The sequence below is a fragment of the Panthera leo genome, chromosome D3 (genome assembly GCF_018350215.1).
Source record: "Panthera leo isolate Ple1 chromosome D3, P.leo_Ple1_pat1.1, whole genome shotgun sequence".
In the NCBI taxonomy this organism is placed as follows: Eukaryota; Metazoa; Chordata; class Mammalia; order Carnivora; family Felidae; genus Panthera; species Panthera leo.
In genome coordinates, this window is record NC_056690.1 from 27,819,583 (window position 1) to 28,100,293 (window position 280,711).

Genomic DNA, 280,711 nt, shown 5'->3' on the forward strand with positions numbered 1-280,711 from the left:
GGGCGGCGGCCGCGAGGAGCGCCGGGAACTGGGAGCGCGGCGAATGCCGGGAACAGGAGAGCGCGGGAAGCGCAGGGAATGCCGGGCGAAGGAGGAGCACAGAGGATGCCGGGAACGGGAGAGCGCGGGAAGCGCCGGGAGCACTGGGCGCCTAGCTGCTTTAGATCCTGCGGAGGAAAACATTCGGAAAAAAAAAAAAAAAAAATGGGGGCGCCTGGGTGGCTGAGTCGGTTAAGCCTCGGACTTCAGCTCAGGTCATGATCTCACGGTTCGTGGGCTCGAGCCCCGCGTGGACCTCTATGCTGACACCTCTGAGCCTGGACCCCGCTTAGGATTCTGTGTCTCTCTCTCTCTGCCCTTCCCCTGCTTGCACTCTGTTTCTCTCAAAGATAAATAGACGTTAAAAATTTTTTGTTAGATAATGCGGACGACACAGTACACAGACCGGCATTACACGTCTCCAATTAAAACCATTAAACATAATCATGAGGAAAACAAAACAAAAAAAAAAAAAAAAAAACCAGACATATGCTAAACTGTCCGGCATTTTTCCACTCGGTAATAACACACACCGTTTCAGAAACTTAAGAAAAGGGAGGGTATGAGTAAAATGGGAGAAGAGACAGTTTATCCTTAGACCAGAATCTCAGTGAATAAATGGAAATAGAACATCTCCCTTTTGGCAGCCTGCACAAACCTGCAGACAAAAGTCATGGATGCTAAAAATAGCGGGCAAAAGTGTGAGAACTGGCACGGACTTTTTTTGTTGTTTTAGGGAGCTGCAAAGTTTCTCCCCGAGACACTAATTTCAAAGGTAAAATAGTAACTGCAGTGGAGAAAAACCTGAGACACCACCTAGCCAAATGAAAGAGATCACCAGCAAATGTATACACCTCCTAACATAAAATTTACACTTTAAAGATGTACCTTCTGAGGGCTCCTGGGTAGCCCAGTCCGTTAAGTCCGACTTCAGCTTAGGATTTCAGCTCAGGTCATGATCTCATGGTTCGTGGGTTCAAGCCCCAGGTAGGGCTCTCTGCTGAGAGCTCAGAGCCTGGAGCCTGCCTCGAATTCCGTCTCCCTCTCTCTCTGCCCCTCCCCCACTTGCATTTTTTCTCTCTCTCTCTCTGCCTCTCTCTCTCTCTCTCTCTCTCTCTCTCTCTCAAAAATAAATAAAACATTTTTTAAAATGTACCTTCTGTGGTATACTAATGTAACCTCAATAAAAATAAAGAGAAAAGTCAGCACCAGCAAAGGGACATATTGTGGGCCTCTTGAAGGGACATGCATGACTGACTTGTGGGTATTTCTACCCAAAAGACAAAACCTGAATGAAGAAAGATCAGACCCAAATGAGGTACATTCTACAAAAAAATTGGCAGGTGCTTTTCACGTGTCAAGATCATTCAAGTCAAAGATACACTGAGAAGCTGTCTTCAATTACAGGAGACACAACTAAGTGTGATGTGGGATCATGACTCAGGAACCTGTATTGGAACCTGTATTGGAACCTGACTCAGGAAAGGGATATAAGTGGAACAACTGGTAAAATTCAAATAAGATCTGGGGCACCTGGGTGGCTCAGTCTGTTGAGCATTCGACTCTTGATTTCAGCTCAAGTCATGATCCCAGGGTGGATCCTGCTTAAGATTCTCTTTCTCTCCCTCTGCCCTTCTCTCTCCTCTCTCTCAAATTAAAAACAAAAAAATTCAACGTAGGTGGTAGCTGGTGGTATTATATCAACACTAATTTCCTGGTCGTAATTATATTACTAGGGCTAATGATAGGGTGTTAATAGTTGGGGAACTGGGGTGAAGGACACTGGAATATTTTGTTCTATTTTTTCAAGGTTTTAGTTAAGTTGAAATCATTTCAAAATGAAAATATTTTAAAAGGTAGGGAAAGGGGCACCTGACTGGCTCAGTCAGAAGAGCATGTGACTCTTGATCTCAGGGTTGTGAGTTCAAGCCCCATGTTGGGTGTAGAGATTACTAAAAAATAAACTTGAAAAACAAAAACAAAAAGGTGGTGAGAGAGAGTATTGCAAGTGAGGAAGCTAGAGGCCTACCCAGGCTCATCCGTCCCTTCCTACCCCTTTTCTGTTCACCTGGCTGCTCCAGTGGTTAGCACAAGCTACTTCACAATAAAATGTGAACGAGCCCCATGAGGTTCTGGCTCCTGGACTTGGCCAAGGGAGGCCAGCTTCCCTGTGGCTGGGCAAGCTGCTGGCCCTGGCCCAGTGGTCAGAGCTCATAGGATCCATTGGCATGGCACCATCCAGCCTTAGCAACCTCTCCACACTTTGTCATTTGCTTGGCAAGTTGCCTCAGCCTTGAGACCTCAGACACACTACAGCTGGCTTCCCACAGTCTCCATCTGACTCCATCCTCAGATGGATGCCTAGAAGCTGGAATTCTAGCCCAAGCTGTGGGAGGAAACTTTTCTCTCTGGATTCCTGTTTCCACCAGGTATCTGCTGAACCAGGTATCTGCTAAAGAGCCTAGATGATGCTATCTGCTGGCAGATGAGACCAAAAAACCAGGTGTTGGTGGGGGGCAGAGGAGGGGTTGTCGGGGGAGGGAGAGGGATGGGAGGGTGTCTCTGCAGGTAGAAGGCCAGCAGCTCAGACCTGCCAAGACAAGCCCCAAGGCCAAGCTGCATTCCTGGACTGGTCTTGTTTACTCACAGATTTGGCTTCCATATTGGTCAGCTCCACACCTCCAGACTCCATGCCAACATACCTCAACTGGCTGTTCAGAGCTAGAGAGCAGAAGCAGCTCATCTGGGAAGGGGCATCTGAAGAGGCAGTGAATTCCCCATCCATCTGGGAAAAGAGGACCCATACAGGGGACTCAGGGATCCGATGCATCTGGTGATGAGCAGAGAGGACTAGCTAAGCTATGCCAAGGTCAGGTCCAAGCCTTCCGTGTGGCACATCAAAAGCACTTCTAGAAGGGATAGTTTCCTAGGGTCCCTTCTAACTGCAAAAGGGTCTCACTTCAAGGCCTAAATGAATGGCAGTTTGGGAAGTGCCAGCAATATCATACTTGGCTCAAATGTCTACTTGGCCTGAGCATGAGGATACAGTGATGGGCAAAAGAGGAAAGGCCTTGCCTTCCTGGAGCTCTCATTCTGACAGGGAGACTTTCAAGAAACAATCAAGCAAAATGTATAGCACGTTACAGTGCTAACCACTATAGAAAATAGAGCAGGGACCAAGGCAAGGCAGAATGCAACTTTACATGGGATGCCTCCCAAGACTTTACCAAAGAGTTGCAGGATGTGAGGGAGAGTGTGATTTGGATATAGGGGGAGAAGAGTTCTTCAACCAGAAGGGACAGCAAGTGCAAAAGCCCCGGGGCAGGAGCTGTGCAGAAAGCATGGCCAAGGGTGGGGGCAGGGGCAAGGGCAAGGTAAGTGAGGTGATGGGGGTGGTACAGGGCAGCAGATGAGACCAACATGGGAGGGCCATGGCCCAAGGGAAGACACCCCAGGATGTACCTTGTCCTCATCCTGCTCCCTCCTGGCCTCATGACTCTGCCTTCCCACCTGCCAGGGGACTGACACACTATTATGGTATCTCCCCAAGCTTCAATTTCCTCATCTGTAGAGCGAAGGTCACAATTGTATTAGTTTGCTAGAGTGCCATAACAAAGTACCACAAATGAGTGGCTTAAACCACAGAAATTTATTGTCTCACAGTTCTGGAGGCCAGAAGTCTGAGATTAAGGTGTCAGCAGGGCCACGCTCCCTTGGAAGGCACCAGGGAAGGATCTGTTCCAGGTCTCTCTCAGCTTCTGGTAGTTTCTTAGCATGATGCAGCATAGCTCGTCTTTATAGGCCATTCTGCCTGCATGCATGTCTGTCCCTGTGTCCAAATTTTCCCTTTTTGATACGGACATCAGTCACAATGGATTAGGGCCCACCCTAATGACTTCATTTTATCTTGATTACTTCTGTAAAGACCCTAATTAAGGTCACATTCTGAGGCACGGGCACTAGGACACCAACAGATCTTTCAGGGGGCACACAACTCAACCCATAATGATAGAACTACATCTTGGGCTGCCCTATCTTCAGAGGGCTCAGGACCTTGGGGAGCTCAGGACAGGCTGAGGGCAGGAGTATTCCATGAAGGCCCTGTCCTTGGGTAGAGGCAAACAACTAGGAAAGTCTTCAGATGGCTTTGCACCAGCCCAGTGGTGCCCCATGAGGGCCGACACGCCTGGCCAGGGTGAGTGCTGGTGTGGAGCACTGGTCCATGATGTGGCATGGCCCACTGAGGCAGACGAAGGGCATCAGCAGTACCCAGGCTAGGAGCCTGGCTCAGTAGGCTCAACCAGCAAACGTGGGACTTGGGGCCAGTTTACCCCTGGGCCTGCAGGCATGGGCTATGCTGCTGCTGGGGATCCCATTCAAACTTGACCGTGCTCAGACACTTTTCCTGAGTTCAAAATGAGCCAAGGAGGACATTGGGCCCCTGAGGGGTGCTTGAGGTGGTAAGAGGGAAGGGTTGAGGACGCAAGTAGGACCCAGTGCAGGTCCACACCCTACCCCAAGCTCTCATTGGCTCTGAAAAGGCCAAGTTGGGGGTCAGCTGCAAAGGCAATGGAAGCCTGGGTCTCAGCACTGGACACACGTGGGACTCCTTGATACTCAGCTGGGGCTAGGGACAAGAATTCCCAAGTGCTTGTCCAAAACCAGGATCCTGGGGTTAAGAGACACTCCACTTGTCCTCTTGCCCTGAAACCCACTCCTTCCTACCATCCCCTGGCCTCCACAGTCCACCCCAAGTGCAGGCTTGATCACACTACACTCTCAGGAGGTTCCTCTTCACCCAGATGAGTCCCTGGTTCCTCAGTCCAGCTCAGGAGGCCCTGTATCTGGTACCTACCGTGTCCCATACACACAAGCTCTCTCAGACCCCAGCCTCTGCCCAAGGACAGATGGATGGATAGGTCAACGGACCCTCAGGTTTCCATCATGGTGCTCAGGAACCCATGAGCAAAAGAAGAAAGTGGGAAGAGGCTCCTTCTGAAGAAAATGTCTTGGCAGCTCCTGCAGGCCAGGAGAGCAACCCCACTGATCCCCTGCACAGCTGTCCCCCCATCACACAAGGATCTGAAATGCATGGACTCACCACACCTCAGAGTTTTATTATCAAGGTCTCACGTTCAAGGACAGATTCCTATGAAGTCCGACTCCCCAAGGAGAAGGGAAATAGCAAGGGTTGGCTGTGTCCCATCGCTGAGATGGGCCTGCTCAGGACCCATGATCCCAGTGGGCAGGCAAGTAGGTGCCTGAGAGCGTGGCAAGGTGTTTCAGCATACACAGGACCCCTGGTGCATGCAAGACCGCTCCCCTCCCCCACAGGACCACCCCATGCACATAGGAGATCCCCCAGAGCACAAAGGACAACCAACCAGGCGGTGCTTCTGTTATGAAAGCAGGTTCTTCTGGAGTTGTTCTCATTTCTCATTCCAAATGGGGCCTCTCCTCTCTAAGAGCAAGTCTGGTTGTCCAGAAGTGGACTACAGCCAGGAGAGGAGGAGCCACTCTTAAATAACAGTCTACTCCTGTTGTTTTGGTCAAAGCAAAGACCCACTAGCCAGAAGCACATGTGGATGTGAGAGGCACACCTCTGCCTGTGTGGCACGCATGTGTGGGTATGCCTGGGAGTGTGTGTGTGTACCTCTCTGTTGCTCATATGTGCATGTGTGTGTGTGTGTGTGTGTGTGTGTGTGTGTGTGTGTGTGACCATGCACCTGCAGGTATGCGTGGAAACATGTGCCTTGAGTATGTGCCTCTGTGCTTGGGCAGGGGGTAGGCCCAGGTGCCTTCACACATGCATAGCACACCTGAGCCCCCCTCAGACCTGGCCATGTGACTCTGTCACTCCCACTGGCATGAGGGTGGACCCTGAGCTGGACATGACAACACAGACAGGTCACACAAACACCAGAGGACCCTGGTCCTGGGGGATGCTGGCCAAGTCACAGGCAGTACATGTGATAGTTCCTATCCATACTAGCCCTCGAGGCAGGGCCTTCCTGGAGCCCAGTGGCCACATCCAGGGGGAAGGGTTAGCTCTGCAGCTTGAACTCGTGGGTGCTGGTCTCCCAGCAGGAGGGGTCCTTGTCCAGCATGCTACGTTCTGTGAAGGTCACATGCCCATCCGCGTCCACGAGGATGACTGTGTTGGTTCTGAAAGAGAGCAAGGGGCCCACGTTTAGCCCTCTGCCCTCAGCCTCCTGCCTGCCTGTCAGAGCCCCAAATGAGGCCTCGGTCACCGGGAACTCTCTCCTGTCCTCCTTCCCCACTACCCATCCCAAATGCTCAGTGCACCTTCTCTCCTCCTGCCAGCCCTCCCCAAGGCCATACCTCACTTAGTCAGCTCCTGTCTCCCCCTGACAGAGGGCAGGCACCAGGTCCTTGAGCAGCTGAGCACAGGCCAACACCCAGGGTGGGCACACACATGCTGAAGACTGGTCCAGCTGCAGCTGGACCCAGCAGCCACACACTCAGCCAGGGAGCAGACCTGGCACTCTGCCTCATGCACATGAGTACACGTGAGCAGGAAAATAAGAAAATAAGTCTATGACAGAGGACAAGCTTGAAAAAAACTGATGCCCTGCCACTTGCTAAGGGAAAACCCTGCCCAATGGAAAGACCACCATTCAAGTCTATAACACTCAGGTGCTGGAGCATCAGTGCTGGGCATTGACACCACCCTGACCCTGCCTACCATCCTATCCCCCAGCTAGAGGGCTTGAAGTTGTCATTTCCTGGAGGATGGAAGACTTGGGCTGACCTGAACCCGAACACCAAGCATACTTGCAACATCACCATGCACTCAGAGTACATGTGACATCACCCTGGCATCACTCAGCACTTGCCACCACCCAAGCACCCCATCCCTGAGTCCTTACGGCTGTGGGCCCCTAAGAGCTTGGCCTATCCATCATAGTCACAGCAAGCTTCCAGCCTGGAAGGAGGCTGGTACCCACGGGGCCTGGTGTAAGCTAAGTCCAGGCAGATGTGGCTGTGCACACGGCTACAGTCGGCCTATAGGCCAGGTGGGTCAGATGCGCACTCCTGGAGCATCCTGGCTGGTCCAGAAGCCTACCCTCTTCTGTACTTCCCAGGCAGGTCCAAGTATAGCATATGGGCTACCCTGGGCAGAACCACATGGGCGGACTGGGCCTCCCTGACACACACGGAGCCAATCTTCCTCTGCCCAGGAGGGAGAGAGACAGGGAAGGAACTTGCTGGCACAGGAGACACTGATGCCAACAGCTCCTCCCTCCCAGGCATTCTCTCCTTGCAGCTGAGACTAGTAGTTGCCCTTCCGTTAGGTGATGTCCCCAGGCTGAGATAACCTAATAATCCCTGCCCTGGTCACACAGGGAATGTGACAGGCTCAAGGACATAGGGCGAGCGAGGGGAAGTGCCGGGCAGTGGGACCTCTGCGCCCACAGGGATTTGCCAACCCAAGGGTGCCCGTAGCCATCCCAGCTCCCCTATGGCTGTGTAGGGAGCAGGAAACAGCCCAGGAACCATTCTTGCAGCACCCATGGGAGCCAGCAGGCATTTCATGCTAACATTAACTAATGTGGTATCTGCTGGCCCCACAACCCCCCAAGCTGAAATAGCACCTGCTTTTAGACAGGGCAGAGGCTCTGGGATCCATAGAGTTGAGGGAAGGCCGGGTTCCTCATGGGACAGGACTGAACACACCTAGCAGCCCCTCGTACCTGGTGCCATAGCCTGGGCAGCGCACACACACAGCTGCGTACTTGCTCAGAAAGGGCTGCACATACTCCCTGCCCTGGTCCTCAATAGCTGGGTCTGGCAGCTGCCTGGAAGGAAAGAGGAGGGGTCACCATTGCCTCCACCCACCCAACCTGCAGCCCCTCCTGATGTCCTCAAAGCCTGCGGTGTCTAAGGAGCCCACCAGCTTCACGAAGTGGTTGGGGAATCCATGAGGACTGTTCTGTGCACTTTCGTGATGAAGGCCTCAAATCTCAGTCCAATTTTTTATTCAGGACTCCATCACTGAGCCCCGGCTGCCAGATAGTGATTGCCGGGACAGTCCCCCTTCCAGAACCACCAGGAGCCTTCCCTGGGACCCAGGGACATGAGCACCTGTGAGCTGAGCACTGGGGAAGGCTCTGATGAATCTGCAAATGTCAGGGGTCCATCTAGTCAGAGCTGTACAGGGCCACCCACAGGAAGGACAGAAGCCATCTCCCGGAGCAAACTCACCTTCCTGTCTTGGTGAGGTTTGAGTGGTTGGGGTGCTAGGGGTGGGGGCCTGGCTGAGGGAGTCACTGGCCCCACACACTCCCTGCCTACTCCAAGAGGTACCCCACGGGCATCCCTCCATGTGACAGGAGCCCATTCAAGCCCTGTGGCTTACCAGCCACTGAAGCTGGTGCTGGGACCACAGCTGTCAATCTAGGCAGCCAGGACCCCATTTCAGGCCAGAGGGGATGGCAGACAGTGACCAAGGGCCACGTGGACTTGCAGCTGAGCATAGGATGCTGGGCCAGCCCAAGTAGGACTTTCCTGAGGGGCGGCTGTGCTGAAGCAGAAGGAGCCGTGGTTTGTGGTTTGGAGAAGAGAGGGAGAGTAAGCAAGGGGCCAGGAGGGTCCCAGGAGAGAACAGTGGGAGGCAGCCCGTGGAGGCTCCTCTGAGGGGCTACAGGGGCATCTGGGCAGGATAGTGGCCTGGCCTGAGTATGGGCCACATTACTGAATGGAAGGAAGGTAGCTTGCCAGCACCTTTGACCCCCAGCTGATGGCCAAGACACACCAGGGGGTGGTGTCCCTAGGGCAGGTGCCCTGTGCAGAGGCCACTGAAGTGCCTAAAGGAAGTCAGGTCAGGGGCAACTTTCCCCCAGGCAATTCCTGGGACAGGCATGTCTGTGCCACAGCACTGATAGGACAGCATGTTGAAAGGACAGTTAACCTGATGACATACCCCTAGGTCGTCTGCTTGTTTCTGTGGTTTCTGAACTACCGGGGAGCTTTCTACAATCTCCCAGTAGCTGTGTGCGGACGCGGAGAACCTCCAGCTACTCTCTGTCCCACAAAGGCCTGCATCAAGCCTCTGAGAGCACTGAGCTTCCAAGTGCACTGGCCCAGGAGGGGAGCAGGTAGGAGAAGAGCAAAAAACAGTGTGTCCGTACAGGCTACCCCAGGGTGAGGAACGTGTCCCAGTCCCTTCCATGAGCCTCCCAGGACAGGAGAGTCTGCCTGACTCTATGTCCAGGGCTAGGGCAGAAGAGGGATGCTCTGATTGCCCCAGCTGGACCTGCCCACTCACGCCTCATCATTGTTGAGCACGTGCAGGAGCTGGGCGATGAGGGCATCCTTGGGCAGCTCCTGGCTCCGCTCCACGGCCTCCAGGAAGAGCTGCTTTCCAAAGCACAGCTTCCTCCAGGGTGTCTCCAGCAGTGCATTGCTTAGTCCATAGGTCCCTGCAGAAAGGGGGATACTCCAGCCGGTGCAGAGACCTCACTGTCTGAATTCAGGGTAAACTCCCACCCACCCACCTACCCACCCTGGGCAAGGGGCCAAGAGTATGGTCCGGGGGTACTGAGGCCAGGCCACCCCATACTCTAGCACCTTCTCTATGTGTATTTCTGACCCGTCTGTGTGGCAAGGAGTGGAGAACTCAACATAGCAGGGCATTCACAGGAGACCTTGAGGCACAGGTGTCAAGGGGCCTTGATAGGCAGAATAATAGGGAATAGACAACCTAAATTCCGACTGGGCACAGGCAAGGGGATACTCAAGAAGGAACCATCTCCCCATCTCACCGCCATCTCTAAGCTGGAAAAAGCTGCAAGGTATGGATCCACCTGAGAAGGTCAAGGGTGGGAGAATCAGCAACCTGAGGCCAGAGGGGTATATGCTGGATATGTCAGTGGTTAGGGAGCCTGCCAACATCACAAGAGCCTCACTCAGTGAGAGTGGGCAGGGCCCACCTCTACTCTATACTGGCCAGGACCCTGAAGGGGGAGCCATAGAGTCTCAGCGCTACTTTCTCCGAACAAGTTCTCAGTGGGTTAAAAGAATGTGTGACAAGAAAGAAAAGGGTTTCTCATGTCAAAAAAAGGAGAGGCACGGCCTTGAAGTGAAGAGGCCCCTGGAGCCGCAGGCAGCAGTGGCAGGTGAACTCGGAGTCATGCACCCTGAAAGATGCACTGAGGACAGGGAGCCACAAGCTTTCAGGTGAGGATCTCAACTAAGTCTGAGGTGGCCATAGCCACCTCCAAGGAAGACAGCCCTGGCTCTGCTGGGCCACCAGGCTGGGTTATCATTGTGCTTTATCCATCAAGAGCAACAAGTTTTTTTTTAATGCGAAAAAAATTAAAAATAAAAAAAAGAACAACTCAATAATAAAAATACAAAGAACCCAATTTTAAAAAATGGGCAAAGGACTAAAGAAGACAGGTAAATGAATTATAAGTACACGAAAAGAGGCTCAGTATCATTTGCCATCAGAGAAACACAAATTGAAACCACCATAAGATACTTCATATCCACTAGGGTGGCTATAATCAAAAAGACAGACAGGGCACCTGGGTGGCTCAGTCAGTTGAGCATCTGACTTCGGCTCAGGTAGTGATCTCACAGTTCATGAGCTCAAGCCCCACATCAGGCTCTCTGCTGTCAGCGTGGAGCCTGCTTCAGATCCTCTGTCTCCCTCTCCCTCTGTACCTCCCCCACTCATGCTCTTTCTCTCAAAAATAAACATTAAAAAAAAAAGACAATAATAACTGTTGGTGAGGATGTGGAAAAATCGGAAACTCACATGCTGCTAGGGAGAACATAAATGGTGCAGCTACTTTGGAAAACAGTTTGGCAGCTCCCAAAAGAGGCTACACAGAGGCCTTACCACCCAGAAATTCCATTCCTAGGTATAAAAACAAGAAAGGTGAAAACACGGGTCCCCACAAAAACTTGTAACAAGTGTTCACGGCAGCATTACCCACAAGAGCCAAAAGGTGAAAGCAACCTGAGTGTCCATCAACCAGATGAATGGAGAAACAACATATAGAATATCTGGGCAACGGAATTAGTATTCAGCTGTAAAAAGGAATGAAGCCTTAATTCATGCTACAACATGGATGGACATTGAAAACATGATGGTATGAAAGAAGCCAGTCACAAAAGGCCACATATTGTATGATTGCATTTATATGAAATACCTAAAACAAGCAGATCTACAGAGACAGAAAGTAGCTTAGTGGGGGACGCCTGGGTGGCTTAGTTGGTTAAACACCCGACTTTGGCCCAGGTCATGATCTCGCAGTCTGTGAGTCTGGGCCCCACATGAGGCTCAACACTGACAGTGTGGAGCCTACTTGGGATTCTCTGTCTCTCTCTCTCTCTCAAAATATAAATAAACTTAAAAAAAAAAGAAAGAAAGAAAGAGGGGTGCCTGGGTGGCTCAGTCGGTTGAGCATCCGACATCAGCTCAGGTCATGATCTCACAGTTAGTGAGTTCGAGCCCCGCATTGGGCTCTGTGCTGACAGCTCAGAGCCTGGAGCCGCTTTGGATTCTGCGTCTCCCTAGGACTGAGGGGTAGGAAGAGTGGGGGGTAAATGCTAATGGGGATGGGGGTTTCCCTTTAGGGTGATGAAAATGTGACAGAATTCAATAGCAGTTCAACAGCAGGTGTGATAATTGCACACCTTTGAGAATAGACTCAAACCTACTGAATGGTACAGTTAAAATGAGTAAATTATATGATACATGAATTATATCTCAACAAAGCTTCTATTTACATTTTTTTTGATGTTTATTTATGTTTTGAGGGCGGGGGAACAGGGTGTGAGCGGGGGAGGGGCAGAGAGAGAAGGAGACACAGAATCTGAAGCAGGCTCCAGGCTCTGAGCTGTCAGCACAGTGCCTGACGCGGAGCTCGAACTCATGGAACATGAGATCATGACCTGAGCTGAAGTCGGATGCCCAATGGACTGAGCTACCCAGGCGCCCCAACAAAGCTGCTATTCAAAAAAAGTGACACGGATCAGGCAAGGTCAAGCTCAAGGAAACAACATGATGTATTTGAAATGATTTCCCTCCCTCCCTCTATCCCATCCTTCCTTTCTTGAGCAGAAAACAAGCATCTCCAGTCACAGAATCTCAAGTACTGATAAACTGAGGGAGGGCATCACAGGGGTGTTTTCCAGATGCTTCCACAAAGGCCTCTGAGCCAATGCATAGAATTGTAAGAGGGGCCTGTGTAAGAAAGGTAAGAGGGGCCTGTGTCCTTTTTTGCCTCTTAGTTTTTGATTCTCTCTGGCAGTTAAGAGCTCAGTGCTAGGGAAGGCTTAAGCTGTGGGCAGGTGGCCTTGGCTGTAGGCAGCCTGACATGTGGACTCTGGGGCCGTAAGATACACAAACAGCAGAAGAGCATAGTCCCAGGAGAGAAATGTGGCAGGGACCCAGACTCTGAAAAGTATACAGGTGTCCCTATAGAAGCAGCCCCCACTTTGTCACCATCCACCAGAGGAGGCTTACCTGGTGCCAGGACGACAGGCTCAGGCTCCCCCCGGTTTCCATAGTAGCAAACGACATCTCCCTTCTCTGTGCTGTAGACAGGAGGAGAGAGAGGGTCAGAAGGGAGCCATGGGGGGTTCTGATCTCTTACTGCCTGGCAATCCCCACGGACCCTTTCCCAGCACAGGGACAATGGCTCGCCATAGCCAGGGCAGGAGCTAGTCAGGGCTCCAGCCTCTCAGGGGCCTCTCAGGTAGGCGCTTTGAGTCTCCTGGCTCCTGACTCCCAGCCCACTGCAGGGACCAATGGCTTGGGAGCAGCCTGGGAGGGACAGCATCTAAAAGACCCTCCTGCCTCATTGAATGCTCCCGTGGCATGGGTACTTGCAGGCTCATGTGTCGATAACTGCTCTGTACCCATAAACACCGGTCACCACCCACACAGCTCATCTCTGGATACCTCCAGACAGAGAGGGATGCCCCAGGGTAACAGAGGCTTCAGAACAAAGCATCAAAGATCACATTTGCCTACTTTCATGCACTGCATGTACATTTAAAAATAGTTCAAAATGCTCAGAGCTGAAAATGTTCCCACTCCTACTAAATACCATAGCAAATCTTCCTACTAAGACTTAGAATTGCCTTCTCTGCAAACTGGAGAAGGACTCTTCCTGGCCTGTGAGCCGCCCTCCTGGAGGCACGGAGACCACCACACATGGGACCTGAGCCTTCAAGATGAACAATCGCAAAGACCAGGTGGGGCTACCGGGGAGTTCCACCGGCAATGCCCACTCTGGCCCCACATGGCTTCACATTCTGCTCATCTTCTTCCTCCCCACAGCTGCTGGCTCATTTCTTAAGCTATCTGGCTAATGACTTCAGGAATTTTGTTTGTAGGCAAAAACCTAGAAAGCATGAAGACCCATGGATTGGACACCAATTCTCCCCATGCCTAGTTAGGGACCAGCTATGATGATGATGGGATTCTTTTCTTCTCGGCCCTGACTTCTTCCCGGCACCTATTGCCAGGGCTGCTTGGTTACCACTGACTCCCTCTGGCCTCTGCCCTGCACACCTGGCCCTCGGGAATAACCCGCTGGGTTCCCCTGGCTGCCACCCGTCCTTGAGGGCTGTGTCTAGGGAGATATGGTCCAACCCTGTGGCCCCAGGAGCCAGGAGAGCTGTTCAGGCACTGATGGGCCCAAGTCCTACCTATAGGAGCCACCTGCCCATGCATGCATCCACTCAGAGCACAGGGCCCTCATCACCCAGCCACTTGACATGGCTGCTGAGCACCAAGTCCTGCTGGGTTACTGGTCTCCCAGACTGGATCAGATGTACACAGAACGACAGATAGGCAAAGTGGTCCCTGTACAGGGGGAGCATGGAGGGCAAGGGAACAAGTGTCTGTGCCAGCACCCACCTCCTCCCATGGACACTTCAGCCTCCACATCAATGCGACTATCCACGCGGCAGGTGTGTGTCCACATGCAGTGGACAATTAAGGCACAGTGGGCCTAGGGCTCCTTGTAGAAGGAAACAGGCTCAGGACAGGCATCTGGTCATTGGCAAACCATGGGGCACTGACCACCTACCCTGATGGAAACTGACGACCTCCACTGACCTCTGGGGCATTGGCAGCAGGGGCACACAAGGAGAGGGCAGCAGGGAGGGAGAATGTGAGAGATGGATGCCCACTTCACCGAAGGGCAAAATACACAAAACGCCTACAGTTCCTGGGCCACATCTCTGAAGCACAAGTCCTGTGGAAGGGAGCACAGGACACCCTACCCACCTTGTCGGGCTGTTCCCACAAATGCCTGAATCCTCCAGCAGCTCTGCAAGGCCTACTCAGAGAAATGCACATGGGCCCTGGGGCATCAGAGGTGGGAACACCCAGCCAGGGCCTCTCCACATTGGCCATCCTTCGTGGCTGTGACATTACCACTCCCCCACCTGACGTGATCTGCCTTATACACCAAGACTGTCAATAGCGTCTACTCTTCTGTCTGCACATTTGTCTGCACGCTTGTAGACAGGGCCAGGCGGGAGACTGGCACCTAACATGCAACCCCAGCCATCCCCCTGCTTCTGCCTGCCATCTGACCGCCAGCCCTAGGCACGGGCTCTGGGATCCCCCCCGCCAGGGACATGGGTCCCGCATGACTCCTGCTAACCTGCACCAAACACCAACAATTACTTCACCACAAAGCTCAGTGTCCGCAGTGGGAAGTAGACCACAGGCAGTGCCCGCTTCTCAACTGACACTCAGCAAATGCTGCTGACCAATAGGCCCTGGGCTACGGGCAGCCCTGTGGAGGTCCAGAGCAGGGTAGCTGGTGTCTGAGCTAATACAGGGTTGTGGCCAGGGTCCAGGCATGGGAGTCACAGAGATAAACACACTCTGAGAAGCCAGGCTACAGCCACTGGCGGCCCAGAAACACAGATGCTACCGGCTGGTGTCCAGTGGCACCACGGCCGTGCGTGCAGTGCTTCTTCCCAACCTGGTGCCCACCTGATGGGATGTGACTACTGTCTCCAGAGGCACCTGGACCCCCCAGCCAGGTGCCCAGAGAAGCACCACAAGACCCCAGCCCTATGTCACTCCAGCAGGGGTCTTAGCCATGTCAGCTGCCTGTCGGAGCTCAGCCACATCAGGTGTACACAGGGTGGTGGCTGTGAGGACGTGCCAAGTGTTGCACATGAAGGGCTCAGCACATCCCCCAAACAGCCAGGCAGGTAACTGCTGGCTGCTGCACCTCTGTGTGCCTCACGTGGACCTGGCAACATCCCCAAATGCCACTTTCCCACATGGCCCAGGCCCTCTGCTGGGTTCCAGCAGCCAGACTCCTAACTCTCAGCCAGCACAGGCACCCCTGAGGCTCCAGGCCCGTGCTTCCTTGGGGACCCTTCCACCTGCCTCTGCTCCTTGCCTACTTGTCTGACTCCAAGTAGGGAAAGACTTGCCCCAAACGCCTGTACAGGCGAGTGTCCATGTCCTCCGGTGACAGGGCCCGTGGGCAGCTGGGACAGCTTTGTTGCCCCTTGACAACTCCAGACAGGCCGAGGGAGCTATCCATTGAGTGCCTTGCAGAACCTGAAATGAGCTGTGCTGCAGGCTCAGACACGCCTCCCTGGAGAAGCCGCCGTGAGGCTCCAGTGCTCAGCAGCACCCGACCACACCGTGGTGCCGGGCTCCACACCAGTCAGCGGTGCTTGGACCTTCCTTCTCTAGCCTGGGACGCTTCTGCCACCAGAGAGCAGGGCATGTGAGGGGCAGCGCCAAAACAGGGGACTCCTTCGCCACAGACATGGGGAGACCTCATGCCTGGAGATGCCCACTGGAGTCATGCTACAGCTGTCGTGCAGGAGCTGGTGGCCCTCACGGCACCACAGAAAGCCCGAGCTCTGTTCGTTGAGTCCCCATGATAGTCGGTTGGTCCTCGGGACCCTCACCATGTCCAACAGGAGCAATGTCCCTGGGGAGGCCACCACAGTACCCCAAGCTTAGTGGCAGGGTGGGAACCCCACTTCCTGTTAAGCCCATGACCCAGCTCTGTGGCAGCACCCAGTGGGTTGCCATCCCCCTCCCAGCAGACCCACCTCAGGTCAGCTGCTATGAGGTTAAAGCCGTTGTACAGGTGGCCCTCCGCAGAGACCTTCTTCAAGTAGGACAAGCTGTCCATGTCTGTAGTCAGAAAGTGGGTCACAAGTTCACCTGTGGGTAGGGGACAGACACACGTGGCCAAGGCAGCAGGGCTGAGTCCCTCTTCATGGGGAGACTGACATGGGGCTGGTCCGAGCTAAACACCACCATGCCAGCCATGTCTCGTTGACCTAGCAGCTAAGGAGGTCTGCATCAAGAACTCTGTTTTTGTTGGGTTTTAATTTTTTTTTTCTTCAATTATACCCCCTAATGAAGTACAGCATGAGGGAAAAAAATCTTCCGTGGGAACAATGTATGTCTTCCAAGGGGGTATTGCTCTGCAAACATTTGACAGGTGGGGAACAATGACGACAGTCAGAAGTGACACTTTGGTTGGGACACAAATGTGGAGAGTGTTCCCTGAGAGGGGCAAACCCTATCTGTGCAGGTGGGTGCTGCGTGGGCCGGGCAGCAGGTGGTTCCCACAGTAATGGCAGCCAGTGGGCCTCAGGACCAGAAACACCCCTCTTCCCCTTCTTCCACCTCCTGTGTCTACATGTGCCCAAGGAAAGCCCACCCCCTGCCCTGCCCGCTCCACCACTGCCCCATGGTACCTCGGCCCCGGGCATCCCGGTCCTGCCGTGGTTGCAGGTAGTTGGTGAGCGCGGCCAGCTTCCCCCGTGTGCTAATGCCCAGCCACGTGCCTCCTTCCTTGCCTTCCTCCATGTCAAGTCCTGTGACAGATGACGGTGTCACCACCAGTAGCACTTACCACGGCCCTGTCCCTATGTCCTAGGGAGACACATAATCAGTCCAGCAGTCCTAGCTATGGGACAGGGGCTTGAACTCCTCATTGCAAGACAGCCCCAAAGCCCACAGGGCACATGAGAGAGACCCTGCCCCCTAGGATGACATCTGATACCCACAGGAGTCCCTGAAAGCTTGCAGTAAAACCTGGCACATGCAGAATGCATGCTGGTGCCTGGACCGGCATTGGGCTGGGAGCACGGTGTCAGCTCTGTCCTAGAAACGGCACCATGCCCCAATCCCACACCCTGGATCAGGTGCAGGGCCACTGGCTGTCCTCTCCCAGTAGGACACACAGGTCCTTAGGGTGGGTACTTCACTAGGAGTCCGGGGTATATCCAGGCCCACCTGTGAGCTTCATCCCCACCCCACAGGCCCAGGCCATGGCTAGTACTCCAAGGGGCCTCGCCACAGGGTCAGTGAGGCCCTTAAAGCCACAGGAAAGCATCTTACTAGACTAGAGGATCATTTTAGTTGAAGATTGGGGTAAAAGCAACTAAGTCATTAAAATGTCATTTTTATAATAATAAGTTATAACAATAAAAGAAATAAGAAATATAAAGATCAGAAAGGAAGAAGTAAAACTGTCTGTTTATAGACAGCAGGATAACATATAAAGAAAATCCAAAAGGAATCTACCCCCTCAACCAAAAAAAAATTTATATTTACATAGATAGATATAGATATAGATGTACAGATATAGGTGATAGAAATAGAGATAGAGATATATAGATATATAGATATATAGATATATAGGTATATAGATATAGATATAGATATAGATATAGATATAGATATAGATATAGATATATCTAGGGGGCGCCTGGCTGGCTCAGTTGGAAGAGCTTATGACTCTTGATCTCAGGGTCCTGAATTCAAGCTCTACTTTGGGTGTAGAGATTAAAAAAAAATAATAATAAATTAATTTTTAAAAATCTACGAGAACTAGTAAGTAAACAGTAGCAAAATCAGAAAATGAAAATTTAATAATACCATTTACAATAGCACTAAACCAAACCAAACCAAAAAGTAGGAAAACATTTAAAGAAAAATGTGTAACACCTAAAGACTAAAAACCACAGAGCAGCGCTGAGAGAAGTCAAGCAGCTCTAATTAAGAGAGAAAAATATGTCCTGTTCTTCAACCAAAGACTCAATATTGGTAAGATGACAGTTCTCTCCAAATGACTAAAAGAGTGAACAGAACTGAAATTCAAATTCCAGCAAGCTTTATGTTTTATAGAAATTACTACACTGACTCTAAAATTTATGTGCATACACAAAGAAGTCAGGATGGATAAAGAAGTTCTGAGATAGAACAAAGCCGGAGGACTTAATCCTGCCTAATTTCAAAACTTGCTTAAAAACCTGCAGTAATCAAGACAGTGTGGCGTTGGCATCAAGACAGAGGAACAGATCAATGGGACATGAGAGAGTCTAGAATAGACCCACACACATGTGTTCAACCAAGTTGCCCTAGGAATGCAACAGGGGAAAGAGTATCTATTCAATAAATAAGACTAGAAGAACTGGGGAGATGTAGTAGGAGATAGGAACCTCAAACCCTACCTCACACCATGTACGAAAATGTAAGATGGGGCACCTGAGTGGCTCAGTTGGTTAAGCGTCTGAATCTCGATTTCGGATCAGGTCATGATCTCAGGGTAGTGAGATAGAGCCCCGTGTTGGGTTCCATGTTGAGCCTGGAGCCTGGTTGGGACTCTCTTTCTCCCTTTCTCTCTGCCCCTTCCATACGCACGTGCATGTGCTCTTTCTCTCTCTCAAGATAAATAAATAAGCATTAAAAAAAAGTGCCATCAGGGCCTCATCCCCCTCGTCCCCCCCCCCACTACAGCCTCCCAATCATGCCCTGCAACAGCGACATGCACAGACTGCCCCATCCCCATGACCCCCTCCCATTCCATCCTAGCCCAAGAATGGCCAGCATGGTACTGGCCAGGCCCGTAGGTTCCCCTCAGAACCTCATCACATAGCCCCTCAGGCCTGCCCCTTCACTTCTGGGAGAGCCGTGGTTGGCCCAGCTGAGGACCCCACACACAAGCCACCCCCTTCACACAGATTACTGTCCTGCGGTGCCTAGAGCTTACATACAGGGGTCTCCTTGCCAGTCCCAGCCCACCCCTCAGTTCACATGTCTCCTGTGCAGCTTCTGATGAGGCCAATACACAGTCCAGAGCCCCAGCCTCTTCTCCCTCTTGCACTCAGTGAGTGGAGCCTCCTTCACAGACTCACAACAACTTTCCCCACCACCTGCCAGACTTCCTGTCCACAACACTGCCCTTCCTTAGTCTCCCCACTCCTGTCCTCCCACATGGCACCAGGACGATCCAGCCTGGGCAGGGTTTTCCTCACACAACCACCTGACCAGTCTACACAGGAGGCCTTCCATAGAAGTTCCACAGTCAAGCTTTTAAAAAATTTTTTAAGGTTTTTAAAACTTTTAAAGTTTTTGTTTTGTTTTGTTTTGTTTATTTACTTATTTTGAGAGAGAGAAGGAGACAGAGAATCCTAAGCAGGCTTTGGGTTGTCAGCCATGAGCCCATTGTAGGGCTCAAATTCATGAACTGTGAGATCATGACCTGAGCCAAAGAGTCGGATGCTTAACCAACTGAGCCAACCCAAGTGCTCCCAGTCGAGCTTTTAGCTACCGCAGGCAAAGCAGGGCACACACAGCCTCCCCAGGCCTCTGAGGCCACCCACTCAGCCCACTGGGCACCTGAGCATCCCTGTCAGCTGTGCCAGGCTCTCTTGTGCTTCCCTGATGCCTGGCTTACAGACAGATGGACCCCTGGCCTGGCCAACACCTGTCCACATCTTTCTAAGTAGACCCCTGCCTGCCCCATGGGCAGGAACTGCACTCTAAGGGACTCAGGGAGGCTGCCACCTGGACTGGCAGGAGACATGACTGTTACCTCCATGACAACTCCTCAGGCAGTTCCCATCTGAATATGCCCCAACCAAGCCTCTACTCCCCAAATTCAGGCCAGTTCTGGAGCAAGGGGTGCTGGTGTGTAAACAGAAATGAGTGCAGGTGTGGGGCACCTGGGTGGCTCAGTCAGTTAAGCGTCCTACCTCGGCTCAGGTCATGATCTCATGGTTCGTGAGTTTGAGCCTCATATCAGGCTCTGTGCTGACAGCTCGGAGCCTGGAGCCTGCTTCAAATTCTGTGTCTCCCTCAATCTCTGCCCCTATCCCGCGTGCATACACACACTCTCTCTTTCTCTCTCAAAAATGAAAAAACATTAAAAAATTTAAAAAACAAAAAACAAAAAACAAAAACATGGAGGCATAAGTGCAGTCATCCAAGCACACACACACAACTATGATGCTTCATAGAGTGATCGAGTGTGAACCTGCATTTCATACACACCCAACCATATGCCCACAGTGAAAAGATGAATCCAAATAAAACCAACTGATCCTTCCAGCTACTTTTGTGGGAATCCACAACACATGAAACCATGTGGACAGTGCTGGGTAAACAGTTCTGGGGCTGCTTGCCCCGATGCTGGCCTCAGACCCCAAACTGGGAGCTTGCCCCATGAGTGTCCACTTACTCATTCCACATTTATACTCAGAAGCAGCACCAGGAACAGATAAAACCACTTGGGGGCGCCTACTTTCTGCCATGTTGTGGCCACCCCCCTGGGAGGAAAAACTCACCACTGAGAACCTCATTGTTGTTCCCCCAGAAGTCTGCTAACTTGGATGGTCTGTGGTAAAATTCATCCCTGTTGGCCGCCAAGATGAGCCTGAAAGAGAAAGGATGACTAAGGGTCTCAGGGGAAAACAGAAAAGCCATGTTTTATTTCTCCTGTTACCAAAGAATTCGCCTCAGTAGCAACATAGGCAAGTCCTAGTGAGGACAGGAACCCTCAGGAGACAAAGGTCAGTGATGGCACCAGATAGGGCTGTTTCCTAGGGAGCCTCTGGCCAAGACTGTGCCCCAGGGCCCTGCCAAAGAAACAAGCAGATGCTGGGTGAAGGTACGTATCCCATCCCACCCTGCATATTCCTACCCACCCAAAAAGGGCCACAAGATCAGGGCTTACTCGGGGGAGGGCTCTGAGCAGCTGGCACCAAGCATGTCCCAGGTGCTCAGGTGGCAGAGGTACTCCCCCTCTGTCCATGTGTTCCTTCCCCTGAGGCCACCCCCAGTGAGCCCGTGAACTTCCTGGAAGTGTAAGCATGCCTCTCAGAAGGGCCCTGGGGACGCGTGTAGCCGGCAGCCAAGCGCAGGAACTCTGGAAGCTGCTGTCCTGTGTTCTGGGGTGTTTGGGGAAAGGAAGCGCATAACGTAAGGATTTCCGCGTTTCTCTAGATTTTTGCATTATGAATCAAACAAGTATTTTGTGGGCAAGTAGAAAAGATGTCCGTGTTTTCAAAAGAGTTCTAGTTCTAGTTTCAAAAGTTTCTAGTCAGCTTTGCCATTTAAAATATAATAAGGCCATAGACAGTGACTGAATGGAAGGGGTCCACCCCTGCTACATCCATGAGACCTCTGGGTCTAGGAAGTGACTGCCAAAGGGTCCTGAACACCTTGGGCAGGTGCACAGAGGACGTGGAGCCAGGAGCTATGGCTTGGCAGCCTGTGGCCATGCTGGGGTTAATATGTGGTCAGATCCTAAAAAGTTTCCAAAAATAATTTTTGATTTTAATCTTATATTTTTATGAACATTTGCTTGTGGTGAAATGTGAGTTAACAAAGAAGTTCATAAAACTGAAAGTGAAACTGGCACTGGCACCACAGCCCAGGACCACAGATGTGCCTTCATCCTGTGCACAGAGGGTGAGCACCCAACTCTGCACCTCCACAAGCACCAACATGGCCAAGGACTATGGATGGCCATCAAACCCTCTGGGTCTGCCCTGGGAGTCTCACCACCTTAAAGACACCTGTCTGGCCTGCGATAGCTCTCTATCCCGACACAGTGGTCCAGGTCTCAGGGATAGGCCCCTGCGGGGGGGAGGTCACTGTCCCTGATACGAACCCCAGCCACCCATAGAACAATCTTCTGTAGCTCCACGTGCCAGACCCCAGCCCCTGGCTGAGGCAGTCAGCCTTAGGGAGAAGCCAGCTGGGCCCAGACCCCTGCCTCCTGCCACATCTACTCTGTCCCTTTCTTCTGCGACTGAATTTCAGATCCAACCTGGCTGGCACTGCTCCCACAGGTTGCTTCTGTGGGCCGGGCATCCCACCAACCCCTGTGGGTGGAGGTTGTTTCTTGTGGTCAGGAAACAGTGTTCTCCTTCAGACACCCAGCACCCCTCCTCTGCTCACTCATCCCGATACCTGTGGGGAGAGGGGGCTGCAGAGGCCAGGAGGCTGGGAGACCAGGAAGGCAGCACCTGAATTAAGACTGGTGATGTTGGCTTCTGGTTCTGATTCTTACATAAGTCTCCAGAAAAGGAAAAATTGAGGGGAAAAAAAAAAAAAAAGCTGACTGAGCAGAACCTTCTGTCCTATGATTCTCAATTCCTATTTTTAAACATGGAGCAGTGACATGCATTTGTTATTAACTAGAAATATTAACTGCTGGGTTATTTTTGTCGCAAGAGTCGCTATTTAGCTGAATTTCTAGTGGTTTGCTGGGGATTTCATTAAATACCTAATTCGGAAACATGTGGGTGTGATGAGTACCCACATCAAGGCTCCAAGTAAGAGAAAGTATTCCCTCACTCACCACTTCTGGGTACTTCAATACCAATAAAAGTCTATCTGTGCCATAGCACCCAGGGGCAGGGCATAGGCCAACCACAGTCAGGGGCTCTGAGGACAGCAAGTCACCCATGGCTTTGTTTTGTTCTAATAACTGAAACTGCTAATTATTCATCACCAACGGGCACTCCTCACCCTGCTACTGAGGGTGTCTGTGCATCACCTGGGTGTGGGTCTGTGCCCCATCTGGGAGGTGGGTCTGTGTCCCACCTGAGGGGGTAAGTCTGCGCACTATCTGGGGGAGTGAGTCTACACACCATCTGGGGGGATGAGTCTGTGTATCATCTGCGGTTAGTGTGCACCATCTGGGATGATGGAGTCGGCTCACCATCTTGAAGGGGGGGTGTCTGTGCACCATCTGGGATGGTAGAGTCTACACACCATCTGGGGGGTGAGTCAGTGCACCATCTGGGGGAGGGGTGTGTACCATCTGGGGGATGAGTTGTGCACCTCTAGAAGCTGAGTCAGTATACCATCTGGGGTGGGCCTATGCACCATCTGGTGGCGGGGGGTGAGTCTGTGCACCATTTGGGGACAGTTTAGTGTCAGGTAGCAGTTGCATGGGCCCATGGCCTAGTGATGTCACCAGCAGTGACATGGAAGCCCCCAGAAGGATGTGACAGCTCACCCAGCAGCCCCTACAGTCTGGAGCCAATAAAGGGAATTAGCTCTGGAGTCTAAACAAACATTTTGATAAAGATGGTGGTTAGGTGATAGCCAGGACGGTGTTACCTGATCAGGAGTGTACTGGTTTTCTATGTGGCCTAACAAATTGCCAAACATTGCGGCTTAGAGCAACACCTACTTCTTATCTTAGTCTGCAGTCAGGAGTGCAGGCCAGGCTGTGCTGGGTACTCTGCTCAGGGCCCCCTGAGGTGGCACTCGAGGTGCCGACTGGCAGGGTCTCACTGAGACTTGGCATCCTCCTTACGTTCCTGAGGTTACTGCAGAATTCCCATCCTTGGCTGGGGTCACACTCAACTCCTGGAGGCCACCCCCGGTTCCCGGCTGTGGGCCCCTCCAAGCATGGCAGCTAACCTCTTCAGGAGGGGCCTGGTCCCACTTGGGGGCTCTCCTGACTGGGTCAGACCCATCCAGGATCGCTCTCGTTTGATGAACTCCAAGTCAACTGATTAGGGACTTGTATTACATTGGCAAAATCCCTTCACATTTAGCCCCATGGTCCCACACACAACTACGAGAACAGATGACACAGGTATGTACGCAGGGGCAGAAATCTTGGTGGCCATCAGCCTGCCACAAGGGTTATGGGAGCTCCCATTTTACTTTGTATAGCTTGTAGGGTATGACTTTTTTTTGAAAGAGGATATACCCCTTTACAATCAGGGAAATAACTGGAATCCCATGGGAATACAGCTGCCTCTATGGAGTAAGGTCACTTGGGACCCTGGGGCAAGGCTGCAGCCCACACAAAACTTCTAAGTCAGCATCTTATAGGCTGCTAACATAATTTCTTATCTGTTATGCTCCCTGCTGGAGTGCTGCAGATATTGGTACTAAAATTAAAAACAAGCAGAACCAACAGGCACTCAGACAGTCCTCACACTGGGTAACTGTCACCAAAAAATGGAGGTTCTAAGTGGCAGGTAACAACAGGCATGGAAGGCAGAGGCTGGGACCACCCAGGGGAATCACACCCCTGGGCAGGGGTCATGATGCACCATGTCAGGGGTGACCCCAGGAGAGAGTGACACTCAAGGAGCCCACCTTTCCAGGGCCAGCTCAGCACCAAGAAGACAGACAGGAAGGCCCAAGGGCTCTTGGAGGGTCATGCCAGGGAAGTGCCTGGAGGGGAGGGACCAGTGGAATGTGACATGGGGATGGCTGCCACCTCTGGAGGGATGGGCATCCCCAACAGCGAGATGCAGTGACATGGCGGATGGGAGGTGTAGACCCGTGGGATCCATGACACCAGGGCCCAGCCCAGTATCAGGCCTGGAGATGTTCTGCAGAAGGTGCCATGCTCACATTCACTCCCTGAGCACGTGCTGCGCTGGCTCCCCCCTCCCTTCCTGGGCCCCCTGAGTGCCACTCAGCAACAGACTATAACTGCTACATCTGGGCAGACAGATCACAAGATACATGCTGTGCAATGGGCCACACTTTCTCTTGTGGGAAAACAGAGGATATGATGCTTGAATGAGGCCCAAGAGAAGAAGAGATGCTTCAGGAGCCACATCTTTCACAACAGGCCAGCAAAGTGGCAACATCGCTGGGTCAGTCCTAGGAGGGCATGACAGGGACAGGCTCGTCTTCCAGAGACTGACTTCTGGGAAGCCAAAAAACACATTCCCATGAGATCAGCATCTGGCAACGGCAGAGCCATGGATGACACTGCCCACAGCATCAAAAGTGAGGATGTTTCAGTCTTTTCTGTAGGGCAGAGAGGAAACGTTTAAGTTAATATTTACATATGCAGTTGACCGCTGAATACAGGGGTTAGAGGCATCAACTTCCCTCCCTGCACAGTCAAAAATCCACATATAACTTTCGACTCCACCAAAACTTGACTACTACTGGCCTACTGTTCACCACAAACCTCACCAATTATGTAAACAGTTGATTCACACATATTTTATATGCTATGTGTATTACATACCATATTCTTAGTATAAAGTAAGCTACCGAAAATAAAGGAGCACACGACTCTTGATCTAGGGGCAATAAGTTCGAGTCCCACATTGGGTATAGAGATTACTTTAAAAAAAAAAAAAATTAAAATCTTAAGGGCACCTGGGTGGCTCAGTAGGTTAAGTATCCGACTTTAGCTCAGGTCATGATCTCGCAGTTTGTGAGTTCAAGCTCCGCGTCAGGCTCTGTGCTGACAGCTCAGAGCCTGGAGCCTGTTTCGGATTCTGTGTCTCCCTCTCTCTCTCTGCCCCTCCCCCACTCATGCTCTGTCTCTCTCAAAAATAAATAAACATTAAAAAATTTTTTTTTCAATTAAGAATCTTAAAAATATTTATAAGGAACAGAAAATACATTTACAGTACTGTACTTTAAAAAATCTGCATGTAAGTAGACTTACACAGTTCAAATCCATGTTGTTTAAAGGTCAACTTTATATGGCAATGATGGCCACCATTCCAGCTATGAAAGTCCCCTTTGGGGCACCTGAGTGGCTCAGTCAGTTGAACATCTGATTTCAGCTCAGGTCATGATCTCCCAGTTCATAAGATCGAGCCCCATGCTGGGCTCTGCACTGACAGCATGGATCCTGCTTCTCTCTCCCCCCTCTCTGCCCCTCCCCCGCTCATGCACACTTTCTCTCAAAATAAATAAATAAATATTTTTTTAAAAAAGTCCCCTCTACAATCATCTGACCTTGGAGCAACACTGACTTCAGGGATGAGCGTAACCCACAAATAAAAACAGGTACTTCCCATTACACTGAGGGTCAAGAGGCTACTGAACACGTGATGATATTGAGGGCGCCCAAGAGAGCGCATGGAGCACAGGGTCTTCAATGGGTCCCAGCCCTGTGTACCAGCTTTATGGGCAGTAGAGTCCAAGTGGATGGTGGCACTAGCACCTGGCTTGTCTGGCTTGGCGCAAAAGGACTTGGTCTGGACAGCACTCAATGATGACACACTGTGAAGACATAACTCTGCCACCAAACAGGACACGGGCTGACATGGCTTGGGAAGCCTATTGCATGGCCATCAAAGATACTTGAGGTAATCAATTGGGCAGTTCTTCAGAAAGTCAAATACAGACTTGCCATATGATCCAGCAATTCTGCTTCTGGGTACATACACAAAAAAATGGAAAGCAAGACTCGAACAGACACTTGAACGCTAATCTTCACGGCAGCGTTACAGCCAAGAAGTGAAAATAGTCCAAGTGTCCATCAATGGATGAATGGATAAAAATACAGTCCATGCATACAATGGGCTGTTACTCACCCGTAAGAAGGAAGGAGATTCTGACAATACTACACCAGGGATGGACCTTGAGGACACTATGCCACGTCAAACAAGCCAGTCACAAAAAAATATTATGATTCCACTAATGAGGTCCCCAGAATAGTCCAGGTCATAGAGACAGAAATTAGAACTGTGGTTGTTAGGAGCTGGTGGGAACAATGGAAAGTTAGTGTTCAGTGGAGACAGAGTTTCATTTGGGGACAATGAAGAGTTCTGGAGATGGACGGTGGGGATGCTTGCACAATAATGTGAATGTGCTTAATGCCACTGTGCTGGACACTTGTAAATGGTTAGAACAGCACGCACTCCCATTCCTGCCAGTTAATAGATGGGGGTAAGATGAAGACACAGCAGCGGATGTTAAGGCGGCAGGCAGAGGCTGGTGCATCCCAGGCCAGGACAGGGATGGCTAAAGCAGGAGGGAGCCCAAGTAAGGGGCAATGGGGCAGGCCCTGCTGGCCCAGATGGCTCCTGGCAGCACTGCATAGCCAGGATCTCCCCACCACGCTGATGGCCCCAGAGCCTGGCCTGCTCCCCATTTCACTGCAGGCACCGGGAGCCCCTCTGTAATCTCTGATGAGCCTAGGCTCGGCTCACCAGGTGTCTCTTCACTGGCCCTGCTGCAGTGTACCTCCCGAGGCAGCCTCCTCCTTGCTCCTCCTATCCTTTTCTCACATCACAAATGTACAGAAGCGCAGATACCAAGGGCCTGCAGCCCACCCATTCTCATGGGCCAGACAGCCCCACAGCAAGAACAGGACCAGCCACCAGAAGCCCCTCTTGCCCTCCCACAACAGGGAAAACACCAAGTGTATTTGGTCAGTCACCAGAGGTGGCATATATAGTTTTTGGCTTAGAGCTTTGAAATACACTGGAGAGAAACACTGAGGCCATCTTGAATCACAACCCATGAATCACTATAAGGAGAGGTCTTAGCAGTGTTGCACAGGTCCTGAGCGAAAGCAAGAGACCTCCTTCCTCCTCCCACACTTGCAGGAGATTGGAGGTAACCTTCAGAAACAGCATATCTAGTGAGGCTGCCCCTAAATCTAGAAGTAATGATATAGCCAGCAACAGACTCAGTAACTGTCAGACTGCTATCAAAATGTGTGAGAAATTCTGCATTTGTCAGGTGGAAGGAGAGTCATTTTATCAGTGTGTAAGAGTTCATGTGAGCATAGAAGGGCACACATGAAACCTCAGTAGCAAGGGGGTAGATTGTGTCAGTTATCCATTTATTATGTCTCAGCCCCAAATTTGCCCTTCATTTTCTCCTCATGATAAAGGAGCTGAACTTTGTGGCTAGTATCATACTAGGTTTTATCAGTAGAGGGCACTGGAGAGACACCGCAGGTGGAGAGGCTTCTTTTCCTGGATGCAATGTGCTTCCTCAGGACATTCCCGCAACATGTGTGGCTTCCCTAAGATCAGTCCAGATACACTTGTGGCTTCCCGCATGCACCCAGTGGCCAGCGCCTTCCCCCAGCATCCTCTTGCAACAGTTGCCAGCACCCTAGAGGGCAGACTCCAAGCAAGTTCTGCTACCCGTGGCACCCCAGAGATTACTTTGTTATCTAGTGCGCCATGGCTGTGCCCCCAGCAAGGTCTGAATCTCAGCCTGGGGGCGAGGACAGGGCTCTGCCCAGGGTATTCCAATCCCGTTACAGTTAATAATTCTGTCTGTTACACTTCCCTGCTTAAATCACTGCACCTGGATCCCACCCACTGCATCCTGACTCATACAGCTCATGCTGCTGGGGGCTAATCAGGGTCAGCTCCAGGACTCTGGCCTGGCCCCTCTGTCCACTCCTCTGCATGAAGGAAACACTGGAAACTCTTCATTCCCCAGCCCCTGGCCTGGAATGAGTTTCATTAAGCACAGTTAGGCAGCATGGTGTCTGTGTAATTCTGCATGGTGACTCAAATCTGAGAAGTTAGTCAAAATCGTTCAAATAATTCCTGGTACAGATTTTAAAACAATGAACACTTCCCAGGCAATTGTACTAGTGATCAGTTTCGAATGTCACTTTTGGCTGTGGGCTACCTCTCAGCCTCAGCCTGGATAAACTTGGATGGATTCCCACTGGGGTGACCTGGGAGATGGAGGGGCACCATCCAGAGCCCAGGGTCATGGGGAGGAGCAGGGAGAACTGGATCACGTCTCGCCCCTCTCTGGCCTCAGTTCCCCACCTCCTCTGCTGGTCCCCCAGCTTCCCCACCCCCCCCCCATCCTCATTCTCCAGCTCAGGACTGACAGACCCTATGTGTTAGCACCAGCACCCACACTTCCCACTGGCAACACAGACCAGCCAGTCCAAACTGGGCTCTTAGTCATCATCATGCCAGCTCTGTTGCCCCTGGTGCCCCTACAGAGACCACAGAACTGCACTCCCACCTGGACCCCATTGCTCCTCTGTCCTGCCTGCACAGTGACTGTTAGCAAAGTCTCAGCACCTCTGCACGTCAGTTCAGAGCTCCTACCAGCAAGGGGTATTCTCTGCTGTGCCCCACACTGAGTGACCACTGTTGGACAGGACAGGCCCAGGCTGTAGAGCCAGTCCCTACACAGGCACTATGCCAAACAGAGGACAGAAGACACAGAGCAAGGGGGTTACCTGTAAGCATTTTTGGAAACAGGGCGAGGATCAAACTTAAAGAAGATGATGCACATGGGTCCCTGAGAGCAGCTTTGTTCACACGGGGCCACACAGTCTGCGAAAAAAGGAAAAAAAAATGCATTGAGTAAATGGCAGACAACAGAACACTGCCCCCTCCCGAACCTGCAATGCTCCCTGGCCCAGAACAGAACCACCTCTGTGATATCCCTGACCCTCACCGACATGGCAGAACCACGTGCCAGACACTGTGACACTCACCAGCACTACATAACCATCTCCTTAAATGTTCACACATATCAGCACAGGCCAGACTGTCCCCTGATGCCTACAATGCTCACTGGCCCTTGACACACCACAGGAGAGTGGCCATGGCAGCAAGAACAAGAACCACGTGGGGGGGGGGGGTGGTGAGGCGGGGGCAGCAGGTGGGTACCCTCCCACACCACACCTGAGTGGCTTTGTGGTTTGCTCCATGCCCACCACCCAGATTGATCCATCCTAGCCCCTGGAAATGGCACCAATTCCAGCCCCCCAGCCCCTCAAGGCAGGGCTGTATCATATCTAACCGGCCTGGGGATGCTCTGCAGCAGTGACCACAGCAGGCCCTCAGCACATGCCCTCATGACAGCACATACAGAGCCAGGGGACCCAGAGGACCCAGAGGACCCTGCACACCCATGTAAGCAGGTGCAGACAAGAGGCAAAGCACATGTGCTAGTGATATGGACATGCATCCAGGTGCTGGGGAGTGGGGACTCAGTGCATACCTTTGCACACACAGGCCCTGTGCCTGGGGACCTCTAGGACCAGCAGGTCTTTTCCCAAACGAAGTTGAGAACAGAGATGAGATCCTGAGGCCACTGACGTGGGATGAGGTGACTTTGAGGGTCTCTAGTCCTGTATGTGTGCATGAGCCAGGGCACCACTCCAGGGCACAGCCAGCTCCTACAGCCATGAAATGGATAGCAAAGAGGCTGCATAGATGCCCTGACCAAAAAGATGCCCCCAAAAGAACCTCACGGGCAAGTATGTGCATGTATGTGAGGCCTGAAGGTCTGTGCACATGTGTAAGTATAAGGACATGTCTGTGTATGTGTGCACATGTGTGCTTCTGCACATCTGCATGTGTGTGTGTGACTGTGTGCATGTGTGTGTCTAGAGGAGGCAACTGAGCTCCAAGCACGTTAGCCTGGGGTGCCCTAGGATTGGGGAGGGTCTGTGCAGTAGCCTGTCCCCCAAGAGTATTAAGCACACAGTGCCTACCAGAGCAAGGTCTGGGCTCTGCCCTGGGTGGGAGAGGGATCACATCTGTAAAGAAGGTCTATGAGTTGGCCCCCAGCTCATAGAGAAGGTAGAATGAGATGCCCAGACACTGCCCATCCTCGCTCCAGGTTTCAACATAAACCATGAACACTCTGCCTCTCCTGCCCCTCTGCCCCCAAGCCTTGGAGCAGCCACACAGGGGAGGGGACCAGCCTGCTATGAGGGGCACTGGCACAGTCCACCCCCCAGGCATGGGAGCAGCAGGAGTAGGCCAAGGATGGCTCCAGCTCACTGCCCCAAGCTAGGGTCCCTTCCATCCATACACAACAGTTCCAAGAGAAGCCTACCCCAGCCGTGGGGGTGGGTAGGAACTGAAGAGAGCTTAGAGCCCCTCTCTGATGCCAGTGCAATTGCTCCCAGTTCTTGGGTCTGTGAAGTAAAACATTTTCTGTTTCAGGACTCACAGAAGGAAGTTCCCACCACAACAATCCTGCCATCGAAGCTGTGGCAGTACCCAAGAGTGGGAGGGTGGGTGGACAGGTGGCAAGGGAGCTGGTGACAGAACACAGAAGAGCCAAGGAGGGGCCAAAGCCTGAGGCTGGCACTATGGACACAACCACAGCTCAGAGCCACCTGTAGGTCTTCGTGTGGATGACACCATGTCCCTACCTCTCCATTCATTTCTGCTTACTGGTCTGGCAGGGATGGGAAGTGAGGGGAGGGAGTCAGGGAGAAAGGATCCACTCTGCTAGCCACCACTGGCTCCCACAGGCCCTCGAGGGACCCCCACAACTCAGCCCCAAGTTCCTCCCTGTCCCCAAAGGTACGGACATTGGTGATACCTCAGGGGAACAATCCCTATCTTCAGCAAAGCCCTTGGCTGTGCAGGTGAGACGTCACCATGGTGACCAGTGCCACTGCAGAAGTGCAGGATGCTGGGAGATGAACAGCTATGTGAGATGGGCTGCTGGCCACTGGCCCCCACAGGACAGAGCCAAAGGCAGTGCCTGATGTGGAAGAGGGCCCCGAGTTGACAGGAGCAGGCTGGGTTCCCACACCTGGGTGCCCTGGTAGTGCCCACTAGGGCCATCATCGTAGGGTCACCTGATATCAATACTGGTGGGCAGGCTGTTGGGACTGACCCTTGTAGCAAAAACAACTCAAAATGCTTAAAACAATATGCAAAAATCTTAAAAGCAGCCAAGAACTAACAAAGTCATGCAGGATTTAGGCAATATCTCAGAGAACATGAAGACCCAGAGAGGAAAGAAAGCAGAGTACCCTGGCTATGATTCCTGTCCTGAGGCACTGGTCCATCTGGGCAAACCGGACTCTGGTGACCATGGAGCTAAGTGAGACCGAAGACAAGGCCCAGGGCTGCCCCAAGATGGGAATGAAGTAGGAAACCCACCCCCTCCCTCCACCCCGTCAGGGTGAAGCTGGGCCCCTGAAAGGCAATGCTCCTAGGGTAAGGATGGACTATATCCACAGCCACCCCAAGGGGCCACAGGGACAGCACACAGAAGGGGAGAGAATCCCTGAGAAGCCACATGAGCACAGCCAGTCCGCACTGGGGGTCCAGGGATCCTCATGCCAAGACTTGGTTTGAGTGGCTCCTGCACGGGTAAGTGCCCTCAGGCACCTGGCAAGCCAAAGTTCTCATCTTCATGCTAAACCTCCAAGAAGGCTCACAAATCATTTCAAGGACAAAGAGAAGGACAGTCAGAAAGAACCACATAATGAAACAAAGCACCATAAGAGCCAGCAAAAAGTGATCCCCACATGTCTAGTAAACCAACCATGCTCTGACTGCAGAAAAAGCTTGAGAATATGTGCAGCAAAAGTACATGAGACAGAGTAAATCAGGAGGTTCACAAAGCACTGGAGAGGACTTTGAGAAATCAGAAGCTATAGTAACCATGAATTAAAACTCAGCAATGGGGGCACCCGGGTGGCTCAGTCGGTTAAGTGCCTAACTCTTGACTTTGGCTCAGGGCATGATCTCACCATTTGTGAGTTTAAGCCCCTCATCGGGCTCTGTGCTGACAGCGCAGAGCCTGCTTGGGATTCTCTCTCTCCCTCTTTCTGCCCCTCCCCTGTGCGCTCTCTGTCTCTCTCTCTCTGTCTCTCTCTCTCTCTGTGTCTCTCTCTCTCTCTCAAAATAAATAAACTTAAAAAAAAAAAAACCCCACCTCAGCGGTGGGTTCTAAATTAGCAGATTAGACACAGCTAATGAGACAGACCAACTTGTCCAGAACGCAGTACAGGGAGGTAGGAAGCATGTGGCACCTCCTGGGGACCTAAGTGTCCCACCTGCCACATGGCTGTAGCCCAGCACCGAAGACGTAGGCCTTCTCACCCCCAGGGAGCTGGTCTCTCCCACAAACGAGAATTCTCCAGGTGAGGAGGCCAACTGGCACTGTCTATGGCAACCAGACCAACCATGGTCAGTGGGGGAAACCCTGCCAGCCCATCACTTCTGAAATCCCACCTACCCGAAGCCCCGAGACAGAGGGCTGTTCTGAGGGCTGCTCCCCCAGGGACATGCTGCCCCACCAGGGACATGCAGCTCTGGGTTGTCAGAAGAGGTCATCATGTCTTGGCCTGCTGTGCACCTCTCTGGGCTGTGTGCCCAGTTACTGAGCAAGGCCATTGGCCGGGAGCAGCTCTGGCTACTGAAGCTCACAAGCCAGAAGCAGAGCCCTCCAACTTGGCTGTAGGACCTCACCATCCTAGCCAGCCTGTGTGGGTGGCAGACCAGCCCTCCAGACAGTGGTAGTGGGGAGGGCTCTGCGGTTGGAGGAAAGGCCACTGATGAGTCTCCAGGCAGCCTGGCGCCAGAGTTGTGGGCACAAAGCCCAGGGCTGCGGCCTCGATGAAGACGTGGTCATTGGGAGGGAAGGACCAGAGGAAAGCCAGCCCCTGGGGAGGGGACCATCAGGAACTGCCTTTCTCTCCAATCCCTCACCCCCCACTCAAGCCAGGCCCGCTGCCCACCGGCCCCACCCCTTCGCGGCTTCACTTCCCACCATGCCAGCACCCTCCTTCACCTGGGCAGGTCCCATGGGTGCAAGGCCCTTTTCCCAGCATGCCCCCACCCAGGCCCTGATGAAATGCTACCTGACACTCTGTTTGTTGGGCCACCTTCAGGGCTGACTTTCCGGGCTCCCAGAGCAAGCTCTGGAGACAGCCACCACGGGCTGAACACAGGATAGGCGGGAGGCTGGAACCGCCAACAGTGGCAAACAGTATCCTGCCCCCGTTGCTGTATGCCTGCCTGCCTGGCAACTTGGGACACTAAGAAAACACTGCTCTCCACTTTCCACAGTTCTGAGGCTGGCACCGTGGGAAAGGGAGGGGGAACGGCTTCAATAGACCCCACCATGCCAGGTGGGGCTGGGGTTCATCCATGCTAGGTGGCTTCTCTGCTTGTTTTGGGGAGCTTACCCTCAAAGGACACCAGAGCTGGTAAAATGTGTAAGGGAGGGTGGTGTCCTGGGCAGAAGCATGCCTGGGCTCAATGACATCCTCACCCCACTGGTCCCCACCTCTATGAGGCATGCAAGCCCAAGACTTCATGGAGTATCTGGATGCCCATGGAAGCCCATAAGCCAAGGCTCACCCCAGAGAGCCAGGGCCAGCCCACAGCTGGAGGAAGAGACAGGCAGGAGGGTGCTGAGGGGGTCCGATTAGGAGCCTTGCCCATGTGCCTTGGTAACGGGGTAGCCATCTGATGCTGTACTCAGAGGGAAGGAGCAGGCACATGTGGGGTGCTGGAATCAAGTGGGCCTCCTGACCCTGCACATGTTCCCAGGAAGGCCTCCAGAAGGCCAGACACCCCCAGCACCGCACATCTTCACTGCCCTGGCACATCCATAACCCCCTCCACCCAGCCACATCACAGAAATGCTCAGAAACCGGCATGCCCACTGCAGTGGCCCTGGTGGCCTCACCATTCTCCCAGTGGTCGACCCACCCCAGGGCCTGAGAAGCCCCTGGGAAAGCTAGTGATCGGTGACAAAAAAAGTCACCATGTCCACACACGGTCCCACTGGGGCTGCTGTCTCACTCAAGGGTACAGCCGGGCCTCAGAGCTGCCCACAGGGATGGAAGATCCCAGACAGTGGCCCAGGCCGTGCAGGGGAAGCCACATGAGCAATGGGGCTAGAGAGTGAAGCTTGTCAGGTGGCCAACTGTCCTGACAAGTGTCCAAGATACCTGCATGGCACAGTGGCTGGCGGGGGTGGGAACAAATCACTTCATGCTAATTGTGTGCACTGGAAGAGACACTTACTATGGCCTGGACTGTTCGGTAAAGAAAACCACGGGGCTGGGCCCCACTAGCGAGGAGGTGGCATCAGCAGTCAGTTGCTCAAGCTCCATGCCTCTGGAGCATCCTCACCACGGGTTCCTAGCGACGCCACATTCCACAGCTCACACAGACTCTCCTCACTGCACACAGCAACCAGGCAATCTTTGTCATAACCAAGATTTCACATAAAAATCTGTGAGCATGGCCAAGACAACTCTGTTGTACAAAACTACCCAGGACTTTTCTGGCATTAAATAGGGCTCAGCATAAAGTCCTGCAGCAAACAGAAAGGCTGCAGCTCTGGAAGTACGTTCTCTGATGCCATCCGACAAAGGCCCCCAGCCCAGGGACTGTGACTCAGGCCAAGCAGGTGCATGAGGCTGTCCTGGGAGCAGCACACCCACCGCCCGCCTCACACCTACCCATTCAGCCTCGGCCTCCTGCTGTGTCCTTGGCCTGCCTAGAAACAGCCCTGTGGAAGGAAGCACCATGTCCCCTGGGGTGACAGCCTGAGGGTGCACCTCTGCCCCGTCTTCCACCGGGAGCCTGGGCGGATCCAAGGTAAGCACCTGTGCAGCACAGGCCTGCGCTCCCTGCACACCCCTGGAGCCCCTCAGCACACCTGAGCCCCAGCCTGAAGGACCTACGAGGTGTGAGGCAAAAGCAAGAAGTTTACTTCAAACCAAAGCCAAGGGCTTCCCCTTTCTCTCTGAAAAACCTAGAGGAAGTCTTCCCAGATCATAACTCCTGCTTTCCTCTGTCCTAACCACTTGAGAATTCTGCAAAACCGGAAGAATGGGTCATGAGTTCGGCACCAGTTATTCTTAGCACACGGTGCTGGCTGCAAAGCACGGAAGCTTTCCAGGCACTCCCAGCCCATCTGCTGATAAGGCTTTCGAGAGTTCTCTGCATGCTCCATTCTGCCTGCTCACCCGCTGCCTCTGAAACCTGCCTTCTCCAGCTGAGGCCTCCTTCTTCCTCCCCTGCCTCCCAGAGAAACCAACAGCACTATCCTAATGGCCAAGTTCAGCCAGGTAAACTCCCTCTTTCAGAAGAACCAGGCTCTTCAGTTGAGTCAAGCCCGAAACCTCACTCCACGTGGCATCTAACAAGAGCGTGACAAGAAAACAACTCAAGCAGGCAGGCAGATAGCCTGGCCAAAGATGGGCCAGGGCCACATGCCAAGAGATGTAGTGACGGCTGCAATGGCTCAGGTGAGGGCTATGTGGGGACAAGGCCTGGCACCTGGACTGACCAATGGTGAAGATCTATTTCCCTGGCCAGGGAGGGCAGGTCAGCAACCTCATGGAGGCTCACTGGGAGAGTAGGCAAGAGGGGCCTAGGGCCACACTGATAGGACCTCACTGTCACTGCCAGCCCAGACGGGGAAGGACCTGGCAGGGGGGATGGGACAGACCTCAGTACTGCTGGGTCGCCCATCTCCCTCTTATGTATTCCTGATGCCACACAGCCGCCGGCCCCACACTGCCTGGGGGCTAATGGGCAGCACACACTGACTGTGCCAGCCACTCACCCCACACCGACCAGCATCCTCTCCTCCAGCGTTTGCACCAAGGCTTGCTCCCTTCCCTTCCTCCTGTCCCACCTGTCCTCCTACATCTGCTGCCCTCTCATCCATCCCCAGCCCAAGGCTCCATGCCCCCTGCAGCCACAACCAGCAGCTCCCATGGACCAGCGGAGTCTATGATTGTGGTTTCCACAGCCAGGTTACCCAGGAGCACACTCTCATCTGGAAAGTTTCCAAGCATACACATTCTACAAGAGCCCCGTATCTGGTCAGCTATATGCTTCCAGATCTTTCTCAGCAAAGTATGGGTATGCATTGTGGGGTTACCCTGACGGCCTGTCTTCCTGCTGACTGGCCGTGCACACCTGTCCTCACTGAGGGGCAATGACCCCCAGCCTGCTAGCTGCTGCACAGCTTTCCCAGGGGACACGTGCCTTCACTCTACCTCTTGGCTCTGCCCGGTGTTTTGGTCCCATCAAGTTTCTACCCCCTGCAGAATGCCACAGGGGAGCCGTGTGCACATGCTCTGCAAATGGGTTGAAGAGGGTACAGAGACCCAGGAGGCAGAATGGCCAGTGAGAGGATGATGCTCTTAGGTGAGCCCAACTCCCTCCAAATATCCGGCACAGGTACCATCTGCTGTGCAAGAGGAGTGTCCTGACCAGCACCACAACCTGCCATGGCAGCCCTCCTCAGGGTGGCAGGAAACACCCTCACCATGGTTTCACTGGCAAATCCCAGGGGTTGTGCATCTTACAGCCACCTGCACGCCTTTGTCCACAAATCACCAATTTGGGTACAGGATCCTGGACTTTTATTGCGCAATCTGTAGTGAGGTACATGTGGTGTGGGCAGGCTCACAACCTGTCTGCTCCAGGAGCTGCAAATATTTTCTTCCCGTACTGCCCTGCCTCGTAGCCTTGCCTGTGGCACTGCCTATCGGAAACTGTGTTACTTTACCACAAGTTTTCCCACTCCTACTACAGAGCAGCAACCCTCCCTGTCCCCAAGTTAGAGCCCATTTCCCTGGGCTTCCTTGTATGGTTGTATTTTGGCTTAGTTCTCAGGTCAGCCTGTGGTCTGCTCTGGTGGGTACTGTGCGGTACGGACCCCCTTGCCTCCCAGCTACTGGGCGTCCATTCGGTCCATGTTGGGCTTCCTACCTCAGCCATACCCAGACACCCAGTCCCAGGTCTCTGCAGGGCCCTGTCATTCATGAAGCCTCTCAGCTTTGGCACATGCTCTGGTATCTGTCTGGAGGACAAGTCTCCCTCTTGGCTAGTCACTGAATTTTCTAAAACTCTAACAAATTGTGCTGGGCCATGCCCCACCCCTGCTTACCACACCTGGCACTGTGCGTGTGCCAGTGTCCAGGAAATGACACAAGCGAGCCCCATGGCAGACAGCACACTGCTCAGCACTCGTACAGAAACCAGAAATAAGCAAGACTCATCCATTAGGACAGAAGTCAGGGCAGGGCCACCTGGTCTGGGGGACAAGAGGGGACACAGGGGACATTGGGGTACTGGCATAGCTTCTTGACATGGATGCTAATGGTATGGCTGGGCCCACTGTACAACCCATGGAGGTGCTCATTTAAAGCATATGCACTCTTACAGGCAGGCTGGCGTGGGGAGGAATTCCGGAAAGGCTGAAGAAGAGGCTGTTTGTTTATGAGAGACTGGGCAAGAGTGGACCCAGCCCTGGCTCAAACCCTTCAAAGCAGGACCCATTGCAGCTGAGCTGCTGTGAGTTCCGCATGACACACAACCCACATGAGCAGAGAGCAAAGCCACACCTGACAACCGGGGTGCCAGAGGAGGGGAGCCTAAGCCCTCCGTGGGATCACTTTCCTTTGTCAATTAAAAAAGCCAACAGGGGGGCGCCTGGGTGGCTCAGTCGGCTGGGCGTCAGACTTCGGCTCAGGTCATGATCTCGCGGTCCGTGAGTTCGAGCCCCGCGTCGGGCTCTGTGCTGACAGCTAGGAGCCTGGAGTCTGTTTCGGATTCTGTGTCTCCCTCTCTCTGACCCTCCCCCGTTCATGCTCTGTCTCTCTCTGTCTCAAAAATAAATAAACGTTAAAAAAAAAAATTAAAAAAAAAAAAAAGGCCAACAGGCCTCTGGACGACATGCTAGGCCAGAATGCAGCAAAGGATGACAGGAATGCACATGAATGAATGGGAAGGTATTCTGGCCTCAACAGAGCCGAGGGGGCCTAGACACTCGTTAAACTGAGGCTTCCGATTCACATCACATCAGTCTCCTACCAGGCTGGCTGCACACGTTAAGGCTTTGCACAGAGGTTACCTGGACCCAAGAATCTGCAGCCCCATTTCACTCTGCCAAGCACTTTACACGTTTTGGGATAATTTTTAAGGCTAGACAGCCTGACTTTTTCTTTAGAGCATGCAGAGGACAGGGGCCCTCCGGCTTCACACGGCAGGGCTGAGGAGCCAGACACCTCATCCTCGCCCCATGCGGCCCAGGCTATCACTGTGGCAGCCCCCAGGGCCAGAGCTGGAAAGCATCCACTGCTCTTTTCGCATGATGCGTAATGTCTTCCCAGCAGCTGCCAGCAGAGGAGGTAAACACACATGGGAACACAGTGTTGCTGTTCTGGGGGCCTTGGCTGAGAAAGCCCTGACGTCTGTAAATATTCTGAGCAGCGGCCCATTGCAACATGCCCCCCCCCCCCCCCCGCCCCGCCGCCGCCAGCACGCCAGCCCAACTCAGCTCAGCAACTGAGACTCTACAATCTATGCTTTGTCGTTCTGGTTGAGTGGCATTTCACCGTGACAAATTTTCCACAGGGATACTCTCTCCTAAGATCTCCACGATGCTTAGGGAGCACTAATTCAACCCCACACCAAGTGTCACTGTCCCTGCATTTCAAAGGAGTGACACACATGAGGGGAACAATGAATATTACAGAAAGCCCTGGACACAGGACAGCCCCTGTACCTTAACCCTTCCTGGCTTCCCCACAAGCCAGGGGCCAGCCCAGCCTCACAGTGGCCCCACTGCCCCCATGCTTAATAAAGGACAAAGGAGTATTCCCACCAACCCCTCAAAAGATCAAAAGAGGGTGAAAGCAAGCACTTAAAATTAGTGTGGTCCTGAAATCTTTCACAGATGTACCCTGAGTGTCAGTAGCCACCAAGAGATGGTGGACGTCTTTTTTTACTTTTAAGTATATATATATCATTTTTGCAAATCTAAAAAAGAAAAGTTGAGAGAGATTTAAAAAAAAAAAAGGCTGCACTGATAACCTGGAAAGGCAGCTCAGTGTCCTGAGGCAACCTTGTTTTCATGGAATCCATCACCCAACCCCCATGGTCTGGACCAACAGATTCCATGGTGCTGTCCTCACGAACAGACATGTCACCAAAGGATGGTCTCAGTTCTCACACATCTGGTGTGTCAATGACAAGTGTGGCACCACTTCTAAAAGCCCTTCCAGCCTCTCTGCCATAGGCCATTTAACTCCAGACATACTCTGGAGGCCCCTCACTTCTCCACAGAAATCCTCAGAAATAGCAGGCTGAGAAATAGCCTCCACGGGCAGGCACCAAGGATGCCTTCAGAGAGCTTGCCCTCTGGTGCAGAAGCCAGACACAAGAACGAGACCCCAAGACATTGCACAATTACATCCACAGTGAAACATAACTAAAAGCCCACAAAATGAGGTCACAAAAGAAGCATAGGGCAGTAACAACAGCTCAGGGACTGGGCAGCCAGGGCAGAGCTGATGGCCAGTTTCCTTCATTCAGGGAAGGCTGTTGTCACCACATATCCAAGCAGGCAGTGGCAGCAACCCAGTCAGAGTGGCCTGCAGTCTGTGGACACATCAGTATCATGAAGTCACAGGAATGGGGCTAATGATCAAAGGCCAGATAAGGGGGGGGGGGGGCGCACCAGGGTAGCCCACCCACCACACAGGAGCACTATGATCCTGGAGAGGAGGGGACAGAGGCTCTACTGCGTCCTCCTGCCTCCAGGCCACCAGACAGGTCACCCAAAGCAGGCAGGATCCTGAGACAGTGGCCCAGGTGGAACAGAGGCACTAGAACCTGGCCCTGGCTCTGCGTGACCTTGGAAACACCATCTGCCCTTCAGCCTGAGTTTTCTTCGCTGTGGACAGCATCCAATCAATGAAGATTTGCCCAAAAAAGTTGCCCAGAGGATTAACAAGCAAGTTTGAGAAAGCATTCCAAAGTGCTACCAGCTGTAGGCACCTCTTATAGCTGTCATCACATCACATCTGCCTCACGGAAGAAAGCTCTGAGCCTAAACAGCAGCAGCAAAACAGCAGTCAGCAGGTCAGGAGCAGGACGCCAGGCCAGGCCTGAGCCCAGCATGTGATATCCCTGCTGGAGGAAAAGGGCTGAGGCTCAGGGATTGGTCCAAGGGCAGAAGACTCTGTCTAAAGCTGTGGCCCAGGGGTAGGCCATGAAGCACCTGACACGCTGCAGTCAGGGAAGGGGGTCTGAAAGCCCAGCACCAGGGCTAGCCCCTGCCCTGGGTGCAGCCCTGCCCAGCCCCCACCCCCGAAGCCCTGGGAGATGGTCTGACCAACTCCTCCACCCCAGAAAAGGCGTGTCCAAGCGCAGGGATGACCCAGCACTTGCTGCCTATTCAGACATACATCAGCTGTCACCTGGCTGCCCCGCAGCAGGCCACATGGAGGTGGCACCGTGACTCAGGGCTTCAGAGCTGTCTGAGGGCGTAGCCCACCCACCCTGCAGCGACCACGCAGCGACCACGCAGCTCCCAGCCCAGCCAGTCTCTGCTTCCCTGCAGCGAGACCGGCCCTGCCTTGCCAGTGGACCCGGCTTCCCATTCTGGCGGGGATCACTAGAAACGCCTTCCAGTAACGCATGGGGCGCTTCCTCCGGCTCGGTTTAGTCTCTCAGGACCCGGCGTTGGATTTCCATTCCACGCCTCGGGAAGGGGAAACAGGCAGGGCGGGGAGGTGAGGCCCCGCCCCTCTCCTCCCTACCGGCGCCCCCGGAGCCCCGCGCCCCCGATCCCGGGCCGGCCCTGCAGGGAGCGGAGTCCGCAGGCCCGGGCCGCCAGCCACGCACTCACCGCCTCCGCCGCCACAGACTTCCGGGTGCCGCGCCCGCGCGCCGCCGCCGCTGCCCAGGCCCCGCCCCCCCGCCCTCTGAGCGCCCGCCATTGGGCTGCGCCGTTAGGGGCGGGGCGACATAACGCGACCCGGACCACCGTTGGCTGCGCGCGCTGTCGTTCGGGGTCTGCAGCCCTCCCGGCGCCCCGCCCCCAGGGCTGCGCCAAGCCTCCGGGCTGCGTGGGCGTGTGGTGGCCTCGGGGCTCCCGCGGCTTTCCCAGCCTTCCGGGCGCCCCAGCTTGGAGGACGCCCTCAGGAGGTCGCGCCACTTGCAGCGGCCCGAGAGCATGCCTTCGGGGGCCCATTAGGGACGCGGCCTGAGCTCCAGGGGCCGTAGGTCACCTACCTACCTGGCGGCCTTCGCTGGAAGCTATAGGAGGATGCCCACTTCCGGACCCATCCCTCAGGCGGGTTCGTGGCTCTGGACCTTGCCATCCCACCCTTTTCTTTATGGCCCTCAGTTTTGTCCAGCCTCTGCCACTCTGGCCTTTGGCCTCCCTCCCTACTGCAATCCCTTCCACACTCAGGACAAACCCTGGACCAGGCTCTCCGGACCCACCCAGCCACCGTGGTCTCTGAGCCCACCCGGAGGCCGATCTACAGGTCCAGGCCCCAGGATGAAGAGTTGGCCCACCCTGAGCTGTAATGGGTGAGCAAGTGAGCAAGAGGTGGGAAGGGGCACTGACTGGGGGCCCTCGCAACAGGACAGAGGCATTCACTGGACTCTCTGCCTTCTTTGACCTCTGGGCTGTGTCTGGAGCCTGAGTGCGGGGCGGGGGGAGTGGAGAGTGAGAGGCCCAGGGACCAGGGCCTACTCCAAAGTGGGCGCTCAGCAAACTATGACAAGGATGACAGTTACATTAAGGATAATAATGGACACCTGGCTGGCTCAGTCAGTGGAGCATGCAACACTTGACCTCGGGATTGTACCTTTGAGCCCCATGATGGGTGTAGAGATTACTAAATAAAATCTTTTGGGGCACCTGGGTGGCTCAGTCAGTTGAGCGCCAGACTCTTGATTTCGGCTCAGGTCATGACCTCACAGTTTCATGAGTTCGAGCTCAGCCTAGGGCTCTGCACTGACAGGGCTGAGCCTGCTTGGGATTCTCACTCTCTCTCTGCCCCTCCCCCACTCGCACTGTCTCTGTTTCTCTCAAAATAAGCAAACTTTAAAAAAATAAAGTAAAATCTTTTTTTAAAAAAAGGATAATAACAATGTGCTACACCCAGGGTCTCAATCCACAGCTGTCATTCCCCCTTTTTTACAGATGCAAACACTGAAGATCGGTGCAGTTACCTCACTTAAGGTAAAAAAAAAAAAAAAAAAAAAAAAAAAAGATGGCAAGTGTCATTGGCTGGATTAGCTTCCCAGTCCTGTGTGAAGACCTACTGTACTGACCCTGACTCAGAGCACTGATGCCCTGTGGAAAACTGGGGTTTAGAGAAGGAAAGGGCCTGGCTGGTGATCAGCAAAAGCAAGAATTGAACCCAAACCTGTCTGACACACCGAAAGGCCCATTCCAGCCCAACTCTCTGGCCATCTTTTCTGTGTTCCTCCTGGAACCCAACAGAAGCCCTTTACAGCCCTTTACTGAGGACTCCAGACATCCAAAGGCTCATGGCCAGCAGGCAGCAAACCCAGCCTGATGCATGGTCCTCCTTCCCACCATCCAGCAGGAGAATCCTTCTGGGCTGGTGCCAGTCATTTCCCTCAAGGCAGCCAGACCTTGCAGCCCACCCAAGAGATGGTAGTGTTAGACAAGCAAGACTTGGGGCTTAGGCACATGTGACCATGCCCGGGGATACAGGGCAGCAGCTGCAGACCGGTCTTTCCTAAACACTGGACCACATACCTCAGAGGAGTGGGACACAGAATGGTGCCTTCCCATTGCCAGAAAAAGGGGATGTGGTCATGCGTGGGTTGTACAGAGGTTCAAATCCTGGTCTGCCACGGAAGCATATGGCTCTGGGCCAGCCCCACCTCCAGCTACACTCTCCCCATCTAGATGGAGCCATGGCAGGCACTCTGATATTCTTTGTCACCACTGACTCCAGTCTGGACAACATTTGGTGCCAGGGAGCAGATAAGACCAGATAAGATGGGTTGGGGTTGGAAGCTGAACCCTGGGGTCTCAGGACTGGAAAGAGTTCACTGCCACCCCACCTCAGGTGACACACATCCTTAGATGGGGAGCTCACTACCTTGTTTGGTCACCCTTTCAGTCTCTGAACATTTGTCACTGTTGAGAAGTTCTTCCTGACCTCCAGCTGAAACCTTTTTCCCTCTATAGCTTTCCTCACATGTCCCAGGGATGTCCCTACGTAGATGCCCACCAGCTGGGTGGAGAGGTTGGGAGAGAGGGAGGAGACTGGGTTACTGGTCCCTGTGGCAGTGGTCAAGCACTTGGGGCTATCTATCCTGCTTTTGGACTGTTACTGACCCCTACTTGCAGTCTGGGTCATGGTGGGCCCACTGCCAGAGAGTAGCCTTGAGTCCTCTTGGCACTGACACTGTCTACTCTGCTCCCCTGTATATGGCTGGTAATCCAGCTTGGGGTACAGAATCCTGCCTGGAGTGGGAGGCAGGGAGGCAGTCCTCACTTAGGCCAGTTTTGGAGCACAATTCTCCCCTTTGCTCTCTCAAAGGCCTGTCCAGCCCCTCCTGCCACCATCAGCAAGTGTGTGGGAAAGGGATGGTGCTGGACTACAAGCTCACTATGAGAATAGAGCTCCAGGAGGACCAGGGTCCAATGCCCCCGGGGAGGTTTGTAGGACAGCTGGACTAGTGAAATCCACTCCTAATGGAAGGAAGAGAACCCCCAAGCCCACAAAGCAGCTGGGTCAGAATGTCATCAGTGGTGCAGCTCCATAAGATAAGAGCTATCTTGCTCTTAGGGCCCCCTGTGTTCCAGAGAAGGACACTTCATTCTACCTGCTCAGAGCCACAAGCAACATCAGTATGCCAGAGTGTCAAATGTCTCTCACCTCAAGCGTCAACTTCAATTGATTGGTTGTGGCTGCCTGGCTCTAAAAGGCTGTTAGGGTGGATTTACTGTGTGTGCCAGGTACCACAGGAGGGACCCAATGTTGGTACCAGTGGTGAGTTCTGGCCCTACATCACTTCACTTTCTTTCTTCTGATCAAGCAACTATTGGGTGAACACTCTGGCTTCCTGATGTGGGTGGATAAGACATACATGTCTGGTCTCCCCATTAGCACTGTCATGGGCCTGTGACTCCCTGGGTGGACGTGGGGAATACGGTGGGCTGAAAATCTGGTGATTTCCAGGTGTGACCAGGGCTGGAAAGGCTTAGAACTAAGCATGCACCAGAGTCACTGGCCAAGGGGCCATCATATCATGAACTTCCTGAAATAACCCCAATGGGCAGCAACCCCATTGGTTCCTCCTCACACCATAAAGTTAAGAGGAGCTGGCCAAGGATTATGGTCCCATTTGTTGTTATATGTGTGCCTCGTGTCACTGCAGGGAACAGGTGGCTGCTATCTGGCAGAAAAAAATGCACCTTGTGCTAAACTCTACTCAGGTGGCTGTACCCCACAGTGTTCCTCCAAGACCCCAAGTAGGGTGGAGAAAATGGGACACCAGGAAGTGTTTGGGGGGGGGGGGTATAACTCCTCCCCACCCCCAGGCCCTGAGCTGTGATTGATGGAGGAGGTTAGGGAGGGCACTCCTGTGGCAGTCCTGCAGGGTGGGCTGAGTCAAAGTGTCCGTAGATTCAGACCTGGTGGAGGAAAACCTCTGGTTCACCGAAAGGCCCTTTCTGCCTCAGAAACACGGCTTCCATCCTGCCTCGCTGAGCCAAGTTCAGACCCGTATCTCTGCTCTGAGAACCCATAGGCCCTAGAGTGTGACGGACTAGATTTGAGCCAGGTGACCTAAAGCAAGTGAGAATTCTGAGCTTCAATTTCCCATCTGTAAAATGGGAAGTCAGTGGAACTCTCTCGCGCGCGGCTTGCGTGAAGAATACCATCAGATATTGAGGGAAGGGCGCGGCGCGCTGCTCCCGGCGAACAGCAGGGGCCGGAGAAAGGACCCTAGCGAACTAGGAACGGTTCCGGCGAGACTGGAAACCGAGAAAGGAGCACGGGGTCTGCCAATCCCCGCTCGGGGCGGACGGCACGGGGACATCCTGGAAGGCGGCCGAGAGTGGGCGGCCCCGAGGATCCCGCGGCCGCCGCAGCGGTCCCGGCAGGTGCCCGGGCCTCGGCCCCTCCACGAAGGGGACGGTCGTGGCTGGGACGGACACCCCGGGAGCCCAATGGCAAGCCGGCGTCTCCCAGCGCCCGTCCAATTGACACCGGTTGCCGGGCCGCGCTGGGTCTCCCGACCAATCGGAAAATTCGCGTTCGGAGGGGGCGGGGCGGAGGGTCGCGTCGCTGGCCAGACCCGCTTTGCGCACGGGCCGCGCGAGGGGTGGGAAGGGCTGGCCCTGGGGCTGCACGCTGGGCCCAGGAGGGGTCCGCCCCTGCACCCGTCCAAGTTGAGCCCCCGTGGACCGCTAACCGCGCCTCGCCCTGGGGACGTCGCGCCCCGTGAGCCGAGAGACCTGGGGACGCCCGTCTGGGGGCGGGGGCCACGCTGCGGGGCCGCCCACGCCGCGCTCCAGGTAGGCTCGGGCCGGGGGGGCGGGGTCCGGAGGTTGGGGCCCGGATTGGGACGAGGCCAGAAGTCCGGGACGGGTTCGCAACTGCGGTCTAGCAGGGGCTGGGTCGAGATGGGGTCCTGGGCCGGGAATCGACGTCTGGCCGGGCATAGCTGCCGGGGTAGAAGCCGGGCCCCGCCCCACCTGCACCTTGCCGGCGCTGCGGTGCGCGAAACCCTGAACTACGGGGGGCGGGTCCCTTTGTGCACGGTCTCGGGGCCCTGCCGACTGGGCCAGGGCATCCCGCACCGCGCGTCCCCGTGGAGACTCGGCCGGAACCCGCAGCCTTTACTGCCCTGCGCGACGCCGGGTGCCTTGCGACTGGGGTCCCGTAGCCACGGAAACTTTACAGCGGTCAGAGGGACGGCGGGGCCGGAGGAACTTTCCCGGGGCGGCGCGCCACCGGAACGCGCGAGGGCACGGCGGGGCCAAGGGGATGTCCCCGCTCCCGGTGTTCCCGCCGCCTAGAGGACGAGGGAGGGGATGCCACCCGGGGTTCCTGCCTGGTGCCCTGAACGGGGGCCGCCCCGACCGGGGATCCCCCGTTCCTGACACCCCTGAGTCCCCTCTGTGGGATACCGGGCCCGTGGCAGAGGTGCGTCCTCCCCACCTGGGGTGGTACTCAGCCTAGGTTTGCCAAGGTGTTCTCCCAGGGAAGGCAGCCTCATATCCCGAGCCTTACCATTTTAATCTTTAATTAAACGTTGGGTACTTACAACGTGTCACCGTTTCTAACCTATGCGTAGCGTTATCACTGAAAACATTGCTCAGGGACTTTGTTTTCCCTTTAGACCCAATCATGTTTAGAAACATGGAAAAGTATCACCCCAACAGGGTTTCATCCTTTGGGCTAGGCTCTTCATTGTAACCTCAGGTGATTACCCACCTCTCACACCCCTTCCTGTTGTCACTTGCATCACTGTGCAGGGCACACACCAAGTCAGGATTTATAAGCCCAGGGGCTTGGGCAACTAACTAAGGCTTAGAGGGCAATCTCCTCCCATGAAGACATGCAGCAAAGGTAGACTGACAGCCTCCATCCCCTCCCTCTGCCCCGACCACTAGAGATGTGGGCCACCACCAGAGGTCTGCTGGTCCAGAGCAAGTCCTGCCTGTCCTGTGCTCACTGTATCTCTGGACTTGGGACAGTTCTGGACACAGGAGACAGTCAGAGCCTCTAGGCAGTATACTGGGCCCATGGCCAGTAGTTCCTGAGCAGGTGATCCAGTCCTTGAGTCTCGCCATAGCAAGTGGGGCTGTGAATCAAGAATGCATGCTTTCCAGGGCACCTGGGTGGCTCAGTCGGCTAGACGTCAGACTTCGGCTCAGGTCATGATCTCATTGCTCATGGGTTCGAGCCCCGCGTCGGGCTCTCTGCTGACAGCTCGGAGCCTGGAGCATGCTTCAGATTCTGTGTCTCCCCCTCTCTCTGCCCCTCCCATGCCCGTGCTCTGTCTCTCTCTGTCTCTCAATAATGAATAAATGTTAAAAAAAAAAAAAATGCATGCTTTCCCCCAGCCTTGCCCTGTCCCACCCACAGTGCCATGTCTGTCCCCTGCTTCCTCAAGTCTATGGTCCATTAGCACCCAGCACGGGGTTGGGCACAGAGCACTCACTATGCTCAGGTGTCTGGTGCTGGCCTAGGAAGGTCACAGCCAAGCCAGCCCTGCCCTGATCTTCTTTATAGTCTTTTCTACAGACGCAAATACTTGCTGACCAAGACCCTCCCAGATAAACTGGGCTAGTCCTCAGACCTGCTAAGTTAGCTCCCCACCATGCCATATTGGGGTTGCATAACACCCCCTCCAGAGGTGGCCCCTCAGGTCTCTTCCCAGTTCCAGAGGTCTCTGCATCTCTGAGGCTCTGTAAAGGCAGGACTGTACTTCCATCCCTATTTATGCTGCATAAGGATTCAAGGTAGATGTACTGCACTCTCTTCTCCTCAGGGGCCAGGCCTGAGGGGCATGAGCAGTAGGATCCTGCACCTTCCAGAGGAGCCAAGAGTTACACACAGCTGGGAAGCAAGGGCACTAGGCATGCTAGAGCTCTAGCCAGTCCCTAGCATCTTCCCTGTGACCTGGCCTAGCCTCAGCAGTGGGAGGGAGTGGGGGTCAAGCTTGTCCTGGAGGCAAGCCCTGAGGACTGCCAGGGGGGCCAAAAGGGGTTCTGGGAACTTCTCAGTGGCGGCTCAAGTCAGGGGAAGGCATCTGTTTTATTGACATCAGCCTCCATCAAGACCATGATGCTGTTTTGGGCTGCTCAGCAGAAGACCCAGAATCAGGGAATAAACAGAGGGAACATGGGGTCAGGGATCCCATATTGGGCTTTCCTGACTGGGACAGCTGCACATCTCAGCTTATTTCACAGGTCAGGCCCTGAGCTGATGGACACCCATTTCATTCATCCACATCTTTCCCTCCTCCTTTCCCCTACTGTGTGTCAGGCACAGGCCCTTCCCACTGCTTCAGTGGATCCTGAAGAGCCAACAGCCTCTAGCAAAGCCACAACTAGCTGAATACGGCCACCAGAGGGCACCAGGGACCACCATGGCAGGCAAGACTGGCTCCACCCAGCCTCCCTCTGTGCTGGGACCCCTCCCTGAGGCACCTGGTAGGGCCAGAGCTCTGCTTTCTCCAGTCTGCCTGTCCAGGGTACAAGCTGGAGAGGAGCAAGGATCCCTGGGGCGAGGCCCCTCAGTAACCACCAGAGAGCCCCTCATCACCTTTGGTGCAGGCAAGAGGAGATGCAGGGACTGAATGGGGCTTGGGCAAGGACAACGATAGGCCCTGAGTGAGGCCTTCTTCAGGCCTGTGCCCCAAGGGCCTCCTTAGCTGACCCTGCCACCACCCAGGTGAGGATTCTGAGCCAGCCAGTCAGGATGAGGCTGCACTTCTTCTGTTCATTTGTGAAAGAAGGTGCAACAGAAGTGGGTGCCTTTTCACATTGTATCCAAAGTGGCCAGGGGCCTGGAAGAGCACATTGGGATTTCTCATGGTGGAGGAGGGCATGAGGCTTGAGTGCAGAGCAGGTTCCTAGGCAGACCTGCCTGACCCCCCACGCGGGTTCCTCAGCACCTGCCACAGCCCTGAGTTGCCTGCCCCGCCCACCCAGCCTGGGCCCTGTCTCTCCTCTGGATTCCATTTGTGCTCATGGAGCTGCCTCATGCTACGGACACACGACAAGTCCATGGCTTTGCAGGACTGGCTGCTTGGCAGCCCCTTGTGTCCTGGGCTCTTGCCCCCACCTGAGATGCAGCAGACCTTCCCAAGACTGGGGGCAGACTGGACAGATTTCCGGGGCACCCAGTGTGAGGAGGCCCATGGCAAAATGAGGCCCAGGTTACTATAGGCAGATGGAACTGCTCCATTTCTCAGGACCCTCCCCATTTGAGGATGGAGCCCGATAAGGGGCAGGTTTGGTGGCCCCCTCAGCCCCCAGGCTCCCTTGTTCAGGTGTCCTTGGCCAGATGAGTGACCCCAAAGCCTGCAAGTCAGCCCTGAGAGGGCTCTAAGAAAGGATTCTCAAGACAGGTACCCCCTGCGCTCTCATCACAAATCCCGTCACTGATTCTATTTTCGTATGTCACGTATGTCCACTCCCTCAGGGCTCTGCCCTGCCCCCACCTATGTAGTGTCCTGTGACAGGGGCACCCCAGGGACCTGGGGCCTTCCAAAGCTGCCACCACTTTACATCCTCCAGACCCTCCCATTCCCCCTACCCTCCTGCAGGAAACCTTTAGTGCCCTCCCCCCAACAGCAGCCCTGCAAATGCCCTCCCCTACCCCCCACTGGTGTGTAATACTGTCTCTCCTCTGTATTTATGGAGCTCTGAGCCTGGCCAGAGCCCCACGGGAGGGAACATGTTCTTCTTGTAGACAAATATCCCCAGCTGATGTGGGGGTGCAGGGAGTAGGAAGACCTGAGTTCAAATCCTGGACCCAGTTTCCCCATCTGTAAAATGGGGTGTTGGGCCAATCCAGGGCACTTGGCAAGAGTAAGATGAGGCACTTGGCAGCACCTCGTGAAGCTTTGCACAAGGCCAGCACTGAACAAGAGGCCAGGCCGGCAGTTATCAGGACTAAGGAAGGCATGTGGTGCTCTGTGGGACAAAACCTATATAAACATTTAAACCAAAAACAGAAGTGTCCCAGAAATGTCACACTCCAAGCAAAGCTGCTCCCTGAGCCTCGGACCTCAGGGTAGGAACAGTAGCTCCTCTGCTGCAGGCAGGGCGGATGCAGCAGGGGGGCAGGCTCCCTCCCAGATTGCCCTTTCAGGCACACACAAGAGTGAGTGTGCACGGATATAGGCGTACGTGCAAACATGCCTGGCTCCCTGGCTCAGGCCACCGTTCTTTCCTGCCTCTGAACCCATGCATCCTGTTCCTCCATTGATCCCACTGTGACTCAGAACCCCTCCTCATGATGAAGGGGCTGCTGTGAGGCAGGGATACCCACTCTCAGGGCCCCCAAATAGGCCATGTCCACAAGAGGAAATTAGAGGCTCGGAACAATCTAGAAAACACTGTAGAGCCCAGGGGAGAGAGCTTCTATCACCCCTGACCCCCCAGGGATGACTTTCTCAGACCTCCGCTCCTCTCTGTGCCACCCTGGTTTTGGTTTTTGGTTTTTGTTTTAAAGATTTGGGTTTTGTTTTAAAACCCTACAATCAGCGTAGGGCTCAAACTCAGCAACTCCAAGATTAAGAGTTGCACGCTCTACCGACTGAGCCAGCCAGGTGCCCCTCCACCCTGTTTTTTCATTTTTATAACACACTCTCTGGCATCGTCCCCAGGCCTAGATACAATGACAGGGAATGTGTCTCCTGAGTCATGGGATGAGACAGAAAGCCCATGGGGCTACAGCTCCTGCATGTGAGGTACTCCTAGCTATAGCTCTGGCCCCTGGGTCCTGGGATCTTGAAGTTAGGCTGCCTTTCTCACAGGGACACGAGTTCTGGGCTGGCTCCAAGGAGCATCAGGAGAGGCAGGTGGCCTGCTACACAGGGCAGGAGTGGGGTCCAGGTGGGGAGAGCAGGACTAGGCGGGTGTTGGGTTCGACTCGGTAGGGCCAGTGAGATCCTGGTGCAGAAGTTCTCCTTGCTGTGCTGTTTATCACATCAAGACACACCCAGCTTTCTGGAATGGGGAAGACGTTATTATCATTCTAGAGCTGAACAATCAGTGTTGAAGGAGCTAGTGAACAGCATTAGAAATATTTACAAGGGACTGTGGTAGCGGTAGTCCAGGTGAGTGGGGATAAGAGAATGTGCACGAACGTGTGGGTACACATCAGGAGCGCCACAGGATGACCTCGGGGTCAGGGATGACAGTGCCCCCACCAGGGGTCTGGCTTCATCTAGAAAGGACTTAGCCCAACAGGTTGGCTTCACAAGGTATCCTCTGGTTTTCCTGCAGGATCTGGAGACATCAGGATGGATGTTGGGACATGCTAATTTCCCCTCCAGATAGGTAAGCAACCAAGGCTTGGCCTGGGGACATCCCCCTCTTTGCATAGGACAGCAGAGTGTCCTAGTGGACCTGTCAGGTGTGGTTGACTGAGGGATGGACTATGACCCGGGGTGGTGTATTCTTCTGGTCAGCCTCACTTGGGTGGGCACAGCCCCAGTGCTAGACAGGGGTGGGCATGGGGGCCTCCCAATGCTTGGACTCATGGATGCCCTGAGTGTGGTCAGCAGTCACCAGGTTGATATCTGGCTCGAGGGGTGAGCCTGCAGTGGGGTGGACCAACCAGGACATTGGCTGGATCTGATCCTCACTTACCTTGACTTGGATGCCCACTATAACCATGTCTGGTATCGGCATAGCCCACCAAGCTTGGCTCTTAACTCAGGTGGTCCCTGCTGCCCAGGGGAGACTAGAGCTACCAGCTGGGGACAGGCCATCACGTGCTGGCCCGTGTCCTTGGATGTTTTCTGTGTTTGTGGGTTCATCTGGTAGTCACTCCTCCAGCAAGACTAGGGTATGGTGCTTGGGAAGTATGGCAGAGTTGGGAGGCTGTGTGGTCCCTGTGTCCCCCAGGTCCCTCTGAATGGTGGGAAGATATGTCCTGTTCGAACCCTGGTCTTTCAGGGTTTGCTATGGTGGCTGTATTTACAGAGACGCCTCATAAAAATGCCTCTGGTCACTCTTGTTCTGCCAGTATGGGTGCCCAGTCCCCAGCCTGGGCATCTGCTCCTGCCCCACTGGGTGATGTCTCTATGGGAGGCTTGGCCAACCCAGTCCTGTGAATTCTCAGTGGTACTGTGTATCCAGCGGGGACGGCCTGGCCCAGCCAGTGACATACTCAAGTGGTGGGGAGAAGGCAGAGGCGACAAACTTGGGAGACCCCAGGCCTCTAGACACCTCAGTGTTCTATGCCAAGGGCTGTAGAACAGGGAGGGACAGGGCCCGGCTCCTTCTTCCTTGTTCCACATGACCGTGGGTGTGGGAAGCTGCCATTTGGTGGTGTACCACCTGGGCAGATCAAGTTCAGGCCAGGCATCTCAGTCGTGGGCTGTTGGGCCACATGGGGACCTCTGGATTGGGATGAAGAGGCCCAGGCTGCATCCTGGGCTCAGAACCTGGCATTGCTTGTGGCATGAGTGACATGGTTTCTAAGGGCAAGGTTGGCAGGGGGCTGGCCCCTGCCCCCCTTAACTCCTGGTAGGCCACCAGGCCTCAGGTCTGCAGACCAGCCAAACACCAAATGATAGCTCTGGTCACAGGGTCTCCCTTATCCTGCCTGCTGCTTTTGCCCGCTTTCCTAGCACTGCTTGCTTGTTTCCTGTCCCTGTGTATCCCTGCCACCTCCTCCTGGTCTTCTCCCAGTTTTTCTCTTGTCTTCTCTGTGCTTCTCTCTGCCTTTTCCTCTCTTTTGTTTCTGTCCTGCTCTTCTTGAATGTGGTGATTGATTATTCTTGTCTGCCATAGTAATTGATTATTCATGTCTGCCATGGGCACTGGAGGGATAGTAGTGGCGTTCATGCCATCTCTGCTCTGGGCTGAAACCATTTCACAAACTGGGAAGCAGAACCTGGGCGCTGGCTAGGAGCTCCCTGCTCTGTAGGCCCTGGGGTGCAGCCCTGCCCATATCAAAAGGGAGATAGGGATGGGGAGGCCTTGGGACTAAATTGGGACAGCAATCGATGGCAAGCACCCATCTATCTCCCATACTCACCTTGAGCCATTCAGCACCCCTGTGCTGAGCTCTATATCAGACACTGGGTTTTGTGACCACATCAGGCACAGACATGCCCCTGGGAAGCCCCCAGCCTGGCTGAGGAGGCAGCTACAGAGAAAGTGACCACCTGTAGAATTGCCAGGTAGTGAAGAGAGTAGCAGGGCTCCCCGAGAAGGGGGAGCCAGAAGGCGGTAAGGGAGTGATGCTGATACCTGGGGTACATGGGTGCCCTCCATTGCAGCCATGCCAGCACCAATACCACCTCTGGGAAACCACCCCGAGCCTGGCCTTGCCCCTCAGTGGCCTTGTCATTGGCCTCCATGCAGCTGTGCTGAGCATGGCTGTGCTCCTGTGACCACCTGCCCCATGCTGGGTTTTTTTGGCGTTTCGATGTGTATCTCAGCCATTGATAGGAGTCTTTATTATTAAAGTATGAATTCATCCCTCATCTGTTGGCCTACTGCACATTCTTTCCCCATCTTTCAGTTTTTGTTTAGGACAATTTTTCATCTTCAGAGATCTTTCATATTTTGTGGTGAAATCCATTGAATGTTTTCCCTTTTCAGTTATCCCATTGTCCTTCCTGAGCACCTAATGAGGTAAATACACCCTTATCTTACCCTGAGGTATTTCTAGTTTAACATTTTACACTCAAGATTTCATTCATCTAGAATTTATTTTGATAGAAACAGAAGGTGAGGATTTAACTTTGTTTTTCACTTGTATCTGAACCATTTCCTGACTAACATTTTCTGTCACTGGAAATTGGAAGCATCGTGTAATGTGTTCAGGTTTACGGTGTCTGTGGAAAGCTCCCAGCCCTTAGCCGACACCCACTGCCTAGTTAAAAATTAAGATCAGGCCAGAGCTTCCCCTCAATCAGTCTTTTGTCCTCAAAAGTCATGGTTATTCTGCATGTTTACCCTACATGTGTGTGTTGGAACCACTCTGTCAGGTCCCTCTCCCTGTGACTTCTGTGGGAGTCACCTTAACCTGGCACTCTTTGGAGACAGTTGGCCCTCCCTGTGTGTATCTGTGGCATGTCCTATGCTGGTCTCCCCATGGCTCGGAGCCTTTGCAAGAGAGCCTGTCCCTCCTCTGAGCACTCTTGTTTACTGAGAAGAGGTTCCCGCCCTCGTAGAGCCTTTGCTGGGCCCTTGTTGGTGTGGCTGGAGAGCCTGGTGCAGACCGGCTGCTGTCTCTCCTTTGTGACTCTCAGCCAGGCATCTGAGGGCCTTTGTGATTAGACTCATGGGTCATATCCAGGTGGGCAAGTCCCCAGGGGAGCCCCAAGCCCCTTCCCACTCCAGCAACCCATTCTTCTCAGGCAGGGCAGAAGGAAGAACATTCTATGTGGTGGGGCTTGGGTTCAGACCCTGGCTCTGCTCACCCTATTGGCCTTGTGAAGAACTTGGCACAGCTGATGGTCTGCTGCAGTTATGGCATGAGCGCTGCGCCAGCTTCTGGCTGTGCCATCCCTCGTACAGGGTGATTCACGGCTGGTGGTATGGTCAGTGCGGCAGGGCCAGACTACTGAGGCCTACATCGCCCAGGCCACCAGGCAAGATGGTGCTGTGCTGGCTCTCCTGGCCAGTCTCTGCAAGCCCACAGTAGCATTTACCCTGGCCCTGCATTTACCCAGCCCCCCAACCCCCAGCTTATCTCACTCATAGGAAGACTGCCCACTATCAGGTGGGGAGATAGAAGTACCCCACCCCCATGGCACATCTTGCCAGGTTGATGTTAGCAGTTGATGAGTTTGGTATTTTGAATATGCCTTTAGTTAAACTTTTTCTTTTCAAAATATTTTCACTCTCTGTGAAATCCTAATTAGGCCATTCATTCGTCTGAATGTACTTGCTGCTCTCTGCATTTTGCAAGATAATGAGGCTGCAGAGATGCTGCCATCCCTGTGCTCCCAGGGCCTTCACTTTCTGCCCTGGAGGGAGATGCTGGCACCCCCATGGGCCATTGCTGCCCATGGGATCTGAGCCACAGTGCCTAGGGGTGGGGGGCACCAAGTATATAGATGGGGAAAGTGAGGCCTGGGCCACTGAGGAGTCTGGGATGGTGTAGATGAAGGGGTCTCAGCCCCAGCAAGGCCCACCGTTCACAAAACAGCATTTCTCTTCACCTCCCACACCCCAGGCCCAAGATCAAGGCCAAGGGAGGTGCCTCCTGGATCCTGCTGGCTCCCTTGGGTGTGCCTGAAGGGCTGGGAGAGGCCACAAGACTGAACCACAGAAGCCAAATGACTATGGCACCAAAGTTCCCCATTTTGCTCCCTGCCCCCTCAGTGGGCACAGACTATCAGCCTCACCTGCCATCTGTCCAGGGTTAGTGGCAGGCTCATTGTCACCCAGGGTGGCAGGTGATCTGTCCAGAGTCCCAGGGTGGGCAGGCCATGGCTAGGACCACAACTGAGGCAGGGACTTGTGTGGGACCAAAACCATCTTCTCCTTTAGGCCTCCCAGCAAGGGGGTGGGGGATTATGATGGGGAAACTGAGGCTCAGCAAGCAGAGCTGGGCTTTGCTCCCAGGCCTGCTCCAGGCAAGCGCATCCTCCCCTTTCCAGTCTTCTTGGTGACAGTTCTCTGGCATTTGCCTATCTGTAGGGAGCTATTGGTTATAATGAGACTATCTCAGTATTTGTATTTGAAGAAATAATTCCAGACGTTTATTTGCCAAACCTTTGAAACAAGGGCATTGGTTAATTTTTAATTAAGCCTTTCTGCTTGCAGGCTCTTGTCTTTATGGGGCCAATACGTCCAGAGGTGTAGTGTTGCCAGGGGTGGGGGTGGGCGATTCCCCAGGGGCATGGTGCAGGGAAGGCGGCCATCTGTAACAGGCAGAAGCCTCGTGCCCTGTGAGAAGCCTGGGCCTAGCACGCAGGCAGGCACGTCCCCCTTGCTCCTGGTAACTCTGTCCCCCTTCCATGACTCCAGCTGTCCTGCTCTGCTTGCTTAGAGCGACCCCACAGTCGATGGGCAGGAGGAGTGAACCTCAGACAAGACCCCTGGTCTGAGAACAGCTGCCTTGGGTGGGAGGAGGGGGCTGGGTGAGAGTAGAGGAGTGTCAGCTATCCCTTCCTTGAAGCTGGTTGGGGGGCAGGGAAAGCTTTTGAGCTGGGCCTGGTTTTCTTGTTGACTCCTTCAGCAAATATTTGTCTGGTTTCTCCCTCACATGAGATCCCCCTGTTGCCTTCAGGATAAAAGCCATACCTGGTCCCTGTGATAGCAGCAGCCCTGCTTCTTGCCATACCCACCTCCAGACTCAGCAGGGTCTGCCTGAGTGAGGGTCTATGTAGACTCACACTCTGCATCATTCTAGATGCAGAGATGCCCTCAGCAAGGCAGCATTCTCTTGAGCCTTCAGGGGCCTGAGGCAGTCCTTCTCCTGACATTTCTCTAGTTTCTTGCAAAAATTGGCCTCAGCATAGAGCACATGCTGTGATTCCTCAGTACAGCCCCTGCACGGGAGCCACAGTACTCTGTTGGTGTGGATACTGTTTTCCAGCCGCTCATCCTTGCTTCCTTCTTGCAACAGAAACCTGCTGCTTGCCAGGTGCCATGGTGGCTGCTACTCCACTCTGGCCTGTAATCCAGCAGAGGCCAAGGTGGTCTGTGTCCCCACTGCCCACCCCCCCACCTTTGGTACCATTTGTGGCAGCAGGGGAAGGTTTAGATTTATTGTGTCTGTTTTGTGTGTGCAGGGGCCTAAGAGCTGGTGACAGAACTTTACAGTGTAATCCTAGGCTTACAGGTTAATTTTCTGTATCTTCTTTAGGTCCTGTTCTCTCTGAACTCTATACATTAGAAATTTCTGTTTCTGGCATGTAAAAGGTGGTCAGAGTTGCATTGGTCTTTTCAATGGGAATCTTGGTTTGAGGACTTTATTCATATTCCTTCTTTTTAAATTTTTAAAAAAATTTTTCAACTTTTTATTTGAGAGAGAGAGAAAGAGAGAGCAAGTGGGGGACAGGGGCAGAGGGAGAGAGAGAATCTTAAGTAGACTCCACACCCAGCACAGAGCCCTATGCTGGGCTAGATCCTATGACTGTGAGATCATGACCTAAGCTGAAATCAAGAGTCAGATGTTTAACCAACTGAGCCACCCAGGCGCCCCTTCATTCTTTTTTTTTTTTTTAAACCACATTTGAGTATTCTTTATTTTGGATTCAGTTATGTTGTTGATTCTCTCTGTTGGAAATTGTCTGGGTATTATACCTGGGGAAGCTTTAGAAATAGGCAGAGAGAAAACTTAGGAAACTTGCTGCAAAGGATGTTTTAGTGTTTCTTCATTATGCTCTGGTGTACTCGTATTCATAGTCATTCTTTATTGTATTCTAATGAAAGTATTTAAAACTATGAATTTACCTCTGAGTATAGCTTTGGCTATTTTTTTCCCCAGCTTTGTCAAGATATAATTGGCATATAGTATTGTGTAATTTAAGGCATACAGTGTGATGATTTGGTACACATGTGTATTGCAAAATGGTAAACATTTTGTGGTAAACATAATAAAATTAGTTGACACATCCTTCATCCCACATAATTACCATTGTTTTGTTGTTATGGTGAGAGCATTAACCAATGACTTCTCTCATAGCAACTTCTAAGTATACAATACAGTGTTGTTAACTATAGTCACCGTGCTGTACATTAGATCCCTGGAACTTACTCATCTTATAACTGAAAGTGTATAACCTTTGACCTGCATTTCCCCATTTCCTCTACCCCTCAACCCCTGACCACCATCATTCTACAATCCATACATTTTTATGTATAATGTCTGGATAAGTTTTTCATTGTTTCTAAGTAGTCAACTCTATGTATGCTTGAATTTTTATCTTTTATCTATTTATTTAAAAGAATGTTTTGCATATTCTAAGTTATTACACAAGATGGCTCTTTTTAAATGTTTATTTGATAAAATACACACAAAATTGACCATTGTAACTATTCTTAGATGTATTGTTCAGTATCAGTAGGTATATTCACATTGTTGTGCAACCAATCTCCAGAACTTTTTTATTTTGCAAAATTCACACTCTGTTTCCATTGGTGGACCCATTACCTCCTCCCCCTAGTCCTTGGAACCACCATTCCACTTTGTCTTTCTATAAATTTGACTACTTTAGATGCCTTCTAAAAGTGGAATAATACAGTATTTGTCTTTTTATGAGTGGATTATTTCACTTAGTATGATGTTCTCAAGATTTATCATGTTGTAGCATGTGTCAAAATTTCCTTCCTTTTAAAGGTGGAATAACATTCCATTGATAATAATGGTTCATGATCCATTAGTCTGTGTCACATTTTGTTTTTCTATTCATCTATTGGTAGGCACTTGAGTTGCTTCACCTTTTGGCACTTATGAATAATGCTGTTGTGAACATGGGTGTACAATATGTCTTCAAGACCATGCTTTCAGTTCTTTTGGATATATAACCAGAAGTGGAATTGGTTGATTGTACAGTAATTCTATTTTTAAGTTTTTGAGGAACCACTGTATTGATTTTCATAGTGGCTATGCCATTTTACATCCCACTAACTGTGCAAGAGCTCCAATTTCTCCACATCCTTACCAAAACTTGTTATTTTGTGTTTTTGAGAGTAGCCATCTAATGAGTGTAAGGTGACATTTCACTGTGGTTTTGATTTGCATTTCTCTAACATTAGTAAGATTGGGCATCTTTTCATATACTTCTTCGCCATTTATATATTTTTCTTTGGAGAAATGTCTGTTCACATCCTTTGCCCATTTTTAAAATTGGGTTATTTTTTGTTGTTGAGTTGTAGGAGTTATTTACGTATTTTGGATATTAATCCCTTATCAGATACATGATTTGAAAATCTCCCATTCTCTATATTGTTTTTTTACTCTGTTGATTGTGTCAGTTGAACAGAAGTTTTAAATTTTGATATAGTTCGATTTATCTATTTTTACTTTTGTTGCCTATGCTTTTGATGTCATATCCAAGAAATCATTGCCAAATCCAACATCACAAAGTTTTTCCCCTGTGTTTTCTTCTAAGAGTTGTATAGCTTTAGCTCTTACGTTTAGATCTTTGATGCATTTTGAGTTAATTTTTGCATATGTTGTAAGATAAAGGTTCAACTTCATTCTTTTCCATGTGAATATCCAGTTTTCTCAGCACCATTCGTTGAAAAGACAGTTCCTTCCTGCATCCTTGTAAAAATCAGTTGACCATATATATATGAGGATTTATTTCTTTTCTATTCCACTGGTCTTTGTCTGCCTTCATGCTATGACCGCACAGTTTGGTTACTATAGCTTTGTAATAAATTTTGAAATCAGAAAGTGTGAGACCTCCAACTTTGTTCTTTTTTATGACTATTTTGGCTGTTCATGGCCCTTTGAGATTCCATATGGCTTCTAGGATGGAGTTTTCTATTTCTGTAAAAAATGCCATTGGGATTTTGATAGGGACAGAATTAAATCTGTAGATTACTTTGGGTGATATTGACATCTTAACAATACCAAGTCATCCATTGCAGAAGCATGAGATATCTTTCCATTTATGTATGTCAGCTTTAATTTCTTTCAGGAAAGTTATATACTTTGCAGTGTACAAGTCCTTCTTCACCTTTGTTAAGTTTATCCCTATGTATTTTGTTCTTCTTGATGTTATTGTAACTAAATTCATTTTCTGAATTTCCTTTTTAAATTGCTCATTGTTAGTGATTTCTGTTGTTTTATATTGTACCCTATAACTTCACTGAACTTGTTTATCAGTTCTGAGTGTGTGTGTGTGTGTGTGTGTGTGTGTGTATAATCTTGAGGATTTTCTACATGAATGATGTTATCTATAAACAGATTATTTCACTTCTTCCTTTCCAATTTGGATACCTTTTATTTCTTTTTCCTGCCTACTGATCTAAGATTTTTTTCCTTTTTTTTTTAATTTAATTTATTTTTTAAATTAAAAAAGTTAGCATATAGTGCAACAATGATTTCAGGAGTAGATTCCTTAATGCCCCTTATCCATTTAGCCCATCCCCCCTCCCACAACCCCTCCAGTAACCCTCTATTTGTTCTCCATATTTAAGAGTCTCTTATGTTTTTGTCCCCCTCCCTGTTTTTATATTATTTTTGCTTCTCTTCCCTTAAGTTCATCTGTTTTGTATCTTAAAGCCCTCTTAAGAGTAAAGTCATATGATATGTGTCTTTCTCTGACTGACTAATTTCGCTTAGCATAATACCCTCTAGTTCCATCCACGTAGTTGCGAATGGCAAGATTTCATTCTTTTTGATTGCCGAGTAATACTCCATTGTGTATGTGTATGTGTATATATATATATATATATATATATATATATATATATATATATATATATATAATCTTCTTTATCCATTCATCCATCAGTGGACATTAGGGCTCTTTTCATCTTTTCATACTTTGGCTATTGTGATAGTGCTGCTATAAACATTGGGGTGCATGTGCCCCTTCAAAACAGCATACCTGTATCCCTTGGATAAATACCTAGTAGTGCAATTGCTGGGTCGTAGGGTAGTTCTTGATCCAAGATATTTAATAGAAGACTTGGACAGAAATGACAAAAGCAGCATCCCTGCCTTCTTGATGTTAAGAGAAAAGCTTTAAGTCTTTCATTATTGAGTATGATGTAAGCTGTGGTGACAATATGATGTGTAGCATACGTAGTATGATGTAACATTTTATGTACGGCCTTTATCATATGAAGGTAGTTTCTTTCTATTCCAAGTTTGTTTTGTGTTTATATCATAAAAGAGTGTTGAATTTTGTCTTTTATTCCCCAATGAAATGACCATTTTCCCCCATTATTTTGTTAATATACAGGGTATTATGTTGATTGACTTTCATGTGGTAAGCCATCCTTGCATTTAGGAATAAATCCTACTTGGTCATGATGTATAATCCTAATATACTTCTGAATTCATGGGGTGCCTGGGCAATTAAGTCAGTTAAGCATCTGACTCTGGATTTTGTCTCAGGTCATAATGTCATGGTTCATGAGTTCGAGCCCCATGTTGGACTCTGTGCTGACAGCACAGATTTTGTTTGGGATTCTTTGTCTACCTTTCTCTCTGCCTCTCCCCAGTGTGTGTGTGCACACGTGCTTGTCCTCTCTTTCTCTCTTTGAAAAATATATAAATAAACATTTAAAAATATATATACTGCTGAATTCAGTATGTTGGTGTTTTGTTGAATATTTTTGCATCAATATTCATAAGGGATATTGGTCCATAATTTTTTTAATGTCTATTTTTGAGGGGGGTGGGAGGGGCAGAGAGAAAGGGGGGCAGAAGATCCATAGCAGGCTCTCTGCTGACAGCAGTGAGCCTGATGCAGGGCTCGAACTCATGAACTGTGAGATCATGACCTGAGCCAAAGTTGGATGCTCAACCGACTAAGCGACCCAGGTGCCCCGGTCTATAATTTTCTTTTATGGCTTGGTATCAGGGTAATAATTCCAGCCTTGTAGAATGGGTTAGTAACTGCTCCTTTCTTGTCAATTTTGGGGGACAGTTTGAAGATTAATGTTAACTCCTCTTTGAATATTTGGTAGAATTCACCAGTGAAGCCATCTGGTCCTGGGCCTTTCTTTTTTGAGAGGATTTTGAATACTGATTCAGTCTCCCTGCTAGTTACAGGTCTGCTCAGGTTTTGTTTCTTCATGGGTCAGTTTTGGTAGATTGTGTGTTTGTAGGAATTTGTTCATTTAGGTTATGCAATTTGTTGGTGTGCAGTTGTTCATAGTACTCTGTTATAATCTTTTTTATTTTAAAATATAAAAGAAAAGGCATATGGAACACAAGAGATGGGTGTTGTTGGGAATTTTTTTTACATTTTTCAAGTTTACTTTTTTAAATTTTTATTTAAAAAAAATTTTTAATGTTTATTTATTTTTGAGAGAGAGAGAGCAAGCAGGGGAGGGGCAGAGAGAGAGAGAGACACAGAATCCAAAGCAGGCTCCAGGCTCTGAGCTGTGAGCATGGAGCCTGATGCGGGGCTCGAACTCATGAACCATGAGATCATGACCTGAGCCGAAGTCAGCTGCTTAACCAGCCGAGCCACCCAGGCACCCCTCAAGTTTATTTTTAAGCAACTGAATTTGTAAAATTAAAATAGCTAAAATGTTCCTTTGTTTTACTTCATTTTTTTTTCAGTTTCACTGAGTGTAATTGATAAACTTGTAAGCTGTTTGAAATGTACATTGTAAGGATTGGATATACAAATATATTGTGAAAACGTTCCTACCTTCTAGTTAATGAACACATCCGTCGTATACTTAACTTTCATGTTTGTGTGTGTACCGGCATCTGTGTGTATCGTTTGGGTTTCTGTTGTTGTTGTTGTTGTTTGGCTTGGCTGAACTTTGTGTTTCATGGATTCATATCTAGTGTCTCTCTCTCTCTCTCTCTCTCTTTTTTAATACCTAATCTCTTATACTCATCAGCCCACAGATGCACAGATATCCTGAGACAGTAAAAATACTCCCCACAGGCAGCTAACAAAGGACTGCTAGGAACAGCTAGTCATCTTAAGGCACATGGCATATCAGGGCATTGCTGGAAAATACAGTTCAACCTCTCAGCAGCCCTTGTACCCCAAGGGATGTTGCCTGGAGCTTCTGCCTATGGTAGGGTGACCCCCTAATTGAAATAGCCTGGACTTCTCTGGGCAATCTGGTGAGCTCCCAGTGAGCCATGTTTGTTCCCTCCCAGGGAAAGATGGATCATGCGAATGGCAAATCATGACTCTGAAAATCCAGGAATTTCACTATGAAGTTTCCTTAAGGAATTTCAGAGCTAGGTTAACTTTTTTAAAGATCTTGATTTAAGGAGGCCAGGCATCTTGTTTAACAAAGCTGTCAGCTATTCCTGGTTGTAAAAGTGTCTGCAACACAAGAGATGGTGAGTGGGCAAGACGATGTGCAGCTGACATCTGGGGATGGACGATGTCCAGCCCCGCCAGGATGTGGACAGCCTGGTGGAGAATGTGAACCCAGAGTTCAGTGCGCCTGGGTACTGGGAACGTTTGCACAGCCAGCAGATCAGGCGGGGTGGGCCTCCTTCCCATACTGCAGAGCCGATATCAAACATTTAGGAGACTGGGGGAAACATCAGCCTACCAAGAGTGAATTGTAAAATGCCGGAAATAGGCATATCCACACTTTTCTTAGCTTGTTTTCTGGACAGAAAGCCCCGCTTCTGGCAATGTTGTGGGGTGCCGATCCACTCTTCCTGCCTCAGGGAATTCCTGTTCTGTGGAAGTTTAGCCCTGGGATCTATTTTCTACATCTCCTGTCTTCCCTCTTTCATCAACTTTTTGTCATTTTCTGCTGCTTTGGAAGGACTGCCCCGAGTATGCTTTCTGCTACCTCACTCTGCAGATTTGCTGCCGTGTCCTGTCTGCTGTTGTTTGTTTAAAATCTCCATTGGGTCATCATTTCAGATTGCTCCTTTTCATTATGGTATGTTCCCAATTCATCAGTTCAACACTCTCTTTGACCTTTTGAGGACACGTATCAGCTATTCCCTAATACTTGTGCTAATAAATATGCTAAATGTAATTTAGTGAAACGCAACTCTTCTCGGGTCCTTCAAAGGCAGTAGGATTTGCCCCAGGGTGCTGGTGTGCTGTAGGCAGTTCTGTGCTGGCTGGGTGCTTGTGTCCAGGGTCTGTGGCCCGGCCACCCTCACCTGCTACAGAGAGACGTTGGTGTGGACCAGAGACTGGGGCCATTTGCAGACTGTGGTGCCACAGACAGGCCTGGCTTCAGAGGTCTCAATGCGGGGCAGCAGCCTTGCAGGTGTTCCGGACAGTAACGGGGTCTGTGTAGGATGCTGACCCTTAGCATGAGCCACAATGGCTAAGGAGTGCTAGTCCTACTTTCCCCTCCCCCAGTTAGGACCTGTCAGGACTTTCAGGCTACCCATCACCCATTTTCCGGTGGGGCAGGTGAGGCCCCACAGAGCAGCTATAGTGAGCTCAGCAGCCACCACACAGCATAGGGGGGTGTAAATGTGCCTGTGGGTGTATCATGCATCCTTGGGGGGGGGTGTTCATGCTTCTGTGGGTGGCTGCTCACATGTGCCTGCAGGTGAGTTTTAGGAGGCCCCCAAACTGTAAGCTGCCTTCTGCAGTGTTCCCACCTCCTTTGGGCAGGGGTAGGACACACAGACAAGTCCAGCCCCTAGCAGGCTCTCTTGGTATGTGTGGGTGGGTAGGGGAGCCAGAGAGGACGTGCAGGGCCTGAAGTCTGTGCTGGGGCTGGTGGAGTGGAGCCCCCTGCCCTTTCCCACTGGGTCATTTGCATATAAAAGGCGGGAGTTTGCTGCTGGCTGGAGGTTGGTGGTGTCTGGACCTGTTGCCATGGGCACTCCCTAGCTTCAGGAGCAGCTGAGCTGGCTCCCAGCCTGGAGAGGGGGTTAGGAGCAGCAAGGCTGGTAGCCAGCTAAGTTTCTGGGAGGGAAGGGATGTTTCTGGGGGCCCCAGGAGAGGCCTGAGCTGGCCATGGTCACATGCTTGTTGACCCTGGGCAGAAACAGACTAGAGGGGACTTGGCCCTTTGATGCTGTGGGGCCAGGAGCAAGGGTGGAAGGGCCTGGAACCTCCCTCTGCAGGGCGTGCTCTACTCTTTCACCCACACTCACCTCTGAACCATCTAGAACCAGGTGGCCATGGCTGAAGCCATCATCTCGGGTCTTCCTGGAGGGTCTTCCTGCCACCTTGGTGTTTGTTGGTCCTGTCCCAGGCACTGTACTGGAAAGGCCCAGCAGAGTCTCCCTGCTGGGTCTCCAGTGTTCCTAATGAGGAAATAAATGAGGGACCAACTTTTGCACACATCTCACTCTTCCCCTGGAACCTCCTTTAGAAGGCTGAGGAGGATCTTGCTAAGCCCAGGCCCCAGCAGCAAGGATAGTGAGAACCTGGGCTGGGCTTTATTGGCAGCCCCCCTCTCTATAGGCCCCACCACCCCCACCCCTCCCAGGGCTGTGGAGAAAACTGACCTGCTATTGCTAATGATTGTCCAATGCAGCACATTGGTGCCCGCAAGCAGCTAGCAGGAATGTGACAGGGAAACCAGACAGGGAGGGAGAGGTAGGGGTGGAGGGGGTGCTTATTGACTCAGTGGACACTGCCATGTCAGGGTTGGTCCCTTGGCAGCCTCTCTGGGACCCGCATAGAGCTGCCCACAAAAGGGATTGATCTCTCCTGGGGCCAGCTCTACCCCCAGCTGCTGCCCCAGGGCCATGATCCCCCACCCCAGTGGCTTAGTTAGCAAAGCTGCAGTGGGTCAGATTGAGGTTGCTTGGGGAGGGCTGCCGGGCAGGGTGCCCAGCATGCAGGGGCACTGCCAAGTGCCTGGTCAGCAGCCGTCAGGGTGGCAAGGACCTACAGGCTGGGGTGGGGAGGGGTTCCACTGCTGGGAGCCCGGTAGGGTGAACCTCCCTCTCTGTGGGATGGGGCCCTGACAAGGCAGCCTCCTCACTGGAGTGTGGGCAGGAGTGCTCTGTGCTGGGTCCCTGTCACCAGGCCCACATTGCCCTCAGGGTCTCATTTCCCCTACCCTAGAGCAAACTATGTTATAGCCAGTTTCCCTCTTACACAAGTCTGTCCTGAGGTTGTTTCTGCAGCAGGCCTGCGCTAGGCCACAGAACTGGGCCAGTTGCATTCTCCCTGGGGCCAGCAGGCAAAGATAGGCACCCCCTATAGGAGGGGAAGCCAGGTGAGAGAAGCGAGGGACCATGAGCTGGGATGCCATGCACAGCCCCCTCAGCAGATCTGCTGCCAGACTTGCTGTCATCTACTTGTCTGCCCACCAAGCACTTCCTGTGCCCAGTCCCCATTGGGTCTTGAGCCTGGTTTCCCATCAGGCAGGAGTTTCCCCATAGCCACTTATCTAGGCAGAACGTGTTCCTTGTCAAAATGATGAGGAAGACATGGAAAATCCCCCAGACTCTAGCAGAGAGCTGTGGGGCTTATCCCAAGGACACTTCTGTGGGCAGCTGGGGCAGGTGGCACTGCGGCGGGGGGTTTCGTTCTAGCTGCTAATCACCAGGCTCTCCCATACTAGCTTCCTTGGCTCTGCAACGCAAGAGGGGGATAGCTGGGCTGAGGGGCCCTGCCTCACCACACCCTCCCCCCAAAGGCTTATTGGCCACAGGCTCCTGGGGGCTGCACCTCCACTGCCCCTCAAAGGGGCTTTGTGCCACCACAAAGAGGCTCTGTCCCTCACAGAGAAGCCTGGGTGTTGCCATGGTGATAGAGGGGGCCAGGAAGAAGGGGGTCCACCATCTTGTGGGGGGGGGGGGAAGGGTGTTCCTGGTATACACAGGCTGGTAGCCAGTGTGGGTGACTGCTGTATCTGCCTCACTGTGGCCCTTGACCTGGCTGGACAGCTGCCCAGCTATACCTCAGTGGGGCTATCAGGATATTTCATGGGCCCCTTGGCTCCTCAGTAGGGACTGGGCTCCCAGGCTCTGGTGCCAATCGGATCTGTCTGCATTTGGTCCCAGCCTGGCCTTGAGCCTCAGCCCCCTCCTCAGGAATGCCTTGGTCTTTTGCACACCCCAGAGTGTGGTAGGGTGGCACTCTGAGCCTGAACCCTCATCACTGCCCCAGCATGCTGCTCTGCTGCCCTTGAGATAGAGTGTATGTTGGGGAGGGTGTGAGTATGAGTCTCTGCTGGAAGAGATGAGGGAGCCACTCAAGTTCCCTTGGTGGCATTGGTGTTGGAAGCAGCAAACTAGCCAGCTTCCACACAGTAGGATACCCTGGCGCTTGACCATTCCATTGCCCCCCGCCCAGTTTCCCCATTCATGACCAAGGTGGAGTGGGTGGCTACTGGTGCAAGCAGAGAGGGCAGTGGGACTGCCAGTCCCCACCCTCTCCATTTAGAGCCCCATGGCTCCCCAGCCCTGGGGACTTGAGCCCTTGGGGTGCTCCTGGACTGGCTGTAACAGAGACCCCAGAGGAGGTGGATCCTTGCTGCCCATACCCACACTTGGAACCTGCAGGGCATCACCCTTGGGCTATGGCTGCAGCTGGAATCTGGGTCAGGTACAGGAGGGACAGCAAGGGGACTTCCCTGAATACCAGCCTGGGGCCTGGGGGAGAGCTATCCATCTCCATTCCATGAGTTCTGACAGGCACTTCCCAGGGAACCAAGGAGACTTGGGGTGTGCCATAGCTGGCACATGGAGCAAGTATCTGAGACCTGCCCCAGTGGGAATCTCAGGCCACCCCTTTAGGTGCCTCTCATGGTGGCCCCTTGTGCTCAGGCCTCCCACCGAGGAAAAGCAGCTGGTATACTCACCTGCCTCTCCCTGCACTCGCATCCAGGTGAGGCCTGCCTCTGCCATGTCCAGCCCACAGTCACCCAGTCACTCCTAGTCCCAGGCTCTCAGCTCCCACTCTTCAAGCTCTCTGGGCCCTTACAGGTGTCCCTGCCTGATGTGTCCCTGAGCCTCCTGCATCAAGTACTGCCACAGCCCCCTTGTCCTTTTGATTACCTGCTCAGCATCCCCCTTGTCCTGGAGCTAAGCAGTGCTGCCTTGGACCTGGCCTGCACTTGGCCTAGGGTGCCCCATTGGCACAGGGGAAGAGCCCTCCCTCCCCAGACTGTTCTCCCTGCACATGTGAGTTGTCCTCCATATGATCATCAGATGGGTGCTGCTGGGTGCCTGTGTGGATAGCCTGGGGGCAGGAGGTCACTAAGGGGCCATCTCTCCAACCCTCACCCCCACCATGGCGTCTGGTCACTTGCAACAGGGGTACCTCCTCTGCTGGGGAAATCTAATTTCCAGGCTAAATCCAATTATGGCTCTATCAGCTCCCTGAAAATCCCTCTGCTTCCCTTGATCTGCAAGGGGTACTGCTCAGGCCCCTGGGGAGCTGAATTCCCAGTCTTCCTTGTTCACTTGCCGGCCTGCTAGGGCAGGTGGCTGCTTTTCCGTCTCTTCCTTACCTTCAACTATAGCAGTAACTCGGGTCCTCACAGAGCACTGGCAACACTGGTGGGTACAGAACTTTGCCGCCCAGAGTGCCCCAGCGGCCTGAAAGGCCTTTCCTTCCAGTCTTTTCTCAGGGTGCGTGCACGCTTGATGGTGTCCACGTTCATTGCTCTGCATCTTATATCTCTGGCCACATCCCTTGTTTATAGCCTTTACTCACTTGGAGTTGAGGTTCTGGTTTTTCCTTATTGACTTGCAAGAGTACCTTCTAGATGAAGGGTGTCACTTTACTGCTGGATGTTACAAAGACCTAATCCCAAGGTGTTGATTGTCTTTTGGTTGTCTTTATATTTTTTCTCCCACTTTCTGTTATGGAAGGTTGTAAATGCACAGAGATAGAGGGGCTAGTGTGACATGTCCCCACGTGCCCCTCACCAGCTTCCACTGTGATGAAGTCAAGGTCTAGAAGCAAGTTATCATCTTTTGTCTGAAATGCTCACTGCATATGTTACTGTAAATGGTGTCACTTTAAAAACCAAAACCAAAAAACCATAACCACAATACGTGGCCCTTTTTTGGGGGGGGGATGTACAGTAATGGTTCGTTTTCACAAAGTCAAGCTGGTTTGTCTTTCCTTGGCAATTTCTTCCACTGCTTTGAGGTTAAGAATAGCCTCCTCCTGCCCAGACAGCCCAGGCCCTACACTGACTTGGGAGCAACACTATAGTCCTGGGTGGGACAGGCAGACATGGACTCCGCCCTGTGTGAACCCCACGGCCCAGGCTCCAGCCTTGGCTCAGTGCCCATCCTTGCGTGCTGGCCAGAAGCTATCCCTGCAGCTGTGGGTACCATCTGACCACAGTAGGGGTGACAGGGTAAAAATGGGCTCCCCATGAGGCCTGGCCAGCAGTGTTGGGAGCAAGTCTCCATGCTGGCAGTGTTGAGGATAGGGGAAATGATGCCCTCCCAGGCAAAGGGGCTTTGACACTACCAGGCCTGGATTCTGCTTCTGCTTACACCATTTCCTCCCTATCTGGGAGGGGGGGCAAGTGGGGCAGAATGAGGTTCAACCAGTGGCCAGTCCCCTCTCTCCCCTCTTGGAGGACAGCTGGCAGTGTGCCGACAGATGGCCGGCAAGGGGTCGGGACTGGCGCCCAGGCCTCCTGCCTGCCTCCCCCTGCCGTCCTGACCCTTAGGAAATTCCTCTAATTCCTCAACCCAGATTGGACTCAGGCCCCATAATTTGATTTTCTGGAGCAGGGTTTGGCTGGACTCCTTATGAGGAGGAATGTCTGGGTCAGCAGGAAGACATCAAATGTGGGTTTAGGTTTCCGGGGAATGATCAGCATCTCCCCATAGTTCCTCTAATCGTGCCTTTGCTTTCCTGATGGAGCAAGTGCTAGCCACAGTCGTGTCCCAGAGTGTTCAGGGTCCAGGCTCCCTCTACCCAGTAGTGTTTCAGAGCCTTGTTCTTACCCACCTGCCTACCCATTCATCCACCCATCTGACTATCTACCCACCCACCCCTTGTACCCATTCATCCACCTATCTGACTATCAACCCCCCGATGACCTTGTACCCATTCACCTGCCTATCTGACTGTCCAGCCATCTCTCCATCCAGTGCCATCCTTTCACACAACCAGCCCTCTCCATCCACTGCCATCCTCTTACACAACCACCCACTCACCCTCCTATCCACACATTTGTTCACTCATTCATGCATTTCTCCTTCCGTCCAGCCTCCTGTCCTTCCATCCCTCTATCCACTCAGCACCTGTGGTCACTCCTGGAGTGTCCAGGTGAGGGCAGGCTTTCCCCAGGTTCACCACTTTCACTCCTGCCCGGGACAGGTGAGGTTGGCTCTGCACTGCATGCTCATTCCTGTCTTCTTGCTAAGTCAACTCCACAGGTGGTTGGGCATGCTGAGAAGCAGCCTCCACCAAGGACTGCCAAACCAGCGGTGGGGGTCTGGGTGGGGATTGTGAGGGGTTGACCTGATGGACAGTGTGGGACCCTTGCCAGGTGAATAGAAGCTGTGATGACACTGGCCAGAGAGGAGAGCAAGGGTGAGCTGAGACCCCACAAGTGTGGTGCTTCCCTGCCTGCCCTAGGCCTTCCCAGTCTGGTGCACACCCCTCCCCAGGATTGGGCCCTGCCCCGACACCCCTCTGGGGAAAATGTCTTTAAAGTCTCATGGTCCATTGGGGCGCCTGGGTGGCTCAGTAAGTTTAATGTCAGACTCGGCTTCAGCTCAGGTTATGATCTCATAGTTCATGGGTTTGAGCCCCATGTCTGGCTCTGCGCTGCCAGTGCAGAGCCTGATTGGGATTCTCTCTCTCTGCCCCTCCTCCTGTTCTCACTTGCTTGCTCTCTCTCTCTCTCTCTCTCTGTCTCTCAAAATGTAAGTAAATAAACTAAAAAGTATATTTAAAAATCTCATAGTTGATCTTTTTAATTTATTTTTTAACATTTATTTATTTTGGCAGGGGGCACAGCATGAGTGGGGGAGGGGCAGAGAGAGAGGAGAGAGAATCCTAGGCAGGCTCCATGCTGTCAGCACAAAGCTGATGTAGGACTCAAACTCATGAAACCATGAGATCATGACCTGAGCCAAGATCAAGAGTCAGATGCTTAACTGACTGAGCCACCCAGGTGCCCCAGTCTCATGGTCAATCTTAAAAATTCATGTACAATTTGCTTCCATGTCATCACATATTTATTGTTTTAATATAAAAATAGCATTTGAGTTACCATCCGAAAAGCTGCTCTCTGGGATGCTGGCCTGGCTCACCTGTACCTACACGTGCTCCTATGCACAGGCTATGCACCTCAGACCCAGGAAGGCCACCATGTCACAAAAGTAGGCTTAGGTCTTCCCTGCTTCCTGGATGTCCTCAGCCAGCACCATGCCTCTTGGATACCCCAGGGCTACACTTAAGGCAGGTGAGGAGGGGACTCCATGCCCAGCATCCCTGCCCACAGGCAGACAGAGGGGTACACCCTCGGGCTGGGGTGGAGGGCATGGGCCCCAGACCCAGAGTCTCTGCTCTTTGTGGACGGCTGCAGGGCACTCTTCCTCCAAGCTGGCTGGCATTTCAGGGTGTCTCCTGGGAGGCACACAGTCATTTAGCTCCAGCTGAGAGAACTGGGCAATGGAAAGGTCAGTATGGGTTTGGCCACCTTCTCACCATAGTCTTAGATTTCTGGGCCCTAGCTGGGTGGATGGGGGCAGTCAAAGTAAGTAGATACCCCTTGCATAGGCTTCTTGGACCTCAGAGTTGGGATATGCTGGAGGGCCTGGAGCAGGAAAGCTGGAGGCCAGTGCTGCCCCCTCAGCTGCTATCCCCAGGGTCTGTAGCCCTAGCCTGGTCCTGCCGGGAGCAGGAAAGGGGAGCCTGAGGTCAGTCAGGAACCCATGTCTCGGCACAAGGAGGAAGGGCAATCCTAGATATGAGGCCCGTAGATTTCCTGATCATCACCTCCCAGAGCCTTGAGACCCATGCTGCAACCAAGGGCTTGAGTGACCTGGCTCCACCTCCTGTCCCACCTTGTGCTGCCCTCCAGGGAGGAAGACCCCACCCATGCCCACCTGGGGCTACCAGGTTCAGTCTATCCATGCACAAGTCCTAGTGCCTACGTGACACTGCATGGGGCCTGTGTGTGTCTGGGACCCGTGCCTAGGCAACAGTGGATGTGCACAGAAGGCTGTGTGCCCACAGCCATGGACATACCATGCTGTTTGTCCTCCATTCCCTGTTGGCCAGAGGACCCAGTCTATAACTCACTCCCCTCATTCCCCCCAAGCTCCTCCCCTGCCCCCTTGCCAGCTACTGCCTCTTCTAGCTGGCCATGCTGATTTCACTGCCCCTCTGCTAGGTCACACTGATGGTTTTATTTGAGTGACAGGTGTTGGAGAAATGAAGCTCAGCTTCTGGGACCTATGTTGATCTCTTGCCTTCAATGGGCCTTGGTTTCCCCAGCTTCACAGTGGGTTGGGCTCTATGGTGTCTTTTCACCTCGAAGTACACCCGTTCCCCCCAACCCTGTCCCTCGCTCAGCTGGTACCAGTGATCAGGCCCAGCACTGACCCCCCCCTCCTTTCTAGGATTCTGTTCTTAAAGCTGGCTCCACCTGGGCCAGTGAGCAGCAGAGCTGGCCCTCCAGGGGTGCTACCCACTGTGCCGTGTCTCTAAGCTCAGCCCCTATGTTGTGCAGGGGCACAGGGGCTGGCAGAGTCAGCTTCAACTGGTTGGGGTGGGCCGGGCCAGGAGGAGGCCCCGAGCAGGACTGGGCACTGCACCACAGTGCCTAGTGGTATGGCTGCATGGCCTGCACCCTGCCTGCTGCCATGCACCTGGGTCTGTGCTCCACATGCTTCCCCTGCTTCTTTTTGTTCATGAAAAACAAATATGCTGGGCAGCCAGGGAGCAAGCAGCGAGGAAAGTGCTGGCTTGTTGCAGCTGCCAAGTCCCTGCCACCCCCACCCACCATCCTGGGGCCCTCAGGAACAGCAGTGGGCAGGGCCCCAGGCAGGCCTGACCTTCCCCACAGACTGGGCCTCAGATGCCTGGGACCCTGCCCTCAACCTCCCTCCAGGTCAGGCATGAGGCACATGGGCCACTTCTTGGTGCAGAATCTCAACCAGGCTAAACTTGAATTTTACTCTGCCATGTGGGTAAATGCCACTCTCGTTCCCAGCCAGTGTGGCTGTGAGTGGAGGCCCGACTGCTGGTCTGTAGACCAGTGTCATCTCCTCACCTGCCTCAGTATCTGACCCACCAGGAGGCCATGGAATGGCTTCTGTCTCCCTGCCCGCTGGTACAGCAGCTCTGCCACACCAGCTGTGTGGCTGTGGATGGGTTTCCCAATTTCTTTGGGCCACAGAGCATCTGCCTCAGTGAGGTGGGTCTGTGCTGGCCCCATGAGGTTGGGATGAACTGGCATGTGCTATGGACAGCAGAGGCCCTGGGAAGTCTGAGAGGTTGTCACACCAGCTCTTCCTACCCTTCCCTTCCCAGAGGACTCTGGGATACCCAGAACCTCAGGTTCTGCTGAACCTGGCAGGAAGCAGGGGCTCCCGGCTGAGAGCCCTACACTCTTTAGGGAGGGAGCCTGCTGCTTCTGGCCAGCCTCAGATTAACGGCTTTTAATTTAGAATTTAATCAATGCAGCTTCTCTCTGGAGAGCTGGATGCTCTGGTCTGGGAGTGAGTCCTATGATCTATGTGTGCAGTGGGCAGGGGGCCTATGATGGCCTCTCTAGGCCTCCACCCCAGCCCCACCTTGACCACGCTCTGCTTTGCCTGCAGCCTGCCGGCATCCTGGTCATGGAGGACTGCAACGTGCACTCAGCTGCCAGCATCCTGGCCTCAGTGAAGGAGCAGGAGGCCCGCTTTGAGAGACTGACACGAGCTCTGGAGCAGGAGAGGCGCCATGTTGCCTTGCAGCTGGAGCGCGCCCAGCAGCCTGGTGTGGGCAGTGGTGGTATGGGCAGTGGGCAGCCCCTGCCGATGGCTTGGCAACAGCTGGTCCTGCAGGTAACACCCCAGTGAGTCAGGAAGGGTGAAAATGGCCAAGTTGGGAAACAATCAAGGGGCCTTGGTGGACCACAAGCCAGCATTGAATTGAATGATTTATTGCAAGACTTCCTGGGACTTCTGAGGAGGGGAGGAAAATGGGACCCCAAGGGGGGCTGGAAGTCTCACTTGGGTGTGTAGGACACCAAGTGATGAATGGGCAGGACACAGCCCAATCCTCAGAATGGCACCCTCCACTCAAGTGAGTCCTCAGAGCCCAGGCAGCTGGGCAAGGTCTGTTCTGAGCAGCTCAGTGGTCACCCTGGTGACTGGGTTTTTCCAGTCCTGGAGTCTCCTTGCCATGGTATTCTCCTTCGTTGCATGCATCAGTGAGTCAGCCCTAGGGTAAGGCTCGAGCAAGGCCCCAGGCTCTGACTGCAGCTCAGAGGGTGACCTAGAATGCTCAATTTCCCCACCAGCCATTGCCCTTAGACTGGGCTCAGGCCCCAACTCAGCCCCAAGATGCATGGAGCCTTGTCTGCTCTGAGGCCAGGCCCTGAGAACTTTAAAGTCAGGAGTCAGATGGCCAGGACTCCTCCTTCCACCACTGTATCCCAGGGCCTGATCTGCGGATGGGGCAGGAAGAGCACCGGCTTATGGAGTGGTAGGGGCAGAATGAGAAAACGTGGGATATCTGGAGTTTGGTGTGATTTTTCAGTTCATATTGTTACTTTTCAGTTCATATTATTGGCTGAGGCACAAGGCAGGCGATAGGCAGGGCAGAGCTGTCCCTGGTGGCTCCCTGGGTAGGAGTCCACCCTACAGGACTTCCACTGTTGCCCCTTCTCACTACCTGTCCCAGAGGCCTGGGGTGCCATGGCCTCCTGAGTCTTCAGGGTTTCTCAGAATGACCCTAGAGGATCCTGCCAGTAGTGTTCTCAGTTTCCCTGGCTCACCTCCATGAGCAGGCATAGCACCATTGCCTTCCAAAACCTGGCAGCCACACCTCCTCGCAGTGTGTCCCCCAGTACATGCTCTGGTCACTGGGCCCCAGCTCCAGGGAACCAGATAGACTGCTGGCAGCTTGAGGCAGCCTGGACCTCTGTGGCTGGACAGAAAGGGAGGAAGGTATTGGTCTCGATTGAGACTGACCCATTTGGGCTAGCTTTGCCTAGCTAGGGCATGGAGGGCTCAGAAGCAACAGCCTGTGTCAGGTTGGGGGACCTGGCAAGTGATCTTAACCCCAAGAGCCTTGATGTTCTCATTTGTCTGTGGGCAATCCACATGCACAGCTCAGCGTGGCATACAGTCAGACATGTCTCCAGAGGGCCCAGACCCACCAGCAGCCCCCACCATTGGAGAGCTGTCTTTCCAAGCCCCTGGTGCTGAGGTGGGCCACAGAGCCAGTCCATAGGAGGCCAGGCCTGAGGCAGGATGGGGCTAGGTGCTAGAGCCATCCCCTCCACCCCCTGGATCTCAGGCACTCCAAAGGGTGAGGACTGTACCCCCAGATGTGGTTGGGGAGCAGAGCAGCCCAGCTGGGGCACATGGGGACAGTGGCAGTCAGTGACCTTGAGGCCATCCTTCAGGCGCCAGGCTCTCTATCTAGTCCTCCCAGGCCGGAAAGGTCTTTAGCCTCCAGCCCAGAGGGTTGATGCCCCCACAGAAAGATGTTCCCATAGCCTGGAGCTGCCCTGGCTTCCTTGGGGCTGTGAACTAAAGACCTCAGGCCACCACCCCTCCCGACCCCTCCCCACCCACTGCCCTCCCGGCCAGCCTTTGGTTTTCTGTCTCTTGGGAGGAGATGGTTTTCTCAGGGTGAGATCGGAGAGAGCATGTGTTCCCAGGGCTGTGGCTAGACTGGCAGGGCTGATGGGGACATTGGGGCCATATCCGCTGGCCAGGCCTGGCAGCCTTGATGCCAAAACTGCTTCCCAGATTTGTCTCAGCAAGAGATGCCCAGTGACCTACCTGCTGAGCCCAGGGCTTCCTGGAGCTGGTCTTCAGGGTCAGAGCTGGAATCTGTGAAGCTCAGGGCCAGTGGCAGGACAGGTAGCTGGGGCTCAGGGGTTGAGAGGCTAAGGGCTACTGCCATGCTCCCCAGATTGTGCCACTGTCGTGGCCACCTGCCCTTAATCCTCCAGCAGGAAGAGCTCCACCCCACCAAACAGCTGGCTGGAGCAGGGCTGGCCCTCACTAGCCCTCACCAGCCCTTACCGGCCTCTCCTCATGGGAGAACACCTTTAGTGACCTTGCCAGCCATGGGTTAGGCCAAGGTGGGTATGTGGCTGGGGCACTAGCAGCTGGTGAAATTTGGGAGAAGGCCGAAGCAGCTCAAATGTAAGTTCTTCAGGGGAGTGGTCCAGTTCCTCCTGCTGCTGCTCCTATCCCAGGTGGCTCCATGTGAGGTTGCCATGGATGGAGGATACAGGGGCCAGTGGTCAGGGCAACTCATCCCTGTGCAGGTGGGAAAACTGAGGCTCAGATCCACATGCGGTGGATACCCAGAGTGCTTGAGTATGCTGGCTGCATGGGCTATGTACATGACATGTCCAGGAAGAAGAGTGGCCCCTGGGGGGCTGGCTGGGTTTTCTGAGTGGGGTCTAGGGAGAAGCAGGAGGGGGCAGGAAGCCTAGGCCCTGCCCTTCTCTCTTGCCAGACCCATGGACCTCCTTGGGCTTGCCCTTGCTGTTATTATCTCAGAGCCTAGTGCCCTTATTCATGATATAAGAGTCATTGGCTTGCCTTTGTAGGGTATGACCCAGGAGAGCCCCAGCCCAAACCAGCCTTCTGTGTCTGCGTTTCCATCCAGGACAGCCAGACTCCCCAGGGTGTGGCCATACCTTCACGCTAGGCTGGAGTGCACCCTAGTTTGGAGAAGCTCTGATTAAACCAGACCCTCTGATACCACTCCCCACCCACCACTTCCCAGTGGATCAAAGGCATGGAAGAGAGAGTGTCTGAAGCTAGTTTGGCTCAAGAGCTTTCACCCAGGGTCATCTAACAATTGAGCACCCCCCCACCCCCATTTGATCTGCTCTGACACCTATCAGAGAGTGGGGGGCCTCTGTATCTTGATGGGGAGAACCCAAGACAAGTGAGTGGATCAGTGCAGGTCCATTTGGCAGGCCCCAACTGAGGCTCTGTCGGGGTCCGTCATGGGGTTTTGGGCAAGGGCCTGGACCAGATCTGGAAGTCCCGAGAGGCCTTGCGGTGCTGACATCGTTGTAACAACTGTCTGATCAGCCCTCATTTCACAGCAGGGGGCAACTAATCGAAGTTAGAGCAGCTTGTACTATTGAGGATGGCTGCATTGGCCCCTGCTCTGCCAGAACTCTTTCCCCAATTCTACACGGGGAGGGGCCCGTGAACTCTTATACTGGAGGCAAAATGAGTCCTGGGAAGCAGGACTTGGCCAAAGTCACTCGGCGGGAAAATGTCACTCCAACGGTGGGGAGGAGAGGAACGAGGAGCCCAGACGCGCTGCCGCAGAGTTAGGGGCAACCCTGGCCTGGCTGCAGAGCCGCGCTCTGCGGGGGTAGGGGGCGGGACCTCGCCCCGCCCCACCGACCCCCGCCCCGCCCCGCCCCGCCTGGGCGCGGCCCCGCTCCATTGGCTGCTAGCCGTGACCGCCGCCAGATCCGCCCCCGCGGGGAGCGAGTCCGCCGAGCCCGAGCCCGAGCGGCCGAGGCGCCGGAGCCGATCCCGGTTCAGCTGCCGCCGCCGCTGCCGCTGCCGCCGCCGCCGCCGCCGCCGCCGCCCTTAACGACCCGAGCCCCCCACCCCCCCGCCGAGCCCGGCCCGATGCCGGCCGAACTCAGACAGGTTGGAGGGAACTTGGTCCCAGGCGTGGGGGCACCATCCCTGGGGCCCGGCGGCGGAGGGCGGGGCGCCGGCCTTCCCGGGAGGACCTGCTTTTGTTCCGTGGAGCTGCCGGCCGAAGGCGGCTATTGTCTGTGCCTCGGACCGGCGCCGCCGTTCGGCCCGGGGCGGGCGGGGCGGTGGAGTGAGAGCGATGCCCGGGGCGGGGGGGCCGGGGGGGGGAGTGTGCAAGGCGCGGGGTGGGGCCAAGAGGTCTCTGGGGATCGGGTGCAAGGACCCCAGGCGGTGCGACTCCGCGCCAAGAAGAAGGCAGGGATCGGGGTGGGTGCACCGTAAGGCAGCGCCCAGGGCAGGTGCCTAGGTCTTGGGTGGTGGGTGAGAGCCTTCCTGAGCAGCCGCTCCGTGCAGGAGGGATGCCGAGTCAAGAGAGAGCAGCCGGGCTAGGCCTCCTGCTCCCTGGGGAGCTTGGTGGGCCTCCCCTCCCCTTCACACTCCCAGCGCGGGCTCTGACTCTGGGGACCTGAGAAGGCGCTTCCGGAGCTTTAATGGAAGCCCTGTCTGCCTCGGCAGCGCACGTGAGGGGAGGGGTGGAGGAGGGCCCTGCCCACGTGCGGAGGCGGGAGGGGGTCTCTGAGGGAAACCCGGTCAGTCAACCTCCCAGTACTGGGAAGGAGCTGGAAGGAGGCGTGTGGGCTACCCGCACCTTGTACTCAGAGTGTTTGTGGTCCAGTAACAGGCAGGGAAACTGAGGCTGACTGGAGGAGCAACTGCCCCAGGCCCTTTGTGATTAGGGGGTAGATCACTCCTGCCTACCTTTGGCAGCTGGGTTTCTGCTTGCTGTGCATCTCTGGTATGGCCCCTAGGGTCTGGCCAGTGACTGTCCCAGAGATCTAGGGGTCAGCTGGGGGGAGTTGGGGCCATTGTGTAGCTGTTGGATGTGGGCTGGGCTTGGAGAAACTGCGATGGGTGAAGCCAGCCCTGCTATCCCCTGCAACGCTGCAACCAGTGGTGTCTGCTGGGCACCAACTGCCCCCTGGCCTCTTGGCCACTCAGTGTAGACTGCAAGCCCTGGCAGGTGGACTGCTGCTGTGGAGGTGTGAGCTCCCCATCTGCCAGGGCTGGGCAGAGGCTGTGGGCATCAAGAGATGACATCTGTGGTAGCCAAGGGCTCACTCTCTGGTGAGAGACCCAGCCTGGATTGTCTTGGACTCTATCCGTGATGACTGCTGGGGGTGGAGGGGGCAGGGGGACACTTTCATTCCTTTACTCTTCCACTCGTTCATTCATTCATTCATTCATTCATTCATTTATTCAGTACCAGCTGTCTTGTGCCCTCTGTGAGCCAGGACTAGGGATTGTGGGAACCAGGTATGGTATCCCACCTTAACGCATTCCCTGTGTGCAGGTGAAACCATGGACAGGGTGGGACACCTGCCCTGAGGTTTGTTTTTCATGATACCTACCATGAGTTCTCATCTATCAAGTGCAGTTGGTGAGCCTCTGCGACCCCAGTCCAGACTCCACCATTGTAACTTGGCTTGTATCCCTGTTCCTTCTCTCTGCCATTCCCACATGTACCTCAGAGGTTATTGTGGGCTTTTGCCCAGGTGGCTGCCCCTCTACACATTGTCCCACATTGTTTCCTACTCCCCACATTCCTTAGATCAGGCCACAAAGGTGGGACTGGCACTATCCCCCTTGTCCCATGGCCTTGATACCCTGGGTACTTCCCACTTCCAGATGAGGAAGCTGAGCTCCAGGTGTGTGACAGAGCCTAGGGCCCTCTTGCTATGCCCAGCTTCATGCCTCTGGGAACCCTCTTGAGAGCAGTGGTGACTGGTTGTGGGTTTACCTCTCTGAGTACTGGCCACTCTGGCTCTGGGCTTGGAGTCTTGGGCCACTCCCCTCCCACAAGTTCAAGGGAGCCCATGGGGAACCCCAGGTCTGGACAGGAGCCCCACTCTGGGCCAGACCTGTGGGCCATGGACGAGGTAGACCATGGATGGGAGTGCCAGGGGATAGTTTGGGCCCTGGAGGTAGGTAATGGGAGGCAGGTCAGTGGTCCCAGGAAGAGGGGCAAGAATGAAGTTAGGGCTGGGGAAAGGTGACAAGAGACAGTCGACAGGATTTGGCAAGATTTGGGATATGGAGAAGGGCTAAGGGTGGTGTGTCCAGGCTGGTGCCTGTGTCTGGGGTGCAGGGGGGAACCTCAGGTGCAGGGCCAGGGGTCCCTGGGGTATGCTGTAGGTGGACCTGCAGCCCTAGACCAGTGTCTTGAAGCCAGTTGAGGGGATGCAGTCACCCTGGGCAACTGCCTCTATTGAGTGCCAACTGTGTGCTGGTCATCAGTCCATCCCATGTCACTACGCCAAAGATGTTATAGAGGCCTGAGCATCAGGTTGACCTTGGGCCTTTCCCTACTGTAGGCTTTTGGTTCCCCACTCTGCTGCCAGCTCTGAAACTCCCATAGTGAGTGGTTGAGTGGATGTCTAGGGAGTTGGACACAGAGATAGGAGGTAGGAGGAGGTGATGGGATGTGTTCATATGTGCAAGTCCCTCCGGAGGCAGTGGGCACTGTGCACTGGGGGCTGTTAGGGTTGATGTGCTTGGGTCTGTGCACTGGGCTGGGTGCTCATACATACGTATGTATATGTGCATACGTCCCTGTTGGAGGAACCAGGTACGTGCATGTGTATCTAGGTCCTTATCTGCATGTGTGCCCAGGAGTGTGTAACGGGGGCCAGGCCTTCCTGTGATCACAGGCTGACTCACGCTCCTGCCTGCCTGCCCGTCTGGGTGAAGTCATCACCCATTTTTAGCTCCCTGAGGTCATTTGCCAGTGGGGCTCTTGGGGCCTCAGGATCCCACTACCGGGCTGCCTGGGTTGGGTATTAGTAGGCGATGCTGCAGGGTTGTCAGGCCTCATTGGCAGAGGGTGGGGGGGTGAACTTGGCTCTCCTAGACCTGCATCCCTTTGTCTCCCACTGCACTGTGTCAGACCCTCACCATAGACTAGAGTGAGAATAAACTGAGCCTCAGAGTAGCATTGAGGTCTGAGGTTTGCTTACTCCTCCTCCTCCCTCCTCACACTCACCCCCTAACCAGGGAGTAGGAGGCTCTTCTCTGAGAGTGTTAATTATGCAAATGTATGCAAGTCTACTCAGGGCCCATGCCCTCCTGACAGTGCTCTGGTCCCCTCCTGTCAGTCTTGCTCTGAACCCCTCCCCTTCACTTACAGCCACCAACATGTGGTCCTAGACCCCTCCATGCCTGGCTCCCAGAGCCTGGCAGAGAGCTCAGTGCCTGCCACACATTTGCTCCCATAGTTGCCAAATACAGGTGGGGTAGCCGAGGCCTCAGCAGTGACAGGCTGTCCCTGAATCTGCTCCAGAACTATCTCCCAATGCCCTCAGAGAAGAGGCCAGGCCACCTTGCCTGGCAGCTCACCAGCATGTCCCTATTTAGGGTCTCAGTTTATTCTCTTTCCCAGGGAACATGTTCCTCCTTCCTGGCCAGGTCCCCAACAGGCATTCCACCTGCAACACTGAGTGGCAACCAAGGCTGTGGCCCACAAGGGGTGAGGTGTAGCTAAAAGGCCTTGCAAAGTTTGCCTTTTCTGTGGATACCTGAAATTCCCCAGGTTTGTGAAGTCCTGGTCAATCCTCTCCCTTCTGTCAGGCCTCAATTTTCCTTTTTATAAAATCACATATTGTTGTCCTCTGAGGTCCTGCTTCTGGGAGAAGAGGCTGCATTCTGTGATTTCTTCCTTCCTGTGTCACCAGAACCCAGGGGATACACTTGTTCTGATATGGTCCAGGCATCTCTCTGGACCCCTGAAGAGTTTTCAGGGGCCCAGAACCTCAACAACTATGTTCAGTTAAGCATTTTTTTTCAGGTCAGGACACTAACCTGAGGAGACTTCACACCCTGAGGACCTAGGGAGGCAGACCCTAGGGCAGCTGTGGACACTTAGCCTTACACACTGCTCAGGCCCAGGGCCAGGAACAGAGTAGGGGTCTAGTGGCAGGCAGATATGAGTATGGCCTTCCCTGGGCCTCAGCTCCATTTCTGTGTAGGCCTCGGAGGCCTGGGGCCCAGACGGGGGACTGATCCTTCAAGGCACAGTATCTGAGCCACAGAGCAGGTCCTGTCCTCCTGCTGACCTGGCCCTGGCTGCCCAGGAATGTGCCCCCACTTGCCTGCCCACTGCAGCTTGGGTTTCAGCCCCTACCCATCCTGGCCAGATGCTATCCTAGGACATTGGCATGGTGTGGAGGACCCATGTAGTCAGAGGCCCAGGGGTAGATAGACTTTGGCTCTCAGGCCCCTTTGCCAATCAGCACAGCAGGAGTCTGCTCAGCTCTGCTATGGACTGGCCTGTCCTCCTTGAGCCTCAGTTTCTCCACTGGCAAGTCGGGCCATAGGCATATGGGCCTTAAGAGGGCCTCGTCCAGAGCCATCTTGCCTGTAATTCTACCATGGTCAGCCCCTGCAGAGAGGAAGGCAAGGGGGGGCTGCAGGTTGAGAATGAGGTGGGTGACTGAGGTTGGAGAGGCTTAGGGAGAGGTATGTGGGGAGGGGACCAGGATTCCTGTCAAGGACCAACTAGGTACACCCGGCCTGAATTCACCATCTCTGGGCTCTGATAGAACACTCAGCACTTCAGGGGGGGGGCACCAACCATTGGGCCAAATGAGGTAGGGCCAGGCTGTGCCCACTCAACACCCCACGAGTGTCCAGGCCGGAAGGAGCAAGGGTATTTTGGGCATTCTGGGAACTGGGTATTTCTGTCCTGCGAGGGCGTCTAGCTGGCCTTGGGAACAGTGGGAGCCTGGGCGTGGCCACGAGGAGTCAGTGAGCAGTGCTGAAACTGCTATCCCAAGGCCTCTGCACTGGAGGCTTCTGGGGCGGGTCAGGGAGGAGGCCCAGGGTACTGGGAGGGCCCAGCCAGGGCTAGTGAGCCATGTCAGGAGAGCAACGTGCAGATCCCACCAACTTCCTTGCCCCACCAGGAACCTGTAGCAGCCAGGAACCTTGCAGCTCAGACAGGGCTGCCCAAGACTGCACTACTGGGGTCAGGGGCTTCATCTGCCAACTCAGCCCAAGGAGGCCCCAGCACTGGGGGTCAGCCCCCAGGGCACCCCATGGTGTTCAGAGACAAGACTGGAGCTGCTGTCTTCACTAGCTGTTGCTGAGACAGGCCTTGGGGTCCATGGGTTCCAGGGGTAGGATGAAGGCACTCCTGGCATCTAGGCCAGTACAAGCATCTGCACTCCAGGGCTGGGTGAACTGTGGCTCCTCACACTGACAGCCCCCGTCTTGCCCAGGAACAGAGCCCGGGCAGCCAGGCCTCGCTGGCCACAATGCCAGAGGCGCCCGAGGTGCTGGAGGAGACTGTGACGGTAGAGGAGGACCCTGGTACACCTACTTCTCACGTGTCCATTGTCACATCAGAAGATGGTACTACCCGGCGCACTGAGACCAAGGTATGGCGGGGCCCAGGCAGTGGGCAAGTAGGCTGTGTAGCCATAGTTCCGTTTATAGAGTGGCCTCCCAGGGGCCACCTATTGCTCAGGTGGAAGATCTAGGCCACCCTGGCCCTGCTGGGGCAGTGTCCAGGCCTCTCAGGCTGCCCAGCCCATTGGCCACCCACTTACCCACCAGGTCACCAAGACGGTCAAGACGGTGACCACGAGAACAGTGCGCCAAGTGCCTGTAGGCCCAGATGGCCTCCCCCTGCTGGACGGCGGCCCCCCGCTAGGCCCCTTCGCAGATGGCCCCCTGGACCGGCACTTCCTGCTACGTGGGGGTGGCCCAGCAGCCACGCTTTCCCGTGCCTACCTCAGCAGTGGGGGCAGCTTTACCGACGGCACTGAGCCCCGTGATGTCCCCAGCTACGGCAGTCTATCCCGTGGGCTGGGTGTGCGGCCCCCACGTGGCCCCCTTGGCCCAGGCCCCGTGGATGGTTGCTTCACACTGCCTGGCCGACGTGAGGCCTTTCCTGCAGGCCCTGAGCCTGTGCTGCCAGCCGGCCGCTCCCAGCCCGAGCGCTTTCAGGCGGAGCCATATGGTTTGGAGGATGACACACGCAGCCTGGCTGCCGATGACGAGGGTGGCCCGGAGCTGGAGCCTGACTATGGCACTGCCACTAGGAGGAGGCCTGAGTGTGGGCGTGGCTTTCGCACCAGGTGAGCACCCTGTGTCCGGCCACTGACTGCCTCCAGGAAGTCTGCCTTCCACTCCCCCACCAGAGAATCCTCCACAGGAAGTGTAGCTGCCAGGGCTAAGTTACACATGTTAGTTTGAATTGGACTGAGTCCTTTTCAAAGACAGCAATAGGGCAGCCTCTGGGATGGTGGAGTTGCAGTTGGTACCCTCCCTGTGGGTCTAGGACATTAGGGAGGTTAGTGACAGTACCCAGTGCCTGCTAGTCCTGTTCTAGTCAGATAACCGTGAAGACATGAGCACAAGAGGCTTAGCACATTTCTCTGAGTTTGAGGCTCCAGCCTTTCCCTGGGCCTCAGTTTCCCCTACAAAAGCAGCCAGAACCTAAGCCACCCAGCTCTTCCTAGCACAGGCTCTGGTTCTGTCATCTCTGCCCTCAGTTCCTCTATCTGTAGAGTGGGAACATGATCACAGCCTTCATATGGATTGTGCTGTGTGACCGTAGACAAGACACCTGACCCCTCCTAGCCTTAATCTCTGCCCTAGGAAGTGGGTTTGATGGTGACAACCCACAGAGACATCTTATGCTCTGGGGGACTGGTGGCCTGAATGCTCCTCATAGAGTCCCACCAGGATGGCTGTGTGCAGGGGAGGGTCACCTCCTACCTGCAGATCCTGGCAGATCCTGCACTGCAGAGATGGGCCTCATGGAAAGGCAGGACTCCCAGTCATGGACACAGATGTTTCATAGAAACGCATTTAGCTCAGAATTGGGGAACACTGCATGGTGATGAGAGTGAGTGAGTTCCCTGATGCAAGCCTTGGTAACCATTGGCTGGTGTTTGGCTCCATCATTGTCTGGGAGTCCGTTCTTGCTGGCCTAGGTCATGACTCTCAGCACCCACTCGGTGCTTGGGGTCAAATACCGAGGTTATTGGCCTATCCCTGCCCTTAATGGGTTCATGGTCCCCCGGAGAAAGTATGGTGAGGCCACTCTGGAGCAGGCATCTTGTGACAGTGCTGAGATGTTCATATGCCCTGCCTGCCTGCACAGGGCCTATGAGGATGTGGCAGATGATGGCGGTGAGCTGATGGAGGAGCGGCCCCCGTTTCCAGCTGCGACAGCACCCCTGGCCCAGCCAGAACGGGGCAGCCTGGGTAGCCTGGACCGGGTGGTACGGCGGTCGCCCTCAGTGGATAGCGCCCGTAAGGAGCCACGTTGGCGGGACCCTGAGCTGCCGGAGGTACTGGCCATGCTGCGGCACCCCGTGGATCCCGTGAAAGCCAACGCGGCTGCCTACCTGCAACACCTGTGCTTTGAGAACGAGGGCATCAAGCGACGTGTGCGGCAGCTGCGGGGCCTGCCTCTTCTCGTCGCTCTGCTGGACCACCCAAGGGCAGAGGTGCGGCGGCGGGCCTGTGGGGCACTGCGAAACCTTTCCTATGGCCGAGATACAGACAACAAGGCTGCCATCCGCGACTGTGGCGGTGTGCCTGCCCTGGTGCGCCTACTGCGGGCTGCCCGGGACAATGAGGTTCGAGAGCTCGTCACAGGTGAGTGGTACCTGGGTTCCCCACATCCCTCAGGGAGGAGGAGAGCGAGGCTTGGCCAGAAAAAGACCCCCCTCCCCCCACCCACCCATTTAGTCAGGAGTCCCAGCTGCTGGGGGGTAGGCATCAGGCTCAGACTGAGTGGTCCCCAGTGTCTCTATCTCTGGACTTTGCTGCCCCTCAGGCAGGACCCCTCTCCACTTGCCCCCATGTCCCTGTACTCTCCAGGTCCAGCCTCTTGGTCCCACCCTCCAGTGGGGCAGTGGTGAGTGATTGTGCCTCATGGGACCCAATTGGCCAGATAGGGTCACATGACCACTTTGGGTAGAGCCAATGGAGCAGTAGTCCCATCCACCCATGAGGTTGAGAAGGGATGGAGGAAGAGAAGGTACCTGTGTGTCTAGCCACAGGCTCCTTACCAGCCCTTCCTCTGCGTCCCAGCCCCTCTGATGCTTCCTCCCAGCCAGTAGCTATTATTGAGTGCCTGTGCACATCTTGCCTGGGCCAGGGTAGGCACCCAAGACTCCTCATGGCTTTTGTCACTTCCTATCTTCTTTTTTTTTTTTTTTTTTTTTTTTATTTTATTTTATTTTTGGGACAGAGAGAGACAGAGCATGAACGGGGGAGGGGCAGAGAGAGAGGGAGACACAGAATCGGAAACAGGCTCCAGGCTCCGAGCCATCAGCCCAGAGCCTGACGCGGGGCTCGAACTCACGGACCGCGAGATCGTGACCTGGCTGAAGTCGGACGCTTAACCGACTGCGCCACCCAGGCGCCCCTGTCACTTCCTATCTTCTAATCTGATGTAGGGCTGACGAAGGATGGGGCAGGTCCTGAGCAAGGTCACATGGGGAGGTAGGGAGGTCACTGCCTGTGTGGTCAGCACTGGCTGCTTGATGGCATCCTGCAGGCACACTCTGGAACCTGTCATCCTATGAGCCCCTGAAGATGGTCATCATTGATCACGGCCTGCAGACACTAACCCATGAGGTCATTGTGCCCCACTCGGGCTGGGAACGTGAGCCCAACGAGGATTCCAAGCCAAGGGATGCCGAGTGGACAACAGTCTTCAAGAACACATCAGGCTGCTTGAGGTGTGGGTGGGGGCTGGGCTTAGGCATTCCCTGTGAGGTCACCCAGGGCTATTCCTGGTCAAGGAGGCGGGAGCCAGGCACCAGAGCCTACATGCAAAACTGGGAATAGCCATGTTCTCATGTCCTGTAAAGTGTGGAAGAGAACTAGCCACCCAAGTCTTAGGAGCTTCACGGCCATACCACAGTTCCTGCCTGAGTCCTGAGAATGGGGCTTGATGAGGCTGTACTCAGCCCCAAGGGCAGCCTCTGGACAAGGTCTGCTATGCTGTCATGTAGTACCCCATGGCCCCAGCCCTGCTCAGTTTTGATACACTCTCCTATCACCGTGACAGCCAGGGTAGGGGGAGCCAGGACCCTCATCTTCAGGTGGCCTCAGAGGCCTCATTCTACCTCCTTGCAACCTCTGCCCTCACCCTCCCACCCTGGGATTCCCTGTGGAGTCCCCACAGGCAGCGCTGGCTCCCCACTGTCCTGCCTGTCCATCAGGATGTACCCCCGTGGCCCTATGGGGTCCTCACCTCAGGGTAAGGTGGAGCCCAGAACTGCCCGTGGGGTAGGGAAAGCCCATAATTGCCTGCAAATGGACTCACACCTCTGGAGCCACTTCTGCCCATTTCCAATTCAGCCGGTCATCAGAGAAGGCCCTCTGCGCCATACAGTTGCCTGGCTCAGGCTCCTTCCTGGGGTCTCAGTGGTCAGGGAACTGTCAGTAGCCCCAACAGGGTGGTGTCAGAGCCTGTTTTACAGATGAAGACAAGACCCCAAGGCCAGGTGAGGGCTGGGAATTTGCCATGGGAGCCAGGGGTCACAGGGCTTGCTCTTGGCCACCCAGGAACGTGAGTTCGGATGGTGCAGAGGCCCGGCGCCGCCTCCGGGAATGTGAAGGGCTGGTAGACGCCCTGCTGCACGCCTTGCAGTCAGCTGTGGGCAGGAAGGACACGGACAACAAGGTGGGTGGAGCCTGGCAGGGAGGGCTCTAGCAGGTCCCAGGCAGGGGCAGTCTCATAGCTTCCTACAAAGGGTTCTGGGAGATGGAGCAGGAACCGGACCCAGGGGGCCCTAAACTATCTGGGCAGTACAGGGGGAGTAGGCATACTGGTCTCGGGCAGCGCCCTGGGCATGGACCATCTCATAGTGGCCACACTGAAGTGGACATTCCCGAAGCCCTGGATGAGGTCCTACACACAGTGTGTTTTCCACCTTTTTTCTTCCTCAGCCCTTCTCTGGGAGTTCTTAGCCACATGGGCCCCCTAGCTTAGGCCTTCCCATCTTTGCATCCCTGGTTCCTTCTGTGCACACTGGCTGTGGCCAGTCTTCGCCAGGAAGGTTAGCAGTCTCCGTGCCCACCTGGCCCTGCTCCATCAACTCTCCTCTCCCCACAGTCGGTGGAGAACTGTGTGTGTATCATGCGGAACCTGTCCTACCATGTGCACAAGGAGGTGCCTGGGGCCGACAGGTACCAGGAGGCTGAGCCTGGGCCCCCAGGCGGTGCTGCAGGCTCCCAGCGCCGGAAGCGGGATGACGCTGGCTGTTTCGGTGGCAAGAAGGCCAAAGGTGTGTGGGAGGGACTGGGGTACCATTCTAGGACTCCCCATGCAACCCAAGGCTGAAAGTTCTTCCATACCCATGGCAGACACGGAAGCCAGAGACCACCTGGTCAGCTCCTGATGGGCAGGTGGGGAAGCCGGGAGCCTCGGAGGCTGGGCCCAGCCCCCTGGGTCATCCAGCTGTCAGGCCGGCGTTCCCTCATCTGCACTGTGGGTCCCCCAGGGGAGGACAGGAGTGAACCTGTGTGGTGTCCCTGCTGCTGCCTCGACTCGGTCCCTCAGCTCTGGGAAGGGTTCTATGGGTTCATGTTTGGGAAGTATCAAAGACGATGCTGCCTCCTGGCATTCATAGAGCACCTGAAGACCCTGAGATGCCCTGAGGGCAGCACCCCACCCTGCCTTCACACCATCCTGACCAGCATTTGCTAGGTACAGCTTCCAGGATCTGCATTCCCTGGCACCTGCCGGGTGACATCTGTACACTGCCTTCACCCACTCCTCCCCATCATGTGGACCTGTTCTGATTCCAGGCCTCCCCTTTCTTATCCCATTTGCTGGCACTCAGCCCTCCAAAGTAATCGCGGTAGGATTCCATGACCCATCTACTCAACCCAGGGTATTCAGTGGGAAGTTGAGGCCTCCTGGGAGGGTGGGGGGGGGGGGGTTGCTGCCCACTCAGGCTCGTCTCCTCTCTCCTGTGCTTCCTCCGGCTGCCCAGAGGAGTGGTTCCATCAAGGTGAGTCCCTGTTTGTCCTGCTGTCCAGGCCTGGTGGGTGCAGTGGGCACCAGGGAGGTGCCCCCTGCCCTATTGTTTAGGCAGTTATCTCCATGACAACTACAGGGCAGTCCAGTCTCAGGGCCCTGCCCCATCCCCAGTCCCTTCTCCAAGCAGCCATTTCCATGACAACTGTGTGGGCATGACAATGGCAGGAATGTCAGCCCTGGACCTTTTGGGAGGCCAACAGGCTGTTCCTCTATAACTTCAGACTCAGCTATCCCTGCAGGGCTGGAGCTGGAGCTGGAGCAGGAAGAGCCAAAGAGGGGGCAGGGCCTGGATATATTCGTCCCCAGGGGTAACTGAACAAAGTCTGTCCCTGGGAATGAGGCAATATATGGCTTAGAGGGACGACAGAGAGGCCCCATGAGGCTGGGATCCCAGATCATCTGAACTCTGCTGCTTTTCAGAGGAGAAGCAGCTCCCTCATCTGAGATGAGGGTGAGTGGGAGAGAGCGAGCTCATTCATGGAGGTGTGCAGGCTGAGGCTGACAAGTGTTATGTGGGGCTGCTGTAGGGGCTCAGCCTGTGGGCCGAGGTCTCTCTTAGCCAGCAGACCCTGGGACCAGGTTCTGACCCCAGGTGGGCATTTCCTTGTGGCTGGGACTCTTGGCCCCAGCTTTGCTTTACTGTTCAACCAGGCACATCCTGTCCTTGCCAATCCTCAGCTTTGTACCTACCTGCCACCCAGCCTGGGCTCCTAGCTCCTGGCAGCTGCAAGGCCTTTGGGTGGTCTGCAGTGCTGCTCCCAGCATCTGAAGGAGATGAGTTCTGGCTTCTGGGGGCAAGGCTGGGACATCCACAGTCCCCACTGCCACCACTGCCCTTCTCCGGCCCTCCCTGCCTACCTAAACACAGAATAGTGTTCCATTGCCAAGACCTCTTGGGGGTGCTCTTGGGTTTGCTTCAGGAAGGAAAGTGCTGTGTCCAGCCCTCCTGATGCACACCCATTCTCTGCAGAGTCTGCTTCACCTCCCCCTACTCTGTTCCAGGGAAGAAGGATGGTGAGATGGACCGGAACTTTGACACGCTAGACCTACCCAAGCGAACTGAGGCTGCCAAAGGTGAGTGGGTAGAGGCAGAGTTCAGGCACAGGCCTATCCAGGTAGTGAAGCTTTGTGCTACTAAACAGGCTTGAAGGGCCTTGGGGATCTGATGGAAAATAGGACCACAGGTATGGGGTTCCCCAGAGGACCATCCAGTCCCTGGGCACCTGCTAAGGGTTCAGAATCAGGGTCAGTTCCGTGGGTCACTTCAGGCAGTGGGGGGAACAGGCACAGAGAGGCCAGGCGATTGCAAGGTCACACAGCATATGAAAGACTAGAGGGGCTAGAGTGAGGCCTTCGGTGAAGGGCAGAGACCAGGTGGGCAGGACCTTCCAGTATCAGCTGAGGAGCTCACATTCACTCAGGGTGGTTTGGGAGTTGGGGTGTATAGTCATATCTAGTACAGAGGCTGATCACACGGGGGGCAGAGTAGTTTGTCTTTCTTATCCCCTGTCTGGAGCCCTGTGTGCTGGCACTGGGAATCCAGCCTGAGTAAGAGAGATCTGCCCTAGTGAGTCCCAAGCCACAGCCCACCCTGCAAGCCCAGACACCCCCAAGCAGGGTGGAAGACCCCGGCCATGGGAGGTCTAGAGGAAAGCATCACAGGCAGAGGGACCAGCTCCTGCAAACACCCTGAGGGGTAACACTTTGCATGGGGGACGTTCTTGGAGCATTTGGGGAACAGGAATCCCAGGGAGGCTGGAGTAGAGGGACCAAGGAGGCATGAGGAATGTGGAGGGGGTAATGAAATGTCAGGTGGGAGGACCCGGAAGAGGGAGTAATGTTTGGGTACAGGCCAGCTGAAAGGCTGCTCAGGCCCTCCTCTCTGAGTGCCTTGGGGCAACTCTGCTGCAGCCCGGAGTGGTTGAGCAGGTTGTAGACAGAGAAGGCAGGCCCTGTTGCTAGGGGTGGCCACTGGAAAGAGCTTTAGTTACATAGGAGGGAATAGGGCCCTGTTGCTAGGGAGGGTGGGTCTTGTTGCTAGGGCTCCTCCTCTTAGTTGTACAGCCTATCTACATGGGCGGGCGGGCTCTGTTATTAGGGAGTTTGAGTCCCGTTGCTAGGGAAGCTACCCTGGCTGCCACCTCCCTCCCTACCCCTGACCTCCTGGATGCTCTGGCTGCCAGGCAGGTCTAGTACCATTTCTTTTGCACCAGGGGCAAAGGAACAGTGACCTCACTTAGACCCACTGCATCTCACTGAGCTTCTGTTCTTCCATGAAATGGGAATGCCTTCTCCTTTGGGTGGCCCATAAAGAGTGAATGCATTGATGTTAAATTTTCCCTCACTGCACCACACCCATCCCTGGCCCCAGCTGACTCTCACCCTGGGAGGAGAGGGGATAATGGGGGCAGGTGTGGGTGACTGTGGGTGGTGGGTGCTCTGTGCCCAGGCTTTGAGCTGCTGTATCAGCCCGAGGTGGTACGTCTCTACCTCTCCCTCCTCACGGAGAGCCGGAACTTTAACACCCTGGAGGCTGCCGCTGGCGCCCTGCAGAACCTCAGCGCTGGCAACTGGATGGTGAGAGGCCAAGCCTGGTAGGGAGGGGACAGAGAAAATCTTAGGTATCCTGTTGGTGCCTGCCTCTGACTTTGTCCAGGTTGGGAGGGAGAGTAGGGGACACCATGTCTCCCCGAGGTCCAGGAGGTTCAAGGTTCCGGGCGGTTTGGGGCACAAAGGATGCAAGCTGGAGATAGAGTTGAGTTGCTTGGGTTGGACTTTGTCATGCCAGGGAGGAGGGTCCAGCCAGAGGGAACAGCCAGGGTTCAGGTGGGAGAGTGCCCGGGCATGTAGTCATGCCTGAGTGTGCTGAGCACCCTACCTGCTCCACTGCCACAGTGGGCCACGTACATCCGCGCCACGGTGCGCAAGGAGCGTGGGCTTCCGGTGCTCGTGGAGCTGCTGCAGTCCGAGACTGACAAGGTGGTGCGCGCTGTTGCCATTGCCCTCCGCAACCTCTCGCTGGACCGGCGCAACAAGGACCTCATTGGTGAGAACACTGGTGGGGCTGAGCCAGGATACAGAGCCCGGTGGTCTGCTCTGGGGTCCCACGGGCAGGGGCAGAGGGACCGGCAGGGTGGGGAGGTCAAGGGCCCGGCCCTGCCCCTGTCATTCTGTCCCAGCCACTGGAGCTCATGTCTTCCTGAATCGTCTCAGAGTCTATCCCCTGTACACGGCAGGTGACGTTGCAGCTTCCTGGGGCTCTCCTGGTGGAGGCCCTGTCTGAATCCCCTTCCTTCCCGCTGGGGTGAGCAGAGGCGTGTCCTAACACTTGCCCCTGTCCTTCAGGGAGCTATGCCATGGCGGAGCTGGTGCGGAACGTGCGCAATGCACAGGCTCCGGCGCGACCTGGTGCCCGCCTGGAGGAGGACACGGTGGTGGCTGTGCTCAACACCATCCACGAGATCGTGTCTGACAGCCTGGACAACGCACGCTCACTACTACAGGCCCGAGGCATTCCAGCGCTGGTGGCACTTGGCGCTACCAGGTGGTTGAGGGCCTGGCCTGGGGAGGGTGGGGTCCCAGTGGGAGGGGGGCGTGGCCGGTTGCTGACCCCGCCCTGGACCTGGCTGCAGCCAATCAGTACGTGAGGCGAAGGCCGCATCCCACGTGCTACAGACTGTATGGAGCTACAAGGAGCTGCGTGGTGCCCTGCAGAAAGATGGCTGGACCAAGGCGCGCTTCCAGGTGCGGCCTGCCTGGCTTTTCTTTCCCTCTTTCACTTCTCCAGGCCAGGTCCCCCACAGGAGCGCCCCTAACCCTATACCCTATCCTGTCTGTTTTGTGCACCTCTTCTCATACACAGTCAGCCACTGCTACTGCCAAGGGACCCAAAGGAGCACCAAGTCCTGGAGGCTTTGACGACAGCACGCTGCCACTGGTGGACAGGAGCCTTGGTGAGTACCGAGTGGGGGCATGGAAACCTATCCCTAAGGTATGAGATGCTCCTCTACCCAGGGGCACTGATAGTGACAAGGCAGGTGAGGGCTAGGGGTGGGGGGCGCTTTCCTGGCTTGTAGCCTCCTACCACCTCTACACCCATGGTGTCCACATTGATGTTAAGCCGGGGTGGTGCTGTCAATGACAGAGGCGTGGCAGAATGGTGCAAAGAAGTTAGTGATGAAGAGTCCCTGAGGCCAGCTGTGCTGGGGGTCTGTCTGTTCTGGTATCCCCACTGCACTGTATCCCCAGCCACCTGGCTTGTGCCTTGCAGATGGTGAGAAACCGGGCAGCCGGGACGTGATCCCCATGGAGGCACTTGGCCCAGGTGAGTGCAGATAATGCAGGGCGTCTTGTTTTCTGGGGAGGAGGAGGGGAGAGGTGCTGAGATGGGCCAGGTGGTTTTGTCTTGTGTGTTTGGTGCTGGAGAGGTCTTCCAAGGAGGTGCTGGTTGGAAGAGATTCGGTTTAGTGGTACTGGTGAGAGGGGTGGACAGCCAGGGAGGGGTCAGTGCCTAGCTGGGATCTGGCCTGCCAGCTGTGGGGGACTGGGTGGGGGCTGGTGTGTTCTGAGCCACCATCATGGGAGGGGTCGTGAGAAGACCTGACCTAGTCCTCCCGCACAGTGCTGGGGCAGGGTAGGTGGGCCCCCCCTGCATCTGGGCTGAGAGGGAGATCTGCTCCTGTGGTGCCTGCCCCTCAGAGTTCCCCTCATGTCCCCACCCCAAGATGGATACTCTACTGTGGACCGGAGGGAGCGGAGGGCTCGAGGCAGTGACCCTGCGGGGGAGGCCTCTGAGAAGGAACCGTTGAAAGTAAGTGGCTGTGGGCAGGTGCCTAGAGATGTGGCATAGCTAGGGCTTGCCTGAGAGGGGCGCCGGCGAGGTGCTGAGTTTAGGCTGCCCAGTCAGCCTGGGGTGGAGCTCATCTGAAAAGCAGTTGGGCTGGGAGATCAAGCCTGACGACCGGCCCTCCCGCCTCAGGAACATTACCAGCAGAGTCAGTCTATGGGTACAGGTGACTTGAAGCTCATATGCACTGGGAGAGAGGGGGCACGGGACAGGGTCACTGCCCAGAACAACGCACAGAGCCAGGGGAGTCTGAGCAAGTGTGTCTTCTTCATCTTTCTCCGCCTGTGTGTGTGAGTGGGCAGTGGGTGAGGGCCCACCATGGTCCTGCCTCCATGACAACACCTCCCAGTCCACTCTGTGACAATCCCCTGGCTTTGGGCACAGGCCTGTGTGTGTCCACGTGTCACTCCGCATCTATGTGAGCCACACTAGCTCAGCTTCCCCTTCCTGTGCACCCTGTCTCTGGCCTTACCCGCTGAGCGGCCCAGCCCCAACCTGTCAGCACTGACTAACATGCTGTATTCTGCCTCTAACGCCCTCCTGCCCACTGCCCGTCCGCTGCAGCCCGACCCCGGCAGGAAGGCTCCGCCTGGGCCCAGCAGGCCTGCGGTCAGGCTGGTGGACGCCGTGGGGGACGCTAAGCCTCAGCCCGTTGACTCCTGGGTCTAGCTTGCATGCCTGGTACGTTCTCTCGTCTGGTTTTTCATTCAACTGTTTCCCGTCCTCTGGGCAGGGGCTTCTTGTTAATCTCTGCTGGCTGCATGTTCTTTCCCTCCGTGCTCCCTGGTGGGACCCTGACTTCAAACTCATCAGGCTTAAATGCCCATTTTATGGACAGGCTGAGGTCGGAGAGGGACATGCTTCCCTGGGTCTTCAGTCCCAGCCCAGGTCATCAAGGACCCAGAGGAGATAAGGCCAGAGAGCAGGGATGGTCCCCCCACATTTAAATGCCCTAAGCACAGTGCCCCCACTGGACCAGCAAGTCAGATTGGCCCTGATGCCCAGACTCTTGGGGTCAGCCTGCACCACTCATAGCAGCCGCCTTTATCCACATTTTCATTGGCATAGCCTGTGGAGGGGTCCACCTAGCCACCAGGCCACCCTGCTCAACCTTCCCCCTCTCCCTTCTTAGGGCTCGGGCCCAGCCATTTGTTCTTAGGGATCTGATCTTGGGAAGAAGGGAACTCCAGGGCCGGCCCTCACAGACCCTGCTGTGGAGCTTGGAGCCCCCTGGCGCCAGGGGTTGGCAGCGCCTCTCGCCTGGGAGCCAGGGCCGGACATTCTGGACACACCTCCCTTCCTGCCCCCCCTCCTAACTCCTTAGGCTGAGTTAGCTGTTTACTGACATGGTGCTGTGTGTGAGTGAGAGAGAGAAGGCCAGTGGAGCTGCCAGGGTGGGGCCCAGGGAGGTGGCAGGACAAGGCACCGGGCTTTGTTTTGGGGCTGGTGATGTAAAAGAGTGTGCTCTTGTATGTGCAAGGCCCCAGAGGAGTCTAGCAGGGAGGGGGGCTCAGGGAAGGAGTTTAACTCTGGAAGCTGGAGGGGATCCACTGGGCTCTGAGTCTCACCCTGCATGGCAGACAGAACACGGGCAGGGGCTGGCCGTGCAGAGAGGCTCTGGAGGCAGTGAGATGGGTGTCAGGCTGTGCTTGCCCCCACCCTGCCCTCGGATACATGGAGCCCAGTGTGGCAGGAGCCTTCTCTGAGCGACTCTGGCCCAGGCCATGGCTGCCAATCCTGTCTGCCGGAGCCCTGAGTCACACCTCTGGGACTGACCTTCGGCAGCAGCGGGGGACTGCTGCCTAGTGCCTGCTGTTTGTGACTTAAAAACAGAAGAAGAACACTGACAAAAAGCATTAAAAACAAAACCAAAATAAGACTGTATTGGTAAACACCTAAATTTTTGTAAGAAAATTTAAAAATTAAAAAAAGCAACAAAGGAACTTTCTATCTTCTATGGCTCACATCTTTTGCTCCTCCCTGATTGTCAGGTGGGAAATGGGTAGAGGTGGTGTCCATAGGGGGCTCAGCTCCTAGGCCCCAGGAGTGTTTCCACACATGAACTCCCAGGCTCCTGTGATCCCCTTTCTACACACTCAGAGGAGAGGGCTTGCTCCTGGGTGGTTAACTGGGACCTGGGTCCCAGGGTGGTGTCCTGGCCAGAGGTTCGTCTACATGCAGGTGGGCTCAGCCAGGATGGGGTGAGGGGGGTGGGGTGGGTAGAAGAATCCCTAAGGAGCCTCTGAGGGAGCCAGAGGGCCAGGGTTGGTTTAGGCAGCTGTGGATTTAGAGAGATGCAAACTAATTCTACTTCATTACTTGCTAGCTGGGCAATCTATAAATGCCAGAGTTGGTCTGAGCCCACTCTTCCATAAACAAGGCCAGGAAGGACTGGGCAAGTTGCTTCTACTCACTGCCACCCAGGGACCCCAAGGGGCCAGGTGCCAGAGACTACACCCTGCACTGTGGTGGGGCCCCATGTCTACCTTTCCCTAGTATCTGCTTGGTCAGAAATGGACACAGAGGCTGACCAAGTGCCCTGTTCCAGTTTCCCGGGACAGTCTCCAGACGGGGGCTCACCCAGTCACCAGATGGGGGCTACGGACATTCCTATGGGGATGCAACAGGTACCCTCAGCCTGGCCAAGTGCCCTGTTCCAGTTTCCCGGGACAGTCTCCAGATGGGGGCTCACCCAGTCACCAGATGGGGGCTACGGACATTCCTATGGGGATGCAACAGGTACCCTCAGCCCGGCCACATGAGCCCCCAGGCCAGCATTAGCATCTAGTGAAGGGGAACACTGTGTGTGGTGCCAGAGTTGATGGCACCACAGGAGAGAAGGAGCAGGGCAGCAGTTAAAAAGAAGCACTAAGTTGATCTCTTTTATTTAAATATTTAGATTTTTAATTTCTTTTTTAGCATCTTTTAAATGTGATACTGGCATATAGGATTATTAACACTGAGCTGATGTTAGTAAAGTTGTGTTTCATTCTTTACAAGAAGGTGAAAGAATGCAGGAATCACAAGTGGATAGTTGTTGGGCACAGTGCCATCACTGAGGCATTGCTGCCACCTGGTGATGGCAAACCTGAAGGACAGACTGAGTGCACAGCCCAACAGTTTCCAAATGTTCCCAACTCGGCCCCCCCCCCCCCCCACTTCCAATGTCTGCTGAATATGTCAGTGCCTGAGGACCTGTCGATGTAAGAAACCTAATTGATCGAAAATGCTGGTGGGAGTGAGTGACACCATCACAGGCACCACCTGTTCTGATTGGTATTTACAAACGTACTTTCCAGATGTATTGCAGTGATTGTGCATGGTAAGCTGGCTGCACTTAGGGTGGACCAGTGGTGACAGCCCAGAGTCGCCGTGCAGAGGGTCCAGTGTAGGCAGGCTTTGGCCTCACAAGCCTCAAGTGTGCTACATTGAGGACAGACCCCAGAACTGCAAAAGCAGGGTTGGCGGGAGTGCATCTGTTGTGCTTTTCATAACCAGGCTTGGCAAGGGAGCCTGGAGCAGGGTGGGTGGTCAAGGCTGTGCTGGGCCATCCTGGCCCATGTAGACAGCCTTCTCGAGGCCATCCACTGCTGTCGAGTACTCCAGGTACGAGGTGAAGTGTGTGCACTCAAAGCGGCTGCTGTTGCGCACATATGCCAGGAATTCTGGTGTTCCTGGGCAGATGACGTTGTCGGCCAGCAACACTGTCCCCTTCCGTAGCAGGCCACACTCCTGCAGGGGACAGATGGTGGGAAGGGGTGAGGGTGACAGGTGCCCATTAAACCAACCACAAATGGGGAGGTAAGGTGCTCTTGGCCAGGTGGAGGCTCCACACACTGGCCTCTGTCTGGCCTGGAGTCAGCTCCTGGCATGAGGGTCTCCCCACTGCCTTCCATCTCCTCCCTGGCAGCAGCCACTCCAAGAAAGGGCTGTGCTGAGCACAAATCCTGCCTCCAGAATGTGGCTCTGTGAGGGCGAATCTTTTGCTCTTTGTTAGGTCCTGCATCCCCAGCCCCTAAAACAACATGTGGCACGCACAGTGGCTAATGCTAGCTGGATGAGTAAATGGAGGAGGCAGTGGAGCCAGGATTCAGGCCACAGGACTGATTCAAGGCTAGTGGGGCCCTCAGTCACCCAGTGCCAGGAACACATGGTTCTTCCAGGTGAGATGCCTGGTGCCCAGCGCACGGGCTGCTGTGCACTGTCACTGGAGGTCCTAACGCCTGACGAGGGTGACCCTGGAGGGATGGGGGTGGAGGCAGGGCAGACATCCCCACCAAGAAGCCTGCCCCTTGGGGGTTTGCCCTGGACATCCCCAAACTCTGGCATTTGAACACCCTATCTCTACCAATGCCTGGGCCTGGGCTCTACAGAAGGAAGAAGCAGCAGCTGGACCCAGCCAGGATGGTGAGCTGGGGGTGGAGCTGCCTAGAATATAGGAAACAATAGAAAAAAACTTTGAGAGGAAATGGTTGCCTGTGGAAGAGGGTCAGACCAGGGCAATGGGTCACACCAGTTGCCTTGTCCTAGATTTAACTTTGGAAGCATGGAGCTTCTTTTTCACACGATCATAAAATTAAAAAAAAAAAAAAAAAAAAAAAAAGCAATGCCAAACATCAGAAGCAAAATCAAAGTGACCCCAGGAGTGTCTCAAATTGCCAGCAGGACCACACATAATGGGCATCTCTAAGTGATTTTAAAACATGGGGATTTAACTCTGTACCCCTCCAGGGATGTGCCCTAGGACAGAGTCTTACAAGGGTCTCAGTTCTGGTGGTGACCACAGTCACTTTCAGCCTGTGGGCTGTGGGGGAAGCCAAGGGTCCTCTGGCCAGAGTGGAAAACACAGCTGTGAGGTCAGTGAGGCTAGGGACAATCCATGAGCCAGAATTTAAACAGAAAGTACCACTGTGAAGCATGGGGCGTTTTCTCTTCTAAAAAGAAAACTCCCTAGCAATCTTGGCCAGAAAAACCTAAAACAGCTATCCGGGAGAAGGCACCCTGGCCCAGGCCCTAGAAGGGGAGCTGAGGTCTCCGGCGGGAAATGGACAAGGTGAGCCAGGAGTAGGGCTCTGAGCCTCATATGTGGGGTCGAGCTGCTCGGGAGCTGACTTCAGTAGGCACTGCTGGCCCCAGCTGGGACAAGTCATCAGACACTAAAAACCGAGCTGACCATGAAAGAAGGAATGAAAGGAAGAAGCTTTGGACGTGTTTGGAGGGTGCTGGGGCCTACCCATCCTTGAAGAAACTGGTCAGAAGGGAGAGAATGGCAGCACTTACCCCACCTTTCACCACACATCACGCCTCCTGATGGAGGACACAGACCCCCTGGAGAAGCCCACCCCGTCTGAGCAAACCTGAGCAAACCTGCTGGGAGGGAACAGCCCTCAGAGGACCAGGTAGCCTGTACTTGAGGTGCTTTTAAACTCTGTGGTTCCTTTTCCACTGGGTGTGTGCCAGGCTTAGTGACTGTCTTGTAACAAAGAGAAGGAGGCAGAAGTGGCAGTGTATGCCTTCAGAGACGGTTATACAAGGCATGATGGCTCCCTTATTGCTCCTTCCGTCTCTGTCACCCATTCCTGGCTGTGGGGAAAGCCAGCCGCCATGTTGTGAGGACACTCAAGCTGCCCTGTGGAGAGCCCGTGTGACATGGCAGTGGGGCCTCCTCAGAGCAGCCAGCAGCCCCAGGCTGACCCAGCATAAACCAAGGGCCCGCAGAGCCCAGCTGCAGGGCTTCAGAATGTGTGTTTAAAAAAGTAGTCATTCCCAATTCATGACTTCTTTTCTTTTGAGATAATTACCAGCTTTGAACAAGCAGCACTGAGAAAACTATTAGTTTCCTAGTTTCTAAATGGCAATATTTGCTACTTTTCTATAAATGCAGGCCCTTGTAATTATCACATACACCAAAGCTGCTGAAATCCCTTCCCCAATCCCTGTGCAGGCCCAGCTGGGTTGGCTGCCTGGCCTCTGCCCTCCACACCAGATTTCCAGGTTCACACCCCTGGCCTGGAGCTGGGCCTCCACCAGGCAGCTGTGGGGAGCTGTGCTCCCCACAGCTGCCTGGTTCCTGGGCCTTGGGTCTTCTTGACATCCCTCCACTGACCACCTATCTCAGCCAATGCAGGTGACCGGTCCAACTTCTAGCCCATGGATCCCCTCCCCACTCTCAGCCCTTCCCTGAGGTTTCCAGGTCTCTGCACCACCCTCTCTATAGCCATCTCTCCCCACTATCCCCAACAGGGATCTTTCCTGAGGATAGATCTAACCTTGTTCTCACCTGCTTAAAGCCCCTCATGTCCCCACCCTGTGTGGCATTCAAGGCCCTCCACACATGGCTCTGGCCCACATTCCCAGAACATCCTGTGCCCTCATAGCCCCCAGGCCAGGGCTGGTTCCTTCCTGCTGCATCCAGGCACCTGGCCCTCCATGCCTGCTCCAGAACCACTCACTGTGTGCAAGGTCCTGCCCAGCCTTCAGCCGTGGCTCCAATGGCCATGCATACCATGCTCATGGCCTCTCTTCCCTGGGCCGAGTGACCAGCCCCTGTGCGAGCTGAGATGGGTTAGCATGACACAGACAACATGGGACCCTTCCATGCTGGCCTCCAGGTGGGGAGGCCGTGGTGGGGCAAAACCTCCCCAGTTCTCAGTGGAGGGCCAAGTAGCCACTAAGTGTGATCTTGACTGCCCAGTTGGGACAGACAAGGTAGCGGTCATCAATATTAAGCTTCGTGGGTCAGCTCATTAACAGCCCATCCAGGGTTCTACCTGGGGATGAGGCAGCCTCCCTAGTCACCACTTTGGGGCTGGCCAAGCAGCAGCGTTAAGGGCTGGTATGGGATGGGGTATGAGGATGGTGAGATAGGGGTGCAGGGGGATGCACAATAAGGAGCCTTTGGGGAAAATGGGCAGGAGATGCCCTGTTAGTGTTCGCCCCTCCCTGCCGCCCCTGCACAGGCTACCTAGCGGGCCTAGCCGAGCCTTTTTGCCCAGAACCACCTTCCTCCCATCTCCACACCACCCCTGGGGCTTCCTCTGGCCCTCCATGCTCCGTGACCTCAGGTGGGCCTGCCCAAATCACCTGTGCCACCAGGGCCACCTGGGGCGGCCCCTGCACCAGCCACCAACACTGAGGCCCATGTGAACCAGGTGGGTGCAGAGCTCACCTCCAGGAGAAGAGTGTCTGGCAGGTACCGGTCCTTCCAGTGGTCAAGGAAGACCATGTCTAGCATGTCCACATCGTATTTCTTCTTCAGCTGGGGGATGATGTCCTGGGATGGCCCGGCCACAACGGTTACCTGGAACGGCACTCTGTTGGTGTCCACACCCAAATGGGACAGGCTACCCTTCCTGCACACTCAAATGTCCTTACCAATCTTCTCTGGGGTTCTGGGGAGATAAGTCTCCACTCTACCCCCTTCCCTCCAAGGACAGCCTGGGAGTTTCCTGCTCTGTGGAGTGGGGTGGCAAGACCTCCCTCACAGAGCTGCTGGGGGTTCCGTGAAGCCTGGCCTAGGAGGTGCCATGAGGCCAGGCACAACAGGATAAATGTGGCCTTGAACTGCATTGGGGCGACCCAAACCTTTCCCCTCCCCCCTTGCACCTGACCCCTGGTGTCTCAGTGTCCACATTTATCACCCTGGGGCAGCAACACACCCTGTCCTGCAGGCCTGCAAAGTCCAGCATCTGCTGGGTGATGGCGGCGTAGTCAGGGTTGAGCTCAATGGTGAGCAGTCGGGCCCCGGGCTCCAGCAGGCGGGCCATGCGCACGGCTGAGTAGCCGCAGTAGGCCCCCAGCTCTAGCAGCACCGATGGGCGCTGCTCCCGCACCACTGCATCCAAGATCTGGCCTGCGGGGCAGATGAGAGGGTGAGCACGGGCAGAGGGAAGTGACCCACTCCTGGTCTTGGACCTGCTCATTCCAAACTGAGCATCAGTCCCTACAGATGCCTGCCTCCCCTGTTCCCCTTGTCCCACTAAACACACTCTCCAAACTCCCAGGGTCCCTCAGGCCTCTGGGTCTCAGCACACTCTGGTCCCTCTCTTTCAGATGATTCTTGGCTGACCCCAACTCGTCCTAAACGAGAGCTGCCCTCTGTAGAAGCCCTCACCCCACCCTGCCCATGAGGGCCCAACTCCCAGGAGTGCAGCACAGCACATGCCTGTGCCCCAGACTGGAGTCCAAAGGTCAGGAGGGGGCCCTGGTGCCTGCGCTGGGCAGAGTCCAAGGAGCTCTGTACACCCTCATGACCAGCAGGGACAGCCAGGAACCCACTGCCTGCCTTGCACCCTCACCCAGCTCCATCAGACGGCATGCCAGTGCCAGGCCTACCACCAACTCGTAGGTGAGTAGGTATGGGGCAAGGAAGGGTCCCAGGCAGTTTATCAAATGTCCCTCCTTCCCCACGAGGACAGCGATGTGGGTGTTGGGGTCTCTGCACAGCCTTTGCCCCTGGCCGAGGAAGGTGGGTGATCAGCTCCAGCCTCCAGGCTCCAGACAAGCCCCTACCCCAGCATCCAGAAACAGGGTGATAACAGGCCTCTCCTTTACAGGCTGTGCTGCTCCATCGGGGATCTCCATTCCCAGGCCCGCTACCTGCAGGCTGGGCTTGCCTACCTTTCTTGTCACCCACATTCATAGCCCACTCCTTCTGTAAACAGTAGGTATCGATGGCCTCCAGCACACTTTGTGGGTCCCCGGCCACCGCATGCTGCAGCACATGACGCAGGATGCGCTGCTCCTTGGTGTCGCCCATGAACAGGTTGTAGAGGGGCTGCAGGACGAACTCATTCCAGCAGATAAGGAGAAAGCCCGAGTAGGAGTGGCACAGCAGCAGCACCAGCAGCACCAGGCCCAATGAGAAGGCTGCCAACAGCAGGGGTGGGGCCTCCAGCATCTGAGAAGGGGTAGGGATAGGGTGGAGTGAGAAAGAGGGGGGAGAAGGGGCAGGGCAGAGAGCCAGGCGGGAGGCAGCGGGCTTCAGTGCCTTGTGGCTAGCCTGGAAGCCCTGCAGCCAGCTCTGGAGCTCAAACCACCCTGGCGTTAACTGCAGACCTGCCCCTCCTGGCTTCCTCACACTCTCCTCAGTTTGGGGGTGCTGCCAATGCTGATGGGGGCCCAGGGTTCAAGAAGCTAGCTATGAGTCCCAGTTGCCTGGCTCATCTCAACATCAGGGGAATGCAGACCTTTCTGCCCCCAAACAGCTTCCTGCCCCCAGGGCTGTGCCATCAGGTGCACAGAGTAGGTATGTCTGGCTGTCCTGCCTGGGGACCTGCTGATCACAGCTCTCCTCCCTGGGTGCTTTCCCAGACAGCCTGGGTCAGCTGCTGCTCTGACAGAGGTGGGCACAGGGGAGGCTCTGTCCTGTGTGCAGCCCCCTTGGGTGCTCACACCAGGAACAGTCCAGGAGGTTTGTGTGGCCCTTTAAGTGAGTTCTCAGGTAAGAATACAGGCGGTCCCCAGGCCAGGCACTCAGGGCATAGACTCACTCACCACTTCCCTCAGGGATGGCCACACGTCATGTGTCTGTCCCAGAATGAAGGCCAGTCCTGCCTCCTATACCATAGGTAAGCGAGACATGCCAGCTCTATCAGACAACTAACGACAAGTGTGGCACAACCTCCCCTGGCAAGCCACCCTTTAGTCACGTAGCTCAGAACCCAGTCAGGTGGGGCCCTGGAGATACAGACAAGGCTGAGCCACTCAGCCCTGGGTTCCTCATTAGCACAGAGCAGAGTTCAAGATATTCAGGGTAGATGCTGAGATTTCAGGCTAGACCCCTTATAAAATGGTTAAGGACAAAATAAAGAGGAACACGGAAGCCTCTGTTGGGGCCCATGGTTGCCACAGATTATTCACAGGAAAGGCTTGCTGAACCACAGCCACCACCATACAGGACTCTGCACTCCCAGAAGCTCCCATTTGGAAAGGCACATCAGGGAGAGCAGGCAGACTGAGGGCCTCAGTGGGAAGAGTACTTTGAGGACCGTTGAGGGCTCCAAACCCCCACACCTTGGACCATGAGGAGACAGTGGTGGCTTGGAGAACAGGGCAGAGGATGAACAGGAAGCTGAGACTCTGCCCCAGGTGAGTGTAGACACCCAGATGCCGGTGGTATAGGCCATGTGGCCTATTTACACAAAGCAGAGTGGATGTATTCGCAACAGGTCGGAGTATGCACATGCAGTGGCCCCGGTTCCTTGGCCCACACTTGCTCTTCTGCTCCCAGTGCTACCCTGACCTTCAGAGTCACTCTCATAGCCGGCTCCTGCCCTCCATGCCGATTGAGGGGTCTGTGTGCTCCTTCTCTGAGCTCAGCAGCAAGACAGATAACATTTGTGCAGAATTCGTTTGCCTTTAGATAAACACCAACAGAAACTGTAGCCTAAAAATGACCAGGGTCCAGATATCTGGGCCCCTTCCCAAAGGCCAGCCCTGCCCACCAGGGCAGCACTTCACTTTTCCATCCTCTGAGAGCAAAAGGCCCCAAAGAGGTAGTGAGATGTCCCCTGCAGTGTCACCCGGCCAGGGACACCAGGGAGAGTCTCCCTGGTCCTCATCAGCACTGCCCTGCAAGTTATGACAGGATGTGCATCTGTCCCTTATGAAAAGCAGGAGAAATGAATGAACCACTTTGCTTAAGCCATATTTCCCCAGGAAAATAACTATAAATTTGGAAATGACATAGAAGACCAAGAGTGAGTTACAAAGAACACATACAAATCAATGAGAAAAAGATGATCCAAAGAGAAAAAGGGGCCAAGAGGGCAAATACACAGATTACACCAGAAGGCCCAAAGTCCAGAGCAGGTATGGCAAGTCTTGGCACCACAGTGGGGTGCCCCTGCCTGCGGTGTGCCCTGGGTCCCACCATGCCAGAAAGTGTGAATCGGGTATTCTGTCTGCCATAGCTCCAGGGGCCACCCTGGGAAAGGGCTCCCGCAGGGCAGCATGCACCATAACCCAGGAGGCAGATGAGCGGACACAGGGTGGGGGGTGGGTACAGTGGATAAGGGCAGAGTTTCTCTTTTCTAGGGCACAGATGACAGGGAATGATGAGGGGAGGCCCATGGAGCCTGAAGGAGCCAGAACTTTCCACTGCTCAGGATTTCCTAACCACACATCTGTGTTTGTTAGCATTACTATTAATACCCGTAGTAGTGTTTGGGTGATGATATAATGCGTCATGTTGTTTTATTCTCTGTATTTAAAAAAATATCCAATAAAGGTTGGAAATATATATCAAAAATAAGAAGTAATATTCCACTTAAATAATCAATTACTTGCTGGACCCTGGAGTCATAAACTATAAATTTCAATCTCCATAATACTTGAATTCTGTTAAAAATTTGGCTTTTAGGGGCGCCTGGGTGGCTCAGTCGGTTAAGCGTCCGACTTCAGCTCAGGTCACGATCTCACGGTCCGTGAGTTCGAGCCCCGCGTCGGGCCCTGGGCTGATGGCTCAGAGCCTGGAGCCTGCTTCGGATTCTGTGTCTCCCTCTCTCTCTGCCCCTCCCCCGTTCATGCTCTGTCTCTCTCTGTCTCAAAAATAAATAAACGTTAAAAATTTTTTTTTTTTTTTAATTTGGCTTTTAAGTCTCTAATCTCTAGGTCTGTCTGTTCATAACTTTGCACAGCACTGTGCTCCTTAGGGCTGACAGGAGGGCACAGGGAGGGGCCACACCTGAAGGGAGGCTCGGCTTTGACCTTGAGTCCTGGTTACCTAACAGACATGCAGACAGAAAGCACAATGATGGGACTTTAAACCACCACAAGGGGAGGAGGGATCATCAGGAGGATAAAGGAAACTCAACCCTGGCCAAAAGGCCAGGGTATGGAAGCCAAATGGCATGCTCAGATCCTCTCTGTTTTATGTATGTTCAGACAGGCCATAAGGTAAGTTTTGAAGTGGCTCACTGAGCACAGTTTCATACATGCTTTCTTGACTACATTGAGGGTTGGAGGCAAAACTTCAATGCAAGATCCTGGGATTCCTATCTCTCATGGCTGTTGACCTCAGGGCAGTGGTGGGCAAAGAAAAGCTGCTCATGGGCTTCAGTGTTTCACTGAAGAAGCTTTATAAGGCCTCCACAGATGATACATTTAGTATCATGAGGGCATGAAAGAAATGAAGACATAAATTAACAAAAATACATCCCATGTTCATGGACTGCAAGATTTGGTATTGTTAAGATGTCAATACCACCCAAAGTCATCTACAGATACAATGCAATTCCTATCAAAATTCCAATGGCATTTTTCGCAAGAATAGAAAAATCCATTTGAAAGATCATTTGGAATCTGAATAGCCAAAACAATTGTGAGAAAGAATAAAGTTGGAGGACTCATACTTCCTAATTTCAAACTTATTACAGAGCTATGGTAATTAAGGCAGCGTGGTACTAGCACAAGATAAACATATAGACTGACAGAACAGAACTGAGGCCAGAAACAGACACTCATATCTATAATCAAATTATTTCCTTCTTTCCTTAACTTCCCTTCCCTTCCCTTCCCTTCCCTTCCCTTCCCTTCCCTTCCCTTCCCTTTCCATTCCTTTCCTTTGTAAGAGAGAGCAAGAGCATGAGTTGGGGAGGGGCGGGGGGGGGGGGGGAGAGAGAATCTTAAGCAGACTTCAGGCCTAGCACAGAGGCCGATGAAGGGATCAATCTCACAACTGAAAGATCATGACCTTAGTTGAAATCAAGAGTTGGAAGCATAACTGATTGAGCCACTCAGGTGCCATGATCAAATGATTTGGTAACAAGAGTGCCAGGATCACTCAATGGGAAAGAACAGTCTTTCTAACAAATGGTTCTGGGACAAGTAAATTCCCCTACAAAAGAATGAAGTTGGACTCTTACCACACACCACATACAAAAATTAACTGAAAATCAATCAAAGACTTGACTTTCAGAGCTAAAACTATAAAAGTCTTAGAAGAAAATATAGGAGTAAATCTTCATGACCGTGGATTTGGCAATGGATTCTTAGATATGGCTTCAAAAACACAGGTAACAAAAGAAAAAAAATTGAATTTCATTAAACTTAAAAGCATCAAAGGACACTATCAAGAGAACCAAAGGACAACCCATAGAATGGGAGGAAATATTTGCAAATCATGAATTCCTACAATGCAACAACAAAAAGACAACCCAATTAGAAAATGGACAAAGGTCTTGAATAGACATTTCTCCAAAGATCCACAAATGACCAGTAAGCATATGGAAAGATACCCAACATCATTATTCATGGCAATGCAAATTGAAACCACATGAGATACTACTTCATACTACCCATTGGGATGGCTATTTTCTTTTCTATTGTTTTTTATCTTTTTTTTTTTAAGTTTATTTATTTACTTGGGGAAAGAGACAGAATGTGCACACACAAGCGGGAGAGGGGCAGAGAGGAGAGACAGCATCTCAAGTAGGCTCTGTGCCATCAGCGCTGAGCCCGAAACAAGGCTTGAACTCATGAACTGTGAGATCATGATCTGAGCTGCGATCAAGAGTCAGACACTTAACCGACTGTGCCAATCTGGCACCCCAGGATAGCTATTTAAAAAAAAAAATTCTTCTTCTTTTTTTTTTTTTTTAAACGGAAAATAGCAGGAGCACCTCGGTGGTTCAGTCAGTTAAGCGTCCGACTCTTGATTTCAGCTCAGGTCATGATCTCATGGTCCTGGGATTGAGCCCTGTGTCAGGCTCTGCGCTGAGTGTGGAGTCTGCTTAGGATTCTCTCTCTCCCTCCCCCTGCTCCTCTCCCACTTGCGTGTGCTCTCTCACTCTCCCCCTAAAAATCTATACATATGGGGGCGCCTGGGTGGCTCAGTCAGTTAAGCGTCTGACTTCGGCTCAGGTCATGATCTCACAGTCCGTGAGTTTGAGCCCTGTGTCAGGCTCTGTGCTGACAGCTCAGAGCCTGGGGCCAGCTTTGGATACCGTGTACCCCCCTCTCTCTGCCCCTTCCCCACTCATGCTCTGTCTCACTCTGTCTCTCAAAACTAAATAAATGTTAAAAAAAATTTTTTTAAAGATATGTGTGTGTGTGTGTGTGTGTTTGTGTGTGTAAAATAACAAACGTTGGTGAGGATGTGGGAAAACTGGAACACTTGTGCACTGCTGACAGCAATGTAAAATGGTGCAGCTGCTGTGGAAAACAGTTTGGTGGCTCCTCAAAAAGTTAAATATAGAATTACCATATGACCACCTATTCAACTCCTGGGTACATACGCAAAAGAACCGAAAGCAGGGACTTGAACCGATATTTGCATACCAATATTCATAGAGGCATTATTCAAAACAGCCCATCTATCAACAGACGAATGGATAAGCAAAATGTGGTGTGTCTGTACAATGGATTAGTACTTCGTCATTAAAATGAATGAGACAATGATTCATGCTGCTACATGGATGGATGAACCTCGGAAGACATCATGCTATGTAAAAAAAAAAGACAGAAAAGGGTAGACACTGTATGATTCCACTTCATGGAATAAGTAGAAAAAGCAAATCCATAGAGACAGAAAGTAGAATAGAAGCTGCTGGGGGCTGGGGGGGGGGGGGGGAGGGGGAGGGGGAAATGTTGAATGAGTAAAGGGTTTGTGTTTTGGGGGGATGAAAAAGCTCTGGAAATGGTGACGATGGGTACACAAGATGAATGTAGTTAATACCGCTGAATTGTATAACTGTAGCATTGAAAAGGTTAAAATGGCAAATTTTGACTTCTGTATGTTTTACTACAGTCCAAAGAAAACAGTGGAAGACAAAACCGGCAACCCTGTTTGTGGCCCTCCCTGTTCCAAAAAAGGAATAGGGACGTGCCATTCCCCAGTAAGGAAGCAAGATCCAGAGAAACAACTGTTGCTCTCATCTCCCTGGGGCACCCAGGCACTCAGGAGTCTGTCTCCACCCTCCAGCTGTCTGCCCCTGGGGGGGGGGGGGGGGCGGGGGGGAGTGTAGCGGGTGGGGAGCTGCATAGACACCAGGGAGGGACGCCTGCCTCTACACTCGGGGTCCTTGGAGCCCGGGGAAGGGGCCTTCCTATCACAGCAGAGTCCGCTTGCCCTGTGTACTTCCTTCCAACGGGCCCACAGTGTATATGCAGCATCCCTCTCTTAGACCTCTTTCCCCAGATGTCAAAAATAACACCCACCCCCCAACCTTCCTTATTATGGCCAAGCCACACTTGGCCACTTGCCGCAAGGCCAGCCCTACAGGACAGAGCCCAAGATCCCGTTCTGCCTGGGAACTGGGGAAGCTCTGGCAGCTCATGGGCACTATCAGCAAGCCCCAGCAACTGTGTGGTTTCAGCCCTGCCCCTGGTGCAAGCTGAACACGGACTCCCCATTTCACTCTTCAAAGGTTGGATGGCAGCACCCACAGGGACCTTTGTCCCATCTCTGGTCTGCTGCTCACTGCTCACTAGTCTGGTAGCGATTCGGACTCCTGATCCAGTGCTCCCAACAAATGTCCATTACAGCAGTGAGGACAGGTTTTGATTCTATGATTCTGAATATACTCTGGAGGGTGGGTGGGAGGAGCTTCCAGAAGGTAGCTCCTGGGCTGGAAGTCCTTCCTGGCTTCTGGGGAGACCTTTTTGTCTCTCTGGTTGATCCTGCTCCTCCTATAGGAGCTTCTCAGTAGATTGAAACCCCCTTCTTCTTCTTCTTTTTTTTTTTTTAACGTTATTTATTTATTTTGAGAGAGACAGCACGCACGTGAGGAGAGGGAGGGGCAGAGAGGAGGAGAGAATCCCAAGCAGGCTCTGCTGACAGCGCAGAGCCCGATGTGGGGCAAACCATGAGATTATGACCTGAGCCGAAATCAAGAGTCGGGACGCTTAACTGACTGAGCCACCCAGGTGCCCCCTGAAACCCCCTTCTTGCACCCCTGCTGACAATATGCCACCATGGTGCTAATTCTGTCTGTTTCCTTTCCTGTTGGCATGACTTTACTAAGGATAATTTGGAACTTCAATGGCTTCCGTGGGAAACTGCTGATCTCCCCTAGTGGCTCCTCTGAGACCTCTCCCTTCCATCCACTCTTCTCCTCCTTCCTAGCTTACCACCTTTGCTCCCCCTCCAGCAACCTTACATCCTCTGATATGACCCCTGCAAGCCCCTCCCTCCTCCTCCCAGTCCACCCTGCCATACCTTCCCCTTCCCTCCAGCCCCTCAGCTCCCATAGTCACTAGCATGTAGACCCCCTGCCCCACTGGGGGCTCTCAAAGGACTCAGGGCTTGCTGAGTAACTCACTGAGTAACTCACAGGGCTTGCTGAGTAACAAAGTAACTCACTGGGGTTGAAAAAAAAAAAAGCAAAATGGAAACAAACATTTAGTCCATGGCCTCCATAAGATTATATATCAGGGCAAAAAGATCTTAAAGGCCTCCTCCGTGAACACTGGTGAAAAGCTTTAGCCTTCCTATTGAACAGGTAACTAACCTGCTCTATCTGCCAGAAACATAAGGTCCAACTCTTATATAAACTAGTGAGTTTGGTATAATTGTATTTATGCCTGATGCATGGCTAAAAGTTTTAAATGAAAACCATGAGATCTCTATTTGAATCTGTATGTTTATGTATGTAAGTATGTATGTATGTCCATACATGTGTGTATGTATGTATGGTATTTCTCTACCTCCAGGTGATATTACCAAATTAATTTATAAAATCCCTTAAAGTAGTTCTATCCTAATTGGCTTAGAGAAAAATAAGTACTTACATAAACTAAATCTTCCCCAAAACTCTCAGAAATATAAGAACCAACTCAACTGTTTCTCAAGTTAACATAATTTGAGTAATCTATGACAGAAGACTGGCTTAATATTGTTGATTTAATGAAACAGGTGTATCTTTAGTGTTATCAATATTAAATGGATGCAAACATATATATTTTTTTAAGATTTTATTTTTAAGTAATCTCTATATGCAGCGTGGGGCTCGAACCCCCAACACCGAGATCAAGAGTCACCAACTGAGCCAGTCAGGTGTCTCACAAACATACATTTTTACTCCACTTGGTTTCCTAGTCAAATAAGCTAATATTCTATCTACTCAAAGTTTAGGATTGTACAAATGATAAATCTGATTTTCATCAAACTAAGTCCCTATTCTGACAAACTTTATTTTAACAATTATTGTGCTTTATAATATATCTGCCTAGGAGCACCTGGCTGACACATTTGGTAGAGCATGTGACTCTTGATCTTGGAGTCATGAGTTCAAGCCCCATGCTGGGGACAGAGATTGCTTAAAAAAAAAAAAAAAAAAAAAAATATATATATATATATATATATATGTACATACATATATACAACATATGGCTAAAATTATATATATATATATATATATATATATATATATATACGCACACACACATATATATATGTACACACATGGCTAAGACGTTACTTTAAAAAATATATATATATAGCTAAAAAATATATATACATACACACACATATATATGTATCTGCCTAAAAACTGTCTCCAAAATCTTTCTGGTAATTTGTAACCTTAGAGTTTTGCCAAGTTAGGTTACATAATACATATTCTTTGACTATCTAAATAATTTTTACATAAGATAAAGTGCTGGAACATTCATTATTAATTATAGTTTAAGTTTTATACTCTTGACTTCTTGTTTTTATATGGTACAGAAGGCTAATGACATTTGGGTCCGTTAATAAGTCTGTTCTTCTTGCCACATTAAAAAAATTTGTACTATTCAGAGTATATACCTCTACAGATTACAAAATGGCATATTCATAAAATTTGTTAATCTGTTACAGAATACCAGTGTATGGCTGACAATTCACAATTATCTACTTCCTTTCTTTATCTATAAAATAAATGTTGCAAATGGCTAAAAATTATAATCATTTTATGAAAATAAAACAACTACTAGAAACAAAAAGAGTGAAGGGAAACAACTTGTAAACAAAGAATGTGAGAAAAATAGGATGTGTTTCACATGAAAAGTATGCAAAGAATGTATAATTTGTTTTTGTTAAGGAAAGAATAGTGATTTTGTCCTGGAGTTACATTTTCAAAAGGGGAAAGTATAGGACAAAAACCTGAATGGATATAGAAAGTTGTATAAAGTTTGTGGTAAAAGGAATTTTATGTTATGAGATCCAAGCTGGCTAAGATTAAATGGATTCATATATAATTTTTGAAATGAGCTTTACTATCAATAACATCCTCATGCAAAACTAGAGTTTGGTTTTCTTTCTGCTAAAACAACAAAACTTCTTGAATCACTGGTCTGCTTTTAATGAGAAATTGTAAAAGGCTTTTCTTTACCCTTTGAGTAATCTTTACCAATCTTTACCTTTTGAGGAAATAAAGATCCTCTATGTTATCAAAATAATTTCCTGTGTTTTGTGTTATTACCATGTTCTTGATTACTTAAGAGAACCTGGTCTTCTCACTATCCAAAGAGCCAAGTTTTGTTTTGGTTTTGTTTTTGTTTTTACAATCATGTTATCTCCAATATTTACTTTTCGATTCTTTTATTGACACTTTGGTTAAGTAAATAACCAAATATTGTTTCATAGTGACCTGGGATCCTATTTAGTCAAGCATGCAAACCTTTTGACATTTTTGACAACTCTACTTTCCCCAAATCAAATTCTAAGTGATCTTCTTGATTTCAAGCTCGCTTTGGGATTTCCTAGAGGGTCTCTGGAAGATCTCAAAGGATCTGTTCTTTCACCTTGTAAAAAAGACATGTTAAACTAATTAATTTTTTTTTTAATTTTTTTTAACATTTATTTATTTTTGAGACAGAGAGAGACAGAGCATGAACGGGGGAGGGGCAGAGAGAGAGGGAGACACGGAATCGGAAGCAGGCTCCAGGCTCTGAGCCATCAGCCCAGAGCCCGACGCGGGGCTCGAATTCACGGACTGCGAGATGGTAACCTGAGTTGAAGTCAGACGCTTAACCGACTGAGCCACCCAGGCGCCCCAAACTAATTAATTTTAATTGACCTGTTGGATTTCCTGAAAGGCACTGTCAGATAAAACATGTGGCTCAACCTTCCAAAAATGATGTTTTTATGAATAGATGTTATTAATATAAGGATGTCAGAAATCATATAAAGTTCCTATAAATTTGCCAGCACCCTCAGAGACCAGGAAATGTCCTGGTATCATATTATCAGTCATAATTCCAGTTAATATGGTATGGATGTTATAGAAATGACCAAGTTTTATTATCAGTTGTGTTTTTTACTTATTTTATTTATTTATTTATTTATTTATTTATTTATTTATTTATTTAAAAAATTTTTTTAGAGAGGGGTACCTGGGTGGCTCAGTTGGTTAAGCATCTGACTTCAGCTCAGGTCATGATCTCATAGTTTGTGAGTTCAAGCCCCACATCAGGTTCTGTGCTGACAGCTCAGACAGAGCCTAGAGCCTGTTTCAGATTCTGTGTCTCCCTCTCTCTCTGCCCCTCCCCTGCTCATGCTCTGTCTCTCAAAAATAAACTTAAAAAAAAAAATTTTTTTTTAAATTTTTTTAGAGGGTGGGCACGTGAGCAGGGGAGAGGAGCAATGGGAAGGAGAGAGAAAGAATCCCAAGGCTCAAGCCCTGGGATAATAGTCTGAGCAGAAATCAAGAGTTGGAAGCTCAACTGACTGAGCCACCCAGGTGCCCCAGTGGTGGTGTTTTTACAAGGGATTCTCATCATATCTTTAACCCCTGGCCATTTAAGTCTTTGTCACCCACAGATAGTTTTTGTTTCGCTCTGCTGCTTCTGCAAAAGCATTTGCAATCAGCTACAGGCCACAGTGGTTTGTCTTCAACCAGAAGGGACTGTCTCCAAGATCCATGGTAAGGAATATGACAGGTACCTGGGGTACAGACTTCTGATGGCCTTGCTTCAGTAACTCTGAAATGTTATGGGACTGAGTAAGGCTTTCCAGAGCTCTAGTGGAGAAACTGATGGGCTCATGAAACTAACCAAGATCAAGCAGGACAAGAATTAACTACATGGAACAGAATAAACTGATAAAGGATGATTATAATTTTGTATGGCTTTAGTCTGGAATATTCTTGGCTCTTTAGTATTCTATTTTCCGGGTTCAAAAAAAAAACCACTTTTTTTTTAAGTGTATTTATTCCGAGAGAGAGAGAGAGAGATTGAGTGCATAGGTGCGTGTGCATGAGCAAGCAGGGGAGGGGTTGAAAGAGGGAGAGAGAGAGAGAATCCTAAGTAGGCTCTGCACAGTCTGCACCGAGCCCAACACAGGGCTGAAACTCACGAACTGTGAGATCATGACCTGAGCTGAAATCAAGAGTCATACACTTAACTGCCTGAAACACCCAGGTGCCCCTTCTTTTTTCTCTTAAGCTGCCCGTGAGTCGTAACACTCCAGCAAGTTAATAGTTTTGTAAACAAAACCAAAGCATTTATCTTTTTCTCCGTTTCTCCAAAAATTGGGAACTATTATTAAGTATTCTTATTTTCATGGCAATATAGTTATTTGCATAGATTCAGTAAGAACCTGTCCTCTTTGTGATAGGACATAACTTGAAAAGGCTGGTTATATAACCAAGGAATGTCATATTTGAAAATGACGCGTGGAATCAGACATGACCAGACAGTTTTGAGAAACTACAGTTGATTTTACAAGGAGGCAGTGCTTACAAAGCCCTCTTGAAAAAACCAGGCTGGTACTTGGCTTACATAAGATCCTAGCCTTACTCTCAAGGTGAGCAAGGAACATCCCTTCCTGGCAGACCCAGGAACCCTAAGGTATTTGGGGGACCTTGAGTAGAGAGGAACTCACCCAAATCTACAGGTGAACTGATAGTGAGTTCTTGTTTTGGCTTCCTAGCCTTGAAAGGCTTTTAAAATTCCAATCTGAGATTCCCCATAAAAATGTTCCACAAAGCAAACTTAACAAGGCCTATGTGGTCAATTGCCATTTTTGCTGCACTTATGTAAATAATCAGGCCAAATTTAACGAGACCAGAATGATTTTGTAAACAAAAATAATCTTTGTGTGATTATCTTTGATCAAAAAGGGAAGTGGCTGCAGAGGGAAATGTTATATCTCAATGGAAAAGAATAATACAAACTTGTGGGTTATCAGATTCTAATCCTGTTTATTGTGTTTGAGGTTTTACTATACTACCTATGAACTGGACTGCATTCTTCCATCTTACATATTTTGTCAGCCCTTACCCAACCCTCAGCTCTTCTAGATTCCTTCAGCATCTCACTACAATTCTCCAAATTGATGTTTCCAATTTTTCTCCCTTCCCTCCTGACTTGGCATCACTGAGAACTAAAACCTGACTGCCCAGACCCTTCCTGGGACTCCAGTTGTCCTGTTGCTGCCCTTTTTCCTCCAGGATCTGAAAAAGTCCCGCATGCTGAAGCATGAAGACAATTTGATATAACTCTCAAAGAGCTCATCACACAACAAATCATGTGTGCGCACCTTCATTCCTGGAGCTGCAGCTGCATGGGCCACTCAGAAGTCCATGGGAATTCCCACATCTTCCATGCTCTGCTTGGGGAAATAACCTTGACTGCGACACTGATGTCTATACTATATGACCATAAACACTCAAAACTGCAAACTGGGAAATCCACGGGATTTCCACAATGGTCCTCACTCTACAACCTAGAGATGTTAGGGGTCAATGTCTAAACTCTTCCCAACTGGCCATCTGTGGGACTCAAAAACCAGGTTTATGGTCAGCTCCAACCCTTAATCTTTGCTTTTCTTTCTGTTCCCATAGAAATGCCCCTCATTAAATGCGTGATCACTGGCACCATCCAGCAAGTATCCTCTACTAGCGATTTCCAACAGATGGTTCAACAAAAGGTGATCAAATGGAAATGGGCTTATATTATTCAGCAGAAAGAACATCTCTTCTTTCCTTTAACAAGAGGGAGAGACCTGCCAAAGACTCTTTCCTTGACCAAACTCTATCCAGGCTCCTCTGAGCCTTCTTCTCAACTAGGCCTCAACCTTGGCCTACAAAGACTTGAACAAACACTAAATAGCATCTAACAGCTCAAAGTTGCATCCTTAGGATGACCTTAGCCCCCTTAAGGTGCATGCCAGAGAAAACTCCAGGCTTCCCAAAGAAGTGACTGTTCCAACAAACACCTGAGGATAGGGCTCCATCTCCAAGTCGCTGTGGGAGCTTTCATAAGCATGACTTAGCACATCCAAATGGGTGTTACACAGACCAGCTTCCTCTTCCCACTTTTCGTAACTTCTCACTTCCCTGACTCACTCCTGCCATCCCCCTCCCCCACTCACTCACTCTTCTTTCCAAAGGCCCAGTGCCTCTGAACAAATCTGAATGGAGCTCAGCTCTTTCCCCTACTGTGGGTAGTTACTGAATAAAATCTGTCCTTACTGCTGTAACTAGTGACCAGCTGTGTTCGTCTATGGCACTTCTCTCCTCACTAGGCCCGACACTGCTCCTCAGAGCACCTCTGGGAGTTGGGAGGCAGCAGGCAGTAGGCAGTCAGGGAAGCTCAGTCCCAGGCAATTGGTCAAGAAAAGTCCCTGACTTTAAAAACTGAAAGGCTGGTATAACAGGTCCATTCTGGAGTGACTTCCTCTTTCTCAACATTCTCACATGGGGATGGGGCCACACCACCCTCACCCAGCTCTTGCTGGAGTGTTGGGCTCCAGTCATTTCCTTTCCCTCATGGCAGCCATTTCCCTGAAAGGAAAAGCCTGGAGGTACCCCAGGGGTCAATCCATCAGGCCTCCAGGGGGAAACTTGTCACTGAGCTCCTCCAGGCCTTGACACCCACAATTCTCCCACTCCCAAGTGTCTGATCCCAGCTCAAAGATCAAGTGTGACCTCTGCAAGCCCATCAAGTCAAAGCACCCCCCCCCCCCCCCGGGAGATACTCCATCTTGAGGTCTAGATCCCTATAGAAGGCCGGATCCCCTATCCTTGTCTAGAACCCTATCCCCAAGTCGGATCTTCCCGTTCCAACACAGATCTGCTACTCCCTCAACCCAGTCTGGTATCACAGCCCCTTCCGTCCAGAGATTCCCACCCAAGGTCGGATCCTTTCTCACAGGCATCCTAATTTCCCACCCCGCATCCGGAGTTCCTCACCCCAGGACAGACCCCAGATCAGATGCACCCCAGGTCCGGAGACCCCCCCCCCCGCCCCCCACCGCAGATGAGGTCCGCCCCAGGTCGAAGAAGAGCCCCCCTCCCCACCCCAGATCAGATCCACTCCAGGTCCGGAGACCCCACCCACCCGGGTCAGATCTGTCCCGGGTCCTTAGAACCCCACCCAAGGCCGGATCCCCGCGGTCCGCCAGCTCACTCACTTCGCTTTCGGCGGCGGCGGCGGCGGCGGCGTCCTTGGCCAGGCGGACCCGCCCCGGGCCGGCGCAGGCAGCGCCGCGGACAGCCCCGGGCGCCCGAGAGGCCCCGCGTGGCTATGGCGGTGATGGCGATGGCAGCTGCGCTGCGGGGACCCAGCGGGCGCTTCCGGTGGCGGACACAGGCCACGGCGGGCGGGGTGCGGGGCTCGGCACGGGGCGCAGCAGGTAGGGCGGGGCGGGCTCTCTGCGCCGGGCGGGGGTCGTCCAGGAGGGGGGCGTCCTCCAGGGGTTGCCCACGTGGGGGTGTCCCCGCGAGCAGCATTCTGGGCTGGGACAGGAGTCTGCAGGCTTCCAGGCTCTCCAATCCCCCTTCCAGATGGGGAAACAGCTGCGGGACGCCGCTGGAGGTTCTGCTGGGTGAAATAATCTGTGCTTGCAGCCCCACCCCCAGCCAAGTATATAGTCCTGGTGATTATGGTGGTTGTGACTCACCTCCTGAGGTTACCAGGCGCCATCACCTGCACACCCCATTAGTCACACTTGGCCACCTCCTCCCTGAGTCCCTAGTGGCCACACACAGCAGGTGCTCAGTATTTGCACTGCTTAGAATCATTGACGGGAGACTTCCAAACTGATGGGCTCACTGCTTACAGTGCTGTGCAGGTGCCCTGGGGAGGAGACAATCCCTGGCCAGTCCTCCTGGAGCCCCCAAGGATCATTAACCAAACCAGGTACACCAGGCATACACCAGGCATAGGGGATGGCCCCAGGCTCCAGAGTAGGGGCTGCGTGCTGGGGCTTACAGGAGGGTTGGCACCCAGCCTGCAGGTCATGGTCCCCAGAGCAGGCCACAGTGCCATCACATCTGCCATGGTGGCATGGCCAGTCCCACATGTGGTGACATCTCCCCACCACATGCCTGCACAGTGACCGACTCCTAGACCTTGTCCCTGGATGACTCCCCATGGGGAACCAGCATTGAGGGGCCTGTGAAAAGAAGGGATGAGGCCTCCTTCAGAGGTGGTGGCTGTGGGAGGAAGAGCAGCAGGGTGCTTGGTGGAATGAAGCTGACAGCATGCGTAGATGGGCAAAGTTGTGTGGCCTTAGGGAGCCTAGGGGATCAAGTGGCCCTGCAGAGGCCTGGGAGGTGGGGAGATGGAGTTGCTCTTAGAGTGGCTTTGCTGACCCCTGGGACTTTGGCCAGGGCACCCCATCTTTGAAAGCCTCCTTGCTGCATGAGTAAGGTGGGATGTTCATGAGGATTAAACGCAGCTGTGCAGTGGGGCCCTCACCCCACTTGGCGAGAATAAAAGATGTATAAATAGGAGCTGCTGCTGCTGCTGCTGCTGCTGCTGCTGCTGCCACGAGCCCAGGGCCCTTCCGGCCACTGTAACCTTGGCCTTAGGGCAGAGTGGGGTGGCCTTGGAGTGGAGTTTTTTGTTTCTACCTGGGCAACACAAAAGATTCTGCCTCCATGACCCTTGGGCAGCAAGGGGAAGGAAGCCCCAAAGCTAGAGCTTAGCTGCAGTGATGAGGAGCTGACAGGACCTGGGCACAGTGCCAACCCCCAACAAGGATGCCCAGAGCTAATTTTGAGCCTCCTCCTCCATCTCAACTGCAGCTTTCTGTCTGAAAGCAGGAAGGCACCTGCCCCATCCCAGGCTTGGGGGTGGCCCATGCCACCCCTGGACAGGAACCAGAATGACACTGCTGTCACCTGTCCCCTAACACCTGTTACCAGGAAGGATGCACGATGCAGGGAATAGTCACAAAGGGACTCCCAAGGTGGTCCCCTGAGGTGGTCAGTGTGCCTGTGGACACACAGGAAAGCCTCCACTTGCCCTCCCAGAGCAGTGCACCATTCATTCAGCCTTGTCAAACTTGCTGGGGGCCAGGCCCCTGGTTCAGAGGGGGAGCAGAAAACTAAAGGACAATGGGCTCAGAACAAATTGGAGACAGACCTTTCTGGGGCTGAGCACTGAACGTGCAGTGGGGAAAGGAAGGCTATGAGACTGTTCAGGGCACCAGAGTGCACAGGTGTGTTCCAGGTAACCCCCACAGAGCAGCACCCACCTCATCCGCCCTACAGGCCCTTGAGGGTCCTTCCCCCTGGCAGGGTATCCCAACCCTCCTACATGTTTAAAGGAAGATTTCCTACACTTACAGAAAGTTCCACTGCTGACCTCTTTCACGGGTTTATCAGACTGAGAGGCTCCTGGGTGTGCACAGCAGGCAGGGAGAGCAAGCCAAGGATAAGCCCGCAATCCACACAGCCAGTTGGTTGCCCTGCCCTCTGCCTGATAGCAGGCAAAGGGGACACAGTGTGGGGCTGGGGACATCAGGAGCTTGCAGGGACCTGTTCTGTCAGCAGGAAGGACCAGCACCAGCACCTGCAATGGAAGGTAGGGGTGTTCTCCTGGGCAAAATCTTAGTGTTTCCCCTCCCCCTGTTCACCACAGGGCAGCTGGAGAGACACTGCCCTGCCCAGCAGGCGTGTGCTCTTCGCAGCCCAGCAGCAGCTTGTCTCCAGCCAGCAGTCTGTCCTCAGCTCTTTGGGCTCATATCAAAGCCACCAGAATAACTGACAAAGTTTAGGCCTCTTTAGAGCCCTTGAGTTGAATTTGGAGTTAGGTTCACTGTGGACTGGCTATTTGAACCAAGTTGTGGCTCCCTTCGATCCCATGTGCACCTCTCACACATTACAGGGGCCCTCAAATGCCACCTGCTGGACAGAACCCGGGGTGGGCCTGGCTTTGGGGTGGGTGCAGTGGAGCGTCTCCACAGGACAGTCTGGTAGCAGGCCACCATCCAAGCACCCGGACACAAGCTCCTGGTGGTGACTCCCCTAACTTCACCAACTGCAAGCCAGGGCCTCCTCTAGGCTCAACTGAGCTCTTGTGTCCTTGCAAAGCATAGGTTCTAGACCCCTGTCTGTGGGACATCTACAAAGCCAGGGTCCCTGAGGGATGCGGTCCTCAGGAGTATTCTCTACAGCCTTGCCCACCAGAAAGGTCAAGGTGGCCACAAAGGCAGGTGCAGTGTTTTCACTTCTCAGGTTCCAGTGTGGCCAGCTGTGCTGGCCTTGGGTGGCAGACCCTTATTTGATCACAGGATCCTGTGCTTCACCAGGAGCAGTGGCTGGCTCTAGACATGCTGAAAGCAGTCTGACCTCCTCTGCCTTTCAACATACTAATAATTTTCTGTTATTTCTTCTTTTCTCTATAGGGACTAGGCCAGTGCCTGGTGCCGGGCCTCTCCATCTTGGGCCCTGTGTCAGAGCTTTGACCAGCCGGCCACACCTAAGGACACACCTACTCTCACCTACCCCTGACTCACTCCTTTGCTCACCACGACCCCCCCCCCCTTCTGACTGTCCCTTGCTTGCTTTCCATGCCAGCAGTTTGCATAAGAGGGACAGATAATGTCTTCCGCAGGGCAGGAAAGATGTGAGCGGCCCTCTGTGCCGGGCGTGGGAGTAGGCTTTGTGTTGCCTCCAAGGTGATGCCATGGTAAGCCCAAAAGGCATTTTAGAGTCACTTCTCCCCCAAGGCCCACAGTGCACTAGGCACTCTGAGAGGCCAGGGTGTGCTGCCTGATGCAGGGATTGCTTTTTATATTTTTCCTCACTCAGAACAAAAGGTGACTGTTACAGCCGAAAGACACACTCAAGAAAAGTGTTCTTGTTTTTCGTTTTTGTAATTTTGGGGGTAATTTTTATTTTTGAGAGAGTGTGAGCAGGGGAGGGGCAGAGAGAGAGGCGGACAGAGGATCCAAAGTGGGCTCTGTGCTGACAAGCTGACAACACAGATCCCAACGTGGGGCTTGAACTCACAAACCACAAGATCATGACCTAAGCTGAAGTTGGACGCTCAACTGACTGAGCCACCCAGGTGCCCCCCAAGAAGAGTGTTTTAATCCCATGTCTGGCTTAGAACGTTGGGTGACGTGTAAATTCAGAGCAGTTCTGAAGCAGAGCAGAACAGTTATGGAGCGTGAAGTTCAGAGCAACTTCTTCTTGACCTGATTGTTGTTGCAAAGGCAGTTACACACCTTTGGCCAACCTCACCTGGCATTGCTTGGTTTCAGGATTTGTACTGATGATGGATACCATCGTTGCCTTCTGCCTCGATGTGTGATGCATTATCACCCCAGACCATCACAGGATGGGGGCTCCGATCCTATAAAACAGATCCCGTACCACATTTAACTGGGCAGAGCTGTTTGCCCTTTGGAAATCACATGGTATCTTATGGGATCCATATCCCAGACTTGTCCTGACCCTTCTTCTCACCTCTCCTTTCTCCAGCAGGGAGGCAGGACTACAATCTTCTGGTGATTGGCGGGGGATCTGGCGGCTTGGCTTGTGCCAAGGAAGGTATGTGTCCTGTGCCCTGTATCCTGCCAGTGTGGCGGGGACTCCAAGCTTTCAGGGATGCCTGGAGAGGGCTGCATTGTTCTCGTAGCTAGGTGGAGATGCACCCTGAGTGGCCATGCACAGAATGCATTATCTCTGTAGCTGGCCTGCTGGTCTCTGGAGTCCTACATCCTGCAGGGTCACCCCAAGAGCCTCATCATTTTGCCCTGCTCCCTGCCGCTCCCGAGTTGTCTGTGCAACTCCCAGCAGCCAGGATGACACCCAGGTCTGAGCCTGCCCTCTTGGGCTGCAGCCCAAGGCCTCATGGGAGCTGTCCCCACCCATCTGACATGTCTCCCACCACCCACACCCTTGCTCACTCTTCTGCTACAGCCCCTGGCTGCCTCACTGCTTCCCGAAGGTCTTTCTGGCCTTGCGCCTCACCCTGGCTGTCTGCCTGGCCTGGCCTGGCCTGGTCTTCACCAACCTGGTTAGCTGTGGGGCTCACTCATCTTCCTTCAGTCTTTGCTGCCAAGGGTAGAATTACCCCCTTCTACACACATCTGGTCCCTGCTCCCGGCTCCACTGTCCTCGTTCTTAGCCCTGGCACTGTCCCACAGAGATCATGGTTTGTTCTGCTGTCCGTGTCTAACCAGATGGGTCTGGGCACCCTGGGGCGCTCAGTAAAGATGTGTTGAGTGAAAGGGCTGGACCCAGAGGCATCCAGAGACCTCGTGTTGCAGTTTACCACTAATCTGGATGCGGAACAGATGGCCACCGTTTCACTGGGGGCTCTGCTCTCTGCCTTAGGAGTGCCTGGCAGTCTGCTTGTCTGTCTAAATGATAAGGAGGCAGGTGAGGCAGATGTGGATGAGGGAGAGGGGAAGACAGGAGAGAAATGGTGCCCAAAACATGAAGAGTTGAGCAGCCACCCTGACCATTTAATTACAGCTCTCTGATATCAGATCCTGGGTTTTAGAATCACAGTTGGCATAAAGAAAATTTGCTGTCCACTGCTCTTGCTCTGAGGGGCAGAGGAGGGTGCCGGCCTGCAGTGGAGGGCAGGAACCTTGGAAGTCTCCCAGCTGATATGGGGGCCCACAGAGGGACACGAGGTCCTCATCCCATTGAACCACAGAGCCACCCCAAGAAACAGAGCATACAGACAGTTGTCCCAGTGGTGTGTCTTATAGCAGAAGAAAGCCCTGGATGTCGTGTCCATTCTAGTGTCTTACCTGTAGAGGCACATCTCTGTTAACCCACACCACTTCCCAGGTCTGTCTTTGCCTTTCTCAACAGTGGCATCTCTCCCTGTGGATGATTGTGCTTTTCTATAGCTTTACTGAAATATAATTGACTTAAAATAAACCATACATATTTACAGTGGACAACTTGATATGCTTTGACATACGTACACACCTGTGAAGCCATGTACCGCAGTCAAGCTAGTGAACATGTCCGTCCCCCCCGTATTAGCTTGCCGGGGTTGCCGTCACAAAGAACCACAGGCTGCATGGCTTAAGCAGCAGAAATGTATTTCCTCACTGGAGCCTGGAAGTCTGAGATGAAGGTGCCAGCAGGGTTGTTTCTTCTGAGTCCTCTGTCCTTGGCTTAGAGATGGCTGTCATTTCTCTGTGTCCTCACATGGTCTTTCCTCCGTGTGTCTATGTCCTAATCTCATCTTTTTATATGGACACCAGTCAGATTGGAGTAGGTAGGGCCCACCCTATGGTCTCAATTCTAACCTCTATACAGACCTTGTCTTCAAATAAGGTCACATGCTAAGGTTCTGGAGGTTTTGGCTCCAACATGAATTTTGAGGGGACGTGACTCGGCTCATAACAAACCCCAAAGTTTCCTCAAACCTTGGGAACCCCTTCCTGCTGCTCCCTCTCTGCTGCATCCCCAGACAGCCAATGATCTGCTTTCTCTCACTACAGATTAGTTTGCATTTTCTAAAATCTTGTTATACAAGATGAGATCATGCAGCATGTATTCTTACTTCTCTGGCTTTTTTTCACATAGCGTAATTATTTTGAGATTGATCTGTGATGCTGTGTGCATCTAGAGTTCATTCCTTTTTATTACTGATTAGTATTCTGTTGTTTGCATGCACCACATGATGTTGGGCCAGTCACCTATAGGTGCACATTTGGGGTATTTGCAGTTTGGGGCTATTGTGAATGGTGCTGCTGTGAACATTTGGGTTTGTGTCTTGGTGTGGATGCATGTTTTCAATTCTCTGAGATCAATGCCTAAAAGTAGAACAGGTAGGTCATGTAGTATATCTCTTCTTTAGGTATTTTTTCATTTAATTGCCACAGTCTTTCGTAGTCTTCAATGTACAGGTCTCCACATCTTTCATCAGATTTATCATGAAGTGTTTCATATGTTTTCTAACAGCTTTTTGAGATTAAGTCATATACCATACTATTCATTCATTTAAATTGCGTAATTCAGGGGCGCCTTAGTGGCTCAGTCAGTTAAACATCCGACTCTTGATCTCGGCTCAGGCCTTGATCTCAGGGTCATGAGTTTAAGCCCTGCTTTGGACTCTGTGTTGGGTGGGAAGCCTACTTAAAAAACACAAAAATGCACAATTCAGTAATTTTTAGTATATTCACAGAGTTTTACAACTATCACTACATCAATCATAGAAATTTTCACCACCCCCCAAAATTATTCTGTATCCATTAGCAGCCAGTCCTCAGCCCCAGGCAACCACTAATCCACCTTCTGTTTGTGTGTATTTGCCTATTCTGGATATTTAATATAAATATGTGGTCTTTTGTCTTTGTATCTTCCACTTACCATAATGTTTTCAGCACTCATCCACCACACAGCATATGCTAATGCCATATTCCTTTCAGTGGCTAAATATCATTCCACTGCATGGACAGATCACATTTTATTATCCACTTGTCCATTGCTGGACATTTGGGTTGTTTCTACTTTTTTGGCTTTTGTGAATAATGGTACTGGGAACATTTGTGCGCATATTTTTGTGTGGATCTGTTTTCCTGTCTCTTGGGTAGATACCTAGGAGTAGAATTGCAGAGTTGTGTGGTTTGACCTTTTGAGGAAATGCCAGACTATTTTCCAAAGTGGTTGTATCATTTTATATTCCCACCAGCGATGCAGGAAGGTTCAGATTTCTCCACATCCTCTCTAGCATGTGTTATCTTTTTTATTATAGTCTCCTAAGTAGGTGCTCAAATGGTACCTCCTTGTGGTTTGTCTGTGTTTTCCTAATGATTAATGACATGGATCATCTTTTCATGTGTTTATTGTCTATTTGCATATCTATGAGTAAATGTCTATTCACAAGTTTTGCCCACTTTTTTTTTTTAAAGATTTTATTCTTAAAACAATTTTTTTAATGTTTATTATTTATTTTTGAGAGACAGAGTACGAGCAGGGGAGGAGCAGAGAGAGAGGGAGGCACAGAATCCGTAGCAGGCTCTGGGGTCTGAGTTGTCAGCACAGAGCCTGACGTGGGGCTTGAATCCATGAACTGTGAGATTATGACCTGAGCCAAAGTCAGACGCTGAACCTACTGAGCCACCCAGGTGCCTCCTATGTTACATATTCATACATAAACATATTCTGGTTACTAGACCCTTACCAGGTATATGATTTGCCAATGCTTTTTTCCATTCCATGGATTATCTTTCTACTTTCTTGCAGCACATTTTTAATTTTGATGCAAGTCCAGTTTATTTCTTATTTATTTTGTTGCTATGCTTTTGGTATTTGAGAAACAGTGGTCTTACCCAAGCTCACAAAGGTGTATGCCTGTGTTTTCCTCTAAGACTTGTACATTTTCAGCTCTGACACTTAGGCCTTTGGTCCATTTTGAGTTCATGTATACATAGGGTGCGAGGTAGCTGCTTTGGGGTTTGCAGTAGACACCTTGAACTTGTCACAGTCTGCCTGCAAGTGATATTGTCCCACTTCACATGTAGTACGAAAACCTTAGTATGGTAGCGTGCTTCCCTTACTCCCTTCCGAGCCTTTATCCTATGTGGTCATATGTTTTACTTTTACATGTTATAAGCCCCATAACACATTGCTATTTTTTGTTTAAACCATTACCTTCAAAAAAGATTAAACTAATGAGGAAAAAATCTTACAGATCTGCCCGTGTAGTCACCATTTCTGGTGTACTCTTTCCTTTGTACAGATCCGAGTTTCCATCTGCCATCATTTTGCTTCTACCCTAAGGATGTCAGTGAACATTTCTTGTGATGTGGCTCTAAGAGTAATTAATTCTTCAAGCTTTTGTATGTCTGAAGACATCTTTATCTTGCCTTTAGTTTTTAAAATATTTTCTCTGGGCGGAGAATTCAAGGAAGATAGAGTTTTTGTTTGTTTTTTCTTTTAGTACTTTAGAGACATTGTCCTTCTGGCTTCTCACTTGCATTATTTCTTTTTGTTTGTTATTTGAGAGAGAGAGAGAGAGAGAGAGAGAGAGAGAGAGAGAGAACACAAACCCAAGAAGGCCCCATGCTCAGCCTGACACAGTGCTCAATCCCATGACCCTGGGATCATGACCTGAGCCAAATCAAGAGTGGGACACTCAACCAACTGAGTCACCCAGCAGCCCTCACTTGTATTGTTTCTGATGTCATCTGGTGCCTCTTTATCTCTGTGTTCTTTCATTGTGTGTCTTTTTTCCTCTGGTGGTTTTCAGGATTTTCTCTTTTCATTGGTTTTGAGCAATTTAATGAGCGTGTGCCCTGGTGTAGTTCTCAATTATTTTTCTGTTAGACTTCACTTAGCTTCTTGGGTCCATGGATTTATAATTCTCATCAAGTTGTGAGAATTTTCAATCATTATTTCTCCAGGTAATTTTCCTGTCCTTCTTCCTCTCCTTCACTATGGGAGACTTTAATCACACATATATTAGGCTGTTCAAAGTTGCCCCTCAGCTCCTGGGTGCTCTCTTCACTTTGGAGAGTTTCTATTCCTGTGTTTCCAAGTTCACTAATAAAAGAGTCTGCAAAGTCTAATCTACCATTAATCCCACCCAATATATTTTTTATCTCTTTTATTGTAATCTTCATCTCTATAAATCCGACATGGGTCCTTTTGTATATCTTCCATGTTGCTCCTTAACTTTTTGAACATGGGGAATACAGTTACAATACTCATTTTACTTTTTTTCTAATTCTGACAACTGTGTCAGTTTTTGGTCGGTTTCCATTAACTGATCTTTTCTCTCTTACGGCTTGTATTTTCCTGCTCCTTTGCATGCCTGATGGTTTTCGATTGAATTTCCCTTGCTGGCTTCTAGATATTTTTAGATTCCTAGATACAGTTTTGAGCATGTTCTGGAGTTTGATTCCTTTGCATCTTCCACTTAAGATTTATTAGGCGAGGGACACCTGGGTGGCTCGGTCAGTTAAGCGTCCGACTTCAGCTCAGGTCATGATCTCGCAGTTTGTGAGTTCAAGACCTGCATCGGGCTCTGAGCTGACAGTGCTGAGCCTGGAGCCTGCTTTGGATTCTATGTCTCCCTCTCTCTCTGCCCTTCCCCCATTCAGTCTCTCTCTCTCTCTCTCTCAAATAAATAAAACATTTTAAAAAATTTAAAAAAAATTTATTTTTAATTTATTAGGCAGGTCCAGAGCTGTGCCCAATCATTTCCAGTGACTGGGATCTGACCTTAATACTTTCACAGCTCCCCAGGAATCATGTGGTTTGTCCAGTCTACCTTCTGGGAACAGGCAGTATTCCCAGCCCTGCATGATCACTGTCTCCTCTGGTCTTTCTGGATGATTCTTTCCTGGCCTCAGGTAAATTCCTCACACATGTGCACTGATCAGATGTCGGGGGTTCTGTGCAGCTCTATCCTCTCTGGTTCTCTGTCCCAGAAGCTCTGGCTGCCTCAGTCTCCCCAGGCTCCCAGCCTGTCTCCTCAGCCATTGAATCTGGTGGGCTCTGCCTGTGCTGCATCCTGAAGACTCTCCAGTTGTGAGGCTCACCTTGTTTGTTTCTTGTCTTCCAAGAATCACTCTCCTTGGAAGAGTAATGTTCGGTTTCTTGAAACCCTTATTTTATGTATTCCGTCTGGAGTTTTGGTTGTCTTGGATGGGAGGGTACATCCGGTCCCTGTTGCTCCATTGTGTCAGATGGGGGAGACAGACGTAGGCATGTTGGAAGAGTCCCCCTTGTTTTTAATTTTTTTTTTAATGTTTAGTTATTTTTGAGAGAGAGAGAAACAGAGCACAAGAAGGGAAGGGGCAGAGAGAGAGGGAGACACAGAATCTGAAGCAGGCTCCAGACTCTGAGCTGTCAGCACAGAGCCGGATGCGGGGCTCGAACTCACGGACTGTGAGATCATAACCTGAGCCAGACACTTAACTGACTGAACCACCCAGGCACCCTCCCCCCTTTTTAAAAATTTTTTTTTTATGTTTAGTTATTTATTTTTTTTTCTTTTCCTTTTTTTTTTTCTAAAATTTTTTTTAACGTTTATTTATGTTTGAGACAGAGAGAGACAGAGCATGAACAGGGGAGGGTCAGAGAGAGGGAGACACAGAATCTGAAACAGGCTCCAGGCTCCGAGCTGTCAACACAGAGCCCGACACGGGGCTCGAACTCACAAACTGCGAGATCATGACCTGAGCCGAAGTCGGACGCCCAACCGACTGAGCCACCCAGGCGCCCCTATGTTTAGTTATTTTTGAGAGAGAGAGAAACAGAGCACAAGAAGGGAAGGGGCAGAGAGAGAGGGAGACACAGAATCTGAAGCAGGCAAAGAGTCCCCCTTGTTTTTAAAACAAGCACTGCGATCGCATCACTGATCAGTTGAACAAAATGGGTTTTTACATGAAGGCTCTAAAACTTTGTTCTGATCTTGGTTGATAGCCATGAATTGAGTACATTCTGTAGTATGTGAAACACTCATGAGTCACGATGTTTAAGTCGGGCATGCCCTCAGTCAAGTCCAGTGCCCAGGCTGGCGATGCAATTCCCCAAGTAAGCCAAGGGGAAGCCCTTCAATTATCCCTGGCTAATTGGTAACAGGGTCAGAACCTAGGATTGGTGGCCCTGGGAGGAATCTGCTCACAGCCAGTGGGGAAAGCCAGGAGACTCCAGACAGGAGGTGCAGTTGGAGCCCAGGTCTCCCTCCCACTTTGGGGCCTGGCTGATCCTGGACCTGCCATTTGACCTTCCATTTTCTCACCCTGAGAATGAGGTAGCAAATAGCCACAAGGGTAGACCTTGGGTAGAAGCCTCCCATGGTGTCCAGTGGAGAAGAGAGGAGATGAATGAGTCTACTGGGTAGGTCTGGGGAGAGAGCCAGGGGAAGCTCCGAGTCTGGGGCCTCTCCCAGGAGGTGGATACTCCTGTGATGCATGTAAGTATGCTCTGGGTGGGCACCAGGCTCATGCTGAATGTCTGGGCTTGGAGCCAGGTGCCGCAGAAGGCAAGGGAGGGCTGTGGTGGGCATATGAGGAAGGGTGGGCATCCCACTGGGTCCTGGCACTAGGGTGGGTCGTGTGAAGGCTGCAGTCAAGAAGAGGCCCTAGGGTTTTCATTTATGGGCAGCACAGCTGTGTGGCAGCTGACAGGTGGGGAGATCTGGGTGTGGAGCTGGTGAGAAGGTGCTGGTCCTGGTCTTTCCCTGCCCTTTTCTGGTGGTCATGGGCCCCTAGGGTCCCCAGCCCCAGCCCCGAAGCAGCTGCCCATCTGCTCGCTCTTTTTGTCTTTCCAGCCGCTCAGCTGGGAATGAAGGTGGCTGTGGTAGACTATGTGGAGCCTTCCCCCCGAGGTAGGTAGCCCTGGATGGGAGCCGTGTGTCCTGGGGAAGAGGGAGGAAGGGTGCCTGGTTCATGCACGGAGGGTGGCTGAGCCTAGAGCCAGTCACCCACTGCTAGTTGGCGTCTCTGGCACAGGTCCTGTTTCTCCAGTAAGTCACCATTAATGTAAAGTTCCTTGTTCTTATTTAAAAATGAATCTGACTATAATCATAGACAGTAAATTCACAGGGCAGTGTTCACCTGGAGCGTGTCTGAGTTGCAAACAATGACTTCAAGGAATCCTACACAACTGTAGAACAGGAGAGACTTCTAGTCCCCTGAATACAAATCTAAACATGCTCTTCCCAACATGCCAGGCACCAGGTGGGGCCTAGGCGGCACGTGTGTGAACGTTGGCTGCATCCCCAAGAAGCTGATACACCAGGCAGCGCTGCTGGGGGGTATGATCCGCGACGCTCCCCACTACGGCTGGGATGTGGCCCAGCCGGTCCTGCATGACTGGTGAGGAGCCCTGCCCACTCCCAGTGCTTGTCCGCTGCTCATGGGGGAGGTTGACTGCTCCATTAACCCTCACGGGAGCGTGCTATCAGAGAGTGGCCCTCACTGGGAACAGCTCTGTGCCCCACCCCTTGACATTTGGCAAAGTCTAGAGACATTTTTGTCTAGAGACACCACTGGTGGTGGGGGGGGGGGGGCTGCTGCACCTATGGGGTTCTGCTAAAGGCCCTATGGTGCACAGGACACCCTCACAAAGGTTGATCTGGCCCCAAAGACCACTGGTGCAGGGTGAGAAACTGATTCAGGTTCCACAGGTGGCACCTGGTCTGCTCTGAGCTGCACACAGGCCCCTCTGTGGTTCTCAGATGACCTAGACTCAGGGCCACTGCTGTGTCCTGGTGGCTGTGGCCCAAAGCCCCTGTTTTCCCTGAGTCCAAAGTCCCACAGCCCCAAACCCAGGACAGAGACAGTGGCCGTGGGGATAGATGTCACATTTTCCACCTTTAGAATCACTTTGTTTCTTAGTATTTCTGCTAACCCACTATTTGCATCTGATTGTCTGTTGTGGGACTCTATAGTTATTGCTTCTGTTGTGGTTTTTAACATCTCTTGTTGTGTGTTAATAGGAGGAAAATGGCAGAAGCTGTTCAGAATTATGTGAAATCCCTGAACTGGGGGCACCGGGTCCAGCTTCAGGATAGGTACTGAGGCCTCCTCAGGCCCTCCTGGCCCTCTCTGGGTCATTTCATACCTTGTCAAGCACTTAACTCCTCAAAGGCTCAGCAGTGATAAGACGAGAAGTCCCTGCCCATGGGGTGGGGGTGCACACACGAGAAGCAGGTGGGGTGAGTGCCCTGTGAGCAGAAGGCCACCCTGCAAGCTGGCACCTGCAGAACCTGGAGTAGCAGGGAGCGGGGGGCATGCTGGCAGGATAGCTGGAGCCCAGGGCTGCACCAAGGAGGAGGCATGCTCGGAGCTGGGGCTAGGGAGAACAATGGCCAGAGTGTGGGAGCATAGAGAGGGCCATCCCAGATGCCAGCACCTTCCTTGAGGCAGGTGACCTTTCTCCTGTCAGGGTGGACCACAGTTATGTGTAAGGAGCCCCATGAACCCCATGTTGCCCAGGCCCCACTCTGTGAAGTCCACAACTCACCTCTCATCTCCAAGGCTCCCACACCCTGAACCCCACACCTTACCACCCACCTCCTGGCTCTCTAGGCGTACATGAAGGCACCTGCTGTTGTGTGCTGAAGCATATGTCCAACATGATCATTCTAGCCTGGGACAAGGTCCCATCAGCCCTTTGGGGTCCCCCAACCAAGATGCCGAGATTTCTTCCACCAAAGGATCCTCCCTGAGGAGCCACTACCAGACGGAGAGGTGCCCCAAACTGCACTTGACTCTGGCTAGGCTTTGCTCCTGGCCCTGTAGCTCTTCCCTGTGCCCATGCAGGTCATGGAGGGGACAGTGTTCCCTCAGAGGTCTGGTGGCTCTCATCTGAGCTCTATTTGCTTGGCTCCAAGGAGTCTTCCTGGGCCTGTACAGTAGGCAGCTATTTTGTACCCATGAAACCCAGGACACCTGAGCTGGAGAAGCTGGCCCACCTGCCCATCCTGGGTGTCCCCAGTGATCCCCCCCACCAGGGAGCTGAGCTGTATCCTGTTGTTTTTCCTCTGTGTGGGGCTCAGTATCCCCCAGTGCGGTTTGCTGGAAGCATAGGGCTCTGCCATCCATCCTGCTGGCCCTGGGCAGCAACCAGTCAAGTGCCAAACAGGCCTGACCCCAGGGCAGCTCTAGAGGTGCCCACAGATGGAAGCTGGTGCAGAACTTCTGTCTGTATCCTATGGCTATTGCTGAGCTGTGGGGGTGAGTGAGGACTTGCTTCCTACAGCTTAAGCAGCATATGGAGGCATGGGGCTTGATTGTGGGGAGGACATAAAGTCCAGGAGGTGATAAAGCCTTCCCAAATGTGCCAAGAACCCACCACTACAGGGTGGCCTTCATTATTAGAAGGCGTGGATCATTTCTACACACCATGCACCTGACCACCCTTATGTCCTCATCAGACCTGTTTTCCAGCCTTATTATCCCCTAGAGGGATGTAAGAGTGTAAGAGTAATGTCTTCCTAGTGGGCACCCTTCCTTGTCAGCAGGAGGTTGGTCATTTGGATGGCGGGGATAACTGGGTGCACGTAGGGGCCTCTGTTCCCTGCCGGAAAGTGCCCAGGTGACAAGGATGGACCCTAGGGAGGCTCAGCCACTTCTGTCATCACACACACCAGGGCTGTACTTGGGCTCTCAGAACCATGCTGGCTTCTGTCCAGCAGTTCCAGTTATCTATGGTCCAGGGGACCCTTGGGGAGACGACAGCTATCCTTCTCCCCCTTCATGCTTCCCAGTGCTGTCTGCCCCACCTGAGCTGTGGGCAGGGGGCTGTGGGTCCGAGCTAGGCTTTTACCCATCTGCTCCCTGTTTAATCCCATAAGTGACACTTAATTTACAGAGAAAATATTTGACAATCTTATTTTTATTTTGCAGAAAAGTCAAGTACTTTAACATCAAGGCCAGCTTTGTCAATGAGCACACGATTTGTGGTGTCACTAAAGGTGGGAAAGAGGTGAGTGCCCAGCTCTCCTGAGTGGCTCCTCTCAGGCAGTCCTGACCCTTCCAAAGACCTGGGGTGCCGACTCCAGCTTCATTCAACCCCAGTGATGTTCGCAGTAATAAGTGCTGCTGGAATTGACAGCAGATCTCTCTGAGGCTGGTTGTCACTCTCCATAAACAATGAAACAGACCACTGAGATGCATGTTGTGCTAGGCTGCCTGCTGCGCTGGGCGATAGGGTGGGTGGTCACACCCTTGCAGAATTTTGTGGGGATTGGAGGAGACGAGACACCTGCAGGGTGCTCTGTAAACTGGGGGTGGGGGGTGGTGTTTGGAGTTACAATGTCTCCCTGCCGTCTTCTGTTGCACCCCCTCCTGGCTTGAGTACCCTTGGCAGGCTCCCAGCTCCAAGGGACCTCTGAGCTCCTGGCTGGAGGGTCCACACTGCAGGGCAGCAACTGTAATTAGAAAGTGTGGGTCTCTACCAGGGGTACCTGTGGGCAGTCGAGCCCTCTGCATCTGTGTGCCACAGTACATCTGTGTGACCACAGCTTCCTTGATTTCTTCTCAGACTTTGCTTTCCGCGGAGCATATCGTCATTGCTACTGGAGGGCGGCCAAGGTACCCCACCCACGTGAGTGTCCCCAGCACACAGCCTTCCCTGCCACCCTGGGCACGTTCATGGTCTCTCAGCTCATGCTTCCCACACCAGCAGCATCCCCATTCTTTCTTTTCTTAAAGAAATTAGTTTTTCTATATTCACTGTTGTCACTTTTTCTTTCTTTTTTTTTTTTCAGTTTTAAAGTTTATTTGTTTTGAGAGGGAGAGAGGGTGTGCACACACGTGAGCAGAGGAGGGACAGAGAGAGAGAGGGAGAGAGAATCCCAAGCAGCCTCCGTGCTGCCATTGCAGAGCCTGATGGAGGGCTTGAACCCATGAACTGCGAGATCATGACCTGAGCTAAAACCAAGAGTCAGACGCTTAATCAACTGAACCGACTAAGCCACCCAGGCATCCCTGTTTCTAATTCTTTCTCATGTCCATTCTACGGAAGCAGGTCAGCAGGGACCCAGTACTGCTGAATCCTAAGAACAACTGTCACTTCACTCTTCAGGTGGCTCTGAGACACCACCGCACCTGGTCTTCTTTATCTTGCTTTGCTGATTCTTCCTTTTCTCTTCAGCCTCAAAATGTTGGAACATCCAGGACTTTAGCCTTTTCTTCCTTCCCCTACCCCAAATCTTGCTTTTAATTGACATAAAATTTATACACCATCAAATGCACCCTTTTAAAGGGTACGATTCAGGGAGTTTTAGTATATTCACAGTTGTGCAGCCATCAGTCTCCACTACCTAATTCCAGAACATTTTCACCCCCAAAATGAAACCTTGTACCATTAGCAGTCACTGCCCATTCCCTGCCTCCCCAACCCCAACTAGAAAGCAACCACTAGTCTGCTTTCTGTCCCTATGGATTTGCCCACTCTGGACATTTCACATAAATGGAATCAGACATGTGGCCTTTGTGACCTGCTTCCTGCACTCAGCAGAATGTTTCCAAGATTCCACATTGTAGCATGTGTTAGAACTTCATTTCTCTTTATGCCTGAGTAATGATCCATTGTGTGGGTAGACCATATTTTGTTTATCCACTTGTCCACTGATGGACATCTGAATTGTTTCCACTTTGAGTTGTTGTGAATAATGCTGCTGTGAACATTTATGTACAAGTTTTTCTGTGGACTTAAGTTTTCACTTCTCTTGGCTATATACCTAGGAATGGAGTCGATGGTCAGTTTTTAACCTTTTGAGGAACCACCAGACTGCTTTCCAAAGCAGCTACACCATTTTAGATTCCCCCACCAATAACATGTAAAGGTCATACTATACTTTCTTGTTTTTTCACATTTTGTAATTTTCTTATTGAAAAATGAATATTTCAAATAAAATAATGTGTTAACTCTGGAAGTCAGAATCTCTCTCCACTGTAGGATTTTGTTTATTGCTATTGTTCGTCAGGTGGTTTTCTGAACTGATTTTGTAAAATCTATATTCTTTGTCATGGGAGGCCACTGACGTCTCTGCTCAGTTAGCTTAGTGGTCAGCTAGTAACTAGACAGAGGTTTCCTTAAACACCTGGAGAAAATACACAGTCTTTGCTGAGGGGTTCGGTAGGCATTTGGGGACACGCTTTTGACATTTAGCCAGGTACCAGAAACTCTGCCTTAGCCCTCACTACCTACTTGTGCTGGGCCTCAAGGCCAGCCAGAGGTGAGAGTTTCAGGCTGTCTCAGGCCTTTCCCTGGTGTGTGCACAGCCCAGTGCCTACACCTGGCCTTCTAGGTCCCCAGGAATACGTGGGACCTTTTCAAAGCTCCAATGGACGTCTCATTCCTTGGCTTTTCCTTTTAAACTTTTGGGTAGTATGTTGCTTGCTTCAGCTGTTATCCATCACCTCAGGCAGCTGTGACTACATCACTGGGAAGATCCTCCTCAGAGAGAGCTTTCGGCCCTGGGCAAGGTCAAGAGAGGTGGAAGATAAGCCTCTTGAGTGGGGTCTTCTGGGGAAGCCCCAGCCAGGTCCAACAATGACTCTGGGAAGGAGCTTTGGAAGGCCTCTGGTTCTGTTCTGCTCTCCAGTACGTTTTTAAAGTCACTCTTCATTTCTCAAGGTTGGTGCTGAGCTGAGAGATGGGGCTAGCGTCAGTTAAAACTCCACCAAACTCACTGTTCTTACCAAGTCTCCGCCATTTTTCTTGACTAAATGTTCCCTGTGTTGGGGCACCTGAGTGGCTCAGTCAGTTAAGCGTCCGACTTCAGATCAGGTCATGATCTCACGGTTCGTGAGTTTGAGCCCCGCATTGGGCTCTGGGCTGATAGCTCAGAGCCTGGAGCCTGCTTCGGATTCTGTGTCTCCCTCTGTCTGCCCCTCCGCTGCTTGCACTCTGTCTCTCGCATTGTCTCGAAATAAATAAACGTTAAAAAAAAAATTTTTTTTTAAAGTGCCCTATGTTGCCACAAGCCTTTGGTTAATTTCCATGGTTCTCAAAAAGTTGAATTTTACTCTTTTTTTTTTTAAATTAATTTATTTTTTTTTTTAGTTCTGGCTGTTTTTATGGAGGGGTGAACTTTGGGAGGTCCTCAGTCCACCATTTTCTGCCAGCATCCCCTCCTGGCCCCGTCTTACTTGAGGGTGCTTCTCTGCCCTCACCCCCACAAGGAAGGTGGCGCTAGGGAAGGGGCTCTCCAGTCAGGGTAGTGGAGAGTGGGATGGGAAGCAGGAAGCGGTTTGGCTGAGGTCACAACCACATGGGTCTCACAGGGGAACCTGGGAACCAGGTGGCACAAGCCCTGAGCCTCCACATGGGCTGTGGTGAAGTTAATGAGGCCAGTGGATTTCCCAGGCATGGAGGCTGCTTCTGCCTCCTAGTTAGACAGGACAGAGCACAGATGGAGGAGGAACAAGGGAGTGGTTCTGTTTCTCCTCAGATGCTTAAATCCTAAGCCTCTACTTTTAGTTCGATGCTTTCTCTGGAAATGGGGAACAGAGGGGGCACAGAGGGAAATGTACACCTCCAGTCCTCAGAGGCTACCATGCCTCCCTTCCAGCTGTCAGGCCCTCAAGAGCAGCCTCCAGAGGAGACAGGTGGCTTGTGCACAGAGGTGGCCCTTGGGCAGATTATGTGGCTCTGTAGGGTGGCAGGGTGCTATTGTACAAGGTAGCTACAACAGACGGGAAAGGTGGGTGACCCTTAGTGACCCCCACACCCATCAGCCAAGCCCACATTGGTTCTGCTTAAAGCCCCTGAAGGCCACAGTCAGCTCCCAGGAGCTGGGCAGTCGTCTCAGGCAAACCTGCATATGTGCCAGGGTGCCCTGCAGAGGCAACAGGCCTGGGCCCACCGTGCTGGACCTCAGCTGGGCAGCCACCATGTCTCCATTCGCTCAGAGGAGGACAGAGGCAGGAGCTGTCCGGTGCAGGGGGAGTCAGCTTGGTGGCCACTCCACCCTCCCATCACCCACCTCCACCACACCCTCTCTGGGTGCCTGCCAAGAGTTGCTTATGTTTTAGGCCCTTTGATTTCCAGACCTTTCAGTTTTCTTTGCACAACCCCGAGAAATTCCTGACTTTATTTTTATTGCCAATTGGAATCATAAACTGTTTGCAGTCTGCTTCCTCTCCACCAGCACATCTTACTCTTCTTACTCTCATGGGCTGCTGAGAGGACGCTGGTCCTTGTGTCTCCCCAGTCTGCTTGGCAGTCCCTCTTGGGCTCCTCTGGGATTCAGGAGAGTCTGTACAATTCCCAGGCTCCCTCAAGAGTGCCCAATAGCATCCAGCCTTCAGCCTTGTGCCTTTGGAGCCAGCCTGTCCCTTTATGCCCTGACTCACTCTGCTCCTCACCTGCCCTCCTCTCAGCCCGGGTCTGGATCAAGGGGAAGGCCCCAGAGAGCAGGGAGAGCCATGCCCCAGCTCCCCAGCCACCTCATACAGCCAAGGTGTGCTGGGGTGCTTTGCCCAGTAGTGGATGGCACACTGAGTCAGATATAGCCTGGTCACCTGTCCCCAGAGGCTAAACCTGAAGAAAAGTCTGTGGAGCAAGGAAGTGCACCCATGTGTGAGCCGGGGTGGTTCTGGCTGAGTTGCGTCTACAAAATGGTCATCCTCTTTGGGGGAAGTCTCTAGGAACAGGCTAGGTGATGCTCTTCTCACACTGATCCTTTTTTTTCTGGGTAGATCGAAGGCGCCTTGGAATATGGAATTACAAGTGACGACATCTTCTGGCTGAAGGAGTCCCCTGGAAAAACGTAAGACCTGGCATGGACCTTAGTGGAAATCCTCTTGTTCACAGTTGCAAACATCAGGGCCATTTAGAACCATATGTTAGTCCTGTCTCTCTAGTCCATTCTTTCTTATCTACTGGAAAGAAGGAAAGGGAACATGGTTCTTGTGCCCCTTGGTGGGGCTGTTGACATACTGCATCCTGTGACTGTCTTAGAAGTGATGACACAAGTATTACAAAATGCATCAGCCAACTGTCTAGGGCAGCGGTTTTCAAATAGGGTTCTTGGAGCCCCCAGGGTATCAGTGGGTCCCGTTAAGGACATCACAGAGGAAGGATATTCAAGGAGGAGAAGGTAAGGCCAGGTCATTAGGGAAAGCCACTGACCTCTCCTTGGGCCTTGATTTCCCCTTTCCTCTGGTTTACACCTTGGGCTTCCCTGAAATTCAGCAAAGGCTCCAAAGTTCTCAGAAACCATAGCCCAGTTGTGGAAATAAGACTTGAAGTGTGTGAGTGTTTTTACACTTCCTGAGCAGGTGATAATGCACTAAATGCACTTCCTGTACCCACAGAGCAGGCTGTTAAGGGGGAGGGGGGGTTTCAGGTCCAGACAACTCTTGTGAGCGGCGTTGGGGGTAGTAGTTGGGGGGGTGGGGGACTTCATGCTTGCAGGGACTGGAAAGGCCACCAGAGGGCAGCAGAGGCTTGATCGTCAGTAGACGCTCGGTGGCCTTGGGACTTGGTTTTGAGAATATACATACATACACACGGGGTGGAAAAGCGAGGAAAAGTGCGAAGGTAAATGGGGGTGTGTGTGCAAGTGTATGTGTGTAGGCACGGGTGTGCTCTGTTTATTACTGTTTCACTCTTCATGAGGCATCTCTGTTCGCAGCCGGGGCTTGATTCCCTTGAATGGATGTGATGTAGTTTATCTTTTCATGACTCATGAGCATCTCCCTAGTCTCTTTTTGTCATCATCATGAAATGCTGCAGTGAAAACCTTTGACGTGCATCTTATTACTGTCATAATGCTTCTTGCATGTTATATACACCTGTCAGGGGTGTTTCCTACAGGTAGAGAACCCAGGTGCAGGGGTAGGTGCTCCTCACACCTTCACCCATGCTGCTAGCAGGCGCTCCCTCCTGGTGGGCTGCACCAGCTTACAGGTGCGCTTCTGCCTGCTGTCCCCCTTCGCCCTGCCTGGGACTTCAGCTTTTTCATGAGCTGTAAAACAGAAGGGAACCTCTCCCCCTGCTCCTTTGGGGTGAGCACCACTTGTTTGTGCCCAAGGCCTATGTGGTCCCTCCCAGTGACTGTGGTCAAGCTCATGCAGGTTTGCATCCCTCTGTCCATCACCTTCTACCAGTTCCCCCAGCTGTGGTTTGTCTTTCTACTTGGGGGTACTTTTTCATACAGAAGTTTGTAGTTTTCATGTTGTCACGTTGATCATTTTTTTCCTCTATGCCGAAATTTCTGAGTTATCTTTTCTTTTATCATCAGCCAATTGGTTAAACATGGCCTGATTTTATTTGGATTTGCTATTATTAGTCATCATTTCACATATTTATTAGCCATTTAAAACTGAGTGTGTTGGGGCGCCTGGGTGGCTCGGTTGAGTGTCCAACTTCGGCTCAGGTCATGATGTCACAGCTCGTGAGTTCGAGCCCCGTGTTGGGCCATGTGCTACAGCTGGGAGCCTGGAGCCTGCTTCGGATTCTGTGTCTTCCTCTCTCTCTGCCCCTTACCCACTCACATTCTGTCTCTGTCTCTCTCAAAAATAAACATTTAAAAAAAATTTAAAAAAAACTGAGTGTGTCTGTGAATGTGTGTGAGAGAGAGAGTGTGCGTGTGTGTGTGTGTGTGTGTGTGTGTGTGTGAGAGAGAGAGAGAGAGAAAGAGTGTGTGTGTGTGTGTGTGTGTGTGTCTGTGTGTTGTCAGCTTGGTCCTTGGCCCACTTTCTATCCGGTTTTCCTTTTTTCTTATCTGTTTCTTATCTTCCAGCTGGTTTGCGTATTAAGGCTGTGATCCCATGTCGTTTATACTGCAGATTTTCTCAGCTTGTCATGTCGTTTAACTTGTGTGATGTACAAATGGTTTTTTTTTAACTTTTTTTTTTTTTTTTTTTTTTTTACGTACCTTAGATCTCTTTTTACACTTAATGGCTTTTAGATTTATTGCATGTTCAGGAAGGCCTGCTCCACCCCCAAGATTGTTTTTGAAAAAGAGCCCCTGTATTTTCCTTTAGGCCTTCCACAGGTCAGATTTTCCTTTGTGACCTTGAGGTATTTGCAGTTCATCTGTGATATGGTATGGTGTGGTGTGGTGTGGAATGGAGTGGAGGAGTGTGGTGTGGAATGGTATGGTGTGGAGTAGAGGGTGTGGTGTGGAGGGGTGTGGAGTGGAGGGGTGTGGTCTTAAATGGTGTGTGGCGTGGAGCGGTGTGGAGTGGAATGGAGTGGAGAGATGTGGGTGGTGTGGTATGTGGAGTGGAATGGAGTGGTGTGTGGTATGGAGTGGTAGAGAACAGGCTTCTAGGGTTCCCGTGTCGCTGACCACTCACCCTTGAGCCGGGCTGAAAGCTCCATCCCCGAGTGGAATCCCGGTCCTGCTCTGGCTCCTGGCTCCCACTTTCCTGTATCACTGGCGCAAGTGCCTGGCGTTGGCTTCAGATCTTCTTAGTTTTCTTTCGCATTGATTCCTCTGGGTGGAATGTAGACCTGGTTTGCCAGCCTCTCCACAGTGGTCTGCTGGACCCGTGGTTCAGCCTTGAATGTGCAAGTGCCTGGGAGGCCAGCTCCCTGCACGGAACTTGTGTCCTGTCTGAGGCTGCCATGCGCTTCAGTTGTCTTGGCCCATGACCGAAGGCCAGCATTTTCTGAATCCCAGTCTTTTGTCACATTAGTTCCTGCATATTCTGTTGTTTTCTTTTGTTTGCTCTTTTCCCATTACATTTTTTTTAAAACATTTTTTTTTTTTAACGTTTTATTTATTTTTGAGACAGGGAGAGACAGAGCATGAACGGGGGAGGGTCAGAGAGAGGGAGACACAGAATCTGAAACAGGCTCCAGGCTCTGAGCTGTCAGCACAGAGCCCGATGCAGGGCTCGAACTCACGGACCGCGAGATCATGACCTGAGCCGAAGTCAGCCGCTTAACCGACTGAGCCACCCAGGCGTCCCCCCCATTACATTTTAAAAGTGGTGTCTTCAGTGCCCAGGAAGGGGTCGGTTTCTAGTGATTCTCTCCCTAGCCACTGGTCATGGAGGCTGGGTGTGTGGAGAGGCTGGCCTAGGCCATCACTCAGGGCTGGGGAGGGCGGAAGGCGCAGGCATGGTGGGTGCCACCGGTGCTCAGCCTGGTGGCCCAACCTGTGGGCCCCTCCTCTGTGACCGAGTGCCTGGGCAGTGGCCTGCTCCGCTGGGAAGACACCACCCCAGATATTTTGGTCAGGAAAGAAAGTGCTGTGTTTATTTTCTTCAGAAAAAAAACATTTAGAAGATTTTTTTTTTTTTTTTAAAAAGCTCTTTCGTTTAGAAGGAATCTAGGTATGTTATTGTTTAAGAAAAAAGTGTTTGCAATGTATCAGTCACCCGTTTCGTTCTGAGCATGATTTATGTGAGGAAATGGTTTTTTTTAAAAATTAAGCTGGAGATATATCCCTGTACGATGCTTCTGTGAAAATGCGGCTTTTGTCCGGTGCTGTTAATGCAAGTTGTAACAGTGTGATATGGGAGTCAGTGTTTACATGCTACATTCCTCTGCTGCAGTCAAAATAAGCCCGGAGGGTCTACAGTAGCATTTCTGTATTTTATCAGCTTGGGCTGGGGCTGAGGGGGAGGCCTCTGCTCACACTTGGAGGGGCTGTTTCTGCCAGATTTATTTGCCTTATAAATATTCCCTGTGTTTATTTTAACTTGCTTTTAAAATGGAGCTGAAATTAATATGGACCTGAGGGCTGCCCCCCGGCCCTGTAGTGCCTCCCACAGCCAGGCCGGGCATTTCTGCTTGGTCCCATCGGGAGGCCCAGCCGGTGGTGGAGGGTGCCCAGAGAGCCTGGGCTCCGCCTGCAGCGGGTGCCGTCCCCACTGGCCTCTGGGTGGGCACGTCCGGCCCCACGTCCCTTATGGGTTCTACAGCATGCACAGGGCCTTCCTCCCTTCGTCCCTCCCCATGATGGGGCACAGGCAGCATCTGAGACCTTTCAGGATGTATCGGAGTGGGGCACAGTGGCGAGTAGCCCTTCGTGAGGCCTGTGTCCTATGGTTGCTCCACGTCTTTGCCCCCTCAAGGCTTGAACCCCAGTGGCCATAGAGGTGTTGTAGGCTCACAGACATTTGAGGAGTGCCCCTATCCTCCTTTGCTCGAATCCAGGTCTGGGGAACCTAAGGCTGGATAGATGATAGAGAGGGGATGATGAAGCCCAAGCCCAGTTGGTGGAAAGAATTAAACACCCTTCACTACACAGCTGGATTACCCCAAAGGTAACAGATCATGTGTAGAAAACTCTAGCATATGCAGTGTGAGCTCCCAAGTCCATGAGCAGGACCCTGTGAGGCCAGGGGGGAGATGCATCCCGGCTGCCCAGACCCTCAGAACCACACCCCCACCTGAGGCATCCACTCAGCCTAGGCTACCCGAATGCCAGCTTTGTGTCTGGCTTGTTTGGCTTTTCCATTGTTCTTTTTTCTTCATTTTTCTGGGTAAATCCAGGGCAGGTTGAGGAGGAACAGGAAGTGAGGAGGATTCTGGGAGAAGAACAGGGTCCCCTAGGCAGGTAGTAGGAGCCCCTTCGGAAGGAATGCTCAGGGGGATGATGGCCACTTCAAGAAACTATCCACCACCAGTGGAGGAAATGGGGGTGCAGGGTGTGCGCTGCCCTGCATGGGGAAGCTTGGAGAAGGCATGCAACTCTCCCTGCCCCAGCTGTCCAGCCTGTCTGGCAGGTGGAGGGAGGGTGGAAGGGAGAAAGGGAGGCCGACTCACCACAATGCTTTCAAGGAGGCAGGCACTGGGGTATCTGGATCCTTGTGCACCCAGGCAGCTTGGCTCCGCCTTTGATCACACAGCCGGGTGACCTTGGTTCACTCACCTGGAGGGTCACCCCCTCTTTCAGGCCTTCTGGACCCGGGCATCCTGGCTGGGACTTGGGTCCAGCTGCCCAGCCTGCCTGGGCCAGGATCCTCAGGTCTGTGCACGCTGTGACTATTCAGGCAGTCTAAAGGTGAGGAATTGAGGTCACTCTGCTCCAGACCCCCTTGGCTCCCTGGCCCAGCTGGTCAGCACTCACACCTAGGGTTCACGCCATGTCTGCAAGGCCAGCTCTGTGCATAGGTGGGCTCTGAGCGGGGAGCTTTGGGGTGACTTAAGTACTGTCACCTTTCTCTGACGTAAGAGGACTTGAATGAGACTGGAGTCACCTAGGGGCGGCTCTTCTCCCACGTTGGCCTGACACACAACTGAGTTGCTGTTTCCAGGTCACAGCCTGGACCCGGCTGTTCCCACTCGCCAGCCCAGGACTGTCCGCTCTCCCACAGCTGCACAGCCTGGCCCTCTCTGTCCTCGGACCCTACTGCTCTGTGAGGCAGAGTGTTTTTGTAACTCAAGCTGATTTAACACTGCCTGTCAGAGTTGGTCCTAAGAGTTTTTTTTGTGTGTGTGTGTGACCCTTATTTTAAGTCTGGAATCTGACTAGGTTTTGTGATCATTTTTCTCTCTCCCTGAGCGCAAAAGGGAAGAATATAAAATTTATCTTGTGAAGAACCACAGCCGTTTGGTTAGGAAAACTCACTCCTGCGAATTTTCTCATTTCCTGCTTAACCTCCACGTTCATTTGGTGTGACAGCCTTGTGTCCAGCAAAAGGGAGACCAGCTATCTGCCTGACACTTGGCTACCAGCCTGTAAAGCCCCACTGACCATCTCCCTGGCATGTCTAAGACATGCCGGGCTTAGGGGCTGAGGAAGACAACTCCTCCAGGTGGCATCTGTTATGAGGCCAGAACACAGAGGCTCTGGCTAGGCGGAGGGGGGCCCAGTGTCAGGCCCTGAGGGGTGGGATGGGTCTGGCAGATCCCAGGCAAGCCCGGAGCCAGCCCCCACTGGGGAGGGGGCCTTGGGGCCCCCCACCCTCCTTGCTGCCTCCCCGGGGCACCTGAGCTCACAGCTCGTTTGGCATTTCCTGCACTGGTGGGGCCGCCAAGGAGCCAGGTGCCTGCCGTGAGGGCCTCACTTTGTGTGGGTGTTCCCTTTGGGGAGCGGATCAGGGGCCTTCAAACTCGAGAGGCAGGTGGAGGGCTCTTTAAGCTGGGGCTTCATGGGTCTGAATTAAGGCTTTTGTTTCTGCTTCCTCCCCCATTCAGATTTTGAACAAGAAAGCCTGCCCTGTGATTAGGCTAATCCCACAGTAGTTATACCTTCGCATGAAATGTTTGCACACCGAAGGGCACAGAGAGCAGAGCTGCCCAGAACACACGTAAAATTGAATCAGGGGCTCCCAGGATGCAGGGTAGTGATTTCCCATGTGGACTGATACCCTTGTGTCTGGGTCTCTTACTGTAGTGACAAGGTGAGTGTTTCCAGGCCTCAGAGGCTCACTCGGGCCCTTCCCCCAGATCCAACAAGCTGGTCCTATCTTCTTCTGGCAGCACCCCTGTCCTCCTGTGGCTGGCCAGGGCCAGCAGTGGTCATCGTGCCTTGGCAGCTGACCTCATGGTTCCCAGGCCCCCTTCCTGGCCAAGAGTCCCTTAGCAGCCAGTGGAACTTGTCTACAGTTTCAAAGCTACCAATAAAAACAAAACAGTGCCCCTGTCTTCTGGCAGCCCCCCACCCCTCGTGATCTGGAGGCTCCGGTGTCTGTCTGTTTTTGCTTTGGCATTTTCCTACTTTAGCTCATTTGAAGAGAGTTCTTGGATCCTGTTTTCTGCAAAGAATAATGATTATTTGATAAATTGGGCACAGGGATGGAGTGAAAACCAATACTCACAAAGACAAGAAGAGACCCAAAATTACCTTCAAGAAAGCAGGATGCTTGCTTGTTTATGAGATTTCAGCTATACACATGCAGTTAAGGACACCCACTTAGGAATGGCTGAGCTGGTGCCTGCTGTCTCCCAGATGTGTCTTCCATCGGCAATTCAAATCTGGTGGCCTGAGGGGTGGGCACCGTGACTTTGAGGTGAGAGTAGGAGACCCAGAGCATTGAGGTGGCTCCATGGGAGGAGCTGGCTGCTCAGCACCTACATGACTGCCCACCCTACCTCCCCATCCAGCTCCCCATCCACATAGTGCAGGGGGTTGGGGAGTTACCCGGAGGCTGCAGAAACAAAACAGTTTTTTGCCAGAATCAGGAGACTACACTGCCGTGTCCTTGGCAATGTGATAAGAGGGCCTGGGGTTGTCGTGTATGCTGCACCCAGCAGCCAGCTGTCTCCCGCTGGAGGGTCCACTTTACAGAGGCAAGAAGGCTCCAAGACAGGCAGGGACAGCCCCGCTGTCCAATGGAGGGCCTCCCCTAGTGCCTGCATGGCCTGCCTGGCTGGGAGGCGGTTGGCCTGCGCCATCACCACCACCAGAAGCAGGGAGCAAAGGGCACTGCATGTTTGGCATTGATGCTTTTACCCAACTTCATTCTTGCATTTAAGGCAGGATGTTCAAAGCAGTTAAATTCTGCTTGTATTTTAAGTAACTTGTAATTTCCTATCTTAAAGAAAGGCTTATACCTTTCACTGCATATATCAAGCACAAAAGAAGTTAGGTTACATAATTTTGAAAATGTACCTATACAGAGACATGCATATTACACATATACGTGGCTATGTACACACGTGGATACACGTGCACTCCAACATGTCTATTTCTTAAACATTGGCAGGCTCGGATGGAGCTCTGAATGCATCTCCGTGCTTCTGGCCAGCCGCGGGGCCATGTCCCTCTCAACTTTTTCACATACGGAGCTCTGTTCACTCACTTCAAATATGAATCCAGCACAGTTCTATCCCCAGCTCCTGAGAGGAAGCCGTGTGCCGATTGTTCCCCGCAGGGCACCTTCAGCAATATTCCATGGGATACGCTGCTTTTTGAAATGGAATTATATCATTAGTACTTGCTGGGATTAGTGCTGACATTGGGCTTATCCATCCTTACATCACCTCCTCTTGTTCAAAGGCTGAAGGGGTGATCTGACAAGCCCACCCACATGTTACCACCCGGGCTGGGAATATTCATTCTGTGTTAGGTTCTGTGCACATGTGTGGATGTGTGCTTGTGTGCATGTGTGTTCATGCATGCAGAGTGGAGCTGAATAACAGGAGAGGATTTATTCTACTAGGGCAAATATTTTATTTTATTTTTTATTTTTTAATAATTTTTTTAAGCTTATTATGAGAGAGAGACTGAGAGAGTGTGAGCTGGGAGTCGGGGGCGGGGGGGCAGAGAGAGAGAGAGAGAAAATTCCAAGCAGGCTCTGCAACATCAGTGCAGAGCCCAACATGGGGCTCGAAACCGTGAAACTGCATGATCATGACCTGAGCCAAAATCAAGTATCAGACATTCAACCAACTAAGCCACCTAGATGCTCCTATTAGGGCAAATATTTTAAGTGACTCTGCTCAGTGCCTGTGTCCCCCTCTGCCTTCAGGTGCCCTCATCCTTGCTCAGGGGAGCTGGCTCTCCTGGCCCTGGCCTGTGTGTGGTGGCACTGGGCAGGCACGTGTGGACCTTTCCAGCCTGGCCTTCCATGGTCCAAGAATGTTCTGACTATAACTGATGCTTTCCCAGAACCTTCCCCACTGTCTGGTGTCCTCCCTGTCCTGCAAAGCATCTCCATTTCCATCCTGGCCACAGGAGGTCCAGAGGGACCCCATGGCAGAACTTACATTAGGACAGAAGGAAAACCATTCCACTTCTAATGAGATTTTTCTTACCATGTCCACAGACTCTGTGTTGATCCCACTCCCAGGACCTTGCACAGGATGTGCTGTTTTGTCACTGACCACTCACATCCTTCACCACCAGGCAATTTCCCGATTTAGTGACATAGTGTTTGTCCTTTATTTCACAGTCGGAGCCTCTGGGAAGTGGGTTTTGTACCTTGGGACAACCTGTTTGAACAGTTAGCCTCAGCTGACTCATCAGCAGTGACACATCAGCTGACCAGGCCCCTTGCACGAAAGCTGAGGGCCCCATCCCCACTGCGGGCGCCCCACTTAGACAGCTGCTCATGTGTCATGGTGGGCCATGTGCGGGACTCACCATTCTTTCTCTGTGTGTCCGTTCCTCTAACAGGTTGGTGGTCGGAGCCAGCTGTATCCTTTGCTGGTGTGCAGGTGACAGCCGGCTATGCTCACACTCCCTACGGCCCCTCCTGCACTGCTCTCCCTTCTGCCAAGGCCTACACTCTGCCGCCTGGATCCCAGCTCTTATAGGGCCACTCAGGACAGATGACCTGTACTCAGGGGACAATTTGAGCCTGACCTTTGAGGCTAGGGCTTCCTGGAGACATTTCCTGAGCCACACACTGAGATGGCTGAGCCAGTCGGGGCAGCTGGACACAGCCGTGAGGCAGGTGGTGCTCCCTTGAGAGAAGCCCCAGCCAGGCCCGTTCCTTCAGAGGGAGCAGTAAAACCAGAGAGGGTCAAGAGAGGAGCCATGGGAGGATCTGAGGTCAGGAGAGGGGCTATCTGATGGAAGATGAAAGCTGGGGCTGCTAGCTGGGAATACGGGTCGAAAGCAGCTGTTTCATGTCTTTCATGTAGGAAACTCTTCCTTGCTGTCGCTACTCAGACCCCTTGGAGGGGGAGCCTGTCCCGAAAGGCTGAGATTAAACTCCAGGGAGCCTGCACAAATGCCCCATGGAGGCAGAAGCTGCCAGGGCACTGGGTGCTGGAGGGTGCCCACAGTGCTGTCACTGCACCTCCAGAGGCCACACCTCACCTTGGGTGTGCATTTGTGGGATGGGGGTATGGGAGGGGGTCTTTGTGTCTCCTTCAGGCTGACTGGGGATTGGTGGGGGAGTGGGTGGCTGGCCATGGCACTGGGGTCTCTCCACTTGGCTCCTGATGTCATGATCCATTAGCATTCCTCAGCCTCTGGCAGATGTGGCCCTAGAGTGTGCTGGCTTCCTCACTGGGCTCGGACTGGATACCACTGTCATGATGAGAAGCATCCCCCTCCGGGGCTTTGACCAGGTATGGCTCTGTGTGCCCCCACTCCCACCTTGTGCTCTCCCCAGGGGACTGCATATCCTCGGCCAGCTGCCCCGGCCCAGACAGGTGCAGGTATGGGCTGGGAATGAGGTCTCAGTCTTTAGAAATTGGCCCTTGAGTTGAATAAGGAGATTGTCCCTGAAATATAAAACACCCACCCAAGTGTGGAAAGGAACATGGAACAGGCACATGGAACATGTTGCAGCCTCCCACTGGACCTAAGGGCACCCCGGGCCAGCCTCACAGACTGCGAGGTTGAGTCACCCCTTCCCATCTCTCCATTAATGAGAAGGCGAGTGTTGGCTGTAGCACTGTCCTCTGTCTCCCTTGCCAAGCCCTTCTGGTGTCCAAGTGCGGTGCTGCCTCCTCAAGGTCAATACTAGGTGGGGAAGCAGTTGCTAGACTGGTGAGGCCCTGGGTGACCACCTCAGGAGATGAAAGCCCCTGGCAGCATTCCCAGTCACCCACCATAGACTAAAAAAATGTAACTCATGAATCAGGATGAGCGTTTGGTGGTTTTCCTGGCCAGTGGTCCACCCCGAGCACTTGGAGCATCCACACAGTCTTTCAGGGCCTACCAGTTTGATGTCCTGTCCACTGTGCAGGGCCAACACCGCACGCAGTCTTCCTGTCAGTCGGCCACTCCTGAGCTTCCAGGCAGGAGCTCAGAGAGCCACCCTGTGGGGACTAAACAGTGCAGGTTGTCCTGATACAGATCTGGGGCATAGACACCCTTGCTAATGGCGAGACACAGGTACCAGCACTGACTACAGATGCATCCGTGTTAGGAGCACATGGTTTGGTGTGTGTGTGTGTGTGTGTGTGTGTGTGTGTGTGTGTGTGTGTATGTGTTTAACTAAAAACTCTTCAAGGGAAAGTCATCCATTAAAACCCACGTCTGGGGCTGTCACTGCTAAGATGTCATATGTCCTACCCCCATGTCCCTGAGAAGAAGACAGACCCCTGTCCATCTGCACTCTGGGCTCTCGGGGCTGGCAAGGTCTCACAGAGGGAAGCAGTGAGCCTGCCATGTCCAGTCTCCAGCCCCACCCCCCCCCCCCCCCCAGCAGACACAGAGACCTGTCCCTCTGTCCTGTGCCAGCCACTCCATTTTACTTCACTCAGTGCCTCTGCACTGAGCACCTGCAACAGGGCTGCAGCATCCAGGGAAGGTCTCTGTGCCTTGGGCTATGGGTAGAGTGTGCCGGGCAGCAAACAGGAGTCACAGGAGGCCGCACTGCAGGATGCAGATGCGGACAAGGGGCATGTAGGGATGAGGACCACTCAAAGGACTGGCCTTAGCACTGAGCCTGGGCAGAAGTTGGAGAATGATGAGAAGGGATGCCCTGGGACACAGTGGTGAGGCCAGGTGACCCAGGCCCTGCTCTGCCTCAGAGAAGGATGTGAAGGCCTGGTAGCAGGCCTAGGGCCAGTGGTCTTGCCATGTGGCTCAATTTGACTCAGTAGTTCTCCCTCAGACTGTGACAGAGACTTTAGGCTTGTCAGGCATCCAGAGGGATCAACAGCCTACACTCCTTGTGACTGGTGTGACAATCCTGAACAGGCAGGCCTCTTCATCGTGTGTGTCTCTAAATGAACAGACACCAGAGGATTTAAACAGTGGCTTTTATTTTTCCTAAAAGAAAAAGCTGTGTCTGACTGGAGCTCTGGCCTGCACAAGCCCCCACAGTGGCACCAGGAACCAGGCCCCCATCTGCAGCCAGTTGGTGCAGAGCCTTCTGGGCTGGGAGGAGGGAGCCCTCTCTGCAGACACCCCAGCCAGCCCCATGGCCCCACCATACCTGCTACCTTGTACCTCTTAGTGGGGAGTAGAGGTACCCACCTAGTGTCCCAGTTCCCCCAATGGTAGAGGAGGTGACAGCATTTGGCAGGGGCAGAGGGGTGGCGAGTCTAGAGCCAAAGTGCGATCTGGTTTAGGCAGGCCAGAGCCCCCAGGAGAAGGGGGTGCTTCTCTGTCATTGCTTTTAGTAAAGACTTAGCATCTAGAAAGGAGTCTAAAGGTCAAGTGCATCCTAACCAAAGGGCCTCAGGCCCTTGGATTTGGAACCAGGGAGCATCAGATGCGCTCCCGGCTCAGCCCTCAGTTCCTCAGTTCCTCTGTGTGAGGAGGGGCACTGGACCTTCTCCTTTGGAGGAACCTTTATTGGGCTCTTCTAGGGCCTTTTCAAGCAGGCAGGAGACCAAGTCCTTTCTTCCTACAGTCCTCAGTAGCGGACATTCTCACTGCTACCTGGTCCTCACAGCATGTCTTCTTGTGCTTTGCAGCAAATGTCTTCCTTGGTCACAGAGTACATGGCCTCTCAAGGCACCAGGTTCCTGAAGCACTGTACCCCATCAAGAGTGCAGAAACTTCCAGACGGCCAACTCCAGGTCACCTGGGAGGACCTCACCTCTGGCAGGGAGAACATGGGCACCTTCAGCACTGTCCTGTGGGCCATAGGTAAGGGTGCACTGAGCCGCATGTGCACATACACAAGTGAGCCGTACATGGAGACCAGCAGCACCACCTCCCCTTCCTGCTGCCTCCAGGGCTCCCCTCGTTCTGCTGGCTCTCAGGTGGGCCAGTCATTGCAGTCCACCTCTTAGGCCATGATAGTAGCCCGTGGGATTGCTTGCATTACCTCCCTGTGGGTTGCTTTGAGCTCCTCAGGAGTAGGGGTCTTACTGGCCTTTGTGGATGTCATACTTTGCAGATTTCCAAAGATGGCATCAGTGATAGGGCAGAGGCCTTGGGCCTTTCTCCGCCTTGCATGGGCTGGCTGCCACCTCACCCACAAGTGGTTGTATTCTCATTCTCCTATTCTCTGAGAGGTGTGGGTCCAGCTTTTTGTGGGGGTAAAGGCTGAGCAAGCATGGCTGGGCAAAATTAGACCATTGGTGACATGGCCAGACATACTCCTTCCCAGGCTGAATCCTCTTGCATCCCAAAGCCACCCCTGAGGGGCAGGATGGAGAGTGGGGATGCAGCGGGGTTGATACGGGCCCAGGGCCTGGGCCTGGGCTAGTCTGAGGGAGGGACGTGCACTTTGAGGAAAGGCACCCTGGCCGGGAGCCAGGCGGGAAGAACAGAGAGCTCAGCCATGGTTCCCACCATGAGCCTGCTTGTGACTGGGGCACGGTGGTGCTGTGAGTGGGCTGTGGTCGCTGAGGGCTGACAGGTTCTCGTTAGTGAGGGCGTGTGGCACTGGGTGCAGTACACCTGCTTGGACATCGTGCCCACCTGATACCTGTCTTCTAGGGTTGGAATCTCGTTTTCCTAAGCCTTCTGTCAACTTGCATGTGAAAAAAACAAATGAGGTCTTCCTTTCTCGAGGTCTTTAGTTCTCAGGGTCTCTCTGCACTGGGCCTGGTCAGCTCTCCCTCCGCTATGAGCTCAGAATCTGAGTAGCTATCTGTCTCATCATCTGCTTCCATGTCAGTTAATCGAATGTTTACTGAGGACTCCGAGGGGCTGTCCCATCAGCATTTGTCAAGACGTGGTCGGCCTGGTTCCCACATCCCCTGCAGTGAGCCGCCGGGAGGAACAGGGCTGCACCACACAGTGATGTACATCTGAGAAGCCTCTCTGGTTTTCTGAGTTCTCAGAACACTTGGAATCAGACAGTGAGATAAACTCTGGAGGAGTCAGAACCCTTTGCTTGTGTGTGGTCAACACGAGCAGATTTAAGGAGCAAGAAAATGCCTTGTAGTAAATTTAGTGCCTCTTGTCCAAAATTTAGCAAATGGCCACAGGAAATATTCTTGTTCAAATCATAAAACTAAATTTACTTTTATTAAGTAAAACCCACTTAGGTTTATTTTGTTGAACACTGTGAAAGGTTATATAACTATTCAGATCCAGAAGTGTAAATTGATATTTATCTTTTTTTTAAGTTTATTTACTTATTTTGAGAGAGAGAGAAAGAGAATCCCATGCAGGCTCTGTGCTGTCAGCATGGAGCCTGATGCAGGGCTCAATCTCCTAGAACTGTGAGATCATGACCTGAGCAAATACCAAGAGTTGGGCGCTTAACCAACTGAGCCACCCAGGCGCCCCTAAATTGACATTTATCTTAAACTCCATTCTAAAAGGTGAGGTGGCAAGTTTTTCCCCTGATAATGCTTTGGGCCTCCCCCGCCCCCCCCCCCCAAAATATGTCCCTTCTCTCACCTTTGGACAGAGGCAAAGGCCTGTGCCCATATGCCATCAGCAAAGCCCACACTGACGGCAGCAGCTCAGAGGGCAAGGGGCCATGCCCTCAGAAGGCTGCGAGTTCCTCCAAGCTTGGAGGGTCCCTGGTGGGCAACAAGCAGGGCCCCTGGCACGCAAACCTACTCTCCCCCGCCAGGAGTCCATTTTATTTTTTGTATTTTCAAAAAGAGCATCCCCCAGACAGTCTGCCCAACGTGATTGATGCTGGGGGTGGAAGCTTTTCACAGTCCTTGGCCTTTGACCTTGCTTCCCGAAGCGGCGCTGTGGTGGCGGCGGTTTCTGGCACGCCTTCTGGGGCTGTACGGGCATGTGCTGACTTTGCTGCTCACTCCCGAGCCAGGTTTTGTAAACAATCAGGAGCCACTTCCCAGTTTAACAACTGGGAATGTTTTCTGCTGGTTTACCCCATAAGCCTTTATCCAAGCATTATTTCTGCTTACAATAAAAGATGATCCAATCCAGGACGTTAAAATAAAACACCCTGGGGGCTGAAGGGCTGGTACCACAAATGGCTCCTGGACCATAGTTCTGCCTCAGCAGCGAGCCCTGTGTGCACACAACCTGGGTAAAAGCAGGACAGAAGGATGCCCCTCGTGCCCTGTGGACACACTGAGGGCTGGGACGAGCTTCTGTCGCGTTGAGCTGCCCTTGTGCCTGGTGTCTTGGTCACGGCCGGTGAGGACAGCATCCATAGGGATGGAGAAGTGGGCCCTGCAGTCTACAAGCCAAAGAGGACTCCAAGCCTCTTCCTCGGCCCAGCCTTGATCTCCACGTGGTGGATTAAATACATTAGCAGTTAAAGCAGTTAATTGCTGTGCAGGGGGCCAGCTCATTGTTTGTCTCTGAATCACCCACCCACACCAGGTGTCTCAGATAATAGACTGGGAACTCGCAGCAAGGAGGATTTCCTGTCTGCAGATGTGCCGATTACGGTGCTGAGTGAAGACAGTCAGCCTGCGCTGCGCCGCGGGCTCGAATTCACCCTGTGCAGTTAACCAGTTGTGGCCTGAATCCTCAGCTGTCTGGGGGAGCAGGAGCAGGACAGGGCATCCGAGTGGACACCTGGGTGTGTAAACACCTCTGAGCTGGAGCTCATCCTTAGCTTAGCTTAGACTTTGCTTCAGAGGATGGGCAAAGGGCCTCTGGAGTGAAGCCTTAGGAGAACCAGCAGTTAAAGCTGTCGCGTACCCCTCAGCACCTCAGAAGGCTTTCTATCCTTCCCTTGAGGGAAAGGTAGAGACTCTGGCGCATCCTTTCCTGAACCACAGGAGTCCTGCGCATGATCAGAAAGCCCAGACAGCTGGTGTTCCCACTGTCCGGAGTGCCAGGAAGGGCTGTCCTGGCCCTGCCTCAGGAGCCCAGTTGATCTGTTAGGAATCAGCCATTTCTTCTTCTTCGGACTTTGTCTTAGCAGGAGAGCTGGTGTCGTCCACCTGTGTGTAAAGCCTAAGGATGACTTCTGAGCCTCTAAAATGGCATAAAGGGAGCCAGCAGGCACTGCAGGCCTGGCTTTCCCACTTCTAATCCAACCACCATACTGAGGACCCCGCTTCCTATACAGTCCACCTGAACAGAATGTGCACATAGACCACGGCCAGGGAGGTGGTGGCGTCCGTGGAGACAACACTGGGGGCCTGTAGTGTCCAGGGAGTGGAATGCATTTGCCCAGGAGGGGCTGCAGCCTGGGGCTCCCCTCTCTATCCTGGGAACTGCTTGCTCTGGTTTACATGAGGCCATTTGCTTAGTTAGTCACGTTCAACCTCAGCCGATGGCTCTCTCGTGCCACAGACATGCCCCATTCAAGTCCTATGGGCTATCCGCCCCACCCCCACCCCCTAGGGCTGAGGGGCAGCACTGGGAGCTGGAGGCAAAACAGAAGCAAGCGCCCCCACCCCTCTCCCGCAGACTCTAGGAATTCATGGGTGGGAGTGCTCTGAGTCCAGCAAGATGGATGGGACAGTCCAGGCCCCAGTGCCTCCTGAAAGCTGTGAGTGGGGCCCAGGCTCTCCATGGCTGGCACTTGGATGTTGGAGAGGGGCTGGCAGGCTGAACACAGGTGCAACCTTGTTGAGAGAAGCCCAATCCAAGGCCAGCAGGCCTGTTCTTTGGGGGTGGCCTGCATCCTGCTGTGGCTGTAGGAAACTGCATGTGGCCATGTTCTTCCCAGTGGGTACTCCGTAGTGGCCTGTCTGTGATGGGCCTAACTACCTGTGATGAGCCCACACTTCTCTGCTCTCAAGGCCTTAAGGGAAGCATTGCTCTGCTTGTGAGCCTCTGATATTCTAACACCTTTTTATTTTAGTGTAAACGTCAAGTTTAATTAGCAACATGAAGAGAGAACCCAATCTGCTTGTGTATGTGGTTTGTTTTCTTGGAGGAGAAGACAGTCACGGAGCTCTTCCTGGGCCTGAGGCCACAGGCTTCCCCACCACACTATGTGGCCCCAGACGGTGCACCATATGGTCAGTGACTGTCATTTATCTCCGCTCTGGCTCACAGACTGTCCCCCTGCCCTCTGTGTGGGATGCCCTGCACAGCCAGGGGCCAAGAGCTATGCCAGGCTTGCGAGCTGGCTCCTCCGTGTATCCAGGGTCACCCCAACTTCCACAGCCATCAGATCCAGGCTGGCCTACCTTCATGCTCATGGTCATCCAGCAGAGTCTTTTTACCAAGTCAAATTCAATATTTATGGTTAGAACTTGGTGGAAACCAATTTCTTTAAAAAAAGAAAAAGGAAAAGAAAGCCCTGGTGAAAATGTTTCTAAACATAAGTGAACATCGTTTATATGCATTAATGTGCACTATCTAAATCTAAGTCCTACTGGGAACAACCAGCAGGAAGGTTATATTGACATTTGTAATTGTTACAGCAATAGTTACCACCTGCCAGGGAACATGTTCCTTCCTGGGGGTTCCAGTGGACCAGGCTGCAGCTGAACCTGAGCTGGACGCTCCACCAAGTTCTAGGGCTGACTGGTTTAGGGGCCCATGTGAGCTTATTTTATATGCTGTCAGTGCTGCATGCAAGCTTGAAAAGGAAAAACCCACATGTAGGGGCGTTGGTGACAGGTGTCATCAGGATGGCCAGGGGGGAGTGGCAGGTGCTCAGTGGTCATAGTGAGCCACTAGCCTCAAGTCATGATGAGGTCCTCAGGTCATACAAAGGCTCACTAATTTCATTTAGCAAACACTGAGCCCTGCCTGGGCCCCAGACCAGCAGGATCGATGCTCTGCCCTGCCCTTGGGGCGCTTTAGGTTGTGGCTAGGGTTCTGGGGCTCATGTAAAAAGGGCTATTCCAGAAAATAAAAGGAGCTCTTTGCCATCATTATCCTTTTCCCTAAAATCTCAAAGATGACAAGAGACATAATAAATTTTTAAAAGGTAGGTTTCAAGGGATCTGACTAGAGGTGCCAAAGGTGTGAGTTCCGCATTCTGTGTCTGGTCCAGGGTGCTGTGCAGGCCCAGCCCATGGGGGTGGCTGGCTGTGGGGGCCACGTATGTACCCCCCAGGAGGGTTGGTTCTCCATGAGCCCTTGTGAAGCCGCTGGTCCCCCATCCTCTTGGCACTGAGCTTCAGGCTGCTTCCTTTACACGCTGGCTGCGCCTGTCTGATCAGAGCCCCTCATTCGCGCTGTCATACTCCTGCTGCCACTTAAATCTTACCTCATTACACGGATTGCCCTTCACTCGTCAGAACGTGTGCTCCAGGCAGGCGTGAAATTGGAGGGAATGCCCGTTTTCCCATAACGGGGTGAAAGACACGCATGAAACTGCATGTGTCCAGTTGTCTGCATCCCTGTGCCCAGCTGAGCAGGTAATAATGACCAACAGGCGCCGTCTGGGGGGTTTTCGACCTTCAGCCTTCTCCGGCCTTCTCCAGCTGGCTGGGTGAGCATCGTGGCCTAGCTGCCTCCCCCGGGCCAGCAGCAGCAGCTGGTGGGACTCCAGTGCAATGAGGGAGGGCTGGCCTGGTCCAGCTGCACTGAGAGCTCTCAGGCTGAATGCAGCTTCTTCTACCACTTCAGCACCCTGGGGTGTCCTGGATGCTGGGCACAGGGAGGGAGGCACTATCTTACCTTGGTGACACCAGGGCTCACGTGGTACCCTAGAGGGACTCAGGCCAGTGGGCAAAGCTGGGCCTGGTGAAGGAGGCAGCTTCAAGGGCCCATCCACATATTTATTCGCACATTGCCTCTGAGGAGGAAGTGAGAACATGTTTGCATCTAGAATCTTAATGCCCTGATTGTGGTAAATATGATGCAGTGGCATTCGCGTATCACATGAGAAGCTCTTACTTACAAGGCAATGAAGTTATGGAGATATGTATAAATGAATGAAAAAAAGGCAAGGAACTGGCAGTTCACAAAAGGAAATACAGCTAGTAAATACGTGGCCAAAAGTACTTAACTTTACTGGTAAATGTACTGGTAATCAAAGAAGCGAAAGTTAAAACAGCAGTGGGAGTGAAGGAGCAAGCCCAAGAAGGAGCCATCTGTCCAGGCACAACTCCCTGCCCTGCTCCGAGGAGGCCCCACCTGGCTGGCCAGCCTTCCTCTAAGGACCTGTCCCAAGGAACTAAACCAACATTTGGACAGACCGCCGTCTCCATCCCAGTGGTGTCCAGGGAGCAGAGATGTGGGAGTCAATCCAGGGGAGCCACTCAGCAGTGCTCGGCAAACCCGAGCCAGGTGCCAAAGAGCTGAGGCCCCAGGGAGCAATGGATCCCATTGGTCATAGAGTGCATGGCCTCCTGGGGGCGGGGGTAAAGCACCATGCATGACACACAGGGTGATACAGATGGGGGGATGCCATGGGGGCTCCCCTCTCTCCCCAGATCGCCTGAGGAGTGCTACCTTTATTTTTGCATAAGAGGGAAATGGTCAGGGAGAAGACTTTGCACGGTGCCTGAGTCTGGCTTCTGGTCATTTAAGTCTGACCTGGACTGGGCATTTTCCATGGGGCCAGTGCTGCCCTGCTTGCATGGCTGGCCACTGGGTCCCTACCCCAGCACCTCTGACTTCCTTGAGGGCTCCAGGCCTGAGCTAAGTGGGGTCCGCACACCATCTGACTGGGCCCCTAGCCCTTTTGGGAAGACATGATGGCTCTGAGCACAAGGGAACAGAACTTCAGAGGGTCATGTGGGATGTCCCTCCCTCCTCCATGACCCTTGTCCACATTGTTTGCTCAGTGAGGCCCATGTCCTGGCTGTGGCCCCATGAGGCTGACAGGGCCTACCACATAGCTCAGGGGCATGGCCCACAGAATGGGGTGCCTGGGTGGAGCTGGGCCCCCTGCCAACCCCAGGTCTCACCCCACACAGGCCCAGTCAGCACAGCTTCCAAAACCCAATGTGCCAACGGCTGCCCTTTTAGGGCCATTTCTGTTTGGCGCAACCACTCTCTTCCTTCACTGTTCATTCCCAGAAACATCAGTGGAGTGCCTCCCACAAGTTGGGCATATTCCTTCTGTCTACTCCACTCTTGTTACTCCTTTTAAATTTATCTTTATATTCTTGAGATCTTGGATGTGATTAGGCTGGCATCTGGGAGGTGTGTGGTTACCATGGTTACCATAAGGCACAGGAGGAAACACTTCTGACCTCCCATGACCGGCCAGGCAGGAGTGCAGCATGGCTAGCCTTAGAGCAGGGTGGTCTGCAGGCAGCCAGCTTTACCCTCACATGCTCCAGCCTCAGCCTGGAGCCATCACCTAGAGGTCGTGGGCCTGGTGAGCTGCTGTATGCCCTGCTCCCCACAACTGGAGGTCTGGGGAGGAGCCTGAGAGCTGAGCTATGAGTCCCCTACCTGCAGAGCCCCTCAGCCCATCCAGCAGACCCCCACCAGGCCTCCCCACTGGGCCCAACTCCTTCCTCACTGAGGCACAGCACATTCCAGTCCTAGATGCACAAGAGCTCCCAGATGCCAGCTGGATCCCCTACTCGGGAGTCAGGCCTGGGCCCCCACGCTGCCTTATGCAGGACAGGACACTGGCCAGCATGGCATGTTGCACTCTGCATGCTCACCGGTCTTCATTCACATGACTAGTGCCGGTATGGATGCCATCAGGGACCTCTAGGGCCTTGCGTCGCATCACGTGTGTCTGGTATGCTGGGTAATGGGTGTCAGCCCGCCTAGCACCTGATTCCTGTGGCCAAGCAGAATGAAGAAGCTGGAGCCGGCTCCCCATGAACTTGAGAAGCACGGCTTAGTTGAGTTTTTGTGTTTTGACTTCCCACTCTGGGAGAGCAGCTGGAGACTTAAGGTTTCCCTTTCACAGAACTTGGTCTTCCAGATGTTCAGATTGGCACCACCCACTACCCGACCTCTCGTGTGTCTGAGCCACCACACGCGGTGGGAATTGTGCCTCTGAAACTGTTTATCATTGCCTTCGGGAGACACCCTGAGCCTCAGGGAGCTCCGAGGGGCCGCCGCTGTCCTCCTAGAGCCTGGCGGGAAGAGCTGCATTTGCTACCTCCTGGCTTAGGAAGGCCACCTTGTCTGAGTTAGGGGAGAAAGGGGGCTCTGCTGGCAGCTTGGCTGTGACAAGGCCCAGGGCTGTAAGCATATGAAGGCTGGCAGGGAGGCTGCTGTGCCGCCGTCCCCTGCCCCACTGGCGTTTGCATCTAAGACTTGCTCGTTAGGATTAGCCAAAATGACTGCACTTGAGGACAGGGATGGTGTGTGGTTTGGGCTCTGCCTTGCTGCCCATCTCCATGCTCAGCTCTAGTGCTCTCAAAGCTGGGGATGTACGCTGGGCAGTCGTCACAGGCACACGAGAAGAGGAGCTGAGGCTTATAGCGTCCAAGGCCTGGCCTCTAGCCCCACTCACTCAGCACCTGTGCTGGCTGCCAGAGAGGGTTGGTGGGACCTGCCCCGAGACCCTGAGCAGGACATAAGTTTGTGCATTCTCGCCACCTGCTCTGGGGGACATCCTGCTGCCAGACTCTGGGGACAGGAGGCCATAGCCTATTCATGCAAACACAGTCTGGTGGCAGGATGGAAAAGCATAAATCCACCACAAAGCACCATCCTGTCCCTAGTATGAACTTGTGGGAAGAGCACCCTGCAGGAGGGTGGGGAACCCTGGGATCACAGAGAGTGGAAGGGAGGGTGCCCTACCCCAGGAAGGGCCATATGGGGACACAGGAGGCTTTCAGCTCACTTGGGGCCCACAGACACGCTCCACAAAGACTGAGACACATGTGCACCTCAGCCTCACTGGAAAATGCATGCATATTACAGGAGCCACGGCTTCTGGGAGAGACCTGGGTTGTGTATATTCCATGTCTTCCCCTCAGGGCACAATGCCTTCAGAGGCTGCGTGGCCCTGTCATGTTGTCTCTGCAACCATGGCTAGAGTGACCTTTGTTCATACTGTGCCATGCTATAAGGTGTCCAGGCCTGAAGTAGGCTAGCTCCCTGGAGCTTGGCCTCTGCAGTAGGGAAGGGTTGAGATCACCGTACAGGGCTGGGGCATGCATCATTCTTGGGTTGTCGCTGCTTCTAGACTTTTTCTGTGGTCAGAGCCATAGGAACTTGGTATTTAAAAAAAGAAAATGGAATGAGTAAATTCCACATTTAAATTTGACGTTATGAGGTTTTAACCACTTTGAATGGCACATCAGATCTGTTTCCAGGTTTATTTATTGTTAGAATATAATCCTCTTAGGACATACAGTGGAAATATGCGTTGCCATAGTCTCTTGAGCAAATTATCTTTGTATGTGCTTGGTTATCAACTGCCTATCCAATTAGGCCCATTGGTTTCAAGTTGTTTACAAGTTACAGGGACTTTTCTTCCATTTTTTATTTTTTTGTTGTTTGAATATGTAAACTGTGTATATGATTAAAAAACCAAAATTGTATCACAGGCTATATTCAGAGAAGTCTTGTCTCCATCTCTGCTTTCTCTACCCTTTTTCCTTCCTTTCTGTTTCTTCTAGTCCTTCTTCATCTTCTCGTTGCTTCTTTGTGCAAATAAGGGTGAGGTATGTGCATATGTGCACTGTGTATGTGCGTGTGTGTGTGTGTGTGTGTGTGCATGTGAGGCTCACAGAGGCCAGGAGCCCCTCGACACTATTGTGCTTCATGTTTTACTGATTCCAAGTGGGCATTCTGAGAAGTATTCTGAAAAAACCAAGGAGTCTCAGTCAGAACTGCTGAAAGTCTTTCAGCCTTGCTCTTTATTTCCTTCAGGTCGAATTCCAGAAACCAGAAGTCTGAATTTGGAGAATGCTGGAATAAACACCAGCCCCAACAGTCAGAAGATTCTGGTTGATGCTCAGGAAGCCACCTCCGTCCCCCACATTTATGCCATCGGAGATGTAGCAGAGGTACAGCCTGCACCTGCCACCTGGCCTCACCACCCCATGCCCCCACCCCACTGGGCCTCCGGGGCCTATGAGGCTCCCAGAGGCTCTGGACCAAACCCCAGGTGCCATTAGACTCAAGTTCTGGGAAGGATTAGGCATCAGCCTCTGCTTGCTCGAATGCTCCTCCTTTCTGTGGAGAGGGGATAGGAAAGCCTTCAAAACTGAAAGCAGATTCCTGTTGTGAAACTCTGAGGGAGGGGCATCTGTTCACACACAGGGCCTCAACTTCCCCAAAGATGGGCTGGTAATACAGAGCCTTGGGGCTGTCCTGGCCCCACAGTACCAGGCTTGACCTCCTCACCTCAGTTTGCCCTCTGAACTGTGGGTGGGTCAGTACCCTCCCCAGTTGGGCTGTCAGATGGGAGCAGAGCACATGGACGCAGCCCCAACTCACCGCCTGCCTGCTGCTCCCCTTGTGAGTCTCTGGTGGAAGCCCCACCCCTAGCCTGGGAGGCATCTTGTCAGCGCCCCTCCCTTCTTCGTGGCCTGTGGCTGGTCTGTTGTGGGATCCCCATGTTCCCAAAGCCTCAGGAGTAGTCGACCTGTCCTGCATATGTGCAGCATGTTCTAAGGAAGGTGGCTCAGGCGGGGCCCTGGCCAAGCCTGAGAGTTAGATGCTCCAGGACCCCAGACCCCAGCAGGCCTCTTGGCAGCCAGACCTGCCAGCACCATTGACATGTTAGTTTCCTGTGGCTGCCATTACAAATCACCACAAACTGGGTGGCTTAGATCAACAAAAATGTATTCTCTCACATTCTGGAGGCCAAAAGTCTGCAATCAAGGTATGGGCAGGGCTCTGCTCTCCCCAAAGCCTGTAGGAGAAGACGAGTCCTCATCCCTTCCATCTTCTGGTAGCCCTGGGAAGTCCCAACTTGGAGCTACAGCACTCTGTTCTCCTTCTGACCATCTTCGTGTGTGTGTGTGTGTGTGTGTGTGTGTGTGTGTGTGTGTGTGTCTGTTGTTTCTTTCTTCTTAGGACCCTCTCATTAGATTTTGGGTCCACCCTAAGTGACCAATCCTAAATGATCTCAATTCTTAACTTATATTTGCAAAGAGCCTCATTTCCAAACAAGGTCCCATTCTGAGGTTCCAGGCAGACACGCATGTGGGGGATGCTATTAACCCATCATGATGTGTTCTGGCACAGCCACTTTTCTGAGTTCTGTGGCCACTGCAAGAACAGACAAAAGTCCTAGCCCTTATAGAAGTGACATTCTGGTTGGGGTCATAGATGACAAGTAAATAAGTGAACCATTTCAGGTAGATGTCAGAAGATGCTTAGTGCAGCAGTCCAGGGACACCTGAGGGAGGAACAGAGCCAGCTAGAGGACACAGGGGAGCTCAGTGAGGACGCTTGTGCCCATCTGAGAGTGTAGGCACCACCCTGCCCACACATACCCCAGAACCCACTTTGGGAAATGCTTGGGGGTGGGGGAACCAGTATCTACAAGTGGGCCCCTGGGTGGAACATCCCAGAGTTGAGGGGGTATAGGTGGCAGCTATCCCCAGTGCTGCAGGACCATCCCAACTTCAGCCTCTGCCATAACTCACAATGGGCAGGTCTTCTGGAGAGCTTGGCACAGAGACCAGAGCGGGAAGCCATGCAAGGCTGGGCCTTCCCTTTGTTCCTGAAGGACCAGCCTACCCATCTGGCATAGTCTTTCATGAAGACACCTGACCCCATATAGACCCCTCCTTCTAAGACAACATGGCCCCTGGCGTTCCCATGGTACCAGAAGGGTCATCCACTAGCTGTGGCCAGTGCTGACTTGTGAGCCAAGAGGCTGCCACTTGAAGCTGCCCGTGAACCCAGACTCATGAAATGGTTCGTGGGGAGCAGACTACCAGATGGAGGTGGGACCCCGGGGACAACTTGCTGGAGCATGTGGTCAGAGCTGCGGCCACTCCTCACAACCAGGTCATCTCTGACCATCTAGTCAGGCTGCTGGGATGGACGGAAGTGAGTGGCTTCACATGCCCACATGACTGGGCAGCGTTGTTGCTCGTGTGATCTCTAGTGGTTGGGACATGGCATTCTCTGGTGGCACCTTCTGTGTTCATCCTGTGTGCTGCGCCCTAAGATAGCACTCATGGTCCTGGGAGAGTGCCTTGTGTATTAGACCGTGCTTTCTGTGCACCCAGGAGCCAAGCGAGATCCATGTGCAACAGGGCTCATGCCGACATAGCGGAAACCATAGTATTTCAGATTGTGTTGCCAGAAATACATAGTGCACACAAAGGCAGTATCTATTGAAATATTAAATCTACTCAGTTGGAAAGGTCATTCTGGGCAGTCAAAAGAGTTAACACCCCAGTGGTCTGGCATCCAGCGGGGAAGAGTCCAGCAGGCGGGTGGGGCGGCCATTGTCTAGTGCGATATTGTGTGCTGTGCGCATGGACGTTTCCGCAGTTAGTCAGGCCCGGTGGAATGCACGGGCTGCTTTCACAAGTTTATCTCTGTGGATCTCTATTCATTTCTGGAATGTCAAACAACATCTGCATTTCCTGCTGCTACAGAGGTGATTGGCAGCCGGTCCCAGGCTGACGCGTGCAGGAACACTGGGGGCTGTGCCACCTCCTGCTCCCCAGGCAGGACACACCCTGGGACAGAGGGGCCTCCAGCAGCACGGCATTCTGACTTGGGATCTGTAATGGACTGTGACATGCAAGCCAAGCTGCTTGTCAGGAGCACACGAAATGCTTCCAGGGCCCATTTTAGCCTGAATCCCAGTTAACGTGAATGGTTGAACAGTAGCGGGATCTCCTTTGAGCTTTGTCATGAGGGCAGCTCTCCAAGGCCACCAACATGAAGAAGGGGTTCGGAGAGAAGCTGTGCACGAGTGTGGGCAGCACAGCTGGGTGCATGGGCAGCTCACCTGCTTTTCCAGGGAAGGGGGTCATAACTACAGGTGTGTTCTTAGAGCAGAACAGAGGGAAGCAAGCCAGAGAACAAGCCAACCCCCAGGAGCCCTGGGGCCCAGAGGCAAACAGCCTTTGGAGGTTTCTGAAAGGGGCAAGCTTCTCTAGGAAGGCATGGGTGGTGGTGAGGGTACTGCACAGACTCCCTCAGACATGCCAAAGTGACCCCAGGCTCCCTCCTTACATCAGGGGCGGCCCGAGCTGACACCCACGGCTATAATGGCAGGAAAACTCTTGGCCCGGCGCCTGTGTGGTCAGTCCTTAGATGTGATGGATTACAGCAACGTGAGTACCCACTGCCCTTTAGCATGCTAAGTCCAGCCTGGAGACGGCCGCAGTTCTTTCCGGGGGCATGGTGTGTGTGTGCACATACATCTGTGGGAGTGCATGCACATGTGCCTCCACGTGTGCACGCATGTGAGCTTTAGCTCTGAAGGTGTGGCCCAGGAACAAATGAGGGTGTCCACCCGCCTTCTTATGAGCTGCCAGCCAGCACATCTGAGGACCTAGCCTGCACTTGCTGTTCTTGTGTCCCATGGCAGGCATCTTCAGTTTTGGGTCCCCAAGGGTATAGGTCACTTAAGACCTGCTTTCCAGGTGCCCACCACAGTCTTCACCCCGCTGGAGTATGGCTGCGTGGGGCTGTCAGAGGAGGAGGCCATGGCTCGCCACGGAGAAGAGCATGTGGAGGTAAGGTCCCCGAGGACAGAGGGGGGCCAGGACATCATGCCTGTGTGGCGCTCATGCCCTGATGACGGCCTCTCCCCGACAGAGGCCTGGTGAGCCAGCAACAGTATTGGCCTCCCTGCTTTCCAGGGCCTGAAGTTTGGCAGAGTAGGGTAGGGGGGCCCCGAGTGATGGCTGAGATATGGTATGAAGGGACATGTAGGGTGGGATTGCTGGAGGAAGCCCCAGAAATGAAGGCACGTTTGGGTTGTGGTCCCCCTCACAGGGGCATGTGTCTCCCTCCACCTGGAAAGGCTTCTCTTACCCTCTGACCTTTTCCTGCCCTCCAGCTGCTGCTCTCCACCTCCACCCTGCCCCACCTGGCCCTGCCCTCGGGTACCTCCACCTTCCTGCCACCCCTGCCTTGGTTCCTTATCTGAGATTCGTCCAGCGCTCACAGACCCCCAATAGCCCAGACTTAGGTACTCACCCTAGAGGAAGGCTGCTTCTGGAATCTGTTCAGCTGGCCTGCTGTGGCCTGGGGTGGCCCCAGGAGGTGCCCCAGGTGGCTCAGCAGGATGCAGGAGCCTTTGAAACCTGCCAGGCTGTGCATGCTTGAGAGCCTTCCGTGTGGCTTCATCTTGCTACTGCAGCAGCTTGCAGATGGACCAGGAGAAACCAGACCCCGTGTGGCCACCACTGTGGGCCTGGTGTCCTTCGGGAATGAGTCACTGGGTTCCAGGGCCTGCCCCTTGCCCCAGCGCCCCGGTCCCCTCCATCAACGGGCCATGCTTGACAGGCCGGCCTTCCCCCCAGCACTGTATTTGCTATTTTTGTTTGATTCATCACAAGTACATGGGGACATATGTTCATGGCATTCTATAATGTTGTTTTATGTTTCACAATGTTGAATGGCCAAATACCCTTTGTTTGTTTTCTTTTCAATTCTGTCTTAGTTAGAACAATATTCTCTGAAGTTCCATTAATTAATAATGGCTGTGCAGCACATGTGAGCGCCCCGCTCATTTTTTACTCGGCCGCAGCCCCGAACACGCTGTCGAACCCTTCTCGGGTGCTGAAAGCCTTTGTCCGACAGCTCCAGTGTGGCCCGGGGGCCTCCCTACATCTGCCTCCCCCCCTTTGCTCAAGTGAGGGCCCAGCAAGCACCAGAGTGCCCTCAGGAGGCCAGAGAGCCACTGGGTGGGCTGGACATCCCCTTCCAATGTCCACAGTCACCCCGTCCACTCTGCAACATCCACCCGGTGTGTACTCCTGGGGGCACCATGTCCTATGTTGAGCCTCGGACTGTGACTTGTCACAGTGGACTGCACTTAGCCAATCTGGTGCCCACTTTGCTACTGTGACCGGTAGGGGCCCAAGAGGGCCTGGATTGAAGAGGGTCTGTCCTGCAGACAGTGTGGCTCCAGCCACAGTCTACCTTTGTGTGGGAGAGAGAGGGGTGCTATCCATGGCCAGCTGAGCCATGTCCTTGCCCCAGACCACAACCTGCAGGCCAAATGGGCAGTTCTGGGTTCCCACCACGTCCACACAGTTCACTGGGCCTGTAAAATGCCTATGAGGCTACTGACTCCAGGAATCGTTATCTTGTCACTTAGGTTTATCATGCATATTATAAACCACTGGAGTTCACAGTGGCAGAACGGGATGCATCCCAGTGTTACATAAAGGTAAGTGTCCTCATGGGCCTGGACTGGGGCATGCCAGGAGGTGAGAGACAGGGAAAGAGCTGGCACCCACGGGTGGAGAAGCTCCATTCAACCACCCGTGCCCCCAAGGCAGGGCCGCGTGTGCAGCCCTGGGGTCTTGTCTCCAGCCAGGCTGACAGTTGACAGTGTGGCTTTCAGATGGTGTGCCTACGGAAGCCCCCACAGCTGGTGCTGGGCCTGCACTTCCTCGGCCCCAATGCAGGTGAAGTCACTCAAGGATTTGCTCTGGGGATCAAGTAAGTCCAGAGAAATGTCAGCCGTTGTGCGATGCCCAGACTGGTGTCCCTCCGAATGTTGGTGGCTCTGCAGTTGGAAGTCTGCCATGTTGGTGTTGCTTTTATGTAGCATTGTACGTGTTTTCAGCAGAGCGTCTCCTAAGATGTGGCACGTCGTGTTACATGAGAGGCAGCCGGGCCACCTGGGGAGCAAAGGGAGAGGCCCATGTCCCTGATCACCCAGGGTGGTGGTTGGGGGTTGGTCACAGTTTGGGTCTTTTCTACTCAGAATGAGCAGGGTTGGGGCCCTTCTTCACATGGCAAAGCACCCAGTCAGTAATGAGCGAGGTTGACGAGAGCTGCCCCAGGGCCAGCATGTGTTTTCCAGAGCTGGGCCTTGGACACAAGCTGTGCTTTGTAGGGTCCCAGGTCCCCAGGCTTGCCTGGAGCCTTTGCTGATGGAGTCTCTGGGTGGAGGTGAGTTGTCTGGGGCAGTGGGGTGTGGGGCTATCAGAGGCAGGAGGGTAGAAAGGTGAAGCGGCAGTGAGGGAACCGGGAAGGGCTTCCTGGGCCGCCTGGAGCCCCATATGTGCTTGGGGCTTGTGGCTGTGGCCAGGACCCAGCCTTGGAGCTTGAGGGGGTGGGGGGCAGATAGGAAGTAGGAAATAGGAAAGGGCAGGAGCTAGAGCGGCAGGGCCCATACCCAGGAATGCTGATGGGGCTGTGAGGGTTTAGTACAGATGCCCTGGGAGTATTGAAGCCACTGGGTGGGCCAGGCACCTGGTAACAATAATAATTATAGGACAGAGCCAATAGGAAGATCAAGAACATGAATGGGCAAGTCACAGGAAAAGGAAATTAGTAGAAAAAGTAGAAAGTTGCTGTGTCTCATTTGGAATTTTTAATATAATTAAAACACCAAGAAACCATTTTGGCCAGTGAAGGTTTGACACCGTCCAGTCCAGTGGTGATTGTTTTCTAGCATCTGCAACTGGAGATGCTGAAGGTTTGAGCAAATTGGTGGAGTGAGGAGACCCATGTTCAGACACCATCAAGAGGAGGGTGTGAACTGGACATTCCCACTGGGGGCCTTCGGTCCACATTTGAAATGCACACACTTGTTCATGTCAGATATTCTAACACATGTGCAGAGACAGAAGAGGGTTGTTTGTCTCAGCCTTGTCTGTGGAGAGTGGAAGCGCCCTGTGGGGAGTCCACACTTCCTGTGCCTCCGAGGAGGTGGTCGCTGTGCCTGGGGGGTGGTCGCTGCTGAGGGTGCAGGGGAGCATGTGTGTGAGAAGAGTGCTGACCAGAAGAGCAAGGTGAGCAGGACCGGGCAGGGGGCTGGGCCGGTGCAGGCTACAGTAGTAAGTGGGCTCAGGCTCGCCAGAGCAGGCAGGTCAAGCCTCACCTTGGCAGGGAGAGGGAGCAGGCCCACAGAAGAACTGGCTGGAGCCATGGGCCAAGCTGGGATTGTGCCCGGTGGGCTGGGAGCAGCAGGAGGCCAGGATGGAGTGAGGGAGGGAGGGGGGAGGTAGGAGGTGGGCCTGACGTGGAGCCGCTTGGCATTTGCTGGGAGACACGTGGGTGTTGGCAGCCGTTCCTGGCCACTGGCTGGGGAAGACAGGGTGGGGGCCAGGACCGGGGAGCAGCGAGGAGACTGTGACTTGTGAGGCCCTCCCCTGGGTGACATCTTCAGAGGGACGGGATGCTGTGGACATGCCTCCTTGTGCTGACTCATCGCCTGAGTCCCTCCGTCCCCCTGTGTGCAGGTGCGGGGCCTCCTACGAGCAGGTGATGCGGACGGTGGGCATCCACCCCACCTGCGCTGAGGAGGTAGCCAAGCTGCGCATCTCCAAGCGCTCGGGCCTGGACCCTACCGTGACAGGCTGCTGAGGGTAGGCAGCCATCCCTGCCAGGCCAAGGGCACACGGCGTGCCTGCCGCCCCCACAACCAGGCTCTTTTGAGGCTCAGATCCAAGTATGTAGCTCAGGTAGGCTCTGTGTTTAAGGATGGAACAGTAGTGGGGGGGGGGGGGCGGGGGTAGGGTGCCAAACTGCTCTCTGGGTACATGGGAGGCTATGCCTGCCATGCCGCTTCAGACATGTGAGCCCTGTGCCCAGGCCACAGTGTCTGAAGAAACAGGGCTGGGAAGGAGGCCATTTGAGGGCCCCACCCTCCACAGGGCACCCCCGGACACTGGCCTGGCTGCCACTGCTCCCCAGATGCAGGAAATGTCTTGAGGCTGGGCTCACACCACAGGAGGGGCATTGGGTGTGGAAAGCATCCCCGGCTGAGCTCAGTGGGCTGCCAAGCAGGAGGAACGTGCCTCCCTCCAGTTTTGCTCAGCGCAGAGCAGTGCCGGCTTGTTTCCCTGTTGCCCAGAAGGTGGAGATGCTGCCTTGAGCACGGCAGTCACCGCACATCTGGTTCTGTTAGGGCTTTTCAAAGTCAGGCTGGGAAGGTGGCAGCCGGAAGCCTCGGGGTATGTTCATCCCAGCCCTCTTCTGAGGAGGAAGAAATTAGTGAGACCCTCCCTGACCCCTGCTAAAAGGTTGCATGTGGTCAGCGCCTATTCAGCTGTCGATGTGAGAGCATCCTCGAAGCTTCCACGGCCTGGCCTGGGGTGTCTGCTGTGGCTGTCAGCCCCTCCTGGGGTTCAGCTCCTGAGAGCTGATGCAGACTATAGACTGAATGGGGAACACTCCACAAGATGCCCTCAGGCAGGCCCAAGGGCTGAGCGGTAGCTGAAGGTCCCATGGATTCGGGCGCAGGCCCACAGCCCCCCAGCCAGGGCTGCCCTTGATACAAACAAAGGGTATCCTGAGGAAACTCCCACCAGAATATCATACCTAACAGAGCTGTTAAGAGCCTGCCATAAATTTTTATCATTTCAAAATATTTTTTGACAGTACGGTGTCCCTGTGATGCATCAATCGGGGAGGGGGGTGTGGGGGTAGGGGTTCTCCCCGGGGCCTGTTTCTCCTCTGTTCCCAGAGGGTCCCTGTGTGTGGGCACCGGAGACGTGGCCAGACAAATTCAGGGATGGCCTGACTACCCCTTGCCGACACCCCGTTCTTGCAGGACGCAGAAGGCCGAGCCTGGGCAAGCCTCACCTCTGCCGGGAGAGCCCCTGAGGTAGTCAGCGTGGGTGGCGTCTGGACAGACCCCCTGTGTGCCCTGCAGGGATGGCTCCAAGGGTTGTCAGCCCCTGACCTCGCACACCCTCCTGCCTGGGCCAGCCCCGCCAGGCCCCTGATGCCAGAAGATGACGATGTGCACAGAAACCCACCCTGTGGGCTGTCCATGTCCGAGCCCCCCTGGTGTCTCTGGAATGTAAATAAAGAGGGTGTTTCCCTGACATATGCTCCACCTGTGCTGTCCCTGATGCACCCCTCCCCCAGGATGACCCAGGTGGGGGTGGGGCCTGGCTGCCCAGCCTGTCACACATATACCCCATACCCCCCCACCCCGAACCCCACAGCCACGCCTCAGAAGACCCTGACCCTTTTCTCTCAGGAACAGGGAGCAAGGCCGTCCCTCCCAGGGCCCTCTGCTGGGTCTCTGTGCATCTCACAGCAAGGCAGGCCCTTGAGAGGGGTGGGAAGCCACTGGCTTTGTTCCAGAGCAACCTGCCAGTGGTGTGGCCCAGTGACAGGAGTTGGCAGGGGTGTTGGAGGCTTTCTGTCCCCTGAACGTCAGGCATCTCATTACGTTTCCATTGTGGCCCTCCCAGCCAGCTTGTCTGCTGTGCTCAGGCTAATCCTGCACATTGAGGCTTGATGGGTCGAGGGAGCGCCCTTCGGCACCCGGCCGCACCTGTCAGTCACTGCAGAGAGACAGTGCTGACAGTGACGGGCAGGGCCCTGCATTGTGCTGGGGCTTTAGCGGTGGTTAATCTTGTGTCTTCCTTAAGAAAACATCACTTAGTCTACCCGCCCGGGAGCCCTGGATGGGACCCTGCTTGTCAGCGAACAAAGGAATGTCTTTGCACCTAATGGGCCTACGGGAGCCTCAGACACTCGCCTGCTTGGTGTGAAGCGTGTGCAGGAGCTCTCAGACGCCCAATTAAGATGCCGAGTGCAGGGCCGGGCCAGCGCCCTCTTGACAAGTGCGGCAAGAGATCAGCCGTGTCCCATTTAACGCACGGTTGGCGGCGCGCCCCTGCCTTGGAAGGTGCAGGGAAAGCTCCCATGTGCACCGGGGGTGAGGCGTTCCCCTGCCTTGGAGGCAGAGGGTGAGGTCTGCAGAGGGAGGTCAGCTAACGTAGCTGAGCTGCTGGGGGTGTCAGGAAGGCCCCCTTGGAGTTGGGCTGGGCCCCTTCCATGGGGCAAACAAGGAACTTGAAGTGGCTTCGTTGTTTTTCATGATGGCAGAAATGATGTAGCCTGTGTGGGAGCCATCAGCACACACCAGGCATTCTCTGGGGCGAGGACTTTCCACCTCCCTGCTCATGCCACCAGTCAGCCAGAGCGCCAGCCCCGTGTCCTTGACCCCACAGTCCCCTACCACCAGTGGTTTTCTCCAGGCACCCTTTGCCCTAGAACAGACCTTGCTCCAGCACACTTGCTGTGTCTGTAACAGCCACTGTCTCCACACTGTGTCCGGCCAGTTCACCCAGCTTGTGTCTTCCTCTAGGAAGGAAAGAAGCATCTGCGGTGCTGCGCCCTGCCAGCCTCATTGTCTAGTCATGCGGGGACTCAGGACACCTCTTGAGGGATGCGTCCTATGTGGCCTTGAGGCTCCATAGCCCCTGTCCAGGAGGCCTCAGGCCCACTGGCCCCCCCTGTATGGGGACTCACACCTTCCTGGCAAACTGTGGGCAGAGGCCTGGCCCAATTCACAAAGCCAATGGGCATTCCATGCAAAAGTCTGCCACAAAAGGCCCAGCGCTGACAACTGCCATCACCTGGGCCACATTCCGGGCCATATGCTGCTTCAGTATATGCCTGCCTGGCCATGGGGTTCAGCACCCTGAATGTCCCACATGCTCCTACTGCCCTGGTGGGCCCTAGGGATGACAGCTCAAGGTCCCCTGCCCAGCACTCAGGCAGGTCACATACTTGGGTCTCAAGTCTGAGCAAGAGCATGGGGAGCAGGACAGATGTGTTGGGCCACAGTGGTTTCTGTCCTGCGTGTCCCAGGGACCGCCTGGCTCCAGACTCACTGTGTAACCCAAGGCCCCCTCCCTGGGCCCAGCCCTGCCCTGCTCCCCTCCTCCCAAGGAGCCAGAGCAGCACTGGCCAGGTGCTGTCCACTTGGCTCCAGGGCCGCCTTCCCTCCATCTTTGCATGTTTTTATGGTGCAATGCAAATATAATTTTAATTTCTCAGATTGTTTGGTGTAACCTGTAATTGTCTCCGGCGCTGTCCTGCACACTTCTGTCTATGGCTCCAGATTTCACAATGATGTAGGGGTTGTGGTGGTGGCGGCGGGGGGGATCGCTGTTGCTCAGGGGCCAAGCTATACCTTCCCTGCCTCACCCTCTGCCGTGAAGGGGGGGCAGGTCACCCTCTGGTCACCTACTACCCCCCTCCTTCCCCTAGCCCCATGAGGTACTGTCCACAATGGTCCTGAGGCCCCCAGGAAGGTGGGTACACAGAGAAGGGATCAAGGGCTGGACCCAGGACCTAAAGGACTCAACAAGGGAGGGGCAGGCTGGATCTGAGGCAGATATCTGGAGCTGATGGAGTGGGCATCAGCCCACAGAAGGTAGCCCAGATGCTCAGCCTGCAGGCCCTCTAAACCCTCCACAGTTGCTGATGACCCCCAATATTCCACAGCCCTGCTGGGACTCCCTGCCTTGCTGGGTAGCTAGTGGGAGATGCTGTCCCTACACGTGCCTCAGCCATGTTTTCACATGACTGGGGAGGCCTGGCTGAGGAAGTGACCACTGTGCCCGGCCAGGGGCCCTCACTGGTGGAGTTGCCCCATGAGAAACAGCTTGGCATCGGGTGGCACCTGCAGCTCAGTGTCTGTGCCAGTGGCCTCGGGTTCAGGCTTGCCCCTGAGGTCCCTGGGGTCCCTCACTTGGCTCAGGCAGCAGCTCAAAGGTGTGACCAGCACCCTGGGCCCTAGCCCACTCCCCAGCCTGAAGCAGGCCCTGGGGGCAGGACTGAGACCCTCGCCCCTGGCTCATACTGAGCTGTGAGGACCTGCCGCTGAGCAGGCAGTCCAGAACCCTGCAAAAAAGGATGCCCAAGTCAAGGGCCAGTATGCTCATCACAAGCTGTGTCATCCCCAGAGACTTGGGCCACCAGGCCATGTCACTGAGCCCTCCAGACCCTGTTCAGGGTGCCTGGCCCATTCTGGTCAGGGGACTGCCTTGCAGGGCTCATTGCCCCACGCTCATATCACTCACGGGAAGCACCCATGTAGGCATCTAGTTCTTACAAGTACATTACAAGAGGTTCCTCTATGCTGGGCTAATCATCGGGGTCCAGGCCAGGGTGGGGGCCGGGCTGCCAGGGGCCATTTCTGTCTCCCCAAGCTGGCCCACTCAGATGCAGCCAAGCATCCCAGGCCCCAGACTTTTCCCACTCATCTCTGTGTCCCTTTGGGAGCCACCACCCCCACCCCTCTCCACCTTGGGCCCCCTGAGTGCCCCTTTCCATCCACCCACCTTCTTCCTTGTCAGTGCCCACTGTTCCCACTTGGCTCACCCTTGGGTCCCGGTCAGGGCGTACACAGGAGATGCAGTGGGCTAGTCACTGCCAGAGACAGGTTGGGAGCCAACCCCTCCCCACCCCCACCCCGACCCCAGGTGAGCAAGCAGCAGTAGGGTGTTCTCTGTGTGAAGCAATTCTTGATTCACATGGTGAGGATGCTTGCATACGTGGCAACCTCTGGGGCCTAAGCTGGGCCTGGCTCTTAGGGAGCGGCCCCCCAGCCTCAGAGGAAGATGCTCACTCCTGGCCCCAAACTCACAGGCTGTGGACTCCAGCCTAACGTGGGGTCAGTGGCTTTTCCCTCACCTCAGGCCAAGCCGTACTGGCACAGAGGCCAGAACCAGGGACGGGGCAAGGGGTGTAGTCATCCCAACGCAAGACCAAGTGTCTCTCCCCTGGAGCTACCTGCAGGCCTGAGCCTTGCCAGCCTTTAGCCTTATGCCACGAGGGACCCCACTGCCTGCCCACCCATGGCCCTGACCCTCAGCTGACAGGCCACCCAGTGTAGGGAGCCACCAGAGGTTGCTCCTGCTGCTGTTCCAGGATCTGCCACAGCCCCAAGCCCTCTTGGTGGGGTCACAAGCACTCTGGGCTGAGAAAGTGGCCCCTACAGTCTTTGGGCTGGAGGCCTGCTTCTATCTCCCCCTTCTCCTTCCCCTCCTCTCCTTCCCCCATCTTCCCTCCCTTGGCCTTCCTCCTCCTCCCCATCCTCATCAGGTTTCCCTTGATGCTAGTGCCAAGCAGCTGCCTTGTAGAGGAAGCTCAGAGTCAGACGACAGGCCTCATGGGGGCAGCACTTTATGCCCCACCCTTGTTTCTTCCTCTGCCACCATCTTAGACCTGGGCTTTCTTGCTGGATGCCGAGTGTTCCTAGGAACTGCCTTAGGTCATCCTGTACCAGGCAGGGGTATCAATAAATAAACAGATACGCCTTGGATGCTGCCCTCCTGGGTCAGGGAGGGGCGGAGGAATGGGACACAGGCTCTGCCCACCCCAGGCCCCTCTGCACACCCAAGCTGAGGGACGTGCTTGACGCTCCATGTGAGTGGCTTCTCTGCCAGGCTTTTTCACAGGTGTGGGGGCGGGGGGCTTCCCCCAAAGTTGTGCAGACACCAGCTCTGTGCTGCCCACGGCCCAGGCTAGGCATCCCAGCTCCGACTGGGCAGGCTGATGGGGCGGGCAAGCTGCTGGGTGCCCCCTCAAACAGGCTGGTGAAGGAGGGAGCTGCACAGGTAACTGTGGGGAAGACCCAGCCACAAGCTGTGGAGATAACGAGGCTAGTCTCTTAAGATTCTTCAACAGGCAAGAACTGTCAAGATAGATAATTGAGAGAACTGAACGAGACAGCAGTTCACGCATACAGGCCAGGTCACACCTGTGAGTGTGGAGGGGCTGGTGCCCGTGCTCCCCCCCCCCACCCCCCTCTGCTGGAGGACCCACACCCAGCACTCCTTGGGCCTCACCTTAGGCTGAAGGGCCAGCCTCCCTGCCCAGCAGCTGTGACTGGTGTCACTACTTCCTGTTTCCAGATCCCACCATGATGGCGAAAGTTTGCCAAAGGCCAAGGACATGCAGCAGACTCCCTGGGCTCCCATGGGCCACAGACAGCACCCACCTTAGGCTAGCAACATGACTGATGTTCAGGGAGCAAGAGTGACAATAGATGTGCCACCCACTGCCAAGTAGCCAGGGTCCACCAGGGGGCCATACTTGCTCCAGTTGATGCTCTGGATCTCTGGGACAGCCCTGGGAGGGAGGACACAGGACTTGGGGACCATTTTACAGATGCTGCTTCTTGCACTTCCCCACAGAATCCCTCTGAGCAGGTCGGACTCGCCACCCTTTCTTGCCTGTGCCCACTCCTCCCCCATCCACCAGCCCTTGCTGCGCAGCCCAGCCACTGCTAAGCTCTCAGGTTACTGGTCTCTCCACCCGAGGGCTCTGGGAGCCCTGCATGGCCTGGTTCCCGGCCAAGCACCTGTGCCTTCAAGGGCAGTGAAGAGGCCGTTGCGTCAGCCCATGGGGCCCAGCAAAGCATCTTAGAGCTGAGCCCGTCTAATCCCAGCCCCAACGTGGTTTACGGTGCTTGGGTTTCCCTAATCCCGAAATCCAAGCCAGGGTCCCAGCAGCCATCCCAGCGCCATCTGAATGGGCAGCACGAGGACCCCCTCCCATGTGCCTACTGTGTTTGGGGCTGACCTTGTGGGACAGTGCAGAGAGCTGGGCACTCAAGGGTAAAAATCGAACTCTGATAACTCAGGGGAGCTCAGGAAACAGCCAAGCCTTCTGCTGCCTGGCTGGTCCTGCTCCAGCTTCTTCCCAGGCAGGAAATGCAAAGCCAGCAGCGGCAGCAGAAAAGACTGGCAAGGCAGGCCCAGCTCAAGACTGCTGAGGTTCTGGCCTCTAGAGTTTCACAGGACAGTGATCCGGCCTTGCAGTTCCACAAAATTAAGGGCTTTTTTTTTTTCCTAATAAAATCAGGATATCTGGCTTATAACTCATGATCAAATAACACCAAATGCTTGGGAAGAAAGTGGGACCATAAACAAGAGACGGTGTGACCTTGTTACACAGCAGCTGGGTGTCAAGAGCCAAGTGGGCCCAGCTCCCTGCCTTCACCACTGGCCACTTACCCAGCCAGGGCTCTCAGGCACTGGACACCAGGCACATGGGTGTGAGCACCCCAGCAGAGGGCACCCCATAGTCTCCCTTTTTATAATTTTATTAGTGAGGCATGCAGGCCACGTGTGGTGAGAACAGCTAATGGTGCCTCGTGGTCTTTAGCATCTTTGAGGAATTTTCATACCCATAAATTTCCCAAAGCAGATGTAATTAGCTCCTAAGCTACCAGGGTCAAGATATGGGACAGAATGTGAGGAGATCAAAGTAACGTCCAGATGTGTTTTCTTGGGGCCTCCCATTTGATGAGTGAGACCGATGCCTAGACCCCCCAGAAGTCCCCATGGGGTGCAATGGTGCAGCCAGGACACAGGCATGCTGTCATCCTCCTCACCGAGGCCTCAGCGCCAGGTCCCTGCCGTGGGAGAGAGTGGAGAGAAGGCAAGACCTCCGTGCGGCTTCAATGGCTCATTGTTCTGCCCTTGGTGGCTGGAATTGGGCTAGGTGATTATAATAATAAAGTCTTAACAATCAGCCAGTGGTTGGGTTTCCATAGCTTGGGGAATATTTGATTTTCAAAGTCTTTGGCAGGGGAGATGGTGTATAAATGGAGTGTGTTGTTCACGTCGGCCTGTTCTTTGGAAGTCAGGGTCCCATCCAGCACCTTATTTCCCTCAAAGGATGCTTACCTGTCAGCTCCCTGATGCCCAGGCACATCAAGGAGGGAGGCTTACTAGGAGGCCCTGGCACAGTGTGAGTGAGTCCTGCCTTCACCAGCTCAAACAAGCCCTGACCCCCATCCCACCCTCGGGGGGGCTGCTACTAAGTACAAATGGTGGCAGTGGAGGCACTCAATGAGTTGGGTGGCTCATCTTACTCCTGCCTTGTACCCTCTCCCACAACACACATCTGGCCCTTAAGCCTTTGCCCATGCTGTTCCCCCAGCCCCAAACTGGGCCACCACCCTCTGTCACGGCTAATTTCCCCTCCTTAGTTAAGATTCAGTGCAGAAAGGCTTCCCTAACACCTGGCAAGGGGCCTGCTTAGGGCTCCCATGAAATGCTGTTTCTCTCTCACCCCTAAGAAGCCTCCCTTATTCACATCTTTGTCCCTAGCACAAAGCCTTGCACATAATAGGTGCTCAGAGCACGGCTGTCAAATGAACATTAGCATGAAATATTTATGTTATATTTTCAATACCAAAATTTCCACAATGCCCTGCTCTGTAAGATCTGAGGACATGTGCTTCACACACACTATGCATCCATGGGAAAGAGGTTATGGCTTAGAACCTGACCCAACTTACTTCAGCTTACCTCCTCCTGGTTCTGACATTCCAGAGCTGCAAGAGATAAACAGAACACCAGATTTTCTCCAAGCATTTCATCAGGCACCATGTGCCCACAAAAGCAGGCACAGCAGGATTGGTGCCTATAATATAAATGTAAGGAGGGGCTGGCCTGAGTAGTGACTGATAAGTTTATATAGGGCTTACTTGCTATAGTTAATAATGATCAACTCTAGACAAAATAGAAAAGATAACTATCCGAAGGCAGTAAGCAACAAATAAATAAAAGTCGCAGAAACTAGAGGGAATCCAACCTTTGAAAGGAGAGAAATGCACTGGGTGAGGTCCATATTTATACTGCTTTTCCCTCAAGGGCCTTCTCCAGGGCATATCATCAGTGACTGAAATATGAGCAGAAAGCCATAACCCTATTGGCTTGATGTTCCAGAGAACAGAGTTTGGATCAGCCAGAGAATCTTGAAATGAGGAGGAAAATCCATAAAAATGTGCATATAAACTCCCCTCAAATCCTCGGTTGAGTCCTGGACTGCATATGTATGAATGAGACTCAAGGGGTCCAGTAGAAAGATAACAGCTGAGCATAGATTTCAGCTATTGCCTACCACAAAGGAGAGAGTGTGTGGATCTCAAGATCTGCCAGGCTACGGAGACTGTGCAAACACCACAGGCTCTCCATAGAAACCTCAAGAAGTCCATGCCTTAGGAGAAAAAAATTATGTTCCAGGATGAAAGGGTTTGTGAAATTAGGACTAAGGGCAGAAGTGCAACAGATCTATCCTAACAAATATAAAACTAAGTTTTCAAAAGTTCAAATGGAACAAAAACAATGTCAATATGCTTCAGAAGAAAACAATCCAAAGCCCCTACCAACTGCCATTTGTAATGTCCAGAATGCAATAAAAAATTACTAGATGGGCAAGAAACATGAAAATGTGATTCCCAGCCAAGAAAAAAAGCAATCAATTGAAAACAGCCCCAAGATGATTCAGATATTGAATTAAAACGTAAAACAGTTATTGTAAATATGTTTAAGTACTCAAAGGAAAAAGTGGTCACAATGAATGAATACAGGGGATCTAAGCAGAGATCTTTTGGTAAAGAGAACCAAATGCAAACACTAGAGCTGAAAAGTACAACAAATGGAATGCAACTGGATGGACTTTAACTGACCTTAAGAACAGATTGGAGATGACAGAAGAAAGGGTCAATGAGCTTGAAGACAGAGAAAGAATTCTCTGATCAAAAGAATAGAGAGTGACAACAGAAATAATATGGACCAGAGAGACCATATTAGAAAGTCTAATATAATGGTGGCTTAGAAGGAGAAAAGAGAGAGAATGGGGCAGAAAAAAATCTGAAGAAGCAATAACCTAAAATGTAATGAATTTTGGATCAACTTACAGATGCAACAATCTCAGCAAATCTCAAGCAGTATAAACATGAAGAAAATACACCAAGGTACATCATGGTCAAACTCTTGAAAATCAAAGATAAAGAGAAAATCTTGAAAGAAGCCAGAGGGATAAGGACACATCACACATCTGACTTTATATCAGAAAAAAAATGTAGATCAGAAGCAATGGAACAAAATTTATGTGCAGAAAAAAAAAAAAGCCAACCCAGAAAATCTATGTGCAGTAAAAATATTCAAAAATGAGGGAGAAATGAAGACATTTAAATGACAGCAGAAATAATTCCTCAGCTGACTCACACTGCAACAAATGCAACAGGAAGTTCTTCAGGATGAAGGGAAATTACACCAGATGGAAGCTTATAATGACAGAAAGCAAAAAAGAGTACCAGATATGGTGAATATGTAGGTAAATCTAAAATGCTATTTTTTTCCTTTTCTTATTTTCTTTAAAAGACACTGATTACTTAAAACAAGGATTGTAACAATGTGCAATTGGGTTTATATGAATGAAAAACATGATAACAGCAAAAAGATGGTTGCAAATGGACTTATACAGTTGCAAGTTTCTTATACTTAATGTGAAGTGGTACAATATTAACTCTAAGTAGGCTACAGTAAATTAAAGATGCATATTGTGAACTCCTAGAGCAACCAGGAAATACAATACAAAGAAGTACCAATAAAAAGCCAATAAGGGTGCCTGGGTGGCTCAGTCTGTTAGGTGTCCAACTCTTGGTTTTGGCTCAGGTCATGATATCATGGTTTGTGAAATAGAGCCCCCGCATCGGGTTCCATGCTGAGTGTGGAGCCTGCTTAAGATTCAATTTCTCCCTCCTCCTCTGCCCCTCCCCTATTCGTGCACACAGGAACAAGTGCTCTCCCTCTCTCTCTCAAAAATAAAAATAAAAAGCCAATAGAGTAGTTAAAATGAAATACTAAGAAAAACTTCATAAACTAAAAAGGAGACAGAAAAGGAAGAACAGAAAAAAAAAGAAGGAAAGAAAGAAGAGATGGGAGAAATAGAGAACAAGTAGGAAAATGGTAGGCCTAAAACTCACCAAACCTAATTAATATCAATAATTATATAAATGGAGGGATTAAACTCTCCAAGTAAAAGGCAAGGATTACCATACTTGATATTAAAAAGCAAAATCTACCTTTATGTTTTCTACAAGAGATATCTGTACGTAGAAAGACACATCCAGGCTGAGAATAAACAGATGGAAAAGAGATACACAATCCAAAAGTCAAGCATTAGAAAGCTGCTGTGGCAATATTAATATCAAACAACATAGACTGCAAGAGAAGGAATTTCACCAAAGACGGATGTGGTTATTCATAATAATAAAAGACTCAATTTATCAGCAAAGCATATAACAATCATAAATATGTATGCAACCTATGCAACCTGTATGCATATGTATGCATAAATATGTATAACAGAATTCAAAATTAAAATGAGAAATGGACAAATCCATAATCATAATTAGAGATTTTAACATCTGTTTCTCAGCAATTGACACCACAACTAGAAATATTTCAGAAGAGTTGAACAACAGTATCAACCACTTAAAACTACTTGACATTTATAGAACACATGCTCAATAACTATGGAATAGACAGTCTTTTTTTAAAGATAAAGCCACTTTATTGGCTCCTATACTCTAATGGGTAGCTTTATTAAAAATTTTAATAACATTTTAAACATATAATTTAAATATAATAAATTGCACCCATTTAAAGGGTACAATTTCATATGTTTTGTCAGATGTATATACTCAGGAAGCCACCCCAACAATGAAGACATAGAAACTTCCACTCCTCACAAAATATTTCTTTATGCCCCTTTCCACCTTTTCTGTCTCTCTACTTCCTGCTCCAGGCCACCACCGATCAGCTTTCTGTCACTATTGGTTAGTTTGCATTTTCTATTAATGGATTCATACAGTATATATTCCTCTGCTCTGATTTCTCTCGCTCAGTTGTGTATCAGCAGCTGGTTCCTTTTTTCTTGGAGACTGTGTTCCGTAGTATAGATGTACCACATTTTGTTTATCCATTTACCTATTGGTGGACATTTGGGTCATTTTTGGCTGTTATTAGTGAAGCTGCAATGAATGTTAATGGACAGCTTTTTGTGTGGATATATGTTTTCATATCTCTTGGATACGAATTTAGGAGTGAAATGGCTAGGTCATATGGTAGGTATATGTTTAATATTATAAGAATGCTGGGGCGCCTGGGTGGCTCAGTCATTTGAGTGTCTGACTCTTGATTTTGGCTCAGGTCATGATCCCAGGGTCATGGGGTCAAGCCCCTCATAGGGCTCCATGCTGATCATGAGCCTGCTTAAAATTCTCTCTCTCCCTCTGCCTCTCTCCCCTTCACTCTCTCTCTCTCTCTTTCTCTCATTCTCTCAAACAACAACAGCAACAACAAAAACATTATAAGAATGCTAAAGAGTTTTTCTGAAGTGATTGTACCAAATTCCCACCATCATTCTTCACATTTGTTTTATTCTTCACATTCTTTGCAAGCAAACATGGAATTTTCACCAAGTAGACCACACACTGAGACAAAACCACGTTTAAAAAATCACAAAAAGATATCTTGAAAATCCCTCAAATATTTAGAAATTAAACAACATACTTTAAATAATCTGAGGACCAAAGAACTCACAAGAGAAATTGGAAAATATTTTGAACTAATGATAAAGACATAACATATTGGGGTGCCTGGGTGGCTCAGTCGGTTAAGCAGCTGACTTCGGCTCAGGTCATGATCTCATGGTCCGTGAGTTCAAGCCCCGCGTCGGGGGCTCTGTGCTGACAGCTCAGAGCCTGGAGCCTGTTTCAGATTCCATGTCTCCCTGTCTCTGACCCTCACCCGTTCATGCTTGTCTCTCTCTGTCTCAAAAATAAATAAACGTTAAAAAAAAAAAACCATAACACGTTGTTTCTGGGATGCAGCTAATGAAGTCATTAGAGGCAAATGTATAGCTTTAGAATTTGTGTTAAAAAGAAAAAATACTTGTGTAAAAAAGGAAACTACTTGTGTTTAAAAAAATACTTGAGGGGTGCCTGGGTGGCTGAGTTGGTTGAGCATCCGACTTTGGCTCAGGTCATGATCTCACAGTTCGTGAGTTTGAGCCCTGCATTGGGCTCTGGGCTGACAGCTTAGAGCCTGGAGCCTGCTTCAAATTCTGTGTCTCCCTCTTTCTCTGCTCCTCCCCTGCTCATGCTCTGTCTCTCTCTCGTTCAAAAATAAATAAAAACATTTAAAAATTTTTTTAAAAAATAAAAAATAAAAAAATACTTGAGTTCATGATCCCTGACTCATGCAACCTCCTAAAGAAAGCAGTAGCAGCAGAAGAGCAAATTCAGATCACAGGAAAGAGGATGGAAATAATAAATATAAAAGTGAAAATCAACATAGAAAACAAATGATAATCAATAAAATAAAATGTTAATTATTTGAAAAAAAATACCAATACCAGGGATGAGAGAATAAGCATTGTTACAGAGTCTATAGGCATTAAAAAATAAGGCAATATTATGAACAAATTTAATTTGCTAAATTGGGCAATTTAAAAATGGACAGATTCCTTAACTTACACAGGAAGAAGTATAAAATATTAAAAGCTCCACATCTATTAAAAGAATTAAATTCTTCATTACAAACTATTCCATACAGAAAACTCCAGGCCCAGAGAGTTTCGCTGATGAATTTTGTCAAACATTTAAGGAAGATAATAATAATGCCAACATCACACCAATTATTTCAGCAAATAGAGGAGGAAGAAACACTTCCCATCATTTTATGGGGCCAGTGTTACCCTGATATCAAAACCTGACAAAGACATTCTAAGAAAAGGAAATTACAAATCAGTATCCCTCAAGAACTTAGATGCAAATGTCCTCAACAAAATATGAGCAAGCTGAACCCAGCAATACATACAAAGAATTCGTTATTGCCAAGTGAGATCTATCCCAGGAATGCAAAGTGGTTTTGCATTCGACACACCATCAATGTAATTTATCCATTAACAGAAAAAAAAAAAAAAAGAAAAATACTGTGATCATAGCAACAGATGGAGTAAAAGCATTTTACTAAATTCAACACTTGTTTATGAGAAAACAAAACTCTGAAAATTAGGACTGAAAGGAAACACCCTCAACCTGATAAAAAGGCATCTATGAAAAACAGCTGCAGCCGACACCAGACTTGATAGTCAAAGACCAAACATTTTCCTTCTAAGATTAAGAATAGGTTAAGGATGCCTACTCCTACCACTTTTACTGAACTTTTTTACTGAAAGTCCTGGCCACTGCAACAAAGAAAACAAAATCAGAGAGGTATATGTACAAATATGTGTGTATGCGTATACACATTATATATAGATATAAATATGCAAGTATCATATACATAAAAAAGAAGCACAATTGTTTTTATTTGTAGATGACAGGGTCACATACATAGAAAATCCTAAGGAAATTATAAAACTACTAGAACTAATAAGTGAATTTAGCAAGAGCTCAAGATAACATGTCAATTTCAGTTTTTTGCATTCTAGCAAAGAAAAACTAGACATTGAAAAAATGTTAAAGTACTATTTACAATAGCATCAAAAGCCATAAAATGCTTAGGGATAAATTTAACAAAATATATGCAAAACTGTGCACTGAAAACTGTAACAATTCCTGAAAGAAATTAATGAAGACCTAAACAAGCAAAGAGATATAATCTGTTTGTGAATTGGAAACTTCATATCGTTAAGAAGTTCCCTATCTCCAAATTTACTTACAGATTCAACACAATCCTAATAAAAAATCTCATTAGAAATTGAGAAGCTGATTTTTCACAGAAATTGACAAGTTGATTCTAACACTTGCATGGAAGTCTTAAAAGAACTACAATAGTTAAGATAGTTTTGCAAAGGGAACAAATAATTGGAGGACTTAACTATCTGATTTCAAGTCTTACTCTAAAGCTACATACAATAAGTAAGAGAGTGTTTCTTGCCTAAGGACAAAGATCAGCAGAACAGAGTAGAGGGTCCAGAAGTAGAACCACACAAATGTAGTAATTGGAAAAGTGCCAAGGTAATATAGTTGGGAAGAGGATAGTTTTGTTTTGTTTTGTTTAACAAATGGTGCTAGAAAATGGAATGTCCATATGGATAAAAATGAATTTCAACTTGTAACTCACATCATACACAAAAATTGATTCAAAATACCCACAGACTCACATGTAAAAGCTAAAAGAATAGAACTTCCAGAAGTACACATAGGAAGAAACTTCATGATGTTAGGGTATCTAAGTTTTTAGGGTACAAAAAGCACTAGCTGCCAAGATGGGAAATTTCTGCTTTTCAAAGGATACCTTTAAGAAAATGAATAGGCAAGTGACAGACTGAGAAAACATATATATAATACACATATCTTACAAACATTTTTAAATTCAGAATGGATGAAAAACTCTTATAAATTAATAGAAGATGACAAGCAACCACATAAAAGCATGGACATCATTAGTTATCAGGGAAATCAAAACCACAATGAAATACCACTCCATTCCTGCCAGAATGATTACAATTAAAAAGACTGACAATACCACATGTTGATGAGGATGTGGAGCAATTGAAATTGTCACGCATTGCTAGAGGAAGTGAAAAGTTCCAGATATTTGTCGGGGGGGGGGGGGGGGCGCCCGGGTGACTCAGTCAGTTGAGTGTCCAACCTCGGCTCAGGACATGATCTCACGGTTCATGAGTTTGAGCCTCATGAACAGCGTGGAACCTGCTTCGGATTCTCTGTCTCCCTCTCTCTGCCCCTCCCCAACTCACACTTGCTCTCTCTCTCTCTCTCAAAAATAAATAAACATTTAAAAAATTTTTAAAAATGTTTCAGATACTTTGGAAAACTTTTGACAGCTTCTTATAAAGTCCACTCCTAGATATTGCCCCCCAAATGAAATGAAACCCTATGTCCACAAAAACAACTTATTCAAGAATGCTCATGCTTTATTCATGATAGCTCCAAACTAAAAACCATGTGAATGTCCATTAACATGAGAATGATTGAACAAATTGCATAGTCCTGCAATAGCATGCCATACAGCAATAAAAAAATGTGAGACACATGCAACCATAACATAGATGAATCTTACAAATACTAGGTCAGACACAGAGTCCATGCTATAGGATTCCATGTGTAAGAAGTTCCAGAATGGGGGGGAGGGTGCCTGGGTGACTCATTTAAGCATTAAACTTTTGATCTCAACTCAGGTCTTGATCCTAGGGTCATGAGTTTGAGGCCCATGTTGGGCTCCACTCTGGGCATGAAGCCTACTTAAAAAACAAACAAACAAACAAACAAACAAACAAAACAACAACCAAAAAAAACCTTCCAGAACAGGCAAAATAAAGCTAAGCAGTAGAAGTCAGAACAATGTCTATGAGGAATGGAAGCACTTTCTGGGTAACAGAATGTTCTATAGCTTAACTGTGTGTGGTGGTAGCTTACTGTGCAAAATTTGTGTGACTGTGCTTTTCAAATCTGTATATTTTATTGAAGTAAATCTTACCTCAATTTAAAAAGAAAGAGAAAGAGGGGCACCTGGGTAGCTCAGTTGGTTGAACATCTGACTTCAGCTCAGGTCATGATCTCACAGTTCTTGATTTCTAGTCCCACACCAGACTTTGCATTGATAGTGCAGTGCCTGCTTCCTCTGTCTCCCTCTCTCTCTGCACCCCTCCTTCCCCTGTCAAAAATAAATAAACATTAAAAAGAGAGAGAGAGAGAGAGAGAGAGAGAGAGAGAATGTAAAGAAATGGATAGGGGCACCTGAGTGGCTTAGTTGGTTAAGCATTCAACTGTTGGTTTCAGCTCAGGTCATGATCTCATGGTTTCAGATTTGGGCCCCCTGTCAGGTTCTGCCCTGACAGTGTGGAGCTTGCATGGGATTTTCTCTCTCTACCTCTCTCTCAGTCCCTCTCCCACTCATGCTGTCTCTCTCTCTCTCTCAAATAAATAAATAAACTTTAAAGAAAAAAAAAAAGAAATTGACAAAGACAACAATGGGTTCCAAAAGCTTGTTTTAGTTCAGGCTGCTCTAAGAGAATACCATAGACTGGGTGATTTATAAACCACAGAAATTAATTTCTCACAGTTCTGGATGGGAAATCCAAGATCAAAGCACTAGCAGATTTGATATCTGGTGAGGACCCACTTTCTTGTTTATAGACAGCTGACTTCTCCCTGGACCCTCAAATGGCAGAAGGAGTGAGGGAGCTGTGTAGGGCCTCTTTTATAAGGGCATTAATCTCATTCATGGGGGCTCCAAAGCCACATCTCCTAATACCATCACATTGGGGTTAGGATTTCAACATGTGAATCTTAGGAGAACACAAATATTCAGTCCATAACAATGAAGCACAAGGAACCCCAGGGCACCAGGCTCAGGTGCCCAGCTGCCTGGCTAAGTTGGAAGGGTCTCTGAGGCATCTGTGATAATCACTTAGGGCACAGCCCTACCAACAGGACAGGAAAGAGACCCTTTTCTGGAAAGTGGGACCTTTGAGAAGGCACCAAAGGATTCAGCTCTATATTTTTAGGGAAAATGTTGGTATAATGAAATGAGAAAGGTGATGGCTGAATAGAGAGACACTGGCATTCCTGTTTCTGGGCTCACACATCTATCAGCAGGCTCTAGGAAAGGCCCCTGATGAAGGTCGAGGTGCCAGGAGCACAGATAGGCTTCAGAGGCTGACAGTCCTCAGGCAGCTGACATCACCTTTCTCGGGTAGCTGGTCCCTAATTTCTTGTTGCCTTCCTGGTCTGGGGATGCAGTGCCAACATCAACCCTCAACACTTTACAGCCAAAGTCCTTGTTCCAATGCCCCTTGCCTGACCACTGCTTTGGGGCTTCCTAATTCAAACATTCACATCCAGCACCCGACACAAGGGGGTGCATTTCCAAAGAGGGGCTGCAAGTTGGATAGGGACTCTCAAGTGTACCATCCCTCAAGTAAGTCTTGGCCTTCATGAAGCCTAGCTTCCCCATCTGTGAAATGGACTGACTCCTGCCTCATCATCCAATGAAACCTTGAGTTCACATGTTGCCCACTTGGTGGGTTCAGCAAAGTTAGCTCGCCTCACTGTGTGGGTGAAAAGGCAGCAATTGGTCCTGTTAAGAACCAAGCCCACAGAGAAGTTAAAGTCATTAATATATGTGTATATATATATATATATTTTTTTTCAAGATCAATGTAGTATATTGTATCAGTAGAAAGAAAGAAAGAAACATGGTCATCTCAATTGATACAGGACAAGCATTTGACAAAACTCAATACTTTTTCATGATATAACATTCAATAAAACTAGGGATAGAAGGACAATTCCTCAACATGATAAAGCCATATGCAAAAAACCCACAGCCAACATCACACTCAATGGTCAAAACAGAAAGCTTTTCCTCTAAGATCAGGAACAAGGCAAGGATGCCTGTTCTTGCCACTTGTATTCAACTTAGTGCTAGAAGTCCTAACCAGAGCAATAAGGCAGGAAAGAAAAATAAAGGAATTCAAATTGTAAAGGAAGAATTGAAATTATTTCTGTTCACAGATGACATGATCTTCTATTTAGAAAACTCTAAAGATTCCACAAAAACACTGCTAGACTTAATAATGCACTCTCAAAGTTGCAGGATACAAAATCAATACACAAAAATAGGCTGTATCTCTATACACTGACCACAAACAATCTGAAGAGGAAATTAAGAAAACAATCCTACTTACAGTAACATCAAGCAGAATAAAATATAAGAGAATAAATTTAACCAAAGAAGCAAAAGAATTGCACACTAAAACCTACAAAACATCACTGGAAGACATTATAGAAGACCTAAATAAGTGGAAAGACATCCCATACTTACAGACTGGAGGATTTAATATTACTGAAATATCTATAGTATACAAAGTGATATAGAGACTAAATGCAATCTCTATCAAAATCTCAAGGGTCTTTTTTTTTCTATAAATAGAAAAACTGATCCTCAAAATACAAATTTTTGGAATCTCAAGATCCCCAATAACCAAAATAATGTTGGAAAAAAAAGAATGAAATTGGAGGATTCACACTTCCTGATTTAAAAGCTTGTCATGAAGCTACAGTAGTCAAGACTGACATAAAGAGGGGCGCCTGGGTGGCTCAGTTGTTTGGGCTTTGGACTTTGGCTCAGGTCATGATCTTAAGGTTCGTGAGTTCAAGCCCCACCTCGGGCTTTGTGCTGACAGCTCAGAGCCTGGAGTCTGATTCAGAATCTGTGTTTCTGTCTCTCTCTGCCCCTCTCCCGCTCTCTCTCTCTCTCAAAAATAAATAAGCATTAAAAAAATAAAAAAAAAAGAGTTGGACACTTAACTGACTGATCCAGGTGTCCCTCAATTCCATTTTGGGACACCTGTGTGACTCAGTCGGTTAAGCGTCTGACTTTGGCTCAGGTCATGATCTCATAATCTGTGAGTTGGAGCCCCGCATCAAGGTTCTGTGCTGACAGTGCAGAGCCTGGAGCCTGCTTCAGTTTCTGTGTGTGTGTCTCTCTCTGCCCCTCCCCTGCTCGTGCTCTGTCTGTCTCTCTCTCTCTCTCAAAAATAAATAAATATTTTAAAAAAATTTTTAACATTTGTTTATTTTTGAGAGACAGACAGAATCTGAAGCAGGCTCCCGGCTCAGCCCAACGTGGGGCTGGAACCCACGAACCGTAAGATCATGTCCTGAGCCAAAATCTGGCAATTAACTGACTGAGGTACCTAGACGCCCCTAAAAAAAATTTTTTTTAAGACTGACATAAAGACAAACATAGACATCAATGGAATAAAATAGAGATCCCAGAAATAAACTATTGCTTATGTTATCAGTTGATTTTTGACAAGAGTTACAAGACTATTCAATGGGAAAAGGACAGTCTTTTCAACAAATGGTACTGGGAAAACTGGATATGCACATGCAAACAGAAGAAGATGGACTTTTATATCAATTTATATATAAAATAACTCAAATGGATCAAAGATGTAAACATAAGGGATAAAACTATGAAACTCTTAGGAAAAAACAGGCAGAAATTTCCACAACATTGTATTTGGCAATGATTTATATATGACACCAAAAGAAAAAGAGAAAAAAATGGGTAATTTGACTTTATCAAAGTTTAAAAATTTTGTGTCTCAAAGGAAACCAAGAGAGTGAAAAGATAAACCACAGAATGGGAGAAATATTCACAAATCATATATCTTATAAGGGATTAATATATAAAATATGTAAAGAACACCTACAACTCAACAACAACAAAACAAAAAACCCAACAGGCAAAGGACTTGAACAGACATTTATCCTAAGAAGAGCTACAAATGGTCAATAACCAAATGAAAAGATGCTGGGAGTCACTAGTCAGTAAAATTAAAACCATGTGATACCACTTCATACCCATTAGGATGGCTATTTTTGAACAACAACAAACAAACAAACCCAGAAAAGAATAAGTATTTGTGAGGATGTGGAAAAGTTGGAAAACTTGTGCACTGCTGGTAGGAACATAAGATAATGCAGATGCTCTGGAAAAGTTTGGCAGTTTCTTAAAAAAGTTAAACATAGGATTACCATATGATTCAGCCATTCCACTCCTAGATATATAGCTAAAGAACTGAAAGCAGGACTCTAATAGATACTTGTACACCCATGTTAATAGCAGTATTAGTCACAAAAGCCTAAAGACTGAAGCAACCCAAGTGGCCATCAACAGTTGAATGGATAAACAAAATGTGATGTGTACATATTATTGAATATTACTGAGCCTTAAAAGGGAACAAAAATTCTGACAGGTGCTACGACATGAACGTCTTAAACATTCTAAATGAAATGATAATGTACGGTTCCACTTATATGAGGTACCTAGAATAAGCAAATTAACATAGACAAAGTGGAATAGAGGTTACCAGAGGCTGGGGCAGGGGTAGTGGTGGGGAGCTAGTGTTTAATGGGTACAGTTTCTGTTTGGGGTGATGCAAAAGTTCTGGAGATGGGTGGTGGTGAAGGTTGCACACAGCGTGAATATACTTAATGCCACCAAATTGTACATCTAGAAACGGTTTTAAAAGGGTAAATTTTATGACATGTATATTTTATTACAATTTAAAAAATATATACATAGAACATGGCCTGAATAAAAAAAAAGCAATTGGAACCAAAAAAAAGTGGTTTCTGATGGGCTGGCCCAGTTGGATTAGTTTTTGACACGAGCATACTGCCTGCTCTCTGCTGACCAGCCTGGAGTTGGCCTGAGCTGCCTAGTGCCTGAGGTAAGCCAAATTGTCGGGAACTCCCCCTCTCCTTTGAGGCAGGAAGTTTAAATTATCAGGTCAATTAGGAAAGATACAACCGAAAAATACAAGTTTCATTCACACTTCAAGGAGGCGTTTCCTGGCTGGGTGCCACTTTTATTATTTTTGGCCGAGGTGGCTGGAAGCCCCACAGACCCAAGTAAAGGTACAATGTGATCTTTGATTCGCGTTTCAAAGATCAAAGAGACTGAGTTTGGGTGTAAATGCAGATAACATTTCAGAGATAGTTTCATGAAAGGAGTCACTAGACCAGGGCAGAAAGGGAGCTGGTCTCTTAGGCATGTGTTCCCCTTGAGAAACATCTCTTTCCAGGGGATTCGGCTGCTGATGGCTCCAATACCTCCTGGCCTGCATCCAGGTCCTTGGCTCACAAGGCATTAGGTATCCGAGGGGCAGATACCCTCTCCCACCTCTTGTCTAGTCACCGTAAGCAGTGGAAGAGGAAGCGTGGGGTGGTGCACATGAGGAGCATCCAACCTCATGCTCTGCTCACTTTCCCAAAGTCTCTGGGTGCTGAATGAGCATGCCACTCCTGGGGAGCAAACTTGGCCTTGGCAGCCTGCCCTCATTGTCCTCTCAGTCTAGCCTCCACCCGGGTAGGGCAGCACAAACACACCCCCTAGAAAACCTACAGGCCCCGGTTTACCAGCCTCTAGGCACCCAGGTGGGGCGTCCTCACGGCCTGCCCAGCCTTGCCCTCTGGCTCCCGCACAGAACGTAGGCAGAACCAGGCCCCACTTCCGAGCATGGGGCGCTGGGTGGTGAGAGACACTTTCCACCAAAGCGCCGAAGGCCCTCTATGGCCAAACCCTCCCTGGTGGGCTCTGTTCCCAGCAACCCTCCAGACGTTCGGTAGCGCCCCAGGGCCCAGCTGATTTGAGGGCAGTGGCAACGGCTCCAACATCCCTGGGAGAGCCAGTTGGGTGCCCCGTCCCTCCCTCCTGCTATCCATTCCTCAGCCCCAGTGCGTTTCACGCCGGCCCGCTGAACACCGCCAGCCCTGGCCACCCCACGCCTGCCCACGCAGCCGGGTCTGCTCCAAGCACTTGGCGCGGCGTCGCGGGGCTGAGCGCGCTCCCATCACCCCCCGCGCCTCACTGCCGCGCTGGCAGGGCCTGAGAGCGCCTGCGCAGCTATGGGCCTCAAGGCTCACAGCGCAGGCGCAGCCCTACAGGGAGACTAGTGTGGGACGCGCCGAGTACCGGCGCGGGGACGTATGGGGCGGCCACGCGCACGCTGGGGGCGTGGCTGCGCGAAGTGGTTAGGCTTGGAACTTAGCCCCTGCTGGAGCGGGTGTCGCAGACTTTGGACGGAGGGTCAGTGGGGCGGCGGGAACCCGAGTGCCCGGCGGGGGCCCCGCCCCTCCGTCCTTCCCAACTTCCTGTCAGCGGAGAGGCGCTCGGAGCCCTCGGACTGGGTCCCTGTTGCTCTTCGGAAAGGCGGGCCTCAGTTTCTCGGTCCGCGCCGTGGGCGGGGGAGAGCCTGGAGTCATTTTCTGGTGGTTCCAGCTGTGTTCGAAGGTGTCCCCCGCGCCCTTTCTCACCTCACGGCGGCCGATCTTGTTCTGCGCTTTTTAGGTGGCACTTGGGAGTCTCGCCCTGGGAGGGAGACGGGTCCGTAGTCTCCGGTCGCAGATCCGTGGACCCTCTTCGCAGACGCCTCGTGGAGCCTCAGGTCGGTCGGCTTCTTTTTGCAGTGGGACTTGTGAGCTCATATCCCCGCGGTTTCCTGCATGGCGTTTAAGAAGGGGGTGGTGCAGTGGTCTGCCCTCCACTTGCTGCGAAGCTTTGGGCAAGTTGTTCTACCCCCGGGGTCCCTAGTCTCCTAGGAGCCGAGAACGCTCCAGCGTTGTAGGTGCTGGCTTTTGGCTTTGCAGAGGCAAATGCGTGTGCGTCCCGGTACCTGTTCCTTGAGTAAAGCGCTGTGCAGTCCAGAAGGGCCCAAATTCCTCAGTGTTAGGGTGGGGAGAGAAGGAAGAGGGGTCAACAAACTAATAGCTGTGGGAGGGCTAAGGTTCTCAAAAGTGTTAAGAGACCCAAACTTAAGAAGGTTCACGGCCAAGCAGGGCTGGCTGGGTGGCGCAGGGGAGCCTTCACCCTGATGCTACAGGGGTACACAGGCATGCTGATGAGCAGGCAGGGGACAGCTAGGGTTCTGACCGGGGGTAGGAGTTTGGGACTGGGAGGAAGCCAGGGCAGAGACCTGGGTAGTGCACTGTGTATTGGGCATGGGATGTGGTTTTTGTGCGCAGCCTGGCACTTAACCTTAGATTGGTGGCAGGAGCTTGGAGTGTGGTTCGTGGTCACTGGCGTTCATCGTCATTGGTTTTCAGAGCTTGATGAGGAACTGGACTGGAGTCCCGAGTGGATTGCATTTGTGTGCTGCCACTTGAGCCACTGCTGCTGGCAGGCTCTGTTATATTGTTTTTCTCTGTTAGGATGAGAAGGCTTTCAGGTGGAAGAATCACCCCCCAGAGTGGGGGCCATACCTGAGAGGTTCCTGAATGCTTAGGTGGCAGAAGTAGGTGCTGGTGGCCCTAGCAGCTTCAGATGCTGCAGGCCACCCTGGGAGGTGCTCAGCAGAAAGATCAGCAGAGCTGTGTTTCCCTGGAGGAACTCACTGTGATGGGGGCAGGGGTAGATAAACACATAGGCAACTGTGCACAAAGGTGTGTGCAGACCGTGGTGCCCTGGATGTGAGCTGATGGAACATTGGGATATGTGTGGAGGCGTTGCAGAGTGTGTTCTGTGGCAGCTGTGAGTGGACCTCCCTTTGCAGAGATACTTGGGAAGTGGCCACTGTCAGGTTAGGCAGTGGGAGAGCCCTGAGAGAGGGCTCCTGGCATTGGAAGGGAACTGTACTTGGTGATGGTTGCGGCCTCCTTTCCCACTTCGGGGCTTTTTGGACTGCTCAGGGTTGATGACCACTGCCCTCCAGGCCCTTTACTGGAGTGACTTTGAGGTGGTGAAAGAAGACACAGCGAGTGAGATTAAACTTGAGGGATTGTATCCTGTGCTGTTGACAAGGATGAGGACAGGGAGGTGGTGTTTAGGATGAGGGTGGTGTTGTCAGCACGCTGGACTCTGAGTGGTGAGGTAAGTCTGGAAAGCATGGGTGGAGAGGCTGGTGGGCACCAGAGAATAGTGGGACCCCAGGCTTCTGTCTGGCATGCAGGTAGCCCCTTCCAAGCTCCTAGTGCTTTGATGTAAAAGGATCTTGTGACCTCGTCTTCTTACCTAACGCTCACAGTGTTTGGGGTGACTGGGGGCTCCTTCTCAGTGGATTGAAACGTAGTTCATAACCAGCATGGTGATGTGTGGTGGTTAATCATATGGTCTTTAGAGCCAGGTTCACCTGCCTCAGTCACTTACTGATTGGTGTGTGGCTGTAGACAAGTGACTTCACTCACCACTTTGCCTCTGGTACGATAAGAGTATCAGCCTCATCAAGGTGTCAGTGTTTGCCATAGATAGAGCACTCAGTTAAAGGTTGCTTTTGTTGTTCTCCTGAAAATCCCTGACAGCCAGCCAGGCTGTCCAAGGAAGCCCAGGGGCTTCTGATCTGGCCCCTTTTCCTTCTCTTGGGACTGATAGCATCTGCCATCACACCTTGCCCATGAAACATCACAGGTGGCATTGGCCCACCTTCTCAGGCCTCTCAGGCCTGCCTCTTGGGCCCTCCTTCCAGTCACAGCTCCTAGTGGGGTACCTGGGGTTTGCCTGCGTATTGCCTCCTTTTGTTGCACGGTGGAGATGGTTGGGCCTAGTTCCCGCTCTTCCCCACCTTGTTTTTGGACAGGATTGCCTTGGATGGTGGCCTGCATCTGACAGTCCCATCAGCTCTTCTCAGCTCTCCTGAGGCCACAGCTGTCAGCTCCTCTGACCCTCAGCACTTGCCTGGAACATCTGGGTTTGCCAGACACCTCTTCAGCCCATCTCTGTCCTGCTGTGTCCTGCCCACCCTCCCCGCTGCACCATCTCTTCCTTTCTTCCCCCTTCCTCTTCTAGTTGGTGTGGCAGCTCCCCTCTGCTCCCAGCATGCCCTGTTGCTGGCGCCATCGGCACGGCCCTTGCAATCCCATCCCAGCAGCAGCCAGTTATGCCAACACACACCCTTGGCAGCAGATGGACCAGGTCTCTCTTGGGGTCACATATGCCCCCCTAGTGGATCCCTGGATTGAGCGGCCCTGCTGTGGGGACCCCGTATGCGTGCATACGACCATGGAGCAGAAGAGCACAGCCAGCAGTGCTCCTGGTGGTAAGCCCACAGAAAGGGGACCCCTGGCTCTGTGCATGCCCAGCCCATGACCCCTCAGCGTGGACTTCTACTAGGTGCCAAGCTTGGACCCAGGCACCTTTGATGACTCCCCATGGCTTGTGGACCGATTTTGGGCTCAGTTGGGTGATTACATGTCCTTTTGCTTTGAGAACTGTCAGGACAACCTCAGTCACGTCTGTGAGATCCTTGGGCACCTGACCGGCCAAGCCCGGGCGTGAGCACCCCCCCTACCTCGTCGGGGACCTGCCCCTTCCTGACGATTATGAGCTCTTCTGCCAGGATCTCGAGGATGTCGTTCAAGACCTGAACAGTTTTGCTGAGTACCATGCTGCAGCGCCTTGCCCCCTGGCCCCTGCCTCAAGCCAGTCACCAGTGGCCCTGCAGCTGCCTGTGGTGAGGCAGTACTTATCTAGGTATTTGGAGGTCCTGGCATTCAACGTGGGTGCTGTCCCAGTTGCTGTGGCCACCTTTGCTGTTTATACTTCCAACTCTACATCCAGAAATGGTCTCCCTGAGTAGCAGCTGGCCAAGGAGAGCAGCCTTGGGTCTGTGGAGTCCCTCACCTCGTCTAGTTCCGCATGCAGGGCTGATGCTGGTCCTGTGAGGCCAGCCTCATCCCAGCCAGGGTAGGCGGTCCCCACACCTGTCCCTGCACTTTCAGAATCTCTAACCCGCCTGCCCAGAAACCAGATCCAGTTCCACCAGGGTCCAGAAACCCAGAAGACAAAGGAGGAAGTTTCTAAGACAGAGGGAGACCAGAAGGCATCCTTAGGTACCCCTCAGCAGGTTGCAGACACCCCAGAGACCCCAAGAGAGCTAGCAGTTTCTCTTGCTCCCTACCCCACAGCCCTGGAGTCTGAACACAGTCCAGGCAGATTCAGTAGTGCCCCTTGTGATGAAGTGGCCTGCATAGCTGAAAAGCCCCACAGTGCCCCAGCAGGACAGAGTGGCATTGCCAGATGACTGTAGCCATAGTGTGCCAGGTATTGCCTTATCCACTTGCTTTATTGCTGGGCCACTTGTTTTATTGCTTTATTGGAGGTGCACCTGTTTGGGCTCTGCCCTGTCTGAACACAGACAGCCCCCTTGTCCTCACCACCCCACCTCCTCTTATAGCAGAATATTGGGCTCTACCATGTACTCCTCATTCTCTGACTTCTCCAGTCACCCAGAGGCTGCCTCCCTGTGCATTGCCAGCTGCATTGCCATTAGTTGGACAGAGTTCCATACAGCAGTCCCCATTCAGATATCTGTATGTCTTCATAACCACCCCCTCCCCAGATCCCTCATTCAGTGTTGGCTAGACTGGACTGGGTCTGCCATGCCAGCCGTGTTTAGATCTGTTCCTGGATGGTATCTGTACTTAGGCCCCCTTCCCCATCTTGGCTCTCTGTGACCTTTGTCCTCTGGGCTAGAATTTAAGGAAGGCTGCATGGAGGAAGTGGCCACTTTGATCATTTAGTACTAGTGGGATGGCAGAGAAAGATGCTTCCCTATGGGTATACCAGCAGCCTGGGACAGCTAGGTAGATGGGATACAAGCCTCCTTGCCAGTCTTAACTAAGTTCCAAGCATTTCTCCCTTCTGTATATTAACATTGTAGTTAACACCTGGTGTTTTCAGAAGTTGGCATGAATTTCTGTGTCTCAGTGCCTTTGCCCATTGTTGCCTTCCCACTTTCTGCTATTCAGCATTCACTGCCTCCCTGCCCACTGTTGGGCATTGCTGACTCAACACTTAAACCATAACACTATAAATGACTTGTATCTTTGGGTAGATTGTGAGCCTCTAGGGCAGGAGCTCCATCCTAATCAGCTTTGTGTCCCTGGTACACAACTGGTGCTCATTAAACATGTTAAATCCATGGCTGATCCTGTGGTGTGGTGGCAGCTGATGAGCAGAGCCCTTATTTTGTTGGCAGAAGCACTGTTGTCTGTTCTGTTGAGAACAGGCTAGGCCCTAGCCATGAGCACTCTAGGTTCAGTGTTGCAGGTTTCTGGTGGGTGGGGTTTTGAAAATCAAAGGATCTGGTTGAAGGAAGGAGTTGGGCTGAATAGGTGGGAATGGGAGTCTTGGCAGGTGGAATGTGGCCTTGAAAACTGACTTCCTAGAGCTGGAGTGAAGGAGCAGGAAGCAGACCAGAGCTGTGAGGCCAAGGGGCCAGAGGATTGGAATGAAGAAAGATCCGTTCTGCACAGGATGGGTTTTCTAATAATGAGAACTGAGCTCAGAAGCTCCCTCAAGCCAAGTTTAACACAGGATGGGTACAGTGTACCTACTGTGATGAACAATTAGGCAAGAGTGTCAAGCCCCTTTAGTTTTACAGCTGGAAACAACACTTTTCCAGGAAAGTAGGAAGAACAAATAAAGTGGAAGCATGAACTGCTACTAAAACTATTTTAGAGAAAAAACAGTAGTAAGCAAACATCTGGTAAAAATTTTTAAGTAAAATAGACACCATTGGGATTATTTAGTAATTATCACTTTAAAAGGCTCTGGGTTCACATGGTTTTAAGCGTGAACTATTTTAAGGCACAGTTGGCTTGTAAATAAAACAGTTGAAAATCTTAGAAATAGGTGGGAAGCTGATACAACCTGAAAAGCAAACAAGCAAGCCCACAGAAGAAATGACTGCAGCCTGGTTCTGATCAAGTGTGGGAAATCCCTGCACATTGTAGCCCAGCCCCAGATACACTGCTGCCCCTCCACTATTGCTCATGTCTGGACCGTCCTTTTGTAGACCCAGGTCAGACTGCTTCCCACTCCCTGGCCTGCCAATGGGTCTGATATTGTTGGCGATATTGTTTGAGCTGGTAAGATGCCTCTGACAGTAGAACCTGGAGTTGCTCTCTGGGATGATGGCCGAGTCACTTAGTTGACACCCGCACTATTGCTGGCATCTGCGCAGGCCACCTTTCTCATCTACATTTAGTGGACCTGAGATGAATCCCGTCAGCTCAAGATTGCCATTTTCCTTTGGCCCCTCTGGCCCTGTGGACCTTTTCTCCCTTGGGCCCCAGACAGCTTCTGCAAGCTTGGTTTATAGTCTGGCATACCTCTCCTGAGGGCCACCTGTCCCAAGGCAGGCCCAAGAGGATGTGTGGAGAGCCTAGGTGACCAATGTTTTAATTTGGAAAATGTCTCCTGTTGCGGTTGAGCCCTTGCCACAAAGGAAAAGAAAGGAGGTCAGGGTCTCAGTGGCAATGGCCACTTGAGGGTGGGATCAGGAGAGGGTGGGAGGGCTCTGGCCTGGCCTTGTAGATAGGCAGTGCATATGGTGTTGCAAAGTGATAGTTTCACTGCCAGCCAATGCTGTGCCGTCTTTGGCCATATGCAGTGACCTAGCTCCTTTCCCATTCTGAGCGGGGAGAAGGAGAAGGCCCTACCATGCATGATGAGAGGAGGATCCTTGGGCCATTCGCCACTCCTGGCTCTCACATGGGAGATGGAAGAAGATGCTCCTGGGTGCAGGACAGTCTGAAAGTGTTTGCTGGATATGCTCAGGGTCCAGCTGATGTGCTTGGGTCTACCTACCAGATCATCAGGTCTGTCCTTTACTTGCCTTGGAAATACCTGGAGATGTTATTTCCTAAAGATAGGATATTTGTGAGCTCTGTGGAACAGTTTTTAACATACATGTCTCCAAGGAAAACTTTAACACCAGAAGTATTAAGGATAAGGTCCTATGAGAAACAGAACTTTTTATAAAGCTGCAACAATGAAGTTACTTGAAATTTGGTGTGGATGGACGAACAGAGAAGAATAGAGAACTTTGAAATAAAGCCAAATAAATGCAGGAATTTAGTTCATGCTTAAAGGTATTGTTTCAAATTAATGGGGCTGAAATGGATTATTCACTAAAAGGAGTTGGAACAACTGGTTAGCCATCTGGAAAATGGTAAAACTGGATACCCACCTCACTCTGCCAGGCTCTACTCCAGATGGACTAAAGATTTCAGTATTTGAAAAATCATAAAAGTACTACAGGGAAGTATGGTGATTTTTTTTTTCTGCCTGTGATCCCAGGACTTTAAAAGTTCTAGATATCCAGAATTGTTGAAGACATGGAGAAATAGGCTTTTTCTTGTTGGTGAGAATATCAAATATTACAATACTACAATTCACCCACATAACATTTCTAAGCGTGCAGACCCTGATCACTTGCCTACATGCAGATGGCTGTTGTTTATTCCTTGGTGTAGGGCTTCAGAGCATGGACTTGAGCTCCACTTGCAAATCATGGTCCTTGCTGTCACCTGACCTCATAGGGTAGTGGGAGGATTGAGATAAAACCCACGCAGTGGTCTGAGCCCTGTTGACTGCCTAGTGGGCAGTCACTGCATTAACAGCAGAACTGCAAACAGCCCCATGGTCCTATAGTGAGGAACAAGGTAAATAGAGCTGTTGTCCTGTCATAACAATCAGGATGGGCCAGATTGTGCTGCAGTAAAAACCTCCCACATCTCACCACTTACCTGTCACAGATCAGCTGGGGTGCCCTCTGCCTGTTACAAAGGACCCGTGTTGATAGGAGCTCACTGGACACATTTCTCCAAAACCACCGAGGCAAGGGAAAGACCACAGCAAACCACAAGTGATACTTGTCCCTCCTTTTCCATTCCCATGCCCAAAGGAAGCTGCCAAACCACACCTAAGTTCGAGGGATAAGCAGCTAATACCCCCGTGAGGTGGGGCTGTCAGCATGGAGAAGATGAACAGGACGCTCAGTGGTGCAGCCATCACCGAAGTAGGGCCAGCCTTCGTCAATACCCACGGGAAGATGCCTGTTTACTAAGGCTGCATGGCTTAAACTACAGAATGTATTCCTCATGGTTCTGGAGGCTGGAAGCCCAAGGTCAAGGTGTTGGCAGGGTTGTTTCTCCTGAGGTCTGTCCCCTTGACTTATGATGGCCATCTTTTCCCTGTGTCCTCACATGGTTGTCCGTCTGTGCTCTAACTCCATCTTATAAGGACACTAGTCATATGGGATTAGAGGCCACCCATATGACCTCATTTAACCTTAATTATGTCTTTGAAGACCCTGTTTCCTAATAGAGTCACCCTCTGAGGTAGTGGTGGTCAGAACTTCAGTGTGAATTTGGGGGTGGGGGGAGGGGGAAGCACTATTTGCCCATAATAATGGCCAAGATGGATTTCTTGTTTTTCATTTTTGCTATTGCAGACAGTGTTGTGGTGAGCACCCTTTGAGCATCGCTGAGTGCTGAGCTGCAGAGCCCCTCCAGGCCACGGCAGCAGGATATGCCCAGTAATGTCTGGGAACTTTTTCTTCTTCTTTCAGAAATCTTTGTGTACCTGAAGGAGAGACATTACCCTATACTTCCCAGTTTTAATGTTTTACCTTTTACATCGACTCTTGAGTTAGCTTGTAACTAATGGCGTGGCTCTGCTGTGGCCATCAGATGGCCAGTGATGAGCAGGGCTCCTCTGCCCACCTGCGCTGGACATGTAATCTGATGTGTGGAGCTTCTGAGTTTGGGGGCTTGTGTTTTCCACAGCGTGACCTATTCTGCCCTAACCAGTAGAGGATCCCATCTCACTTTTTCCCACGGGGCACGGACCTGCCAGCATCAGGTTCAGGATGCCGTGCTGGCCCAATGTGTCCAAGGTGCCATCTTTCTCATACATACCTGGCTCTCTGGTCCAGTCTGTCCCCCACCAATTATCTAGTTTTGTAGTGAGTCTTCATTATTTGGTAGAGAAACATTCCCACTACCTCCCCACCCTGTTCTTTAAATTGTCTTGTCTAATTTTAAAAACGCATATTATCATAAACACAGAGGTGGTGTTTTCCTTGCTTGGCTCCAGCAGTGGTCATTTCTTAAGCCGGGGGCGTCATGTTGGTGGACTGCCTGGCTAAGCATGCTGTCCTGGACAGCGGGAGTCTTGAGCTCGCTTTCTCTTCGAGCTGTGCTTTCCTCATTTGTAGATGGGTGACATGATCTCTGTTACAAGGGTGTTGACAGCCTGGGAAGAGCCCCTGGCCTGCAGGGTGCCCTTGGCAGCCCATTCCTTCTCTCCTGGCCTCAGGGGTGCACAGCCAGGGTTGGGGCCTGTGTGTGATGGGTGCTCATCCACTTGCCAGGTGGGGCCACCAGACAGTGGAGAGGAGTATCCTGGGCTGCTCTCCCCCTATGTGCCTGAGCAACAGGGGGCCTGGGCTGACAGTGAGCCCACACTCTGCCACACAGGTGGCGAAGTGCAGGTGCTGTGTGGTCAGCACAGGGATGCCTCCTGGCCACTGGGAGTGCCACATCTCAAGCCCCATGAAGTCCTGAGTGCACAGTGTTGTTCACCTTGACACTTTTGCACCGTAGCCAAGGTTTTCTGAAGGCCACGAGTAGGGAGGTGGGCAGCCTGTGTGGACCTACAGGGTAGGGGAAGCCAGGAAGCATGGAGTTGGCCAGGTATCCAATCCAGGGTGCTGTCCCCTGGGAGATGGCAGCCTTTCCACCACCAAGACCCTATGTTCCTCCCCTGAAAATCAGAGTGCAAATGGGAGCCATGCGTAGTGGTGGCCAGGAGGGTAGCCCAGGGCCAGTACAGCTCTGCCCCTGTGCTTCCACCCTGCTCTAGGTGTCCACTTCACAGTGCCCACTGTGGCCTCCTGGTCCCTGTCATGGTGTCCTGCATCCCATCCCCCTCTGGCTTGCACAAGATGCTGAACTTTGGCAAGTCTCATTTTGCCACCTGTGTAATGGAGAGAATTTCTGCCTCACATGAGCTTAGAGGCAGCAGGCCCCTCAGGACTGCATTCACTGTCCCCGGTCCTTCCCTGTCCTTCCCTTCCCTGTGAATGTGTGGACCTAGACACGTGTATGTGCACAGAACCCTACAGCCCATTCTGAGCATGCGGTGCATCTGTAGGCATGTTATTTGCATATCTGTGAGTTGTCGGGGGGAGGACCCCCCTGTCTGAGGTAGCCTCTGTCATAGGAGCAAACACATGGATCCCTGTCAGAAAATGCATTACCACCATTGTGCTTAGGGACCCCCTCTTCAAGTGGAATCAGGTTCAGAGGAGCTGCCTGGGCATAAGCCCATGGGGGTTGGCCCCCATTCCATGCCTAAGGATGAGCGTTGTCTGGGTGCTGTTGTCAGCCCTGGGCAGCTTGCTGCTGCAGACCAGATCTCTTGGTGGAAGTGGGCCCCAGAGGCTGGCACTGGTGCATGGGAATGGTCACACTTCCTGTAAAACAAGCTTTTCCGTGTGTTCACCACGGACAAAAATGCTGCTGGCCTTTCGTTGGCTGGGTTCCCACCCCTGCCTGTAAGTTCGTGGGGGCAGGCTGGCTGAAAATGCTTCCGAGTGGGACTTCCTGCTATCTTGCCAAGCTCCCTAGACTTGCTCCTGGGGGTGACAGGCATCCTCAGCTGCAGCTTGAGGTGCCTGTTTATGGAGCGGCCTTGCCTGCCCAGCCTGCCTGCCCTGCAGCCCCTCAGCCACCCTCCCTGGCATTTCCTTTCGGTCCAGCAAGATTGGCCTGTCTCTCGGTCCCAAGGAGAAGTGTGCAACTGCTGGCCTCAGTGGCCCGGCCTCAGGAAGCCTCTCCTGGCCTTGGGGCACACTGGTCGTTCACACCTCATATGCTGCAGCTGCTAGTCTGTCAGGTATCACTGTGCCTTTGTCCATAAAGCTCACTCCTGCTGCCCCAGCCAGCCCAGCCTGGCCCTGCCAGTGTGGGAGCACTGGCAGAGCACCCAGCAGGGACTTAGCTGTGCTGTGGCAGGGGAGAACATGCACGCTGGTGGGAGGGTCATGCTCACCTCTACCTGGTCACCCATCATACCACGTGGGCCTTGACCCCAGCAGAGGAGCCAGGTCCCACGGGATGTGGCTGTAACTTGGCTTCTGTTGCCTTCTCCTCCAAACACGGTGGGGCCCTTCCAGAAGGGGTGCTTGTGGACCTGGGGGGAGGGGAGTGGTGAATGTCCAGACACAGTGTGGGACACTGCTGTGGTTGACTGCAGGCAAGGAGCTCCCATGGGACCTGGCATACTCCTGCCTGAGGGGGTAAATCTTCCCCCTCCGAGGAGCCAGGAATGCCTGAGCTCTGTGGGAGCAGAAGGTTTCCAAGTTATGGAGCAAGTGACTTGCTGCTTTTGGACAGAACGAGAAGCTTCAGGCAAAGGATGGAGGTGGCTGTCAGTGTATCTCCCCGGGGCCTTCAGGAGTGCAGCACCCTTGACTCTACCACAGAAGCCTGTTTCTACAGCTGTCCCCCAGATCTTGTTTGTGGACTTTCTGGTCCATGGGGAGATGTCCTGGCTGTACTTGAAGCTCAGAGGGGGTTCCTGGCCCCAGGGCTTGGCTGTTTTACCTGTGCATTCAAGAAAAAAGCCAGCACAGGACCCTGCCGGGCCTCAGGCCACCACCACCTGCTGCTCCTGGGAGATGGCTATGCCAGAGGCAAGCAGGCCTGGGACTGGTTTTTGGTCCCCTAGGGGAAGGGCTGCTGGAGTGCATGCCTTACACCCCCCTACCCCCACACCATACACACAGTGTTCCCTCAGTCGCCTGGGGAGGTGGAGATGGCCATGTTTGCGGTGTGCACTTGCTGCCCAGGGAGAAGGAGGGTGCAGGGATGGTGCCTGGCTCCCACCTCCCCCTGGACTCCGAGGCCAGGGCTATTCGTGGCTGTGTCCTCCCTCCCCTCAACCCTCCCTCCCAGGCAGGGCTGGCCGCACTGAGTCCCCGGAACCCCTCCCCAGGATCTGCATCTTTGAAGCCACGGATACTGACAGAGGATTCAATGAATCCAAGGTCGCCAGTCGGGCGTTGACAGATGCCCGGCCACGATACTATTTCTGATTTAATAACCGAATGGGAGGCTGGCCCTTGGTAATAATTAGGGCTAATTACTGAGGAGGTGTTGACAGACGGGCTGAGAGGAAACAAACTACCTTTATCCCCAGGCTTAGAGTCAGATTACCAGCCCGGTGCTATCTGCCCCTCAGAAAGTAGACGCTTCAATCACTCACCGAGGCTTCAAAGGGGAAAGGGCCCTGACAATGCATAGGGTTTGGAAAGAAGCTATGAAGTGCGCCTTTGACTCCGAATAGCCAAACGGAGCCCCATTCCAGAAATGGTTTCTTTGTGAAGTCTGAGTTACCCCAGCAAACCTGCTTCCCTGGCTCGGGGCCGGGGAGGGTTGCTGTGGGTGCAGGCTGGGTTGGTGCCGGGGCTGGCCCAACCCACCCAGGTCCCTTCTAGGCTGGGCCTGTGCCTGGCAGCCCATGGGGCCCAAGCAGGGAGGTGCAGCATGCTTTCTTTGGCCCAGGGAGTGTGTCCAGTTCTTTGTGGCCATGAGCTGTATGTAATGGGATAGAGATCTTACTATCCCAGCAGAATTGCTCCTTCCCTTGTCTCCTCTGGACATGCTTTCCTAAAGCTGACTTGGGCAGGTCTGGGCTCTCTGGAAGGGACTGTGCCCTTGGCCTTCTTTATGGCAGGATCACCCCTCTGGGGCCTGGGCATCATTCAGTGGGCTGCCCCCTCCCCTGGCTTGAGTGGTGAGCCAACGCCGTGGAGAGATATTGACCCCCAGGAGACTCAGCAATAGGGTGACCACTTGAAAAGGGGTTATCCCAAGTTGTAGGCTGGCTTCTGATGCCCTTATGTGGACGTGCTGACTCCCCTGGGACTCCCTACATTTCAAAGACTGTGGATGGCAGTGGTCAGAACCCCACTTCCCTGGTATGAAGCAGCAGCCCTGGGAAGTTTCCCAGTGACCTGGCCTAGAACGCCCAGGTCACTGTGTCTGTGATGTGGCTTCGAGGGGCCAGTTCTGGGATTCTTGCTATAGTCTGTCCTGATCAGGAAGGTGGGAGGGTGACAAGGCAGCACTCAGGATGGGCCTGTCCAGAGAGCATCTTTCTGGTTCCAGGTGTAGCCTGGGAAGTATAAAGTGAGTGGGTCTCTGTTCCTGCAGCCTGAAGGACCAGCCAATTCAGAAGCTTCCCACTAGGATGGCTGTGTACTTCAAGGAGAGAATGAGTTGGTCAGCCTGGTGGAGAGCTGTCTTCTTTCCCTGGCATGCTACTCTGCTTCTAGAAGTAACCATGGTGCTGCTGCTGCTGCTGGTAACAGTCATCGGCTAATTTCCTTAAGTGAATACTGCCTACCTTATATTAGGGACACTAAATGAATTTAAATCTATTAGGGCACCATAATAAGATGGTGTATTATTTTAAATGGGATAAACACTTAAAAATTGGCATTAAATCTGTTTAGAGTCACCTGAGTAGAATTAGATAGAAATTGGCTATAAGCCAGAAAAGTCTAAGCAGGAAACTGGGTTTTCATAGCATGTTAGTGGTAAATCAAATCAATTGTAGCTCAAGAAAAAACAGCACAATATTGTCAGATATATTATATTAAAAAAAAAATAACGTTCCAGAAAATGGCCAAGAGCAGTGACCTAGTGCATGCTTGAGCCCTGTTCTCTTCTTATTAACATCTTACATTATTAGCATGGTACATTTGTCATAGTAATGACCCAATATTGGTACATCATTATGGACTTAAGTCCCAATTTATTCAGATATTTTGAGTTTTTACCTAATGTCCTGTTTCTGTCCCAGGATCCTATCCAGGACAGCACATTACATTTAGTTGTCATGTGTCCTTAGTCTCCTCTGGCCTGTGACAGTTGTTTAGACTTTCCTTATTTTTATTATTGCCTTGACAATTTTGTGGGGTACCAGTTGGGTCTTTTGTAGAATGTTCCTCAGCTAGGATATGTCATGTGTTTTTTTCACAGTTAGATGGGTTGTGGGTTTCTGGGAGCCAGACCTCAAAGGTAAAGTGCCGTCTCATCACATATTAATGGTACATGTTGTCAAAATGACATCACTGTTGATGTTGACCTTGGTCACCTGGCCGAGGTAGTGGTTGTCAGGTTTCCTTTCTGTTAAAGTTATTCTTTTCTCTCCCTTTGCAGACTGTCCTCTTAGGAAGGCAGTCAGTATGCGCAGCCCCTGCGTCAGGGGTGGGAATTCTGTTCCACATCCTTGAGGGCGGAATATCCATACAAATTATTTGGAATTTTCCTGCATGCAAGATTTGTCTGCTCTCTCCTGTTTGTCTATTTCTTCAGTCCTTTTATTATATCAGATTGAACTCCTAAGTATCTGTTATTAATATGATCATTATTATGAAATGTACTTACAGTGAGTAGTAACACCTGCGCACACCAGCACGTCCACAATCCTGACATGGAAACTGATCCATTACCTCAGAACTTTCCTCCTGCTCCCCCTCGGTAGTCAGCCTGTCTCCCCACCCTTGGCCCCTAGCCACTGCCCATCTGTGCTCTCTACCTTGTTGGGCCTTTTCTGGAATGCCATATAACTAGGCTCATGCCATATTTAACCTTTCACTCACCATAATTCTCTGGAGAGCCATCCGTTTAGTTGTGTTTTTCAATAGTTTGTTCCTTATTATTGCTCAAGAGTATTCTGTTCACCCATGGATGGTCCTCTGGGGCAGTATGAACAGAGCTGCTATAAACATTCATGTGCAGGCTTTTCTTTGCACATAAGTTTTCATTTCTGTAAACACCTAGGGGTAGGATTGCCAGGAATATGATACACGTATATTTCATTTTGTCAGAAACTACCTGTTTTCCAGAATGCTGGTACCACTTTGCATGTGGTACCACATGTACTTTTTCTAATGTACTTTGTTTTGTCAGATTTTCTTCTTTATTGTAGCCATTTTAGTAGTTTGTGGCCCTAAGTTCCATTTCATCTAAGTTGTTGAGTTTTTGTGCATTGAGTTGTTTATAGCATTTCCTTACTGCCCTTTTAATGTTGGTGGTGTGTCGGTGTCTTGAGTGATAATCCTTTTTTCGTGAGGATAGTTTGTTTCTTTCCCCCTTTTTTGTGGTTGTCAGTCTAGATAGAGATTTATCAATTTTATGAATCTTTTTTAAAGAACCAATCTCAGGGCACCTGGGTGGCTCAGTCGGTTGAGCATCTGACCCTTGATTTCAGCTCAAGTCATGATCCCAGGGTTGTGGGATTGAGCCCTGAGTTGGACTTTGTACTGAGCATTGGAGCCTACTTAAGATTCTCTCTCTCCCTCTGCCCCTCTCCCCCACTCATGTGCTCTCTCTCTCTCTCTCTAAAATAAAATTAAATAAATAAAATAAAGAGCCAATCTCTGATTTTGTTGATTTTTCTCTGTTGCTTTACTATTCTCTGTTGTATTCGTTTCTGCTCTATCCTTACTATTTTCTTCCTTTGGTTTGCTTTGGGGCTTATTTTGAGCCTCTTTCTCTAGTTTCTTAAGGTGCACACTGGGTCATTGATTTGAGACCTTTCTTTCTTTCTAATGTGGGCGTTTTTATAAAGTGATCTCTACACCCAGCATGGGGCTTGAACTCATGACCCTGAGGTCAAAAGTCTCATGCTCTACCAACTGAGCCAGCCAGGCACCCCATATGTAGACATTTAATGCTATAAATTTTCCTCCATGCCTCACTTTAGCTGCAACCTACAAATTTTGACTATTTTGGTTTTCATTTTTATTGCATGCAAAATGCTTTCTAATTTCTCTTGACTACTTCTTGGACAAATTGGTTATTTAAAAGTGTATTATTCATTTCCCAAATATGTGGAGATTTTCCATTTACCTTTCCACTATTGATTTCCAGCTTAATTCCATAACGTTAGAGAATATATTTTGTATGCTTTTGTTTCTTCTTCATTTTTTAAGGTTTTGTTTTATGATCTGGGATATGGTCTATCTTGATGAATATTGCATGTGCATTTGTGAAGAATGTGTTTTTCTGTTGGATAGAGTGTTCTGTTAATGTCAACTAGGTCACGTAGGTAGGTAGTATTAGTCAGGGTTCTGTATGACTTTTTGGCCACTTATTCAGCTAATTACTAAGGACGTGTTTAAGTCTCCAGCTATAATTACATATTTGTTTATTTCTGCTTTCAGTTGCATCAGTTTTCCTTCATGCATTTTGAAATTCTGTCATTAACTGAGTACATATTTAGCACTCTTAGTATCTTCTTGATGAATTGATACCTTTTATTTTTATGTATCCTTATCCCTGATAATATTCCTTTCTCTGAGGTCTACTTTCCATGATATTAACATATTTTCTCCAACCAACTTTCTCTTATTGTACATATAGTAATTCTCTTTCATCTTTACTTTTAATCTGTGTTTTTATATTTAAGGTGGGTTTCTGCCAGATAACTTATAGTTGGATCTTTTTTTAAATAGCTTATCATTGTTGGATCTTATAATTAACATGTTGAGAGCATTTATATTTATTATAATCATTGATATGATTGTATTTTGGTCTACCGTTTTGTTATTTTCTCTTTTTCCTCTAGTTTTTTGGTTCCCCTCTCCCTCTTTCTTGTTTCCTTATGAATTATTTAAATATTTTCAAATACTCTTGTTTAAATTTTTCTATTGGCTTTGGCTGTATCTCTTTGTATTATATACTATGTTTTTAATGGTTGCTCTGGAGATTGCAGCGTACATTCTCAACCTTTCACAGTCTTCTTAGAGTTAATTTTTTTTTCATTTCAAGTAAAATATCGAAGCCTTGCAATCACATAGGTCCTCTTATTCTCCTGCTTTCATGTGATAGCTGTCATACTGAAAACCCCACCAGACAGTGTTATTTTAGTAATATACATGTTCACTTAAGGGGTGAAATTTTGCTTTTATATTTACCCAGATATTTACTGTTTGTCTTCCTCTGCCTCCTCGAAGGCCCATATTTCTTTCTGGTTCTCATTATTTTTAAGCTGTAGAACCTCATTTAGTATTTCTTTTAGGCTATATCTGCTGGTGAGAAATTCTCTTCGTTTTCCTTCATCTGAGAATATTTTTGCCTTCATTCCCAAAAGAGAATTTACTGGATATAGAGGGTCTTTTTTTTCCTTTTAATACTTTAAAGACACCCCACCGTCTCCTGGCTTCTGTGGTTACTGATGAGAAATCCACACTAATTCAGATTATTATTTCCCTATGTATGTGTCATCAATGTTGAGTTATTTTTCTTTATTATTTTCAACAGTTTAATTATGATGTGTTTGAATGTAGTTTTTATCCTGCTTATGGTTCATTGAGTCCTTAGATCTATAAATTGTTGTCTTTTCCCAAATTTGTAAAATTTCAGGCAGTGATTTATTCAAGTAATTTTCCTGCTCCATTTCTTTCTCTTCTTCTCAGACTTCAGTGACACAAATGTCAGACCTTTTACAGTTATTTCACAAGTCCCTGAGGCTCTAATCGTTTATTTCAATCTTTTTCTTTTCTGTCTTCATACTGGATAATTTCTATTAATCAATCTTCATGTTCATTGGCTCTTTCCTTTGTCATCTCCCATTCCATATTGAATTTTTTTGTTTCAGATTATTGTATTATTTGGTTTGGACATTTCCTTTAAAAAAAAACTACCTTTTTAAAAATGTTTATTTATTTATTTTAAGAGAAGGAGAGAGCGTGCATGCAAGCCAGGGGAGGGGCAGAGAGAAAGGAAAGAGAGAATCCCAAGCAGGCTCTGCTCTGTCAGTGTGGAGCCCAGCACAGGGATCAGTCCCACACACCGTGAGATCATGACCTGAGCTGAAATCAAGAGCTGGACGCTTAACTGACTGAGCCACCCAGGTGCCCTAAAAAAATTGATTTCTATTTCTCTGTTGAGAACTTTGCTTCTGTTCATTTCAAGTGTGTTTACCTTTGCTGTATGGAGCATAATCCTAAAAGTTGCTTTAGAATCCTTAATGATACTCCCAACATCTGAATCGTCTCAAGGTAGGCATCTGTAAGTTGTCTTTTCCCATGAGAACTGGTCTCATTTCCTAGTTCATGGTATGTTGAATAATTTTGTATTGTATCCTAGACATGTCCTGGTTGAGTATTACTTTGGGCCCTCTGGAGAATGTTGAGTTTTGTATTAGCAGGCAGTCAATCCAGTTAGAATTGCCACACAGTTCTGTCTTGCCCTTTGTGGGCTATGGTTTTAATCTCTTTTCAATTTTCAAACCTTTTAAGATGTTCCTTTGGGTCCGTCCCAGGCTTATGAATCTCAGCAGTGAGCCTGGGACTTTTGTGGGTTCATTCACAGAATTGAGACCTTTTTCTTTAGCTCTTTCCTCTCTGCAATTCTCCCTCCCTCCCCTGCCCCCCACTCACACTCCATCCTGCAGGATTCTCTCTCTGGCCAAAAGACAGAAGTTTCTCTCAGAGTCATTTCTCCCACACAGTTCTATGTCTGGGGCCCATTCTTGGGGCAGTGCTGAGAGAGAAAACAAACCATCAGGGATTTCCTCTCACATTCTTTAAACTCTTTGTAAAGTTGTTAGTCTAAGTTTTAGCCACTGCTGCATGGCAGCTATGCAAGCTGGGCCTATCCTCAAGGCAGTGCCTCAAGACATAATAATAAAAACAGAAAACTCATCCCCATACAGGTCACTTCTCCAAGGTTTTGCCTCCAAGGTCTGTCTGCTATTGTTCACTTTTCAAAATTTTTAGGTAATTGCTCTTCATATTTTGTCTGGAGTTTTTATAGTTGCGGTCAGCCAGAGAGAGAAAGCCTGTAGTGAGCTTATTGCTTCCTGGCCAGAAACTGTCAAAGTAGTTCCAATTTACATTTCTGCATGAGTGATGTTAAGCATCTTTTTATATGTTTAAGGGCCATTTTCATTTCTTGTGTATGTGAATTCATGTCTTTTGCCTATTTGGTCTTTGGACTTTACTTAATTTTGAAGATTTCTATGTATTTTATCTTATTTTATTTTTTGAGAGAGCAAGGGAGGGCCATAGGGAGAGAGAATCTGAAGCAGGCTCTACACCTAGCATGGAGCCTGACTCAGGGCTTGATCTCATGATCTTGAGATCATCACCTGAGCTGAAATCAAGAGTTTGACACTTACCCAACTGAGCCCTCAGGTGCCCCAAAGATTTCTGTATATTTTAGAAATATTAGAATTTTATCTCTTTCGACATGGAAAAAATTTTAAGTTTATTAGGTATTTTATCTTCTAAGTTGGTATTATGAATGGACTTTTCTTTAACAGGTTACTGTTTGGGCATAAGGAAGCTATTTGAGTTCTCTTTGTTAGTTTTTTTCCTGCTACCATAGTAAAGTTGTTTTTTTTTTTTAATGTTTGACTCTATTTTATGTTTGATTATCTAAGGTTCTCATGTATATATCATCATGTTATCTGGAAAATAATTTAATGTTTTCTTTTCTAAGTCATATGCCTTTAATTGATTTTTCTTATTTAATTGCATTGGTTTAAACCTCCAGTGCAGTGTTGAATAGTAGTATAGATGTTGGGTATTCTGATCTTAGAGGAAATACCTCCAGTATTCCTTCGTAAAGTAATGTCTGTAGAACTAAGGAGGGGATTGTGTGTGTGTGTGTGTGTGTGTGTGTGTGTGTGTATTTTAGTCATTTTTAGTCAGTTTCTATTTGGTTAGATGTTTTAATAAAAAATGGGTATTGAGGGGCGCCTGGGTGGCTCAGTCGGTTGGGCAGCCGACTTCGGCTCAGGTGGTGATCTTGTGGTCCGTGAGTTCGAGCCCCGCATCGGGCTCTGTGCTGACAGCTCAGAGCCTGGAGCCTGTTTCAGATTCTGTCTCTCCCTCTTTCTGACCCTCCCCGTTCATGCTCTGTCTCTCTCTGTCTCAAAAATAAAAATAAACGTTAAAAAAATTTTTTTTAAAAATGGGTATTGAATACTGTCAAAGGCTTTCTTTTAGCATCTATGGAGATAATTATATGATTTTTCTCACTGATTTATTAATATGTTGTATGACATTAATGGATTTTCTAATTGAGCTAACCTTGCATTTCAAGGATAAATTCCACTTGGTCATCATGTATTATTTCTTTAATTTGATGTTATATTTTGTTTGCTAATATTTTACTATTTTTGCATGATATTCCTAAGTGATACTGGTCTCTACTTTCCCTCTGGTCAAAGCTTTAAATATATCTCACGAATTCTGGTTTATAGTGTTTTTCATTGTCATTTTTAAAATTTGTGGATTAAGTACTTCCCCCTTTACCTAAAATCTATTGTTTAATAAATGTTTAAAAAAAATTTTTATGTTTATTCATTTTTGAAAGACAGAGAGAGACAGAGCACAAGCAGGGGAGGGGTGGAGAGAGAGGGGGACACAGAATCAGAAGCAGGCTCCAGGCTCTGAGCTGTCAGCCCAGAGCCTGATGCGAGGCTTGAACTCACGAACTGCGAGATCATGACCTGAGCCAAAGTCAGATGCTCAACCGACTGAGCCACCCAGGCGCTCCAAGTTTAATAAATGGTTTTAAATTTTTAGTTGGGAGGACACTTTAGTTTTTGTTTTGTTAATTTCTAGTTTAACTGTGCTGTGGTTATAGTATATGTTTATAATATTTCTTTTTAATGGAAATTACTGGTATTTTCTTTGTGACCCAATATACAATTTTTACACATGTTCATGTGCACTTAAGAAAAAGATGTAGTCTCTGTTAGTAGAGTGTAAAGTTCCATATGGATCCATAATATTTACCTCATGGAGTCTTCTATCTCCTTACTTACTATCATCTACTTGATAATGACTTGTACTGAGAGTAGTAGTATATCATGTTTTCCAATTATTGATGAGTTTTTTCTGTGACTCTTTACATTTCCTGTAGTTTCTGTTTTATAAAGGTGGTGTTTCTGTTGTTTAGCACATAGATATTCGCAGCTATCATATATTCATTGTGAATTGCAGCTTTTAGTATTGTAAAGTATCTGGGTTTGTCAATTCTAATGCTTTTCAGCTAAAATTCAACTTTGTTGACATCTGTATTTCAACTCCTGCTTTTTTTTATAGTTTCTTTTACCTGAAATACCTTTGTCCATCTCTAATTTTAGCCTTTTAGAATCACTTTAATTTTTTGCTTATTAACTTTATAATCTGAGTATGGTTTTTCATCAGATATACGTGTCATGAATATTTTCTCCCTGTCTATAGCCTCATTTTTTTACACCCTTAATGTCTCTTGATGAGAATTAGGATTTTGAGTTTCATCCATGTGAGACTGGAGTTTATACAGTTTCAATTTTGTGGAACAGTCTATTGTATGAATATATCAATTCTATCCTGTTCTGCAGTTGAGGGCCATTTGAGTTGTTTCTAGTTTTTATTAACATGCATAATATTGCTATGAACATTCTTCTACAAATCTCTCCTTGTACACATGTGAGAATTTCTTTAGTGTGTTTATCTAAGAAAGGGGACTGTTACATCATAAGGTGTGCAAACTAATCCCAGATTGTTTTCCAAAGTGATTCTTTCAATTTATGCTGCCGGTAGCATGGTAAAGGTTGCTAGTTGTCCCACATTGTAGTCAATATTTGACAGATTGTTTAATTTTTTGCTAATCTGCTAGGAGTGTAATTCTATCACACTGGTTTTGACAAGCATTTCCAAGATTAGGTTAAACATCTCTTTCATATGTTTATTAGCCATTTATGTTTCTTATGAAATATCTATTCAAATTCTTTCGCTTACTTTCCTTTTTGCTGTTTGCTTTCTTCTTGATCTATGTGTTCCTTATTCTGGTTATGAGTCCAGGGCAGATTTATCTTCCTTCCCCTCATCTAGAGTGCTTTTATAATTGTAAACCTACAGAAGAGCTGCAAGTGTAGCAGAGTAAATGCTTGCATACTCTTCACTTGTGTTCACCACTTGTTAACATGTTGCCACATTTGAAAACAATGTGCAGGGGCGCCTGGGTGGCTCAGTCGGTTGAGTGGCCGACTTCGGCTCAGGTCATGATCTCGCGGTCCGTGAGTTCAAGCCCCGCGTCGGGCTCTGTGCTGACCGCTCAGAGCCTGGAGCCTGTTTCAGATTCTGTGTCTCCCTCTCTCTCTGACCCTCCCCCATTCATGCTTTGTCTCTCTGTGTCTCAAAAATAAATAAACGTTAAAAAAAAAAAAATTAAAAAAAAAAAAAGAAGACAATGTGCAGACATCATGATGTTTCACCCTTGCAACACCATTGCCTGAGAATAAGGACATTCTTCTCCATAAAATACCACTGTCCTGCTGCCCAAGAAAATTAACAATAATTCCATATTATCTGTAGTCCATATTCGCATTTTCCCATTTGTCACCAAAATGTCCTTGATAGCCCCCACCTTTTTTGATCTAGAGTCTAATCAAGGTTCACCTGTTAGATTTGGTCACGATGCCTCTAGTCTCTCAATTTAGAACACTCACCCTGCTTTTTGCTCTTGTTTTTTCTCTTGATCTTGACCTTTATGATAAGTCTGAGCTAGTTATCTTGCCCAGTATCCCATAATCTAGATGTATCTGATTGTTTTCTGCAGGTTGTTGGCACAGATGTACAGGGATGGTGCCGTGTCTTCTGGCATCACCTCAGGAGAGAAGTGATGCTGGTTTGTTTACAATTGGCGGTGCCAGCTTCGATCTCATGGTGAAGGTGGTGACAGCCAGATGTCTCCATTGTTAAGGAACATTCTCCTTCTGTGATCAGTAAATAATCTGTAGTGTAATACCTTGGCACAATGTAGATCTCCTGTTTCCCAACAACCTTTCACCTGCCTGGATCTTTTTTCAAATCTGAGTGGTGATTTTATGCTCTCAACTTGGAGTTTTAGCTCCCTCTTTTTATTTCTTTAAGAGCATTAAATATCCCTGTTTTATATGCCTGAATGCTTTGTGCACTAGAGGTCTAGTTCTGCCTCTTGTTGTTTCTCATGGCTCTCACTCATGGTGCAATGTTTCCTTTTTTGTTTCTATGAGTTTTGGTTACTTGCATTTCATAGGGCTTTATCTATGAATTCATTCAGGCCGGTGTTGAAGGTGGGCTCCTTCTGAGAGACATTTACAGACTGAAGTTTTGAGGACCTCCCAAGGTGGTGTAAATTAGGACTAAACCCTGGGAGCTGGCATTATTCTGGCAACTCTGGTTGTAGGTTTACTTCTGGTTCAGTCTAACACTGAGAATTTAGCCTTGTGGGGGTCTCATCTTTATGGAGATACTCCTATGAGATTGCCCACTTTGGGAGAGCCCTAGCATTGTCTTTCATCGATTCAGAGGCCTTGCTTGAGAACCAGAATTCTGGGTCACTAATGTAGCAAATGCCCTCAGGGCAGGCACCAACTGGGGGCCCGCAGACCTCACTAGGTTTAATTCCACTGAAGTGTTGGGCCTGTGAAGGTTCTAAACTTTTTCTGTTGTTGTTGTTGTTTGTTTTTACCAGCTTAGTGATGTACTGAAGATTTTGGTTTTTTATTTTATTAGCATTTTTAGTTGTTTTGTGGGCATCTATCCTGCTAGGTAGTAGTGCTTCCCTAGTCTGTGCTGGTTATGGAATTCTTAGTGCCTCTTGGGGCTGCTGGAGCTGTTCTAGGCACACGTGTGGGAGGACTTGGGGTCCTCTTTGAGGCACTCCCAGCATCCTGTGTAGCCTGTCCTTATACTCCCAAGCAGGCAGGACCCAGTTGGCGGGGACAGGCAAGAGCAGTGCATGGGTATCTATCTCTGGGTGGTGGCTCCCCTGCTTGGGCTCACTTCATGCTGTTTTTGATTCCAAGCTTCTTCTAGGACCAGTGGCTCTGGGGCAGTAAAAGGAAAGGATTCTGTGACTGAGTGGGACCTGTGTGCAGGTTAGGCTGTGGGGCACACAGAGGTAGGGACCCGTGGTCTTTGGGTACCAGCTTCTCCCCTGGCCCTGCCTCCTCTGTGTTTGCCAGTCACTGGTTGGTTGTGTGTGTTCTCCTGCGCACCCCCCACCCCCCAGGAGGGGCGTCCTTGGGTCCCTGTGGCTGCTGCACCTGCCCAAGGTACACATGGCTTTGTGGGATGGTAAGTTCCAAATGTAGCCCTGATGCCTTTCCACATGGGACCCTGCCCCCGCCCCTGCCCCTGCTGCTGTCCACACCAGTAGGGAGGGTCTGGGGCCCCTCTCTGTGTGGATGACCCTATGTAAGCCCTGCCAGACTGCTGCTTCTAAGTTGGGATGTAGGGGGGGGGGCGCTGTCATCATCCATGGGCCAAGGGCCTGAGGGGCTTTCAGGGGGGTGGGGGAGTGGGGGGTTCATAACATCAGTTGGAAAGGCTGTCAGAGTTGCGCAAATTGTGTCAGATTGTCTTTCTTTTTAATTTTGAAAAGAATGTGTCTCTCTTTGACATCTCGAAGAGCAGGCAGAATCCGAAGTTGTGCTCAGTGGATTAAGTTTCATGTTCCTTTGCCCTCTGGGAGGAAAAGACAAGTGACAGAACAGGGAGACGAAGCAGCGGCGGGCGGCTGGTATCACGCACTGGTGTTGCACAAGGGGCTGTGGCCTCCGCTCCGGGAGGCCCAGTGCCAGGGAAGATAGGATAACGCGATTATTCTCAATTAGATTAATAAAGAATAATTAGATGTCATAAATCAAGTAATCATAGGATATTGTCATGGGAAAAATATGTAGCTAGAATTAATTAGTTTTCAAATAAAGCATTTATTTTAATTGCTTGAAATGATGGAGCCCTTAATTGCCGATGCATCATTTTGGCCTGAACATTTTGGTTGTTGTAACAACGTGACGGGTTTGTTCCCTGCAGTTCTGGGGAAACAATAGAGGAGAACTTGATTTCATCACCTCAGACTGAGCCTTGTGCTGGTGAGGTTCTGGAAACTCCCATCAGGCCGCAGGCAGGTGGCAAGTGTGGGCTGGGCTTCGGCTGGCACTGCCCAAGGCCCCCGTGCTGTCTATGAATGTGTGTGTGAGTATGTGCATGCATGTGCATGCGTGTGTATGTATATGTGAGTGGATGTGAATGTGTGTGCCTCCTGTGCATGTGCGCAAGCACGCGCTTGAACATGGTGTGTGTGCAAGTCGGGACTGTACCGTGGGAACCTGCACAGAAGTGGCCTGTAGGACTCCAAGGCCTGGACTGTGGGGTGGAATGCTCCCCTCTCCCTAGCCCCTAGAGACCAGGGCTTTTCTGGTGGGTTGATGTGCATTAGCGGGGTTCTCCATTCTTGGGTTTTTCCAAATCTGGGATCCTGGAGCTGATCAGCTATTCTTGCAGAGCAGGCATAGCACAGACAGTCAGTAGCTTCTGAGGATCCAATAGCTGCTCCTCGGAACTTATCCCAAGCCCACCTGCTTGAAGGTAGCCTAGCAGGGTTTGTAGCCCCAGCCCAGAAGCATCTCCAGGCAGCTTACCTGTCCCACAGCAGAGCAGGGGCCATGGGTTGTGGAGCAGTGTGGGGTCAGGTTCTTCTGCCCACAGGAGGCTGTCCTTATGTTTGAGAAGAGTCATTTGGTTTTCAGCCAAAGGTGAGAGGGGCTTTCAGAGTGAAAACCCTAAAAAAGACAGAAAGAAAGAAAGAAAGAAAGAAAAAGAAAGAAAGAAAGAAACAAACAAACAAACAAACAAACAAACAAGGATTTGGCTATTTGTAAGGCACATTCCGAGGGACCCCTTCCTTCTCTTTGAAACCCCTCGATGAAGGCAGGATGGAGCTGTAGAGTGGCTTCCTGGGGTCTCTCACCATTAAGGGTAAGCATCTGCCCCTTCTTGGCCCTGGCCCTGTAGTCTCTGCTCTGGGTCATTAGGATCTCAGCCCCCAGCCCTACTTCCAGCCCTCACATGGGCCAGGCCTCAGCCAGCCTGGTGCTGGCAATGGCCTCCTGCCGGGTCTGTGCAGCGTTTCCCAGGTTCCTGTGGTCTCCAGAGGCTCGGGTCACTGACCGCCTTGTGCTGCCTTGGTGACTTGGAGCCCCCTGGTTTGCAAGTCCCCAGCTGCCTTGATGGTGGCATTTCTTAGGTGTTTTGAACCTTTTGCTTAATCAAGCTACTCCTGGCTCTATTCTGACGGGAGAGAGAGAGAACGAAAGGGTCTGGGATGGTTTCAAGGAGGGGAGGTACACAGGGCTTCGCTGTCAAGGGTGTGGATGAAGTAGTGCCTGGACTGATCTGCTGGAGAAACCCATGCCTCTCTTGCCTCTGCGCCTGCGCATTTGCCTGTCCTCAGCCTGCAGCCCTCTCCTGCATGGGCTTCCTCCGTCCTTGGCCTAGAACCCTCTCTAACCTCTGGCATAGGCCAGGGCCCCCTCCTGGAGGAATGCTGTCTTCTCTGCTCTTGTCCTTTTCCCTGCCCCAATTCCTCTGGTGGCTGTGGCTGTGGCTGCTGCAGTGGTCGGGTGGCCTCCTCCCTGATGGGCAGGTTGGGAAGTGTCTCAGAGCCCAGCAGGAGAGGCCCTCCTGATGAAGTTACTACAGTTCCCCAGCGGTCTTCTCCTGGCCTTTCCCTTTCAACCTTCAGCCTGGCCTGGGACCTGCCCCTTGGTCATTGGGGCAGGTCACTTCTGGTCCAGCAACCGCCCCTGTACCATCACTGGGGCAGGCTCAGGCGGGGACACGGGGAGGCTTCTTCTTTCAGGTGGGTGGGCCCCAGCAGGCTTTAAACATAGGACCAGTGATTTGAGGAAGGGTCACTCATCTGTGATATCAGTCCTCCAGGGGAGTGGCAAGGTGACTCAGTCTCTTGCCCCTTGCCCACACACCAGTGCCCAAACCACTCTGCCCCTTTGTGGCAGCATGCCACTTCAGGCCTGGGTCTGAGTGGCCTGGGGCAGCTCACCAGATCAGTCTCTGCCCTAGTTTCACCAACAGTAAATGGGGTGCTGCCTTCTCGAAGGGTGGTTGTGCAGGCCTTCAGGACCCAGCAGGCGGTATATTTTAGCACACGTGAGGGAGAGGGTCCTCTCCATCTTTGGGTCCTCCTTGCCCAGGGACCCCACACACCTCTTGTCTGTCCATTGGTTCATCCCTTCAGTATACACTTGCTGAGCAGCTGCTATGTGCTTGGCCAGGCCTGTGGTCTGGGGGGAGCAGACCGGCATGGCCCCTGTTCTCACAAGCTTGCTGCGGGGCCAAGGGGCAGCATGTCCCGGCATGTCTTTGCCCCATTTGCAGGGAGGAGAGGAGATGGGCCTCGTGAGGGAGGAGGGAGACTGAATTTGCAGGATTCAGCTAGGTCCAGAGATGAGACTGGGTGTGTGGAGAGCCCAAGTGAGGAGGAGTCTTCCCTGGCTAGAGCAGTGCTGCTGCAGCCAGTGGGGTCCAGGGAGCCAGAAGTTACAGCCGGTGGGTGGACAGGGAGGCCTGGAGGCCAGTGGCGGGCTCTACGCAGGACACTGAGGGTAAGAGTGGCCTCAGAAGGGTGTGGGTGCCATGGTGCCCACCCAGAGATAGTATAGGTTGGGACCACGGTGATGCCATTTGAGTGTAGAGGCCAATAGGCAGGATGGAAGACAGGCTGAAGGGGGTGGGCAGCATCCAGGGGGGCTCCTACTGACTACCTTCCTGAAGGATGACAGGTGTGTCACTTACACCCTCCCTTGGTCCCCAGGTAACTACACCCCCTCCCGGTATGGCAGCCTCGCCGCTCCCACCCCCGGACCCGCGGTTTGTCCTCCGAGGTACCCAGTCGGCAGTACATGCGCTGCATTTCTTCGGAGGAGCTGAAGGGCAGGGGCAGCCGCTGCTCCTCTCAGGGTGAGTAGCTGTGGCCCCAACCTAACCTCAGGGGTTAGCCCAGGGTGAATTCAGAAGGTGGTGGGCTAGCAATGAGCCCGGCGCTCAGTTGGGGGTCCTAGTGAAGGGCTCAGCCTGCCCATCACTCGGGCTTTTCAGAGCCCACTCGACAAGCTGTCCCTTGGGCCGGCCCCCCTCAGAGGAGGTAGGAACATGCCCTCTCTGTTATAGACACCATCCAGTTTACAGTGTCGATGGAGCTCCCCCATTCCTCTCCAGAGAAGTAGACTCTGCCTGAGGGACTCTCTGCCCACCATCCTTGGAAAAGGAGCACTGTGCCACTTTTACCTACCCTTAGTTCACATGTACAGCCATCACCTAAACGAAAACCCAACAACGGAACGTCTGGTCCACCAGCTGGGTGGTTTCCAGGCCAGCCCTACAGAGCATGCTGGGAATGTCCTCCACTGACGCCTCTTCCTGAGTCTGTGCTTGCACTTGTCAGAACAGATCCCTGAGTGGGCTGGTGCACATCTGGAGCCTGCAGACACGGAGGGCGGTTGCTACCCTGGACGGCCATCGGGGCCAGTGTGTAACCTGGCTGCATTCATTGCCCCAAGGGCACCAGCTCCTCAGGTGGGTCTTGGTGGCGGTGAGTGCAGTCCCAAAGGAGTTAAGCCGTGGCCTTCACCAGGGGCCAAGAGCTTGCCAGTGGAGGCTCTTGGGGTTTCCCCCAGCTGCCAGGCAGCCCCTCCCAGTGCGGAGCAGTGTGACCTCTGCCCTTGGTCTGCCCTGAGACTGTAGGTGGGCTGGGTGCCCATCACTGCAGTGTCTGTGACCACTGCACTATCCAGGCACGTGCCCACTGAGATGATGAACACAGAAAGCAGCTCTGTCTACAGCCCCACACCTCCCTGGCCTGAGCAGGCCTCTCCAGGGGCAAGAGCTGGGGGCTCAATGGCTGAGCCCAAGGCATCTCCTTAGAGGAGCCTCACCTTCCCTTCCCCAGGGCTCTGGTGTCACAGCGGCTGCTTTGATGGGTGGCCACCTTCCCACGAGGTGGCTAGGACTGGTCACCAGGGTGGTGCAAAGCCTAAACCTAATGCCTACCCACTGACTGGGGCTGTGCTCCAAACCCTGAGTGTGGCCACCCCTAGGGGCACTGACAGTGCCACATAGGCACCCACGTCCATGGCATTTGGGCTGACCAGCGCAGGGTGAGATGGGATGGCGAGAGCGAGGTGGGGTCTGGCACTCCTGGTAGAAGAAACTGCGTGTGCCAAAGCCACTGCAGGCCCAGCCTGTGCGTGTCGTAGGGGCTGTGAGGGATGGAGGCCGGGCAGCAGAGCCCAGGGGGGCTGTGTTCTGGCACTGCCACCATAGCTTTGTGGAGGTACCAGCCTGGGGACTCCAGGTGAGAGGTGGGCCAAGAGGCAGCAGGAAGGGGCAGGTGGGTAAGAGAATGAGTTTATGTCTACCAAGTTTAAGTGAAACTTTCCTGAATGCCCTCCAGGACAGGTCTGTGTTTCTTCTCTAGATTTGGAGCCCAGACGTCTGGGTACCATGGTTCCCAGTCCCCAGAGGAGGAGGCCTGTGTCAGGGCCCCACCCATCTTCAAAGCACTTTTGTGCCAGACATACCGTTCCCACCACCCTGAAGGTGGCTTGCAGGTGACTGACAGACTGGAGGTATCCGAAAGGGCAGTGGCCCCGGATGTATGTGCTTGCAGGGCCGTTGCGGCACCTTGCCCCCTCCCTGGCCAAGCTGGCCCCCGTCTCCAGTTGGTAGGGAAGGCCCTCCATACAGTTGTGGTCTTTCCCTGATCCTCAGAATAGATGTTGCGCCCAAATACCCCACTTGCACTGGAAGTTACTATTTGTAAACATTCCTCTTGAGTTTTTAGCTGAGGCCTTAGACCCTTTGGGGTCTCCTACTCCTCCAGGGCCCAGATACCTTGGGTTGTTCTCAGGGAACTCCTGGCCCTGAGTTCTGCTCCCTGAGCTGGCCTGATGCTGTGTGGGGAATAAATGTTGATAGTACCTCCCCTTCCAACCTGGATGGCACGGCGGTGGTCCTGCTCTGGGCAGGGGGCCCATGGGTCAGGAGGTCCACAGCACAGACTGTGCAGGTACTTGGAATGCCCAGGTGCATTTACGTTGCACTAGAGGCCATGCACCCAGCTGTGTTTGGAGCCAAGTCTCTCTAAAGTGGCCCTTGAGAAAGGAAGGTACACTTTCATGTCAAGGGGAGGCCAGAGGACAGAAAGCTGGGAGCCAGGCTGAGAGTTAGGTGCCGCCTGCGTGCCTGAGAGCACACCTGTGCCAGTGACAGCCACCTGGGTGGATTTGTTTCCTCCCTTTTTCATTGCGAATTGTGCATACTTAGAGAAAAGTGCACATAACATGTTTACAGACCGTTGTGTTATTACAGAGTGGACACCTGGGTAACCACTCCAGTCAGGAAACAGAACACTGCCGGGCATGATGTCTGCCCTCCTCCTGGCCTCGGGAGGCAGCCCCTTGCACCTTATTCTCATTGTATCATCTGAATGTGCATTTCCAAAAAGCATGGAGTCATCATGTCTAATTTTTTCTCTACTTAAAAAAATGGAGCCATACAGAGCAGCTTCCTCTGTATATGACTTCTTCTATTCAGCTTTACGTTGTGAGATCCACCATCATGCTACACAGTGCATTGTGTGGGTTTTTTCCTGTGTGGTATTCCACTGGATGTGGATTGTTTACCATTCTACTGTCAGTAGAGATCTCGGTTGTCCACTTGGGGCTGAGAATGACGCTTAGGAAGGCTCCTATCTGGGTTGCCTGGGTGGCAGTTAAGCGTCCAACTCTTGATCTCAGCTTAGGTCTTGATCTCAGGGTTGTGTGAGCACAAGCCCCTCATGGGGCTCCATGCTGGGCATGGAGCCTACTTAAAAAAAAAAGAAAAGAAAAGAGAAGAAAAAAAATCTTAAAAAGAAAGAGTCCCATCTGGGTCTCCTGGTGCCAGGTGTGCCGTGTCTGTAGGTGGGACCCTATACCCAGAGGTGGGCCATCCGGGCCACAGGGTGTGCACATGTTGGGCTGCTCAGAAGGTGGCAGGCTGTCCCCAGTGCAGTAGGTGACCCCACCCTTCCACTGCCCCCTGGGGCCTGGGAGCTTCTGGTGTGGCCTCATTTGCATTTTCCTGACCACTTAGTGAGCCAGCCCTCTTCTGCGTTCGTTAGCCACTGGGACAAAGTCTTCCTTAAATGCACATTTCTTTATTGGATTGACTACCTTTTTCTTACTGAGAGTTCTTTTTATATTCTGGATATGGTTGATATTGTTATATCACCAGTTACTTCTCCACATGGTGGCTTACAGTTTGCACTCACTTAATGGTGTCTTTCATGAGCAGAAGTTAGCCATTGAAATGGAATCAAATCTGCCATCTTTCCCTTATGGCTGGAGCTTCACTCTTGTTTCTTTTTGCCCACACTTCATTTGGAATTGCCTGTCGGTATGGATGAGCATTCTTTGTTTCCATCCGGATACCCGGTGGTCTTGTCCTCCCTGCCCTTATTTCCCCTCCAAGTTCAGTGACGTGGGCAGTTGAGGAGGTAGGTAGTGGGGAGTGGCTTCCAGGCAGGGATGTTGGAGTGGCATGCCCAGTGGCCAGAGAACCAGGGTGATGGGGGCGAGGTCTCAGAGTGGCTGGGGAGGTTGGGAGACTGGCTGCATCATGCAAGCAAGCTTGTTGGGGGAGCATGGCAGTAAATATCTTGAGGAAAAATGGGAGGCAGATTTTTCATGGGTCAGAGAAGGAAGTCACAAACCTGAGAAGGAGGAGGTGGGGAGGAAGAGGCCTCAGGGCATCAGCATGAACTTGTGGCATTTTGAAAATATATACACAAAGGTAGATACAGAAATTCTTGTGTGTGTATGTTTGCATGTGTGAGTGTGCGTGTTTGTGTGTGTGAGGTATGTTTGCACGTGTGAGTCTGTGTGTGTGGTATGTTTGCATGTGTGTGTGTGTGTGTGGTATGCTTGCATGTGTGACTGTGTGTGTATGTGGTATGTGTGTGTGTGTGTGTGTGTGTGTGTGTGTGTGTCTGTGAGGTATGTTTGCGTGTGCGAGTCTATGTGTGTGTGTGGTACGTTTGTGTGTGAGTCTGTGGGTGGGTGTGAGTCTGTGTGTGTGTGTGAGGTATGTTTGCGTGTGTGTGTGTGTGAGGTATGTTTGCATGTGTGTGTGTGAGGTATGTTTGCGTGTGTGAGTCTGTGTGTGTGAGTCTGAGTGTGTGTGAGGTGTGTGTGTGTGAGGTATGTTTGCGTGTGTGTGTGTATGTGGTATGTTTGCATATGTGAGTCTGTGTGTGTGAGGTATGTTTGCGTGTGTGTGTGTGCACGTGAGGTATTTGCATGTGTGTGGTATGTTTGCATGTGTGAATCTGTGTATGTGCGTGTGAGGTATGTTTGCATGTATGTGTCTGTGTGAGATATGTTTGCATGTGTGAGTGTGTGTGAGGTATGTTTGCGTGTGTGAGTCTGTGTGTATGTGAGGTATGTTTGCATGTGTGAGTGTGTGTATGAGGCATTTGCATGTGTGAGGTACGTGTGTGAAATATGTTCGCCTGTGTGAGTCTGTGTGTGTGGGGAGGTGTTTGCGTGTGTGAATGAGCTGTGTGTGTGTGTATTTCCTGGCTCTGTCTGCTGAGAGGGCCTGGTGGCGGCAACACCTCACAACAGTGAACACCACCAGCATCCAGATCTTGGTTTGCAAATATCTCTCTGCACTGAAAGGAACGAGGGTCCCTTGGAGAAATGATACTAGGTCTGGAATATCTTGCTGATGGACACGTGTCAGAAGGACCCTGAGCCAGCTTGAAGGGGGTCCCATTGGCCGATCTGGGATGGTTTCGCACAAAAATAAATAATGAGAAGTGTAGATGACAACCCACTGAGTAACACAGGAATGTGTAAGTCCAGAGCAATGGGGAGCAAAAGTCCGTTCTTCCTGTGGGATAGCACCTTGTAATTGTAGAAGGTGGTGGGCTTGGGAGTCACCCACCAGTGGCTGTGAAGGCCTCAAGGACAGGTGGGCAGCCCTGCTGTGTGCCAAGGCTGAGCCATTTGAGGGTTAGGATGCAGACTGACAACTAGAGTCCTGTGTCTTTGTAAAGGTGTTTTTCCTTTAACTTTTCAGTATCGAGTCGACACGCTTCTCCAACATCCCGCAGGTCAGCTCCTGGGTGCCCTTCCCCTTGGTCACATTGTGTCATGCATTTGTCATAGTCTGCAGTTTGTCTTGGGACCCTGACACCCTGGCTGTTTTCTAAATGTGTACACATCAAAGTCTGCTCTTTGTGGACTCATCCTGTGGGCTTGACGATGCCCACAATCATGTAGGGCCACCCCAGGGCCACACAGGGCGGTCAGCACGCTGCAGGGCCTCTGTGCACCCCCTGTAGGCAGTACCCCTAGTCCTCCACATGCCATCATGCTCCCCCCCCGCCACATACACACACAACGCCCCACCAGGGGAATCGTACAGAAGGTGGCCTTTAAGCTCTGGCTCCCCTCACTTAGCAGATGTTCCTACAGGTGGTTGCATGCGCCCCAGTTTGTCCCTGTCTGTTGCTGAGTGGAATTCTGTGGTGTGGATGTGTCACTGGTTTCTCAGTCTCCTGTTGAAGGGTTGTTTCTGGTTTGGCTCGGGCAGTTATGAACAGAGCTTCTGTAAACATTTGTGTATGGGCTTTTATGTGAATATAGGTTTTAAATTCACTTGGGAGAATTCGTGAGGGTGGGATTGCTGGGTTGTCAAAGTTCATTCACAAACAGAAGGAAGAGGGTGAACTCATGCTTGGGCAGCATAGGGAGTGGCAGAAAGGGCGCGGGAGGCTGGGCTTGGGGCAGGGGCCATGAGGTACCCTGGGCCTGGGTTCATAGTGCACCCCTGGGACGACCCATGAATGTGTCAGGCATCAGGCATCTTGGATGCAAAGCCCTTCCTTCGCTGCAGTTACCCAGCCAGATAATCGAGGCCTTCTAGGTCCCTCTCTGGAAAGTGTCCCCTGCCTGCCTTCGGCGTCAGGCTGGCCCTGGCATGCTCGTCCAGGTGGGACACCCAATCTGCTCACCTGGGAGGCTCACGTTCTGTCTCCTCTTGGTCTGGCAGTCAGGGCCGGGACCTGAAGCTGTGCCTATGGGACCTGGCGGAGGGCAGAAACGCTGTCGTGGACTCCATGCGCCTGGAGAGCATGGGCTTCTGCAGGAGCACCGTCCTGGCCAGGGGTCAGGGGCACTGGATGCTGGCCATGCCGGGGAGAGGCAGTGACGAGGTGAGCACCAGCCCATGTGGTGCCCCTGGCTCCACAAGCTGCTGGCACTTGGTTTCCCTAAACACATATGCTCATCCTAAGCACCTGTTACAGGAACCCTGTGCCCACCACAGAACCCCACAGAGTGGTGGGTCTAGGTCTGTCTGCTGGATCACAGCTCCAGGGGCCTTGACCTGGCCTCCTGTGAGGTGTCCAGTGGTGAGAGTCAGGAAGGGAGGCCCCAGCACCCAGTATCATATGGCACAGGATGGGCGAATGTCAGGGGAGAGACTGCTCAGACAGGTCCTCAGAGGACTTAGGAGGAGACACACATGGGGGGATGACCCAGGCAGGCCAGCAGGAGGTGGTGGGAGAGAAAGTGAGGCCTTATGGAAGTCTGGGCATCGGAGCCAGGGCAGCAGGGGAGGGCGGCCTTCTGGGGAGCTGAACTGGGTCCTGGCATGAGAGACCTCAGTCAGATGTGGGATGCTGGGGGCAAAGACTGGTACCAGGGAAGTAAGCTCAGTATAGAGGGCACAGGTGAGCAGAGGAACTCAGGGAATGGGGCTTCGGGTGGGTGTGATGGAGCCTCGGAAGTCACCATCATATGGGGCTCCAGCCAGAACAGCTAGCAGTAGTTGGTGACAGGGAGCTGGGCAGGCTAGACAGCATGTCCACACCCCCAGAGGCAGAAGAGGCAGAGCCCACCATGGGAAGCAATGCCCAGGACATGGGAACAGATGGTGGGACGCAAGGGTGGGAGGGTAAGGTGGAAGATGTGGGTATGGGTGGAGGTGCCAGCTCTTGGGGAGCTGAAAGGAAATTGAAGAAAAAACCCAGAAGCAGCAGCCGGACAGGCCTGGTGAGTGTCGGGGCATGGCTGCTCAAGGGCCGGGCCGAGTGTAGGGGGTCAGGGGCTCTGAGTATGGGCAGGGAGGGCTGGGGTGTGCACACGTACAAGGGGAGGGAGCCTCCTGTCTCCTTGTCCCCTGCTGGCCCCAAGAGGCAGTGCAGCAGGCAGCGCTGCTCAGGGACCCGAGGCCGCGTGCACACGGTGAGGTTTGGCCCCCACCCAAGAAGACTCGTTTGTCTTAAAGATTCAGTTCATAAATAATGAGATAGGAACAGGCATTTATTTGTTCATGATTGCGTTTAAATCACCAATTAGGAGCTACATACACTTTTCTTGCCAATTTGCCAAAAACCTGTTAAAAGTTTTATTAATGTGAAAAGAGAGGGCTGTGCTTCCTCCTGGACAGCCGGGGCCAGGCAGCGCCAAGCCTTGCTCATGTGCTGCGCACTTCAGAACTCAGCCCGGGCTGAGCCAGCCCTTCCTGCTCAGGTGGGGGGTGCCCTAGGCTGTCCTCCACTTCTCAGCCACCCCAAGTCTTCCTGGCTGCTTGTCCCTCTCCCGGGCCTGGCCCCCGAGACCCCGCATCTCCTGCTTGATGCTGTTTTTTGTTTGTTCTTTTAAAGTTTTATTTATTTTTGACAGAGAGACACAGCATGAGCGGGGGAGGGGCAGAGAGCAGGAGACACAGAATCTGAAGCAGGCTCCAGGCTCTGAGCTGTCAGCACAGATCCTGATGTGGGGCTTGAACTCACAGACCGCGAGATCATGACCTGAGCCGAAGTCGGACGCTCAACCGACGGAGCCACCCAGGCGCCCCAGCTTGATGCTGTTTTTAACTGACTTGCTGGTTCTCCATTTGTCAGTGCAGGAGGCATCTATGTTTTTCAGGAACAGCCAGTTTGGGGACCTCGTATATTCTGGGAAAATCATTGTTTTCCATGTTCCCACGTGGAATCTGCCTGGACTGAATCTGTCTGGAAAAGCATCATTGGCCTATGCCCAGACAATGCCTGGGGAGGACGTGCTCCCACCCCGCTTGGCCGTCTGGGTGGCCACACTTGCCCAAACCAAACATTTTACCTTCTGGAAATAAAAGTTGCAGTTGAGTGCCAGATGGAAAGCACACTGGTGTCTGTAGGAGGCTCTGGGCACAGGCATCCAGGCTCTTGCCAGAGCCCAGAGCTCCACTTCAGAATCACAGAGGCCCCTGGGCCTGCCCTGGTCCTCAGGTCCTGGGCTCCTTGCTCCCCTGCACCTGGGATGTGGCTGTGGGTTCTGCCACTCACACTTCCTTCCACAGCACCTAGCTCAGGCTTCAGGGCTATCCTGGTTTTCTCCCTCTCCTCTTAGAGCAGGCTTGCTGGGTGACTCACCGCTACCTGATCCCCTTATCTTCATGCCCCTCCACTCTGCCACCAGAGGAGTCTTCCTGGGCCCACAAATTGGGATAGGCCATCCCTCACTGTACCTGTGGGCCCTTATGCCAGGCCATCCAGAGTGCAGGCCTGTGCAGGCTGTGCGTCCAGTGACTTCTGCTTCCTCCATTTATTTTGAGAGAGAGAGAGAGCTGGGGAGGTGCAGACGGAGACGGGGAGAGAGAGAATCCCAAGCAGGCCCTGAAACTGTCCGTGCAGAGCCTAACACAGAACTTGAACCTACAAACTGTGAGATCATGCCCTGAGCTGAAATCCAGAGTTGGACATTTAACTGGCTGAGCCATCCAGGCACCCCGTGCAACTTCTTTCTTGTATTTGTTTCCATTTTGCTAGAGCTTCTCCTTGAGCATCTTTGCTGTTCCAGAGGTCTCCTTCTAGCATCCTCTTATTTCACGACAGTAATAACCTCTCACATCACTTAGAATCTTTTGTGTCTCTTTTGTGGGCAGTGAGGGCTACAGTGGCTGGCATGGACACTGATCCTGCAGGCACAACACTGATCCTGCAGAGGGTGGGGGAACCTGTATGTTAGGATACAGTGTGGGCCTCTGGTGAGAGCCCTGCCCAAAAGGTACCCACAGCCTCAGCCTGTGGGGGTGGCGCCCCCACATGGGCCTGCAGCTGAGAGGACCAGGCTGTATCACTGGCTTTCTGCCCTGCCTGTGGTGTCCCCTTGCATGGACCCAGCATGCATGTAGCAGATCTGGAATTCATACTCGTGACTTAATCCCAGACCCTGGCCTCATTCTCCCTTGTGGCTTAGTGAAGCAGCCCAGCCCAGACCCACACACCTCCAGTTCACTAGGCATCAGAGAGCAGGCCAGCTGTCCCTTCAACGCCCCTAACCCCTCTGCACCTCAGATCTTCATCTGCAAACCGGAGGATATCCTCTTGTTGACAAGGGATTATGTGTGACTCCGTGATGACTGCACGTTGTCGTGACATTATCTGTAAAGTGGAGCCTCCCCACCATGGAGTGGTGGACCTACGTTGCACAGAATCCCCTCCACTTCCAAGCACCACAGGAGGGGGCGTCCTTGTCCCTGCGTGGTGGATGAGGGAGGTGAGACACTAGGGATGCAGATGGCTGGGGACCCAATTCTGGTCTGTGGTACTCCAGCACCCAAGCCTGCTCCTTGTGGCTGCAGCTGTCCCCTTCAGATGGTGTGGGGCAGAGTCTGGCCCATGTCAGGTCAGTGGTGAGCCAGGGCCTGAGTATGACCTGGCTATGTGGACCAAAAAGGCACACCTTCCAGCCCAGGCGCAGGAGGGCCTGGTGACACAAAACACCACTGTGATGCCCAGTATAGAGGTGAGGGGTGCTGGGAACGGCCAGGCTCCAAATAGAGTTCCCACTGGTGCACACCATGTTCATTTCCTAGGCTTACTGGTGGTCTCCACATGTTCCCTACACAGGGAACTTCTGTAAACCGTTTGATGCTCCTATGATGGTTCAGAGTTGTTCACATGAAAACCCACACCAGGAAAGAGAAGGAGGCAGAGATCAGGCGAATGGGCAAACTGAGTCAGTGCCGAGCAAGCCTCCCACTCAGTGAAAAGGTAAAATCGGGAGAGGCCGGAGGCGGCTGCCAGGTGGTGATGCTGGTTAGAGGGACATGCCGGTCACTCAGGAATGACGCGTGAGTTTTGCAACACCCGGCAGTGCCCAAGCCCACGAGCCTGTGCGGCCTAATTAGGAGGCTCGGCTCCCAGGTTCCTACGGGGAGCAGACAGAAACTCGCAGCAGCCTTGGCTAATCGCCTTAAAAGTCTCTTGTTTGTATAGCACAGGCTCGACTTGGCGCCGGCCCAAATCAACTTGTTTTCTTACTGTCAGGTTCAGATTCTGGAGATGCCATCCAAGACGTCAGTGTGCACCCTGAAGCCGGAGGCAGATGCCAAGCCGGGCATGCCCATGTGCCTGGAGCTGTGGCAGGTAAGGCCCAGCGCACGCCAACCACGCCCTGCCAGCCACGCCTTCCGGGCTGTGAATCATGCCCCATTCAGGATTTGGTTTATCGTCAAACCAAAGGACAATTAGCCCCCTGGGAATACATGTACACACTGCCTTCCGCAGCCTCGGTATCCCAGCCAGCTCCTGTTGTCCTCCTGCCGCTGCTGCCACTCGTGCAAACTGCCCAGGACAAGCCTAGCTTGTACTGTCCTCCACAGGGTGCCCCCCTGCCCATGCAGTGAGGAGGGACAGCTGGGTCAGCTAAGCTCCGCTCCTCTCTGCACACCAGTCCGCAGCCCTGCAACTGTGCACTGGGTTAGGAGGGAAGTGCTGACTAACCCTGCAAACCTGCCTGGCCCCTGCTCTGCTTGGGATTACTTTGTGTTACTTCTTTGCCTCATAGAGGCAAGAGTGGGCTTAACACGTTGTCTTTGCCTGCAGCCACACTTGGCGTTTCTGATTGTCTAAGCCATTTCCTTCTTTCTTGACTATTCTGATTAGAGAGGGTCTGGAGGCATCTCCTGGGGCTGGCAGCCGACGCCTGGGGCTGGGGAGTGGGTTGCAAGCCTGAATGCTGGTTTTGGCTTGAGCTCCAAGCCTGAGGCCTGGGAGGATTCCTCCTGGGGCCACCCACTTACCTCTACTAGAGGCCTCATTTCTTCTCAAGGCACAGCCTCCTCTCCCCCACAGGGGTCAGTAGTGGCTCAAAGTGTGTGTTTCTGCTCCTCACGGCTGCTAGTGTTTAGGGCAGCAAAGCAAAAGGTCTGGTGTGCTCACTTGGAAAGAACCCAGGCAGTAGTATCTTGGCCATGGTAGAAACCGTGGTGAATAGGTCATTGACCAGTACTTGCCTGGGAGTGCAGTTTATAGGCACTTTCCCAGCTCTGTTCAGTTCAGCAGCACCTTCTGAGAAGCCACCCTGAGCCTGCCTGAGATCAGGAGGAGGTGATTTCCTGCCTCGTGCCTCACTGCTCGTTTGAACTTTTCATAAGATGGGGTTGGGCAGTTTGGAGGTGTCTGTGGGACCAACAGGACCCAGGGGGCTAGGCACCCCAGAGACCCTGCCTCAAGCTTTTTGACCCTCCAGGGACCTGCTCTTTCTTGCCATTGGTTTCCCCTTGCAATTTCTTATCTGAGAACATTCCAGTTGGAATTTGTTTCCAGTTGGAAATCTCTGACAAGCTGATCCCGTGGTGTCCTGCCGCTGCTGTATCTCTCAGAAAGAAGCCCACGGGGAGCTGAGTTTGTGGGGGCTCCAAGAGGCATGCCTGAATGACAGAGCTCCTGGCGCCAGCTGGTATATGGCGGGGAACATCCCGAGGCCGTGACGCCTTGGGCCCTGGCGTGGTGCTCACAGGTCCTAGGGAGGACATCCCGGCTGCATCCGCTCATATTCCGCGCCCTGGAAGCACTGCCATTGTGTAATCATGTAAAAATTCCAGCAGAAAAATGTGTAGAAATGGGATGTACAAACTTGTTAAGGTAATTAATATAGTTGACAGAAGGACAAATCGAGTTTTTGTTAGTTGATACAGATCCAACGCAGGGCATTCTGTTTAAAAAAAAAAAAAAAAGTCAACATTAATTTGAAAGGTCCTTTTTTTTCCCTCTCCAAACCTGAAGGCCCAGGTTGTAATTTATTAATCTGAGTGTGGCAGAGTGGCCTGACGTATTTTTCACTGAAACATTCAGATGTATTCTTGTTTTCTTTTTAAAGCTGTTGACTTGCATTGTTAGGATGATCATCATACAAGAGATCAGGAATATCCATCACAGTAGCTCTAAGAGGCTCCCGACCCCTGGGCCTAGGGATCCCTCCAGTGAGCTGGGAGCTTCCCACAGGACTGGTCCCAGGAGGTACTGTAGGCATGGCCTGCCCAGCCCACTGGAGTCCCACCCAGTCAGCACAGGATAGGACAGGACACAAAGCAAGTCCTTTTAGCAACTTCAGGTCCTCATCCTGTGGAGAGCAACCTGTCACCCAAGGCCGGAGGACATGAGACCACTGTCCTGGCTGTGGTGTCTGTCCCTGGGGGCCATAGGGGCCCTGCAGCACAGGTGGGGGGCGGCAGCCATCAGGGCTGGAGCTCAGCATTTGGTCACCCTTGGCAACAACAAGGTGAGTCGCTGCAGGTCAGTCTGGCTTTTGATCTGGACCCCCTGTGGTACCTTGATAGGTGGGTGAGTAGCATGCTGCCCCTGAACTAGCCGGGATGCTCAGAACCCAGAAACCACAGGCATCATGTGGACTTGGGCTACAGAGACAGACCAAAGCCAATGTGTTGGCACTGGGAGGAGCCCCAGATGAGGGAAGAATGTACCCAGGGGATCAGAGGGTGGCAGATCCCTGGGGGAGGAGCAGACTGGGCTGAAGCAGGGTGGATGGAAAGCAGGCAACAAGACAGATCACTGCCCTGAGGGGAACAGACCCAAGTGGGCCCCAGGTAAGTTCCTCAGACCTGGCCTGTGGGGTGGGGTCCAGCAGATCTGGTCTAGGAGGTTGGCATGAGTTCCTGGTTGGCATGCAGAGCATTGGGCTGTTCTCACCTGCCTGTCACCCTTCCTTGAGTCCAGATATATATGGCTGCTCATGAGGGGAGGCCCTGCCTGGGGAGGTACAGCTACCTGAAAGGGGGATGCCAGAGCAGAGGGCCGGACCGCTTCTTATAGTCTGTCCATCCTTGGAGAAAAGTGGTGTAAACAATTTTATACCTCACAAATAAGTTCCAATCAGTTGACTTGAAAGATAACAAAATGGAGCTTTTCTCCATTTTAAAACTACAGGGAAAGTACACCAACACTGTCATGGCTTTGCACGGAAGGTTAGACGGAACCAGTGACCACGCTTAGCTGCTCCCAGCCTTGGCCCCTGAATGGCAGGCATCACCAGATGCTGTGCACACACAGGGTTCATGGTCACAGGGCCCATATCCTGACTGCTTGCCCAGTCGGGCCTGCCAGGAGGCAGTCACCATGCAAGAGGCCCCAGGGAGGAGCACAGGCTGCCCCAGGCTAAGTGAAACTAGGAAGCCCTTTTGTTTTTGTTTGTATGAACATGCATTATCATCAGAAAAAATGTATAAGCCATTTCCGAGGAAATGCAGGAGGTGCCCTCCAGACTAGCTCCGGGCTGGGAGGATTCACTGTGCTGTGTGCAAGTCTTAGTGGCTGTGTCAGACTCCCCCTGGCTCCCATCACTAACCAGGGCCCCAGTGACATACAGCACACTCTGAAGCCTCAGTTTCCCCTTCTGATACACGGAGAAAGCCTTGTTTCCGTGTGTTGAGGTTGTAGTATCCACTCGTTAGACACAAGTCCTCGTGCCTTGTGGCTAACCCCAGTTACCTTACTTAGCTGCACAAGCCTGTCCTTTCTGAGCACTCCTAAATGTGGAGAGGCACTCTGTGTGGTGTGTACAGCATCCAGGCCCAGAGCCCCTCTGGGCAGATAGAAGCACCCGTGCAGCTCAGTAACAAGGAACTCCAGCAGGTGGACAAGGAGGGCCTCCATGGCCTTGTCGGCCCATGACCAGTGAGGCCCAGGCACTCTGCTCACCACCAGCCTTGAGACCTGCAGTAGACCATCCTGGAGGTTGCAGGTGATGCAGGAGGCAGCCTCCCTCTGACCAGCCCCTAAGGCCCCCGTCCTCACCACTGACCATCCAGGGGCTGGGGGCCAAGCCCAGTCAGAGTTCCCTAAGGCTCAGTTGAGCTCCTGGCCCTTGGAAAATTCACTGGGGAGGGGGTGTGCTCAGTTATTTCTGACACTTGAGTGACACCAACCCCAGGCAGCTTAGCAGGAAATGCAGAGATGAGTGAAGAGCAAAAGGCTTCGGCTGGCGTGTGCTTTGTCCCAGGAGCAACCTGGGCGCCTGTGCTGGAGACTGGGCACCAAGCATGGGGCTGCCGCTCTCAGTGCTGGGGTGACATGGAGTCCCGCGGTGCTCCCCTGGAGTTGTTGCCGAGGCTAGATAAACGAGGCGTCTGCCCAGGGTGCGGAGCCCTCTGACCCGCGTCCTCATTCATCACAATAGCTCAGGGCCGGCAGAGCTCGGCTCACACCAGTCAGCGCCCTGGCGACTCACCAGGCCTGGGGGGTGGGGGGCTTCCGCGGCGACGTTGACAAAGCACAGAAAGTTCATTTTTCATTGAGATGGAGCTCACGATTTCCTTTGGCTGGCAGTTCTAGACAGGTGACCGCCTCACGAAGGGGTGGCCACAAGTCTCAGCCTGCAGAAAGGAGACATGAAGAAGTGGCAGCACCCGGGCTGGCGAGCAGTGGTGTGGCAGTGTGAGGCGGGGTCCGTGCTGGGCTATCCCAGGCTCTGTCCCCCCCCCCCCAACCCAGGGTCAGTCCTCGGGGTGCCCCAGCACTGGCCCGTGCCAGCTTTGTGCCCATGGTGCCGGCCATCAGGGTGGCATGCATGCAGAACCTCCGAACTGTTACTGCCGGTGTGGGGAACACGGGAAACAGCTCCCGGACTGGGCCACCCCCAAAGCCCAGTGGGGGAGCTCACCCATCTCTGGAGCCCCTTCTCCCCCAAAACATACCAGGACCTTTTGGGAGCTGACTGCTGTGCTGTCCCCGCAGGCCGAGTCCAGTCCCCGCCCACTCCTCCTGGCCGGCTATGAGGACGGATCAGTGGCCCTGTGGGACGTCTCTGAGCGGAAGGTGTGCAGCCGTGTCGCCTGCCACACAGAGCCTGTCATGGGCTTTGACTTTGACTCCCAAAAGGCCAGGGGCGTCTCGGGCTCTGCGGAGAAGGCGCTGGCTGTCTGGAGCCTGGATGAGCAGCAGGCCCTGCAGGTCAGTGCGCCAGACCCGAAGTGTCATTTATCCTGCTTTGCACTAACAGTCTGATAGGCTGAAACAATATTTAGGCATGAAGAGGAGTTGTTGCAGATCCCTGGCTAATTAATCACTGCGAGGCGGGGTGCAGGCCAGCCTGTCCGCGGGGCCGGCGCAGGAAGAAGGGGGCGTGGGCGTTTGTGAACCGTTCACATGGTTTGGGTTTCTCTCAGACCTTGGGTTAACAGCAGTCACGTCTTGTCCATCTAGAGAAAAGGCATGTAGAGTCCGGGAGTAGGCAAGCCCATTTGCAAAAACTCAGAGGAATTCGGTCAGTAAGGAACTGATTAATCAACAAAAACCGACCCAGTGTGGAGAAATCCACGGAGTCACGCCCCCGGGGCAGTCTGTAAGCCAACCCCAGGGAAGCCATTCCTCACGGCCAGAGGCCACAGCCAGGAAGGGGTGTGAGGCCTCAAGGCGGAGCGGGGCGGTGCTGAAAACCTTCCCATAATGTCTCACTGGACTTTCCCTTCCCACATGACTCGTGGAGCACCGGGAGACCAGGTCTGGGCCTGTGGCTGGTGCTCAGCATGTGGTGGCCCAGCCTGCACGCTCAGCCCTGTTTGGGACCTGGGGGGTAGAATGGGGTGGTGGGGGGACGGGCGGGAAGCCTCACACTAGGGCAGGTCCCAGGGGGCTGCGAGTGGAAGCTGCATGGAAGGGCAGTGACGTAAACCCAGGTCTGGTGGAGGAACAGAGCCCTGCATGGGAGATGTGTGGCGCTCAGGGAGACTGCCAGCAGAAGCAGCAGCAGGCTTGGCTCCTGGCCTCACCTGGGTGCTATCACTAGAGTACTAGAGATCATGTTTGTCCTCTTCTGCAGTAGCTTGGTGGAGACAGGAGGCCGAGGATGAAGGCATCCCTTAGGGCCCCTCTCCAGATGGGAGAGCCTTGTCCACAGCCTGGCAAGCCTGCCTCACCTCACACTTGCCCAGCCCAGGCCTCCACAGCCAGAGGAAGAGGCCCTGGGCAGTGGCCAATGAGCCCCTGAGGCACATGAGTTGGGGCGGAGGGGTGGGCCCCTGAGGAAAATCAGGGCACACTGCAGTGCCTAGCAGGTATCACGGGTCCTGGGTGCAACCCAGGGGTGGGACATGGCCACCAGGTCATCCCAAAGGCAGGACAGAGTGAGGACAGCAGGGGCAGGGGTTTCACATGGTGGGTAAGTCCTGAGGGAAAGGGAAACTGAGACCGAGCAAGGTGAGAGGGTGCTAGAGAGAATGGTAATGGCCATTCTCCATAATAAAGAGACCCAAGGATGGAACACTGAAGTCAAGCAGAGTGGGACCTGGGAGGGGCCTTTCATGTCCAAGCTGGAGTTGGAACTGGCATCCTAAAAAGAGTGGTTCCATCAGAGAACAGAGGTGAAAATCAGAGCTAGGAGCAGCAGGGCTGGAACCGTACATGCTGTCCTGGTATGTCTCCAGGTGGGACCCGAGCAGGGACCCGAGGATGGGGAACAGCCAGCCAGAGCCTAGAGAGAGGGGAAAGAGGGGGTCACATGTCACATTTGGGGACAGGGCACACGTTCATGCTTCCTTGGCATTACTCCTCTCCAGCAGACCGGCTTGTGTCAGCACATGGCTGACTTGTTGTAAAGCCAGCTACCCATCTGTCCTTCTGTCCTTATGTTGTCTCAGAGAGTCCACGGAGGCCCTGCAGGAAGCAGGGTTAGATAAGCCTCCAAATGGGGCCCGAGCTGGCTGTCAAGGATCAAGTTTCTCATGCCTCCATCCTGGTAGGAGGGTCCCAAGGCATTGAAATTGTGGACTTGGGTGGGGAGGGGAATGAATGTCTTCATGATGGCTTCATGATGACTGTCATCTTTTTTTTTTTTAAGTTTGAGAGCGAGAGGAGCATGTGAGTGCACGGACGGCAGAGAGAGAGAGAGAGAGAAAGAGAGAGAGAATCCCAAGTAGGCTCCACACTGTCAACACAGAGTCCAACTCAGGGCTCAAATTCATGAACCGTGAGATTACCACCTGAGCCAAAATCCAGAGTTAGTTAACCGACTGAGACACTCAGGCACCCCGGCTGTCATCTTTAAGAATGGGGCAGAGCCACTCTGGTGTTGGGTCTTCATGTCCTCAGCAGTGGAGGTCACCTTGCTGGGTGTCAAGCCCAGCCAGGTGGGCAGTGGAGTTCTCCCTCATACCCTTCTCTCTGCCTCTCGAGCCATGGTGGGGACCAGGCAGTGCCCCCACCTTCCCACTGTGGGGTCCAGTGCTCCATCCTGTTGTGGCTTGAACTTCATGAGCCTTGACCTTGCAAAGAGCTGAAGACTCAAGTGGCTTCCCTGAGAACCCCACCCCAAGCCCCTGGACCTCTGGAAGGGTCCCCTTCTGCTGACCTGGCCCAGATTTGCCTGGTTTCTGCTGGCTTTTTCGGGAAACAGCTGCTGGAACTTAAGACTTAAATTTATGGTGCATGTTCCAGTCCAGAGATGAACTTTTATTATACTGATGAATTGAAAAGTTGAAGCACAGGGGATTATTAATGAATTTGAAAGTTAAAGCAGAAGGGGAGCCATGCATTGTGGAATGGATGTGGTGGTTACATGATGGTGTTACGCCAGGCTAGGGGGGGCTCACTCAGTAGTACACATCAAAGGAGGAGGACAGTGCTTCTCCTGCTGAGCACAGTCACTAAAAACGGCTGCCTCACCCAGAAACAACTGCACATCAGTTTCAGAGTTGGCCCCAGAGGCCCTGGAAATTTTCAGGTTGTGACGCACAGGCCTCTGAGGAAGAAGTATCAGGGGCCAGCACCCACAGGCATCCACAGGCATCCTTGCCCCAGGGCCCTCAGCACACCGTGCTGGATCTGCGATGTGGCCGCCCGCCCTGGTCCTTGAGCCACGTGGGCACAGATGTGCCTCACCTCACAGCCTGCTGTTGGACTCTCTAATGAGCCCAAATCAATCTCTCCCGGGCGGGCGCTGGGAGCAGAGACGCAGATGAGGTTTCCCGCAGCAGAGCGTGGGTAATGGGAACCAGATGGCGGCTTTGCTGCGTGCGCATTCCTGGCACCTGAGGTCATGTTCTATGAGAGCCACTAGTGGCCACAGATCCTTCCCAGAGGGTCCTCATCCAGGATGGGTGCGGCCAGGGGCCACAGCAGTGACCAAGGGCCTTCAGCCACTCTCATCCGGACACTATGGCCTCAGGAGCACGTGGTGACACTGGGCCACTTGCCTGCCTTCCAGAGGTGGCTTTCCCTCCAGCCTCCAGGGGATTGGGCCTTGGCTGTCGTCAGACACAGGTGGTGTGCAGACCTGCTCCTTCCTCCCACACTTGGGCAGGGCCCATGGCCTTGAAGCAGGGACTGATTTACAGCCAGCAGTATTTTTAGGCCTTTAAGTAATATTAAGCACCCCCCCCCAACCCCAGGCAGCCTGGGCCAGGAATCAGACCAACCACACTTTCCCCGCATTGCACCGGCAGCTGGTTGGCCAGGCATCCTCTCGTCCTGCTGTGTGGCCATTGCCCTCTTTCTCCCTGACCTTCTTCTCCTCAAAAGTATCAACAGCAGGTCATGTGGGACAGGTAGGAAGGAGACTGGAGGGCCCCGAGACCAAGAAAATTGTGGACACAACCCAACCCACCGTATGCATCTCAGGAACATAGCAGAACCAACAAAGCTCTGGCCACCATCACCACAAACAGTCCCTGTTGGGCCGCCCTCCTCCTCTTCCTCCTCCTCCTCTGGAATACAAGCCTGGGACAGGGACTGGCCTCATTTGGTTTAGGTCCCCATCAAAGCTTTTGCAGTTGCTTCTCTTCATTCCTGCCAGGGGAGCCTGCCTTGTGCTTCTGCCTCAGGGCCAGAGTCACTCCTGCCCCTGTGGGCAGCACTGGGTGTCTTAGCCCCTTCTAGGTGGCGACACTGGCATGGAAGGTGTTCTCTGCCCTGCACCCAGCTTCCAATGTGTGAGGACCCCAGTTCAGGGGCCTCTCTGGAAACTCACATTCCTCTTCCATTTGTCCTGGGCTCTCGGTGTTCATCAGCAGAGAGCAAACTTGAAAGCAGCCCTTATCTCTCTGTGAAATACTCCCCCTGTTAACAAATTCACATGAAGATGGACTATGAAGGAGGAAATCTGGAAGCAGGGCCCCAGGTGGGTTCCAGGGAGTCCATGGCTCTGAGCCCAGGAATCCCCTGGCTAACCACTGGCTTAAGGCAAAGTCCACAGAACAAAGTATGAGGGACAGTGATGGTCATCAGTCCTCATTCCCAGCCACCCTGTCTGGTCCGTGAGAATGGAGAGAGGTTCAGGCAGATGCACACCCTCACATGCGGGCACACATAGGATTTGCCTTCTCACACCTGCACAGAGGCTTCGGCTCCCACAGTCCTCCAGTGCAGGCCAGGCTTGGCAATTGCAGTCCGTGAACTGTAGAACCAGGCACTGGACAGAGCCCTGGAAGAGCAGGAGGGGGCCCTTGACCAGGAGATGCGGGGTGGGCATGGAGGTCCCTGGACAGGTCACTGCAGAGCTGCCCATGTGCTGATGGCACTGGCTAGGAACCCAGGACATTCCAAGTAGAGGCTGGGACTGTGGCAAGGATCCTGGCCATGCCATGGGTTGGATGTCACACCCCATTTGCTGTGGGATTTTAGCAGGTTCCCGTCATATCAGATCCTCATTCTACTCCTAGTGGGGAAAGAATCTGGGTTGTGAATGGATGTTGAGCTGTCAGACTCATGGCTTTTCTTCTCAAGTCAGTTAATTTAATATATTGCATGTTTTTGGTTTTTATAATATTAAAACAACTATATATTGCTAAAATAACCCACTACATAGCATGACCATTTCCGCACTGTGGTGCTGGGCCGGAGTTGTTCAGGACCATCTGTCTGTCTCTCAGTAGACTAAGTTTCACCCCCTCTCTTGTTACCCCACTCTGCTTATGGTGTCGGGGTATCAGGAGCCCCAGAGTCTGGAGCCAGGCGTCCCCTCCTCTCCTGATCTCTGGATAAGTTGGCAGGAGGTCAGTTTTGTGAGTGGCCATGGGTCACTCTTGGCCTGTCCCACTGGGGCAGGCATTTTCTCTGCAAGGAAGGCTTGATTTTCTTCTTGAACTAATTTGTCTATGAGCATAAAAACCTCCAAGGTATTTTCATACTGCCTTTTTTATTTGTAACGATTGTTTAGATTTCTGCTATATTTACAAAACTGTTCCATTTTTATCCTTTATCAATCTTATCTTTGTTGATCTTTACTTGTTTTCCTTTTAATTTTTTTAAGTGTTTATTTTTGAGAGAGGCAGAGCATGAGCAGGGGAGGGGCAGAGAGAGAGGGAGACACAGAATCTGAAACAGGCTTCAGGCTCTGTGCTGACTGCAGAGAGCCCGATGCGGGGCTCAAACTCACCAACCATGAGATCATGACTTGAGCTGAAGTCGAATGGTTAACCAACTGAGCCTTCCAGGCACTCCTCTTTGTTGATCTTTAAAGGTCTTTTTCTGTTTCATTTCTGCTCTGATCTTTCCCTTTTTTCATCCGGTGTTCTCTGAGCTTGGTCTGTTTCTCTGACTTGAACTGGGTATGGAGCCCACTCATTCTCTGCCATCCATTCCCCACAGCAGCTGAAGTCTGTCTGTGACCCTCTAGCTGTGTCCCATGTTGGGAGATGTCACCATCTTCATCAGTGCTCACTTTTGGGTGGACCCGATATTTATTTGTTCTCTGACTGCTGAGCTGATCAGATTTATGTTTCCAAATGTTTGATATTTCCCCCTGGTTATTTTTTTATTTTTCAATTCCTAACTTAATGCTGTGTGTTCAGAGAATAAGGTCTGAATGATATCAGCTCTTTGAAATGTGGAGGCCGGTCCAGTTGACATAAGTATTCCACATGTGAGAAGGAAGTGCCTCTCGTTGCTAGACACGCAGCTGTACCTGCACACACTGAGGCAGTCCTGGCACCCGGGACTGGGCGCCTCTGGAAGCGGCAGGGAGACCCTCATGCTGAGGCACATCTCCGTAATTTTTCCTGCATCCTAGACATTTTTGCTTCTGCATTTTGAAGCTGGCTTAGGAACATACAGATTTAGAGTGGTCATCTTCCTAGGGAAATGAAGCTTTATACTTTAGTGACCTCATTTTTGCCTAAAAGCCTATTTTGCCAACTATTAATATGGTTCATACCAGATTTCTTCTGACTTTACTACTTCTTTTTATAGCTTTTTAAATTTTTAAAATTATTTTTTAAATAATTATTTTTGAAAGAGAGCGTGTGTGAGCAGGGGATGGGCAGAGAGAGAGGGGGACAGAGGATCTGAAGTGGGCTCTGCACTGAGAGCAGAGAGCCCGATGCAGGGCTTGAACTCACACACTGTGGGATCATGGCCTGAGCCAAAGTCGGATGTTCCACTAACTGAGCCACCCAGGTGCCCCTGTAGATTTTTTTTTTTTTAATCTTTTGCCTTCAACTTTTCTTCACATGTAGGTATCTCTTCTCACAGAGCTGGTTTTGCACATGGAATGCATTTCATCGCTGCTGTTTCATAACTGTAAAAGTTGTCCAGGCAGTCTCACTCCTCAGGCACTTCTTCCAGAAGCTGATACAGCCACCTGTTAGGGAACATTTACTGGGAGCTTCTGAGTGTGTGAATCTGCACACTGATGGTGCCCACAGTTCTAGGTGCTTCTGTGGGTTTGTACTGGCCCTTCACTGGGTTGTGGGGAAGCCAGCTCCCAGCCAGCTCACCAGCCTTTGTGGGTCTTGTCCCACAAATTTTGATTTCTGTATCTTCATTTTTATGCAGTTCAAAATTCTTTCTTTCTTTTCTTTTTTCTTTTTCTTTTTTTCTTTTTTTTTTTTTTTTTGGTTCATTTATTTATTTTGAGAGGGAGAGAGAGCGCATGCGCAAGTTGGGGAGAAACAGAGAAGGGGTGAGAGAAACCTAAGCAGGCTCTGCGCTGTCAGCATGGAGTCCAATGTGCAGCTCTAACCCACAGATTTCAAGATCATGACCTGAGCCGAAATCAAGAGTCAGACACTCAACTGACTGAGCCACCCAGGTGCCCCTATTCAGTTCAAAATACTTTCTATTTTCTCTTGTGATTTCTTCTTTGATGCAGTTATTCCTTAGAAGTAAATTATTTAATTTGCCAATATTTGTTGATCTTGTAGATATCTTTAATCTAGCTTAATTCTGCTGTCAGTGAAGGAACCTGCATGATGTCAACGTTTCGATATTTATTGAGGCTTGTGTTTGGCCCAGCACATGCTACATCTTGGTGAACGCGTGTGTTCTGCATTTGGTGGGTGGAGTGTTCCGTCAGCATGACCTCGGTCAAGGTAGTTGGTAGCATTTAAGTCTTCCATATCCCTACTGATCTTTTTGTCCGGTTTTCTGCTAGTTACTGAGCAAGGTCTTTGAATCATTGAGTGTGGCTGTGAATGTGCCTATTTCCCTGTTTGGTTCTGTCTGTTTTACTTCATGAATTTTGAAGCGCTGTCATTACACGCATTTACGATGGTTCCCACATCCTGCTGATTGGTCATCATGAAACATCCTTCTGTAGCTCTTGTCACGTCTTTTTTTGTCGTTGTTTAATTGAAACATAGTTGACACACAATGAATGTTACATTAGTTTCAGGTGTCTTGAGGTCGGCCTGGTCTGATGCTAATAAAGTGACATTAATTTTCTCCTGTTTCCTCTTTTCAAGGCACATTTCGCACATCTCCCTTATTTTCAACCAATGTCCATCTCTTTATATTTAAAAAGCATCTTTCTTAGTCTTGCTTTTTAATCCTTTCTGACAATCTCTGCCTTCTAATTGGAGCACTTAGTCTGTTTGCACTTAATATAATTATTGATGTGTCCAGCATTAAGTCTGCCGTCTTGATACTTGTTTTCCACTCGTCACTTCTGTTTTGACCCTCTTTTACCCCTTTCCTGCCTTCTTGTGTGTTAATCAAGTATTCATATTTCAGTTTTCCATTTTATTTCCTCTCTTGGTTTCTTTGCTATAGCTTTTGCCATTTTCTTCTGAGGCCCTTGCAGGCCCATAGTATGCATCATTGACATTCCCAACCTTGCTTAGTGTTGCCACACTGCCCCTATGTGCGTCATAACCCCATGCTAGGATGCCAGTTACCACCTTCCCACCCTTTCTCCTGCCGCTGTTATACATTTTACTTCTATACACCGTCTAAACTCCACTTTACAGTGTTATTGGTTTTGTGCTAAATCATCAGTTTTTATTTATTAGAACTTAGAGGAAATAAAAATAGTATAGGGGCACCCTAGTGGCTCAGTTGGTTAAGCGTCTGACTGTTGATTTCGGCTCAGGTCATGATCTCACGGTTCATGAGTTCGAGCCCTGCATCTGGGTCTGCACTGACTGTGTGGAGCCTGCTTGGGATTCTGTCTGTCTGTCTGTCTGTCTGTCTCTCTCTGTCTCTTTGTTCCTCCCCCAGTCGCACTCTCTCTCTCTCTCTCTCTCTCTCTCTCTCTCTCAAAATAAATAAACTTAAAAAAAAAGCATAGTACAGTTGACCCTTGAACAATAGGTTTTAACTGTGCAGGTCCATTTATATGCAGATTTTTTAATAAATACAGTGTAGTTCTATAAATGTGTTTTCTTTTCCTTGTGATTTTATTAATATTTTCTCTTCTCTAGCTTACTTTATTGTAAGAGTATGTAGTATATAATACATATAATGTCTATTTCACCCTCTTTTTTAAAAAAGAATTCTGGGGGCGCCTGGGTGGCTCAGTCGGTTAAGCGTCCGACTTTGGCTCAGGTCATGATACCACGGTTCCATGAGTTTAAGCCCCACATCGGGCTCTGTGCTGACAGCTCAGAGCCTGGAGCCTGCTTCAGATTCTGTGTCTCCCTCTTTCTCTGGTCTTCCCCTGCTTCCGCTCTGTCTCACTTTCAAAAGTAAATAAACGTTAAAAATAAATAAATTAATTAAAATAAATAAGTAAGTAAGTAAAATAAAAAGAATTCTGCCTTTAGGACCTAGGGATGATGCTTTTGTTTTTCTTCTTGCACTTTAAAGCTGTTGTACTGGGACATTTGGGTGGCTCAGTCAGTTAAGAATCCAGCTCTTGATCTCAGCTCAGGTGTTGATCTCAGGACCATGAGTTTAAGCCCCGTGCTGGGCTCCATGCTGGGTGTGAAGTCCACTTAAAAAATAAAATTTAATTTAATTTATTAATTTTAAAAAGGTGTTCTGTTGTCATCTGGTGTTCATAGTTTCTGATGAGAATTCATCATATCTTGTCATTATTCCCAGATGCACCACATGTCTCACTCCACGGCGGCTTTCAAGATTTTTTTCATCTGTAGTTTTCAGAGTTTGACCATGTAGGGGCTTTCATAAGTTCGACAGTTGGACAGTTGGATATCACCCCATAGGTTCCTGAAGCTCTGTTGAGTTTTCTTCATTCGCTCTTCTCTCTCTTCAGGTTGAATAATGTTGATTGATTTGTCCTCTGCTTTACTGACTAATTTTTAATGATTTGCAGTCTGCTGTTAAACCTATTCTACAAATTTTACATTTCAACGATTGAGATTCTCAGTTCTACATTTTCTATTATAGTTCTTCTTTATTTTTTTTAACAAAAGGCTTTAAAAATTTTTTTTTAATGTTTATTTATTTCTGAGAGAGAGAGACAGAGCATGAGTGGGGAAGGGGCAGAGAGAGAGGGAGACACAGAATCAGAAGCAGGCTCCAGGCTCTGAGCTGTCAGCACAGAGCCCAACACGGAGCTTGAACTCACAAACTGAGATCATGACCTGAGCCAAAGATAGTTGCTCAACCGACTGAGCCACCCAGGTGCCCCAACAAAAGGCTTTTTTTTTTTTTAGAATAGTTTTAGGTTCACAGCAAAATTGAGAGGAAGGTATAGACATATCCCATATGCCCCTTGTCCCCCCACATATGTGTAGCCTCTCCCCTGTTATCCACAGCCCACCAGAGCAGGAGAGCTATTATAACTGGTGGACCCACATGAGGGGTGCCTGGGTGGCTCAGTCGGTTGAGCATCCGACTTTGGCTCACGTCATGATCTCACAGTTCATGGGTTCAAGCCCCACATCGGACTCTGTGCTGACAAGCTCAGAGCCTGGAGCCTGCTTCGAATTCTGTGTCTCCCTCTCTCTCTGCCCCTCTCCTGCTTGCGCGCGCGCTCTCTCTCTCTCGCTCTCAGAAATAGATAAATGGTAAAAAAAAATTTTTTTAAAGATTAAAAAAAAGTAAGTAACTGGTGGACCCACATTGACATGTTATCACCCAGAGTCCACAGTTCACATAAGTTCCCTCTTGGTGGTGTGCATTCTGTGGGTTTGGACGAGTGTATAATGACATGTGTTCACCATTATAGTATCACAAACAGTATTTTCACTGCCCTGAAAATCCTCTGTGCTCTGCCCATTCATTCTTCCTCCCTCACTAACCCCTGACAACTACTGATTTTTTTTATTGTCTCTTTGATTTTGTCTTTTCCAGAACATCATGGCGGGGTCAGATTGTCTTATTTCACTGAGTAATACGCATTTAAGATTCCTCCATGTCTTTTTATGGTTTGATAGCTCATATTTTTTAATGTTTATTTTTGAGAGAGAGAGAGACAGAGTGTGAGCCAGGGAGGGCAGAGAGAGGGAGACGCAGAATCTGAGGTAGGCTCCAGGCTCTGAGCTGTCAGCACAGAGCCCAACGTGGGGCTCGAACCTAGAGACTGTGAGATCATGATCTGAGCCGAAGTCAGACACTTAACCGACTGAGCCACCCAGGCGCCCCAATAGCTCATTTCTTTTTAATGTTGTTGTTGTTTTTTTTGTTTTTTTTTTTTTAAGAGACAGAGAATGAGTGGGGGAGGGGCAGAGAGAAAGAGAGAGAGAGGGAGGGAGACACAGAATCTGAAGCAGGCTCCAGGTTCTGAGCTGTTAGCACAAGAGCCCAACACGGGGCTCAAACTCATGAACTGCAAGATCATGACCTGAGCTGAAGTCAGACACTTAACTGACTGAGCTACCCAGGTACCCTACTCATTTCTTCTTAGCACTGAATAATATTCCATTGTCTGGAGGCACCACCATTTATTTATCTATTCACCTATTAAAGGACATGTCGGTTGCTTCCCAGTTTTAGCAATTATGAAAAAAGCTGCTATAAACACCCATGTGCGGTTTTCTGTATGGATATAAATTTTCAGCTTCTTTAGGTAAATACCAAAGTATCCAATTTCTAGATCATGTGGCAAGATTGTGTTTAGTTTTGTAAGATACCACCAAGCTGTCTTCCAAAGTGGCTGTAGAGTTTTGCATTCCCACCAGCAGTGGATGAGAATTCCTGTTGCTCCACATCCTTGCCAGCATTTGGTGTTGTCAGTGTTCTGGATTTTGGCCATTCTAACAGATGTGTAGTGGGTATCTCACTGATGTGTTTTTTTTTTAATTTTTATTATTGAAGTATAATTGACATACAATGTTAACCTAGTCGTTGTTCTGATTTGCATTTCCCTGAGAATGTATGACAGAAGCACTTTTCTTATGCTTATTTGCCATGTGTATGTCTTCTTTGGTGAAGTGTCTGTTAAGGTGTTTGGCCCATTTTTTAATCAGGTTGTTTGTTTTCTTAGTGTTGAGTCTTAAGAGTTCGTCGTATATTTTAGATAACAGTCCTTTATCAGATACATCTTTTGCAAGTATCTTCTCCCATTCTGTGGTTTGTCTTTTCATTCTCTTGCCATTGTCTTTCACAGAGCAGAAAATTTTAATTTTAGTGAAGCTCAGCTTCTCAATTCTTTCTTTCATGGATCGTTCCTTTGATGTTGCATCTAAAATGTCATTGCCAAACCCAAGATCATCTAGGTTTTTCTCCTGTTATCTTTTAGGATGTTTATAGTCTTGTGTTTCATATTCAGAGCTGTGATCCATTTTAAGTTATTTTTTGTGAATTAGGGATGTAAGGTGTTCATCTATATTCATATTTTTGTACATGGATGTCCAGTTGTTCCAGCACTGCTTGTTAAAAAGACTGTCTTTTCCTTCATTATGTTTCCTTTGCTCCTTTGTCAGAGACAAATTGACTCTATGTGGGTCTATTTCTGGACTCTCTATTCTGTTCCCTTAATCTGTCTCTTTCATCAATAACCACACTATCTTGACTACTGTAGCTTTAGAGTAAGTCCTGAAGTCAGGTAACGTTAGGTCTCCAACTTTGTTCGTCTCCTTTAAAATATTGTTGGTTGTTCTGGGTTGGTTCTTTTTTATAATCTGCATTTCCTTTTTTTCTCTTTCTTTCTTTCTTTCTTTCTTTCTTTGAGAGAGAGAGTGTAAGCAGAGGAGAGGGGAGAGAGAGAGGGAGAGAGAGAGAAAGGATCTTAAGCACACCACATTCAGTGTGGAGCTGATACACAGCTCAATCCACGACCCTGGGATCATGACCTGGGTTGAAATCAAGAGTCAGACGCTCAACCTACTGAGCCACCCAGGCACCCCATATAATCTCCCATTTTTCTGCTAATAATTCCTGTCTATTCACTCATCAAGACAATTATTTTTAGTAATTATTTGAATGTATTTTCTTTCATTTTTTAAAAAACATTTAAACAGCTGCTTTAAAGTCTTTGATATGTCTAATATCTGTGTCATTCTGGGTCAGTTTCTATTTAGTGTTTTTTTTCCCAGTTGACCACGAGTCATATATTCCTGCTTCTTTGCATGTCTAATAATTTTTTGTTTGCATGCTAGACATTGTAATACAGTCTAGTCTTTTGCGCTGAAGAGTGTTTACTTTTGTTATTGCAGGCAATTCAGTTACTGGCTGTTGACCTTGAACTTATGTAGGTTTGGCATTATGCTCTGTCAGGGCAGATATGTGGAAAGCCCAAGGTCCTTCCCAGGCTCCTCCGAAGTGGTGGAACTCACCTTCCAAACTCTTCCTCCCCTTCAGACCATGTAGAGCTCTGTCTCTAGCATTGTTACAGTAGGTCCAGGGTAGGCCTTACCCAAAGGTATGTTCCTCATTCCTGAAGTAAGACCATTGTGTCATCTCAGTTAGTCTTGGGATGTCAGGCAGTGTTTGCACTGTGGCTGGATGCACTGGAGATCACTGTTGAATCTCTTATAACTATTCTATTTAACCCTGCTGCAGCCACTGTCTGGTAAACCTCGTGTGCTGTCCTGAGCTTGCACAGCCCAGCCTTCCACACAAGGATGGATAGGGAAACCAGACATGGCCTTCCATCCCTCCCCCAGTTCCCTCCATGCTGCTGGCTCACCCCACAGATTTAGCTGCTCTAGCTGCCCCACTCTGTGATCTCTGCCTCCTCAGCTTCATGTACACAGAGGTGCACCACCTAGATTTCATGGCTGGGACATTTCCCTGGGCAGATTGCTGCTAGGGTTTTTGAGAGGCCCACTTCATCAGCTGCCCTTCCCCACCTATTGTCCACTGCCTAGACACAGTTGCTTGGTATATTTTGTCCAGTTTGATGGTTGTTTATAGCATGAGGACTGGTCTGGTACCAGTTATTACTCCATCAAAGCCACATTCCTATTGTTCTTGCTTCATAAATGATATGCCTATTTATCTCTTAAAGAGATAGTCATAGCTCTTCATTGTGAATTGTACCCTTTATCATTGATAAGTATGGTATATAGTCTGTCTTCATGCTCTTGGCTCTGAATTCAACCTTTCCTATTACTGACACTGTACCCCTGTTTCTCTTGTGTGCACTCTCCTGGTATATCTTTGCCAATCATTCCTTTGGTGTCTCTCTTACACATAGCACAGATTTGGATTTAACTTTGGAATCCAGTTATAAATCTGTTGAGTATATTTGTATGAAGAAATACAAGGGCAAGTTCTAGGAAATCATGGCACCTAGTGTCAAGGGTGGGGAAGGAAGTAATGTTGTTTTTGTCATTACTTACAGTGGGTTGTCAGATAATCTCTCAAGTATGAGGTTGACTATTTTATCTTAGGCCCCAAATGACAAAAGATGAACAAATCAATGAATTTAACAAAAATTCCATCTCTCTCAGAATCCTCCCATATTTCAGTTAGTTGCATAACCAGTTCTATAGCCATAATCCACATATTGTTTTAGACCTAATCCCAATGGTAAGTAGATTCCATACTCTCTGCCAGGTCATCTGTTAAAGTTCTCTGGTTATCTCTTATGAGACTAGAGTTAATCTTCCAGTCCTTCAGGAAGAGCTTATGGGAACATATTCTTTGAGTTCTTACATGTTCAAAAATACTTGTCTATTGTTTTTATACTTGAACAGCAGTTTGGCTAGATATAAAATTCGTGGACCGTGCCTGCCCTCACAGCCTTCTCTGTCTATTGCCACAGATGTGGCCATGGAACATTCTGAGGACAGCCTAAACCTTACCTCACAGTCAACTTGATCTTTTTGCCTGACCACCAAAGGGCTTTTATTTTTCCCCCCTCAGTCTGATGATTTTCCTAAGGCATATCTTAACATTGACCATCCTGAAGCCTGTCTTTGGATTTGGATTGTAAGACTTCAATTTCTAGAAATTAGAATTGATTTTCTAAATCATTGAGTGTTAGAGCACCTCCACCTGTCTCCTACATCTGCTGTTTTCTCTCCAGTCTGTTGTAACTCTTTGTTTCTCTTTCATTTTGCTCACTTTGTATCTTTCCTGCTCTTCCTATCTAGTTCCAGTCTCCTTCTGCTGTTCCCATTCCCCTTCATTTCTTTGAGTTCTTTCTTCCACTTCTTTCCTGTGCTCTGTCAGTTCGGCTTTCCTCCCTCTGTGTTTGCTACTTTGGGTTCTTGTTTTATAGAGGTGATTGCTTCATGAAGTTTTGTTTTGTTAAATTATGGCAAAAATGCTTGGTGGCAATATTTGTTTGCTTCCAAGGAATATTACCATTTGTATGTATGTATGTATGTATGTATGTATGTATGTATTTTGAGAGATAGAGAGCAAGTGGGGAGGGGCAGAGAGAGAGGGAGACAGAATCCCAAGCAGGCTCCATGCTGTCAGCACAGAGCCCAACACAGGGCTGGAACTCATAAACTGTGAGATCATGACCTGAGCTGAAACCAAGAGTTGGACACTCAACCTACTGAGCCACCCAAGTGCCCCTACCATTTGTTTTTAAATGTTTCTTTCCTCCTTTTCCCTAGTGTTATCTTTGCAGAGATGAGGAATTCTTAACCAAGACTGCTATGGCCCCATTAGGAAGTGAATTAGGAGAAAAGGGTGTGCTGGTGAGACGGCAAACTTCAGGGCAGCAAAAGTTTGTGGTGCACAGGGCTAGACCAATCATGGGATCAGTAGAAGAAAGTGGCCATTGTGCATTGTCACAATGATGGCAAAGTGCCTTTGTCATTTCGTGTGTGGGGACAGAGATGCCAGATTGCCTTGCCATGCATAAGATAGTGCTGTATAACCACAAGTGGTCCTGTGACCACAAAGGCAGCTCCGGATCCCTACCTGTTGCAGGAGGCACGTGTCAAGGAGGGGTCATCACACAGCACTGACTGTGGGAGCGCTCAGCCCCCAGAGAGCAGTTGGCTTCCAATGGCTCAACACAGATAGAATGCGTCTGTGCAACTCCTTGTTTTGTTTTGCCTGCCCCCTTCTCAGAACCAGGCTAGGGACTAAGGTTTCAGCCATGGCCAGTGTGGCAGGCTCTGCAGGTGCTCCTGTGACCTGCACCTTCCTGTTGTCCCCCACTCCTCCTACCTGCACCCACTGGCTCCCCTTCTTGGGGCTCTTCAACCCCTCTTGCTGAAGATGGAGTTTGTTTCTTGTACTCCTCTTGCTTTGGGGTCGGTGTGAGGTTTCCCTAGAAGGGAGAAATGCAGACCTTATTCTTCTATCAAGCAGGAAATGCCTCTTGCATTTCATTAGAGTGCAGTGTATTTCTGTGATGAAGGACTCCAGGACCCAGCCCACTGAGGTCTTTCCTGAGGGCCTGATAGAAAGGGAAGCAGAGTAGCTCTGTGGGGCCTCAAGGGCTCTCTGAGGGAAGGGGCTGAAGTCTCCTTTCATAACCCAAGGGTTCAGCCAAGGGCAGTGGTCAGGCTGCTCCCCTCAGCAGGTCTGTGGCTAGCTCCTGGGAGGTAGGGGGTAAGTTTATAGGAACATGCAATCATCTTGGCAGCCTGCATTTCCCTCCTTGTTCCAGCTGCCAGACCGGGGATGTCCACAGGTGGGAGCCCCTGTGACAAGTCTAAAGCCACTTCATGGTTCTCTCTGCTGCTCTTGATCTTGTAGGTATGCAAAACTCATGAACTCACCAATCCCGGGATTGCTGATGTCAAGATCCGGCCAGACCGCAAGATCCTGGCCACTGCAGGCTGGGACCATCGTGTCCGTGTGTTTCACTGGCGGACAATGAAGCCACTGGCTGTACTGTCCTTCCACAGTGCTACTGTCCACTGTGTGGCCTTCGCTGCCAGTGGCTTGCTTGCTGCAGGGTCCGGGGATCAGCGCATCAGCATCTGGTCACTCTACCCGATTAGCAGTGACTCATCCACTCCCTTGTCAGGACATGTGGAGGACACGGAGGTGGGAGCCCATGCCTTGGCCTGACCCAGGCATGTAGAAACCGTGCATCAGGACCCTTGAGGACAACCAGTCACAGTTATCTTCCTCCAGTTACGAGAGGTGTCCATTCCTTGGAGTTCTCATTTTCTTCACAAGGCTTGGGTTTCCTTTTTTTTTTTTTTTTTAATTTTTTTAAAATGTCTTTATTTTTGAGAGAGAGAGAGAGAGAGGGAGACACAGAATCCGAAGCAGGCTCCAGGCTCTGAGCTGCCAGCACAGAACCAGACACAGGGCTTGAACCCACGAACCATGAGATCATAACTTGAGCCTAAGTCAGACGCTCAACCAACTGAGCCACCCAGACGCCCCGGCTTATGTTTCCTTTTGTGAAATACAGCCTCTGTCTGACAGTGACTGCAGTTTACAAAGAGTAACTGGGCCAGACACCTGGGCATCTGTGGTCCAGGTGAGAGGCCAACCTGGGGATACTATTTTATAATAAACTTCCAGTTGCAAACCTGCAGGTTCAAAGTACAAATTCTCCAAGGTGACACCCTGCTTCCCCCTTAGAGTTAGCTCTGAGAGCCATCCTTAGACTTTCCAATGGGCAGGACAGTTGACCCCTGCCCAAATGGGGGGTACCGAATGTGGTCCCCAGGTCCTGCTGACTTCCTGTGGCTCCTTATACCCAAGGATGGCCAGGAGCTTCTGATGCACAGGGCTGAAGCCAGAACCAGTAGAAAGAAGTGACCAGACCCTTCAAGAGAACACGGCAGAAGCAGGGTGGCCACGGCTGATGGCAAAGGTAACTCTGGGCAGAGAGAGCTCATGGTTCAGGGCCAGGCCAAACGCAGGACCCATGGGAGGATGTGCCACCCCAAAGAGGGGAAGACCAAGGATGGCAAGGGCAGCTTCAGGGTGAAAAGCATAGCAGAATTAAGTATGGCTGACACAGCCATCAATGACACAGTCCCAGCCAGCGCCGTGCACTCAGGGCAACTGGGAATTAGCAGCCAAAGCAGGCAGTGCAGCCAGTCTCCTTCCATGCATGGCTGGGCCCAGCCGTCAAAGCTGGGCTATTGATTGGGAAGGAAGTTGGCCCTGGAAATTGGGATGGAGGTTGTGGGCAGGTAGGAAAGCTGGGGGCCTCAAACCCCTTTGTTGCACTGGCTGTTTTGCCAGAAAAGCCCCCTTTGGTCCCTGCCTGAAGAGGTCAGTCCTTCTTTACCTAAAGGACCTGGAAGGGCTTCCCCTGGGTCAGGGTCCATGTGGGATACTCAGGACCAGCTCCCCCACCTCACAGCTTGCCTTATAACTAAACTCCGGCCCCAGGAGGCCCCAAAGGGTGAGGTACAAAGTGTGGCCCGTGATGAAGTGGCAGTGCTCCAGAAGACCCTCATGCAGACAGAAATCTGGAGAACACGTGTGGGATCCAGGTGGCAGGAATATGAGACGCATGAGGCCAAATCCATTGAAACAGGGCTACTAACAGAGGGTCTGGACTCACTGCAGCCTGAGGAGTTAGAAAGGCCCCCAGGGTTTGGTTGCTTGGTTGAAACGTGGACCACAAGGCAGGTTTGCTAAGTGCAGTTGAAATGCCAGAACCACCTCCGTGTACTGCAGAGGGAATGACCTGAGGGCTCAGGGGGATTGGGGTGCTCTAGGGCACTTATCACTGAGACCTGCTCACCCTCCACAAGAGGGGCTGGAGCATGTGCCTTTCCCCATGTCTTGGAGGCATACATCCACAAGGGGAGCCCAGCGTCCTTGAAGAGCTCTGTGGTCTCTCTTCTCTGCAGGTCAGTTGGAGCCACTGCCACAGAGCAAGGATCTCTAAATGCAGTGGAGTCCGTGGATCTCAGAGTGGCAAGGCCTAGTGGTGGCACTTCATGACCCAAGACATGGTAGGTGTGGTTGTGTGGTGGGCAGCGGGACCACTGCAGCCACCAGCAGCCAGACTCGCAGAGGTGCAGGTGTGGGCTGGTGGCCTTGGGGCCCTGGAAGTGGAGCTGATGGGAAGCCTACTCAAATCTGGCTTGGTCTGCTTGAGCAGAAGCGTTCTGGATCTAGCAGACGGATGTCTGACCCAGGCCACCAAAACAGAGGCACAGCCCCTCCATCTCAGACCCAGGCCTTGTGAGGAAAGATCGCACTGTACTGCTGACCACGTATACTTCGGATCTTCTGCCCAGCCTCCCCAGTGACCTACGGCTACTCCCGAGGGGACAGCACACTGTTGGAGCTCACTGACAGCCCTGTCTGGGGACTGGCTTACCCACATGGGCCCTGTTGGACAGAGGTGCTGGAGAGTGTCCTCCGGCACCTTTGGGAGGGACCACGCTGGCCCCGGAGTGTCCTGTAGCCAGGTTACCAGATGTTGGGGGACCCATCTAGAGGGATTTCCACATCATGAATGTCCGAAGGAGAGACTGTTTAGGCTGCAGGCACTTGAACCTCACCAGACATGAGGGGAACTGCCGAGTGAGCCACATTCGGGGTGCTCCTCACAGGGAGGCTGTCAGGTCAGAGACCGTGGAGGGTGGCTGAGCCACAGCCCTGCCATGACTCCCACATACTAAGGACGTTCTAGAACAGCAGCCGTGGGCTGCTCAGTGCTGCTGCTCACCTCCCTTCTCTTTCTCTCTGCAAGAGGCACCCATCTGCTGACATGACCACAGGCAGTGGGACACTGGGTTGTGGGTGGTCATTCTGAAAAATGAACCTTTGCTAATCCTGCCCACGGCCAGGCAGCCACAGGCTGATGCTAAACAGCAAAGGATTGTTGGATGAGTCTCGGAACGCACCTAGCCTCCTTGCTAAAGCAAAGCTGTGAACGCACAGAGTGGTGTCAACATCCCACCCTCACCAGCACTTTTGGGAATGGGCTGCGCTGCAGGCAGTTGCCGGGAGGGAGGGGCATGCCTGTACAGCAGGGGAAGGGAGAGGCGAGCCCCTTCAGTTACTCTGCATGCCCTTCAGGCAGCCCTGCCAGAACCCACTGCCATGGCTGGGAAGCCTGTGTGGGGGTGCCGTCCACCCTGCCTCAGCTCTGGCCCTGAGGCATTGGGCCTGGAACTGGTACAACCTCAAGAGTCTGTGAACCCAATGGCCAAGGAAATGGTGTCCCCGCCCCTTGTATATGCCTGTGTCATCAGCTCATCAGGAATCTTGGGGACTCTTGTCTCTTAGCAGAATCGCCATATTTACAAAAACAGCCATGGAGGTGTGTGTTCCAGACAAAGGGACAGGGTAGTGCAAGTCAGCATGAGGTTTATTAAAGCCAGAGATACTTCCAGAATGTCTGAGGTGCGCTGTGTGTGTTGACTGCCTGTGTCTTGCCCCTGGAGATGGTAGAGAGGAGGTGTTGGCAGACGCAGACCCGGCGTCCATACCTGGCCCTCACCTTCCTGTTAAAGGCACCAGCAGAGGTGCATAGAGGATCACAGGCAACTGACCGTGCACTGGGCTCTGGGCTGTCCCACCGGGGTCACATGCTGGTGAGCAGTGTCCGGGGACGTCTTGTGGCCAAATCTCTACTTATGGGGGCCAAATTGGGCTGTGACAACCCTGCAGGCCCTGTGTGTCTCATGGGGTCTCGTGGATAGGCAAGCATGTTCTGAGGCCGGCCAGGCTTTATGGATATTATAGGGAAAGACTGGTGGCCAGGACTTTTGTCCATTCAGCTGAGCCACCAGGAACCGCAGTGGCACCAACTGTATTAGAAACGCTGGTGTCTGAACCAGCGTGGCTCTCCTCTCGGCCCACCATGGGGCCCAAAGCTTTGTACAACAGGATCTGAGGACGTTAGCAAATCACCACAGACCTGACCAGTCTCAGACTCCCCGCAGCATCATCAGAAACAGGGGCCCCACTCTGACGCCCAGCCTGGAGAAGATGCTTCATGTTTGCAAAGTCCCAGATAGTCCTTGTCATGTCCCTCCTCAGACCTGACCTGGTGTCGGTGGCTGGCTGCGCCACGGGACCCAGGTGTGCAGGAGCACTGCTGTCTTCCAACAGCTGTGCGGCCCCCTTTCTGGAAGCACTTAAGCTGATCTCCCTGACCATCCCAGGGTGGGCTGCAGAGTGGGCACAGCGGCGTCCCTGCGGCTCTCCCACAATGACAGGCAGGTGCTCGATGAGGAGGAGCCTCTGTGTAGATCCACGGTTGTGCTTTACCAGAAGGATGTGTGCATTCTCATGGCCAGTCCCTTTGCTGTTAACTTAGGGACCTTAATGTTCTGGGAGTGGTTTCTTTTCCTTTGCATGGATGATCATAGCAGCTTTATTCATAATAGCCCCAAACTAGAAATACCCCAAATGTATTGACAGATGAAGGGACAGAGAAGCAAACTGTGGTGCATCACTACGTGCAGTCCTGCCAGCCATGAAGAGGAGCCTGGATGGACCCTGAGGAACTGGGCTTGGGTGGAAACTACAGTCTGCCAAGGTCCAGCCCATCCCCAGATCTCCCTCAGGCTGTGCAGGATGTCTGCATGAGGCACCCTGGGGTGACACCTCAAAAGGGCTGATCTGGGCATGGCCTCGGGCAGAGGCCCATAGGAGGTCTCTCACACCCCGTGACAGAGTTTTCTCCACTTTCCATTTTACCACAGTACAAAAGGCCTGCTTTTCCTTAAAGATGTTTCCACATGCCTCGTGTTGGCCAATAAAACCTGTCCTGGAAGTCCAGTTACCAATGGTGTTCCTCAACCTATTAAACAGACAAAAGAAAGAGCAGGGCTTGGGCTGGGCCTCCTGGCCTTCACCTCAGGCCATGTGGGAAGCCCTACTCCCTTCTGGTCACCTGCCTGCAGGCCAGTAGCAACCACATTTGCTGACAGGCCATGTCTGCGTGTCCACATGGTACCTTGGGGGCCAGGCCATGCCTGTGTTCCTTCATGTAAGTTGCTTTCATCAAGACCCTTCCCGGCCCACCAGCACCTCCGCACACCCAGCCACGTCTGTCCGTGGCATCTGGGTGGCTCTTCGAAATCATCCCTGTGATTTTCTCCCCATTTCCAAAGTGCCTTTCCTAGCCGAGCAACATTTTTCAGGACTTCCACTTAAGCACTGTTTCATTCAGAGGTCACTTTGATTTAGCACAGTCCACAGTGGCCCAACTGGTGATTCTGCATCACTGACATCGATGTTATCATCCAGAAAGATGAGGAAGGCCATGGCGCGGGTGCCCAGTGGACAGGAAATGCAGCCAGGCAGAGACCTGTGGTTCCCCAAGGGAATGTCACTAGACAAGCATCACTCATCATGTGTCCTCAGTCACCCTCACCCTCAGGAAGACCTTTTCCAGCCCAACCCAGCCACTGAGAGGGGCTCACTAGTGTCTCAAAGAAGTTTTCGTTAATACTCTCTTAGTGGAGAAGCTGCACACAATCAGAGAAAACTCATTTGGGAGAAGCTATAGACGTTTCTTGTGTGCAGCTCTGGTCAGTGTGTTTTTTTTGTTTTTTTTTTTAAGTTTTATTTACTTATTTTGAGAGAGACAGAGACGGCACAAGTGGGAGAGAGGGAGAGAGAGAAAATCCCAAGCAGGCTCCGCAGCACTATCCGCACAGAGCCCAGCGCGGGGCTCAAGCTCATGAAACCGTGAGATCATGACCTGAGCCAAAACCAAGAGTCGGACGCTTAACCAGGCATCCCTCTGCTCAGTGTGTTCTGCTGTCCTGTCCTTCTTGGCACAGCTTCCATGGGTCAGGAGTGCGGGCACAGGATAGCCGGGGCCTCTGGTGGGAACCTCACAGACTGTAGTTAGGTATCAGTGGGACCGGGTCCTCTTCCAGCCCTCCTGGTTATTAGCAAAATCCACAGCTTTGTGCTAGATGACTGATGCCCAAGGCCTGAGGCTCCTTCACGGCCAGCAGGCGTGGCCTTGGGATATTCTGTGCTGTGACTTTCATGACCCAGGGTGTGATCTGAATGTTCTTTTGGGGAGTCCAAGCATCCCCTTGCCACCACCTCCAGGGCAGAGGGCGCCTCTGGAAGGCTGGGACTGCAGCAGGTCCCACCTCAAGGCCACCTGCCCTGAAAGGCAAGCAGCTGTGCCATTCTGGCCAGCCAGCTCAGGCAAGTGGGTGGCCCGGTATGTGCATCTGAACCCGCCTCAGGAACCTTCTGCAGATCCCCCTCCAGACCTCTGGTAACCCTGTAAGAGGGGTTCACAGCCATTCCCACCCAGCAGGTGGGCAGCGCTTACCCAGCATCCACCACAGGCCAACTCCCTCTCGGACAAGCAGGAAGCTCACGGCAGACCTGGCAAGGACCACGGTCAGTCGTTGAGAATTCATCATCTTTTCCTGCGCTCCCTGAGTTTCATAGATGGGGTAACGTCAGACAGCCATGTGCTTTGGAAGTAGGCAAACCAGCCTCCACGCCTGGTCGGGGGCGGTGAACCCCAGAGAGCTGGACAAGGCACTCAGACACAGGATTACCCGAGGAAGGGCTTGCTGTGGTGCAGTGTCCAGGGAGACCTTGCTGCACTCGCTCGGCAGTCTGGCTTTGTGCTGACGTGCAGTGCGTGTCTTTACACTCCCGAGTGAGTGATTGATGTTCAATCAGGTGTTACCCACCTGTGTCTGTGCCAAGAAGCCACAGAACACCCTCTGCACAAAAGGACTATTTGCACAAAGGAAAAAACATTCCTTCAGGGGGTTCTTTAGAAACGCTTGATACTCAACTAGCTATAACTTCATGGGAAAGCCTGGTGTCAAAGACGAGCTGGCACAGACGAACACCTTAAAGCTGAGTGTGCCGTGCACCTGTGCTCCAGCGCAGGCGAACCGCTGCTCCCCACCATGCCCCACAGCTCCAGCCGCGCAGCCGCCCCGTGTCCAGCCCACTCCCCTCTCCTACGGCATCACTGCCCCCCGGTTTCACACGCGCCCTGCCTAGACTCAGCTTCCCCAGGCCAAGCTCACCAGCTTGTCTGGCACCTCCCTTAGGAGCCAGGCAGGAAGGAAGCACCTGGGCTGGACAGAGCTGAGCAAGATCCCGGGAGCCAGGAGACTGCTATTGAGTGGGGCAGACATACACCCAGCCCACCCGGAAACATGCCCACCACGTATAGGATTGTCAGTTCTACAAAGGAAGTTCTGAAACTGCGCTGAGGAAATCCATGCAGGAAAACATCTGAGTGGGAGACAGAGCCACAAACCATAGGAAGTAGGGTGTACCTGTATTGTGTGCTAAACTGAAACAGGTGCTCATGGCCTTTAAATGAAATGTTTTAAATGAAATATCCCTGCCAAGGGGGGAGTGCCTAGAGCCATTCCATGTGCACACCTGACACCCGACTTGGGCTCTCGGATCTTGGAGCAGGGTCAGGAAAGTACACCTTGTGTGTCATTGACAGACACCCTTGGGCAACAGCGTCTGGGACCTTGGCCCCACAAAGCCAAAAGTATTCATGTTTGCTGGCCCCCAAACATTCTTTAAAGAATAGCTGCTTCTGTGGCACAGGGCAGACGTGGGGAATCCTGCTACGGCCACAAGGCCCGGATGTGGTCAGAGGTGCCAAGAGCAGCACGAGAGGCCAAGGGGGGCTCCCACACAGGTCTGGGATGCATCAGGCATCAAGCAGACAGTCAACAGTCATCTGTTCAAACTGGTGAGATTGTGATAGGCCAAGAATTCTCACTGACACGAAAACAAGAAAAGTTAACGTGAAGTAGACCAGAAGAATATTGTAACAGTGAAGTAGGCCAAGTGTGTCTGAACACTGCTATGGTCTGAATGTCTGTGTCCCCCTCCAAGTTCCTAGGCTGAAACCAACCCTCCGGGTGATGGCAGCAGGAGGTGCTTAGGTCATAGGTGGAGCCTTTGTGAATGGGATTAGTGCCCAGAGAGCTCCCTCTGCCCTTCTGCCACTCAAGGACACAGGAAGTGGTCTCTCGCCACACTCTGGATCTGCCTTGATTGTGGACTTCTGGCCTCCAGAACTGTGAGAAATGAATTTCTGTTGTTTATAAGCCATAGCAGCCTGAACGGACTGAGACAAAATGTTATATTTTTATTGTTTTTTTAAGATGTGGAATGTTAAGGGGTGCCTGGGTGACTCAGTCAGTTGAGTGTCCAACTTTGGCTCAGGTCATTATCTCACAGTTCGTGGGTTTGAGCCCCCATCGGGCTATGTGCTAACAGCGCAGGGCCCGGAGCCTGCTTCGGATTCTGTGTCTCCCTCTGTCTCTGCCCCTCCCCAACTTGTGCGTGTGCACCCTCTCTCAAAAATAAATAAACATTAAAAAAAAAAAAAGATGTGGCATTAATAAACCAGCCGAAACTCAGCAGTGTCCAGCAGTCATCTGTACTCATGGAATCCAGGAGCCAGGAATTTGGGAAGGGCTCGGCAGGGCAGTAGAGACCAGAGAGGACTGGGCACAGAGGACACTGTCGATGTGAACACTTCTGCATGGCCTCTCAGCCTGGCAGTCTCAGGGGAGCCAGGCTTCTTACATGGGGCCTCCAAGAGCTCATCCAGCAGACCAAGGAGCCTTCTTTGCCCAGCCCTGGTATCAGAAAAGGGACACAAGACCCCACCTCATGAGGGAAGAAAGCCAAAATGTCTTCATCCTTTACAAAATGAGGCTTGTCCTTGTTTCTCTTTGGGTAGCAAGAAAGAGTGAGCACAGACAACTGAGACCCGAGGACTAGGGGGAAGGAGCCCAGGACAGGACCTGGGCCCCCTACCATCACCAGGTGGGAGCACCGAGCCATGCATAGGGAGCACCCCTCACTCCACCCTGCAGGGTGTGATGAACTGCTCATGAAGAAGGTTACCCATCCCAAAACACCAGGCTAGATCTCCAAATAAATGGACAGCAGATCTGGACCTCCCGTCCACATGAAACCAAAGAATCCTTCATCTCAGGGAGAGAAGCTAAGGGTCAGAAGCTGAAAATAAATATGAAGGGCGGGGCTGTCATTAAGAGTTCCTCAACCTGCGGAGAGGTTTTGTTACAGGGTAGGCCAGACTCACTCAGTGACAGCACTGGGCCTTCCTGTGGCACCCAGCCTGGAGCCAAACAGCCCGCTGACCCAGTGGGTAGTCTGAGCCCTGGGGTTGCTGAGAACACACCTAAGGAAGAATAATAAGCAATCCAAAGAGAAACTAGGGGCGCTTGGGTGGCTCAGTCGGTTAAGCGGCCGACTTCGGCTCAGGTCATGATCTCACAGTCCGTGAGTTCGAGCCCCGCGTCGGGCTCTGTGCTGACAGCTCAGAGACTGGAGCCTGCTTCAGATTCTGTGTCTCCCTCTCTCTCTGACCCTCCCTCATTCATGCTCTTTCTCTCTCTGTCTCAAAAATAAATAAACATTAAAAAAAAAATTTTTAGAAAAACACAAAGAGAAACTAAACATAGTTCAGTGCTTTTAGCACAAGCTTTTGTGAATCTCATATGGTGTGTGTATCTTTGGTAAGATGTTAAGACATTTTCAGATCTATATGTTAGGCTTGTCACTTTTGTTAAATATTTACAAGTGTTTTTGATGCATTTGCAACCAATGTATAAATGTCGGGGAAATTTTATTCTGTTATATCTGTATACCTGACATGTTTTAATATATCACCCAAGTTAGGGTGTACTATAGTGAGAATTCTTTATTACACAACATACAGTTTATAAATCTTGAGAATTTATCGAACCATTGATATTTTTTTCTATTTTGGAAATCTCAAACAAAGGCCACGATGAAGGAAACACAGCAAACCCCAGGAAGCCAGCACCTGGCTTCAACGTTAAACTGAGACCTTGCTGGTGGCCACTGGGCCTGTAGTGTCGAAGCAGGCACTTGGCACCTCCTAATCTCCTGATCCCATCAGATGGGAGTGGACAAAGTTCTGCATGAAACACATGACCTTCTCCTTGTAGACGAGACAGACATCGGGTATCTGATGTGCAGACGGGTGGGGGGATTCTTGGGATTCTGCCCAAGTCCGCAGCCATGGGGGTGAAGCCCACAGCAGCACACGCATTTCCTACCCATAACATGCGAACTCAACGTCCCCCTTCCCTCATTGGAGAAGTAAAAGAACGAGATTAGATTTGCTAATCAGGAAGAACAAATCCTACAGCCATTCCCCACACACCGCTCAGCTCAGTTATAGGGGGAAAGAGGGAGGAGACTGGAGAGGGGGTGAGAGGGGAAAGAACAAACCCCAGAATGGGCTCAAAATGGAAGAAAGGGGCAAGGAAGGGACAGCAGGTTCTCATGTCAGAGGAGAACTTACATTCAGTAACATTCACTCTCTGTTGAAGATGGTTGTGTTGAACTGTAACAAAAGTTCCACTCCCTCCCCGCCTCAGTAATACCCTCCTGCCCCTTTGCTGGCCCCCACCACAGCCCTCGCACCCATGGGTCTGCTCTCTCACCCTGTAGCCTCGCCTCTTTCAGAATGAGTATAGACGGAATCCTACAGTGTGGTGCCTCCCTTCTGGTCACCCGCAATTCTGTGTTTGGGGTCTAATGGCTGTCCCCCCAAGAAACGGTTCCTTTCTCCCAGAGTGACCCTCACGCCTGGGGGACCGGGCTCCTGAGCACGGCAGGCAACTGGACTTACCCCTGAGGTGGTCTGTCTTTGTGGAGCCTGTCCTGAGCCCCTCAGCCCTGCCCCATAGAGTCGACTGGCCACCCCCATCCCCCCCAGAGGACCTGGCCAGCATGGTGGCCTCCATCTGTCCCTCCCTGTGGGAACATGGGAGCTCTTAGAGCAGAAACTGCATCTCAACATATGCTGTGTGGCACCCACTTTGACATGTGAAAGTGTGAACATGTGACTCCGCTCCCCACCTCACACCACACCGTTGCCTCCCCTGAAAGAGAGAGGGCTGGTGGGGCTGGGCTCTCCCAGAGCTAAATGGCCTTGCCCGCCCTCCTGAAGACTTGGGATCCCTAACTGAAGCTATGGACCCCCACAAACAAAATGAGACAATGTCCCTGTGAGAGAGACACAAGAGCTAGCTGGACTGGCCAGGGCACAGGCACTTGGGAGAGGCATCTCCCAGGGGTCCTAAACCCCACACCCGGGGCTGTCACCAGCTCCCCCAGGGTGTAGGACCCACCACTCAGGCTGGGGGATGAACTGCCTGCCTCATGGGTGAGTCTGGGTCCCTGGGCACCAGTGAGGCTTATGGAGAGAGCCTGGGGTGGACTCGGCCTGGGGAGGTAGCACCAAGAGAGTGGCTCCCAGTAGGAGGGGTGCTCACTCGTCTGACTGCCGTCCAGCTAATTGCCAGGCAGGATGCGGGGCTCAAACTACTTGCGGCTGTGGCTGTTAGCTGGTCCAGACTCTGTGACATCTGGGCCCAATCATTCTGTGTTGGGGCCTTCCTGTGCACCACAGGGTGCTGAACAGCATGCCTGGCATCCACCCACCCAGTATGGCCATCAAAAGTGTCTCCAGACATTGCCGAATGCCCCTACAGGATGAAATTTCCACATTAAAAACCACTTTAGAGACAGGTTAGGACTTGGTCAATCCAAGGTGAACAGAGTGGCTTTTGTAGATTATGGATAATCCAGGGTTTCTTTAATTGTTAAACACATGTAAATATGCATTAAAAAATATAAATTTGGGACACCTGTCAGTTAAGTGTCCGACTTCAGCTCAGGTCATGATCTCATGGTTCATGGGTTCAAGCCCCTCGTGGGGCTCTGTGCTGACAGCTCGGAACCTGGAGCCTGCTTCAGATCCTGTGTCTCCCTCTCTCTGCCCATCCCCTTCTCATGCTCTTTCTCTCTGTCTCTCAAAAATAAACAGTAAAAAAAATTTTTTTTAAATATAAATATGCCATTTTAACCATTTCATGTGTACAGTTCAGTGGCATTAAGTATATTCATGTTGTGCAGCCACCCCACCATCCACCTCCAGAAGTTTGTCATCTGCCCAAACTGCAGCTCTCTCCCCATCAGACACTAACTCCTCATTCTCTCCTCCCCCAGCCCCTTGCACCCCCCCCCCCAAACACACACCAATACTTTCTGTTTCCATAGATCTGACTCAGGGACCTCATTTATGTGGGTTCATACAGTATTTGTCCTTTTGTGTCTGGTTTATTTCACTGAGCATAATGTCCTCAAGGTTCATTCACTTTGTAGTACAGGTCACTATTTCCTTTTTATGACCCAATAATGTCCCACTGTATGGCCATCCCACATGTTTATCCATTTATCGGTCCATCGTTTATCCATTGATTAGTTGATGATACTATGTTTGCTTCTACCTCTTGGCTACTGTGACTGATACTGCTGTGGACATGGGTGTACAAGTACCTGCATAAGCCCCTGCTTCACTTCCTTGGGACACAGACCCAGAGTGGGAATGCCAGGTCCTATGGTAGTTCTCAGTTTAACTTTTCGAGGGATCTCCATCCTGTTTTCTCCAGAGGCTGCAGCATTTTACTTTCCCACCAGCAGCGCACAAGGGTTCCAATTTCTCCACATCTTTACCAACCCTTGTTATTTTCTGTGTGTGTGTGTGTGTGTGTGTGTGTGTCCTTATGGGCACAAAGTGGTCTCTCTCTGTGGTTTAATCCAAATTTTTAATTCATCATAAATTATTTCCCAGGTGTATGTGTAATAGGATCTCTGTCTTCCGGAAACTTAAATCTCACTGGGATGAGACACCTGCATGGGAAGTAGCTGGAAACTGGAGGGAAACCCAGTGGCAGTGTGCAGGGGGGTGGGGGGTGGGGGAGCAGGGGGCGGTCTTTGAGGAGCCAAATGGCCTCATCAGCACACAGCAGGCACCTCAGCCCCCTCGTGTGTCCTGGTCCACACAGGACTGAAACCAGTCCTCTTCCTGGTGGAGTCCTCTCCCACCAGCAGCTCACCTGTTCAAGGAGCAGGACTGGTAAGTAGCAGGGAAATGACAGTGGCAAGTGAAGAGGCCAGCGGCAGCTGCGGCTCTGGGGACAGTCCTGCAATAGCTTCTGGGAGTCCAGGTCTCCAGAAGAGGGTGCCTGCTGACTGTTGCCTTGGGCCCTGCCTCTAACGGACCCTCCTGGCTGTCCACCCAAAGGGGAGGAGGGCTTGATCATCGGTGCCGAGAGGGTGAGACATGACCAAAAACACCAAGGACTACAAGGGCCCGCTATAGAAGCCTCCATGGGGCGCTGGGGAAAATGAGGCCCACTGCCCCTCGCTGCCCAGCAGAGCTGCCCAGTCCTTCTCAGTGGAGATGACAGCAGGCACGTTTGGGGTCCAGTGGCCTCTCTTCAGCTCCGCCTGTGGGGATGGTGACTTTGCCTCAAAAGCCCAGAGTGCCTGATCCCTCACAGAGCCAGGCTGCTGGGTGACAGGTGTGTGGGGAATGTGTGTATATGAGTGTCCACCTCCGCGATCAGCTGGCAGCTGGTAGCTCCCTGCAGCCCACTCCCCACCTTAGCCAAGATGCCCTCGGGCCAGGTGTATAGCCTGACAGCTCCTGGTCTCTGCAGTTCTGTGCCCTGTAGTTTCTTCCAGGAGAAGGGCCAAGCTGGCCAGCGGCATCTTAATTAAACTGCTTGTTTTTCTCAGTCTTTTTAAGACTTTGCTTACCGTTATCAAAAGACGGATTCTTTGCATGGAAGTTGCTGCTTCCTTATTTTGTTGCTGCCTGTCACCACACACACGCGCTCCTGGTCCCCACTGCCACGTTGGAAGAGCTGACCTACTAGTGCCCTTTGTAGATGAATAGCAGAGGACACACTGCAGCCAGCCTTCCTGCAGCTCTGAGCCCCACCTGCAGACCATGCAGGAGCCGGCCAGGCCGGGCAGCCTTAGCAGACACAGGGAAGGGCCTGTGTCCCAGCCAGTGACTCAAGCCTACCTTACCATGAGGGAGGACTCGGAGAGGGCAGCCCTGCAGTGAAGAGCCTACCGTGTCCTCCAGCGCATGTACTGCCCGACGGGAAAAGATCCAAACTGCAGCCACATGCAGCCAAACAGCCGTGGGGAGCCCACGAACTATGGCCTCTTCCTTAACTTGGCCTCCATCAGCCCTGGCTGCCATTACCACCTTCACTGTGTGATGAGGTCACAAAAGAAGCCATCCTGTGGAAGAATCTAGAAAACATGTTCTGAGATGAAAGGTAGGTTCAGAGATGGGGACACAGATGGAGTGAGGAGGAAGTTAAGAAGACAGGTGTGTGCAGGAGCGGGCGCGGGGCCATCCATCCTGGAAGGCCAGGGCCACTGTGGGAAGGGCTCAGAGACTGGAGCCCCAGGAGCCCAGTCTCCCAGGGTGGGGCTTTGCTGTCTTCCCGGTGACCTGAGATGCAGTACCCAGAGCTGCTTCAGGCCCTGGCCCCGCAAGTCATAAGTATGTGGCTGAAAGAATGTTCCTCAAGTCCAGGCCCCCAGCAACCGTAAGGCCCACCAGAAGTTCTTCTGATCAGACTGTGACCCCCTTAGACTGAAAACTTCAGCATCTCCGAAGTCAGGACGTGTTTCAGTCTAAGGCGGTCACAGTGTGATCGGAAGGCCTTCTCCTTGGCGGTGTGAGCAAGAGTGGTGGGCCTAGACCCTCACGTGTCCCCAGCACAGGTCTCCGCAGCAAGAGCTGGGCCGGCCTTCTCTGTGAGCGGAGGGGGAAGACACGGGTGGCGGCCGCTGGAAGCGGAGGATTAAGTACTTACTTTATGCAATTGAAAGCTGATAGATAAAGGATGTCAGCAATGCCATTCCTCTTTATAATTAAGAAGATAACTTAATTACTGCTATTAAAACCTAAGCTTCTCCCCCATGTGGGCTGCTTTTCATAAAATACCTTTGGTTCTGCTCTTCCCCACACACAGACCTGGCAGCAGTTAAACAGCGGCGCCGAGACTCCAAAGGTTCATCTTGTGAACCCATCTGGTTTGAAGTAGTACGACAAGCAGGGAAGGGAATTGAATCAAAGGCAAGATTTGTGTGTTTTTTTCAATACAGAAAATGTGTGGGGTAGACCAGGAAACAGTCCCATCCTCCGCTCCCAGGGCCGGATGCCACCACCCGGCTGTGGGGCCATGTCCCCTGGCCTGCTCCCCGGCTGTGCCCATGTCACAATACAGAGGTGGCCTTGGGGGTGAGGGAGGCTGATAGGGAGGCATATGGGAATTGGGTTTGTGCAGAGGCAACAGATGTGCCCAAATAGATGCCCGGTCCTGCCCCCCGGCACCTGTGAAACTGCACAGCCTCACTGGAACCCACACGGAGGAGGAGAGGACGGTCCCCACTGCTCACATGGACCTCCACCATTCATACCACTCCCACAGGGCAAGGGTCAGCACCCAGCAGTAAGGGGAAACTGAGGCACAGAGGCTGCAGAACCTGGCAGGTGTGCTCTCCCTTACACCCAGCTCCAGGTTGGGCCACTGGAATCATTCCTTTGGCCCAGGAAGAAGCTCCTTGGGCCCCTGCCCTCCCTCTGTCTGCCTGCACGTGGCTCCCCTGGCTCTGCCGGCACTGCCCCTGGCAGCTGTGGCCCCGTGGAATTCTCTAGTGCTCAGGCGCTTTGATCCGCAGCACACCTGGAGATCAGTGCCTCACATTCACCCAACTGTCACCACACAGGTCCCACACACTCTTCGGACGTCCCCCAGCCAGAGGGAAGGGGTGGCTGAAGCCCCACAACCAGGCTTCCTCTGCCTCTGCAACTCCAGGCTTGAGGTGCCACCGAACACACTCCCCTCATCCATGCCACAACCTCAGTGTTCTGCCTCCGCACCCCAAATGCTTCCCTGTGTAACCAGCCCCTTCAGGTTATTTGTCATCAGAGACCTGTGTCCACATCTGCCTGTGCCCTATGACTCACCCGACACGCTTGTTTGGGCACTTTCTTTTTGTCCCCATAAAGGCATGTGGTGTTGGCCAGCTTTACTTAGTGGTAGTACTGGGGGAGGGTCCCATTCCAGAACATCCCTGCACCAGCCATGAGCCTGTGGATAAGACCCCATGGGCTGTGGGGTTGTTAGAGTGCTTGTGAGGAGGTGGCAACCATAGGGCTTGCCAAGGTGCCTGACACTTGGTAAGTCCTGTAAAAATGCCAGTCGTTTGTATTGGGGTATCCCACACACATTTCAGCCTTCCTAGGAATCTGGAAGGTTTATGTCAAAGACAGAGGCTCCAGCGGTGGAGGAACGCAGGACAGCAGGTCCTACCTATGGCTCTGGTCTGGTCTTCCTCCTCTATTTTTTATTTTATTATTTTATTTTATTTTATTTTATTTTATTTTATTTTATTTTTATTTTATCTATTTATTATAGGCAGAGAGAGAGAGAAGCGGGGAAAAGAAGGGCAGAGGGAGGGGGAAAGAGAGAGACAGAGAGACAGAGAGAGAGAATCCCAAGCAGGCTCTACATTCAGAGTAGAGCCCAATGCGGACCATGACCTGAGCTGAAATCAAGAGTCGGACGCCCAACCAACTGAGCCACCCAGCGCCCCTGGTCTTTCTCCTCTAAAAACAGTGAGCTGGGCTGCTGGGGGTGTCATCCCACCACACCCCAGGGTCTTTGGGTCCTCTAGACCCCTTATGTGGGACCCAAAGGAGTGCAGAAGGCAGTGGACAGGCCCCACCCCTCCTCTACTTAGTCAGGAGTTCACCTGTTTCATCCATTGCACATCCATTGTTTTTTGAGGGTTGAGGAGTCTGGGGTCCCTGGACCAGATTTCTGAGGTCCCTTCTAATCCAAGTTCTTCTCATCCTGAGTTGGCAGCTGTACACCTGGAGACAAGTGAAGGGAGCAGAACGGAACCTCTGGGCCAATTGGTGAACCTAGAGGAAGACACTGAGGCACGAGCCCATGAGGAAGCAGATCAGATGGGACCCGAGACCCACACAGTGCAGCACGGCAGCTCACGGAAGGGGCAGGCCAGGTGTGCTCACAGAGGAGCCCAAAGCGAGGGACACAGAAGCTGCCAGGACAGTAGCTTCACAGGGAAGTCAGGGACTGTCTGGGGTAGCTGCCCATGGGAGTGTCAGCCCCACACGGCAGTCAGAGGTGACAACATTGGCAGCGCTCGCCAGGCACTTGTTCCAGGAATGAGTGACCAAGAGGGGCTCTGAAATGCGCAGCCCCCAGCAGAAGCTGGGTGACCGGAGCCACCCTTCCCTCGCCCTCTTCCCAGGATGGAAGATGGGTGACGGCCACCTACACTACAGTGTTGCATGGCCTACACACTGTAGGACCGCCTGGAGGAACAGCCCTCCCCCCCCACCCCCCGCGCAGTGCTGGACATCACAGCACCCATCATCCTAAAACAACCGAGTGCCCTTCACAGGAGACTGGACACTGGTGAGCAGTAAGAACTGACAGGTGGGCAGCAGTGTGGGCCATCCCTGCCACACCAGGGAGCACCCGGCGCCCTGCTGCATGATCCCATTTATGAGAAGTTCTTAAGGCAGGCAAACTCATCTATGGGGGCAGAGGGCAGAAAACCTTGCCTGGGGGGCTATTCCCCAGCACAGGGCAGCCCTCATCTGCAGCATCCAGCGAGCTGACCTGCAGCACATGTGCTGCCCAGCACTCGGAATGCAGCCAGTGAGGAACCAAATGTTTAATCTTATTCTATTTTTGTTCATTAACATGTAAGTGGCCCACTATGGCTGGCAGCCACCGTGTCGGACAGTGGTGCAGCTTTCTGTCTTGAGTAGGTGATGGTCATGGGAGGGGGTCCACATGCAGGAGGCTGGCCGGCTGCACCAGAGGCCCATATGCTCAGCTTCAACCTCTCATCTGCAGGCCGCACCATCATTGGTTCAGAGGGAAGCTTCTTCTCATTTTAGCTTTAAATGAAACCAAAGTGGAGATCTCTCCAACTGTGGTTCTCACCCCCTGCCCCTCACCATGGCCTGAGTGTTTGAAAGTGTGCAGAGAGACCAGCTCTGCTGGGCATAGCCCAACACTCCTGCAGGCCTCCCAGGACAAGAAGGGATGCAGGGCACATTTGTGGCACTAACATGAAACAGGCTGCATGAGTGGGGAGCCCAGTGGTGCATGCGGCTCACCCAGAGGGAGGTCTGCAGCAGGTGGCAGCAGGGCGTCCATCAGGGATGGGTGTCCAGAGCTGCCCTTAGGAGTCCCTGAAGCTGCATCCACAGAGCCCATTCAATCATATGCTGCGTCTTCACACCCTGGCACTAGATGACCTTTGAAGCTTTGGGGGACCCTGGCTCCAGAGCTCATTCCTCAGCAGCCTTGGTTACCCTTTGTAGACCTGCCTCATGGAAACACTTTCTACCGTCCAATTGCTAAGACTTCAGTCACTTCACATCATCAGATGGGTGAACACATCCTGGAAGAAACCATCCAGTCTAGGACGGACACTGGGAAATGACTGGCTGTGCTGGGGAGAGGTGGCACCAGGTTGCAGCAATTGCCACAAACGTACTCAGACAGACACAGAAGGGGGATAAAACCTCAGCCACTTGCATTTCCCGTCCATCATGTGTCCAAGTTAGCAGCCTTGACGTTGACCGGTTGTCAGCTTTTCCTGCCTGGACTCAGGAAGGGAGGGATCAAAGGGTTCCTCTGGCCCCATCCCTGGTGTTGAGTTAATGGGGAGAGGTCCGTCACCACCTGGCCTGGGGAAAATGCTTCACAGACAGGTTTCAAGATGACTCATGACCACTGTCATTGTACCCCCTGTCCAGGTCACTCCGTGGGGACATTCACAGGGAACAAAGTCAATAAACAGGGGAAAACGCAGGCCTGGGCTAGGTCCAGCCAGGGGAAATGCTAGAACAGCAGAACTGCCTGTTTTTGTCTTTCTGCTATCAGAGTCAGAGCTTCTCCCTTTCCCAGCCCCCAACTGGCAGTGTCCTGTCGTGATGGTTATTTCCAGCTTCCGTGGAAAAGCACCCAGTACAGGCATTGGTCCTGAAAACAGGCGAGGAGTGCCTGCCTAAATCCTAGAGGAGAGACATCTGCCTGCCAGAGTTAAGTAAAAAGACCCTATGTACACCTGGGACTGGGGCGGAGCCCCGGTACCTTCAGCCTGGGGGCGGCTGGGATGAAGCTGCGAGGTGGCAGTGGGGGCGGGGAACTGGCTGGCAGAGCCGGGAGGAGACCCTGGGAGCGAACCGGGTTGGGGCCACAGCAGAGGGGGCGGGGAGAGGACGGAGAGGGGCGTGGCCGAGAAGAGGCTCTGGAAACCAGCCCGGAGAAAGCGCTCGCAGGGCACTGTAGGGACACAGTGGGGACTGTGGGGACTGGAGCTGTGGGGCCTGGAGCATCGGCCCGTGGGGACTGCAGCTGGGGAGACCCCGAAGTCCCCGTATCGACTGGACTCTCTCCCCCCGACATCCCCGTGCGATCTAACTGGACGCAAATAAATGGACACGCAGGCAGCTTCCAAAAGAGGCGAAACCTTTATCAAGTCGGCGCCGGCGCGGTATCTACAGTATCTACAAATATCTACACGTATCTACACCGCCTGCAGACGGGCTCTCGGATCGTCTACACTGCAACTGCCGGCCGGGCCGGGGAGGGGGGGGGGGCGACACGGTCTCGCGGAGAACAATAAATATCACTTCCTTCCGCCGCTGACCGGGCGCTTTGGCACTGGCGGGCGCGGACCCCGTGGCCCTCGGGGCTGGGGAGGGACCCGCGGTGGCTCCCGGAACTGGGGAACCATATACTTCGACAGCTGTCAGGGCTGGAAGGTGGAGGACCCCGATGGCTTCGAGGCTGGGGAAGGGGAGACCCGCACTGGCCCCCGGGGCTTGGGGGAACGTGTTCTTGGAAGGCCCTTGGGGCTGGGTGGACGGGAACCCCGACGGCCCTCAGGGCTGTGCGGGGACCCCGGGCGGGGAGCGGCCAGCGGGCGCCCGCATTATCTGGGGCAGTAGTCGTAGGAGCCGGGCGGCGCGGCCCCGGCCGACGAGTACATGTTGGCGGCGGCAGCGGCAGCGGCGGCGGCGGCGGCGGCAGCGGCGGCGGCTGGGCTCACGGCTGGGTGGTGGTGGTGCGGGTGCGCGTGCGTGTGCGGGTGGTAGCCGTGGCCGCGCAGGCCCGGCAGCGGGTAGGGCGCCGGCCGGCTCTTGGGCCCGAGGTAATGGTCGTAGGCGGCGGCCGGGTACTTATACGGGTGGTGGTGCAGCGGCTCCGACGCGCCTGGCGCCTCCAGGCGCAGCTCCGGGTGCGGAGGGCTGGGCCGGCCTCCGGGTGCGCCGGGCAGCGGGACGAGACCGCCCGCGCCACCGGCCCCGGGCAGCGCTGGGCTCAGCACCCGTGCCAGCAGCTGAGGCGGGTGCGCCGGGTCCCCGAGCACGGCCGGTCCACCCGCGTCGCGCTCGAATTCTCGCCGAGCCTCGGCCGCCTCTGCGGGGAGGGCCGAGGGGTAAGCGCGGCGGGTCGGGACGGCAGAGGGGACCCGCGAGCGCTCCAACGGTCCTGGCGGGAAGGGGGCACAAGCCCGCGCTCGGACCCTCTCGGCCCCTTCTCGCCGAACCTGCCGGAGACCCGGAGCCTCCCCAGGGGCCCGCGCCCCTCCGCGGGCGGCAGGCGGGGCGGGCGGGGCGCAGCCGTCGGGCCGGGCGGGCGAGTGCGCGCTTGCCCGCCGCCACCGCCGTTGTGCAACCGGCGCGAAGGCCGCGAGCGCCCCTGGGGCGCAGGCGAGGCCAGCCTCGGCCGCCTGCCCGGGGCGGAGCGCGCGCAGGGCCGCGGCCCTGATTCCACGACCCGGGCCCTACCTTTCTCTGACCCGTTGGGCTGTGTGGGGGAGGCCACCGGGTTCCGCGAGCGAGCGAAGGCGCTCATAAGCGGCAGCGCGCCGGGCCGGTGGTTTCGGGGCCTGCGGAAGGGAGAAGGGCAGCGGGTCAGGGGGGCACCCCGCCAGTCTCCTGAACTGTAGCCATCACTTCTACAGGACACTCACCAGTCCTCCGGGTCGCAGTCTCGAAAGCCTTTGGCGAAAGGGTTGCTGGCTATCTTGAGCTGCGTGATCTGAGGAGGGGGGGTTGGGGAGTGGGCATTGAGCAAGTGGCCGGAGCTCCTGCGCTGGGGCCTGGAGCACCAGGGTAGCCTAACGTTAGAAGGGGCTCTCCCAATAAGAGCCCTTTTACTCTTCCGGGACAATAACCCTCCCACTTTTACTCTCCCTTGATGAGAGTTGTGCCTTTCTGCTGCCAAAGGGGGAGCTTCCTTTCTCGCTAAGGATCCCCTTTGTGGCCCCAAGTGATTGAGATGGAGACCCAGTGCCCCTGCCGGGGATGGGAATGTAGTCACCTCCACTGCCCACCCTGCAGTGGGGGGTGGGAGGGGATGCCCTAGGAATTTGGGTAAACTGTGGATCAGGCCCCTGATGGGGAGTTTCCGGAATGGTTTGGAAAACAAACTTTCAGGCCGCACTGACAGTTGCCGCTGGAAAGGTCAACCTGATAGGAGTCTGGGCTGGCCTGCAGCAGAGGGGAGGAGGCTGCTTGAGGCCTTTGAGGGTGGGACTCCATCGGCCGTTGTGTTCCACCAGGACCCGCAGTCTTTGGGTCCAAACCTCTTTCCCTCAGGCAGCAATTGGAAATTGCAACCCAGAAGTATTGAATTTGCATCCCCAGGGTCTCACCCGATGGTTCTGGTAAGCAGTGACCGCAGTGAAGCGAGTCTCCTCAAACACAAAGGTCTTAAAGTTCTCCTCAGCATATTTCTCACTATCTTTGCGTGGGTCCACATAGACAACATGGAAGCGGGGCTGGTATCTGTGCATGGAGTTGAGAATAATCTGGAAGACAAGGTGGCAAGTTTGGAACTAGGAAATGGGAGAAGGTCCAGATAAGCAGTGAATTTCCCAGAGAACTTGGACGAAACCCTTAATTCCTGAAATGAGGTCCAGCCATGGGGCTCAAGCGGAGACTGCAGTCAACTGGGGACCACCAGGAAAGATACCCCAAATGGCAAAAGATCAGAGTTTGGATTCTCTTCCCATAGGTCCTTCAGAACTACTTCAGGCCTACAGCGGGCAGTGGTAGGCGGCTGCAGGCCAGAGCTCAGCCCAGCAGGAAAGCGGCATCAGCCGCCTGGATCCTACAAAAGCCTCCTGCGGCTACCCCCACACACCATCCTTTCCAGTTAAAAAAAAAAAAAAAAAAAAGACTCCAGCAAAAGATCAGGAATAGAGGGAGGGAAACAAGGTGACAGCCTCTCCCAGGCCTGAGAGCCACCAGGCCCTGAGCCCCTGACCGGTGGGGCCCCCTCTCCTCAGCCTGGCCCTCATTCACAGCCCAAGCTCGGCCTCTGGCTCTGGTCAACAGGGACTCCAGAGGGCCTGCCCAGGGTAGCCTGGGGAGGTGGGAGGATTGCTCACATGGCCGTTGTCGTCCAGCAGGTTGTTGGTCAGCTTGAGCTTGTCGAAGGACACAATTTGCTTCATCCACTGTGCACCCTTGGCAGGCGAGTCAGGGTGGTAGTGTACACGGCCTGGTGTGGCAGGGTCCGCTTTCCCGGCTACTAGCCAGGAGGAGCTGTGGAAGGCATACCTGGGGCAACACCAGAACAGGGGTCATGCCACGTAGGGTGAACAGAGAGGGCCTTGCCCAGTGAACCCCCAAAGTGCCTCTCATGAGTTTTCCTATCATTGGTGAACTCAAGCCTTCGGCTACCACACAGACTGGGAACTTTTCCAAGGGGAATTGTGAAAAAAACAAAACTCCCCCCAGTCCCAATACACAAGACAGAAGGAAGCCGGGCACCAAGGGAGGAGGCTGGGCTCCGGGCGCCACAATTCGCTGCACGCGGGTCTGCCTGCTCCGGGCCTCCCCACCGCCGCCTCCGGTGTCGCCTGCGCGGCGGGAGCCCGGATTTGGCTGCGCCGGCGGCCTCAGGCGCAGGGCGGACCACGCTCTCTTTATTAATTGCTGTTAATTGTCCAGGCAGCTGAGGCCCGCCCAGCATAATCTCTCCCGGCCACCCCACCTTTCCTGCTCGGCTCCGGGGCCCAGCGTTCCCGGGGGATGGGGGAAGGGGACAAGGTGCCCACGCTCACCTCGTGGGAGAAGGAGACATGAAGAAAAGGCAGGGGCTGTGTGCGAGGGGCCTGCCTGCCTCAGGCAAGCTGGCCCAGGGGCGTGGAAGCTGTCTCGGGTCTAGAGCTGGTGGAGGGGCCCAGCCTGTGTGACTCCCTCTGGGGGTGGGGTGTGTGGGTCTGGGGTCTGACCGGGTTGGGGAGGGAGCAGGTCATGGGGGACAGTGGGGTTGGCGGCGCAGGTGCCTGGGACTCCCGGGCACTAATGTCCTTGTGGGCTGCCCTCCGAGGCATCACCAAGCAGGGACCAGCCACTTCCCAGGGCACCCTCCCTGATCCTGCTGGGCGCTCACCGGTAGCGCTTGTCGTCCACTGGAACGAAGTCCATGAGGAGCATGTAGTCGGCCATGGGGTCCATGCCAAAGAGCTTCACTTGAAATGTGGGGAACATGCGCCTGGGGGCGGCGAGGCCTCCGGTCACCTCAGGTGGGGGAGGGCAGGGCTGCCCCACCTTGACCAACCCAGGACAGGCGGCTTCCTGCCGGCGGCTGCATTCATCGGCCTGGCCCCTCCAACTCCTCTCCTCTCAGTCAGCTACTCTAACCCAACTAGGCCCCTGCCCAGCCAAGGGCAAGTAGAAGGGCAGAGTAGCCCCCTGCTCCCTTTTTCAAAACCCCAAAATGGCTCACTAAACACTACAGCTAAGCCTCCACCCCCCAACATTGGTCTATGGCGTCTGCCACATTTGCCTGCGTAGAGCCAGCCTAGCATTTGCTAATTCTCGGCTGACCAGTCCAAAGCTAGCCTCAGCCAGTAGCACCGGATCAGTAAGACTCCCAAGATGCGGTTCCAGACATTCTCAGCCCTCCACAGAGCTTCCCCCAGCTCCATCTAAGCAACCGATGTAAACTCCCGGCTCGAACAAAATGAAACCTGGCACTCTTATGTGGTTCCCAAGAGTCCCAGTTGCCCTTTCGGCTGGGTCTATGGGGCTGCTCCCCAATCCTTCCAGTGAGGCTGAGGCCTCAGAGCCCACAGACCCAATTTTTAGGCTCTGTCTCCAGCCCATTGCTGGAGTCCCCCCATCTTCCTCAGGGATATAAGTCCCCCTCCCCCCCCCACCACTGTTGCCCCCCAGACGGGATGCAGCTACTCTGGGAGAACTTGGCTTATTCTCTCATGTCCCCTAACTCTCCCCTCCCCCAGACTCCGACTCTATGACCCATCCAGACTCTTAAAAGGACATTCTGCAGCTCCTGGATGGGCCGCCAGCGTGGGCCGGCCCTGTACTGAGAGCACAGCAGTGCCAACCACTGGGGCCCCGGAGGACAGCATGAGGCTTGGCTCCCACCTGCCCTTCCTACGGCTTTGCCTCATAGGCAACTCCCTGCAGGCAGTGGGCAAAACACAGATGCCATGGAGCCAGCCCTTCTGGTCAGACCTGCCACCCCCACTTTTGCAGGCTGGTGGGTGCTGCAGAATGCTGGCTTCTGGGCTGAAGCCTGGCCACCGCCAACACCCTTGCTGCACTGGACTGGGCCAGAGGCTGGGGCACCGTCCTCAGGGGACAGTAAGGAGAGCCTGGAGAAGACCTACAGAGCTGAGGCTGAGCACAGGCCCCAGGATCCCCAGGGAGGACAGCCGGGGCAGGGAAACAGAAACCGCGAGAAGGCTCTGCAAACAGGCCTTGAGTTCCCCTTGGCTGTGTGGACGCAGAGCTGGTGTCTCCTTGTGTACATTAGACACAGCCCGGCACCCTCCTTTGTCTGCTGGTCAAATCGGTTGCATCGCAAAACTTGTTCCCCTTCTCTCTGGGCCCTTAAAACAAATACAGGCCAATTGGAAGGCAGCAGCCCCAGCAGCAACGCCAGGCCCCACAATCACCCGAAATTTAGGCCGGAGAAAACTGGGTAGCAACCTTCACGGAAGAGAGCAACTGTTTTTAAGGGTCTTAACTTTCTCCAAAAAATTTCCAGACAATTGTCTAGCTACCCCTCTTTACCTAACCCGTATAGAGTGAACTGGGTAACTAAAGAGGTGAATTTCCTTTTAGGTGGGATCCACTGGGAGCTGGCTGGCTGGCAAGGCCGCTCAGGGGTGGCTGCCTAACCCCTAGCCCCGTGTGTTCCGAGCCAGCCCAGGCTTCCGGCCGCGGGTGCCTTGGGGCTGCGGAAGGGGCAAGCCGGTCCGCCGGGCTTCTCTCCACCAGCCTTCCAAGGCTGCCCGCGCCGTCCCCTCCGGCCCCGCTCGGCGCACCAGGCGGCTGTCGCCGGAGCCGGGACCGCAGAGAGCGAAGAGCCGGCTCGCGCCTAGAGGGGCCCGCAGGTGGCGGGGCCGCGCCCCCACCCCGCTTCTCGACTCCACTCGTGTGGATCGGACCGAGACGCGCTGCCCGAGACCCGCGCCACGTGGGGAGGGTCGCGGGCAGGGAGGGGGGCACCCTGACCTGCCGGCCTTGGTGACGATCATCTCGGTGCCCAGCTGATTGAACTCGTCCCACAGCGCCTTCATCTCCAGCTGCACGCTCACGCTGGCCACCTTCGCGTTCTTCTTCACCGGCGCCTTGGCGGCGGCCGCGCAGCTGGCCCCGGGGCCCTCGGGCTCGGCGGCGGCGCTGGTGGCGGCCCCGGCGGCCGGCGCGAACGGGTAGGCGTGCGGCGGCGGGCCCGGGGCGCCGGGGGCGGCGGCGGCGGCGCACGGGTCGTAGCGCGGCGGCGGCGGGGGCTCGCGCGGGCCGTACGGGTCGGCGCCCGGCGACGCGGCGCCCGGGAAGCCCCCCGCGGCCCCCAGGCTGCTCAGGCTGCTGGCCGTGAAGGCTGCAACGTCGCAGAAGTGCGAGAGCTGCGTGAGCCACGGGCTGGACACGGCGGAGATCATGACCCGCGGGCCGCCGCCGCCGCCCCCGCCGCCGAGGTGAGCGCTGCCCCGCGCCCCGGGCCGAGTGGCGGGCGCTGCGCTGCGCCCCGGGCCGCGCCGCCCTACACCGCGGGCCGGCCCCGAGGAGGCGCCCCGCCCCGCCCCGCCCCGCGCCCCCCCCCCCTCAAGCGCCGAGACAATGGCCTCCCTCCCCTCCCCCGTCCCTCGCCCCTCCCCCGCTCCTTCCCCCCTCCCCGGCCCCCAGCCCGCCCGCCGCGGCTCGCTCGGCCCGGGCCCCCCGACCGCCCGGACCGGCTCCCTAGAGCGCCGGGCCGCCCGCCGCCCCTCGCTCTGCCGCCCTCCCGCGTTGCATTTCTCCTTTCTCTCTCCAGGCTCTTTTTCCAATTTGTTATTTCTTTACCTTTGTCTTCCTCCTTGAAATTTTCCCTCCTAATCCTCTTTCCTTCTTCCACTATCTCTTTCGTTTCTCTTTATTTCTGTGTTATTTTCTGCCTTTCTTTTTCCAGTTTTGTCCCTCTCCTTTCTTTCCACTTCATTTTTCATCACTTCGTTTTTCTTCCCAGTCTGCCTTTGCCTCTTCTTTTTCTAGGTCTTTTCCTGTTATTCAGGGTTTTTTCCTCTTTTTTTAAAACAAAATAAAAACTGGAGGTTTTCTATAGCTTTTCCCTTTTTTGATGCCTTTATTTTCCATCTTAAATTTCCCTTTACTTTATTCTTTTTCGTTCTCGGTCTCTTATTTCTTTTTCATCTTTCTCACTTTTCCTACCTTCCTTTCGGGTTTTTGTGTTTTCTCTCTTCTCAATTTCTTTTCCTCCCGGCTGCCCTCACCACTTTGTCTCTCATTTTCCTGGGTTCCCAGACTCCATGGCACTCTCCTCTCCTGCCAACTTCCCTCCCACCTCTCCCAGCTTGCTGCCACCTTTGCCCCCTTTCTCTGGTCCTTCTCTCTCCTGTCCTTCCTGGCTTCCACTAGTCCTATTCTGGGCCCGTGTCTAGCTCCTTGTGGGTCTCTGCAGCCGGGTTCCCAGGCTGGAGGTGCACAGGCTTTGGGCAGGATGCCTGCCCTTCCTCTCTGCTCCAGAGTCACTGGAAGCCTGGAGCCCACCCCGCCAGAGCTCCCTCTACCCACTCTGTGCCAGGGCCCTGCCAAAACTCTTTGCTAGGACCCCAAAGCAGCTGTGGCAGGGGGTCTTGCCGGCGGACACAGCGGGGAGGCTCACCTTCCATATCCCTGGTGACCGTGCTGAAGTGCATCCCGGCCGGGAATCCCAGCAGCCGGCGAAGCTTCGCCTGGTCGGAGGACCGGGGACCCAGGCGAGCTGTGCGCTCTACGGCCTCTGCTGCAACCAGAGAGGCGATGCTGAACGCGCTGGCCCGGGGAGACAGCGGGCTCCGCGCGTCCATAGGCGCCCGGCGGCCTGGCCGGCGCCGCCTCCGACTGCGTGCACCCAGCCGCACCGAGGCCGGCCCAGCCCACGGGACCCGGGGGCGGGGGCCTGCGGTGCCACTCAGCCTCCAGCCCTGGGCCCAAGGGATTATGGCGTCACGGCCCCCCACTCCGGGCCGGTGGCAGCCGAGGGGCCCAGATGGGTGGAGCGCCCTGGGAGTGTGGGGCCCTTCTGCTTTTCAAGCTCCCTGCCCCTGGTCTCTGCTCCCAGGGACCTCCGTGACCAGCGCCCTTCGAACATCCCGCTGTTCCCACCGAGGCGGAGGTTCCCTCTGTTCAGCGAAGCCACTGAAGCCACCGTCGGCTTCTACAGCCCCCGAACGGAGGCAGCTACGCTGGGAGCGCCCAGCCTCAACCTGTGTCGGTGAGGCACCGATGGATCACCGTGGGGCCGCCTGGCTTGGCCTTGCCCCTGCCCTCGGCCCCTCCCGCCTCCTCCTCCCTGGCTGCCCCTGCACCTGGGTGAGGAGAGGGCAGTTCGGGCTCCGGCACTGGCCACAGGCGGACAACACCAGAGCTGTGGCGTCGTCTGTTCCTCGGCGCGGCGGAACAGGACGCAGCCCAGCAAATGCCCCCCAACCCCCTTCAGTCGGCTCACTGTCGTGCCTGGGGACCCCAAGCAGAGGCACGCCGCCCAGGCCGCGCAGCCCGGGAGCCCGAGCGTCACGCGCACCCGCGCGCACCGCCCGCCTCTGGCCAGGACGCTTATACATCCGGAGGGTGGGCAGTGCCCGCTCCTCCGACCTCCCCGCGCACCGACCGGGCGCAGGGAGGGCCGGGGGCGGGGCCTGGACTGGCCCAGGGAGCCGAGGACACGTCGGAGGAGTTCAGGCCGCCGGGTCGTATTGTATGCTGCCCCTGCCACCCACCCTGCATTCAGCCTGCCCACCTGGTTAGGCCCTGCTGCCTTGGTGCCCATCCAGGCCCAGCAGAGTGAGGCAAGACCCACCCTGAGGGCTCAAGGTCTCTAGGCTCAGGGATCCGGGACACTAAGGCCTAACTTGGTTTGTACCTTCCCCCACCTACTGCCACTGAGGTCTTCTCTGACCAGTTCAGGGCATCCATGCCTTTTCTGCCCAGGGTCTTCCTAGCAGAGCATCATATCTCCCAGCTTCCCAGGAGCCTCTCTGGCCCTTTGCCGAGGCTCTGGCTCTCAGGGCCTCTGTTTCCAAGGCTTCTCCGCCTGCAACCATATTGTGGGCCTTCGCCTGCGCTTGCCTGGGATAAGGGTAGGAGGCAGGCAGCCTCTCCCAGGGTTTTTACAATCCCAGGGACTCAGACCCCAGGCTGGAGAGGGTGCTGTCTGGAAAGTGGGGAAGGCTCAGGAACTGAGGACCGGGAGTAAGCTCCATTAGGAAGGGACTGGCTCCTGGGCCTGAGGTCCAAGAAAGATTGGGAGGCAGTGTGTGCAGCAGGTGAGCATGCGGGTATATGACTGGGGTGTGGTATGCGTGATTTCATGTACAGTGAGCCCCCCTACTTGCGCCTCCAGCTGAGGCTGTAGTTGTGGAGTGTGGAGAGAAAGGGAAGTTATTGCCAGAGCATGCCCTCAGCCCTGAATGACCAGCTGTTTGGGGCTGTGACAGTGACACCAACCTGTGGGACCCAGGGGCAGGTTCCAAGGAGGAGTGAAATGTGGAACCAGCTGGGTTTAAGGTCCCTCTCCCTCTCCCCTGAGCAGGGCAGCCCCCCGCCTCCAGGACCCCAGGAGAAGCTGCTTCTGATAGGAGAGCCCAGCTAGGAAGGGACGTTGGTAAGGGCAGGTCATGGCAGTGTTGCAGGAGGCGTGCCCACTGCTGGCAGTCCATACCCAGAAAGGCATGAAGGACAGTGTCACCAGGGGCACCTCATGCTGGCAGTCTGCATCCAGAGAGGCCCTGGGCCCTACAGGCTGCATGTGGGGCCCATGTGGGGAGTCTGGGTGGGGTTCCTGCCTGCTGTTGTGCACTATCTGGGATGCATGCTGCCCCAGCATGTGGTGATGCTGGTGGTTGTGTCCTGTGCACCTGGGGAGGCTTCCGCGCATATCTGGGCACACACCTGAGGGCAGCAGCCAGATGTGGAGTCCGAGGGTGACACCAATATTAAGAAGGGAGAAATGAAAGGGAAAAAATCTGGGGCTTCCTGGATGGGCCTCCCGGGCACTGTCCTGAGGCCCTTGGCCCTCGGTGTCTGCCAGTGCCTGATCCTCCCAGCCCCTTATTAACCCCTTCCTGCTGGAACTGAGAGCTGCTGGGTCTGGCTGGGTGGGCAAAAGTGCCAGAGTTGGGGACTCTGGGGTGGGCAAACCCTGGTTGGGGAAAAGGGCTCTGGGAAGAGGTGAGGGAGCCTCACTTAGGCCTGCTCTGTCTTCACGGGGTCGACCCCTCTCCACCCGTTGGCGATACTCACCCGAGAAACTGCAGAACCGGGGACCCCGCTGCTCAACGCCGGGGCCCTCCTGGAGCCCTCGACTGAAGGGGCCCGAAGCGCTCGAAGCGCGACGCCGCCGGAGCCTCCAACCCAGGGCAGAGTCTCTGCGTCCACCGCCCACCCGGGCTGCGCTTCTCGGAACCTCCCTCCGTTCTTCCTGGGGCACCGCACCGCCCTCTCGCTCTTCACTCCGCCGCCCCGCAACCCGCCCGCGCCCTCGCCCTGGCGGCCGCCGTCGCCGCCCCAGCCCCGGACTCGCCCACAGCCCGGAGGGAGCGCACCCACCCGCCGGCCGGCGTCCCGCACAGCCCATCGCGCACGCCGCGCCGCCGCCCGCGGGAAGCCTTCCTCCCTCACCTGGCCCGGCCGCGGCTCCCTTCCGCCTCGCTCCCCCTGCCGGCCGCGCCTCCATTACCGCGAGGTAGGAGTCCTGGCTGGCCAGGAGGGCAGAACGGCTGGGGTCGAGAGCCGCCCGGGTCTGCCTTCTCAGGCCGCAGGCTGCCCCCTCTGCCTGGGACACAGAGAAGACAAGGGCTGCATTTTGTGGCTGGCTGCGAAGTCAGGGTGACTATGAGACCATCTGACAGGCCCTATAACCGAGGCTGGGTGTTGACAGGCTGCAGTTGGGTATGGGGTGGACACCTGAAGTCCTGCGGAGGGCAGGATGTTGGATGGGCTGGAGGAGGGCGAGACCGAGGCACCCCTCCGCACCAGCACAGCTGTAGACTTTGCTTCCCCCTGGGCCAGGCATGGGGTCCCACATGGGTGCTTGGCTGTGCCCCCCCAGCACTACCCTAGGATGCTCAGCTACCACCCCCCTCCCCACCCAGCATCTTTGGAGTTTTGCCTGAAGCAAGTCCTGTTTTGGAGGTTTTCTCCCCAGTGTGCTGGAGGTGGCCCCTGGAATGTATTGTCTAGACGGCTGCCTGCCTGGCTCCTCCCGGGAGTGCACGTGGCTCCCCCGGGGGAGCTGTCACCACAGGCACACTCACCCTCTTTTGGCAGGACCCCACTTCTCATCTTCTGTGCATTGTAAAGGCACATCTATAGCACTGCGACCATGCTACCGCTGCTCATAATTCACTCAGAACTTCTCCACTCACAACCCTGGAAGGACCTGTGCACCCTTGTGCATCTCTGGTAGAGGCAAAGCGCATAGATCCTTGCACTCCAGTGCTCCCAAAGTCAAGGGGCACACCACCCCCTCCTCCAGCGCAGTCTCCCGCCATCTGGGGCAAATGCACACACTGATGGATCCGTGCAGGTGCCCACAGGACACGAGTGCATGGCGCACTGGAGACACCCTCCTCCAGGAACCGGAGTTTGGATCCGGGCAGAACCAGGCTGTGCCTCCCAGGGCTCAGACTGAGAACAGCCCAGCTTTACTTGATCCCATTAATTCGTTTCAGAATTGATCAGGCGGGAACTACCTCGAGCGAGCGTATGCTTAGACTTGGCCTCAGACGTCTCAAAGAAAAGTCCTGCATCAGGAGCACCCTGCACCCGGCCTTTCTGCCACAGTCAGCGGCTCCACCCCAGGACGAGCCGTCTCCACCGGGTGGCAGCAGGGGCGGGAGGGAGGCAACCTTCGCTGGAGCCGGGAGAGAGGCAGCACGCTGGGCGGCTCTGTCCTCCTTTTCCAGCTCTGTCCCCGCGT

At 52.2% G+C, this 280,711-nt stretch overlaps 7 protein-coding genes, 3 long non-coding RNA genes and 1 other non-coding gene across 35 annotated transcripts; 6 read left to right on the top strand and 5 right to left on the bottom strand.

Moving 5' to 3' along the window:
- Positions 1–5,127: 5,127 nt before the first annotated feature.
- On the bottom strand, positions 5,128–41,497 carry TANGO2 (transport and golgi organization 2 homolog). Of its 8 annotated transcripts, none has more exons than XM_042910296.1 (11): positions 41,115–41,401; positions 40,612–40,663; positions 29,271–29,367; positions 20,653–20,741; positions 16,777–16,896; positions 16,120–16,234; positions 12,539–12,609; positions 9,825–9,866; positions 9,329–9,482; positions 7,755–7,859; positions 5,128–6,204 (listed from the first exon to the last, which is right to left on the bottom strand). In XM_042910296.1, the coding sequence occupies exons 2-11, from the start codon at positions 40,625–40,627 to the stop codon at positions 6,084–6,086; spliced, it is 930 nt and encodes a 309-aa protein (XP_042766230.1). In that variant the 5' UTR covers positions 40,628–40,663; positions 41,115–41,401; the 3' UTR covers positions 5,128–6,083. The 8 variants fall into 8 exon arrangements, with proteins under 8 accessions (XP_042766230.1, XP_042766229.1, XP_042766232.1 ...); XM_042910295.1 differs by having other exon boundaries at positions 40,612–40,743; XM_042910298.1 differs by lacking the exons at positions 40,612–40,663; positions 41,115–41,401 and adding an exon at positions 41,465–41,497.
- Positions 41,498–41,629: 132 nt separating this feature from the next.
- ARVCF (ARVCF delta catenin family member) lies at positions 41,630–95,427 on the top strand. Of its 12 annotated transcripts, none has more exons than XM_042911277.1 (20): positions 41,630–42,153; positions 42,773–42,811; positions 51,584–51,637; positions 73,626–73,853; positions 82,982–83,140; positions 83,319–83,842; positions 84,874–85,373; positions 86,281–86,464; positions 87,297–87,414; positions 87,847–88,018; positions 89,779–89,850; positions 91,226–91,353; positions 91,672–91,822; positions 92,122–92,320; positions 92,409–92,520; positions 92,639–92,729; positions 93,047–93,100; positions 93,501–93,586; positions 94,187–94,303; positions 94,755–95,427. In XM_042911277.1, exons 4-19 carry the CDS (start codon positions 73,644–73,646, stop codon positions 94,289–94,291), a joined length of 2,865 nt encoding a protein of 954 aa, XP_042767211.1. In that variant the 5' UTR covers positions 41,630–42,153; positions 42,773–42,811; positions 51,584–51,637; positions 73,626–73,643; the 3' UTR covers positions 94,292–94,303; positions 94,755–95,427. The 12 variants fall into 12 exon arrangements, with proteins under 12 accessions (XP_042767211.1, XP_042767208.1, XP_042767214.1 ...); XM_042911274.1 differs by lacking the exon at positions 94,755–95,427 and having other exon boundaries at positions 41,630–41,915; positions 42,032–42,153; positions 93,755–94,279; XM_042911280.1 differs by lacking the exon at positions 94,187–94,303 and having other exon boundaries at positions 93,475–93,586.
- On the bottom strand, positions 62,502–66,493 carry LOC122204091. The gene is made up of 3 exons (XR_006195484.1): positions 65,370–66,493; positions 65,013–65,165; positions 62,502–64,190 (listed from the first exon to the last, which is right to left on the bottom strand). It is a non-coding gene; the product is annotated as an uncharacterized LOC122204091 (long non-coding RNA).
- Positions 95,428–96,136: 709 nt separating the features above from the next.
- LOC122204092 lies at positions 96,137–96,634 on the top strand. Its single transcript, XR_006195485.1, has 2 exons — positions 96,137–96,249; positions 96,362–96,634. It is a non-coding gene; the product is annotated as an uncharacterized LOC122204092 (long non-coding RNA).
- On the bottom strand, positions 96,533–117,047 carry COMT (catechol-O-methyltransferase). Its single transcript, XM_042911294.1, has 5 exons — positions 116,961–117,047; positions 102,242–102,521; positions 101,281–101,474; positions 100,791–100,922; positions 96,533–97,354 (listed from the first exon to the last, which is right to left on the bottom strand). Exons 2-5 carry the CDS (start codon positions 102,519–102,521, stop codon positions 97,154–97,156), a joined length of 807 nt encoding a protein of 268 aa, XP_042767228.1. The 5' UTR covers positions 116,961–117,047; the 3' UTR covers positions 96,533–97,153.
- TXNRD2 (thioredoxin reductase 2) lies at positions 116,981–168,639 on the top strand. Of its 7 annotated transcripts, none has more exons than XM_042911286.1 (18): positions 116,981–117,182; positions 121,264–121,332; positions 129,035–129,091; positions 129,437–129,581; positions 130,205–130,279; positions 132,117–132,195; positions 132,754–132,816; positions 136,920–136,990; positions 146,246–146,265; positions 147,056–147,147; positions 149,452–149,626; positions 159,575–159,711; positions 162,859–162,954; positions 163,267–163,359; positions 164,952–165,023; positions 165,201–165,298; positions 167,050–167,258; positions 168,363–168,639. In XM_042911286.1, the coding sequence occupies exons 1-17, from the start codon at positions 117,074–117,076 to the stop codon at positions 167,171–167,173; spliced, it is 1,575 nt and encodes a 524-aa protein (XP_042767220.1). In that variant the 5' UTR covers positions 116,981–117,073; the 3' UTR covers positions 167,174–167,258; positions 168,363–168,639. The 7 variants fall into 7 exon arrangements, with proteins under 7 accessions (XP_042767220.1, XP_042767221.1, XP_042767225.1 ...); XM_042911287.1 differs by having other exon boundaries at positions 121,267–121,332; XM_042911288.1 differs by lacking the exon at positions 116,981–117,182 and adding an exon at positions 118,348–118,994.
- Positions 168,640–190,269: 21,630 nt separating this feature from the next.
- Positions 190,270–194,824, top strand: RTL10 (retrotransposon Gag like 10). The gene is given in 5 exon segments (XM_042910222.1): positions 190,270–190,357; positions 192,482–193,182; positions 193,184–193,625; positions 193,628–193,664; positions 193,666–194,824. Coding segments are annotated over 4 exon segments (1,200 nt in total). The 5' UTR covers positions 190,270–190,357; positions 192,482–192,720; the 3' UTR covers positions 193,925–194,824.
- On the top strand, positions 190,298–249,614 carry GNB1L (G protein subunit beta 1 like). The gene is made up of 7 exons (XM_042910223.1): positions 190,298–190,357; positions 217,371–217,516; positions 218,006–218,131; positions 223,655–223,817; positions 227,922–228,020; positions 232,629–232,844; positions 249,120–249,614. Exons 2-7 carry the CDS (start codon positions 217,392–217,394, stop codon positions 249,435–249,437), a joined length of 1,047 nt encoding a protein of 348 aa, XP_042766157.1. The 5' UTR covers positions 190,298–190,357; positions 217,371–217,391; the 3' UTR covers positions 249,438–249,614.
- Positions 205,345–205,417, bottom strand: TRNAK-UUU. Its single transcript has one exon. It is a non-coding gene; the product is annotated as a tRNA-Lys (tRNA).
- Positions 249,615–249,691: 77 nt separating the features above from the next.
- Positions 249,692–252,690, top strand: LOC122203623. Its single transcript, XR_006195270.1, has 2 exons — positions 249,692–250,197; positions 251,192–252,690. It is a non-coding gene; the product is annotated as an uncharacterized LOC122203623 (long non-coding RNA).
- A 16,022-nt stretch (positions 252,691–268,712) lies between these two features.
- TBX1 (T-box transcription factor 1) lies at positions 268,713–276,698 on the bottom strand. Its single transcript, XM_042910878.1, has 8 exons — positions 276,416–276,698; positions 274,765–275,134; positions 272,672–272,773; positions 271,662–271,833; positions 270,924–271,079; positions 270,240–270,307; positions 270,055–270,155; positions 268,713–269,683 (listed from the first exon to the last, which is right to left on the bottom strand). The coding sequence occupies exons 1-8, from the start codon at positions 276,597–276,599 to the stop codon at positions 269,196–269,198; spliced, it is 1,641 nt and encodes a 546-aa protein (XP_042766812.1). The 5' UTR covers positions 276,600–276,698; the 3' UTR covers positions 268,713–269,195.
- Positions 276,699–280,711: the final 4,013 nt, after the last annotated feature.

Excerpts from the sequence above, each read along its gene's own strand:
- TANGO2 (XM_042910294.1), bottom strand. The coding sequence starts at position 41,058 with ATGTGGCCTGCTGCGGGGCAGCCAG. Across the intron at positions 29,368-41,033 it reads GCCTGCTGCGGGGCAGCCAG|ACTGTGTGGCCCCGTGTGAA; the intron begins GTGACAGCTGAT and ends CTTTTTTCGCAG. Across the intron at positions 9,483-9,824 it reads TTTCCAGCTTAGAGATGGCG|GGACCTATGGACTAAGCAAT; the intron begins GTGAGATGGGGA and ends CCCTTTCTGCAG.
- TBX1 (XM_042910878.1), bottom strand. The coding sequence starts at position 276,599 with ATGGACGCGCGGAGCCCGCTGTCTCCCCGGGCCAGCGCGTTCAGCATC. Across the intron at positions 270,308-270,923 it reads CTGCTTACCAGAACCATCGG|ATCACGCAGCTCAAGATAGC; the intron begins GTGAGACCCTGG and ends CCCCCTCCTCAG. Across the intron at positions 270,156-270,239 it reads GACTGCGACCCGGAGGACTG|GCCCCGAAACCACCGGCCCG; the intron begins GTGAGTGTCCTG and ends TCCCTTCCGCAG.
- COMT (XM_042911294.1), bottom strand. The coding sequence starts at position 102,521 with ATGCTGGAGGCCCCACCCCTGCTGTTGGCAGCCTTCTCATTGGGCCTG. Across the intron at positions 101,475-102,241 it reads GAATGTGGGTGACAAGAAAG|GCCAGATCTTGGATGCAGTG; the intron begins GTAGGCAAGCCC and ends TCTGCCCCGCAG. Across the intron at positions 100,923-101,280 it reads TTGCAGGCCTGCAGGACAGG|GTAACCGTTGTGGCCGGGCC; the intron begins GTGTGTTGCTGC and ends GTGCCGTTCCAG.
- ARVCF (XM_042911273.1), top strand. The coding sequence starts at position 73,644 with ATGGAGGACTGCAACGTGCACTCAGCTGCCAGCATCCTGGCCTCAGTG. Across the intron at positions 92,321-92,408 it reads GTGGCACTTGGCGCTACCAG|CCAATCAGTACGTGAGGCGA; the intron begins GTGGTTGAGGGC and ends ACCTGGCTGCAG. Across the intron at positions 92,730-93,046 it reads ACTGGTGGACAGGAGCCTTG|ATGGTGAGAAACCGGGCAGC; the intron begins GTGAGTACCGAG and ends TGTGCCTTGCAG.
- TXNRD2 (XM_042911286.1), top strand. The coding sequence starts at position 117,074 with ATGGCGGTGATGGCGATGGCAGCTGCGCTGCGGGGACCCAGCGGGCGC. Across the intron at positions 149,627-159,574 it reads CACTGTCCTGTGGGCCATAG|GTCGAATTCCAGAAACCAGA; the intron begins GTAAGGGTGCAC and ends TATTTCCTTCAG. Across the intron at positions 163,360-164,951 it reads ACGGAGAAGAGCATGTGGAG|GTTTATCATGCATATTATAA; the intron begins GTAAGGTCCCCG and ends CTTGTCACTTAG.
- GNB1L (XM_042910223.1), top strand. The coding sequence starts at position 217,392 with ATGGCAGCCTCGCCGCTCCCACCCCCGGACCCGCGGTTTGTCCTCCGA. Across the intron at positions 217,517-218,005 it reads CAGCCGCTGCTCCTCTCAGG|ATCCCTGAGTGGGCTGGTGC; the intron begins GTGAGTAGCTGT and ends TTGTCAGAACAG. Across the intron at positions 232,845-249,119 it reads ATGAGCAGCAGGCCCTGCAG|GTATGCAAAACTCATGAACT; the intron begins GTCAGTGCGCCA and ends TTGATCTTGTAG.